This window comes from Glycine soja, chromosome 17, assembly GCF_004193775.1.
Source record: "Glycine soja cultivar W05 chromosome 17, ASM419377v2, whole genome shotgun sequence".
Classification (NCBI taxonomy): Eukaryota; Viridiplantae; Streptophyta; class Magnoliopsida; order Fabales; family Fabaceae; genus Glycine; species Glycine soja.
In genome coordinates, this window is record NC_041018.1 from 1,204,168 (window position 1) to 1,435,273 (window position 231,106).

The 231,106-nt window shown below is 31.6% G+C and overlaps 20 protein-coding genes, 3 long non-coding RNA genes, 1 other non-coding gene and 4 pseudogenes across 33 annotated transcripts; 16 read left to right on the forward strand and 12 right to left on the reverse strand.

Annotated features, from left to right (window-relative positions):
• Positions 1-8,444: 8,444 nt before the first annotated feature.
• LOC114393030 lies at positions 8,445-11,123 on the forward strand (annotated as a pseudogene).
• Positions 11,124-12,229: 1,106 nt separating this feature from the next.
• On the reverse strand, positions 12,230-13,882 carry LOC114391834 (gamma conglutin 1-like). The gene has a single exon (XM_028352819.1). It carries the CDS (start codon positions 13,839-13,841, stop codon positions 12,543-12,545), a length of 1,299 nt encoding a protein of 432 aa, XP_028208620.1. The 5' UTR covers positions 13,842-13,882; the 3' UTR covers positions 12,230-12,542.
• A 1,984-nt stretch (positions 13,883-15,866) lies between these two features.
• LOC114392211 (gamma conglutin 1-like) lies at positions 15,867-17,473 on the reverse strand. The gene has a single exon (XM_028353265.1). The coding sequence runs from the start codon at positions 17,415-17,417 to the stop codon at positions 16,065-16,067; it is 1,353 nt and encodes a 450-aa protein (XP_028209066.1). The 5' UTR covers positions 17,418-17,473; the 3' UTR covers positions 15,867-16,064.
• A 3,714-nt stretch (positions 17,474-21,187) lies between these two features.
• Positions 21,188-24,179, forward strand: LOC114392483 (dual specificity protein phosphatase 1-like). Of its 2 annotated transcripts, XM_028353635.1 has the most exons (5): positions 21,188-21,295; positions 21,494-21,630; positions 21,707-21,842; positions 22,403-22,523; positions 23,733-24,179. In XM_028353635.1, the coding sequence occupies exons 2-5, from the start codon at positions 21,505-21,507 to the stop codon at positions 23,896-23,898; spliced, it is 549 nt and encodes a 182-aa protein (XP_028209436.1). In that variant the 5' UTR covers positions 21,188-21,295; positions 21,494-21,504; the 3' UTR covers positions 23,899-24,179. The 2 variants fall into 2 exon arrangements, with proteins under 2 accessions (XP_028209436.1, XP_028209437.1); XM_028353636.1 differs by lacking the exon at positions 21,188-21,295 and having other exon boundaries at positions 21,738-21,842.
• A 12,562-nt stretch (positions 24,180-36,741) lies between these two features.
• Positions 36,742-39,419, reverse strand: LOC114393852 (heavy metal-associated isoprenylated plant protein 33-like). Its single transcript, XM_028355313.1, has 3 exons — positions 38,855-39,419; positions 38,609-38,684; positions 36,742-38,418 (listed from the first exon to the last, which is right to left on the reverse strand). The coding sequence occupies exons 1-3, from the start codon at positions 38,882-38,884 to the stop codon at positions 37,025-37,027; spliced, it is 1,500 nt and encodes a 499-aa protein (XP_028211114.1). The 5' UTR covers positions 38,885-39,419; the 3' UTR covers positions 36,742-37,024.
• Positions 39,420-47,245: 7,826 nt separating this feature from the next.
• LOC114394191 lies at positions 47,246-49,751 on the reverse strand (annotated as a pseudogene).
• A 1,272-nt stretch (positions 49,752-51,023) lies between these two features.
• Positions 51,024-51,938, reverse strand: LOC114394192. The gene has a single exon (XM_028355830.1). It carries the CDS (start codon positions 51,666-51,668, stop codon positions 51,213-51,215), a length of 456 nt encoding a protein of 151 aa, XP_028211631.1. The 5' UTR covers positions 51,669-51,938; the 3' UTR covers positions 51,024-51,212.
• Positions 51,939-53,356: 1,418 nt separating this feature from the next.
• LOC114394190 (TVP38/TMEM64 family membrane protein slr0305-like) lies at positions 53,357-59,328 on the reverse strand. The gene is made up of 9 exons (XM_028355829.1): positions 59,016-59,328; positions 58,379-58,440; positions 58,017-58,071; positions 57,450-57,548; positions 57,097-57,183; positions 56,203-56,319; positions 55,103-55,195; positions 54,890-54,920; positions 53,357-53,728 (listed from the first exon to the last, which is right to left on the reverse strand). The coding sequence occupies exons 1-9, from the start codon at positions 59,109-59,111 to the stop codon at positions 53,538-53,540; spliced, it is 831 nt and encodes a 276-aa protein (XP_028211630.1). The 5' UTR covers positions 59,112-59,328; the 3' UTR covers positions 53,357-53,537.
• Positions 59,329-65,106: 5,778 nt separating this feature from the next.
• Positions 65,107-67,552, reverse strand: LOC114392053. The gene has a single exon (XM_028353090.1). It carries the CDS (start codon positions 67,069-67,071, stop codon positions 65,368-65,370), a length of 1,704 nt encoding a protein of 567 aa, XP_028208891.1. The 5' UTR covers positions 67,072-67,552; the 3' UTR covers positions 65,107-65,367.
• Positions 67,553-72,425: 4,873 nt separating this feature from the next.
• Positions 72,426-79,677, reverse strand: LOC114391784 (UPF0613 protein PB24D3.06c-like). 2 transcript variants are annotated; one of them, XM_028352739.1, is made up of 9 exons: positions 79,241-79,674; positions 78,824-78,900; positions 77,531-77,636; positions 76,676-76,768; positions 76,499-76,564; positions 75,337-75,482; positions 73,798-73,906; positions 73,050-73,114; positions 72,426-72,945 (listed from the first exon to the last, which is right to left on the reverse strand). In XM_028352739.1, exons 1-9 carry the CDS (start codon positions 79,442-79,444, stop codon positions 72,798-72,800), a joined length of 1,014 nt encoding a protein of 337 aa, XP_028208540.1. In that variant the 5' UTR covers positions 79,445-79,674; the 3' UTR covers positions 72,426-72,797. The 2 variants fall into 2 exon arrangements, with proteins under 2 accessions (XP_028208540.1, XP_028208541.1); XM_028352740.1 differs by lacking the exons at positions 72,426-72,945; positions 73,050-73,114; positions 73,798-73,906 and adding an exon at positions 73,920-74,873 and having other exon boundaries at positions 79,241-79,677.
• Positions 79,678-98,969: 19,292 nt separating this feature from the next.
• Positions 98,970-100,952, forward strand: LOC114392867 (adenylate isopentenyltransferase 5, chloroplastic-like). Its single transcript, XM_028354113.1, has 2 exons — positions 98,970-99,257; positions 99,655-100,952. Exon 2 carries the CDS (start codon positions 99,688-99,690, stop codon positions 100,708-100,710), a length of 1,023 nt encoding a protein of 340 aa, XP_028209914.1. The 5' UTR covers positions 98,970-99,257; positions 99,655-99,687; the 3' UTR covers positions 100,711-100,952.
• An 8,227-nt stretch (positions 100,953-109,179) lies between these two features.
• Positions 109,180-112,068, forward strand: LOC114392577 (glycine-rich RNA-binding protein 4, mitochondrial-like). 2 transcript variants are annotated; one of them, XM_028353764.1, is made up of 4 exons: positions 109,180-109,477; positions 110,824-110,892; positions 111,073-111,179; positions 111,279-112,068. In XM_028353764.1, exons 1-4 carry the CDS (start codon positions 109,258-109,260, stop codon positions 111,357-111,359), a joined length of 477 nt encoding a protein of 158 aa, XP_028209565.1. In that variant the 5' UTR covers positions 109,180-109,257; the 3' UTR covers positions 111,360-112,068. The 2 variants fall into 2 exon arrangements, with proteins under 2 accessions (XP_028209565.1, XP_028209563.1); XM_028353762.1 differs by having other exon boundaries at positions 109,186-109,477; positions 111,265-112,068.
• A 2,185-nt stretch (positions 112,069-114,253) lies between these two features.
• LOC114391411 (F-box/kelch-repeat protein At3g23880-like) lies at positions 114,254-115,703 on the forward strand. Its single transcript, XM_028352415.1, has one exon. The coding sequence runs from the start codon at positions 114,366-114,368 to the stop codon at positions 115,548-115,550; it is 1,185 nt and encodes a 394-aa protein (XP_028208216.1). The 5' UTR covers positions 114,254-114,365; the 3' UTR covers positions 115,551-115,703.
• Positions 115,704-125,730: 10,027 nt separating this feature from the next.
• On the forward strand, positions 125,731-131,475 carry LOC114391914 (DUF21 domain-containing protein At4g14240-like). The gene is made up of 13 exons (XM_028352927.1): positions 125,731-126,133; positions 126,223-126,299; positions 126,663-126,746; positions 126,869-126,982; positions 127,404-127,487; positions 127,604-127,675; positions 128,203-128,270; positions 128,642-128,729; positions 128,816-128,889; positions 128,985-129,357; positions 129,452-129,498; positions 129,590-129,671; positions 131,143-131,475. The coding sequence occupies exons 1-13, from the start codon at positions 125,890-125,892 to the stop codon at positions 131,215-131,217; spliced, it is 1,482 nt and encodes a 493-aa protein (XP_028208728.1). The 5' UTR covers positions 125,731-125,889; the 3' UTR covers positions 131,218-131,475.
• A 7,764-nt stretch (positions 131,476-139,239) lies between these two features.
• Positions 139,240-140,781, reverse strand: LOC114393462 (annotated as a pseudogene).
• A 901-nt stretch (positions 140,782-141,682) lies between these two features.
• On the forward strand, positions 141,683-145,531 carry LOC114393463 (endo-1,3;1,4-beta-D-glucanase-like). The gene is made up of 8 exons (XM_028354816.1): positions 141,683-141,830; positions 142,306-142,327; positions 142,813-142,934; positions 143,248-143,279; positions 143,365-143,455; positions 143,615-143,704; positions 144,757-144,857; positions 145,146-145,531. Exons 1-8 carry the CDS (start codon positions 141,683-141,685, stop codon positions 145,314-145,316), a joined length of 777 nt encoding a protein of 258 aa, XP_028210617.1. The 3' UTR covers positions 145,317-145,531.
• A 1,177-nt stretch (positions 145,532-146,708) lies between these two features.
• Positions 146,709-150,750, forward strand: LOC114392450 (endo-1,3;1,4-beta-D-glucanase-like). The gene is made up of 7 exons (XM_028353594.1): positions 146,709-147,031; positions 147,984-148,005; positions 148,697-148,823; positions 149,241-149,331; positions 149,489-149,578; positions 150,046-150,146; positions 150,376-150,750. Exons 1-7 carry the CDS (start codon positions 146,884-146,886, stop codon positions 150,514-150,516), a joined length of 720 nt encoding a protein of 239 aa, XP_028209395.1. The 5' UTR covers positions 146,709-146,883; the 3' UTR covers positions 150,517-150,750.
• A 2,243-nt stretch (positions 150,751-152,993) lies between these two features.
• On the forward strand, positions 152,994-159,455 carry LOC114391964 (endo-1,3;1,4-beta-D-glucanase-like). The gene is made up of 7 exons (XM_028352990.1): positions 152,994-153,339; positions 153,470-153,491; positions 154,128-154,254; positions 154,616-154,706; positions 154,893-154,982; positions 158,457-158,557; positions 159,068-159,455. The coding sequence occupies exons 1-7, from the start codon at positions 153,195-153,197 to the stop codon at positions 159,209-159,211; spliced, it is 720 nt and encodes a 239-aa protein (XP_028208791.1). The 5' UTR covers positions 152,994-153,194; the 3' UTR covers positions 159,212-159,455.
• Positions 159,456-164,129: 4,674 nt separating this feature from the next.
• On the reverse strand, positions 164,130-167,214 carry LOC114392713. The gene is made up of 2 exons (XR_003662375.1): positions 166,012-167,214; positions 164,130-164,560 (listed from the first exon to the last, which is right to left on the reverse strand). It is a non-coding gene; the product is annotated as an uncharacterized LOC114392713 (long non-coding RNA).
• Positions 167,215-175,437: 8,223 nt separating this feature from the next.
• Positions 175,438-176,438, forward strand: LOC114393464 (annotated as a pseudogene).
• Positions 176,439-176,443: 5 nt separating this feature from the next.
• On the forward strand, positions 176,444-178,058 carry LOC114391943. The gene is made up of 2 exons (XR_003662209.1): positions 176,444-176,897; positions 177,690-178,058. It is a non-coding gene; the product is annotated as an uncharacterized LOC114391943 (long non-coding RNA).
• A 3,349-nt stretch (positions 178,059-181,407) lies between these two features.
• Positions 181,408-183,084, forward strand: LOC114391446 (40S ribosomal protein S15a-1). Its single transcript, XM_028352459.1, has 4 exons — positions 181,408-181,568; positions 181,689-181,830; positions 181,928-182,088; positions 182,746-183,084. Exons 2-4 carry the CDS (start codon positions 181,698-181,700, stop codon positions 182,842-182,844), a joined length of 393 nt encoding a protein of 130 aa, XP_028208260.1. The 5' UTR covers positions 181,408-181,568; positions 181,689-181,697; the 3' UTR covers positions 182,845-183,084.
• Positions 183,085-186,998: 3,914 nt separating this feature from the next.
• On the forward strand, positions 186,999-188,170 carry LOC114392726. Of its 4 annotated transcripts, none has more exons than XR_003662380.1 (2): positions 186,999-187,115; positions 187,220-188,170. It is a non-coding gene; the product is annotated as an uncharacterized LOC114392726 (long non-coding RNA). The 4 variants fall into 4 exon arrangements; XR_003662381.1 differs by having other exon boundaries at positions 187,249-188,170; XR_003662383.1 differs by having other exon boundaries at positions 187,257-188,170.
• A 2,982-nt stretch (positions 188,171-191,152) lies between these two features.
• Positions 191,153-203,787, forward strand: LOC114393426 (mitogen-activated protein kinase 15-like). Of its 2 annotated transcripts, none has more exons than XM_028354780.1 (10): positions 191,153-191,960; positions 193,942-194,350; positions 194,491-194,618; positions 194,709-194,768; positions 195,125-195,274; positions 195,359-195,514; positions 195,596-195,807; positions 196,143-196,244; positions 196,379-196,557; positions 202,815-203,787. In XM_028354780.1, the coding sequence occupies exons 1-10, from the start codon at positions 191,937-191,939 to the stop codon at positions 203,099-203,101; spliced, it is 1,707 nt and encodes a 568-aa protein (XP_028210581.1). In that variant the 5' UTR covers positions 191,153-191,936; the 3' UTR covers positions 203,102-203,787. The 2 variants fall into 2 exon arrangements, with proteins under 2 accessions (XP_028210581.1, XP_028210582.1); XM_028354781.1 differs by having other exon boundaries at positions 196,379-196,539.
• A 3,221-nt stretch (positions 203,788-207,008) lies between these two features.
• On the forward strand, positions 207,009-210,603 carry LOC114394223. 2 transcript variants are annotated; one of them, XM_028355885.1, is made up of 3 exons: positions 207,009-207,752; positions 208,060-209,586; positions 209,915-210,603. In XM_028355885.1, the coding sequence occupies exons 1-3, from the start codon at positions 207,318-207,320 to the stop codon at positions 210,338-210,340; spliced, it is 2,388 nt and encodes a 795-aa protein (XP_028211686.1). In that variant the 5' UTR covers positions 207,009-207,317; the 3' UTR covers positions 210,341-210,603. The 2 variants fall into 2 exon arrangements, with proteins under 2 accessions (XP_028211686.1, XP_028211687.1); XM_028355886.1 differs by having other exon boundaries at positions 207,013-207,728.
• A 1,095-nt stretch (positions 210,604-211,698) lies between these two features.
• Positions 211,699-222,305, reverse strand: LOC114393703. Of its 2 annotated transcripts, none has more exons than XM_028355108.1 (14): positions 222,014-222,305; positions 220,875-220,956; positions 219,988-220,091; positions 219,655-219,781; positions 219,181-219,275; positions 217,897-218,020; positions 217,194-217,274; positions 216,046-216,144; positions 215,521-215,679; positions 215,369-215,429; positions 215,180-215,256; positions 214,095-214,139; positions 212,713-212,883; positions 211,699-212,623 (listed from the first exon to the last, which is right to left on the reverse strand). In XM_028355108.1, exons 1-14 carry the CDS (start codon positions 222,049-222,051, stop codon positions 212,060-212,062), a joined length of 1,827 nt encoding a protein of 608 aa, XP_028210909.1. In that variant the 5' UTR covers positions 222,052-222,305; the 3' UTR covers positions 211,699-212,059. The 2 variants fall into 2 exon arrangements, with proteins under 2 accessions (XP_028210909.1, XP_028210910.1); XM_028355109.1 differs by having other exon boundaries at positions 215,180-215,250; positions 222,014-222,304.
• A 7,344-nt stretch (positions 222,306-229,649) lies between these two features.
• On the forward strand, positions 229,650-230,751 carry LOC114393065 (membrane protein PM19L-like). Its single transcript, XM_028354324.1, has 4 exons — positions 229,650-229,857; positions 229,957-230,176; positions 230,295-230,340; positions 230,474-230,751. Exons 1-4 carry the CDS (start codon positions 229,734-229,736, stop codon positions 230,585-230,587), a joined length of 504 nt encoding a protein of 167 aa, XP_028210125.1. The 5' UTR covers positions 229,650-229,733; the 3' UTR covers positions 230,588-230,751.
• A 32-nt stretch (positions 230,752-230,783) lies between these two features.
• On the reverse strand, positions 230,784-230,855 carry TRNAP-UGG. Its single transcript has one exon. It is a non-coding gene; the product is annotated as a tRNA-Pro (tRNA).
• Positions 230,856-231,106: the final 251 nt, after the last annotated feature.

The window sequence follows — 231,106 nt, forward strand, 5'->3', positions numbered from 1 at the left end:
TCTCCAAATAACAATTTACTTTTTTTCAATAAAAAACTTTCATTTTTAATTGACAATTTACAGAATAACAAAAGTTTTTATTTATCAACAAAGCTAACGGTTAATTATTAGTGTTTTTTTTTTTGTTAGATAGTACCAGATCTGCTATTGACAAAAGTTCTTCTTATATTGGGTATTCTTTTTGGGTTGAACTTGCACTAATATATAAAATATTGTGAAAGAAAATTAAGATGAGTAGTAATGATTTGCTATGTTTATCCCTAACATTTTGAAAAAATTAATTTTTAGTTATTGAAATCTCGTTAAATAAGTAAAAATAATGAATTCAAATTTTTGTTAAAAGATTAAAAATTAAAATTTTTAAAAGTTTAAAAATCTTAACTAGTCAAATAAAAGTTTAAAGATTAAAAATCAAATTTGAAAAAAATTTAAGGATTAAAAACTTACTTAATTCTAAGAAAAATTGATTTTTTTAATTATTGATTAGGAATTAGGATGAATTTTTATTCCCATTTGATGTTTTTTATATTTATATATATATATATATATATATATATATATATATATATATATATATAGAGAGAGAGAGAGAGAGAGAGAGAGAGAGAGAGAGAGAGAGAGATTAAACTCAAATTGATTTTGTTAACTTAATATATTGTTCATAGTTTTATTAATTTTCTTCTCTCTCTTTTCGTTGTTGTCATGTAGGAAAAGAAAAAACGGTTCAAAATTATTAACGATCGATCAAAACCATGGGTGAACCTATGGGTTTCGATCCATGGGTTGTCAGCAACTTGAAACTAAATTAACAAGGAGAACATGATGCTTGTTAATTCTTAGGTATCAACACAACTCTTCTGTCGGTTTATACTAGACTAGCAACTAACAATAATCTAATTTTATCATATTTTAACACATAAGTTGATGGGACAGCAACAAGAAGAATCTCTCTCTCTCTCAAACTTTAGAGGGAATAAAAACTTAATTAACTTTAAATAAAATTTGAATTAGCTATAGTAGTTGTTAAAAGCCTTTAATTTAATAGCACTCCTTTGTGTAATACATGAAAAATAAATTATCAAATGAAAAAAAGAATAATATTAAAAATGAAAATGATTGTTCATAATATATTAAAAATTACAAATAAATTATAAAAATGAAATATATGTAATTACCTTATCTATATAAAATAATAAAACATAGTTAATTGAATTATGCACTTAAAAATAATCTAATTATTTAAATTTAAAATATTTTTTAATACTTTAATTATGTTATTTAACATTTCCCTTTGTGGTTTCAGTTATATAATCTAAATACTAATTATGCCAATTAAAGCGAACATAATTCATTATTTCGTACTTGTTTCTAGTCTACCTGGTCATCTGAAAAATAAAGTTTGTTTTTCTTCTCAAGGAAACTCACGCAATTGAGTCATTTATGTTTTTTCTTAAATATATTTATGTTCTCTAATAAATTATTGAATTTTATTTTGAATTCTTGATAATTTTATTAGTTTTTGAATTTTTTATATATTAAAACTTTTATTTTGAGTCATTTTAGTTTATAAGATGACATGTCATCACTTAATTGATAAAAAAATTTAAAACAAAATTTTTAATATATCAGAATTTTAAAATAAAAAAAAATTATTAAGTACCTAAAATAAAATTTTGATCATTTATAATCCACATTCAATATATTCAAATTTTTTTCTTATAAATGTTAGTAACATTCTCCTTTAAGACTTTCTTCCCAATACTTTATATGTTATTGGTTAAATTTATTGATATATAATCTTTAAATTTGATGAATTATATATCGAAATTAAGAGAAGAAAATTATTAAAGAATGAACCAAACTCACCTAAATTAATAATTTTCAATTTTAGTTAATCACACAAAGAATATAAAAAAAAGTATTAGGAACAATATTAATAACATTTTTTTTTCCAAAACATAATACTGGCTATCAATATGACTTCAGTTAAAAAAATTATGGTTACTTTCCACAGTTTATGAGATCAAGTGCAAGTTCTTTTTTGAAACAGTAAATAAGTCGATTAAAAAATTAAAATGATCCTCTATTTTTTAAAACAAATTATTGTTCTCATTTTTAAATTAAAATTCATGGCCTACAATGCAAGCATTATTATATTTAATGCAACAGAAACCTACGAGTAACATATTGGGTCCACCAGCTACCCCCCCCCCCCACACACACACATATATATATATATTGATTGCTAAAGAGGCGTAAGAAAATATTGGATGAAATGAAATAGTATAATAACGTTGGTTTGAATCAATATTTAGTTATTTGCCTCCTCAACTGGGGATGATTGAAAATTACATTTCCATTAATTTCTTTAGAGATAATACATTTCCATTAAAAATAAGTAAAAAGAAGTTAATATTTAAATATAGGGTTGATTAAGTGTTCCTTTAGTTTGATATCAATTCTCCAAATCATAGTATATGTTTTAATGTAAAATTTATAATTGAAATTAATTTAAATAAATATGCTAATGACGTTTAATGGTTTAAAATTAGTTTTATTAAAAAAAATCAAAGAGAGAGAGGCATCTGATAGATTCATACGACGCGTGTTTGGAAACCCTGTGTTGAAGGAGGAGGGGGTATATGATGAAGGTGCATTGTGAGTGACGTAGTTGAGTAATCGTGGAAAAGGAACGATTCTAGAGTCCTCTTAAAATTAAGTAAGATAATATAACTCGAATAAAAAACTAAGAAACTGACGTGGAGGTTATTCTTTTTGGATAAACACACCTCATTTTAAATCTAACAATTCTTCTTCATCACTTCTAGTAAAGGAGACGCCCACGGTTTTCTCAGATGCCCCACAGATTAAAGGTTACGGAATTTAATTGTTGAAATTTTTCTTTAGCATGTGTCAAGCTTTTATTTATATATATATAATGCATTTTAATCCAGAAATTCTTCTTTACAATTTAATTCTTTAGCACATAAGGTTAAATTGAAAGTGTCAGTCACATTAGGGGAAAAACGTCTCTATATATCTCACATCAACTTTTTTAATCTTCTTATAAAGTCTATAAATTATTTTATATAGTTTATTGATATTGTATTAGATTTAATCTTTATGCCATGACTTTTTTTTTTAATCTTTATAGAAAATTAAAATTCATCAAACAAATAAAGTAAAATTTACTATTATAACATTTTATATTAATTTAAAATTATTTATTACGTTATTTATATAGATTAAAATTCACATAATATAACTTTTTAAAATATACTAAAATATTGATTGATTATTTTATTATTATTGTTTAATTTTAATAAAATTTTACATTAAAAAAATCATATTTTATGTCATGTTATAAAATTATATAATCTAAATCGATGTCATTTGATTCCTTCTCAATAAAAAATATATAAAGTCATTAAATATAATATAATATCATCACATTACAATATTAGTAATTATTTAATTACTGAAATAAATATAAATACATATGCAGTAGAAATAGGACAATCATTTTAAAACATCTGATATAAATAGGTGTATCATATCAATACCACAGTAAATATTTTAATGTGTCTGGAATTCCTATTGGTGTACATTTCACGTTGGATCTTTTCATGTGTCTGGAATTCCTATTGGTGTACATTTCACGTTGGATCTTTACCAATAGACAATAGTTATTGTGACGATGATTTCAAAGGAATGAAGAGTCGAACAAACACACTGTGGTGGTTGGTGGTGGGCTACAATTGCACAAAGCAACTAAAAATAACCAAACAAATAAAATTGGAATGAACATCAGACAATGACAAACGGATTCCTATTTCCTTCTGTTCCACCAACCTAATTGTCATTTTTATTATAACGCACCACAACCACTAGCTCTAGTCCTAGTTTTTATTTTAAAAACAAAAAACCAATGCGGAGCTTCATCTCATTTTATTGAGGCAGGGTCGTAGCCACATATATTTTGACAAATTGATCACAACTTAGAAATTTATTTTTAAAAGGGGTCTGTTTTAAAAGTTTTTTTTGAAGTGAGTCATTTTTTGAAGACATTTTGCCAATTATGTTGGCGAGTTTGACACATGGTGGGTGGTGGAAAATTTGTCAGTGGAGTTGGCGAGACATGGACCACGTGGCGTATTCCGCCATTTGTAATGACAAAATGTTTTCTTGTACAGAAAATTTTTTGAACTTGAAACATATATAACTTTTGATAAAAATGTTCGTTTGAAGCTCATAATACGTCAAAATGCTCGAGATTGAATCACGTGGCCCATGTTTCGCCAACTCCAAAAAGTGACTCCTCCTAATTTTTTTTTGAAACAAACCCCTTTTAAAAATAAGTTTCTAAAAGGAACCCGCTTTTGTCAATTTGCCCGTATATTTCTTGCTCTTCCATTGACCATGGATTATGTATCGATTGCTCATTGTAAGATCAATGCCATTAGCTAGTCTGAAAAACACCTCTAGGATGGGACAAGATACACAATTTCCACTTTCGGAACTTCTTGACATGTGCAAGTGTTCAAATATTTTACTCAAATATATAACTTTGACAAATAAAAACCACTCAAATTTAAGTGATCGAGGTGACCTGAATGGATTTCGGTATATATAATGGCGATAATAAAAAAATTGAATCTATCACCCTCGTAATGGCTTCGACTTGCCACAGATTGCACCTGCTTATAAGTTGAAAGGGTTATATAAAATTATTTATATTTTAACTTACGTAAATGCTTCAGAATAAAAAATCTGTACAAGAAATCAAGTTAAATCATGGGTAAGGCTAATCTAGCTATATTGAGTGCCTCTTAATTGGTTCTACGTCATGGAACACTCAATTCACGTCCACACAGAAGCTAAGGTTCTGCGTTCTTCTTCAAATTGACATGATGCACAATAGACCTCCACTTCAATATTGGTTTTAAAACCAACATGTGCTTACATCACAATAAAAATACAATATTCTATATATGAAAAATACACACCCACGCAAAAATGTTCATATCGAGAGAAAAAATATTTATATTTGTTTTAAAAGGCATGAGAGCAGATATCATGTGAACAACAAATTATAGACTATAATTCATAATTGTTATTTTATCTTTGCTATAACTAAAGGCACGGAATTAGAATACAGGAATACAAGTCAATAAAAGATACTCAGTTGATGTAACTGAAATTGAGTTCAAAGTACTTTATTTCCAAATCCTCTAAAATGGGCATCACTATGAAAGACACACGATGAATTTGTAAACATGGAATTGTATTAATTAGAGAGGAAAATTGAAAGTGAGATGTGCGAATAGAGTAGTTGAGTGGAGGGGACCAAAATTGAGATTTGTTGCCGTCCTTCCAGGCTGTATGGAAGAAAATCTCCATCACTCCTCATTGTCTCTTTTCAGTTTTCCCCTCCCCTTTCGTTCTCCCTGTCCAAGTAAATTAAGTGGACTTTTCTAGACTCTTTATAGATTTATCATGGAAAGCAATCTTTCACTTTCACATTAAAAATATCTAAATTCTGTGTTTTTTTTATTTATAAAAAAAATCGATTAAGAGTTAAATTCTTATCAACGTACTCAAAAGAAGAGTTCAACTATAGTGCGAGAGTTTATATAATTAGAAGACAACGCCAAATTTCATTTACGTAAGATGCCTTCGTACTCTTACCAACCCAGATAGGAACTATTTATCTTTTTTCTTTTCTAGAGAGTTACTAATAGTAATCATCTACAGTTTATAACTTTTTGTCTTCTGAAAATTGCTCGTGACGTATATGCTCCCAGAAAAACTAGCAACTATATATTTGCATAAGTCTACTTTTTTTATATTATTAATCAGGAGATTTCTAAACTTTTTGAATGCTGTTTCAAAATTATTTTGCCTGTTTATGTGTAGTAATACCTGTTTATGAGTTCAGTAATGCCTGTTTCTGTGTTCAGGTGGTGATTTATGACTAGTCTCTCGCTCGTGTCTGCTAGTAGCTCTGAGCGATGATAACGACGGAGGATATCATTATGCCCATAAAAAATATCGATACTCAAATTAGCATTATGATTAATTAACACGAGTGTGACTATAGCTGGATTAAAGTTTGAAATTTTTTTCTTTAAATTTCAATGTATAATAACAAATTTTAATGCATCAAATTAAAAAAGAAAATCAATATTGCTTCCACAATAAAAAAAATACTTTTGGCTCCTTTTAACTTTAATCAAACATGCACACAGAACAAATGAATTAGAGCACAAGATGGTGGCTTGTGATATTAATGGAAGTCACGGACGTAGTTAGAACAAATGATTACGAAATGAGAGATAAAATATGTTTTTCATTGTCATAAAATTAAATAGATGAATAAATCAAATAAAAAATAGAAAAATAAACTAAAACCTAAGAGGTAAAGTAAGATCTTCTCTCATAAAAATGTATTTATAGTTTCGTATAAAAACAAATTAAGATAAAATTAGAAGAATGATATAATATGTTTTAAAATTTAAAAGTATTTTTTTCTTATAATTAAAATCATAAACGGTTTAGCGGGCTGTTAATTAAGACGAAAGTCAAGTTTGTTTAATAATTTTTTATTTTTATTTTTATGAGTAAATAAAACTTATTCACGGCACGTTTGAATGTGGTTCAACTATCATTATAAAGTTCTAGCATATATGGGTGAGACTTTTTGAACTTTCAGACAGCTCCTGCTTCATAAATCTAAAGTTTAATTAAGACGTACAGTTTATAATTAAACTTTGTCTTCGAAAAAATGATTTTGAAGAGGAAATAAATACATCATATTATAAAATTCGCGTTGTAAGAAAAAGGAACAAGTTTTTAGTTAAATAATTAAATTAAATAGTTAATCATATTGTGAATTGGTAAGCAGGATTTGGTAAAAATTGGTTTGTTTTGTACTCCAGATGAATTAAGTTGCCATCTAATTTCGTAACTTGGGGATTCAACTTCATTAATTAATTTCATTTTTGACTCAGCATAGAAAGGAACTCCAGCTCTTTCTTCTTGTACTCTAATGACCCACAAATATGCTCATTTATTGGAAGCTTGGGATTGAGATGACAACAATATCCCATTGATGAAAAAAACTTGTTGGTTTAACTGAGATATCTATTATGAGTCTATTATATGCTTGGCTTGTTTAATTCGTACATCCAGATTAATATAGTACAATGGTAAAGTAAGAACTAGACATGCAAGTTCAAGATGAGTGGAAAACTAACATAGAAAATAGTTAAACTGATTTCTTTTTTAAACAGCATATATGAATGTCTGCTGTTGAACTTAAAGATATATATCATATCTTGAGCATAAACACATATTACTTTATTGATCTCTTCATCACTTTAATCAGCTTTTTAAAAATTAAGATATATGCAAAGTTGAACGTCGCTAGTACTTTGCCTTGTGATTATACATGAAACCACTAATACATGCTTCACTTCTGTCTTTGCGCTTGAAATGATGAATGGCATTAATCTTCTGCAGTTGTCTGCATTTATAGTCTTGAAAGTGTTCATAATTGTCATGTAGAAGATTTTTTTTTTTTATATTTATTTAAAATGATGCTGTGTGTGTAGGATATACATGAATATGGGCCCAGTAAGGATGAGAAGCCTAGCTAAAGAGGTCTCAATAAGAAAAGGCATAAAAGATGAAAGGAATAAAAAACTAGATAGGAAGACCTAACTTCGTCCATAGGTTTCGGATTCTTTGAACTTTGAAGGATCCGTGTCACATCAAATTATAGAATTATTTGATTTCTCTCCAAAAGGTTGTGGAGGTATGATTAGTAGCTGTTCATTTATCGGAAATCTTGCAAGATCAAAATTCACCATGTGTTGCTATCGCTATCACGGAATATTTATCCGCGAACAGTCAAACTTTTTTTATTCAATTTAATCACAAGATTCACTATATCACAATTCACAATATGAAAGATAAAATCACAAGTCTTAATGTTGAAGGATTAAGCATTTGTTTAGGGACACATTTGGTTGCAGAAGTATAAGTTTTAAAAATAACGTTATATTTGAAGCAAGAAATTGTTACTTGGTAAGTATAATATCATTTATTTAAGGTTATGGTCCAACATGCACTGAAGTTACCCCCAAAAAAAAAATTAATTAATTAGCTAAAAAAAGGCAGAATTTCCAATCAGTTTTGAGGATATTTCTTTTCTGAAATCATGCAAAGTAAAAAAGTTATACTTGAGCAAGACATTTGAGGTATTAAAATTGTGAATAAAAAAATGTGATTAAGAGATAAAAATTTTAAAAATAATCCGTCAACGTTTTTTTATGGAGATTATAATTATCGCAAATCCAATGAATAATTTATACCTATAATATAATAAAGAAATATAGGAAAAAAGTGTTTCAGCAACATTACTCAAATAAAAAATGATCTGAAATCCATGTCTTCAACCAATGCCCATGTTGACTTCATTGTAATCTATGATTTTCAGATGTGGGAGGGGTTAGTGAAACATGTCCCAGTCGCACAAAGCTCTGATTCTCATCCAAAAAATGGTGAAAGTGCCTCCAATAAAAACACTCTTGTTGTTCAACACCGCAAGCTATCAAGGCCTTCACCACACTTCCCACTCTATCTCCTTCATCCTAAATCATCTCCTTTCCTCTGGCATGCTACCCCAAGCCCAATCTCTGATCCTGCGTCTAATCTCTGGTCGAATCCCCTCCTCCTTAATGCTTCAACTAACACAAGCCCATTTCACCTCTTGTTCAACCTACACTCCTCTCTATGACGCAATTGTCAATGCCTATGTTCATTCTCATTCAACCGACCAAGCCCTCACTTTTCTACACCACATGATTCACGAGGGCCATGCTCCTTTATCAAACACCTTCAATAATCTTTTGTGCTTACTCATTAGGTCTAATTATTTCGATAAAGCTTGGTGGATATTCAATGTATTGAAGAGTAAAGTTGTTCTGAATGCCTACAGTTTTGGGATTATGATCACGGGTTGTTGTGAAGCTGGTTACTTTGTGAGAGTGTTTCGACTTTTGGCCGTGTTGGAAGAGTTTGGTTTGTCTCCGAATGTTGTTATATACACTACTTTGATTGATGGGTGTTGCAAGAATGGAGATGTTATGCTGGCAAAGAATTTGTTTTGCAAGATGGATAGGTTGGGTTTGGTTCCCAACCAGCATACTTATAGTGTGTTAATGAATGGGTTTTTCAAGCAAGGACTTCAAAGGGAAGGGTTTCAAATGTATGAAAATATGAATCGAAGTGGAATTGTTCCTAATGCTTATGCTTACAATTGTTTGATTAGTGAATATTGTAACGACGGGATGGTGGATAAAGCTTTTAAGGTGTTCGCTGAAATGCGTGAGAAAGGTATTGCATGTGGGGTTATGACTTATAACATTTTAATAGGTGGGCTGTGATAGCATCAGTAGCAGGAAGAAGGAGGAAGACTCTTCCTATGCATGCATGGCTATTAGTTAGTTACCGAGGCCATTAGTTAGTTACAAGCTGTGTTAGTTGCAACGACATTTGAACTACTGCAACAAGTTAGTTACGGGTTGTAGTAGCTTGAACCCAATTGTATATAAAGATACCCCAGCAGGAATAAAATGCAGAGAAGAATTATGAAATACTTGTTTCGTGTAGTTAGCATAGCATAAGAGTAGTTTCGATTCCTAACAGGCTGTGTCGAGGGAAGAAGTTTGGCGAAGCAGTGAAGTTGGTTCATAAAGTCAACAAAGTTGGCCTTAGTCCTAACATAGTTACGTACAACATACTGATCAATGGGTTTTGCGATGTTGGAAAAATGGACACTGCTGTTAGATTATTCAATCAGTTGAAGTCAAGTGGACTATCACCAACATTAGTGACTTATAATACTTTGATTGCAGGGTATTCTAAGGTTGAGAATTTAGCAGGAGCTCTTGACTTGGTCAAGGAAATGGAAGAGAGATGCATTGCTCGTTCCAAAGTGACATATACGATTCTAATTGATGCCTTTGCAAGACTAAATTATACGGACAAAGCTTGCGAGATGCATTCTTTAATGGAGAAGTCTGGTTTGGTTCCAGATGTTTACACATACAGTGTCCTAATTCATGGGTAATGTGTGAATGGTAACATGAAAGAAGCGTCAAAACCCTTCAAATCATTGGGTGAGATGCACCTCCAACCAAACAGTGTCATATATAATACCATGATTCACGGTTACTGCAAAGAAGGAAGCTCTTATAGGGCTCTTAGGCTGCTCAATGAAATGGTTCACAGTGGAATGGTTCCAAATGTGGCCAGTTTTTGTTCAACCATGGGGCTTCTTTGCCGAGATGAAAAGTGGAAGGAAGCTGAACTTCTCTTGGGACAGATGATAAATTCAGGACTAAAGCCATCAGTTTCTTTGTACAAAATGGTTCACAAAGTCAAGGGCGATGTTTAGAATATTGAACTCGGAATTAAAATATTTTGTTTCTCTTGATTCAATTTCTTATCAATAGAAGATTATAATCATTAGTCAAGCTTGTTCAAAAAATTATGCTGATTTTTTGTCTCTCAGGTTAATCTATATTCTAAATGCATAATAATTGATGCATTCTAGATACAAATGAATGCTTGATTTGTGTGGACAGTTTGCTCTGTGTTCAAGAGTCATAAATATGGTCATTAAGATTAATATCTACACATTGCAAGTGATATGCTATAAAATTGGAACTTCACACGCTGAACTGCATAGAGCAATCCTCTAGCTCATGCTCACAATGGCTTCGTCATCTTGTTCTGCTGCCACCATCCACTTCATCCTCCTCTCAATATCCCTCTTCTCAGTTTCCTCTGTTGTTATTGGGGGGCATCAGTTGGAGAACAATCTTTTGCTCATAGATATGGCTTCCTCAAAATTAAGCTTCAGCTCCTCGCTTTTGCTCCGCAACGCAACATGTTCACTTTGAGTCTTTTATTAGACCCTGAGATTAAGACTGTTCAATAATGCTCCTTCCATCTATCTTTCACCCCATACATCTCGTGTAAAATAAATCAAGTCCCGTGCACAGGGACACTACGTATCTAATAAAACTGTTTATGTGATAATCTTTTTAGGCTCATCAATCTTTTGTTGTTTTTATTTTATTTTAATTGTTTAGTTAAAGCATCAACCTATACTTCTAAACAACTCTATAGGAAGGCCAGGTCATACCATGAAAACCCAATATCTCGGGATAAAATGTAATGAAAGCATGTCAAAAAAATTTCCATGTGCTCAACTTTATCACCTCTTTGAAGTTGAACGGTAACTTTTGACCAAAAAAATAGAAAACAATAACTAAAATTATTTTTTATGCCATAGAATATCTTTTTATTTGGTTTCAGGTTAAAAAAATTAATTAGGTTGAAAGTTTATAATTTGAAAATAATAAAAAAAGTATAATTAAATTACAGTGTAATAAAAAAAATGTTAAATTAATTTTATTAAAAATATAATTTCCCTTTCTTCTCATTTTCCACTCAATCAAACAAGAGCTGAGAAAGTTTATATTTTTCTTCTGTTATACCCAAAAAAATGCAATCAAAATCTTTTCATTTTTAATTTTTTTCTTTCACATTCTTTTTTCTACTTTTCTTTTGTCAACAAAAAAAATAACATGTGTCATATAAAAATTAATAAACTATAATCTCATTCTACTTAATAATTTCCCCAACCAAATAAGTAATCATAAGTACTTTATTTTTCAGCTGATAAAGTATATACAAGTTTTTCTAGTAAAAATAAAAAAAATTAATGTGAATCATAATACTCTTTTTCATTCCTATTCCTTTCCCTTAACTTCATTGTACTTTTCTTTATCAAGCTAAATATAATTTTATCTCATGTGAAAATAGTAAGAATCATAATAATTTCAAGCCACCTAATAATTCTGCCCACCACAGGAACCCAAGGTAATAACACCTAATAATTTCTCACATTGCGTCATCATTCATGATGTACTTTGTTTTTCAGCCAGTGAAGTAACTTCGAGTTTTTGTATTAAATAAAAAAAAAGGAAATAAAGGAGAATTTATGTGAACCATATCATTTTCTTTTTGACGTACATAATGATTGATATCCTTTCACTACTGTCCAAATTCCACTATTAGATGCTCTTTTTATCGAATGGGAGAGAAAACGAATCTAACGACGATATTTTTCCGATTTTGCAATTTAACCATAAAATAAATAAATATAGGGGATAAGTATTCCATTCCAATGTCAAAAAATACAGTGGCGCAAAAATGCCATCAAATCATAAGATCATAATATCTCATCACGATCTTTTAAATATACAACCAGTCGTGCGGGATAAAAAAAAACTACCCGAAATCAAGTTGTTACAAAATTGAGAAGCTTCAAAAACATAAATTAAACAAAGAAAACTTAGTAATTGAGATTTGAGAAGCTTCAGAAACATAAACCAAGCAAGAAAACTTAGTACTTAGTACTAGAAAGCCCATCCTTAATTCTTAAAGCAAAGCGATGGGTTAAATATTCAAATCGAGTCTGCAGTGATGGAACTAGCAAATTTAAAATCGGAACACTTGGTATTTTTGGCGACAAGGGAGGAACTAAATCCCACCATGGAAGTGGCTAAATCAAACTGCACTACGACATCCTCCAATTGATACCCTCCAATCACAATGGAATTTCTCGGGTTCACACCTCCATCCAAGAACCCCAAGCACACTACTTCATCGCTCACTCTCACCATGGAGTTCCTTCCATGTATGGTCCACTTCACCATCTCACTCTGCAGCACCAACTCAATAACCGGCACACTGGGCCCCGCTTGCTCGCCCCTGGAACTAAAACAAAGCTCGAAGGGTGCCACCGAGGCCACTCTGGTCATGTTCATAGCCACAGCGGCGTCTTCAAAAGATGTCTTGAAAGAGTTATAGATCGAACTCTGCATGGTGGTGTAGGGCAGAATTGTGCTTAAAAGAGTTAAAGCCCCTACACTACCATCTTGTTCATTGGACGACTCTGATGATGAAGTGTCCAAAGACAACCTATTGCCGTTGATTTTGACGGAGCTAACATTGATGATGTATTCCTGCCTGGGGAAGCTGGTGATAAGGGGTGTGAAGGTGAGAGATTTGAGAACCTCGGACTCGTAGGTGGCCACGTTGCCCAAGAGGACAACCCCTTTGGACGAGGAGAGACAGAGGGTGAGTTTACGGTGCGTGCTGAAGTTGTCGAAAACCTGCGAAGGAAACGAACTGCGGGACCTACCGAGACCAAGCATGCCTCTGGCACCCCTGGCAAGGCCGTTCAAGAGCGTGGTCGGGGAACACGTGAAGAGACTCTGGTGTTCCACAAGTTGTCCTCCTTCTTCTTCTTGGGGTGATTGAAGGGCCATGAGGTCTTCGACGAGTTCTCCTTCGGAGGCGACGGTTCCGGTGATGCTATTTTCGGGGAAAACTTGGCATGGGTGGTACTGGTGGACTTCGTCCACGGGGCTGGAGAGAAAGGAGTTGGTGGATTTGTGGGTTTTGGCCGTGAAGCATTGGAGGGAACGGTGGGGGGTGGTTAGGGAAGACGATGAAGGCGTGTTACGTGATGCGCAGTGAAGCCAGAGAAAAGGACCTCCTAAATCAAGCACCAGTTTGGTGGGCAGCAAAGGGGTGCCATAGGAAAGTGTGGTTATGTATTGGAGGGTTGAAGCGTCTTTAGTGACTGGGATTAGGAACCAAACTGGGGAGAGAGAGTGGGAGAGTGTGCTCATGAGGCAGAGGAGGAAGCTGATGATCATAGCAAAGGAATAAGCCATTGTTGCAAGAGAGGAGTCCATAATGCCCTGCTTCAACTTTTTTTTTTTTTTTTTATAACTTTAATATTATGAGGGACTATAACTTAATTATTTGGTTGAACGTATACATGTTTTTATATTTTTCTTTGATTTTTATCAATAGTTTTCAATTCAATAAATATAATTCATGTATTATTTTTTATTTAGCAGTAAGAAATTTCTTTTTTATACGGGTATGCACGTCCCTATCCGGTATACTAGGATATTTTGGATACTTTTATTACATTAGACGTGTGTTCGAGTTCGTACAGCGTTTTCCACAAAATACAGTACAAGTTAACATCTAATCTTTTCTATTTACAGGCAGCCGCTTCCCAAGTTATTCAGTTTAGGTAAGGACCGAGTAAAATATTCTTCTCTTCCACCAAATTATTTCGTTATCGTTAAAGCCCATTTTTAATCTCTTTTATATGCAGCAGAAAAATAAAACAAAGGACTGAAAACAGAAAAGAGAATTCAGTGTCTCAAGAACAAGACTCCTAGGGCATCAGCTAACAACTTTGGTTTGAGAATAGCTGGGCAATTCTCCGTTACGTGTTGTGTTTCATTATAATCATGCGTCGCAATAAGAATTTAGCTTGATGGGCATCGATGAGTAGTGTTTTAATTTATTAATAAAATTTGTTTGATTTGAGATTTTCATTTTTATTAATAATATAAAATATTACCTTCAAATTTTAATTTACATTTTCATATTTTATATATTATTATTATTATTACTTTTAATTTTTATATAAAATTTAAAATGAAGTACAAATAATGTAATAATTTTTAATTATTAGTAATAAATGTATGCTAATTTTTTTATATATTTTATGTATGTAATAATTTAAATTTTTTCACTAAATTATACATATTTTTCCTTGCCACCCAAGCGAAATTTCTGGCTCCATGCCCTTATACCATCTCACTCAAAACGTTAGTGGCTTAAAACTGACCAAGCCAAACTTGCTTAATTCAACAAGTTGGTGGCTCAAAAGTCAAAACTAAATTATCATGGCAAACGTAAAAGTAGGATGACCACATTATTCTATCTCTATTTTACCGAACAATTAATGAATATTCCATTTCTTATTATTTCTATTTTTTTCTAATTTCCATTCCATAGAAAGATTAAACTTAGTCCAAAAAGAAAGAAAGGATTAAACTTTTGGTCCCATAATTTTTTGTTTGATATACAAAAACAACAATAAAATTTGAACTAAGGCCAACCTAAGTCAATAAAGTTAGCCTCATAAAATGGAGCAAACATAACAGACTTTAACTATCATAAACTTTCCTTAAAATAACATATTTTGTAGGAATTAAATATTTAAAAACGTATTTTATTTGTAAAAATATTTTGTTAAATTTCATAAATATAAAAATAGGGAAAAAAGACTAGGCAAATATTTTTAAAAAAATATTAAACCATAAAAAAGTAAAAATATAAAGAATTTTTACATATTAAATGTATCCTTAACTTTTAACTAAAGCAAAACACAAGTGGTTGCATCCAAAACACATGCGTCGGGGACCCAAACAAGAATGGGCCGTTGACCCCAGTTAATTTCCCTGCCCCTACAGTCATACTCGACTCCTTGGTCCTTGTGCATTCAACTTTGGCTCCCATTGTAACTATAGAAATACCGTGAATTTATTTAATGTTCTGTGTATTTTCTCACTGATGATGGAGACAAAAGATAAAAATAATGATAAGTGCAAACTAAGTTCACTTAACATAATTAGCATATTGTAAAAACTAATCATTTTTACATTGTTGTGTTGTATGTATGTCAATTTGTTTTGTTGAAAACATTTTTATGATAAATTGATGGTTCTAACTTCTCATCTAAAAACTGCCAGAGGATGAAGTACTTTAGCTTATGCATTAAGCTGGTTAGCTAAGGTGACAATTGACCTATAAGCTTTATAGTGAGAAAAATTAAGAACTATTTTAATTTCTAAGTAACTTTTATTATTGATTTATTATAGTATGGGTAAACAATGAGAAATATAAAAGTAGGATGGAACAAAAATGAAAATGCTTACTGACTAGTGCTTATAATGAAATAAATACACAACAAACTTAGAATGTTTGGTTTATCCCAACACACCGAGAGTGAAATGAGCATATATTCCATACGATTACAATGGCAAATAAAATTTATTCATCAGTCATCACCAAATGAACCAAACTTTGCTGAAATGATCGAAAGTGAAAAGTCAAACAAGTCTGAAGTGGGAACAGCTAGCCATGTGGAGTAAAAGGGAGGAGCTAAAACCAAGTTTTGAGGAAACAAGATCAAACTCCAAAAGATTGTCCTCCATCTGATACCCACCAATCACAATCGAAGTTGCAATGGGACTTCCTGGCTCCAAACCTCCATCCACAAATCCAAGGCACAGCACATTCTTAGAAACCTTGACCATTGAATTGGCACCATAGATTCTCCATTGAACTCCCCCCTTGAGAACCAGATCAATTGTCGGCACATTGGGTCCAGTAACGGTCTTGCCAATGGTTCTTGAATCAAAGCACGCCCCAAATGGTGCCACCGAAGTCACTCTCTTTATTTTCCTAAGCGCTGCTTGCTTTACAAAGTCATTCACAAGTGGCTGGTATATTGAAGTGTGGAATTTGGTGTAAGGAACTACGGTACTAAGTTTGCAGCCCCCATTTCCCTGTCTGTCAATAGAAAGCAGGGAGGTGTTAACGTTAACAATTTTACCGTCAAGCTTGATTGACTTCACGTCAATAAAGTACTCGCTGGAAGGATCAGCATCAAAGATTGGACCTGTGCTTTGGGGGTTGGTGAGAATTGGAGTGTAGGAAAGAAATTTGGAAGCATCATGAGGTGGCAAATAGTAAGGCCCACCACCAACAAAGAGATCACCAAGCTTATTATACTTTGAAGTTGAAGGTAAACAAAGTGCAAACTTAGGTTCAAGGTTGTATTTGGCTGCGAGTTGTGTTGGTAAGGAAATAGCAGTCCTTGCAAGGCCTAAAACTCCTTTCTTGCCCTTAGCCAGGCCCTGGAGAAAGCCCTCAACCCCAAATTTATCTGGGTACACACATGTAGAAACGAAGCGTGGCACGTGCAAAGTGGAAGGTGCTCGTGCACCGCTTGTTGAGTGCAGCGAGGACAAGATGTCTTCACCCACGTCTCCACTCACGAAGAACTCGCCGAAGGGGTTGAATGGATCTACACCACACGTGTTGTTGGTGCATCCTGTTTTAAGAGGGTGGTTGGTGCATGTAATGCAAGCCGTGCCCTTGGCTTTCTTGCATTTCTTAGTCCCACATCGGACAGGGTAGTAGGTTGAGGAGTTGTAGTCGTTGCCGCACTCGAACCATAGGAAGCGTTCTCTGATGTCGATGACTAGATCTAGTGTGAGTGGAGGGGTACCCATGTCGATGGAAGTTGAGTACTGAAGGGTGGTTGGGTCTTTCTCGATGGGGAGGATGAAGGCACGGGGTTTCAATGCAGAAACTGATGAACAAGACCATAAGACTGAAAGGAGAGGCGCTGAGAAGAGGAAGAAATGGATTATTATGGAACCAGGACAAGTAACCATTGTGATTTGTGAAAGAAATTAAGATCTTGTATTGCTCATTCTTCTCACTTCTCACTTCTCACTTATATAGAATATGGATGCAGAGTATATCTAATCTTCATTACTAAACCATGTGACCCTACAATATATTATATTTATTTGCACTCTTTCCCATCACAGATTCATAGGTACCGAGGGTGTGTTCCTTTTTTTAATATAATTAGAATTCCAATATGCGGATAGTATAATAAAATTTTAATTGAGATATATTGATGGTGTCAACAAAATTAAACTGTCATTCAAAGACAAATAGTTATATAATTAAAAAAACTCTTATTTTATAATAATTACTTTATATAAATTGATTTCTTTTGTGCGTGAACCTATCTTTTATAGGAGATTATCTTGTTCAACCAATGTATACTTAGTATAGACAGACAAAATTATTTATCTTAATATTCAACACATTATATGCTTTTATCCGTATCTCTCTCTGTATTATTCATATTTTCAATTCCACAATACTTTTCTTTAATTTTTCTCTTTGTTATCGAAATTGTTGTACAATATTATTATTCTTTTTCTCTATGTATCGCAGATAACCGGAACTAAACTGTTGTTCTTTCGCCGGTGCTGCGGCATCTTGAGCTTGAGAACGACCACTGTGAAGTAAAAGGATGGGGAATTAATTAAATTAAAAGACCAGTTAAGATTCCTCATTCCTTTGTCTATAAAGTCCCTTTCTCTTGTTTAAAATCTTGCGAGTTTATTAAAAAAAAAAACTTATGAGTTGAATATGAATTACTCATGAAATTATAAAAAAAAAACCTATACCATTTAAAATTACTGTAGAAAAAAATCTTAGGTCAATCTCTCCTCCAATAAAGTGGTGTATTGTCAATATTCTTCTTCCAAAATATGTAGTCGGTCAAGAAAAGATAATAATACTCACAACACAAACTTCAAAGAAATTAATTGGTTAAAAAGATGACAACTAGTTCCTCCTTAAGAGTTGACCTTGACTTTTTAAATTGACGAGCTATTTATAAACGCGACTCATTGCTAGTTCCTCCTTAAGGAACATATCCACGTTAATTTTTGGCTTAATTGATGTTTTAGAATTTGGGGATATATATAATTCTTCTTAGTTGAATGAAATTTAAAATTTTTTTTTTTTTAATTTTTGAACTTTGATAAATTATTTTTAGTCTTAGACATAATAAATAAATTGATACTTTATTATGATTTTTTAATACTTTATGTTAGTTTTAAAATATAAATTTAAGCACCTAAAAAATAAAAATTAATTTATAATAGTTAAAAATTATCATAAAGTGATAATTTATTATGTTAGAGACTGAAAAAATAATTTATCAAAATCCAAAAGTTAAAAAAATATTTTTAAAATTTAGAAACTAAAAAATAACCTCTAAAACATGAATTAAGCCTTAATTTTTTCATTACACAAGACTATTTTATCTTCTTTTCATCTCTTCTTTAATTGCCCTCGCCATTTTTGGCGAATTATATAAGGTTGTTTTTTGCCTTGGTGAATGTATAATCTTTCCAGCTTTTGGTGGTGGCGTATGTTGGGAGTTTCTAATGTAATTAGGATCTTGACCCTGAGATCGATCCAATATAAAATGTGACGGCTAAGATTATTAATTTGTAATTCACAAGTAGACAGTAGCCAGTAGAGTGTAACCATGTAATGCGTGATATAGACGTCAAAGCCAATAATATGCTATAGTGGGCAAAAAGTAAGAATATGTTCGGGTAAGTAAGTTTATCAAGAAGATTTTTAAGATAAAATAAAAAATAAAAAACTTATAAGTTTAAATTACTTTACACAAGACGAATTTATAAAACATCTTTCATCTTTTAAAGGAATTATATGGCAACTATGAAGTAATACTCTCACAATAATTATGTGGAGTCTTGAAGGAAACACGTGTGTGCCGAGTTATTCGAGTTGTGGATCTCAAACAATATAAATAATTAAAGTCATTGTATATGATGATTTTTAAATAATTTATGATAAATATAATTGATATATTTAAACATATTTACTTATAATAAATTTTAATTAATATAAAATAAGATAAAATACTAATTTAATAATAAAAGTTTAATTCGTCCCATTTTTAGTCCTAACTGAGTCCGAAGTTGGATGAGGGCATTTGGAAGGCCTCTGCTTCCTGCACGCCCCCCTTTCCCAAATTTCTGAACCCTAACACCTCCCTTCCTTCAATTAGAGAAGCCGCTGCACCCCACGCGACTGACTGACACCCCCTTCCCTTAGTCACACCATAGGACTAACATTTTTTCGGAAGACTATTGGTAGTGTTATGGAAAACATTTTCCAGAAAATATATTAACCATTCCAGAATGGGCATTTCAGATGTTTTATTTTCCAAATAAATTACTTTTCAGAAAATTTATTCGGAACCCTATTAGTAGAGTTATGAAAGAGCTTTTCGGAACAACCATTCCAGATCATTTTCTTCCCAAAACTTCCTTTCCGGATAATGATTTCTCGAAGCGTATATAAACAACTATGAAAGAGTTGTCTGGAAAGTTATATTATGCATTTCGAAATAAACATTCTAGATTACTTTCTTAAAAAACTCACTTTTTGGAATAGGTTCTCTGAAAGTCTAGTATGAAAGTTACCAAGTGACTATTCTAGAATGTGTTGAGAGATTTCAGAATGCCGATTCTAGATAATTATTATTATTATTATTATGGAAATGCTTTTCCGTAATTGTGGTACAAGTGTGCTGGAATGTCTTTCCAAAAGAGTTAGCCACAATTGCTTTCCGAAATGAGTTCCCCAAACAAAAAATGAACCAAGCAGAAGAGCCAAAACAACCACTTACCTACAGTGTCTACCTCCACCCAACCTTCTAAAGAGCTACGCACAGAATGCAGATGCTACCTTGACCCGACCTCAATGGAGCTACGCAACATGAACCAAAACAACCAATGTTTGTGACATTCGACAGATATAACGACATTTAAACCCTCTGCTTTTTGGACAAAGGTTGAAGAATGGAAAGTTAAAAACATCAGAAGGATAGTTTAGGGATATTAAAAATTTGGGAAGGGCAGGAAGCAGGCATGGGCATGCAGGAAGTAGAGGCCCAATTGATATATATATATAGGTGAATAGCCCAATCGATATTGGCAACGAGAGGGTTAGAGATTTAAATCCTCCACTTGTATCACGTACCTCCCATAAACATTTGAAAAGACTAAAATATCCACCATCTCCTTCAAACTAATTGCAATCTTAAGACCCACCATGGCACCTCCCTCCAAGCATACTCACATTTCGACAAGAGCTCCTTCACCCATGACGATTGTGACCTCGTCCTCCACCATGCAAACCCTTGCACCCTTTTCACAATGTTGTGCCACCACCTTTCCTCTCCCTCCTTTGCGTGTCCTCATCTATGAGTTTTGACTTTCTGGTGTGGGAAAAGATATTTGTTGTGAAACAATAAATTTGGAATGATCATTCTTGGAAGTAAATTTTTGAAACACTTATTTATGTTTCGGAATAACTATTGTGAAATGTAATTTTTACCTTTTCAAAAGGTAAAATTATCTTCTAGAATGACCATTTTAGAATAAGAGTTTCTAATAAAAAAAAAACTATTTTTTGTCCAGATATAAAAGATGAGACAATCTGAATATAAGTGAGGAGGTGTTGAATTCAAATAACAAAGGCTTTTCGCATCAGCCCATCCTGCCCCGTTACCATCGTAGCCCAATGTATATATCAAAATATTTTGATTTCGAAGATGAAAGAAAAAAAAAACGAAAACAATAATTAGTTTGTGTTTGACAATTGACACTGCAAATATTTCGCTGCAATCAAATTCTACGGTTCGTTGGTGAGTTCTTCTCCCTTCTCTTCTCGCTAAACTTTTTATCGCATTCTTCGGCTGTTATCGTAATTGTCGTCGTTCATCAGATTTTTTTTTTCTTGACCGTTTCTGCAATCAGTTTCTGCTTTGCGATCGATTTTCATTACTTATTTATTAATGGTCAGCGTTCATGTAAGTATTGAATTCGCGTTTATTGTTTGAAAGGGGGATCGAGAATGACCAGCTCAGCGGTTACGGAACAATTTGACAAATGCATGAAGAAGCAAGTAGAAGCAATTGCACGAGTTTTGCATTTATTTCAATCCTACAAAGAGGACAATATTCCGTGCAAAATCGACGAGGTGCAATTCTCACTTCGATTTTGTACATTCTGTTTTTGTTAAGGCTTTTATTCCGTTATTGGTTTGCACTATGCAGGGTCTCTATTTGGGTTCGATTGCCACTGCAGCTAACAAGCCTGCTTTGAAAGACTGTAATATTACTCACATTTTGACTGTGGCTGGTAGAATACCACCTGCACATCCTAACGATTTTGTCTATAAAATTATAGACGGTATGGTAATTTTCATAGAAATCAAACTTTTATTTGCTTTTCATGTCGATCTATAAATGTGTGTGACTGATGATCAATAAACGGGTTTTGACATTGATATACGGCTATTCTGATTGGGTTTTGGGGAGCATCTGATTTTATAGCTATCAAAAGGGGCTTCATGACTTGTAATTGAGCTCACTATAAATGGGATTAAACTCGTGGCTGGAATTGAAGATGTATACTTTGTGCGCTTTAGGATAACAGTTGTGTTTGCGATCTTAAATAGTCCATGTTTTGGTCTTAACAGTTTGACATTCAGTTGCTGTCAAATTATTTAGGGATGTGGACTTTAGGGGGCAATAATTGGTTTCTTGTATCTTAGAAATTGTGTTTTTGAACAAGATGGCTTCATATGAGAAATGTTACATCACGTTGCTTGCAACAATGCTTCATATGTTTTTTTTAATATATATTTTGCTAAAACTACTGAATGAAGTGACAGCATGATGCTTATTGTCCTTGAACATCTAGTTCTGCATCCATACTAAAGATACGGTTTTGTTGGAAAATTGAGGCAGTTGTTGACAGAGATGATGAAGACTTAAAACAATACTTCAATGAGTGTTTTGATTTTATTGATGAAGCCAAAAGACTCGGTGGAGGTGTTTTGGTTCATTGTTTTGCTGGAAGATCAAGGAGGTAACTTCCATTCCTTTCTCCATTGTTTGGTTGTTTACATGTGATCACCTCTTGTTCTTGATAATTTCATGCATTTTTGTGCTCTGGTTTAAATTATCTGGAGTATTGTTTCTCAAGAAAGAAAAAAAAAAAAAAACTAGAAGCAACTTGTAGTTCATCATCCAACAACCTTTAGATGCTGGCTCCTATACCAGTAATAAAAGGTGTTAGAATGCAAAAGGCTCATACCCAGTGAGGGCTTTTGATGGGTTGGGAAGAGGGTAGATGTACACAGCCTTACATCCCACAAATGGAGAAACTAATTCTAGGACTTGAGCCAGTGATCACTAGGTCATCAGGAAGCAATCTTACTGTAAGGTTGCTCCAAGGCTCACCCTTTTTCTATACTGGTAATAACGTAGAAAATGGCATGCACATGAGTCAAAGTAGCAAGTTTTACATGAAAAGTCTAGTAAACACCTGTGAAACTCATAATTTTGTAACAAAGATTGTACTAGGCATGACAATAATCTTCATTTTTTGCCTTGTGAAATATCTTTACATATCTAGTTATATGAAAATATTTCTTGAAACCTGTTGTCACGAAGTTTGAATAAGTATATGTGTGTTGCTATCTGGAACTTAAGTATATGACTGTTGTGCTAAATGTGAAATTGTTTTCATATAGAAATTTGTAAATCTGTTGTAGCCTTGAAAACTATAGGTATCATTTACTTGTTTTCTCTGCTTCATTATTCTTTTCTTTTTTTTGGAATCTGCTTTTGTGTGGATCTTTCCAGTTTCATGTATTGAAAATTTCAAAGAATAATGAAAGTGCATGCTTCAAGATTATTTGACATCCTCCCAGTGAAATAGAAGTTCAAAACTCAATATAGCATGAGTTGAATCAAATTTTTATTTTTCTGGCTTCCATTTGTGAAATGCTATCAAATTTTTAAACAGGTATGAAGCTAAACCTTAAATTTGTTAACATATGAAAAGTAGAGAATTAAGGACGTGCTTGAATTTCAAGAGTGATGAATTACCTCTTTTACTTTGTTCCGTAACTTCAGTTCTGCATGAAACTCAAGTCAGCATTTTACTACTTTTTTAAAGCCCGTATCTGAACTTCTTAAAAAAGATCTTGGCATTTTTATTGCTCTTTTGGTTATTTCCCTTTTCATATGATGAACTGGGCAAAATTGGTCCTAATAATGTTACACCTTCCAGTGTGACTATAGTTGTGGCATATCTGATGAAGACTCGAGGAATGAGTTTTTTTGAAGCTCTGAAACATGTGAAGAGTATACGACCAGCAGCAGGTCCCAATCAGGGTTTCATTTGTCAGCTGGAGGACTTTGAAAAGTCTCTTCAAGGTGCCAATAAATTGCATTAGTCTTATTTACAATTGCAACCTAGCTTGGTGCATTATTATAAACGCATATCATAAGTCATCTACATAAAAATGGTATATATTTACGTCTTAAATATATTTTGAACTGATACACCTCTGAAACCATCAAGATACACATTTACAATTGTAAACTTACACGTGAAAGATCTTTTCTGTAAGGAAGTGAAATTTGTAATGATTGCTTAAACTAAAAGAGTTTACTTGTACACTATGTTAATCTAGTAGAATGTGCTTCATGAAGAAAGTAAAGAGGTTTTCTTCAATTATAGATTATTGTTATTAATTGCCAAGCATTTCGCATACCAGAACACAATCACATATATACTTCAATCAACGATGAACCGATGATACCTCATAATACGTTTATGGTTTATGCAAATCCTTATCTGTCGCGAAACTTTGATTTCACCGCGTTGTCTTTCTTTTTTGGTTTTTCGGATTCTAAATTTTACTACACGACGGTGGCTTTAGGAATAAAAACAAAGAGATGGCTGCAAATATGACTAAACTTATTTTGAGCATCCTTTCTCTTTGAAAGGATAAGAACCAACAATTTTTTAAGAAAAAGAATTTTTAAAAGTAGTTTGTTTCAATGAAAATTCCAAAGAATTTTTTTAAAATAAACGTTAAAAATTTTCACTTTTATTTCTCTCTTTTTTTCAATTTTTAAACTCTAAGAACACATTAATCAAGAAATCATAACATTAAATAACTTTTAAGCTTAAAAATTGTAAAATAGTTTAAATTCAAAGTAATTATTTAAAAAATATTTTTTAACTTTACATATAAAGTAGATTTTAAGCTATAGTTTTTTTTTAAAAAAAAAATACTATAAAGTTTTGCTTGATCTAAATTTTTCTTTAGTTTAAAATTTATTTTAAAACTAAAGCTTCAAATAAGAATTTTAAAAATAATTATAAATTCTCATTTATTTCTTTTAGCTTAAAATATATAGCATGAGATAGGGTAGGAAAAGAAAAGGAAGAGAGAGAAGAGAACGAAGAGAGAAAGAGTAGGAAAGAGAATAGAAGCCATTTATTTAGAAAACTCGTTTACATGAAAACTGTTAATAACTGTTAAGCTTCGATCAAGGATGGATTCATAAATCTATTAAAGGGATGACCGATAACTTTTTTTTTCTTCCAATTATAAATATCCAACTTTTAAAAAATAATTATTTAAAATAATGTATTCTAATTTTACAGGTAATATTAAAAATTATCTCAAATAATAAAAATAAGAAAATATATTTTAAAAAACTATCATTAAAAAATTCTAATTTGATTACTTGAAAATTAAGAAAATATACAACAGTCGAAATCACTAATTTTAAAATAAGAAACTAAAGTCAAATTTGATCAAATCATGAGGACCTAAATTGAAAATTATCCTAAAATTTAATAATTTTTATCCTCGATGAATTTAAAAATATTTTAATGGAGAATGTTATCTGTTTGGTTTTCTAAATTTTTGTTAATATTTTTATTGATTTTTATATTTCTTTGTTTTTATTTTTTGGGCAACAAAGGAATGAGGATAAAACTATGAAGGATTAAGAAAAGAAAGACAAAAAGGGCAATCCAAAAGTAAACTTTTAAGAAATTTGGACTTGTTTCTCTTTTCTTTTCTTTTTTTTAGGGGAATGATTCTTAGACACCAAAGGCTTATACATCTTGAGAGAAATGAGAAGAGAAGAAAGATAAATAAGGTGATATAATGTGAAAAAAATGAAAGATATTGATAAAAAATATTTGTAAATATTGATACTATTATTTTTGTTTAAACGATAATTATTTTTTATTGGACTTGTCTCTTTAGTTGTAGTTATTTGGCCCAAAGGGAAAAAAAATAATGATTGATTTTCTATTGTATTAATTTTGGTAGTTGTCATCAAAGGTCTTGTTCTCTTTATGGTTATTGTGAACGACAATCAATTATAACAAATAACAACTAAGGATGCGTTTGGATAGAGAATTTTAATTGAGAAAAATAATTTATTAGAGAATTTAAATTTTTGTAATTTAAAATTCATTGTTTGGATGCTTTTTATGAAGAATTTGAAATTTTAAAACAGAATTTTAAACAATTAAAATTCTGGAATTTCAATTTCCTTCTAGTAGGTGAGAAATTGAAATTATCTTCTTACAATCTTCTTCAAGCAATAGAGTCTCAACTCCTAGAATATAGATCGGATGTGAACATATAAAACACGTATAACTAACACACCAATCATATTTTCTCTTTTGTTCATTCATTTTTTTTCATCCTCATAATTTTAATTTTTTTTATCTAAACATAAAATTTTGAAAATAAAAGAATTTTAATTAAAGTATTTATAATTTTTAGAATTTTAAATTTATCAGAATTTTAAATTTCTCCATTAAAACGCACTCTAATAAACTTGTGGAAGCCTCATTATCACATTATTATTCATTTCAAATCCCTTAAAATAAACACTACCATAAATGAACGTTTTAAGACTTAAACCTCTCCCCCTCAAAAAAAGAAATGCTTCTGCAGTCGCTCTCGGAGTGGGCAACCACAATGTCGACGAAGAACGTTGTTCTGGCAGATCTACTACGCTGCTCCTTCTGCTACATCCACAACTGCTACAGACCACCCATACTCCAGGTAGGGGAAATCTTTTTTTTATTTTATTTTAAATATAGTGACATTTATAATCCTAACACCGTCATATCAATTGATCGTAAATGATTAAATTGATCTATTTTTAAAAAAAAATTGAAGATGAAATTAAATCTTTTAAAAATTTAAAAATTTAAAGATTAAAATGTTTTTTCTAAAATAACTTGAAATTAAATTGATAATTAAGTCCTTTTATGTGTAACTTTTTTTTGCTTGAAAATCTACTAATTTTTTTTTTGTTAATGAATCTAAAATTTTAATTTTAGTTAAATAAATATTTATTCAAGATATTGGCCCAGACTTATTACGCTTTAAACATATTGACCCAAATTTTTTGTTAATGAAATGTCTCTTCCTCTGCATATCACGGGCGATAGTATAAGCATATAACACATTTAATCTTGACTTTTAAAGAGTAATTTTATATTGTTTGATTGTTATGTTAGGAAAAATTTGCTAAAAAAAAATTGAAGCTGCAAAATTTAGTTGATAGTTGGAAGTTAAAATATTAATTTATTAAATTAGAAGTATTTAATAAAATTAACTGTAATTAAAAAATATAAAATGAAAAAAAATATCATAATTTATTTTTAAAAATAATAAATAAACAAATCATGGATAAAAATGAAATAAAATATAAAAAATTAAAAATTAACATATAAAAAAGTCAAAATTATTGAGAAATTATTTTAAAAAAACTTATTTATGAAGTATTTTTTAGTTAATACAAAAATTAAAAATTAACATAAATATTTTTTCAAACATATATTACATGTTACTAAATTATTAAAGAAATTAAACTATTACAATTATAATATGAAACTCTACTACTGTTTGGAATTTGGATGGGGTGACAATATTGTTAAACAATATAAAAAATTATGTCACCGATCTTTCATAATTAACCTCTTAATGTGAAGGGAAATACTTTTCACATTAATTTTTTACACATTGTCTATACTTTTTATGAAAAAAATATAATAAAAAATTAAAAATTATTAATTTTATATTTTAAAGTTTGAATCATTGTATTAGTCTTCTACAAGTTTTGGTCGTCGAAAGGTTTCTAAAAAATGTAAACTGTATTAGTTGTTTAAATTTTTTATTTAAACTCTCAAGTCTCAATATTAAGAAGAGACGTAGGCCACACAATTGGACCTATTTAAGGTGTTTTTTTTTTTCTTGATACCTATTTTTTTACTTACAAAACACAATTAAATATTTTACTTAAAGAAAACTAAACCCCGTGGACTTTTGTTTAGAATCAGTTCCCTGGACATGGACATTTGAGAATTGGTAATTTTCCAAAGAGTCATCAAAGTTAATCTGCCAAAGATTTCACATGTTACTAAATTAATTTGTAAGATATTTTTTATCGCTACTTAATATAAATTATATAGTGATATGGTATATCTTCTCAAAAAATATAAATTATATAGCGGTATGGTATATCTTTAGACAATAACATTAATGGCAACCCTTCCAAAAAAAAATTAAGGCCAACAATTTAGAAGATTAATGTAGCAATATTTAAACCTTTTAAACAAAGTAAAAACCAATTTGCTGAGTGAAATTTTAATAAGATTAATGCCACTACGCGTGAAACTTTGTAAGACAAAATTGAGGATCTTTTCAAGATTTTTTAAAACAAAAAAAAAAAAGAGTGTAAAATACGCAATGGATAAATATCTTGGTTTCGTGATGCTTAAGATTTTACCAATCTTGGTGGAATTATTCCATCTTCGTTCATTATTTCTCTGTCCTTATTTTAAACTTTTTTATCTGATATTACTGCATAAAGTGGAGCCGAAAGTCAAAACTATCGTCTATTTTGAATTCATCTTTACCATAACCATGATGAAAGAAACTTTGGGCAGCACTCTCACGCCTCATGTCATTTTCCATCTTCATCTTGGAACCTACTATCATTGTTGTTCTTCACAGTTCCTTCATCTTGGAACCTACTATCATTTATGCCTGCAAAATGGCTGATTGAAAAAATAAAACAAAATAATTTATCTTTTTAGTTCTAAATGTCTTCGTATATTTAATTTTTGCCTCTAGGAGAAAATAAAACATGTTAGTCCCTACACACCTTTGTGTAGCAGTTTATTATTTTCAAAATTTCTTATCGTGTATTAACGTAGGCCACTGTCTTTTTCTGACATAAAACGACTTGACACTTGCTAAGCACACCGTCGTTTCCGCGCGTGACGCTGAGAGCCCTATCGCAATCAACAAACCAAGTACGATTGGGAAGGGAGCCACCGAGCAGCATGCCACGTGTACGTTAAGAAAACGACGAACATGCTCTCTTTTCATGGGCCTCCCGTACAGGAACTCTTTCTTTCTGGGCCAGGGGAGTAGTAAATAGTTAAGCATATGTTCACTTACTGTATGCCTAACACGTGGGATCCACTTAAACAAAAACAGAAGGAAAATGTAAATAGCATTGACATTTTCACTGCTACTGCAGTTTGTTTTTTTACTGGAGTTGTATCATGATATTCTTAGTAATTTAATATGGAATATTACTAATTAATAAAAAATAAAGAATACCTTTCGAAAACAATTATAAAGGTTAAGAAATTTAAATCAAGTGATAAAAGAGAAAGAAGAGAAATATTATAAGTAAATGATGATCCAAATCCAATCTTAAATTTGTGTGTGTAAAAATGTATCTATTGAAAAGATTAATTCTGTAAATGAATCTTGGTATATTAAAAGATGAATATTGTTTTTTGAAAAAATAATCTAATAAGAAAAAATTAAGAATAAAAATATCTATATTAGAAAATAGTGTAGTTCACTCTTGCTTTATAGAAGGAAATTTTTTTAAAAATGCAACGTGAGATGCAAATTTTCTAAAAAGATATATTACATTTTAACTTGAATTTGAATCACTTTAGAATTCCATTGAAAGATGTTGACTTGATCTACTTAATAAAAATAATTAGCTTTTGTAAAAAAAATAGTTAACACATAGAATAAAAAATTATTTTATGAATAAAACTACTATTAAAGAGAACAATTTATCAAAAATTACTCTTAAAATACTATTAGTTTTTTATATTATTATAAGTACCCGTGATATAATTGGAGACATTTTTGCTTTGAAAAGCGAGTGTTCTTACTTAGTTTTGTTTTATTTTCTTGATTTTTTTACTTTTTGTTATTAGGTCATTCTAGACATCCAATGGTCCAAAAAGAGAAACAGAAGGAAATGAAACACTTTCAATATTTAGTGGGTGAAGAAAGTTTGTGGTTTAACTTCAATATATTTTTCCTTATCTTCGGTTTAAATTTTTGGTTCTATATGTTGTTCTCCCCTACTAATTATGCTAAAAGAGAAAATCTCACGATTTTTTGTGCGAATCATTTTATTATTTTCTCATATATATAAAAAGGCTTTCTTCAGCATATTAACTTCATTTGAATGATGATTTTCCTCTAAAACAAAGCCTTCATTTGGATAGACGAAAAAAGAAGCAAAAATAGAATCCATTAATTAAATAGGCCTCTGCTGACAGTCCAAGATGTCATTGATGTTCTGCTAAATAGTATTAGAAATTCCTTATATGTTCTACTACTTGATTCAAAAAAAAAAACATCTTATTGAGTTTATCTAAATAAAATATCTAAATAAAAATAATATTTTTCTTCATTATACTTCCTTTTAGTTTATCTAGTTTTATTTTATTATATTTCATTAAGTTCACCGTTAAATATTCAAATGCAACTACAAATGCATTATTTTTCTCCCCTTGTAAAAAATATGCAATTATAAAATTCTGCTTCTACCGCAAATACTAGATAAATTTTGGAATATGGTTAAAAGTCACAAATTAGTTTGATTATGATATTGGTGTAAAATATTTATTAATTTTATAAAGGTTGAGAGTTTGTAAATATATCTCCTAATCGACTTAATTATATTTATAATACATTTTAAAAGTATCCGTCCATATCTCTAATTAAAAGTTTACGATTATTTTTTCATAATGATCCTCACCAATTAAAAAACAAATAAAATTTTAAGAACTAATTGAAAAAAAATTCATAAATCTAATTAAAAAATTGATAAAAATATTGGAAATCCATAATAATTAATCCCAAATTAAAAATTATATTCTTTTAAAAGTTTTTTTTTAAATACACGATTCTTATGAAAACTACAGCTAGGCATACTCACGATTGGTATTTTTAATTTGGATGATCTTATATCCTCTTATTAATTTTCTTACATATTCTCCTATATTACCTTATAAAGCAAGTATTAAATGAAAGAATAATTTTAAATTTTTTAACAACATTTTCTTACTTAATTTTATTCTTTTGTGTGGCAAGTATTAAAAGTAATTTATGTTGTGTAACAAAAAAAAATTATATTTTCAAGATATTATTTTTTTTCCTTTATGTAAGAAACAAATTAAATGAACACTAAGTCTAGTTACTATTGCCTTCTTTGTTAGCCTGTCATTCATCATTCTTGTGTTGGAAGCTGGTCTTGGGTTTGAGATATGAAATTACCCAAAAATATCAAATACTTTTTTTGGTTGACCTACCATGGCAGTCTTTCCACTAACAACTTCCTTTTTAGAAGATTTGTATCGCTTGAGTGTGGAGACTTGGATTCATACCTTGCGAGATTGTCTTGCAGCTACACAAACTTGAAAGTTGTTCAACTTTGATGGTGCAATATACCTCAAATCAAGTTGAAGTGCTTTTCATCAAGACCATTTTTGACAGTGTTGTTACTAAGAGTAGAGAAAAATCCTAGACAACTCTAACGGGTTGCTCTCGAGGAGTCATTTTGCAAGCTTAATATTGATGGAAATTTCATTGGGAACCATGATCATTCTAGGTTTGGTGGTTTGTTTAAGAATAACTTAGGTGGTCGTTGGGTTCTCGTTTACTCAGGTTCGCGTGGGTATATTACAAACATTGATAGGAAGTATTAATGATGGGAAAAAAATTTAAAATAAATTAATGATAATAAGATTAATTTTCTAAAATTATTATTATTTTTGAATGAAGTCAACAATCTTTAACCAAAGAATTAGTAAATTTTTTTACTAAGGTTTAGAATTATTCTTTTCATTTAAGAATTATACTAATGTTTCCCACTAAAATATTCAAATCATTCATTATGGTTTTGTTGCTTAGAAGTTGGGAACAGAGACTCGGAATTTAGGGTATGTGTCCTCCTACGGCCTCTTGATTGGAGTATGGACCTAATTAAGTTTAACTGCCCCGGTGAGGTGTGCTCTCAGCTGCACTTGGCAACTGGCACTAAATTCCATTCCATTTTATAGACACGCACAAACACATGTTCCGCAATTAATGGCTACAGCGGAAACACATACAATAAATAAATAATGCAACCAATAAATTCAGGCTGTTGCTGTAAAACAAATTACTGTAGTACAGTACTACTACTAATATCTTTTTTATCATTGAAAATTAGAAAAAATTACGTAATAAGTACTTTGAGCTTAAGTTTATTGTGATTAATTTAGATGCATCTATAAAAGCCATTATGTGCAAGTGAGGAAAATTCCGTATGACATTACCATGTGAAAAATTTGTACTACCTTTTTTACATATAAATACTTGTAAATTTTGATTAAATTGTACTTATTTAATATTGGGTTTATGATGTAATAGTCTCGTTATGATGTAGTAATTATCAATTATGAGATGGTGGATTACATTAATGGTTATTACGAGGCAAATGTTAATAAGTACTTTGTAGTAGTGTTCTAATTAAGGAATTTTTTTTAAAAAAAATCAGTATTTTTTAAAATATCACGAATATATTTTTTTATTAAAAAAACTTTCAATGTTAATTCCTTAATCATTATTTTAAAATCGATTGGAAATATAAAAATAAATAAATTTTGAATTGAAGAAAGAAAAAGAATTTTCTTAAAAAATTATCTTAAAAGTTAATTTTACTTTTTCTTAATTGTTTTTTATAAATAAAAAATACATCGCCACCCATATATTTTCCCTCACTCAGTGTTTCCAACATTCACTTGATTTACTCGCTGGTCAACAAGTAATTAAAAAGAGTTCAATAGCAGCAACCAGCTCATGGAAGTGAAGATTCCTCGTCAATTTTAATGACTCGTGAAGCTGTACTCCTTTGCAAGAAAGAGACGGTCAGAATGACAGTACACTTACGAATAATAATATTCTTTCTATGGTTTATACACATATATAGAAAGGATTAATGATATTTTTTGTTTTTTTTTTTGAACTTAATAGTTTTTCGTATTTTTTAAAAATATTACTTAAACTTTAGTCCTAAATTTAATATATTTTTTCTTTATGCATGATGAAAATTTAGGTATTTAAAAAAATATAAGGGCTAAACTACTGTTTTAAAAGTTAAGGACAAAAGGCAATTAATTTGGAAGCTAAAAACACTACTAACCTATTATTTCAAAATTTAAAACAATACTAAATTCTCCTGTGAAAATAAGTCCTCTAGCTATGAAATTTTTTTAAATATAAAATGTGTACTGAACCAGATTAAGGGATTTTTTAAAAAAAAAAATCACAAATGCTACTATTTCTACGGCTAATATGAATCTCGTCGTCTCCTCTAACTCCGATGAGGATTTGGAGTATTATTTATAAGAACTTCGACGTTTAAGTACATATGCGAGTGAGTCAGGAGGTGAGAAAATTGGAGGTTGATTATTTTATAATTTTGTTCCCTGCTCCTTTTACAGTTTATTACTCATTTAATTTTTATAATTTTTAAATTTAATTCTTTTAGTTCTTATAAGTAATAAATAGATTTTTTAGTTCATAAAATTTAATAAATAAATTTTTTAATACACATTTTAATTCTCAAAAAATTCTTACTGTTAATTTTTTTTAACGACATTTTAACTATAGAGACATTTTCAAAACTAAAATATAAATTTTATGTATTAAAAAATTACTTATTAACGGTATAAACTAAAAATAATAAATTTAAAAATTATAGAAACTAAATAAATAATTAAACTCCTTTTATACTATGTTTCATCCATTGGCTGGTGATGTCATTTTCGTTTGCAAGGAATTGATAAACTCCTTTTTCACATTTGAGGATGGATGTATGGGGAATCATTACTTGATATATTTTACACTTCTGGTTTAATGTTCGTAAGTGCATCATTATATTAGTATTTTATTAGGTTAGTCAAATATTTGGGTCGAAGTAAGTTTTAAGGATTTTGGATATTTTGAGATATTAACCCATCCATAATATATATTATCAAACTCGAGAATTTAAGTAAATTTATCATAATTTTATAAACTTAACTCATAAACTCACAAGAATTTATTTCATATAAAAACAATAATAAAATATCTATAAATAACATACCAATTAAATCAAAATAGTAAATTATAAATTTCACAATACTTAAATAACCAAATTTAATAATGCATTATTAATAGATAATAACTTGCAAATATTATAATAGTGGTAGATCATTTTCAGCGAGGATTTGATGTTATTAAAGAATAAGGATATGATGTTATTAAATCTAAGATTTTTTTATTCCAGAATAATACTAAATGAAAGTATGTTCAATATTAAACAAAAAGAAAACAATTCAAAATGGCTTACATTTTGATTTAATTTTTTTAACTTGCTAACTCAATAATAAACTGTAGAGTCTACTGAATTTATAAAATCTATCCGACGTCTACTCAAAAGATTGTTTACATACAAGTCAACTCAGAGAGTAAATTCGTAAACTCATAAGAGAGTTAACAAGTTAACTCGAGAGTTTGATAACCATATATATATATATATATATAAGTTGTTTAAATGTTAAAAAATAATGTAATTTTTTTTTCTTTTTGGAAATTGTTTAAACGTCAAAAGCAGTGTAAACCTTTTTTGTTTGTCATATATATCTTTTTTGTTAGTAGTCTTATTTGAGATAATATCACACACTGGACACGGTCATGATATGTGAGACTAGTCTCTTCTAACGTATTAAACTTTTGTTGGTTATGTAAACTTAACGATTAAACAATGATATTTTCACTCATTAATGAAGTTGAAAATTTTGTTTGATTTTGAAAACACATTTTTTTACTGCTTCCAACACACATACATATGATTTATTGAATTAATTTTTCCACCAATATAGTGTGTGTTTGAAATTATATTTGGTCTTATTCAATATCAATCTAATATGCAAGAAAAATTGATATTGAAAATACACAGAAAAATGATCATGGTCCGAATCAAACACATTATTAATTGTATTTTTTTAAGTTTCAATGGGGTTTATTTCTCAAGAAACTATTAAATATGTAATCTAAAATAACGATTTGCTCATGGGTTTGATCAATATTTATATGATACATAACATAATTTTTTAGTTTTTAAGAAAATGTTAATAAATTTAATTACATGTCATGTGAAGATTAATTAAATCCATGTAATAATTTTTCGTTTGTTTTCATGTTAAAGAAAAGAACAAAAGTCATATGATGTTAACTTTTAAGAGGTGAAGTTAGAAATTACGTGTGAACTGAATGGAAGTAACTAACAACAAAAATAATGGAACAGACCCATACTATGTTGTTAGGTTTTTACGTAACTTTGCGCCGTCCGCATAGATCCAAAGCCTGGGGCACCATATAGCTCGTGTGTGTCCTCATCTGCGTGCATTTTTCATGTGACTCCTCATCCCAACCCAAACGGGAAGAAGAATAGGATTAAACCAAACGCGGATAATACTAGCTTTGTAGACAAACAAATGGACGGAAATTTTTTGGATCCCGAGCATGAGCAGAGAGATGTACCCCCACATTAAATGCTCTCTTAGGCAGCAGCACTCGTCTGTAGCGCTAGTTGGCGTAAGCACACCAAACACCCAAATCCTATAATCTAATGGAACACGCTTTAACAGTGAAATTGAAAGATAAGATAATTCACATTCCTTCATCCCTCACCCACCCAACAACTCAAGTGGAGCACTTCAATTCGGTACTCACGACTCACTAAAATCAATCAAATACTCAAGAATGCTACTTATTAAGACGCTATTTTATTGTAATCTTTTTTTAGGGGAATTGTTAGCTAAAATTTATGATAAATTATAAATAAAACTCAAAAAAAAATTGTGAAACCCATAAAGTTTTATAATTTTTTTTAATAAAAAAAGTAAGAAAATGTGTTTGTAAATATGAAGTACGTTAGAAGTATTTCTGATGATGAGTTGAATGTAGAACCCACATCATGAGAGATTAGACGGATGGATGGGATGAGGGCATCATGATGATGGAGTGGGACCCGCGTCTGAGTTTCTTTCCGCCTTGGTCTTGTGTAGTTGTGTGTGTGCATTGTGCAGAGTGGTGAAAAGAAAAGACTATACAGTTCCCAAAAAAGGTGGCAAAGTGTCAACGCCGTTAGATATTTAGAAATATAAAGTAGTTAAGTTGTCTGTGTCAAGAAAGCCCTTCTATCACACACAGGACACAACCAATGCTCCTGTGTCGTCTACCTTCTTCCGGGCTCTTTCTCTGACACTCTCCACCACTTATGCAATTGCTTAGTCTTCTCAACTTTCATTACTAGACTCGCCCATCCTAACACTCCAATTAGCCATTACCAATAACTTACCATTTCGTGAAGGAAATATTCCACTTTGCTAAATAACAGAACACCTCAACCGGCTCTATAGTCAACCCCACATTTTACATGCTCTCTCTCCCGTTGTCTTCACTCATTGAGTCAAATAATTCATCTCGGCTATACCAAATTCTAATTTTAATAATAATAAATCAAGTATTTTTTCACGAGATGAATTCTGTGTCCATCACAATACGTGGGGAAGGGATGTACGACTGAGTGGCCCCCACCCACTCCAATTGATAATCACAATAGATTAGAAAAGACTGTATTGGTGTGGGTCCAGCCCCGAATGGGTAAATTGCCTCACTCACTCTCTGCACCGCACCGCACCACACAAACATCCATGATTTCCCTCGCATACACATTGCAAAACAAGGAAAAAAAATCTTCGACGGTGATCGATGATGCACAGACACACACATGCCAGAAGATAAGACATATTAAAATAAAATAAAAATAGTGCTTCCGAAGATAACTGTGCAATACAGATGGGAATCGAGCTAACATCCCATTCTCTCTCTCTCTTTTGAACTATTCTGAAATGATTTTTATTTCTGTTTGCAACATATAAACACATATAGACATATTACCTTATCACAGTACTACTACTACTCAAAATCTTATAACAATAATAATAATGATAGTATCATAAAATCTATAAACTAGTCCCCCTATGGTGAACTAAACCCCTAATTTTAACTTAGAGGAATAAAGGGGATGAAGGAAAAATGGAAAATCATAATAGAATTTAAAAACTCATTTGCATTAGAAATCAGAAGCTTGCACCGCCAGCATCGGATCCATGACTCACATAACATTGCAGCTTGAGGTGTTCTCATCGCTGAAAAAGTGGGTGTAGGGATCTGGAGGAGGGTAAGGGTATGGAGGGTACATATAATTGACAGCAGGAGGGGGCCGCGCGTACATCATTGGCTGGAATCTGTCGTTTCCGATTGCGCGTTGTTGGTTCATCATCGCAGCCATGTACTGTTGCTGTTGCTGTAACTGTTGTTGCTGCTGCTGCTGCTGCTGTTGCTGGTGGAATGGGTTTCCGGGCATGGCTTCGGGACCTGCGCCTTGAAAGTACCCACCGCCGTTGACGGGGCCGGCCGGAAGCCCTTGAACGGCGGGGATGTTGGGCATTGGCATGCTCATGGGCCCCACATTACGCCCAGACATCATAACCTGGGGACCACCATCACCACCCATGTTTTGAAATCCACCGTTCATAGGTTGAACACCAACTCCACCCATTGGATTTCCTTTTTTACCCCCGTTGTTATTGTTGTTACCCGCTCCATTGTTACCGTTACCATTCTTGTTTCCTCCTCCACCACCACCACCATGTTTACCCTCCGGTGCACCACCTCCATTTTTACCACCATTGTTTTTGTTACCTCCACCTTGGTTCTGATTGTTTCCACCACCACCACCACCTTTCTTTCCTCCTCCATTGCCGGGGATTCCATGCACCTGAACAGGAACAGGAACGGGTCCTCCTCCTTTCTTCCCATCACCGCCATTACTGGCACCCTTGGGAGGAGCATTCATCATCATGGGCGGTAGTTTCATTTTACTAGGAGGAAGGTCGTCCATTTCATCATCATCGAAGTCGTCGTCAAAGTCGTCGAAGTCATCGTCAAAATCATCCAATTCGTCGTCGGTGAAGTCGTCATCTTCCTCAGGGATATCAAACTTAACGGCTTTGGCGTTGGGGTTGAGATTGGGATTGTGAGGGGTTAGTTTCAGGTCCTTGAATTGAGGGAGGTTCAGATCTTGAAGTCCTTTCATCCGATGAAGTTGTTCCAGCTGTTGCTGTAGCCGTTGCTGCTGTTGGAGCTGCAGCTGAAGTTGTTGCTGAGGAGTTGGTCCTTGTTGTTGACCACCACCACCACCACTACCTCCTTTGGGTTGGTTATTTCCACCACCACCTTTGGGTTGGTTCTGAATCTGATGCTGGCCTTTGTTGTTGTGATTTCCTCCAGCATCTTTGTGGTGGTTAATATGCATGTTCTTAAACTGGTCGGCAAGGTGGTTCTGGTTATTATGATTATGATTATTGTTGTTGTTGGGTTTAGGTGCACCCCAGAGTTTTGCATGTTTCCCTGATTTTGTAAGCTTCTTGATGAGAACGTTGGGGTCCACATTCCCTGAAACCGTCACCTTCCCTTGTTCAGCATCTATCTCTGTGGTAAACACCCCTGTGAACGAACGAACAAACGCACCGCATATTCAAGATTTGGTTGACAACATGATATGAGATTTTGGTTTTTTTTCTTCTTCACATGACAATAAATGAAATGCAAAAGAGAGAGAGAGAGAGAGAGAGAGAGAAAGCAAATGTGAAATCACAAAGGGGTAAGTGACTAATGTATGTGTTAATTGATATACCATCAATTTTCTGCAAGATTTTCTTCACTTTGTGCTTGCACCCGTCACAGTGTATGTTCACTTTAAGAACACATTTCTGCATGCACAAGCAATCCCACAATCCGAAACAGAATAAACACAGGGTTTCATATTCAACAAAAAAGAAAGAAACTGAAACGTGACAAGACTAGTTATTTTATCACAAATGTCCAAAACCAGATCAATTAGGAACGAAAAACATGGAGGATGCGAAGATGGATTGGTTACCTGTATCTTCAAGAATTCTTCTTTACTCATCTCTCACACCGCCAACGGAACAAAAAGGTTGTGACTTGAGTAATAATAGATCTGAGCAGTGAGCAGTGAGCAGCAAGGGGAAATAGAAGTTCTTTGTTTGAGAAGGAAATAAATAAGAAATGGTTTTGTGGGTCTCCGAGAAGAGACAGGGAGCCTAGCTAACGAGCGAGGCTCAGAGTTGGAAAGAGAGAGAATGGTGAGTAGTCATTGGGAGAAAGGAGGGGCAAAGCAGAACAGAACAGAGAAAAATGGTGAATGATTCCTCCAAGCGTTTGATCTTTGTTTGCTGCCTTTATTTATTGGCATTTTGCTATGAAAAAAATCTAGCTACGGGAAGAGAGAGAATGCCCGAGTATATCTGATGTGAGATTTGTTTTTTTAAAGTCTAGTGTAATAATTATCACCAAATGTGAATGAACTTTGTCAGATTTTTAAACCCAATTGGGAGATGATACAATTAACTTAATCACATATAATGGGGAGTATATCTAGTAAATTACCTTTTTCTATAACTGCATTCTGGTACATTTGCACAACTTCTCTCAACACTCAGCTGAATTTGCTCTTCTATAGGTGTATTTTCTTGTAACTTACTCATAAAATATGCCATCACCTGTGAAGTAAACTGTAACGTCCCATGATTTTAATCTACCAATTCTCAACTCTTTAAACTTGTATTCTTTTTCATTTTCTAGGGAACTACCTTTTTGAAACATCAATCCACATTTTCTAGGGAACTTATTTCTATATATTTTTTTATAATTAATGATTTTTTGCAGCTAAACAACAACATTAGAAATTTAATTATTCCATAATTTATCTATTTTCAATCTCCATCCGGTCTAACATTTCTTTAAAAGTCTTATTAACTTGCATTTAAGTATGTCAATTAAGAAATTAATACTCGAGTAATATTTTTTCTTATTAAATACTGTACTAGATGGGTAATGTATTATAAATTATCGTAAAATACGTATATTGTAATAAAATAATATTTTTTAATTTCTTAACTAATTTCTCTAGAATGCTAATTAACATATATTTATCTTTGTTTTGTAAAATAGGCAAAAACACATGGGAGTGAATAAGTAATGGTCTGTTTATTTTAACATTTTTAAGAAAATATTGTCTTTTAATAATTCTTCATACTTTTTTTTGTTCGGAATAATTTAAAAAATTAAATAAAAATAAACACATAATAAGAATGTATTTAAATAAATAATTTGGTTCGTATTTTATTCAATAAATTCTCCTATCGTAATTTAAAAATAAACTTATGACATGCATTAAATTATTAAAAAAAGTTAAAAAAAAGTTATAAGAACCATATGTTATTTCATGAATCTAAATAAATTAAGTAAAAACTCTTTAATTTTCCTAATTTGTTTGTTTAAAAAAAACCCTAATTTGTTCAATCCAAAAGAAAACCTTTTTTTTAGACCAAATCCTAAACAAAACCTACGTATCAGAAAATTATATTTATTGCTTCGGTTAGATTGTATATCTATTTTATTGAAGATTGAATTCCATATTCAATTCGACTAACAAAAGTTTTTTTTTATATTTTTTTATAGAGCCTAACAAAAGTTCTATTTTTGGCAAACAACGGAATTGCTTTATAGAGAACGATGGGGATTTGTTCATCTTATCTTATCTGAAACAATATAAACACTAAATTAGAAATAGTATGTTAAAAATGTCAAGAGGGGTACACATACGGTCAAGTCTACTGCTCAAATGAACTGTGACTTGAGTTTGACAATCATATTTTTCTTATTAACAACTGATATGTAAATTTTATTATAAATTTAATCTTTGTTGAGGTTGATAGTTTTTTTAACATTAAAAAGGAACATGTCTTTCAGTAATTTGATTTTTTCTATAAAAAATATTGAACAAAGTTTATATTTTTAAGTGTCATGTTACACTTCTAAAAAAAAAAGTGTCATGTTACATATGACCATGATATTTATTATGTTCCCCCCAAAATATGACATTTCTATATCCGTGTTTCTCTTCAAATGTCAGTATTTAATTTCACTTTAAAAAGTTACTGAAGTATAGCTCTATTTTTACATTTATTCTATTGGTTATGAGTTAACGTTCTCTATCAATTAAAATTATTCAACAAAGATATCGAATAAATAATTAATATTAGCTATATTCATTAAAAAATTCATTATGATTAAATGTAATGAAACAGACGGTAAGAAAAGATTATTGCGTTTACCGAAATGAGAATGATCTATTTAAAAAATGTATATATATATATATATATATATATATATTTGATTCTTATCTAGATGAATTCCTTTAGATTAGTAATAATCACAAACTGCAAGATAAAATTATCTCTAACCTAATAGAGTGAGGAACATTCATAATATCGGGGAAAAACAATTATAAAGCTAATAAATAAATAAAAACTTCATGCCCTTTATCTTCACAAAAAGAGTTGATAGTGATTAAAATTATGCACCTTCCAACTTAAAAGTGCACACATAAAGATTATTCATTATACTATTATCCGACAAAAATAGCTTATTAGTTTGAAAGTTAAAAAATTACTTAGTAACTAAAAGTTTTAATTAGGAACTATTAAGTTAATTTATTAAATTATATTTTTTGTTGAAATTATAAATTAAAGTAGATGATAAATATAAATGACATAAATGAATATATTTATATTTTATTTTTATATAATTATTTTATTTTACTAACATAAAATTATACTTTTAGTTTTTAATTAATTTTGAATTCTTGTAATTTTTATGTAAATATAAAATATTTTAATAAATTTTATAGTATAATATTCTTTTGATATTATGTATTCTAATATCAGTTTTATATTGTATCTTTAAATATTCCCATTTAAGTTCAAATTGAAAAAAAAAACACTTAAGCAACTGTTATACTTTTATTATGTAAATTAATATTGCGTATTAGTTTTGTCATTCTAATTCATTATCAACTAACAAGAGTGTGGATCAACTACAATAAAATTGTTTCAATTGTAGTGATTTAGAGTTCAAATTTTAGGTATATAATTACTTTAGATATTTGAAGAAAAATTTGTTACCCATAATAATTCTACTCAACTACTAAAACAAAATTGTCTCGTATAAAAAATATTATGCCCATTACAATGTAAAAAAAACATATATTTTTATTATTTTGAAATATAATAGTAAAATAATAAGATAAATTTTATTCAAGCCACATAGAATTACTATACATAACAAAACTTTCTTTTACTATTTAACGTAGTTATATATTCTAGTATAAATACTATAAGCCAACTCACTAACAAAAAATGAGTAATTTAATCACAATTGATTTTGTAATTAGATTTGAGAAATAAAGAATAATTTACCAATAATTTATGTTAAACGCTATGAATTATCTGGCAATGTCAAATTGCAGAAATAATTTATACGATGATTAATATCAAAGTAATTACTTTTTCCTATCTTATATATATTATTTTTAGTCTCTATGTTCTTTTTCCCTTTTTTTAAAAAATGGGAATTATTTCGTTCTTTGGCAATCATTTATATTAACAGCTTCAGGAATTTTTTTATAATAAGCTAAATTAAAATCTGTATTTGGCCATGAATATACCTTGTACAAAAAAAATAGAATCTGTGCAATTTTCTTCTTCTTATCTTATACCCTTGATATCTAAAAGTTATTTTTTTAGCAATTCGTGTAGAGTTAAGTAAACTTGGATAAAATTCATACAGTACTGATTTGTGGGAACAACCACTTAATATTTAGAGAAAATTAAGTTTTTAAAATCAAGCGCGTAAGTTATTACGTGCAAGTAATTAAAAATTATGTTAAATATTACGATTCAACTGATAATGTCAAATTACAGAAATAATTTGAATCATAATTAATATCATGGCAAAAGTTTCTTTCCTCTTTCATGAAGTCATTAACATAGTAAAACTAAATTTCATAAGAGTAACACACAAACATCCTATTTTAGGAAAAGTGCATAGCAATTTCTATATAAAGAAAAAACAGTATACCTCCATTAATAGGTTGCTGTAATTTATCTTTTGAGGAATTTGTAATTTATCGAAATTATCCTATGCAAAATTCGTTTGATTAACATACACCACACACACACATACATCTACTACATAGCTGTTAGTTTTTTCTTAAACCATTTATTTACCTTCTCTTTTGAAATTATTGGTTAGGTACTGAACTGATTCATGCCTGTTGCTTACAAGGATTTGACACTTCTGCAATAGATCGTGGATAATCGTTTTTAACTGAATAACATCCTTATCAAATCCTTAAAAAAAAAAAAAATCCTTATCAAACACCAGCAGGCACCAGTAGACACTTCTCAATTCCCTTTGAAATAACATTAAATACTTAGGGCATGGTAGTTCCACGTATTTACTAACATCATTATCAAACAGTACATAATTATTTCTACCGTTTTTTGTCTATACTTTAGTTTAGGCTTTAACTAGTTTTTCTACTCATATTCCGAAATCTATGCTTTCGATTGAGTTTCTCTCTTTTATCCTTACCTTGAGAAAGCGATTTATAAATGTTTTTAAATACGTAAATATCTTTTGGCATAAAGAAAGACTTCTATCTATATCATGTAAGAAAAATAACACTTACTATTAAAAAATTCTTTCAACAAATTAATTAAAAAAGTAAATATTTATTTAAAATGAGTTAACTCAAATATACAATTGGTTTAGTAGACTTTTGATATTTGTATTTGATTCTTATGGATAAGAAAAAACAAATATACAGTACTCACTCAATTTATTATGAGCAAAACTGCAAAAGCAACTGCACCTTGTTTTAAGCATCTAATTAATGTTACGTACCAAAAGAAAAACAAAGGGTTTAAATGTTTAAACATGAAGTCTCCTTTGTTGGTACTTGATTATGAACAAATGAAGGAAATGTTCCGTGTGAATTGATATATGCTATGTTTTATCCGAAGGGTGGCCTCAACCTAATGGAAGGCAGTTATGTATGTTATTCTGGAAGGAGAAAAATGAAATACACATTATGAATGTTATAATTATATGTTTGGTAGAAAAAGTAAAAACCGCCGCATATGGAATACCGAGGGACTGCCAGAATTTATGGGCCCTTTTCCTTTGTGTTGGTGCCAAACTTGTGTGAAATGAAAACGGAGTTTTAGCCGGTCATGTTTTATGGGCTTTTATAAAGCAAATATAGGTCATGCATGTTTGCAACTAATAATAAAAAAGTTAAGCTGATTAAATCACTACTTTAGCAGCAAATTAGGTGAAAGAAAGCAACCAAAAACTAGCTAACCCTCGATGAATCACCTTCTAGGTTTCTTGTTTTTTTCTTCATTCTGTTCCCTAGCAAATTATTGTTGCCATTCTTAAAGCCTAAATCGTGATCAAGTCCTTGTGGCTTTTTTTTTCTCCCCTTTATCTCTTTGAACATGTCACTTTACCCGTCAAAGAGTATTTGAACGGTGGAGACATACAAAGGAAACATAGCAAATTGGTTTTCCTCACCCTTGGTTTAAAGAAAGAGACATCAGACTTAATTTTATATCAAGACATGGGCCTTTTTACGAGTGCCAGTTAGTTGTGCATATAGTTTATTATTAAGTGTTACTACAAGCACAAAGAGCTTAATTTGAGCATTAAATGCTAAAGGTTTGTGTTTGATATATGGTCATATGGTGGATCTAGTGTGGACTTTTTATGACCTCAAACACCACCAAATTCATCCCACCAGAAAAAAAAAATGTTTAAAAGAACTTTCGTATGTATGATTGTGACTGGCACGACTATATATCATATCATAACTTTTATCATATAAGTGAAGAAATGATGGGTAATTTTTTGAGAGTTTAATAGGGGTATCTATATTTGGAATGTGGGTTTTACGGATTCTGTCACCAAGAGTTCGATTGGGGTATGACTTGGGCAGCCATGCAAAGCCATTACCATATTTATGTCGAAGGCCTCACATGATCAACCACATGGTCTTTGGACAGTGATTGATAAGAGAGAAAGAGAATATGAAAAATGGGTTGAGGGAGGGAGTATTTATTGAGCCTCACCTAGAAAGAGTACAGTGGCAGTTGTAGTTGCATCTCACACATGGCCTCTTTTTCTATAGCTTTAGATTTTAGTATGATATGGGAAATTAATAATGGAGTGTAGGTGTTGAGAAGCTTTGACCACAAGGGAAAGTTTTGATTCTTGTACTATTCAACCCTTTGTTCTACTTACTCGCAAGTTGGAAGACATCATGCAAATTCAATTCATACACTTTAATTATTACTATTATTCCAAATAGTTAAAAATTAACAACAAGTTGAGATTGAGTGGGTAAAAAAAACGTATTAATATCTTAAAAAGATGTAAGTTTAATTTTTGCTAAGGAGGTGACAATTTTATTGGTGAATAATTTATAATTATTGTTGTAAATATTTTTTGAGCCTCGATATCTGTTTTAATCCTAGTAAAACTCACCTAAACTTTCTTTAATAATAATTAAAAAAAACTGTTATAGATTATACATTACAACAAAGCAAATGCTAAAGGGCATGCAGGCAAACAAATTGAAGGACAAATGTGAATATCTAGATGCATCCGCTTTGCTTGGCCTGTATATTCAGGCATTTTGTGAGGTCTTGGACCAGGTTAACTTTCTGCTTCTTTCTTCGTAAAAGATTGCAAAGGATACCAAAATATATTGAGTCGGTGTCTTGAAATTGTAGGCAAGTTTTTGATGAACTTTGGATGGTATGGTGACACCTTACTCGGTTTCTTGATTTTTTTTTTTTAACTTTTCTCTTTTGCTGGACCATAGCTCTGAAAAAGGTCAATTAATTCGTATATGTAAAAGTGTTGGTCACCCCCCGGCCATGTCCCCCATTGAGAACTAATAGCATGTACTAGGAAAGCATGTGTTTTACAAGAGAAGAACTCTTACGTTTAACCACAATATCCAAGGAATATTTCTCTTTCACATAAAATCTTATCTGGCCACAAGTGAAATTTTTTCTCTGAAAGTAAAGAAAAATAAAGGATTGGCAGAGTAAGGTTGCCTGACGCGGGTTGAATATGATTTAGAGACATACACATTTTAATTTGGGTTGAATTTGGATTTTGTGTTATGATTGCTGTTTAGACCTCCTTGTTTTTCTCGGTTATCATAGGCTATAAGTATAAATTCAAGTTTCTTTATAGTGAACCAAATGAGTGGCAATTAGGCTAAACTGTTATTCATCTATGGAAAATTGGGCTTAATTTCTCCATTGATCTCAATTTTTTTGCTACTAATTGTAGACAAATTGATGATCAGAGACAAACTTGTGGTGCCTTATAAACCACCTTAACTAAGGTTGAGAAGTGTACTGCAAGGAAGGCAGTTACCACGCAATAATGAGTATTGTGGGCATGGAACATGATTATGAAGCCCACAACCATAAGTTTCTTGAAACTCTCAAAATTTCAGTGGTTATCATTTCTAAACTGAATGTACATGCGTAGGAATTTTGGTCAGAAACTATCTTCTTAACTTATTCGCTGCTTCCTCGTTCGCAGCTTTAACAGTTGAAATGTTGAATGAATTATAATCATTAAAGCTTATAGTATACATCTAGGCGGGTTATGAATTACGATCCTCTGCTTATAGTACAAATTTTTTATTTCAAACATTAAAAATTATGGGCAATACGATTTATACGTTCTTTGCAGTTTTTATTGTACCTGGCTCTCTGCAGGATATTTCCGTTCATTCTAGGTATTTGATATGCAAATTTTGAACATGAAGTTAAGAGAGTCCAGTCTCCTATCTGGAAAAGAAAAATAAAATTCAATTTTATTCGTTTGATTTGACTCCCTCGTTATCAATTTCCCATCTCAACAATCACAACAAAAAATCTGCAGTTAAGAAGTCTTACATGGAATGTCTCTGTTACTCACTTAGTTACCGATTCTAATTTTATCTCTTTATGTAAAGGTATGAAAAATAAGCAGTTGGTTTATGCTACTCGAATAGAAAAACCGATTTCAAATAAAATGACTTGTAACGTCGGTTTTACTTTTACATCTTTATTTGTTCAAAAGTTCATGTCTGAAAGCCTTCTCCAAGCTTCAAAGATTCTGATTTTGCATCTACGTTAACGGTACCTTGTATGCCAATATTATTTGGCCCTCTTCTTCTTCTTGATAGTGAAAAGAAGAACAAGAATCCAACACCTAGAATCTTTTCTTTTTCTTTATACTCCCTACGTCACACTCATGAGATAAACCAAGTACTTCAGCAAAGGAACTTAATATCAGAAGTTCTAAGTTTTTAAACCCCTCAGAAAGATAAAAGGAAGAGCAAGAACGCTAACACTATAACTATATGATTATTTAACCTTGAAAACTTTCAAACATAATTCAATAGAGGAACCTTTACCCTCAAGATACATAATGAATGTTTTCCTGCTAACCAAATCAGGCCTACAAATGATCCTATCTTAAATATCACTCACAGAAAAATGAAAAAAAAATAATCTGTACAAATATTGATGACACGAGAGTAGCATTCAATAATAGTAAAAGCACATAAGATCTTTTTTTTCCCCTCTTTGATCATATTACTTATGAACTATAAACAGATTGTTGACTGCAATTTACAAAAAGAAAATAAAAATGTCATGCAATTCAGCTTCGCATCAGGCAAAAACCTGTCACTGATTGCCATTGTTTATCTTGATCTCTATAAGTTCCTCAATTGGTTGACGACATATCAGGCATTTATTTGATTGAGGCCGCAAAGCCTTGGCACAATCACCGCACATACACTGGAAAATACAACAGATGTAATCAGAGAATAATCAAAGTAGTGAAATGAATATGTAATGCAGCATAATACACATATACACATGATGTGAAATAACAGCATAATACACATATACACATATAAATCCACTGAACAAGTATTATATTCCTGCTCTCCATCTGAACAAGTATTATTGTACAGAGTGCAGACAAATAACATTGCATTCTACAGTTTTGAACAATACATGAATGATCAGATGACAGCTAGGGAGAGGAAGAAAAGAAATATTCAGGTAATATAGGGATCAACAGGAAAACCATGATAGTATTTTAGAAATATTAACAAATGACCTTTATTTTCAGACACAGAATGATGGTAAGGTTGTGGCATGTGTGCATGAATCATCATTTGTACATAATACTATGACCTTTAGATGTATTTATTGCTTGAAAGTTGAAGCTGAGTATTAACATTCAACAACACATATAAGCTGGTTTGACAAAGATATCATACCATATGTCGGCAGGTTAAGACAGCAGTGTCCTTGGGTTCAGTCATGCATATCACACACTCCTTCCCAGGATCATTATCATCAAAATCTGCTGCTGTTGAACTTCCTATTCCATATAACTCAGCTCATAACGAACGTCATCAATCCACAGAATCTGCCTAACTACTTTTACCTGGATGTAACTATTACGAAATTACTAGTAGTTTCAGCACATATAACCAGGGAAAACACATCTTCTTCGGGTGAGGGCCGAGAAAGATCATCCAACTCAAAAAAACCTAGGTCAATGCCTGTTCCAGAAGGCTGACAAAATTTCTGGCCAGCTCCTTTTTGAAAGGGGAATGTGATTGGCTCAAACACATCAGGAAAAAGTGGAATAAACCAACATTTTTCTTCTTCTTTGGCCAAGTAGAAGATCGTAATGCTGCCCGTTACTAAAGAAAGGAGTATAAAAGTTAAACAAGCCGAAAATGTTACATCATATACATTTGATATTCATTCAGAGCAATCAATTTAAAATAATGAATCAATCAAACAGACTGCAACTCTAAATCATAAATTGTGGTTTCAAACAGTTCTTTCACTGGCATGTGAATTTGTTTGGGTAAGTCAGACAATGCAACATTGTTTTTTATACTTTGAAATGAAACTTGTCATAATCAGAGCATACACAATTATAACTGTGAACATTGTTGTACAGGGCTGTTTACATACAGAATGATGCATAGGTAAGTATATTGCCAATGAGCAAACTTGAGAAATGAGCAATAAAAGAATGAATTATACACGTATCAAGTAGAAAGATATTATTTTGAATGTTAAAAATACAATGACGCAGGACTCTGAATACACTCTCAGTTGAGTGAGAGAGAGAAGTGGGAGGGATTACCTGCAATCATAGAGGGCATCAAAATAAAAGGAAATCAAGTGGTGATCTGGATTGTTAGGATCTAGGTGGAGGCGCAGAGTGTGTTTATGCTAATTCACATCATTCCTTATCTTCTTAGTGGCTTGATGATGAACATAGGGGGGTGGCGAAGCATGGATTCCACTTCCACCCTGATTTGGCATCACGGAATTGGCAGTGAAGCCATTTGGGTAATACTGAGTAGGAGGAGGAGGAGGACCAACGTAGCCGGTGGTGGTAGAAGCAGAAGGGTTGGTTGAGGCAACAAAGTAACCTTGTGGCGGTGGCGGCAGTGGATGGTAATAGTAAGGGGGTGGAGGATGAGGATGAAAGTAAGTGTTTCTTCTTCTTCTGCTGCTACTGTTACTGTTACTATTACTCCATGAAATTCCCATCCCAACCAGAAACTGCTGCTGTTTGTTGTTTTAGGAAACAGAGAAAGAAGGAAACAATAGATTAGATAGGTGTCAGCAGCAGATCCAATGATTCTTAGGAGCTGCCATTGCTGCCTGCCACCATTCACATTATTCTCTCTTCAACCAATCACCAATTTTTATTACTTTCCTTTACCTTCTTTGCTTTGCTTGGATCATATACAACTCCACCTATCCATATTTTTTAAATCATTTTTGTTGTAACAACTTAATTAACACTTTGGCTTCAGATTCACACTTTGGGTATTGTTCAAGTTTTCATCCTTTCATTTTCAATATATTTTATTTGCAAAGTAAACCAACCATATGGATAATGGACTATAGGATTAATATTTGATTTAAGACTTACTTACATTTTAAGTTTTGTTTTTTTTTTTGCTAAATGTGAAAATTGAATTCATTCTCCTCTAAGCTTAGTATCTATAACCAATTGAGCCACACCAATTGACTCCGTATTTTAAATAACTAGTTACCTATGAATAATAAATATTGATTGCTTATGCATGACTGTTTGTTTTAAATTAAAAAATAAAGTCGTATACTATTTTTTAATTTCAAATTTTGGTACTTTTTAAATTTCAAACACAAATATCATATCTAAATTACATAAATTATTTGTTGCTTTTTTTGTTTAAGCTTTTTTAGTGAAAATAACCTTGCCAAGATAATAGGAATAATGATAATACACTTGTGACAACCATGAAACTAATAACAACAGGTGTGGTAAAAGTGATTGTAATAGTTATAACAATAATAGTTATAATGTTAGTGATTAAAACAGAAGAAGGGTTTTAACACCTCTCTGTTTGATGTATTTTTTTTGAACTAGATTTTTTTTCAATTTGATTAATGAATCCAATTTAATATTTTTTTATCTTAAGCCAATTAATTCTAATAATTGCAATTTTTGGTGATCACAATTCACAATACCAGGGAATAGTTGCCGGGATCCCCAGATTTGAGAATGTTGTTTCATACCTGGTTTGTATGACAAAAATACCAAACTCAGATCTTAAGATTATTATTTGGGCTGGTTTTGTATTAGTATAACGGCCTTTAACTTTTTCCAATACGCAGATATTTTCTTGATTACTGATAAACTATTAAATTTTCATAGGCACATTTAAATTACCCCACTGATAATTTTTACTTTTCTTACATATATCCTATAGTCAATCTCAGGATAAGATTTTGTTGTTGTACATAAACCAATCTGTATTTATTTTTACACAACAAAATTTGCAAAAGTAAGAAAGTGATTAGAAATCCTAAGTCAAATTTCTAATCAGTATACTGCTAGTGAGCTACATACAAGTGTCATTACTCGTTACTCAATCTCTTATTTCTGCCTACAGTACAAAGACATCCGAACAAGAAATAAATTAAGATTTTGGTTTCAGCAATTATTCATTGATCTTGTTTCTTGTCTATCAAATCGTCTTATTTCAATCTGTAACATTCCCCAATTGACATAGAGCATAACAGAAAAAAGAACTACATTATAACAAAAACAACATCAAGTGTGATCAGGAAGTTCATTCTTATTGTTATCAATACAATGATGGAAAAGGGGGGGGGGGATGGAGAAACCCAGAATGAAATAAAAAAACCAAATATCTAACTCATGACAAACAAACATGAAAAATAAGCTTGGAGTGAAATTCAAATTCAGCAGAAATCTGGCCTTGTTCTCTTACGAACTGATATAGAACCTCTCTGATGATCCCAGAAGACTTTGATCTCAGAAGAATCCCTCAGATCCTCAAGGCTAATATACTGCTGCTTAGCCATCCTTAAGGAGTGACACCCTGTGTCATGAATCCAAATATAAGGGTGATATGTTTCATCATAGTAATACAATAAGCTCTTCAAGCTACCACCGACACTGCCACTCCTCCCAGGCATATAAGCCTTATATATGCTTTTAGATTTCAATCTTTTAGAAGACCCCGGCTTCAACGTGTGAATCTTCTTCAGTATTGATCCCACCCTTATTTGCAGCTCCACTGGTCGATCACTGAGGTTCCATATCCTTGTTCCGTAACCAGAGCCTTGAGTATGGTCACGACAACCATCAAAGCAGCCACCAAAAGATAGAAGGCTAAAACCTTGCACTTTCCCCATGAGAGACTCTTTGACCACTAACTTCCAAGCAATATATGTTTTTGTGGTATAGAAACTTCAGTAGGTATATAATATAACCAACACATAAACTATGCTTTTTGTGATAAAGTTTAGTTACTTTGCAAAATCAAGGAGTCTCTCGATTCTGAAGCTATGGAATAGCATTGCACTTTAGACACCTCACAAGGACAGAATATTGTTTGGCCCTTCCATCAAGGAAGTGATAGGGTCCTTAGACGCCAAGATTCAACAAGAAGACAGTGGAAAAGTTTATTGGTACTGACAAAATTATATAAAATTGCTAGAATTGCTTTTCCTTTGTTTATTTGGGAACGGGAAAAAGATGCTGTTGGCATTTGGCAACAGTAATACGCACTCAAAGATTCATGATGAGGTCTCATATGATGTTGCCTCAACTTTATCTTTTGATTTAATACAAGTTTAATAAATAACATTACCTGCGATAAGAAATGCTTTTCTTTTTCTCTTAGTTGTGCATTAAGCTCATAACTTTTTACTTTCATGGGTCAAGTTCTTGACCCTTTTTTTTTTATTACCATTCAGAGTGAGAAAAGGAACCTGGTAACGAGTATGACCTGAGGCTCTTGGTGTTAGTTGGAACAAAACATATAGATATATAGGGTAGTTAGTGTTGGTTGCTGTCAGTCATGTTTTGTCAGACTTTGTACAAAATTATTAACATTGCTAAGCTAATAATTTCTGTCTATACAAAATTATTTATTACTTTTCTTCATAAATGTACAATAACCACAGCAACCAAATATCTTTCTCACTAGATAGAATTGACTATATGAATCAAATGATGTCATGATATTTTATTGTTAGTTATAAACAAATTAGTGACGTCTAACTTCTTAATTGTCCCGTCTTTAGTTTTTTCTTTGTCTTCAATTCATGTACCACTAACGACTTGACTACCCTACATTTGATCTATTTTCCTTGTTGAGATTTCTATATGCCTTCTCTATACAAACTCAAACCACCTAAACCAAGATTCTCCACACATAAATGTATAGTAAAAAAAAAAAAACATAACTAGGGAGGTTCAATATACATAAATAATGGTAAAATTTTCATTACTCTTTGCTTTATGAGATATAACTATTTTTGAGTAACCATATTAATAAAAATATTCATCAACTTTGTACTTTTGCCTGTTTTATACATCTAAGATTTTATAACTCATGAGTCATGTATTTATCCTTATAAGGATAAGACCTTCCTACTTTCCCACTTTCCTTGTCTCATCAAAGGGAACAATTTTCTTTATATAAATGGGATGATATCCTTATTTTATCATGGTAGATCACCATATAAAGGGGCATACCCTAAGATATATTCAATCTATTCTCATCACCTTAATTGAACATTTACCTACTTGAGCATTGAAGTTCATGAGTGCATCACTTCTTTTCCATCATAGAAGTGTCTCGATGATGGCAATATCAATAGGAGTAATTCATGTCAAAGCAATGAAGAATATTGTTACACCAGCACCTGACCCATCGGTTTCCAAGTAAGAATACAATGCAATCGGGTGAATTAGTAATGTTTGTACATGCAAGATTGAAAGAGTATCAGACATTATCGACTATCGAGCACCAACGTCAAGTCACAGTCCAGAGTAAAAAAGCAAAAATCATTGGTAAAATTAGGAATGGCTCATATGAACTTTTCTGCCGTTAAACATATTCAATAACGTCATCTTGATTGTATTATTAACCATTTGTGTCACAAACTACACCTCTAATGCCAAAACTGTACAAATCATAAATAAGCAGCACTAGCAGCTACTGTTTTAAAAAAGACAAAAGAATAGCCTTTAAAAGGTGGGGGTAGGGAAAGAATTTACACACTGGAATTTAGATTGTCTTCATCCTGGTTTGTCTTATTTATGAGAGGCTGATTGAGATCTACTAAAGTTTCAGTGACAATTGGTAGCTCTGGTGAAGATGCAGTGTCATTCATATCTTCACATTCTGCCAAGGCTTCATCTAAAGCAGACTTGGCAACTTTAGTAACCCATATCATTAGAACCACTGCACATAGCCAAAACAATATTTCAGCCCGGCTAATAAAAGAAAGACAAATGCTAACTAATGTCCTTAAAACATTTGTTAAGGAACTAGAAGGAAAAAAGTTTTTACTGGAATGCGCAAAATTACGTTGTCCATGACTTTTTTTATACTCTCCTATGATCTCTACAATAAATACTTTCTTCTATTAGTTCTATCACCAATGCCCTAAGGACACCGGTTAGCAAGATCCTAAAAGAAAATAATGGACTCTAGGTCTTAAACCACTTTTCCAAGCACAAAAATCTCATCTTTCACTATGGTCTATAATCAACTATAGATTCTCCAATCTAATATAGCTATCACCACGTGAAACACATTACATCACACATTAATTCTAAATAACAGTAACATGTTAATAACAGAACTAATCTAGGTGAAAATCTTGATTCCTGACATAAATCACCACATTCCCAAATACAACAATGACCAAGCCTTTTCTCACTACACCACATTCACATATATTGTTGAAAATCCAAAGCAATATAAGCATAAACCAACTAAGGAATTGAGACAATGGCTATTCATTTGCCTGCTTAAACTTTATGTCATCTTCTTTCTGCCTGCTACATAAAATTTAACAAGCAGCAAAACTCCCTCCGATCCTTTTATAAGGTCCAAATAACTAATTTACCAGAATTAAGAAAATTAGTTAATTTGGTTGAGTGCATTAAATTTGTCCTAAATTAGTATTTTTTTTTCTTCCAAAATTACCTTTGTGAACGAAACTAACAAATATTAATGAGTTATGTTTCTCTTACCGTCACATAATTTTTAGAACTAACTTTAATTAAGGGCACTTTTGTGAAAAAATAGTTAATGCAGGGAACATTTTAGATTGGCCATTATAATAAGGACCAAGCCACGCTTTTAATTTGGACCTTACAATAAGGACCGAAGAGAGTACAAAATAGAGCCACTGGACAGAGTATGCAAGTCTTAAGACCTCACCCACTCATCTGCTGCCCAGCCATTGCAGCACTGAGCTGGCGGCATACAAAGCTACAAAACCCCGAATGCAAAGAAAAGAGGAGCAAGACATGCCGGAGAGAGAAAGAAAAAAACTTCTGGATAGAGCATAAAAGTTTCATATTCTATATTATGTGGGGAAACTACATAACTTACCAGATATCACCAGGCCAGAAATGATCCAAGGCTGCATCCAAAAGAGAAATAAACATATGTTACATATGAGGTACAGCTCACCTATTAGATCCAATCAAAAGATTGCACTCTCCAGGGTCTCTTAGAAGTTCATCAGAAAAAAGATAAAAGGCAAAGCTTAAAAAGCCCTTAAAAGGCTCTTTAATATAAGGAATAAAGGATATCATTTCTTACCAAATGAGTCTTTGAGAACTCACTCCAGCCACGAGTCACATCTGATAGATCCTTGAACGTAGTTCCAACATATACAAGTGCCAGTGTTATTGGCTGCAACAGTAACAATATTGAAGGTATTAAGACACTGCTGGAATGCCATCTAGTAAGCTATAGTCACACATGGACCTTAGTTTATGGTGCAAACTACAGTTTCTACAATAAATCCAAAAGAGAAACAGGTACATTGTGTTTAGTTAAACAAAATTTGTCACACCAATGATGGCATCATGAGTCTTACAATATAATGGTTATTTGATAAAGACAAGTTGAATTAAATGATTCTATACCAAGATATATGCTTCCCAAAACCTAATTTCAAAATCAAAACTGATGCAGATAGTGATATACTAATACTTTACAAACATCAAACTTAAAGTTCCTTTTCTTAATAACTTAATTTAATGTACTATCTTCCTAGAACATAGTTAGCATATAAATCACAGGGTTGATTACTTGTTGAATCCATTTGTTGATCGAATATTAGCACAATATCCTGTTAAATCAATTGATCTCAAATTTTCAATATTTTTACACAAATCATTTTAAAGTTTAATAGTATCCACTTCTGTGCACAACATACTTTCAATGTGCCACTACAAACAATTGAAAGGAACAACTTGGATAACTCCAAAGTTGTCATGTTTTTCCATTAATCATGTTAGATAGCATATTTAATACATGTTAAATATGGAAACATTTAACACTGGAAATCAAGAATGTAGTTACCACAATTTACGGATTTGATTTATTTTTATGTATATATGACTTATTTTGTTGTATCCTAATATGTGATTATAGATAAGATGCATGTGTGGACATATACAACATACAACATTTAGAGATATATTTCTTCTATAAATCATATGTTTTTCTTAATCTTAATGTTGAAAACCATTTAGAACACCTTTTTTTTTCTTTCTAATATACCATAAAAATAAGTGACTACCATGAAGATATCCAATTAACTCTAAACAATTTTGAATTTTGTAATGCAAGAAAACAGAAATTCATATTTAAGAGTAACCGTCCGTATAATTGATCAGAGATGAAGAAGATACCATCATTCCTAACCAAGAAGCCAGTGTGTACTCCCCTAATGGAACAGGAGTCACAGATAGGAGGTAATTTAACATGTTAAATGGTACAAATGGAGCAAGCCGAAGGAGTATTGAAATCTGTAAAGATGGATAGAGAAATTAAAACAATCTGATATTCAGTTGGGAAAAATGAATAAAGGAACACAATATCATGAAAATAGGACTAAGCAAAGATCTAGCGCCTTCCTAAGCAATGATTGGTAATTGTCAATAAATAAGTCATGTCTGAATGGCAAATATTATAAACACTTGAGGGTAGACAGCATTTCATATGACAAAGGTTGGTTCATGGTGCTTCAGATGGATATTATTCTCCCGTTGTACTGATACAATGATACAGTCTGTCAGCCAAAGTTCTGTGAAATATTAATCATAACAATTCGAAGAGTAATTTATGTGCAACGGCTCCATAGGAAGGTGGGCAGGTAGAGCAAAGCAAATTATCCACTGGATGTGGGTCACTTCCACTAAAGAAGAGACATCCACACTACTGATGATTTCTGATTTGGTGTCACTCATTAATAATGATCAACATAAAGATGGATTTCAATCTGAAAGTATATTTCTTGTTTGTTTCAACAGGCAAATAAACATGTGCCTCACAATTCAAGTCATGTTAAAAGTATACATAATTTCATGACCCACTTGCTCTACCTTGAACCAGATCAGAAACAAGAATTCCAAAAGAACATACAAGGGGAACCTTAGAAAATAAACATCAAAAGCACAACAATTTTTTTTTAAAAACATTACTTGATGTTAGAGATGTAATAAAAATCATTCGTTTTCCTTCATCTAACAGCTTATGCTATTGGGAGAAAGTTGGTCCATGACAACTATTATTAGTCTACAAACCTTAAAGCCAGATCTCTGAATTGCAATTGTTACTAATCTAAACTGTGGATAATCCTTCAACCTAGAAACAACAAGTGATTTCCCAATCTGCATAAATAGAGAAATATGTGAATGTATAACCTCAGAAAACAAATGACTATATTATTCATTATACAGAAACAAGTGGAGCAAGAAGCAGCACAATTGGAAGGCTTTGAAAATTTCAAGAATAAGGCAAATGAAGAAATGGCAACAGATAAAGAGCATGTTGTACTTAAGAAAAACTTAAATTCATAACTTTTCAATAGCAACTAGGGAACTGAAAAGTGAATCAACCATGCAACTACTAATAATTGAGAAACTTTAAAACTTACTGTTCTACCAAGAAGAAATGCAGCTACAGCACCAACGGTTGCACCAATAGAGTCAGCAATGAAGCCAATTGGAAGGCCAAATAGATAACCACCACCAAGCTGAAGTATCAGGTAAAGTGACTCAACAAATTATTTCTGCCTTTGCTTTATTAAGTTTACTTCTTCATCAGTTATATTGCAAAGGAGATGTAAAGTAATGAGTGAACTGTTTATAATGCACACACTTTATTATACACTAACATTATAAATGAATCATTTAAGAAATGGAGGTATTTGGAACTTACATCAAACTATGGACACACGAATATATTTTTATAGCAAAAAAGTAGTACAATGCAACGATGTTACCTAGTTTGAAGAATTTTTAACAGGTAAATGATGACCCATGACAAATTCAATTTAAAAATTTACACGTTCTTAAAGGTAAGAATCATAAATACCAAAGAATTCTTTTAAAGAACAAATGTAAGCAACAATGCAGACAGGTCACAGGTGTTATACAGGTAGTTGAGAATTACATCACAAGAAGTACAAATTGAACTGTGTCAGGGTATTGAAGATTCTTACAGTAAGTACAGAGGCTGGAACAGACAAGACAGTCAAAGGAATGTAAGCAGCAATCCTGAAAATCACCAAACCAAACATAAGTTCACAAATTCACGTATTCAAGTCAGTTGTTATCTTGATATTTTAATATGCCCATTTGTATATGTATACATATATAATATTCTTTTCCATGATACTATGATTAACATAAAACTTTAACGAAAGCACGTGACAATCTCTTGTAACGATTACCATTAAAAATTGCAGCCTAAACTAAAGCAATTTACATGAATAGAAACAAGTATCACAATTATGATATTTTAAAATGCAACAGGAGATAGTCACCAAATTGAAATTTTAATGTAAAAAAATGAAAGACTTACAAAGCAAGTGGACCCCATGGCCCTAAATTACGATCAATCCATTCCAACAAGTCCTTCAGAATCTATAGAGCAAAAAAAAAGGGGTAAAAGATTCAAAATCTCCACGCAACCAGAATGGTTGCGAATGGAAATTCAAAAGTGGTGCTTGTAATGAAGAATACTATTGAAGTGGCATTGTGACTTAGATGCATAAACAAGGGAGAGGGGATTCCCATTATATTTAAAACAAGCTCGCAATGCCACGTAAGATGCTATCTTCTATTCTTTTCCGGTAATTCACAATTTGAATCCAAAAAACAAAATTTCCATTTTCCAAGGTGCTACTTATACTATCCGTTAGTTGAAATTCCCGTATTCAAAAAACAACTTTGAAAATTTTCCTACCTCATGTGGGTAATGAGACAATCAATTAACATCAAACTTCAAACCCCATTTCATGAAAGAAGCCGCAGATAAAAAAGTAATCAAAAGCGGCGTGTCTAGTATATTAATCAATTGAACAAAAATGCTCCCACCCCATTTCAAGTTTCAACAAAATGAACTAAAAGAGCTAAATATTTTTTCTTATATAAACAAAAAAAAAAATGAATATAAAGGAGTAGATGAACCCAGAAGTGAAATTGAATAAAGCAGGAACCTTGTCAACTGGGAGAGTTAAACAAGCAACAACAGCAGCAGCAACGAGGAGAAGTAGAAAAGTGATATTGAGAGCAGAGGTCCACGAGAAAGACATGGTCGTTCTCGTTCGTTCATTCAAATGATAAAGGGTTTAAGATTAATGTTCGTGTCGTGTCCTGTGAATCTGATCTTATCTCACTTTGTTTGTTGTGTTTGTGCCTCCAAAAACAAAATTCAATCTCGTCGTCTTAGAAAAATCGGAACTAACACAGTATAATACGGGTTGCTTCCCTCTGTAAGTTGTTTACTGCACTTGACACATTACATCATATTTTCTTACTATTCTCGTGATCGTGATGTTTTAAATTTAAAATAATTGCCCTGCCTTAGTTTTTAATATAATTATCGAAAAAAATAAAGTGAAATAAATGTGTGTTGACTGTTTGGTATATTTTTATAAGAAAAATTAGTGAAATATAATGAAAATTAAACAATAATAATTATAGTCATGTTTTTATTTAATTTCTTTTATAGATTACAAGTATTTTTTACACGAGATATTTTTTTATAAAAAAACTATTTATTTAATTTGAACAATTATATAAAGAACTTTAATTCTATAAAATCAGTTATGTCTATCGATTTTCTTAAGAGTTGTTACCCATTTTTTACTGTATGAACTGTTTTTTTTTTCGAGTCTAAAATGGTTCAATTTTTTACAGTTAATGGACTAATCATCTGATTGGTTTCTAATCAGACCGTTGTAACCAACCAATCCAATACGTTTTCAAGATTATGTTAATTTTAGTCTTAGATTTGAATTTTTTAGATAAAAAAAAATATGATTAGAAAAAACTACATTAAGGGTGATGGTTTAAGTATTCTAACAAAAATTAAATATAATTGTTGTTGCTACACTTTTTTGTATAAGATAAAATAATCATGTGACAGAAACCCATTGCTCACAAGCTGCGGCAATTTGAAATAGAATGTTACAATCTGCGTAACTGCCTGACCATAAGGCAGAATCTTCACCCAGCCATGGTGGCGGGCATCTAAAAGAACCACAGCAATCCATTCTTATACGAAACAATTGATTTCTCATACTTATTCCAATGTAAAAATGGACTATAATCAATTATCAATGCTGGAATCATGGAGTGTGTGTTTGATTTGGTGTTACAAGATTGATTACTAGTATAAAATTAATTTTAAATATATTTTTACATATTTAAATTTAAGTTGAAAAATAATTCAAAATTTATCATGAATTAAGACAAGTAACTCATGTGTTGGATGTTTTTTAATAAAACATCCAAACATAAACATATCGTTTCAAAGTTAATTTCATTCAAAATTAAATTTATCACCATCCACTCAAATAGGAATCGTGCAATCTTTATTTTCATTATGCACAATCAATTATTACAGAAGAACATGTTATATGGTGAAAACATTGGTTGTTAATGCCTGCAATCAATTGTCGTAGCAACATGAAATAATTAAAATATAAAAAAAAAATCAAGTTTCCAGAATACACAATCGATTATCAATGTTGAAATAGTGGAATCGGTGCAGAAAACATATAGTATTAGAGGCAAAATATTAACTCGTGCGGAGCAAATTGGAAAAGCACATCGGCACGAGCAAAACGAGCAAGCAAGCAAACTAGAGAAGACCAAGATTTATTTAGGTAAAATTAATATTTAGTGTATGAATGAGATATATAAGCATTAAAAATCATACAAAATATTTATATATTTTCTAAAATAATTTAAAAACATATAACAAATATTATATTTACATAGAAGATATTAAACACATTTTTAAATATCCTAAATTACAAATGACAGTACAAATTTCATATTTCACCAAAAAAAAATTGGATTAAATTTATAATAAAAATTGGTATTTATGTTAATTATATCTTATGAAAATTCTTAATCATAATCCAAAAATCTACTCAATTTGAATAAATTATGTAGCTCACAAAATTTTCTTTTAGGACAATAGTAGCCAATAACTATTGAAAAATAATTTACTTTCAAAAAGTTGAAAATTTGAAGAAGAAAAATATTTGTTGTAACAAAGACTACAACTTAAAAAAATTATTACAAACCTTTAGTACAACTTGATACCTAATTCGCTTACATGAGATTTACATAGTAAGCGGGTCTATATTTGTTCATTAGGATGGAAAACACAATGAAACCTCATAATGGTAGAAATTAAAGACAAAGACGAAACAAGAAAAATATTTATAGAAAGTTAGAATGTTTCTTAATGTGTTATAAAATTTAAGTTGTAAATCCTATATATAGTGTTTATAAAGTTGACTTATTGACAAATGTTAATAAAATCATTTGATTATAAATTATAATTATTTATAACTTTTAAAGTAATGCTAATAATAATAGCATATTATAAAAAGAAAATTATTGAAAAGAAAAATAAATAATACTAAAATATTTTATCTAGAAAAAACAAAAATGCGATTATCTCTATTCTCTACTATAAATATTACAAAAAAATAGAATATTTTATTAAAATATAAAACGATAAGTAATGCTTAAATAATATTATTTAAGTACTTAAATTTTCAAAAACAAAATAATTACCTAATATTATTTCAAAAAAAATATTTTAAAAAATCAAGTTGCCAAGGTCCACCCTCATGTAGCTATAGATTCGTCCATCGTTATAAAGTTGATCTAACGATAAAAGAAAAAAAAATGATGAAAGATTACATATTGGAGTCTGTGATTAATAAAAACTAACAATTGTTATTGAATATTTTGAATACTTGTTGTCTATTAAAAAAAAAACACGGCTTGCTTTGGGTTTTTTAAAGTTTGCACAAGGTCTTTTAAAGTTTGCACAATCTTACTTTCCCCCATGAGAGTTGTGCATTGTCTGCATCTCTGCTGTAAGTTGTAACCATTGTGATTAAAGGAAACTACAAGAATTTTGCTTCGTAATTAGATGTTTGCCTCTTATACATCTTTTGATATTCTCTATCCCGACATACATATAAATAAGAAAAATATATAAAAATATGAAATTAACTAAAATAATTTTATTCAGTTAATCTAAAGGAGTTCATGTGAGTAAAATGATTACATTCGCTTTACTATAACCAAATAAAATTTATTAAAAATGTATTTGGCTTAGAACAAAACCGTCAAAGTTTATAATTTTTTTTTGTTAAACAATGTAATAAAATATAATATAACATCATGCAATTAAAATAAAAATTCATGTCTCAATATCATATCCTATCAAAGTATTGTGTCCCAACGTCATCTAGCACGAGTTTCTTTAAAGTCATCCACGTAGTCATCTGCTCCCACGAATACAATTTTCGATATCATCATAGGATTCAAACATAAATAACACACAGAGAGTGAGTTATCACATTTCTAAATAAAATACAGATAAATAAAGACATAATCGATATAAATTGTAGAAGTATTTATAACATAACTCATCTCAATACAATCTACATTACTTCACCACTTTATCATTTCAAATTCATTTTTCAATCACCAATCACGTTACACATGAATCACACACTCGAGTCAAGACATAACAATACGCATCAATTTCATAATAAATAATTCACAGGTGTTATACAACATTAATACTAAGACTCAAACATATATACAATGTGATACTATGTCAGTGAAAAACCACATTAGGGCGCTTAGGAGTGCATAACAAGATACACCACGCAATGGGTATGTCAGGTCACACTCACTAAGTAAAATCATAAGATGACTAATCAGGGTCACTCTGTTTTACGAGAATGCTTTAACCATATGGGATTAACATAGGCTTAAAGGATTTGTTAGGGCTTCACCTTCCTAATTCGTGTTTCAAACATGTTTAACACATTGCGCTACAATTTAACACTTTGGGTTCCTAACTAGGAATCCTATACTTTCCTTTTAACACTGTGCATAAACACTTTTCTCAATGTAAACACCAATCGGATTATTGTATAATTTACCGCTCACAACACAAGTATGGTCACATAAAGTGTTAACCACACACTTATTCACAATTAAATTTCATGTCCACAATTTTAACATATCACAACGTCACATTTCACCATCACATGTTTACGTGGATCTCACAATTCAACGCATGTTCAACTTTGCACTTATACTCAATCTCAATAATAATGTTATGATCTCAAAGCAACATGTTATATCACAATTAATCACATATTTAATTTATCACTTACATACAATTTTAATCACAATTTCATGATCTCAATATTACAATCTCGTAATTATAATTATACATGAAGAATTACAATATAATAAACATCCAAAAATAAACTACAATTTGATCCCCTAAAGATCCACACACATATTCATTCTAACCCCAATTGCGATAAACTCATCATTTACCTCTAAGCGGACTCACGTGTGTACTCTGACAATGATAACAGTGTCTTTAGAGATTCCTCAAGTTTTTTCTCTGTTTTCTCTGTTAGGATTTCCAAGCGTTAGAGATAATGAGAAGAGATTGAAGCCTCTAGTTCACTGTCTGCGTGTGATGAGAATTGATCCCTCCACAGAAATTACTTTACAAATCCCAACGGTGGAGATTTGAGGAAATATATTTAAAACCTGGTGTCTAAATTTCACGATGATCTAACGGTTAACGAGTTCAGAATTATAGTTTTACTGGATAAGTTTGGGTGTATGCAAGAAAAACAAAGAGCTACGTGCGAGGGACATTCCTTTCACCACATACACTGTTTCGAAAATTCCAACAGTGGATATGTGTGAAAATAAGTTTCGAACATGGTGTTCGAATTACATGACGATTCAACGATTAACGAGTTTAGAATTGACGTTTTATTGAGACGAGTTTTTGTGTATACGGAAAAAAAAAAAAGAATTTTGAGAGAGAAGAAGGGAAAAGGAAATTGAGAGGAAGAAACATATAAATATAACTAACCTACATGTCTCTGTACATAACTAGAATACTTAGGATCTATTATTTATTTTATTTCTTTTATTTTATCATTTTATACAAAAAATTATATTTTACTCTGTATCAACTGAATAAATAAAATATTATTTTTAAGAACATATATTTATTGTATTTATCTTAAAATTATTATTTTAATTAATAAAATTATTTTTCCTTATTTATTTAATTATAAAAACTTTATTATTTTTTTAAAATTGTATTTATTTTTAAATTAATTTTTTTAATTTATTTTTTAAAAAATGAGATACTACACAACCACTCAAAAATAAAGAAAAAAAAATATATAGTACCGGAAAGAAAGAAGATGGACCATATACAGGGATCAATAATTGAAGCAGAACCATCGGTAATTAATGGACTAATGGCAGTGTTATCAGAACGCTGGACTGGTTGAACCAAGAACTGAATGTTATAATTATTGATATAATTTTAAGTGAATAATTTTAATTTTAACTGTTAATATATATTATTTTGTGATGTTGAATTTAAATATTATGACATTTAACTTAGTTTCATGTTTAATTTTAAATATTATGTTATGAGTTATGGGTTAAGACATCTATAAGTAACGCTTAATTTTTAATACTACAATGTTATAAATATTATTATAATATTTATTGTTTAACATTATTTAATATATTATATAAAATAGTCTTATTTAATTTATTAAACCTTAAATTAATATCCTTGCCAATTCAATGACTCGTTCAATTATAAAAAAAAGGCTAGTAGCAGAAAGCCAGAAACAGATGGACCATGTACACGATAAATAATAAATTATTGGAGCGTAACATAAATAATTAATGGATTAATGGTTGATGAAGTGGAGCAATCCATGTTCCATGGCAGACATGCTAGAAGTAAAAGCCGAAAAAGAAAAGAGGTGCATGTGTTAGACATATTAATATTTATACTATTACTCAGTATTAGTGAGAAAAGTTTGCTGCAATAATTAATTGTAACCGTCCACTGTCAACAAGAAAAGCACAATTGCACAAAGTTACCTTTAACTACAAGGCCTATATAGATGGCTACAAGTCAAGTAGTAGTAATTACGGCTTAGATTTTAAGCCCATGGATACTCTAAACAATAAGAGAGATCCAAACAAAGAATAGCTATGAAATAATGCTATTGATCATCGATAGTGAAATGTGTTTTGATGAGTTAAAATCCCCTGCTAATCTACAAGTGGAACAATCTCATTTATACACATAACTCACAGTAACAAAAAATATGAGCAAGAAAGAAAGCCAAACCTAACTACATAGAAACAGCAAGAGTCTCCAAGCATAGTAGACACAACCTCAATAGTCTTCAACCAAGCATAATCTATAGGGTGTGCATACAAAACTTGCTTCAAATGCTATCTTGCACATAGGGCATTGAGAAGAACATGAGCTAACATAAGGTCCACGAAATATTGATGTCCAATTTGGCCATCTCTCCACTTCATTTTTGCTGGAGCTCTTCCATAGTGAACTCCATCATTACACCGGTTATCAAAATGCCATGGAAATGTCATATCAAAGTTATCAATCACACCAGAAACAACTCCTGCTTGCTTCAATTTCTCCAACAACACACCATTGAACACCTCCATCTTGTTAGGATTGAATGCTAGTGACCTTGCATATCCACCAGTTGCAATTGTATTCCGGTAAAACACTCTTGGCCATGCCAACCCTCTTTGCTTCACTGTCTTCATAACATCTCCCCAAAAGGATGCTGCATAGTCAGCTCCAACAGAGAATGCTCTTATGTTGTGCCAGTGGACACCATCATGTAAGCCAGAGTTCATGACCACAGTGTCTGGAATTGTGTCTTCTGAGAAGTACTTCTTTAGCAAATCTTGAAACCCTTCATCTTTCAGAGAATCCAACCCCAGATAGTTTTGTGTCTCATTCCAATGCCCATTGAAGATGCTTGTAATCCTAACTGTTTGAGAAGGGTCTCTTGGGTTGGAAAAGTTCATGTCGAATCTTCTGGGGACAGAAGATATTTCAGGCAAGTCTAAAACAAAGTTGAGCAAATTTCTTATGGTGTCAACATGGTTTGAATCACCCCAGAAGAAAACCCATCTGTTTTTCAAGCAATTCCAAGCAGACTCAGCTGAATACAACTTGAATGAGCAATGAGTTGAATACACCCAACCATTACTCTCCAGAATTCCCAAGGAACCATCACACCAAGGAGCTTGGCAAGGAAAATCCGGCGCTAGGCACCGGTACCTACCATCATTTTCTATCGAGCAGTCATCATTCTTGCCATGCCTTGTCCACCTTCCAATCCACACATCCCTGACAAAATCAGAAGCCTTGCAAGCCTGCAGTTCTGGTAGCTGAACACTGCTCTTGTAGAATCTGATTGCAACATTTCGCAGCATTCGGTCATAAGAAAACTTCCACGGGGTGAACTTCAGACCTTCAAAGTGTCTATAGAGCAGGATTATAGTGAGATTGTAAACCCCATCAAAATCTGGGTGAACCTGCAGTGAAATTGAGTAAGAACCATTGCTGAAATCTTTCACCAAAGGCCTAGATTTCCATGATTCCCCTGAAAGATCAGCCTCAAAGTAGTCTCCACCTACACAAAGAGGCTTCTCTGAATCATCCAGTGCTTGAAAACCAAATTCATGCACATATCCAGCTGATAGATCAACCACTTCCCCACCATCCAACCAAGGAATTGCAATCTCCACAGCCTTGGAATCTTTACAAGGCTCACCTCCACGAGCTGACCATCTAGCTATGAGATTTGAAGTCAAGTTGGGTTCTAACTCATTTGAAACCCAACTTGCATGCCCCTCAACTAGAAGGGACTTTTTGCCATATACAGGACTGTATGGAGAGACAAAAGTTAAAGTTAAATTAGGAGTATGAGACCTTACAGCAAGATAATCTTGTTGATACCTCCAAGCTTGAATGATGTTCTTGACTGTGCACCCATCAATGCTCCAAACCACAACCATTCCAACCAAAACCAAAGCAGTGAGCAACCCAACACGCCAATGAAGCATTAGAATGGACCATAGAGCCCGTTGGGGCGAAATCACAACCTTCTCTGGCATGGCATCACAAAACGCCACCACCCCAGAACAGCTACCAACAAATCCACCTTCCAATACCGCAAAAGTTGCTATCTTTTGACGACAACACGCCAAACCAAACCACAAAGAGTGTCTTCCAAGCACAAGTGTCGATTTTCCCAAGGAAACAAAACTTGATGATTGAAGGAAAGGGAAAAACAAATCGTGGGATACTACTCACAAGTTACAAGGCGTGTTTACAATTTCAATGAAATGTGTGTGTGAGAGAGATAATAGTGTTGCGGTTGCGGCGAATGGGTCGGTGTGAGTTCGAGAGGAAAGAGAAGGCTTTTCACATTGTACTCCATGAAAGTAAGTAACTCAGCAGATTTCAGACATTGTAGGTATCAACCTCAGTTTATTTATGAACTTTACTCTCTTTTTCATCTTGTTAAACTTTGATTTGCTTGGTTACATACGGGCTGAGCTGTGGATTTTTTTTTTCCCTGTTTGTAATCAAAGTTGTCTTTTGCTTTATTATTATTCTTAATTACTCCGACTGTGGATGTGGTTTTCAAGGTACTTTTGGTCTTAAACTGTCGAACATAAAATTCATTATGCAACATTGAATGCGCAATCTTAAAAGGATTCATTGTGGTTTCTCGTTTCATTAATTTTAAAGCCAAATGATAACTAGTGCCGTTGCAATAGAAATATTTCATTTAAAAGTTAAGTGCGTAGTATTATTAATACTCTATATTGTGATTTGAATGCTTTTTTAACATGAATTTTAATAAAAAAATATTTTTAAGTGCCTAGGTGTTCTTTAAGTCTTAAATTCTGTCTTGATTCTAATGAATTTTTAAAACTCAATTCATTTAAACTTTCTGTTATAAAAAAAATCTTATAATTCACGTTAAAATATAAGATTAGGCATTAAAAATAGGTTAACAAGCATTATTTTAAGATCTTATAATTTTATATATTTTCCATAATCTTTATTTTGTTAAAATAAGCATTAGTGTTTTTTTTTTTTTACTGAAATAAGCATTAGTGTTTAAACAGAAAAATAATTGTTATCTTAATTTTCATAAAAATAATTTACAATTTTAAGTCCCATTAAACACTAATCACTCTCGAACTCACATGCTTATAAGTATTAAACATTAATCCAACATTAAACTCTGTTTGTTTTTATGTTAAAAGTCTCATTAAATACTAAGTCTTATTAATCGGTGTTCTTAAAATATAAAAATTAAAAAAGTATTATTATAAAAATCATTAAAAAAAATAATAACAAAATTTTACGTATCCTAATACAACATTTTAACTGCATTTGTCAAACACTAATACAACATTTTAACTCGGTGACCTTCAACTGCATTGAAAAGTATGCTAACGAAAAACAAACACGCGTACAACACATTAACGGTAGACGGATTGATGCTTCGGTATTAACGAAAGTAAGGAATCCTAAGGCAGTAGTTACAGTTACGGCAGTGTTTTAAAGAAAACGGGAATTCCACAAATTATAGTTAAAATGATTAAATATATTGTCAGTGTTATCAAAATTATACTATTACTGTACTTAATAATATTTTAGTACACCGTAGGTTGACAAAATGTATTGTCGACAAATTTATTTAAATTATATGATACTATTATGTATTTAATGATAATATAATATTTTTATGGTGATAATTATCATATTTAAATAAAAATTAATAAACTAACTATTGATAAAAAATATATAATCACTCATATAAAAAACTTTTATATTTAATTTCACAAATTTTAAAAAAAAGTAAAACGTTTTGTTGTTTTATTATTTTCCAAACATTAAGGGCAACATTTGTAATAATTATTATTTGTGAAAATAAGAAATTAAAATAGAAATATTTTTTTTAAAACCAAACATATCTTTTGAGTCTGGCAATTTTCTAATACAATTTATTATTGATGTGATATTATTATCAATATTAATTGTAAGATTAGTATTATAAAAGTCTATTTATCATTGATGTGTTGAAATTTTTTATTTTTATAAAATAATTATATTAATTATTAATCATTGATAAGTTTTATTTTATGTGATCAATTAACTGAGTTAGTTAGATCATTAAATAAAATAGTATGAGTTTAAGTAAATAAACACTAGTGTTTATTCATTAGTGGATGATAAAAATTTTATATTGTTAACACATTATAATAATGCTATGATCTCCAATATATTCAATGTCACACATAGGTTCTCTTTTCTTCATATGAAGAATAACAAATGTGTTACTTAAAAAATATAAAGACTTATCATAATGTCATCATTTATGATTGATAATCACAAAAATCTTACAATAATTATTAAAGAGAACGCTTAGATCAATAACTGAACTAATTAAGAATCCATGAATTTCATTTAATCCTTAACAATCAAATATGTCATAGATCTTAAGACTTTAGATGAATTGTATTAAATTATAAACTTTTAATTTTTTAGTTTATGCATGAAAAATAAAGAATAAAGATTAAATATTAAAAATAATCTCAAACATGAGTGATTCTATATATATATATATATATATATATATATATATATATATATATATATATATATATATTACTAGTATCTACATAAAATTATAGTTCTAAAATTAATTTTAATATACATATTTTTTTTTATTGATCAACATTCATATTGTTGAACTTCTAAGAAACAAAAGCTGAGAAGAAATTAAATAGTGGCGTTGAGGCTAGGCCGCACATGAAGAGAGTGGGGTTGAATCAGCGTGCAGTCCGCAAATAATGAACAATTCTATTTATTTTTTTGGTACCGTCCACTTGTCCCATCCAGAACCACAAGTGTTTTCTTTTTTTTCCACCCATAAGCAATAATATAACACTTCTGTTGATTCCCGCCAGAACATCACAGAGAGAAAGTTGCAGTGGCGGCTGATTGAAATTTCACTCACAATTTCGTAAAGAACTAAAAATTATGAACCCACAAATAGTGTGCGGATAATACACGATAATTAATTTTAATATAAAAATTATGCTGAAACTATAAAAAATTAAAGAAATTACTATTTACTTTTATTATGAAAAATTATTTAGTTATTCTCATTCTATCAAACAAAGGAGACAGGAAGGGATAGCTAAAATTGTATAGACTTTGATATATATAATTGTATTAAAATTAACAGGACTATAATTTTTAATAAAAAATAATATTTGTATATATTTTTTAAAAGAAAGTAGGATAGGGTTAAGACACATCTTTATCCCTCCTTCCATCCGTTCATGTTATTACTAACATACCTTTTTTAGGAGAAGTTCATGTTTGTTAAAGGCATCCGTCTGATATCCAAAAAAATAATACTATTATGTTAAAATATTTTTTAATTGAGTGTGATGTATTTTTAATCAATAGTTTTTATTTTATTGATTTCTACAGCTATTTTCATTGTTAAACAAACATTCTAGTTTAATTAGTTTAAGAAAAAAAAAGCACATTAAAAAAAAGAAACGTATTTCCTTTAAGAAATGCAAATATTAAATTTAAATTTAGTCATAAATGGTTGGTCCAAAGTGAATGAACTCCTTTTAAAAAAATGGAATGAACTCATATTCCTTGAAAAAGTGAGTTTAAATTTTGTAGATGAAAAAAATTATTAAGAGGGAGTACTCCAATAAAATGATGATTAAGTAAATTTTTTAACAGAAAGTATTCATCGATAAAAATAATAATCTTTGCACTAACACTAGTATCATAATTACTAAAAATATTAAATTTAAATACGGAGTGAAGATAGTCATTAAATTAGAGCCTACACAAATAGGTCTTATTTTTAAAATGTAAATATGAAAACTAATACTCTAGTGCCATAATCATTGTCATTCCAAAAAGTGGCAGTTTAAAAAGGATTGTTTGTTGAAAATACATGAAATTTTGCTTTAGTGCATGTAAGGTTTTCCCCCTCCTAAGAAATAGCAAAATTCGCATGATCTATTTTGAATTTTTTTGTTTCAGTTTCCAGTTTTAAAGCAATGGTTAGATCATAGATGCACTGTCTAAGAGTTCCATCAAGATTTAGTTCAATGGAATTGAGTTCGTGACTAATCAATCAAAATTTATGACTTGAAGGATTAACATAGATCAGTGAAGCCAAGAAAGTTATTATAGATCTACCGATTCAGAACATTGCCTCGGGTGAATGCCATACATGTACATTCATATTCATATTCATATTCACGTGAATAACTGAATGAGATGTATTTTCTTCAATAAGACAAACTTGAGTTGCTTGCTAACCTCTACAACAGTGGAACAACATAGCCCTACGTATAAAAACTGTATATATTATAATACTTTCTCACTTCCGGTCATTAGCATCCGCACATGCCCAGCGCTTCTTCAGGTGACATTTGTCGCATTTATTTATTTGGACAGAAAAGCCAAGGAACATTTTAATTGTGGAGACTTTCTAAGATATTTCACAAACAATAAATTTATCGTGCTATATAGTATATCGTATATATAACTCAATGTGTATCACTTGGACGATATAACTCGTCACTTTTATTTTCTCATTTTAACTTACTTTTTTCATTGCTGCGGATGAAGTTTAACTATACAGTGGGGGTAAAAACTTTTAGTCAGTGAGGGATACTAAGAAAACTGGAAGTTGAAGCCTCACAACACAACCCACGAACGCACTCAGCGTCTCAGCTTTTCACAATAGACGCATTACGGTGCTATGATATTGATTTAAGCACGATCATGGAATCAGACAGGTCCAGCTAAGCCAGGTATTGACAGTGTTTTTTTTATTGACAAATGCTAATTTTGTTAAAAATATCAGTAAAAGAATTTGAATTCAACCTCCTCTTTTTCTTCTCTCTTCATCCTTAAGTCTAAGTCTATATTTTCCTACCATTATGTCAACATTATATCTCCATCACACGTGTTGGATAGTGATATGAATGGTTCCTAAAAAAAGCCCAAAATATATTTTGAGATGGATACACTAACTCAGGTAGAACAACACACGATGCAGAAACGCACTTTAATTAATTACGTAATTAAATTCAAATAAAACCTGAAGGATTGACAGTATTATCTACAATTGAGGAGATAAGATGGGATAGGAGGTAACGATAATGTCAAGTGCATGCAGCTCTTTCAAGCTAAAATGGGAAAATATTGACTGAAAAGATTAGGTTCGAAGTTAATAACCGCCTTGAATGATGAGTTGGATTTTTGGCCAGCTGCTCAGTGGTTACCAACTTCACCAAAATCATTTTTGTTTCTGGATACTCACGGTAAGTTCTTAAGAGTTCACATCAATGTAATCCAGAAGTTAACGACTTAACGGTATGCATAGAAGAAAGCAAAGGTAAAATGTACATATCACCGCGATACTGATTCCTTTATTTTTCACAATGAATTAATTAATTTTATGCCGATCTCGTAGTTGGGAAATCATTTCTGCAGGAAAAAAGCTTGCTACTGTCAACATCACACAGCCTCAGCAAATGCTGACAGATCCTATCCTATCTGCCAGGGAAAACAGCAATGCAATATTTTTCTCAAGACAAAAAATATTAACATCTGATATATCAACAAAAACTATGGTTGCAAATAACAACCACAAGAAATTCAAACCCCTCCACCCCAAAAAATTATATATGGGAGAAAAATGAAAGATTGACAAAATGGAATAAAAACTATCATAACAACAAAAGAAGGCATTGAAAATTGATAGACACCTACATTAACTCCATGGATCGTCCCATCCCTTGGGTCCCTCTCTTTTTAAGAAGTCAATAATAGCATCAACAGCTTCTTCAACTCTGTTAGAGAGGGAATGATTTCCATATTCAATCTCTACTTTCTCTGCTCCTCCCATCGCTCTGCATAACCTGCATGTATTCAAAATGTACCCCACGACCATAAAAACAGTAATCACATATCTCAATTGTTTGCATAACCAAAAACTGACACCAGATAGGAGTATAGGTTTTACCGCTCAACTAGAGCTTTCTTATCAACATAATCTGGCACATATTCGTCAGCCATTGAAAATATAACCTGCCAAAAAAGACCAAGGCATACCATGATGACAAATTTCCTCCTCCATTTTTTTTCCTTTTAAGAATAATCGGTATATCTCAGATCTTCTGTCTTTGTCTCTTAACAGAATAACATTTACCTTATTAAGTGGTAGAACTTATATTTTACAGTAAGAAATAGCAGGTAAATGAGATTCAATGAACAAAATATTTTTCTATAAATAGGCATCTCAGTATTCAGTGTAAATGAGATTCAATCTACAAATTTCTTCCTATGTTACTCTCAATATCTGTGTGTGTGTCAATTCTCAACATCAGCCAATGTTTTATTGAGCCCAAAAACTGTATAGAAAAAGAGAACAAAAATTATGTTTAATTATGTTGAATAGACAAAAATGGGTACTGTTTTACTACTTTTTGTGTTGTGTTTTTATTGCTCAATGGTGAGAAATATATAGCCAAAAGAAGGAACTCAACATACAGCACCAGAACAGAACCGTGAGTAACGGAATAAAAATCTTCAATGTGTAAAGATGCTTCCAACGAATAGAAAAACCAAAGACTCAGTCAAACAGAATTGCTAAAAGATAGGAATAAAAAGATATCGGTAGTTTTTATCTTCAGAAAAAAACTGATTGAGAAAAAGGAAATTATTTTTACTTTAAATTTTAAATTATAATTAAAATACTTATCAATGATCACCTGACAATGTGTGCTAGACATATGCCCAAGTCTCATCTTCAACTGGTCATCACTCAGGTCAGAACTGAACATGTCATCATCGCCATTATATGAACAAAGGGAGTGATACCTGAAAAATTAATTGCTCTTTAGGAAGGGAACAATAGCACAAGACACCAAACAAACACCTTTTTGCAGTATAATCAATATCAACTTTTGCAAACAGTAAATATTTCTCATCCATCAACATGTCATGCAAGTGGTATTGCTACAATACATTAAGGAGAGAAAGGTAATTAAGGATGGAAGAGGAATGAAAAAGTAAATAATGTCTTTGAAAACAGATATTACTTAGTAGGTGACAAGTTGTCTATTTGACATCTGATATAGCCTAGCTCAAAATCAATATCAGACAACTTGAAACCTTTTACTAATAGCACTAACTTATTTGGAAACCTGTCATTAAAACAGCAGTAGAGGAGAATCTGTGTCGAGCAAAACTTGTGGCTTTTTGCAATTGACATTGATACGGCCAAAAGTTAGTATAGTTAGGTGGTTAAAGTTTTAGGGCATGAAATTAGCTTTAAATAGAAGGGTAGAAGAAGTAGGCATTCTGACTTGTTATCATTAGGGAACTGCATCAGCTCTGTAGAAAAGAGAAACCCACGGAAGGGAACTTTGTCTCCTGTTCTTTGTAATTCAATTCAATATACAGTACAAAAGTATTATTTATCTTTCTCTGTTTCTGGGTTGCTGACAAATATGCACACAACACCATTCTTTGAAGGGATCAACTAAAAAAAGTAAACTAGGAATTATGTAGAAACTCAAACATTGGTAAGGGCAAAAAGGGATTTACATATGTTGTAACAAACATGAATACATGGTAAGAAGTGATGAAAGCATTGGGGTAAAGTTAGAGGTTGAGTGGGGGGATTCAAGGGACTAGGGAGGAAATGAGAGGTAGGAAATCAATTTGGCAGTTTTGGGTGCCTCCTGCCACAGGGTCGTGGAGTTTATCTCCTCTGATTTCTTTATTCTCAGCTCTCAATTGCATTTTCCTTTTGAATCCAGAGCACTGTTCAATGGAATTTTCCCTATTAATTCCATAGTAAATTCAGTTCCTATCAGAATATCATATAATTCATAGTATCGTGAAACGTGAATAAAGAAATAAGAGGCATTTTAAAAAATGAAATGCTTATACTAACAAATAATTATTTGGTAACCATGCTCTACCATAGGAATTCAAATAATTTATTGACATGTGTAAGGTTGTGAGGGCCATTTCTTTGCACATTTCAAATAATGATTAAAATACTAAAAAGATTGTGTGGTAGACCATGCTAATCTAAGAATTACTCACTTTATACCAACCACTTTGGACTGATAAGTGATAATTGAAGAGCAAAAGAAGATTATGTTACAATTGAACAAGTAAATAACATCCTAGTTTCCAAACAATGCATCATCAGAATCGATGCTAATCGTACATCTGAGTCTGACCCTATTGATTGATATCCAGGCTTGTCTCAGTATACAATATTTCTGTACACTCACCTATAGGCAGTTATTGGGGCACTAGGATCTGCTTCCCTTGGCATTAACTCTAGACCTCGGCCTTCACTTATCATCTTAGCAGCCAAGTCAATCATAGAAGCTGTATGAGGGAGTGTAGCTTGATATTCCCGATCACTGACTGGAGCCTGAACAATTAAATAGACATAGAAAATTAAGCACTCAGTAAAAGAACAGATGGGATAGCATGACATTATATTGATCAAACAAACGTCCACTTTTTTTTAGGCTTGGATAACACCAAAATCCAACATTTCAATCCTTAGACTTCAAAATTTAAAATCATACAGGCCACATAAAACTGTGATATGTGAGTTAATGACAACAAATGAACCACTTAAATACAAGCTTCTGGAAACCGGAGTGGTCATTACATTGACGATGGAACTAATTCTCAGTATAGTGGTATAACCATGGTCAAATCAACTTTTTATCTCAATATCATTAGTCTTCATATAGATATTAGAAATTCCACAAGGTTATCATAACAATTGAATCGTTCAATTAAAATAATAAATTAAAACAACAGAATTGTTAAAACTTATCAATGTGTAATTAATAAAATATAGTTATTAAAAATATATCTTACACTTTCACTATAATGATATCAAATATCAATATATTTAAACATTGCATATTTTATGTTTAACAAAAATAATGGTATTTTCCTACTCTGTATTTGAAATTGCCTTGGTGAACTTCTCAAAGCATGTAGGAGTTGGAGGTACTATAATACATGAAATCCACTTAATCACTACAAACCATTTGTTAAGTTGTTGACCCCCACCTAACGCACTCAACTTCACTTTACTCAAGTAAAGGAGACAAAATAAAGCTTGCACCAGTTTAACCTCAAACCCACAGCATGGTTCGAGCATGTTGACTAGTTTACCAGCTTTGGAGATAGTTTTTAACATTATGATTATTTAAAAGATCCTTACAGCCTTATGCATGTTAAGATGGAAACTTAAATCAGGTGAATTGGGTCAGTCTCACGCGAAAACAGGACTATTAGAAGAATAAGACCCCTAATTTTGTAAAAGGCTGTTTAATTAAGTGGCATAATTATAATGCATTAAGACATGCAGATGAAAGAAATTTTCTGAAGTAGGAAGCTCATAATTGATCCACTATCAATGTGTACCTGAAAGATGGCAGCACGAACAGCTCGGGAGCAAGCAAAATTTGTGCGCATGTAATGCACAATATCCTACAATGTCCAAAAAGAGAAAAGCTTATTTAACTGTCACAACAAATGACAGTAGCAAGAAGAGAAGTGGAAGTAAAGTATAGTTAGGACTTAAATGAAGTAACATATAACCTGACAGCCAGTACTATGCCCAAGTAATGCCACACCTTCAGAGTCTTCTTTGTTAATTAAATAATTAATCAGCTGATCCAGCTCCTTAGCATCCTTCAATGTGAATTCAACAAGCAATTGCAAACTTAAGAATCAAGATAACTAAGCTTATCAATCAGCTAGAAATATTAACATTGCACCTTTCAGTAAAACATAAGAATGAACATATAATATTATTTTAACACATTAAATCGAGAGAATGGCCAAAATTTTGAGGTAGCACATACATTTCAAATATATGTTGCTTGAGGTTGTAGTCACTAATTTAATGATCCCAGACTCCTAGGAATTAGGATGCTTAGTTTACCATATTTAACAAAACTACTAGATTCTGAAGACATTGTCGGTTGAGGTAATGCCAAAGGTCACACTAATTTAACAGTAGAATAATTACTTCTAAATACCTGATGAGAAAGTCCATGATGTTGTCCTTTATTCTTTTGGTTTATTAAACAAACAACAGAATTCTCTGCCACAAGAAACCTAAGATGGGCAGTTTGGCACTAAGCACCAAGATCAACATTTGATTTATATTGCTCACTGTAAGGAGATGCTTTTGCAAACACTAAGCTCACTATATCAAAGAAAAAGGCATTTGAATGACTGCTAAATTAAAACAATTTCTTGTCTTGTGTGTTAGTGGAATTATATGGTGGCTTAGTCTTAATATTTACAAGTTATATAAAGTAAATCCAGAATTTTGAGTTCATCATGTAAAATTAATAAGCATAAATATGTTCAGTAGAATGTGATATAACACTTCACAGCAACCTGGAACAGCACAGCATCACTGAGAGTTAAAATTTAATTGATTACTTGTTGCAAGCTGGAGGTGCCATATCCACTGTATGAAGATGACATAAGGAATTGAACTAACGACCAATTCTCATGGTCCAGAGCAATTGCCAGAGGTTCCAAGTATCTACAAGAAGATGAAGAAAAAGCATGTTAGATAGAAACTATTCTAAAGGTTTACATCTAGAGGTGGAGCTTAAAAAATATACAAGAACCAGTATAAATTTTCTATTATTAAACTAACTTATAACAATCCCAACTTCTATAAAGTAATTAACTTGTGGGTAGCTATTAGCAAATTGCTATTTCTGAAGTTACTATAGTGAGAGGAAACTAACTTAGAAATGGCAAAAGGGTAATAATAAATAAGATGTTTTGCAAGCACTTACTTTGCATGCCTTAAAACCTGAATTTAATTTATTATACAATTTTATCCATTATATTTAGGGGGCAACTGAAAAAGCACATTTGATCTCATGAAAGTGGCTTATGACCTTCCTATAAGTTCTCTTTAGCTAATTTGAGTAAGTTTCACATCCAATCTTATGAATAAGCTTTCATTTTATAGAAGCTTATTGTCCAAACACACCCTTAACTCAATCATGTCAATCATCAAATACTTAGAAATCCTAGGTAGGGTTTTAAGCAAAGAAAGCCAAGACAATCATTGAACACAAAAGTACATTAGATATTATCTTTCAACCCTAAGAAGAGAATAATTTGGTTTTAAAGACATTAGATATGAGAAGACCACATAGTGTTCTGCTTCCAAAGAAAAGCAAACAAAAATTGAGAATGAAAGAGCAATCAAATGAAATAACTTGAATGCATTGGATGGCTGGGAAGCAGGCCCCAATCATATATTCCAGCATAGATAAGAATTCTTTTCCGACCAATTCTACTCAAAAGCTTGTAATATTCTATGACACCAACCATGCACCAAATGTATTGGAGTGAGTAATTTCGTATTTCTTCTAATACTATTAGGAAGCATAATATGTTTTTAAATTTTATAACTACATATTCACATGCTTGAAAATGTTTTTGAAGGGTTTCCACAATTTTTCTTCTTCTTTTTATACTAAGAGCTCATAGGCTTGAAAAGTTCACTGCTACTCCTATACGCATCTATGGCATATATATATATATATATATATATATATATATATATATATATATATATATATATATATATATATATATATATATATATATATATATAATTAAAGAAATTATCAATGAAATAGTCAGAAGTTCTAAACTCATTGTCATCCAGATTAATGATTGGAGGAAATTGTCGAGTATGAAACGTACGGAGTAGCTAGAAAACCATCGGTCAATCCACCAATAAAAATGACTTGCCGCTTGAAATCACCAGTCTTAAATGCAACCTGCAAATAAAAATAAAAATCTATCAGAAGCCACTACACAAAAATCAGAAAAAAGGAGGAATTGAAAAGTAAAGAGAACCATGGCATCTCAGGAACCAGAATCACAAAAGAAATAACACAATAGAGGAAAAAGCATGAAGACATTAACGCTTACACAGCACACTAACTGAATAATTGCTACTTATTTTTTTGGTTTGTTTGAAAAATCAGAGATCTCGAAGGCCGAAGCCAATGTAGAAGAGTAGGTGCAATATTTTACTGATTTAAAATCAAAATCATCCACGATTAAATCAGATTTAATTATTTTTTATATAAAAAAAAAAGTAATAAGGTAACGGACCTGAATAGGATTGGGACCGTACTTGAAAAGAACACCTCGGAACTGATTTTTGCGGACGACGGGGCCGGCAGTGTCGGAGGAGGGTGCAGCAGCGGAGTTATTGGACATTTTGACACTGTTGGAACGGCCAACTCGAACGATTCCGGAGAACCAGGACGAAGAAGACGACGACAAGGTTGAGGAAGAAGTGAGAGAAGGATTCATTGCCTTGTCTAGATTATAGTTATAGCCATGCTGAGGTGATGGTGGTCCAAGCAGCAGTGTAAGGCTCGGGATTCGAGAACCAAGACGGAAGAAGATCCTTCCACCACATCACAAAGCAGGTTACCACTGCACAGCGATTGATCAGAACCGTCACGGGCTCCTTCCTGCGTGCTTTTCACGCGCATACAGCTAAATCTCGCTGAAAATGCTACCGGCTACTTTTCCACGGTAGTTGAACTGTCTTATTGAAAAATTATAAATAAATTTATGGGTTATATTGGGCTGCCACCAACCTCGAGGATGTGGGCCGTTAAATCGAATTTATGAAACGGAGCAACTATTGGTCCGCCGGATTTGATATTATCACTACCAACCTTTGCTTTAAATATTTTTTTCCAAAAATGTCCTTTTCTTGGAAATATGTTTTCGTTGGCATAACACAATAAAATTGTTTTCATTGTGTAAGAACTAGGAAGGGATGAAAAAAATTCACAAAAAAACATGATTTGGTTGTGTATTTTGTTAACAAAATCATTTTTTGTTGTGTCCGTTTTTTGCACTCTCTTTTACACAATAAAAATAAATTCCCGTTGTTTCATTTTTTCCATATTTACTAAATGAGAATATAATTCCATTTAAAATGATACATATGGGTCCAAGATTCCGTTGAAGCAATGCAACACCCACCCTCCAAACCCACCACGAACCTCATTAAAAAAAACCTTTACACCCTCTTCAAACCTACCACGACCACCAAATCCTGCATCATCTCTTACCTTGGCATCACCATAACCACAACAACACTAACAACAACAACAATAACAACATGAATCTTGACCAGGGTTGCGTGGTGCATTGTTGTTGGGCTCTTAATGATGTAGAGCGGCACGGATCGATGATGATGGTTTTTGGAATTCAACTGCAAAAAAAAAAAAAAAAAAAATTAGGGAGGGTGCACGATCTAGAGGGTTGGCACAACAGGGAAAGGGGTGGCATGGCGGTTCTAGATCTGGGGTGGGGTGGGGCGGCAGTTTTGGACTTAAGGATAAAGGGAGGGGGTGTAGGGATTTGGTGAGTAGGCAAAATAGAAATTTTGTAGAAGTCTGTAGTCTAAATAGCAAATTGGGTAGTGAAAATAGTTGCTCCCAATATGATATTTTAATTTTTCAAGCCCAAATTTTACAGGGAGCAGGGGATATTCTATTTGCATTTTTTTTTCTCTCAATACCCTTCCTTTTCATTTTAGTTTTTCATATTCCATATATACTCTCATTACTACCTTTTCCCGTTGTTTGCACCCCCTCTCCTTTCTCTCTCTCTCACTAACTCCGGTGTGTTTATTTTCTCCCATCTTCGTTCCTTTTCCCTATCCATTCGCTAGCTTCAAAGCATCCCCCTTGTTGTCTCCATCGATTAGTTTCGATTGTTGTTTTTTCGTATTTTACATATTTATTAGATTCTGAAAACCAGTTTTTGGAATACATTTTGGTGTCTTTCGAAAAATAATTTTCAGAAAATAATTTTATGCATTCTGAAAACTACTTTCTAAAATATATACAACAACAACAACGCCTTATCCCACTAGGTGGGGTCGGCTACATGGATCAACTTCCGCCATAATGATCTATCAAGTACCATACTTCTATCCAAACCATTAATTTCGAGATCCTTTTTGATAACCTCTCTTATAGTCTTTTTGGGTCTTCCTCTGCCTCGAATTGTTTGTCTTCTCTCCATCTGGTCTACTCTTCTCACTACAGAGTCTACCGGTCTTCTGTCTACATGCCAAACCACCTAAGTCTATTTTCCACCATCTTCTCTACAATAGGCGCTACTCCAACCCTCTCTTTAATAGCTTCGTTTCTAATTTTATCCTGTCGAGTCTTACCACACTTTCTAAAATATATAAATTCCAAAAACTAGTTTTGGGAATGCAATGAATTAGCGACGGATATCCACCATTCAAAGAAAGTAATGTTAGCTGTATACTTTTTTTGGTGACACCGAATACAATTGCAAACATTTGCACAGTAAGAAAAAACTTTTGATTAATTAAGGAAAGTGTTTGCCACAAGAAGTGCCACACTGATACATGATACAAACATAGAGCCATGCACGATGCAACCAATGCTTGGAGATCGTGACCCCTGCATGTACATATTAGCAAACATATTTAGCAGTTATTATTTTTTGAAGTTAATTAGTCTCAAATATTAGTCACATTTGCAGTTGAAGCTCTGTCCAAAACTTCTTGACCATGAAATTTAATTGTGGAAAGTGAGTTGGGGACAAGTCTTTCTCAAACACAGATAATGATGAAGCTTAAATTAAGCTAATCCCATGCCCTACTTACTTACAGGTTTTGTAACAACAGAAGCTTCCAAACATCAAATGCCCTACTATGTTGCTGATTTGATGGGCACTTAGGAATGTCTTGACGTACGTACGGTTATATCAGTATGATTATCCTCGTTAACATTGAACTTTAATTTTATGGGTCGTGGTCTATTGATATACAAGGGAATAAAGTTCAAAAGAAAAGGTTGTCACTCTAGAGTTGGTGGTGGAAGGTACTTCCGTCGCTCCCTTAAAAACGATATCATGCATTATTTATAAGTTGGTCAAAGTATGCTATACAAGGTACACCAATGCTCGTGGACCGCAAACCCAATTCGTCTTATTAAATTCCTCTCTATGGTCATAGTCGATTTAAGAAAACACTAATAACAGACAAAGAGACCTACCTCATTTCAGTGTGTAATGTCTATATGGGGTAAAACAAAATTTTTATGCTTTGCTTGCATTCTTTAGGAAAAAGATCGAGTAGTGGATACTAATAACACCTAACTAGAGAAAAAAAGAAGAAATAAAAAATGTAAGTATAATAAGTGATATGATAAAAGAAAAAAGATAGAAAATAATAGGTATCAATATATGATACATGAAAATATCCGTACAAGATTACTGTATCTTTTACAGGAAAGATTGAAAGGATTGATCATTTCCCTTTTTTTAAATGATACAAAAGTTTAGATCAAGGAAAGATAGTCCTCTTATAAGAGGTCGGAAAATACCACTAATATGTGATAAATTATGTTAAAATTTACGCCTTACTTTTTAACAGATAAAATCTATAATCAAACTTAACATGTAAAATTAATTAGTGTAAATGAAAAATTGACCAAATGTACCAACCCTACTTGGCAATCCTTCCTCATGGACAGTGTATATAGGACCACGTCAAGTACTAGTGTTAGAGGATGAGTTTGGCCTAGCTTAAATAAACACGTGCCTATTTAGTAAACTGAAACATAATTGATAAAATTTTCTCATTATTTAACAAAGAAATTGAGTATATTTAAAGATATATATATATATATATATATATATATATATATATATATATATATATATATATATATATATATATATATATATTAAAAGCTATTCACATTATTATCGTAGAGTAAATTATTTGATACATCAATATACAATACAAAAAGAGTTTAATGTCTATATATAACCCTTTTTCTTATAGAAAAATGCTAGAATTATAAAAAAATATTTTAATATGTGCAAAAATAGTAAAATAATATTTAATTAAGCCAATTAGTTGAAGTGTACATATGCAAATCTAAAAATGTAAAATAAAAATATTAAAGAGGAAGAGCATTGATCACTTTTATATAAATGACTTCTTAACAAAAATACTCAATTACTGACATAATTGGAAGATTAACAAAATAGTACTAAATTAGTTTAAAGTGAGATAGACAAAACCAATCACATTAATTATCTCCATTTTATCACGTACAATTATTTATATATTGTATTCTAGTACTACATTAAAAATATAATTTACAGAATTGATGAAACATGCTAAGTACTACATTAAAAATGTAATTTATATTGAAGTGTTTACTAATTTACTTCAATAAACTACAAAAATTGATATATTTCATTTTTTCAGTCACAACTTCACTAAAAAATTGATAATTACTATAGTTAATATTAAAAAAAAATGTACATCTCCTTAAAAATATTATCTATAAAAATTATACATTAATAAAACCCTTTTTACAGATTTTTTTTATATATTTAAATTGTATACGGGAAAAAAATATTTAATGGTATTTTTCTCGTATCCAGATAAACTCCTGACACATACGAATATTACATTTAAAAACAAAGCATACAAAAAATAATGAATGTAGTTTCAGTAGCAATGCCCCAAAAATGAAGAGAAAAAAAGGTACAAAAGGCTGACCAAATGCTTATATATCATCCTTTTGTGCAACAGGTTACTCCTAAATCCTAATTGGTAAGAAGTCCAAAGCAATCTACTAAGAGAAAAGATAACACACTTCTAAAAAAATTTGAAAATAGGAAATGCAGGTAAAACAATCCCACCAGTTGTAACTTGTCCAATAAAAGAAACTATACGTTGATTTGACCAAATAAGTTGTAGAAGATAGTTTTTCAGACCCATATTAGCCATCCCTACCAAGTACCAAGTTCAGCAACCAATTATCTTCCTCCCAAGGAAAAAAAAAAAAAAAAAACCTTCTCCATTTCATCAACCCATTTCTGAATAAAGTCACAGATTTATCTTTAGACAGCGAGGGCAACCAGGGGTACAGCTCTTTTAAACTAGAGTTTTAATTTTTGACCATATAAAATCTAAATACTAAAGATACTTTATTGATACCCCTTATTTTCTCTCTCTATCATCTTATCATGTTATATGTGTAATCATATTAATTACTTATTTTTCTTTCCTTTTTGTTTTTCTTTGGATAAATATTTTGAACAATAATTTTTTTATCTAAAACACTTTAAAGACAAAAAATAAAATAAACATTTTTTTAAAGACTAAAACAAAAAAAAAAATTATAGGAATTTAAGTTTTTTTTTAACGAGCCTTTTTCCTTTAAAACCCAAATTGCATATCCACATATGCCAAAACAACGTGCTTGACCCATTCCTTTTTTTCTTATATGTTCCTTTAGAGAACTGTTGGGAATGCATAGAGGAATCATAATCATTAGAGCACATATTGCTCCACAAACAATATGAATTCTTAACCACCTCTCTATGCTAGCTCCTAAATGAAGACAAGTCACCATATCTATAATTCAAAACAGAGTACCACAGCCAGATAGTTTCTTTATCATAGGGAAATCTCCATCTCCACTATCCATAGAGGTCAGATGTTTGTCAAGCAATTTTCAGTTATAGATTTATAATATTGTATTAGAGAGTTATTTAAGGTAGTGTAGTTTGAAAAATATGTTAAAGATGTTGTCTTTTAAATGAAATATCTCAATATTTTGAAAGATTAACTGAAATACCCAGAGATAAAAGGAAAGTATGGAGAGAATTATTCGAAGTATAACAGAATGAGGAAGATGAAATTATAAGTTACGTTGCTGATGCTGCTGAGGGTTTACAACTTTATCCTCAGAAGCTGCATTGACAGAAGGTTAACAACTTTTTTCATAGTAGTATATCAGAAAGACTTGCAACTTTATTCATGTCAAAGTTGAAGTGAGAATGTTTAATTTGCATCTTTTTTCTATTAAAAAGTTATATGATATATAATGTAGGTCACAGTGAAATCAATAGCATTTAATCCAATGATGTGTAGGTATGTTCGATTGAATCAAGTTAAATTTGAATTTATATGTGATTGATAATTTGACATGTCTCCCGCAATCACTATTGACTTATTTGAGCACACATGTGACAAGGGATAATGTATGTATTCATGAACAAGAGGTATAGGGAGTTTTGCGATTATACACTCTCGTGAGTCCTGAGTGGGATCTCTGGTCAATATACAGTCTACCCTAGTGTAGGTCGGGTGGCATATGTCTCATTATGGTGGCGGTGCAATACAAATGTGTTTTTTTTTTGTACAGAGTGCAAATGTATGTTGAAAGACTTTTTGATATAAAAGTCAATATGTTACTTATAAGTTATAAGGGTAATATAAGCACGAAGAATTGATTTGAAGATTTGTATGATCATTCTGATTGTGATTTGAAAGATGGTGGAGAGTATGAATTCGAAGATTTTGGAGATTTGAAGAATGTTTGTGGTTCATAGAATGCAAATATTCAAGGTGGAAATAATTGGGTTTGACCCGAATTCTTTATTTGAATATCGTTACCCATACATATACTTTTCTATTTTATTTACGATTAGACATATGTTGTACTGCACCAAAAAAAATACATATGTTGTAACTAACACTGGCAAATATCTCATACGTTGCATAAATATTTGTAAATATAAGTGGAAAAAAATAAATCGATACATAAAAATATATTTTAAAAATATTTAAAAATATAAAATAAAGGTTTTCAAAAATTTTATTTTAAATTTAAAACTTTAAAATAATAAATATTTTTATAATAACTTACAAATATCCTATTGTATTCAAATTTGATGGAAGAAAATTGAGTGTTAATTGAAAAAAATGAAGAAACTTAAAACCTTTTTAATCAAATAACTACTTAAAATATAAATTAAAATTATTATACAGAGGTAATTAATTATGTGATACACTACTGAAAGGTACATAGTAAATATATATGAGAGATATGGAAGGGGAATTTATTTTTAATAAGAAACTAGAAAAGCCTCAATAAATGTATTTGGGTAGTTGATAGTTTGTCATGTATATTAGCTTGTATAAGTTTCGCATAAGCAATTGTGATGCACAATTGGTTAAAATATAGGACAAATGAATTAGATGGTAATTTTTTTGAAGGGTGAATTAGATGGTAATATGATGTGAATTGTTTGTCTTTACAGTCAGGTATATGAATTGTGAATCATAGATGAGACCTCACGATTAGTTCATGATTCTTGTATAAAGTGGTTCGTTTAAAGCTGTGCTTTTTCAGCCAATTTTGCATAACCGGCAAGTTTGGTTTGTGATTTTAACGGGCTGGCCCGCAGAACACTATAATTTGAAAGAAAAATGGAAATTGAGAATTGTTTGATGAATGTGCATTTAAAATTTATACTTGAAAGTTAAGACATTATATAAGACTTTCATATTTAGTCATTCTATTTAGTTGAGAATGTTTGGTAGTATTTTGGTGAGACTTTTAACATTTGATTTGATTTGCTAAAAATATTTGGTGAGTTATTGATAAATGGTAATGTAATCATTATCTCCCTCTTATTTTCGATATAGATCCTAAGTATTTTCTATAGAAGATAACTATATTCAAACTAGTAAAATTACTATGTGTAATGTGGGATAAAACTTTCATATTAAATATTCAATGTAGGATACTTAAAATTTAAACTCAAGATTACTCCTTTGTGATAGTTAATCCACGATTATATATCATATATGTGCTCTTCTTTATTGATGTTTTATTTTAGTTATTGATTCTTTTTATTATTTGGTTTGTACTTTATTAATTTAGTTATCATATAATTAAATTTAACCAATCACTAACAAATTACAAAAAGGAGATAAAAAATCACAATTTTTTTCATCTTTTTATTTAGTTAGTATTTTATCCTGTGTATTGAACATGATAAATATTTATTTTTATATAATTAAAATTTATAAAATATAAATATTTTTCAATATATTAATGATACTATAATTAAATTCACAATAATTAAATATTTATGAATTGAATAGATATATTAATTTTATATTTATAATAAATAATTAAATTGTGATAAATAGTCATTCTTAATTATTGTCCATTTTCTAAAAATACTATTAAAATTTAACTTAGAGACATAAATAAAAATATGATGGATTGAAAGGATAAACAATTAAGAAAAAAAATATATGATAAAAAAAAGTGGCAGTTTAATATAATATCGATTAAGAGAAAGAATATTTTGGCTAGTTGTGCGAGTAATATACAAAATCAACATCCAAACAAAGAGAAAAGAAAAAATATTACTACAAATGTTTGATTAAAAGAGTGAGAAGAGTGAAAACTTTGTTTTCCGAGTCAAATATTCTAATTTACAGTATAAAAGTATATTTTCCTAATTTATCATTAATTTTATATTTTATTTTCATTTTTTCTTGTTTCTTTAGTTCATAAGCTAACCTGTTTAACTGGTGGTGGGTTGGGCGAGACAATAAAATACTTAAAAAAAAAACTTAATGCAAAAAACTAAAAATAAAGTCTATTTGTCCAATCAGGTATACCCAACCATTAAAATGCAAATGAATGCAAACTGGTCTTTAAGAGTCCGTTGCAAGTTGCAACTATATCCTCAAAAGTTACATTATAATATTGGAATTTGCAACTTAATTTGCGCACAAACCTCAAATTTTTTTTATTTTTTTGACAAATTTTACTTAATTTGCGCACAAAAGTTATAATGCTGCTGAAATGTAAAAGTTTTAGCACGAAATCGAAGATAAGTGGTATTATAATGTTTTTAATTATAATAGAGTTAAAAAATTGTATTTATTTATTTCACCTGTAGAGTTCGTTACATCTTCAAAGATCTTTTATAATTAACAAATATTTCAATTCCAAATTAAAAAGTATAGCAAATAATTTATATAACTCAATTATAAAAGACGTTTAAAATTTTCAAATTTTAATTTAAAATACAACAGGCATAAGGGTTGGATATCATACTAGCTTCAACTCATACCAATTTTTTTTGTTATGAATAATACTTATGCTCGCTGATTTTTTATTTTTTTTTCTGAAATATACTCGCTGATTTTTTTTATGGATATTACTCAGAACAAAATTCATTTGATAAATGTATAATATTTTTTAACCCATTATCTAAAGACTAATTTTTTTAAGTACTTAAATTCATTAAAAAGGTAGACTTTTTGCTCCGAAATGAAAGACTAAATACCATTTAATTTAATTACAGTGTCCTTTGTTTAAGTGTCTATATGTGTTTAGATTTAATCGTCACTAAAACATATCAGACATCGATTAAGGGAGGAAGCATATATATTAAGGAACAATAATGATGCCATTATGTGTCACTTGGCTCACCACAACCTGCAATTAAGCCTCTATTTGGCTTCAAAATAAACATCACATTCTTAACTCTTGGAAGAAAAAAATTGTGGCTGATACCGCACCAGCACCACTTCGTCAAGCTTCATCATCTGCATAAAGCCATTCATGATTCAACCATATTCTAACAAATTTATATCAATAAGACAATAACACCAATTCATTAATACATGATCAAGGCGTTGACAGCGACATGTATATTAAATAAACACATCGAACACCGGAAGATTCGTTTAAATTATTAGTCATAGTCAAGCAAGATTATATACATATATAGCATTGCAATATGTATACATTAATATATAGCAGCATAAAACCGGACAACTAGGCAATAGACTCCGGAATCTGCTCATTCTGGCACCCGGAAATGGTTTTCAAGCACAAATATCCTCTTCTTGCTGAGTTCTGTGATGTTTTATAAGGTTAAACCAGGTTCTGCCACTATGTTGAAGTAGCTAATATAATATATATATTAATTAGTAATTTATATAGAACATAAACAGACACGCATATGGCAGCTGCTAATTAAAATGGAACTCTAGCTAGGACGAATGCACTGAACAATTTGTGGGGTCGTTAGGAATCAAAACTCGAAAGAAAGTGGCTTAAATATCAAGAAACAACCTTCAATAATATATACATTAATGTGTTGATGCCCCCTTAAAAGTCTTTCATTATTATATCATATTTAATTGTTTATAATGGGTTTTTGCACGGGTTGACACTTTGTGGTTATCATATCGACTAAAATTTAACCAGATTTATGAAATCCCATATAATTGACTTTATGATTGCCCATGATTGCCTTTCAACACTACTTTGCTTTTGCCCGGAGGATATAGTGATCCCCAGACCCTAGCATATATATATATATACACACGGAAAGAAACTAAACATCAAAAGTTCGCAAGTACCATCAAACGTATGCATCAAATAAATAACGTCAGATTATTCTAATTCAATAAATTGTTTTACATTTTAACCAATGGGACTGTAAAGCAGGTACTAACATGAAGGATTCATACATTTTCGTTAAAAGTGTCAAGTATATAATTATGTTAATAATTTAAAAAAATCGTCTATAATAATTATATTCTATTATAATGTAATTATTTTCAGTAAAAAAAATACATATCATCTATACAAATTAAAAAAAAATTCCCAGTCCAAATGAACATAATGCTTTTTGATTGGACAGATGTGAATTAATGAAAATACTAGACATCGCGTAATGCAATTTACAAGATTAATCATTGCAAACACAATTGCATATAACTATATTTGGCATGACCGGATCACTTTTTTTCTTCTTTTAGTTCAAATGAATTATTTGTATAAACAAAAATTATTAACACCACACCAGAATAAAATGATAGTTTTATAATTTTTTTTAGAAGCGATAGTTTTATTAATTACAAGCAGTAAAACATTGTATCTGTATTCTGATATAATCAGTTAGTTAGTTAAGTTTGTATTTTAGCCTAGTATTTATAAAACGCTTTTAGTTTTAAGAAATTAAATTCATTCATTTAACAATTCATATTATGTATCCTAGCCTTGTATGAAAAGGGTGGTATCATAATATTTCAGTTTTGAGAATTGAAGTTAAATTCATTCATTTCACATTGCATAAAAAAAAGAGTGTAAATAATAACTGTCCATTATTTTCATGGAAATCATACAAGCCTCTCTCCCTGCGCACGTGAGCAGTAGAAATGATGCAAATGATGAGAGAGCCGTTCAAAATTGTAAATCAGCCAGCTTAAAAGAAAGCATCGATCTAACTTAGATTGCTAGTGTAATATTTATATTTCACGCCCCCTGTTAAAGTTTAGAGAATAATGATTAGTTTTTGGCATTGATGGGTATTTGAATATTCACGGCAATAATCGGGTTTTTCGTGAATCCTTGAGAGATGTTAAATTCATAGTGTGCTTTTTATGCTTCTCACTATATTAGTGCGACTACCATATTGAATTTGAAATACAGGAAAGCAACTTTTGATTCAACACACAAAATCCCACCATCAATCATAGTCATGAGAAAACAAACAACTCTTTTATATAGGTTAATATATATATATATATATATATATATATATATATATATATATATATATATATATATATATTAAGTGGACAAATAGTATTTAACAAAAGTGTCAGTTTGTTTAAATTTATTAAATTTTATTTTGATTATTATTTATAAATAAACGACAGTACGATTCTCTAAAAATTAAAAAATAAATACAATGACACAAGTAATATTTTTATGTTTATATATATATATATATATGTAAGGCAAAACACTCTAGTACTATCACCTGTCTTTGGCACAGTCTCTAGAATAAAGCTTACAACAAGTTGGTACCCGCAGATAATGTAAATTATTCTCGTCCAAATGATTGGACCTGTCATGACCAATTCACTTGAGTGCTTTAGACTGTGATTTTACAACACGATGTTGATTTTTGTCAATTGTTTAAGCCAAGTAATGGAGATTAATTGCTGACAAGTGTAATAAGAAAATATACAATCTTTAGTGTTTGTCGCTTTTTTGTTATCATTTAATTACTAGAGTATAATTAAATAGAATTTTAACTCTGTCCTTAGGCTTAAGTGCTCCATTAAGTCGCAAAAGGGACTCATGCAATTTGTCAATATCAGCTGGCATATCTATATATTTAAACGCATGCAACTACATATATAATTACCTTAATTGTTTTTAATTACAAAGTTGCACAAATGAAAAGTTATTAATTGCATTCACGACCAATTAACGATCGGTCAAACTGATTAAGACCAACTTCAAGCAGTGGTCTAAATGTCATATTTGATATCATAAACTCAAGCAAGTGACTTTAGCAGTACTAGTAATATGTAATTAAAATTAAGGATAACATATAATGTATGAACAAAAGGTCAAAGAAGAAATTTCAAACAACCAAGTAATTAGTCCTTGGATTGGAGGAGCTGAGAGTTTTAAATATGATTAAATTTTTATTAAAAATTAATTTTATAGTTGACTCAAAAAATGGAAACTTATAAAAACATCTTTCTCAAAATCCAAAAACAGAAAACCAAAGAACTAGTGATGACAATGCTATTAATCAGGGTGAAACCGAAATTTATGTGTTTGAAAACTATTGAAAATGGTTGAATCAAATTTGAGATGTAGAAATTATGACTATTAACTACTGAAAATAATATTTAAGATGTAAAAATTGGCATCCTCTAAATCGTGAAACCAAACACGATACACATACCACACCCACTTCTATTGTTCCCACTGACGCAAGCATGCAGACATTAAATTTGAGCCAGCCAATTCACTCTTAACGGTACCCACGCGACCCTGAAAACAAGCATATATGTAATGAGGGCCGGTTAAGAAATAGATTTTCATCTTCCCACAGACCACATCACAGTATATATAATAGAGAAGAAAGATTGCATCGATCGTTTTCCCCATCAACAAAAACCAACTTCTTGTCATTGAGCCGAATGTCTTAAAAAATGAAAAAAGGGGGAGACTTTCTCAATAACAATACCAAAACCTTTAAATTTCCGATAGTGATACAGTATTTCTCTAATTTAAAATGTGTGTAATTCACTATAATTATGTCTATGAAAGTTTATTCTCTTTTTTTGCACGTACCCTATTTTTTTCTATGAAGAATCTGTCCCTTATCTCGGTGTGAATTTTCCTGTGAGCTTTCACCAAGACCCACTCCAGTATGCATCCTCCCTTGACAAAAAGTTAACAATAATTTGGTTTAACATAAAGACATTATTGCGAACTAGATTTAATTAACAACTTGCATAGTCCCTTTAGTATAATGTATTTTAAATCAATAAAATGCAATCAAGTCAGACTAATCCATTCAATATCACAAAGTTTCTTCTCTTCAACACCAATAAAAAGGAAATTCTTTTTTGCCACTACTTTTTTAAACAACTTCCTTCCCCACCCAAATTTGATGGTAATATAATGTAGGTGGTTTTTTTAAGAGAATAAAGACAAATTAAAACTTATCAAGAACATTTAATCTCTAAATTAAAGTGAAGCTTCTTCGTCCATTACTCTCAACAGAAAATTCAAAAAAAAAAAAAAAGTTGTGCGTGACTGAAAGCGATTCAATATTATCCTAAAAATGTAGATAGCAACTGACTTATTATTAATGGTGAATTTATCTTATTGTATTGAGATTTCTTTTGATGGAGTTAATTTTTTCTATTCTTTCTAAAGATATCCTATAATTAATCAGAACAGTTTATGAAGAATTAGCAACTTAATCAAGCTTTACCGTATATTACAGCTTTTTAATAATTGAGGACCTTCTAGCTAATTGTCTAGTTTATATATATTGCACGAAAAAATTTCCAGAATAAAACAACTTGAAATCTTACATTAAAGAAGAAAACAGCAGCTTCTATTTGCAATAGACATTTTAGAGTGCTGATCCAAGCTAGTGTTCTTGGTCATGGCAGGGCAAGATTTGAGCTCTCCGGAGGTCGCGTAGTGCTCCAATGCAAAGAGACATCATGAAAAGTGAGTAGATATTTGCAAAAAACACTTCAATATTTAAGTAACAAATAATCTCATTAGGACAATGATATATTAAATGCTTACTAATTAAAATTATTGGTGTTAATGGTACATATAGAAGTAAAAATTAAAATGGGCTACATTCCTTGTCAAGGACTAAAGACTTCTCATGACATGAGCCATTTTTCTAAAAAAATCATTTTGAAAATTTTATATCATTTTAAAATTAGTTTAAGAGTGTTTATATGTAGTGGTAACGACAATAGTAATAGTGGTAATGTTAGTAGTAATGATGACAATAGAAATATCAATGGAGGTAGTGGTGATAGTAGTGATGGTAGTAGTGACAATGACAATATGGTGGCAGTCAATAATGATGACATTGGTGGTGGTGACAGAGGTGATATTAATGGTGGTGGTGGTAACAATGATGTTGGTGGCGATAATAATGACGAAGGTGATATTAGTAGTGTTGATGGCGACGACAGTAGTGGTAGCAATTAATGTCAATGATGTTAATGATGACAACGATGATGGTGGTAATAGCAAAGTCAGTGACGATGATGGAACTAAGTGGTGGCGGGTGGTGGTGACATTAATTGTGATAGTGATGGTAGCAATGTTAGTGATAATGGTGATGTCATTGACGATGGTGGTGGTGATAGCAGTGTTAGTGGTCATGGTGGTGGCAACCAATTACGACGGTGACAACGATGATGATAGTAACTGATGCAATCCTACCCCTCAATGACATTAGATAAAGGATTGGGTCAGAGCTACTGAAGAAGACCCTAGAATTCTCATGAACCTTAAGGTAGATTTCTGAGCTCATGGACCAAGGTTATGTCCACTTGTTTTTGTAAATATTAGAATAGGTTTTTCTTCTTTTGAATCTTGTATTTTGGTCATTCTAGTAGTATAGGATTTTATCCTTGTATTTCAGGACATTTTGAGTAGTCTTTGTAGTATGGACTTTTTTGTATTTTCATGTATTTTGGTATGAGATGAGCTTAATTATTAAAGGGGTGTGTAGCTAAGCTCTAGCTTCTCATCTCAAGGAGGTGAGCTTAGCTATTAGAGGGATGTGTGTAGCTAAGTTTTAGCTTCTCAAGGAAGTGAGCTTAGCTATTAGAAGGGTATGTATAGCTAAACTCTAATTTCTCAAGAAAACTTTTATTTAGCTAGTGACCTAGGATATAAATAGAAACATGTGTAACACTTGTCATAACTTTGATGAATGTGAAACTTGTGAAACACATTTCAAAGTTCAACTTCTCTCCCTTTTTTTCTCCTTCAATTTCGTGCCCCCCCTTTCTCATTCTCTTCCTCCATTGAAGCTTCCTCTCTAAGCTTCTTATCCAAGACACTTTCTTGGTGGTGAAGCTCCTCATTCCATGGCTTATTCCCTAGTGGATGACACCTCATCTCATCTCTTTTCCTTTATCCTTCGTTGCAACTCCATGCTTGAAAATCATCATTGAAGGACCTCATTGAATCTCAAAGATTCAGCCTCCATAAAAGCCTTTTAGGAAAGCTTCCCTCACTAACAGTGGTGCGGTGGAGCATAGGGGTGGGTAAGCAGGCTTGAGTCCATGGACTGGCTCGCGGGGCCCGTGGTCCACGTGGATAACGGACAGATTTTTTAAACAATCCATGGTTATGCAGTATTTTGGGTTTGCTTCGCTTAACTCGCGGACTGTACGGATTTGGTCCGTGGGTTGACCCGTAAACCCGTATACTAAGCCCAAATATACATTTTTAGTTAAAAACCAAAAGTGTCAAACATTGCTGTGCATATTATATAAGACAAAAACTTAGATGAAATTTCTTTACTAGAATAACTTTTAAGTGTTATCTATGTTATTTTTTTAAATTAGAACTAATAAAGTTTTATCTTGATAATATGTATAATCTTTTAATATAAATTTTTATCATACAAATTACTAAGTACAACTTCAATTTTAATTGAAAAATACATGTATTGTAAGAGATGTATCAACAACATTTTGTAGCATACATTAATTGTATTACAAGTGCAGCTTTAAGACTCATTCATACACTGTATGTGATACAACGTTTAAGTCCATTAAAAAATCATTTATTATTGGAGATGTTTAAGTTCCATATTTTAGATTTATTGTTTGGATTTTCTTTTGTTAAGACATTATTTATTTTATTGATATAATTGACTAATTGTTGAGATTTTATTTACATTTGTGTTGAACTTAATTTGATTATATTGCATTTTTGTTGAAATTGTAATTTTTTTAAAACTAGGCCCGTGGACCAGCCCGTTTAACCCACGGGGTCCGCGAGGTGAGGGTGGACTAATTTATTAGGTCCGTGTAATAGTGCGGGCCGGGCCGGTCCAGTCTGCTGCTAATGCGGGTTTACGTGGACGGGCCTTATGTAGGATGAGGCGACCTGTTTACCCACCCCTAATGCATGGTGGCAGTGACAATGATGATGATAATGACAGTGACAAAAAAAAAATGTCATTATCAAATATAGGAAATGTGTGTTTTTTTCAAAACTGAAAAGTGAAAATCAACTTGATAAAATCTTTTTTTCTTTGATTTTGAAAATGAGTGTAAAAATATTTCAAAAATAATTTAAAATTCATTTGAGCTTTATTTTTGTCAAATATATATTATTTTAAAAATTACACTTAAAATCCAAAAATCAAAAACTCACCACCACTCCAAACGAATCTTTAGCGTTCGACAACTTTTATGATTTCAGATTTTCATCATTATGAGGGAATGAGAAAATTAGAAAATTATTATATAAATTGGGTTCATACCCTATCCGTAACAAGTGCAAATTTTTTAGATTTTTTTTGGTGCAGCAAAATTTTGAGATTGAATGTGTGCTGTTTGATTTAAAAAATAGTAGCTATATAATTAAATTCTGATTATTTTTCTTTTAGTTTTTGAACACTGAATGTATTGTTATCCATGCTTATTTTAGATTTTTACTACTGCCGCAAAAAGTCAACATTACAAAGGAGCCGAACTCAATAATAATTGATAACTAACTTTCTATTTTAACTTGGATAATCTACCTCTTAAAAACATTAAGGATATGTGTATGATGATCTTAAAAACATTAAGGACATTAAGGATATGTATGGTGATATTAGTCGGAAAAATTACTTGAAAATTAAAAAGTTAATTAAGAATAATAAACATATTTGGTAGTTAAAAGTTATTAAGTTCATTGAATCATAAGTGTTTAATAGATTTATTTGTTAAAATAATTAAAAATGTGTAAAATAACATAAATGATATATTTATGTGATATTTTTATATAAATTTTATTTTTATTTTTTTGATAAAAATATATTATGGGTATTTAAAGTTTTGGTTTTTAATTAGTTTTAAACATACATTTTTTATTTATAGTTCAATTATTATATTTTTTTCACATATTATGCTTTTTACTATTCATCTTATTTTGTATCCTAAAACATTTCAATCGACCAAGTTTAAAATAAACTAAAAATAACATACTTTAAGTAGACTTTCATTAAGTTAATTAGTGTAACCGTTAAGATATCTTAAATTATAATATTAAAAATATTAGAAAAAGATTGTGAATAGAATAATGTTTAAACTAAATAATTTAATATTGAAAATATTAATTTAAAAATAAACATATTATCTAACAATATAGTAAAGTACACGTTAAAATAGTAAAAAAATATTGTAAATAATATTGAAAGAATTAATTATCACTTTTTATACCAACACCATATATTTATTTTTTGGTAGTTTATTACTCAAGAGTTCCACATTTATTAAGTGTGTTTAGCTTAAGAATAATTATGAGATGAGTATTATTTTGAAAGATGTATTAGAAAACATATGAATTAGGATAAAATAGGTTAAAAAGTTTTGTTTTGTTTTATTTGTGGGAGATTAACAGAAACTTAGAAATGACTATTTAAAGGTTTTGATCAATAAAAATATTAACTTGAATGAAATATAATGAAACATATGGGTGTCAAGTGTGTGAACAGCAAATAAGTCAATAACTAAGAGCATTACAATTTAAAAAAAAAAGTTAAATGTTTTAGTTAATAAAAAAATTAAAAATTATGTGAAACATCTAAATCGGTTAAACTTATTAGCAAGATTTGTTCCAGTTTTATTGTCATTTTTATGAATCAAAGAAAATATTATAGATTTATAATATCTCATTCACCTTCCTATTTATTCAAATGAGTTAGAACGGCAGATATTTGCTCTCGTTGAGCATGCGGCAAGACGCTGTAATCGTTTTCTCGTTGTTTTAGTAATTGATCAAACGAAAGGGCCACAAAATAGGAGAGAGTATAAGCACGTACGAAAGGGCAAACGTAACTTGGGAGAAACACGTGTAAACTTGTAAATAATTTCGTATTAATAATAAAAATATTATTAATAATATATTCTTTTATTTTTTCTGTTATTATTAACTTAATGATCTCGTTAATAAATCGTATTTTTATTTGTTTTTTATTTTAATATTATAAATTAGATTAGACAAATTGAAGAGTTGACTCTCACTTTTACTACTCTCTTAATTAGTTACTCTTAATATTCTCTCTTCTCTTATTTGAATAAACGAATACCTGATATTCTTAAGTCTCCATTCCTTTCATTATAGCATCTTTATGTTATCTCTACTATAAATTAAAATTTATAATTTTTAAAAGAAATTATCAATAATTAAAATAATAATAAATTTTTTAATGGAAATAAAGTAATTAAAATAGATACAACTGATTACTAGATTTAAAATAATTTAACATATTTGAATGACAATACAACTTTCATGATAATAAAAAATAAGTAAAATAAGATATTACTATATTTTTCTCGTGCATAAATAATGCCAAAGTATTTTTTAAGACTCGTAACAAATACGAAAATATTTCACACTAAATTATTTTTATATAACATTTTTTTAAATAAATTCAAGTACTAACGATATAAAATAATTTTACATAACCATTCAATCACAAATTATCAATATGAATTTTAAGATAACTTTATTATAAAGTGTATTTTTGATTAAATAATAATATAAAATTATTTTATCAATAGTTCTTATTCTCTTTTCTAATAATATATTATTTTTAACACACTTTTTTTATTCGTAAAAAATTATTTGAAACTATAAACTTATAGGTAAAATTCAATTATATAAGATGTGGGATCCATATTTTTTTTAATATCTATTAACTTTTTTACTGCAAATTAACTTTTAATTAATAATAAAAATGTACTTAAAAATATATTTGAAAATGTGCTGAGAACAATTCTCCCCTTCTCAATGGTTAAGCATGAACAAATTGGATTTTTTTTATATAAAGAGTAGTATACTAAAAAGATGCATGTGATAAGAAATGTAAGAGCACTTCTAATAAGTATTCTTACATCTTGATTGTAGATGTAAGAATTAATCTTGTTAAAATATGCTCTGGGAGGGAAAGACTTGATCCGTAACATAATAAGATTATTCTTATAGAAACACACTCCAATATCATTATATAAATAAAAAAATATATATCATGTAGATAGAAAATCACTCTATTTCCTATATTGTATAGTGTACCATAAAGACTTAATCTTTTTTATATTGCATGTGTAATTATAGCAAGTCACAATTTGGAAATATATTTTAGTCATATTTAAAATATTAAAATTTTATATTTTTGAATTAACTTTTTTCATCATTAAAAATTATATAATTAATTGTTTGAAATTTATTTTAAAATAAATTATAAATAAATATTAAATGATGGTTTCTTATAGAACTTATAAAAAGTGGTTTAAGATCACAAAATTTGATTTTGAATTGAAATAAAAAATTAAAAAGATATTTATGCTGTGAATCGGCCATTCAAGAGTAGTATAAATAGCAGGATAACCCATCTGCCAAATCTGCCATACCACGGGTCACAAATCTCTCCATCCATATTTCTTCCCTCGCAAACATTGATATGCAGTAAGTTTGTTTTCAATTCAAGCTCATATCCTTTCTCTCAAGTCTCAAGTCCTCCCTAATCATAATATCACCAACTCATACTCAACAAATTAAGAAACCAGCATACATACATACATACACCAACCAGCGGTTGTGTAAGTGTCCAAACAAAGCATAACTAGCAAGCCACAGCCACAGGCTTTAATTACTAAGCAAATATTCAACATCTCCCCGCGTGTTTGACATTTGAGGTACGTCTGCGCGCATATGAATAAATACGCTAGATAGCTATCTGGTCCGTGAAATTAAAAAAAAAATCCTTGTCTATCAGTGTGCTTAATTTACATGAACATACTAGATATGCTTGTCCCCTGCCTTAATGTATGTGCTAATTGTTTGTCCAGGAAATTAAACTCTAGCATTAATTTTCTCCATTTCATAAACATGGCATTGCTTGCAGATTAATCTCTCAATAGTGTTTTGTTTTTTGTTTGGCATTTGATCCATTCCCCCGGTCGCTAGATTCTTTCCAGTTTTTCATTTATGATTGGGTGCAGGAAATAAAATAAATCCCCACATGAGCTGTTTTTGCTAGTGCAAAAGATAACAAGACTGAATATAAAAAAAAAGGTTTGGTCAACTTGGCAGGTTTGAGAGAAGAGAGAAAAAACAAAAAGAGACATGAACATGGTTTCGGTGTCAGCAGCGGTGTGCAAGCCCGTAGTAGCGAGTTTCAACCCGGCATCACTGAGGAATATGGACTCGCTGTCCCTTTTTCGTCACCACCGCAACAACAAGGAGAAAGTAGTGGTAATCATGGGCGCAACGGGGACAGGAAAGTCAAAACTGGCAATAGACCTCGCCACGCAATTCCCACCAGCGGAGATAGTCAACTCCGACAAAATGCAAGTGTACGAAGGCCTAGACATCACCACGAACAAAGTCACCGAGGAAGAGCGTCGCGGGGTCCTACACCATCTCCTAGGCACGGTCAACCCCAACACCAACTTCACCGCCCAAGACTTTTGCGACCACGCCACACTCGCCGTTGGCTCCATTTTGGGCCGTGACGGTTTACCCATCATTGCGGGTGGGTCCAATTCCTTCCTCGACGCGTTGGTCAACCATCACACCGAGTTTCGGTTACGCTACGAGTGCTGCTTCCTCTGGGTCGATGTTTCACTCCCCGTCCTTCATTCCTCTCTCTCCGCACGTGTGGATCGCATGATCCACGCTGGCCAGGTCCACGAGGTTCGAAAAAGCTTTCAGTACCATAACGACGATTATACCGTAGGTTTACGAAAGGCCATTGGCGTCCCTGAGTTTCATGATTTTTTCAGAGCCGAAGCCGACGGAGCCGATGAGAGGACCAAACAGCGGCTCCTCGAGGCTGCCATTGCTTCCCTCAAAACCAACAACTGCAGCCTCGCCAACCGACAGGTCCAGAAGATTCATCGTCTTTACGGCATGTGGAAAAGGAACATGCACCGCCTCGACGCCACCGAGGTTTTTCTCAAGAACGCTACTCGCCAGGAGGAGGCAGAGGAGGCGTGGGAGGATCACGTGTTGTCCAAGAGCAGAAGGATTCTCAATAAGTTTCTGTATGAGGATACGCATGTCGCTCCCGCAGGTATTGCTGCGTCAGTTGTTATTGCTTCTTCGCCGCCAGCCATGGCTGCCGCCGCCGCCGCCGCAACTCACTAGAGATATATACTATATAGGGCCAGAGAATCTAATATAGAGAAAAGTTCCCCACTGACATGCCTCCGATGACACTACTACATGCCATTTCACATACTTTATTTTTTACTTTTGGTATCGTAAAAAAAAAGGTTTACTAGCTATATGTATAATCTTTTGTTACTTACTAGTACTATATATGTAATGTGTTACAATCATATCACCGAAATACTTAACAGTAATCCATGAGTTAATTATAGTATTAATCAAGCTTCCTTCAGCTTATGCCTAGCTAGCTACATTATTGTTCGCTAATATTATTATGGCCGGGGTAACTGTTGCAACTTGAACCGGTAAATGCTAGTTTTCCTGTGGATGCTATTTTTATGATAAAGTCACTAGATGAACAATTAAAAGTCAATTTTTCTTTAAAAAAAATATTACCAATATATTTTTATGATAATCTATAATATTTCAAAAACATGGTTTTAATGATTCTTTATTTATTAAATTCTTTATCTTTAAGATATCCGTTGACGGGACTTTTATTAGCTAAAGACTAAAGTAGTATAATGAGAGTAAAGATAAGAAAAATTTTAAGTACTGCTATAGGATAAATGATAAACTGATTATTGAACCAAGATAGTTGCCATATTTATTATGAGAAATAAAAAAATACTCATCATACATTTATTTTCATTTTCATCCTTCTTCTTCTTCTTTTTCTTTTTTTTTACTTTTTTCTTCTTCTATTGCATCACTTATTACGTATTTTTTTTGCTGTATTTTCTTCTTTCTGTTTTTCTTTTTTCAACAAAATCTACCCAAAATTGGATGAAGGTTATCTCATTACCCATTTGCGAGCGGGTTACGTCCTAGAAACATGTGGCAGCTGGCATATAGAGAGTAGAAGTGATAAGCAAATAGGGAGCGGTACTGCACGAGTGGAGCAGACGGGTTCTTTCTTTCCTCTAGTCCTTGAGGAAGGTTTGACTCCCGTGTACCTTATCAAATTGAATTTGACATTAATTACTTTCATATTATTTTATTTTATCATAGTTAAATTTAGTACAAAAATGTGTATAAATATTTATTTATACTCCTCGAATTACTGTATAATTTCATTACAGAGATTTTTTTTCGTGAAATATAAGATACTACGTAATACTATTCAAATACATTGGAAAGTTATTAAATATTATGGTGTGTATTTTGTTAAATTATTTTTTTTACAGTATTCTACGATATATTTTTTTATTTAAAGTCATAAATATTTTTTATTTGAGATAATTATGTTCAAATGGGGTAGCCTCTTAGTGAGCTTCAAAGTTTTTTTTTTTATATTTAACAAAAACTTATATCTAGTCTTCAACTTAAGACTTTCATGATATTTTAGTTAATAATAAAAAAATATTTAAAATAAAGTATTAAACATAGTAAAATAAAAAAACCAGCCTTTTTTAAAAAATTTGGCTACTATCTTTCATTCTTTTTGACTTTGGTAGTTCGATTCGGCGCCTGCTATGTACCCTTTCTGAATCTTCCGTACCGATAGGGTGCGGTGCACCTGCATTAGACATGGTAATGTTGTCTCTTCGTGGGGTCCAATCCAATCCATTGTTGTAGACCCTCAGTAATTTCACTAATATGTGATGGGCCAATTAGCCTCTTTATTTATGTGAAGTAGCAACAGAGTAGCATTTTAGGACGTGTTTGGATACAAGTTTTAGAAGAAGAAGAAAAAATCCACGTGTTTGAATACAAACCTGACTAATTACTTATAGTTGAATTTCTCCTCCTACGTTTTTCATGTTCCTAAATTCCAATATTGGAGATCAACAATTTCCTCTTTTTTTTCTCCTAATAATTGGACGTGAGACGAGTGGATGAGAGAAGCTTAAGCCAACGCTACGTTGTAAATTTGTAATTTTACGTACTCCGCAGTTACGTAAGATATTGAGATTGGAATATGAATATCTGAAATTCTGAATGTGTGTCCCGTGTCCGTTTCATGAGCTTGTGTTGTGCAATCTTAATCACCGTCCATTCAACCAACGCCGGAATCAATTACTAGTAGAGCCTATTATTTTGATGAAATTGAATGTACAAATTCACCAACACTTTGTATGCTAAAGCTGTCACGTAAAACTTCTGTTAAAGAATATTACGCATGTAGCCTGAATTTCTATAAAATTGTTGACAACTGATTCTACTTGTTAAATCAATTCAGTTAGTTACTTTTTCAGGTACATTGATTTGATTCTGTGAGTAACTAAACTAATTACTTAATATATTCGTATGCCTGGTGTTTTACGGGGGAATCTTGAAAAAGAGACAAAAGACGGGAAAGGGTTGAAATTAAATTAATGGTGATCATAATGTACTTTACCTTCTCCTTGTGTGATTCCAATCAATTTATTAATTCAGAGATTAATTATATTTGTATTTTATAGGTATTATAAGTTTAATTTTTTTTTACACAATAAGAATTAATTATAATTTTTTTTGTTAAATAAATCATTTTTATTTTTTCAAATAGAACGAGATTTTATATCGTCACATTTATGAATCGTCAATTACAAGTATGTACTCCGCAGAAAGTTGAGCATTAGGGGATAAACTACGTTACCTTGAGTAATTTTATAAATATTTCTATGTTAATATGATTTACATATATATATATATATATATTTATATATATATATATATATATATATATATATTAATTAATTAAGTGAGATGAGTAAATATAGTTTTATTTACCTATATAGATGGTTAATAATAAATATTATTTAATAATCACATATTATAAAAATGTTACTATTTTATTTAATATTAAGAAAATTGATAAATAGGAGGAAACTTGATTTACAAAAGTTCCAAATAGTTAAGTGTTGTTGTTTTATTAGAGAATGATGTTTATTTTCTCTCTCCTTTTAGTGGTTATGTGTATTCTTATTGGTTGATACGTAATTCATGTGTTTTCATCAAAGATTTTGTTTTGGTGCAATATAGCATTACCCTAATCTTAATTCTTTATAAATTTGTTCTATGGTTAACATTTATTTTCTCATTTGTAATATTCTTATTCGTCTAAGAACTTTTCTTATTATAAGAAAACAAAAATATAAATTTGAATCATAAATTATATGGATAAACAAAAATTCAAAATTAATAAAAGTTAGTTAGAAGTAAAAAAAAAACTTAAAAAAGTCTTGTTTATTTTTCTATTTAATTTAAAAAGTTTTTTCAGGAAATTTGAAAAGCCTGAAATTTAATTTTTTTATGTACCAAAATAAAATCCTATTGTGTTTAGGTGTCCACGCTTGAAACGTGAGCAGAACCTCATCTTTACTGTATTTTGAATTATTTATTTATATAAAAAAGTTAAATTAATTAATGTTGCCTTATTCTAAGTTTAAATATATCATATATAAATCATGAAAAAAACTCATAATAATTTTGATATACCTCATATCAGTAGTTTTACTCGTTAAATAAATTTGATAAGCTATAATTTAATTTGGTTATACAAAAAAGAGTTGAACATGATTTTGACTTTGTTACGTTTTCTTTAATTATTTATATCTTTAATTAAATACTAACAATATATTAATATTTTTTATTAAACAATAATTTAATTTTTTTAATAAGTTACTATTATTCGTTGAAGACAGAAATTAATTTAAAAAATGTAAACAGATTTAATTCCCTACGAATGAATAAAGAACAAATTTCTGTTTTGTTAAATTTGTAAAAAGAATGCAAATGAGTCAAATTGTTGACTGCACGTCAGTATACACTCACATCACATCTCTGCCCCAAAACTTTCATCCTTTCGTCTCGTGATGATGTCAATGTCATCATTAGTGCTAACTCTCACATTGCTAGTCTTTCTTTCTCCATCAAGCTAGATGACTAGTCAAACTACTATCAAACGCACGTTTAGGATAACTGAATTTTCTCAATTTCATTTTTTTTAAATCCCGTTTGAAAAATAACAAGTGTGCTTGGAATAATTGCTAAAATTTACCATTTTTTAAAATAATAAGATTTTTTCATGTATTTGAAAATTTGAAACTTATAACCATTTTTTTTTTATGTTTTTTCTCATAAAAAACGCTATCTCCAATTTGAATTAAAATAATTTAATAAGTAAGAAAATAAAAAAAACATAAATTAACCGTTTATACAATTTCAATTTTACCTTATACTTTTTTCTTTGCTGTAAAAACTTTCTTTAATTAAAAATAAAAATCCTCTTTCTATTTATTTTTATGCATACGGTTAGTTATAATACCAATTTTTACACTTTCTTATCCAAAGTGTCGGTCATGATCAATGAATACGAAATGGTACAAAAGGCTGGCCACATAGTGGACAAAACTTAATTACTCTTCTTTATCTTGTTTTAACAAATTTATGAAACAGAATATATTACAGTATTACAATCACATTTTAATTTATGTATTGCTTGAAAATTTAATGATATTTCTTCTTTTTAGATGTTTCCAATATCTTTTTTAATAGGGATATACAATCTACTGTATTTTTTGTTACTAAAAATATAGAGTAATATATTTAAAATAATTAAATATATTTTTACATTAAAAAAGCTAAGATATCATATGTGAAATTTAAAAAAATACAAGGGCCATTAATGTAATTTACCCTATCGAGTAAGTTTAGATATAAAAATATAAAGTTATATTTAATTATATTATATTTTATTGAAATACTTACAAGCTTCGGTCTGTGTGTGTTTTTTATTTAAACTGATAAAGAATACAAAAATAGACTAACATTTAAAGAATAAATTTAAAACAATTTTATAAAATATAATATTTAAAAAATAAATACGGATTATGACGTATTAGTGACCAACTTTTGTTGTGCTCTGCTTTTCTTACTACTTGGTTATATATAGTAAGATAGCTATACAGCTTGATGGAGATACATCTAAAACTCCCCTTTGTACCTAAATTGATAGTCGTATTAGTGACCAATACAACAAATACTCTTATGATAGACGACGAAAAAAGAATCAAAGGGTCTTTTGCTAATGATAGTTTAGAAATGAAAGTATCCCATCAATCGTATCTATGTGGTCAACATATTGTGCTATAGGTGTACTAAGTGACAATATAGTGTTCCTTTGAGCCATTGTACGTAACTATATTCATCTTATCAAAAAGGAAAACATCAAGTGTGTGCAAAGTGTCTTTTGCTAAAATAATGACATACAGATGAAATTTAAGTGTCCTATCAATCTTATCATACATGTGGTCAAAATTGGGAATTCTAAGTGACAATATACCGTTAGGTATTATACGTAAATAATTCCATCTTATTGTGAAGGAAGATGACTGGTGTAAAATTGATTTTTAAGAGTAGAAGCTACAAGGAAGGAAGATATTGAAAGGAAGAGTGGTGGAAGGTTATAATATATGAATTTTAAATTGACGTACACAATTCTATTATATTGTTTTTAAATAAGTTACCTTTTACGTTTTTAAAAGACAAAATGTTTATTATATATTAATTAAATCTTAGGTGATTTTTAATAAATAATACGAGTATGTTAGTAAATATGTGGATTAACTGATAAAAAAATCCAAAATAATTAGTAATTTTGAGTTTGAAACCTTCATATACAGCTAGCCACATGAATGATTGCATGTGGTGGAAGATATCCATATAATATCTAAAAGAACATACGTACCTTTTTAGTTAATTAATCTTACATAATTTTTAATTTTAAATATATTAATTAAGAAAATTTAAAGACTAAAATTTGTTTTTAGTTTTTATTTAATTTTTTTTTTATTATTATTATTATTATCAGCCCGAAAACTCTAAAATAAATGTTTTCCATAAAACCAACTGAAAAGGCAACAAGCAAGGACAATATGTACCAAGAAAAGGCAATAACCGGATACTGAAAGAAACATAAATAATGAGCACTTCAACGCTACAAATACTCATTTGGCAGTCCTGGAATCATTATTGAAACATAAAAGATATAGGTGAAAGGTTCTTGTCGGTGAATTGAATTGTTACAAACTTACAATTAAGCCGCTGCTCTTGCAATTGCAACTTAGAGGATGCTATCGCGCTAGAGCCACAGCGCATGATGCAGCTGAAAAAAGAGATATTTGGCGATAAAAATAAACAATAAAGCTTTTTTACTCTTTTCTTTTCATTTATATGTTTTTAGTAAAATTCAAATATCCCACTTATATACTAAAAAACAACATTCGTGCTATCAGCTATGTTTGATCAATGATAAATTTATATATTCAACTTTCAGATCATATAGGTGAAAAGAAGCTAGTATATGTTGAGTATTTTCTATCCCATTTTAGTATCATGTATAATGAAATCAGAGAGCTCTAGATCGATACCCAGGATGTGTTTCTTAGCAGATTCTTAATAGCTAGGGAGGCTGTATCTATGTGATGAAAATTGAAAACCCGACGGTGCCGGCATTTTGTAGCTTGGGCCTTGGGGACAATAAATACTTTACGTACATATCTTCTCCTTTCAATATTATCTAATAACTACAAGGCAATGTGCACGTGTGCATGCTGGCCAAGACAAACAAATTAAAAAGTGTGGTAGGAGCTGCCAATTTTGGGGTCTTGGCATGGTCGCCTCTTTAATTAATTATAATACCTATTGAATTTTTTGTTCCCTTCCTAGCTCTCTCGTCTCCACTTTGATACGTCACTCTACCCAATTTGTACCTTCGTGGAAATTATTCATTTTGCTTTGGCCCCTTCACTTTGTCTGTTCCCAGCTCCTACTTTGTTTTCTGGCCAAGTTAATTACTACCATACCATATAGTATGTAATTGTTGGGTCTTCTACGTAGCTAGCATGCGTCCTTAGCAGGAGTGGGTGATCTAATAAATATGTCCTACATGGTCCACGTTAATTAGCTGCTTTACAACTAAGAAACGCGTAGCAAGCTAGCTATATACACGGTTTTGGAGGTTGGGGGCACAACGACTATTTTTTATAAGCTTGGGAGTTAGATTTTATAGTATATTTTGTTAGGTCAATTTTCACTATAAAAATCTTTGTTACGCTATCTTCGGTATATCTAATGCTATTCCTATGTATATCTTCCACTTAGATTTTTTCTCGGATCATTTTGGATTGGAGATCGATTGGATTTCTTTGCAAATCTTCCGGTGTCTCATCGTATCTCCAAATGAAGTTATCTTTGATTTGCATGCGAGCTTTCTATGTATATAATTAATTGATAATTGAAACGTGATAACAATGAAGTTGCAAACTATATATTGTTCAAGTCTTTCACTTATTAGCCTGCTGTGTGTTTTTCGTACTCTAAACAAATCAATTATCTGTATCTACTCGATCAAGACAAGATAAGAATCTTTGAAAGCCTGCAAAACTAGACACATGCGCATTATGACATTCCTTTTAGAACTTTTATCAGATTGATGGATTGCGGGATTAGTGAATCTTTGTCATGCTAACTACCTTTTAGAGTATATGATTCGAGAAAGATTTGATGTGTTCATTAATTCAGCATGCTATCATGTTCTGCCGTCTAAGTTGCATGCGCATGTGAACAGATTATTTTTTATTTTCTTTTATAGATGAACAGATTAGTTAAACATGTACCATTCGATCGATCGTATTCTTCTTAGTAGCCAAGAAAGAAAGTTACACCTTGAAAGAAATTAATTAAAATAATAACCCTGGCTAGCTGGTATAATATATTTGAGTTCTTTTTCTTAAAAAATGATGTAACTTCTCTTGTTATCAAAGTTACTTTTTTTTTGTGGCACATATTTTTATTGTATCAAATCAGTTTCTGTAATTTTTAAAATTAAAAGTTTTAAATGTATTAAAAATTTTCATTAGTTGTAAAATAATATTTATTGATTAAATTAATTTCCTCTTAATTTTTTTTTTCACTTTTTCTTATATTTACAAGGTATAAAGATACTAGTAAAACTTAAAGTTATAGATTATTTCTTTGCATTTCAAATCCTTACATAATTAAGAACATTGAATCCTCATATTTTAAAAAGTAATACTTTTATATGTTATTTTTATCATGATAAGTCTTTTGAACTTTTAGAACATTAAATTCATATTTTTCCTCATTAATTAGTTATTTGTTTTTAGGAGACTAGTTTTTTTTTTTTACTTCGCTTTTAATTTATTTCACAAAACGTTAAAAACATAAAATAAAAGAATGTAACAATTTTGTCAATATTAATGAAAACATATAACATAAAAATAACAAATAGCCCAAACAACACAGGGCTGTATAGTGAAACAATTACAAGAGATTATTTCCTCATTCCTAAATTTAAACTCTATTGTCTATCTTATTATAGAACAGGCTGGCTTCAGCATTTCCCGTTTTCTTCTTAAGATCTCTCTGTACCGGCCCATCACACACATCTATGGACAACACTTTTGGGCTATTTTACTCTAGATAGGCCCAAAGAATAGTCTCAGACACCTACATCAATTATGTCATCACCTTCACAAGAAGGGAAGTTGTGAGTTTGTTTCGAAAATCCTTCCGATGGCACAACAAGTTCAAGTTCAAGTATTCAGTACATGTTATTATTGTCCACCACCTCAATATGTATCCCTTCGCCGAATCGGAATTTTGAACCAATTAAAGTGTGCTACTATTCCTTCACTCTCAGTTTCCGCCTCTTCTGTTCTTCGCAACGCGTCGTTTTGCTGCACCTCTTCTGTCCCATGCAATTTGCCTTCTTCACCCAAAATCTTCGTCAAAGGTAACGTTTCTCCCTCCATCGCCTTTCATTTTATGTCGTTTTCGTTTGTTGAATAGCTAATCTCAATTGCTTAATGAAATTAATTTCATGTATATATCTGGATAATAAAGAGGGCGAGCCCTGGTGCAGCGGTAAAGTTGTGCCTTGGTGACTTGTTGGTCATGGGTTCGAATCCGGAAACAACCTCTTTGCATATGCAAGGGTAAGGCTGCGTACAATACCCCTCCCCATACCTTCGCATAGCGAAGAGCCTCTGGGCAATGGGGTACGAAGTTTTTTTATCTGGATAATAATTGAGTTGCTATCTGCTGCTTCTGTCTCTGGACAAAAATCTAACTTGAGAATTAAGATTTATATATATTCACCTTCTAAAAATAAAGTTGGTACGCTTTACAATTTTCATATGATAATGATAATGACCCTAAAAGAAATAGTAAGAGGGATCATTTCACAATGCAATCTTTTCCAATAAAATTCCTAAGATAAGAAGATGCATCATATATCTCATAAAAGTTAAAACAACTAGTTAAGTCCTTTAATAATGAGCCTCACAAAAAAAAAAAAAATACTATGAGCCTCACAATATTTATAATGAGTTGACCTTAAAAAAATTGTGATATGAGTGCATGAGAAGTGTTTAAGGCAAAGTAGGTGTTGGCTCACTCTTTAGGCTAGTGTCCAAGTCGTGTTGGAGTCTTGGAGAGGTGTCCGGACTGATATTTTTTTTATAAAGTGTGACACGGTGGAGGGAGCTAGCTTATAATGTCGCTCTGTTGAGGTGTCCGTGCTTTATAACTGATAACAAATTAGGGAGCTAGCTTATTTGCAATTAGACTTCAATTCTTCAAATAAAAAAATGGTGATATGCTAGCACCAAAGGCTGGCCACCCCCAACTTCGAGCTGAGCCCGAAGAAGTTAACCAAATTTCAGGCTTGAATATGTTAGCTTAGCCCACACATTTTATTGGGTTATTTGAGCCTGACCCAGTTTTGCAGCTTTATTAGGAATGCAAAGCTACATGCTGGAATTTCACAAGTTTTCTAGAGAGTAGAGACTATCCTGGGCAGTGTGTCCTTTAGTTCAATACTAAGTATTATTTCAGTGTTGCTAAAGATGTTTTGTAGATGTCACCAATCATCTTCACAACTGAATAGAAATCATTGGATCCCTTCGACTCTTGTATCATCATGACAAAAGTATGTTGTATTGCATGTGGACTATGGTAACATGCTGAGTTGATATTGATTGATCCACTACCTGCAATGTTAGTCTGAATAATAAGTTCTCCATTTCCATTATTTGTGATTAATCATTATACTGAAGTTTTCATGGTGGGCCAATGCAGGGCTTCCTCTCTCAACCTCCGAAGGACATTTGATGAAGGTGTTTTCAGAGTTTGGTGAAGTTACTCTAAGTAATAATAAATTCTTTTTGGGTTTTTGGCATTCTGTTCAGCCATGCTATTTTTGGATTTAACCTTCATTTCAGGGGATACTTGGTAGAAAATATGTTTTCCATGAAAGGAATATCATTTTATGAAAGTCTTGAATCTATTTAAGGACCTTTAATTTTGATTGATTTTATCATATGGCAGTCCAGCTTCCAATAGATAAAGAATCAGGGCAGTCTTTAGGATTTGCATACATTTGGTTTGTCAAGGAAGAGTCTGCACAATTGGCTGTCCTAGAGATGAATGGAAAGGTGTGCATGACTTTTGAGAGTCTCCATAAGAGATATCCTATCCAACTAAAATGTTATTGACCTGGGTGCTGGTTTTGTGATGCAGTTTTTTTATGGCAGGTTTATTTATGTTACCATTGCAAAGCCTGGATCATCAAAAAGTTCCAAGAGGGCAACGGCCTACAAATTTTAATCATATGAAAAATCGGCAATCACATTTTATTCGTCCCTTTCCTCCCCCCCAAAAAAAAAAGAAAAAAGGAAAAGCTATTCTAGCAATTTTTTTATAATTGTCAGTGCCCATAAACTTTTCCACTGTCTTCTTGTTGAATCTCGGTGGCTGCTTTGATAGCTGTTGTGACTACACTCAAGGCTCCGGATATGGTACCTCAGTGATCGGCCAGTGGAGCTGCAAGTAAGGGTGGGACCAACACTCAAGAAGAATAGAAGATTCACACGTTGAAGCAAGGGTCTTCTCAAAGACTGAAATATAAAAGCATATATGCCTGGAAGGAGTCATAGAGTTGGTTGGAGCTTGAAGAGCTTATTGTGTTGCTATGATGAAACTTGCCACCCTTTACCCTTATATTTGGATTTATGATAGAGGGTGTCATTTCTTAACGATGGTTAAGCAGCAGTATATTAGCCACCAGGATCGGAGGGAGTCTTCTGGGATCATCAGAGAGGTTCTATCTTAGTTCCTAAGAGAAGGAGACCAGATTCTGCTGAATTTCAATTGGCTCTTAAGTCTAAACTGATTTCTCGAGTTTGTTTGTCATTAGTTAGCTAATTTTGTTAAGAATGGATGTCATTATTTATTTTTTTGTATTTATCTTTAGTTGTATCTTTTGTATTGATAAATAAGTTATTTTTCTTTGAATAAATATACATAATTATCCTTCCTTCTAAATAGAGCTATCAAAACGGGTCAGCCTAGCCCATGTGGGTTGGCCCGCAACGAGTTGAGCTAAAAGTGGGCTAGCCCAGCTTGGCCCACTTTTGTGTGAGCCAACAAAATGTCAGCCTGGCTCGGCCCATCACGGATTGGTGGGTTATGCGGGCTGACCCACTTTTCTGCCTTTTTTGTAAAAAAAAATAAAATTATTCCAAACAACTTAAAATAAAATCCAATATAAAAACCAAACTAAATCAAATCCAAATATTCAATATTAAAGTAATTGAAGTCTTCAAAATAAACATTCAACATTAAGATAATTGAAATTTAAATATCATCAAAAATAAACTTCTAAACTATTGAAATTAAATATTAGAGTCATGGACTCTGAAATCCAGAACAACTTCCTCTTCTTTCTCAACATCACCATTAATTTCATCTACAAGGAAAAAAAAACAATATCATTAATAAGTCAAATAAATAAAACAACACACATTATTGTTATGATTATTTTAAAAACAATTATTGTTATGCTTTTACCCATTACTTTATATTGATTATGTGAGTGAGAAATTATATAAATGTGAAATTTACTCACATTATTGTTATGATTATTTTAAGAACAATTATTACGATTATATGCTATAAAACTATGCTCATATCTTTGATGATTTCAAAGTTAAGTTAATTATTTTATATTTTACTCTTCTTACTTATTTAAATATTAATAAATATGAAATATACAGGTCATAAGAAAATGTATGATAAGTTACTTTAATAAATCATAATATTTGATATATTGTATTTTATGATGATAACCCCATGAGAAGATTGATCATCAATATGTTTAATTTTAAAAGATATTCATAATACTTACAAATTTTATTTATAATAAATTACAAAATAATAAAAATTTATTTTATAAATATTTTATAATGCAAAAGTTTAATGGATTTAAATTTAAATAATTATAAATTTATATTTACTATTTTCTTTTTAATTTATACACATAAGGAGCAAATCATGAAAATTTTCAATAGGCTTAAATATGCTTAAAGATAATACCTGCTTAATTAAAAATATAATTAATTTTTTTACTCAATTTTAATGCAATTATATTTAATATGATACTAAATATTTAGAAAAAGATAAATTTATTGATTTATATATATATATATATATATATATATATATATATATATTAAATAATATTAAATATTAAGAAATTATATTTTTTAAAAATTAAGAAAGGTGCAAGCTTTGCATAGTTGCGTTGTCGACCATTAATAAAATTAACAATTGCTAATTCAATTGGGCTGTTTGGGCTTGTTCTATGTGAATTGTCATTTGGGTTACTAGTTACAAAATAAAAATTTAATTTCTTAACAATTATAAATTTATAATAATAATAAAATAAAATAATATATTATTTAAATTTGATGGGTTGATGGGCTAGCCCACCAACCCACGGGTTGAACCCACTTAATCCACGGACTAAGTGAACCGGGCTAAAAAGTTGCCAATATCGATTTTTTTTTAATTGAGCTCGGCCCACCTCTAGCCCACAGTGGGCCAGGCTGGCCCACAGGCCGAAACCCCATTTTGACGGCTCTACTTCTAAATTTTCTTCTTCTTTACTTTTTTTTTTATATTTTTTTCACAAATTATATTATATTTAACATGTTATGAGTACTATTATCTTTTCTCTATTAAATATATTTGGTATTGACATCTCAACCTACAAGAAAAATAAAAAGTTTTGTAGAAAATTTTATAGAAGAATATCATATTTTTTAATATCTTTTATGAATTTGTTTAATGTTAATAATTGTATTTGATTTTTTTGGAATAACTTTAACTGATAGAGAAAATTCTTCTCATAATCAATAGAATGAATGTAAAAATAATAAAGGTACATGTCAGATCACTTTTTAAAGTGAAATTAAATACTGACATATTATGAGAACCTCTAACGTATTATAAGAATCCGAGACATAAATATTATGCTTTTTTTAGGGGATATAATAAATATATGTAATATATTAAATGCTATAATAAATGCAATAAATATATATTTTTAATGTGTATATAAGGTAAGAAATACTGTAGTGGATAAGAACAAGAAATAATTATTTTATTGTATTCTATGTATCTTACCCAGCAAATTAACCTAAAGTATATTGTGGTAATACAAATACAGATTGTGAGTCTCCTCGTATCAAAAAAGGGGTTGACTGAATGTCTTGAGTGTCTCTTCCTCCCCAAGGCTGAGCCCCGCTCGTTACGGGTCTCTGTCTCCTTTCCTTTCACGTATGCATCATAGTAATAGTAATTACGAAGAGAGACGGAGGAGCCGCAGAGGAGTAAGGAGGAGAGCCCAGAATGAGAATGAGAAGATGGTGGATCTGCCACAGGAATTGATACATGAAATCCTTTTGCGCTTGCCCGTCAAGTCTCTTATTCGATTCAAAACTGTCTGTAAGTCATGGCTTTCTCACATCTCTGATCCACACTTTACTGCTTCACATTTTAAACTAGGGGCAGCACCCACTGAGAGACTTTTGTTCTTATCGCCTATTGCTCGTGAATTCCTATCCATAGACTTCAATGAATCCCTTAATGATGATTCTGCTTCTGCCGCATTGAATTGTGACTTTGTGGAACATTTTGATTACCTTGAAATCATTGGTTCATGTAGAGGGTTTTTACTCTTGGATTTCCGCTATACTCTCTGCGTGTGGAATCCATCCACAGGTGTCCACCAATTTGTGAAATGGTCACCTTTTGTGTCATCTAATATCATGGGTCTCGATGTGGGTGATGAGTTTTCCTTATCTATTCGTGGTTTTGGGTATGACCCTTCAACAGATGATTACTTGGCAGTTCTGGCATCGTGCAACGACGAGCTTGTTATAATCCACATGGAGTATTTCTCACTCAGAGCTAATACTTGGAAAGAAATTGAGGCTAGCCATTTGTCTTTTGCAGAAATAGCTTATAATGAAGTCGGGTCGTTCTTGAACACTGCTATTCATTGGTTGGCTTTTAGTCTTGAGGTATCAATGGATGTTATTGTTGCTTTTGATTTAACTGAAAGGAGTTTTTCAGAGATACTTCTACCAATTGATTTTGATTTGGACAATTTTCAACTCTGTGTTTTGGCGGTACTGGGAGAATTGCTCAATCTATGTGCTGTGGAGGAGATCAGACATTCGGTAGAAATATGGGCGATGGGAGAATACAAAGTAAGGTCATCTTGGACAAAGACCACTGTTGTGTCTCTTGATTATTTTTCTAGTCTCTCCTTATTTCCAATATGTTCTACCGAAGATGGAGATATTGTTGGGACAGATGGCTGTAATGTATTGATAAAATGTAATGACGAGGGACAGCTGCAAGAGTACCAAATCTATTCTAATGGTCCATATCGATCAGCTGTGTACACAGAATCTCTACTTTCACTCCCTTGTGACAGGGAGCCAGCAGAAAATGTTTAATAAGCGAATAAGAGGAATTAGGTTGTGAAATATTTTCTGATACTTTTACTATTTGTTGGATACTCATCTTATATTATCAATTCTTATGGTATATTAAAGCATGAAGAAGTGACAGGTAGATTAATGAAATTGATATTTCATGGTCATGTTCTATGTTTTTTGTATTCCATTGATGTTATTACCTTCTTTTATGATTATTTCATCACCATGTTATTATCGAGTTATTGTTTGCAATTTATTTCCTTCCCCTCTTACATGTTTTTTTAGCTTATCCTTAATAGGGAGTTTATTGCATTGCTAGCAAGATACTAGCCAAATCTTAAATTGGATCATTAAGTTGATGGGTGACAACACTATTGATATGAACAGGATATAATGTTGGCAATTGTGCTGTCTTGTTTTGTCTACGCTACATGACATGTTATGAAGTCAATGTTATCAATCTTGTCTTCCATGCCAAATTAGAGAGGTTTATTTTTATATCCGTGTCTTGATTATCAAATAAATTACTATTACTTTGATAGACATATTTAATCAAATATCAAGTTACTCTTTTACTTCCATATGGGCATTAATATGAAATAGACAAGCAGTGAACCAGAGAGGCTTGAATTACTCTACCTATTTTAGCAGCATTCTTGTCTTCTTGATAGATTTTTGGTTCAGCATTATGTCTTGTTTATGGCTTAGATGTTTGTGTTGTTATGTGCATTTGAAGAAGTTTGTTTGTACTATAAGCTTGACACTGTGTGTGTTTACCTGTGAATATGCACCATTTACTTCTAATCATTATAATTCATTCGTTCAAATGTTAAACCTGCGAACTCAGAAGCTGGGGATTTGTCAGAAAGAAAGTTTGACCAATCTTTTTTTGTTTCGAGACTACTACTCATGTACATTCAGTTTAGAAAATGATAAAATCTTAAGGATGATGCTGCCGGTGTTGTTAAATGGCAGCACCATGGTCACTCTTGCCGAATGGCGTGGCAGATTTTTTGCCTACCACCATAGGCAATTTTGTGAAGGGAGGCCCGTTATGGTGGCGCCATAGGTCGCAATTGCCTGTCTATGTGGCAGGATTTTGGCCTTTAGCCATTGATAACATTTCATGCTGCACAACTGATCATATGTGATTAGTCCTGGGGCAAACATCTAATTTCATACTAGGTGGTAACACATGAAAGATGATCAATGCTTTGCCACCTCACTTGCTTCTTAATGAGCTCCGTTTGGTCAATATGTATAGTAACCATAAATGTGAGAAGCAGCCTGAATATGAATTTCAGGCACTTTGGCAGTGTTGGTCTTGGGAGTTTTGTGTAGTTTTTGATTTTGTATTTCACTAGTGGGTAAAATATAATGTTTGCTTGATTTGAAGTTGACCCAATCATTTACAAGTGACATGCTACTGTGACTTTTTGTTCCTTTAAAGCGTCTTATTGTCTGTACATTCACGTCAATTAAATTCATAGGAGAGACTCTCTTAAGATCAACGCAATGAGCTAGCTATGGGGGTTGGGACTAAGTGGTAAAAATCTTGTAGTAGATAGGATAACTATTAGCTTAAAAGGCTGGTGTGCGAATGGTGATAAGAAGCCTAATGAATATTGAAGACAACGAAGTTCGGAAAGAATGAAAAAGTTATAGGATGCTGATGCAGTACTAGAGAATTTGTCATGTATAACTACCGAGTGTATCATTTCATTGTCAGATTCCGGGACTTGAAATTTCAACTTTTATCCTCTATGAAAATCTGTTTGTTATCTTAGGTAGATCTAATTCTATTGTTATGTGTATCTTTCACTTGGATTCTTACTCTGGTCATTTAGATTAGAGATTGGATTTCTTTGCAAATCTTCTGGGGTCTGTCACAGTCATTGTATCTCCAAACAGAGTTACCTTAGATTTGTATGCGTCTATATATATAATTGATAATTGAAACGTGATCATCTGTATCTACTCAAGACAAGTTAAGAATCTTTTTAAGCCTTCAAAACTAGACACATGCACATTATGGCATTCCTTTTAGAACGTTTATCAGATTGAATTGTGGGATTAGTGAATCTTTGTCACGCTAACTACCTTTTAGTGTTTAGATATATATGATTGGAGAAAGATTTGATGGTTTCATTAATTCAGCATACTATCATATTTTGCCGTCTAGTTGCAAGAGCACGTGAAGGGATTAATTAAACATGTTGAATTCGATGTGTTCTTTAATGAGTGATAGTCTAACCTACTAAAGTCGATCTAATGGTAGGTATTTGAATAATTTACACAAGATTGTAAGATAAAAAAATAATTGTCACTTGTAAAAAGAAAGAGCGAAAGATAGATAATCTATTTGGTCCTAAAAAAAGTGTCACCTTAAAAGAAGTTATTGCCAAAAGGAAGTTAAAATAATAACTGCAGTAGTATAATAAATTTGAGTTTGATAATTGTGGATAATTACATTTGAGACAATAATTATCCGTTTTTTCCATGATTTTTTTTTCTTAGTTTAACTTCAATTAGTTAGGAATTAAAGTTAAATAGAACCTTTAATCTTTTCCTTTTAGTGTTTACACTTTTGTCGGGGTTTTTGGATCACCAAGTGAAACTATTAGTTAAGATGACTCCCCCAACCGGAGAACTGATGCAGACAAGTGCACATGGCAGCTAAAGAGTGGAAAAGAAGGACCAAGTAATCTGAAAAGGTCGTCCAATGAGGTAAGGTCACCAAGTGAAAGAAATGAAATTCAAAATCTCAATTGCTGACGAATTCACCCAGCAAGTCCAAGTTGATTCACTTGGCGAGTAAAGGCCACTGATGTGAAATTTTTTAAATTGAATATGAAATTTTTGAAGAACTTGCTAAGCGAGTGCATCTTGCCCAACGAGCAAGGTCGACTTGGAAGTAACTTTTGGAATTCACGAAGAACTCACCCAACAAGTAGAGCGCGTTCTAAAGTGATAAGACAAAGACCTTGGACCTAATGAAACAAAAATGACCAAAGCTTAGGCTAGTTTCCATTATTCTTCATCATTTTCTTCCTCTTTCACCTTGTATTTCCTCCTCTTGTAAGTTATCTCATAACAATGAGAGGATAGTTCATCTTTTGCTGGAGGCTTGGTGGTGTAGATGTAATTATCTCTTCTATCCATTCAATGTTATAGCTTACTTTCTTCTATTATTATCTTGTTTATAGTTTGATCACTCATATGCATGTTTATATAGTGTGATAGTCATTGAAAAATGCTATCATCACTAAGAACTGAAAGTAGCTTCTAATACTCATGTCTAGGGATAGAATGATGTTTGTTAATTATGTTTTTTTTATCCTTGTTGTGATCCAAGTCACTTTATTTAACTTGTTAAGGAATTAGGAGTCAAGTGATTTAGACACTTTTACTAGGGGAATTTTGATTAGGGTATTTTTGTTGATGAGAGTAATACTTGAATGAGCATGAAAAAGTGAAACATCTTTAATATTGTATCAAGAGTGGTTTAGTAAAGTTAAGCACTCAACAACTTCACAAATCTTGCACTCTCTCCTTTTCTTTTTCTGTCTTGTAAGTGTTTTTGGTTTAATAGTTGTGCTGAATTTTTTCTTGTTACGCTTATTACTTTTATGATACTTTCAATTTGTGTACTTTAGTTTTAAAAAATCAAACATTCATCTTCATTGCTTAGAATTTGACTTGCATAAGCTATTTTTGTATGAATGAAGTCTCTGTAAACACGACAGTCAATTTTATCTTGTGTTTAGTATTTATGCAATTTTATTTATTTGTAAATCATGTAATAGAATTTTCATTCTTAATATATATATATATATATATATATATATATATATATATATATATATACTTATTTTAATATTTATTTATACAAATTTATAAAACTTTAGCTTCTTTTTATTTGGGCAAAAAGGTGCAAAGCCCCAAACTAAAAACCACGATAAAGCATTACACCAAAGGCATCAGCCAACAACAACAAAGAGAACAGCTTGATAAAGCATGCAGCACGCTTCCCTGAAGACATGCATGCATAAATTGCACATAGCCTCGTCTCCTTTGTCAAGGAATGGATTCATCAAAATGTGGCTACCGTCACAACATGACTCTCCCATATGCAATTAAAAGCTGTGGCAAAGGTCAACGTCCAATACTTCAATGTTGTCAGAAGTTACCCGCCAAATTGAAATAAATCCATCCAAGCGATGTTCCCTGTTAGGAGCAAAGTCCAAATGTCCCTCACTTTCTTAGACTCTAAATAAGTTAATTCATAAGCATAGTTAAATAGATTGTATCTAATCCAAACATACTAAGTCTTCTCCTTAGGTAGATTTTCGTAGCAAAAACGGTATCTGACTCCCCTCTTACTCTTACCATTTTCCTTAAACAATAAAATTGAATGCTCATATTTTAAAATGGAATGATTTTTATTTGTATTTTTTTTCTCATGTATTTACATGACCTTTTTTTTATTATTATGACACATGTTTTTCGAATTTTTATATAAAATTAAATCAGTATTTCTCTCTCTTTAATTGGTTGAATGTTTTTAGGATATTTTTTTTACTTCCTCTTTTTGTTACTATATGTTTATTTGGTTTTTTTTTTTTTGTGAATACACTCTCTCTCATGCTTTTTTCTAATATACAACACTTTATAATTTAATTTTCTATCTACACTATTTTGGACTTTATGTTTTCATTCCCACCACCTTGCAAACGAACGTGGTCAAAGAAATCCGATAATTGCAAACTCAAATGAACTTGAATACATTCTCTCTCCTTTTTGTTTTTTTTTATTTAAAATATTATAAAATATAAATATTGTATTATATTATTTTTTAATTGGTTTTAAAATTAATTATTTATTAAATTAAATTTTATAAATTAAATTTTTATTTTTTTAAAAAAAATATACAGATAAAGAAAAATAAAAAAATTGGATAAAACTAGAGTACATTTTTTTAGTTACGTTGTATGTAATTTTGTAGTTAAATTTATGTGTTGTTGATATTTTTTTTGTTATGTTCGTTAATTAAAAAATAAGAAAATTAGTTAGTAGTATTAAAACAAATTAAAAAACACAGTGAAAAAATAATTGATACATCTATCTTATACAATAGACATAAAATTTTAATGTATAGTAACTGAGATGATAATAAAAAATAATGAAACATATTAAAAAAATACAATTACAACGCAAATGTGATAAAATTAATGATGATCTGAAATATGTTGTGCAGGAGGATACATGTCTTCTTCTATTTTGATTAATGGTTTGTTAAAAGTAACCAAAATTTCTATCATGCAGAATCGTTTCCAATAGTTGAATTGTACTAACACCTTTAGCACGTCTTTTTCATTTTTCAATTCTATTATTTCATATTCAATTAAATTTTTTGAATACTTAACATGACCTGATTGTCGAAGGAACAATCGTCTAACCAATTGTGATTCGTGAATTTCATAAGGGGAAATTCCTATAGGTGCAACTTGCTTGATTAAATGCTTGAGTTTGTCCATGCTACATCTGGAAGGAATGTCAAATCTTATTAGATTTGTTCCACTGAAGGAGTAACCCAAAAACCCACCTTGACGTGATATGTTTCACTTCCCGTTGTAATACATAATTGCACATCATGAGTAGAAGTCATAGTTGATTAAAGTAGGTTGAGTATAACACATCTGGTATTCTAATGGTGGTACATAATAATTCTATAGGGTCAACACACGACTATTGCTCATTGCATATTAACATTTTTTAAACATCATCATCATTTTTCAATTGTAGATATTGACAAAAATATTGTTGACCTGTATCTATGAATGGTTGTCAGTAGTAAATTTCATCCACTAATTGATCATTGGTTAGTTGAAGGGTGTTGTGCATTCTACGCTCGAGTGTATTAAAAGAAGAGTCATGAGGAACTCGCATTGGTGTCGGAGTGAGACTTTGAAAATAAATACCAGTTTGGTTGTGAGTGATTGATCCATTGCACAAAACTTTCTTTGCGGTAACTTAAACTGCAAACATTTAAAGAAACAACTCATGCTGGCCGGTGAGAATCTATTTTATTTATTCATTAAATTTTACCTTCAATCAAATTTTATAACGTAATAGATTGATTGAATATTTACAAGTTATGCATACACTGAGAAGATGCACTGACGACATCTTGGGGATATTCGTGCGAATAAGCAAGTGCAGCTGAATGGCTTGATCAATTATCCAAACAAAATTGGGTACAATGCTTTGATAAGGAGAAACACGTTGAGGACATATGACTACCAATTTGTCTGAGTTTGTTAATTTAATGTTAAAAAACACAAGACATTTGTCGATGTCATCGTTGGTTGAGGAGACGTATTTCAAGGCCGCACAACTCTTTGCTATTAGAGGTCGACAAACTCAGGCAATGATCAACTCTGGCTCACAGTATTCTGAAGTCGTCTCTGATGCAATGAAACGGTCAACAAGAATCTAATACACACATTGTAAATGAATTTGATAGACATAATCATACTTTTATTATAACATAGACTCAATCCCCACTTCAAACACCCAAACCACCCTGGAAGGTTTAAAGTAATGTTACAATCCCAAAAGTGTGATTGTGGTGAATATCAGGGTAAACACTTACTGTGTCCTCATGTCATGACTAACGGTAAATCTGTCAATTTTGATCCCATGAACTATGTGTCGATGCTATTCACCTTAGAACATATTTTGCACGTACGTCTATGAGAACTTCTTTGGTTTACTGTCACACGAATCAATCTGATAACAAGAATATAAACGAGATCAATGGGTCCTGATTCAAGGAGAAAGAGGATTGCAAAGGGTCGTCCCGTTTGCATTCCCACTGAGATGGACGAAGAAGAAAATAAACGGTAAAGTAGAAAAAAATGTGGAATTTGGCGGTAACATGGTCATAAAACAATTATCCTAACATATTTCTATCTTAAGTTTTTTTCTTAGCCAAAGTGTAATGATTTAAGTATTTTATTCATAATGCACATTCTTCTGTAAATAAATTGTTAAACAAAAAGTCTTATAATTTTTAATTAAATATAATGACATAAACAAACTAATTATATTTAGTAATATAATTATATTAGAAAATTCAAATATTAAATAAAAATATTCACCTAAAAAATATGTTAAGTAAATTAAATAATAAAAAAATAATTATATTTAATAATATCATTTTCTTTTAAAAAAATAAAAAACAAAATTATAAAATTTAATTTCACAAATAAGTAATTTTAAAACTAATTAAAAAAATTATATAATATAATATTTATATTTTATAATATTTTAAATTAAAAAAAAAAACAAAAAGGAGAGAGAGTGTATTTAAATTCATTTGAGTTTGCAATGTGAATCAAAACACAAAAGTCCAAAATAACGTAGATTGTAAATTAAATTATAAAGTGGTGTATATTGAGAAAAAACAGGAGAGAGTATGTTCAAAAAAAAAACCTGTTTAATTCCCTTTACTAGTGTTAAAAACTTAAAATAAAAGCAACAAATAGCTCCAACAATGGCAAAAATTTAACCTTCATTATGAAATAACAATTATGTGCCTTAAAATGAAGAGAGACAGTAGTAGCAGGAGAAGCAAGCGAGAATGAGATGATGAGGGTGTTTCTTCCGCAGGAGTTGACCATTGAAATCCTGTTGAGGTTGTCGGTGAAGTTTCTTCAGCATTTCAAAAGCGTGTGTAAGTCATGGTTTTCTCTTATTATATCTGTTCCGCACTTTGCAATTTCAGATTTTGACATATCTGTCGCATGCACAGAGAAAGACTTGTCTTCTTAGTTGCTTTTATCAAGCAATACGGTATAAGAAGAGAACAACACACAGGACAAATACTTATCAGGTTAATTTTTTTTATTATGTGGATTGTTTGATTAATAATGTACTACTCAATTATAATAATATAAAATTTATTATAATATCTTTTTTAATATTAATTATGTTGATATAATTTATGTTATTATTATATTTTATGAGAAATCAAAATACATACCATTAAAATATAAAATAAATGAGATGACAAGATTGTTATAAACAACAGATAATGTGAATTCAAAAAGCGTACCTAATTAATAAATAAATAGATAATATGAATTCAAATACATGAAGTTATTGCAGCAAGCAGGCAAGAAATAAGAGAGGTGTGGTATGTGTGTCTTTAAACGGTGTCATTAATTGGTTGGCTTATTTTTAGTTATGAACTTATGGCATATCAACGAATGTTATTGTTGCCTTTGATTCAACTGAAAGGAGTTTATCGGAGATACCACTGTCACAACAAGTTGATTCTACGTTAGACCATACTCAAGACTATTATTGTGTTTCTTGATGATTTTCCTACTCGGTTTCAGTCTCGGTCTTGTGCTTAATTTGCTATACAAAAGTGGTGATTTTGTTGGGACAGATAACAGAAACTGGATTGGCAAAATGTAATGACAAGGTACAACCGCCGAGAGCATCGTTCGATCCTATTGTAACGGTCCAGATCGACCCCGAGTGACTGTATATACGAGTCTTAGTTTCACTCCCTTGTGACAGTGCACGTGAGCTGAAGAAGTTGACAAATAATAGGTTGTGATACCTTTACCTTTTTTTGGATACACATTATGATTTATAAATTCCTCTGGTATATTAAAGGATGAAAAACAGAAAAAGTAATAGGTAGAATGATGAAATTGCTATTTCATCGTTATGTGCTGATTTTTATTATTGCGTCTGATGTTATTACTTTCTGTTTTATGATGATTTCATCATGATTTTGTTAGTGTTATTGTTTGTAATTCATTTCCTTTAATCTTTCACGGGGTTTTAGCTTAGCCTTAATATTGAATTTATAGCATTGTTATATGTAGCAAAATTTTAAATTGGAACAATCAGTTGACAGATGAGAACACTAATGATATGAATGGGAAAAAGGGATGTAATTTTAATTGTTTTTATCTTATGGCAGTCTAGCTTCCAATAGATAATTTAGGATTTGCGTATATATGGTTTGTCAAGGAAGAGTCTAAACAACTGGTTCAAGAGATGAATGGAAAGGTGTGAATGACTTTTTGAGAGTTTCCAAACAAGAGATATCCTATCCATTCTAAAATGTTATTGACCTAGGTGCTGGTTTTGTGGTGCAGTTTTTGATGGCATCAAGAATTCTCGCAAAGAAAATTTGGCTTACTCAAAGATAAACTAGAGCAGTACTGGTCCACTCACACCATAAGTTGGGTTCAAAGATAAACTAGTTAAATTTGGCCTACTTTTATAGTGAATTGGAAAAAAGTTAATTTAGCATAACCCTTTTTAATCTGGTGTGTTGACTTATTAAATAAAGAAAATGAAGAACAAAAAATAAATCTCAAAAAGTGTAAAAAAAGAAAAATCCAAAAACATAAAAAAGAACATGTAAAAAAATTTACCATTATTACCTAGTAATAAAATAAAAAAAATAAACAAGCTCATAAATTGACCTATTTCATCGCAGATTAGTCTAACTTTGCAAATGCAAAGGTGAGCTATTTTTTTTATTTTTTTGACTGAAGGTGAGCCAAATTTAAAAATATATAAGCAGGCAAGGTGTTTGTATTTGTCAACCATTTTTTAGAACCGACTCACTTGAAAGTCGCGGTGTGTTAAATTATTTAATTTGCAATGACTTATCTCTACATCTTTATTCAAAATAGATATACAGCCTGAGTTTTTAAATTTTATTTTTGGGTTGCGCTTGACCAATTCATTCCAATCAAAACTACATTAGCCAGTTTAATTTAATTTGCTTTGTTATATATTTCTTTTTTGGTAAAAAAATGATTATTATTACTTGTAAGATTTGAGTTGAAACAATATTTGAAATTTTTAATACGAGAGGGAATTGGGCGTTTGATCCTTGTCAATTTTTAATAAAAACAAATAATTGTTATATATACCTAGTGAGTGAGAGAGACAGAGAGAAGCAATATAATAAGTAATTAGAAGAAGAAAAAGATAAAAAAGTTAAGTGAATTGTTTTGTTTACATCTGACGTAGACGTAGACACTCAATATAGGACAGCTGGGTGTGGTTGACGAGTTGTTAATACATGCACATGCATTAATTTAATTTTCGTAGAGTACTAGTAACTAGTAAGTATTAACTTAAAATTAAATGAAAATAAACAGAGTTGAATTGAAAATCAAGAAACGGAAGAATGATGAAATGGATCTGTGGTTTGGTTGCGATGTGGTGTGAATCACTGTCCAATCCCGTTCGCGTGACCCGGCCAGCCCTATAAACTATATATCGTGAATCGGATTCAGAGAGACTGAGAGAAACGATGAGGGCAGTGAGTGCGTTAATGGTGGCTCGGATGTTGACGCGGGACCACTCTCTCCCTGTCCTTTGCAGCGAAAGCATACCCTTCCGATCGGTCTGGTGGTTCGTCTATGCCGGCATCTCATGTTTCCTCGTCCTCTTCGCCGGCATCATGTCCGGTCTCACCCTCGGACTCATGTCTCTGGGTCTCGTCGACCTCGAGATTCTCGAGCGGAGTGGTTCTCCTGTTGAGAAAATGCAAGCTGGTACTTCCGAATACTCGTACTCATTTCTTTCTTCTTTCACTCCCAAATTATCGTACTTTAATCTTTTTCTGTCGTGTGTGTATATGCAGCGGTCATACTTCCTGTGGTTAAAAAACAACACCAGCTTCTTGTCACTCTGCTTCTATGTAATGCTGTTGCCATGGAGGTCATTCAATTCAATTGCATTGCCCCCCTTTGCCTATAGTTAATTTCTCATTCAAACTTTTTATGATAGGAGCTCCTGAGATGAGTGACTTTACTGCTTTAACACTTATTGTTTGTTGCTGAAGTCAGGATATGTAGACTAGTTTTAGTCCCATGGTCAAATTTTTTAATTACTAAAATAATTTCTTTCAAATGGCCACACTTTTGTTGCTGAATATGCTTTTCTATGCCATGGGCAGGCACTAGCTAGTGACTGGTTGTATGCTTATTTATGCTTCATATGGGTTATTTGTACACTTCATACTGATTCCAAGATCCTGCCTAACTTTTTACAGCCATTGGCTTTGAAACTTGCAATCTGCAGGCTTTGCCGTTATACCTAGATAAACTATTCAATCAGTTTGTTGCTATCATTCTCTCTGTAACTTTCGTTCTATTTTTCGGGGAGGTATGTAATTTTTCTGTCTTTCTGATTCTGTAGTTTAGCCTCAATATTTATACCTAATGAATATTATGAAGTACTTTTTATATATATATATATTTTTTTGAAATACACCTCTTTGATTTCAGGTTATTCCACAAGCAATTTGTAGTAGATATGGTCTTGCTGTAGGTGCCAACTTTGCATGGCTAGTGCGGATTTTAATGATTATCTGTTACCCAGTTTCTTATCCAGTTGGAAAGGTATATTTTTCTGCAGTTGTTGTTCCTTAGCATTCTTTTGATAAGCTATATAATATAATTGAGAAGAGAATGAAGAAATGGAAATTATAGCGAATCATTTCAAGGTTTTCCACGAGTCATTAGTATGCAAATGTTATGTTGATTATGATGTGTGTACAAATTAAGGTCCTTTTAAAGTTGTTCATGGAGATAGTTACATCTGTCTTTCCTAGTTTTAAAAAATGCTATAGCATGATAGCAACAGAAAGTGAGAAATATTACTATTTACTGGCATGTGTTTAGGGATGCAACTCTGGTCAATCTCACTAGCTCTTCACACCAGAAAACATAGAGCACCAGTTTTTCTTGTTTATTGATGATGGATTTTATTTTAATCATGATGCCCTTAAGTGTTTCTTTTTCTCACTAATTTTTGTTCCAGGTTCTGGATCACCTATTGGGGCATAATGAGGCTTTATTTAGGCGAGCTCAGTTAAAAGCCCTTGTCTCCATTCACAGCCAGGAGGTATAAATTAGTCATTATTTTTCAATAAACAGAATAAGTCAGGTCAACATTGGTGAAGCTACTCATTGTCCTGTCTTGGTGTTTGATTCATATAAGTCGAATTTGCTTGTTTATAGGCTGGGAAAGGTGGTGAGCTTACACATGATGAAACAACAATTATCAGTGGAGCACTCGATTTAACTGAGAAGGTAGGTGCTGCAATTCACCTGCCACATTGAATGTCAGCCTATTTGTTAGTGTTCCATTTCATGCCAATCAAATACAATTTTCAGTTTATGATCTTCAATAATATGAAGTTTCTTACCTATTCTTGAGTTCTAATATATGCTGATGTTGATGTTGATGATGGTAGAAAGTTGAGACATGAGAAGTTTACTTCATGTACCTGGTGACTTGTCCTCTACTTAGGGATGCCCGGAAATGTCAATACTCAATGGTGTTAGACCTGGAATGGGAAACTGTGTTTGATTAAATATTATCACCATACCACTCTATGTTGATGCCAATTTGGTCATCCACTTCCAGTAATCTTGTTCTATAAATAATGCATTATCTGCATACTTGAGTTTTCTTTGTGTTTTAATTCGTTATTAACTTAACTATCATTCTTTATGCTGTTCACTTATATGAGGCACATTGAACACATTGTTTTCCTGCTTGCTTTACAAATTGCTTTTCTGTTTGTTAATGTGTTTTAATTTGTCTCTTTGAACAGACTGCAGAGGAGGCTATGACTCCTATTGAATCAACATTTTCTTTGGATGTTAATTCAAAGTTGGATTGGTAAGTTTTCTTAATTTCTTGGTCATTATTCTTTAGCAGGTCAGAAATAGGTGATTGAATTTGTTTTGAAAACGACTTCTCTTGTTTATAATGAATTCATTTGTTTTCACTTTTTGACCTTTTTGTTTCGAAAGTGGTTTCACTTTTTATTGCTGAATATTTCTTTACCACTGTACCAATTGCTAGAACCTGCAGAAAACATTTCTCTAGTTATTTCGCACAAAACTAGTGGAACCTAACTTTGGTTGCATGTTGGGAGTAGAATACTTGATTAGAAGATATAAAGCATATGTAAAGAGTAGAATATTCTTGTTTTTTCCCCTCTTTTATTTTTACTTAATATTTTTTAAATGCTGCCAATCTTAAAACAGGGAAGCAATGGGAAAAGTTCTTGCTCGCGGGCACAGCCGAGTTCCTGTCTATTCTGGAAATCCAAGGAATATTATTGGGCTTCTACTGGTGTGTGTGTTTTCCACATTTGACTTTATATTTTCCCATTTTATTATTTTTAGGTTTTTTGTTCTCATTATTTCTATTTAAATTAGGTCAAAAGTCTTCTTACTGTACGACCAGAAACAGAGACACCTGTCAGTGCTGTATCCATCCGGAGAATTCCACGGTGTGCTTGTCTTTATTAATTTATTCTCATGTTTTTTTTTTTTTCAAACTAATTGTCAAGTATCCAAAGTTTGTGTACGGGGTTTATATGTACAGGGTTCCATCAGATATGCCTCTCTATGATATACTAAATGAGTTCCAAAAGGGAAGTAGTCATATGGCTGCTGTTGTTAAGGCTAGGGGAAAAGGCAAAGAAACTCCACAAATCATTGATGAAGAGAAAAATGAAGAAAACGAAAGCATTGGTGGGGATTCACAGTTGACCACTCCATTGCTACAGAAGCAGGATGCAAAATCAGGAAGTGTTGTTGTTGACATAGCCAAGCCTTCAAAGCCTTCCAGCATTAATAAGCTGTCTGGTTTGCAACGTAGTGATGGCACAACAAATGGTCCCTCTTCAGAAAATATTGAAGATGGTGAAGTGATTGGCATTATCACTTTGGAAGATGTATTTGAAGAACTTCTGCAAGTAAGTTTCTGTCTTCTGAGACATTACCCCTTGTCTGTCCCATGTTTATCTTTTTCTAACCCTTAAAACTGATTATCGCACTTCTTCAATACAGGAAGAAATTGTTGATGAGACAGATGAATATGTGGATGTTCATAAGAGGTAATAGCGTACATGCTTTCAAAAATTAGGTAGCAGAGAAGCATGGAACTGCAAATCTGAATTGTGATGGTACAAAAATTTTATTTTGCAGAATACGTGTTGCTGCAGCTGCAGCTGCTTCCTCAGTGGCCCGAGCTCCATCATCACGAAGGTTGACTAACCAGAAGGGAGCAGTAAGTGATTTATTAATACACATTTTTCGTGCTTTTGATATTTTTTTTCTTGTCTGCCACAGTTGCTAAATGAAATCAATATTTTTCTTACCACTTGAAACTAGAAAATGGTTCCTTTTAGGGGTTTGGTCCTGAATTTTCATGTTTCTCTGTATGGTTATTATCCTGCAATACTAGATTATTTGCATGGTATTGTATGACTTTAAGGACGTGGACTGAAGGGATATATCTTAGTCTAAGTAATATCTCTCCATCCACCTAAAGCATCAAGTTTAAATTAGGACATAACATATTTTGAGAATTTGTAACTATATGTGATTCAAGGATGAGATGATAGGAATTCAAAACTGTTGGTATGAGTCCAACATTATATTCCAGAAAGACATTAATCATAAGTTTTATTCCTTTATCACTTTGAATTAGGTAATATTCTGTTTTTGTATTTCTTATTGTTTCTAAAGTTTTTTTTTCACTTTGAATTTAATTATTAACCACCTTTATTCAATGTAACTCCTAGTATGGTTCCTCCTCCTCTCTAAAGAGTAAGGTTAATTGGATATTTATGCCATAGTTCCATTCTTGTTTGGTTGATGAGTGCCTCCTGGTTATGAAAATGAACATTTTTTTATTATTTATATATACTATTGAAAATTGAAACAAGCACTATTGAAGTAAGTGAAAAATTGTACTCTAATAATGGGAGTATGAAAAAGGAAATGGTCCTTGTCATGAAACTAGATTCCATCAAGTCTTGTCTGCATCATAGTATCATACCCATTTTCAGTGTTTATACAAGTCTGAAGTTGAGTAATACAATACGTTTTCTTTTTTGATAACTTAGTTGAAAGAGTATGCAGACACAAAAAGTGTTTAAAAATGAAGAGGTTTAAATATATTTTTAGTCCCTATAAATATGCTTGCATACAATTTTATTAACTATTTTGAGGTGACATGACATGTTTAAATGTATGACATGACATCAGAAAATGATGATAGAAGCTATTTTTTTAGAAAAAAAATTATGAAGGCCAAAAAATAAATTTCTGGAGGACTAAAACTATATTTAGTCACACAAGGACTAAAAATATATTTTATCCAAATCAACATTTAGGCCATTGAATGACATGAACAAGTAATTGGTTTGCCTCTTAGAGAGATCTAATGGCTCTTGTAGAGGTGTGTGTCGTATTTTGTGTCACTTGGTTATAGCTATGTGAGTAGCATTAAGTTGCAGATCTACCTCCCAACCCCTTTGTAATTTCAGAGTTTAATGTTAGTTTCTTTTTCATCAAAGGATATGGGAGAGTTATGGATATCTCACGGCAAGTTTCAAATTTTCATAACTAGAAGGGTTTTTGGGTTAAAGAATCATTTTACTTTTGTTGCTTAAAGGCTGTTAGCCTTTTACTGTATATCCAGAATGGGTGTTCATCCTTTTTTGCTTTCTGGTCTATGTATTTTAACCATCCAGGGAATCCAAAGTAAGCCAGGGCAAGCTCAGAAGAAATCTGCAGAGGAAAATGGATTGAATTCTACAAAGCAATGAGGAAATTCGTGTTAGCCTGCAGGATAATGAACCTTTAAGCAATGTGATGAAAAAGAAGCCAAGGAGAGTTCTTTAGTAATTTGATCTTATGATGTATCAAATTAATAACTTTCCTTTTTGGAAGGGCATAAACGGATGTATTGCTATTTATATAGGTCATGAAGCCGGTGCTTCATGCATGCTGCAATTTTATGTTAGATAAGTGTTTGTTAGTTTCTTTTACCCATTTATTTCCATCATCTATTATTAACAACTTCATCTCAATTGTTTTTACTGTAACAAAAAAATGTGAACGGTATATATTAATAACGTGTTTCAAGCAAGAGAAAGAAAGAAAAAACATTTGGAGATATTCACGGTATGTTTCTTATGACAACTGGATTTATAAATTATAGTTAACAAAGTCTGAGCTGCAAGGTACATTGGTCAAAGTTTCATGATTACCTTATCTCACGTACATCGGTTATCCTCCTTAACTATTCAATACCCCCTATGAATTAATGATCTCATTAGAACATTTTCACCGTCAAATACATTTTGAATTGGATAAATGCATTGTTTGGGTAGAAGACGCATTAGAAATTCTGGTTGAATGCAGGACAAAATATTTGGCTGGGAAAATTTGTCTTAGGATGACGAATACAAAAATATCTAAGGTGCGTTTGATATGGTGGAAAGAAAATATGAGAGGGGAAAATTGAAATTTAAATTGAAAAGAAAGTTTTTTAATAAAGGAAAATTTTGAATTTTTTTAAAACATTTCTCTTACGTTTCCTTTAAATTATTCTCTAATCAAATTAAAAAATAAATTTGTCATTTTTTTCTTTATTATTTTATTTTATTTCAGCTAAACATTGTTATTAGATTGTTTTTGTTTAGTGAAAGAAAAAAATTATCACAAAATATGAGAAACAATGTGAAACAATTATGAGCAATAATAAAAATAGACGAGATTAAAAATAGGCAAGAAGGTTTAAAGGGCTAAAATTCGAAATTTAAGATTTCACAAAGAGCAAAAACTTACATAACTACTTATTTTTAGTTTAGACCGTTAAATAACTAACTTTCAAAATAGGTAAAAGAAACACATCCTAGCGTATCTTTTTCTTTGTTTCTAAGAGAACTTGGGAAGAGTAGTTATGAAGGGTGCCTATCTGTGATAGATATGATACAAGACATGATAATTTATATCTCAATGGAACATCTTATATTTTGTCTTCCTGTTCGTGTTGTGTCTTGTGTTGATGTCAACATCTGTGTTAAATTTTGCGCTCCTTGGGAGAGCAGTAAAACTAGTGTGCCCACTGTTAATTCCTTTCAACAAGCCTCCAATTTTCCCTCTAAAATTTGGCATTTTATATCTGAATTTCATATTGATCTGGTAAGAAGTTGTCCTTTCTTCACTTGGATTTTGAAACTAATTACGAGGTAATGAAATCATCCAAGAGATTTTGTTACACAAGTTTTGTTGACAATGATCTATTACTGATCTTGCATAAGTTTTTCTCCAAACGAAAAGAAAACTAAGAATAGTAGGCCAAGAGAGTGAAAGAAGACAAACAAAATCCAGTAACTAACTACACATGTTTATCAACAACTGAAGCACTTTGGTACCTCCGCTGCTGAGCTGACACATGGCTTTTACAGTTACAGGCAAAGTAAGTAACACTCCAGAACCACTTTGTGGAGCAGATATTGTGGCAGAGACTGTGTAATTGGAGCCTTGCAGCCACTCTGCGTGTACTCAAAGCGTAATAAAAAAAAACTCACTATGTTCTCAAAACTATGTTTTTACCCCTAATTTCAAGACACCGATCAAATTCTATTATCCTCACACCGCATAAGAAACACCGTGCACCTCCATATGATGTAAAATCTAGTTTTCTGCTCCCGGAAGTGCCTTGAACACCGTTGCATTAACCCGGACTTTGGAATTCCCATCGATAACGATTGTCTTGCCATGTTACAAAGCAAAAGGCCTAGAGAACACACACACACAGAGAAGAAAGAGGTTCACTTCTTTTGGAAGTAAATGTAGTACTTTAATTTCGTAGCCCTTATAAAACTAGAACTCCTTGTTGTTATTTATATATCTGTGTGAATGATAGAAGGTTGTGTAGAATGTGTGAGAGCGCGTAGCAGGTGACATGGGTGGTCCCTGAAAAGAATTGAAGATGACAAAGCAGTCTCCATCACACTGTCTCCCTAATACAACTCATCGTCTCATCCTAATAGTAGTGGCCAACCCTGTCTCTACAACCCTATATACCTTTCTATCTGTACACATACTATATCCCCAAAGCAACCGCATTTGTGCCTGAAGTTTAGGTTGTGTTGTATGGATTCTCCTTGATACTATAAAAAATAATGAACCGAAATATTTTACTTTATCTTAAAGTTAACCCAATCACGTAGTCCAGCTAGGATTTTCACCTTGTGATTGACAAGAGATCTTTAGCTTGTTTTAATTTAGCACCTCATATGTTGCACGTAACTGGTGGAAAGTAACATGATGCCTTTCACTCAACAGAATGTTGTGATTGATTATCAGCTTTTTAACAGATCACGTAACATAGCGTGTACGGGTGAAAATTGAAGATAATTTTTTTTTGTATTTACGTACAACATAACCAAATTAAGTAATTCATGTACGAGATTCCAATCGCACAAATGTATAAGCTTTAAGAAGGACATTGATTTCTATTTATTTACTGCCAACAATCCAATCCAGTTAGGATCATAACATTAACTTCTACTGGAATGAGTTTGTCTTCAAACGCATGAAAAAAGAATTACACTAATTAACCAGGTGCTTTCGACGATACAATATGTATATACTTTCTAAAGTAATTAGCAACAGACATAAAAAACAAAGTTTGTCTTGGGGGAGAGAGATTTTACATAGCTCCAAAAAATTTCAGCCCCAAGTTACACTTCATAGAATGTTAACTAAACAATTTTATTAAATGCTAATGTATAACGGTCAAAGCCATTGAGGTAGATGATGACACCTCAAAGCAGGTGAAAACACAAAAAAAAAATGTGTTTGTGGGCTAAGAGTGCTTATGCCAATTTAGAAGCATAGAGATACACACCCTCATAATGTAAAACTTCCCCCTTTGTTGCCTCACCATTCTCCTCAACTTGGAAAATCTCCTACCCATGTTTCCCATTTTGAAGTTGTGCTGCATGTAGCTCCAATTTGGGCACAATTTATTGAAGATATAAAATCCGACGTGGCATGGCAGGAGACTGCAATGTAGTGATTGGATCCACGTGTTGGATTTGCACGCGCTCATGTTAAGGCTCCACTTGTACTTGAATTTCACATCAGAGTCACGTGCCTTCTCTTTCCAAATTCAACTGAAACGCTAAGTTTTTTAGTTAAATCATGCCGGCCATTAGTGAATGTCGCTTCCCCTGAAAGCGATTAGCAAGTACAAAAACACCAGCCTTATCTTCAATAGTAGTGTGGCTAAACTAAAGCTAACACCTTATCCTCTTTAACTTTCTTGATCATCAAGCAGTTCAAATGAAAGGCATGAAATAATGATTTTCACTTGAGCCTTGAAGATGAACCCAACAAAGATAAACCCGAACTTCAACATCACTCCCTCTCTTTGGTCCACTCCTACTTCCAAGACCTTGATTTGTTCTACTACTTAAAAATGGGTTCAGCATGTGACTTACAAGCTTGTCAAATAATGTCTCACTGTTTATAAAAAAATGATTGGCACTCAAACGCTTCCACAGTCTTACATCTTATCTTTTAAGCATAAAAGTGTCAAAGATAAGATCCTTAGCATGTATAACTGATCTTTGTGGACCTTTGGGATAAGTCCTAAAGATGTCCAGCTATAATGGGTCCTAGTAAAATTGGCAAGATGAAATTTGAGTCACAAAGAGGCTTATAGCTACACCAATGAGATGGAGGCCACTTGTGATCAAACTTGGGACATGTTATTTCAAGTGTTGGGGTTTTGTTCTGTTTTTGGTCAGAAATGTGAGGAAAGAAAGTTCCAGGCTGGTGGGGAGACCTACTTTGACTTACTATCTGTTGTGTCTTTTAAAGAACAGTGGTGGAAAAAGTTAGGTGATCTGTGTAGTTCAGGATGTGACTAACTGAGACTACACAGGACCAGTGTGGCAACATTCCCTTTAGGGAAACACTTATGAATTTGTGTTCAAATTATGTGAGTGGAAGATATATTACTTTGCTGATTGCTACTAAGAAATATGACGTCCATTTGAAATTGGAACAACTAGAAGATGACAAATCAGAACTGAATAATTCAGCATGAATAAATAGGAGACCTATCTATAACTTGTGTTGTATTGGTTAGGGCTCGAGACAAAGCAACAATAGCTTTTAAACTCCACCCTAAGGGTGAACAATTCCTATTTCTCTGGGAATATTGCTAAAGAGGGGAAAAAATTGGATATTAATTGTATTTGTATTGTATGTAGCTCATGTGATTAAGCAACTGGATTTTGAGATTTTCTTGTTTTTTCTTTTATTTTTCTCCCAATCAAATTGGAAAAAAAATCAGGAATTATATTATATCATTGAAATTTGAGAAATTCCACAAACTGTAAAAACGGGCTTAGTGGGCCAAATTAGACAGCTCTGCCATCTCATCATGTGTGTATGTAAGGGGGGCAATGCATGAATTAGGGAGTCAGGCCAGCACATGAAAATCATGCAATGTATTTTGTGAGAGAGGCCAGATTTATTGCCATTAAGGCTAACGCGATGAGCTTGGAATGATTTAATTTTCAACACAACTTTTTGAAGGTTAGAAATTTTGGGGGACACAAGTTTGAAACTTTAGTATTTGATTACTTTCCATCCATGTAGCCACATGCACACATTCTTTTTTAATGATTTTTTTTAATAATAATTGAAGTGTAAAAGCAATTGAAGGGAAGCTTCTTGTGTCTCACAGCAGTTGCAGTGTAGGTGTGCTAAATTATGACTAGTTACTTTCTCTTTTTATAATATGTGTTTTGTTGAAAAATCTTGTACAGGATCCAAAGATTTTTTCTAAGAGCCCTGAATGGCAAGTGAAATAAATCAAAACGAAATTCTTGTTTAGACAATTTCAAAAATCGGCTACTATTTAAAAATGATTTTGTAATCACATTAGCGCACACAGAGTATTGGTTTGTAGACACCTTATTTTTTAAACACTTTATTAACATTTTATCATATCTATATTTTTTCGTTTTTTCCCACTCTGTCACTAGTCTCGCTCACACACACACCCCTTGGCCCTTATCATAATATCTATATTTTTTATTTCTTATTTTTTTCATCTCCTACACCCGGTATCAATTATCATATCTAGATTTATATTTGGAAAAATCTATTTGGACACTTCAAGGGTGTAGACACCTTAAGAGAGAGAAAAAAAAAGAGAAGAAAAAATATTATTTATAAGATTAATGATATGATAAGACAAGGAGAAAGATAAAAAAAAATAAAAAGTATTAATTGAATATTTATAAATTTTAGGATCATTTTATATTTATTATTTAATTTTTTTCTCTTACATACACAAACTTTGAATTAACATCTTATCATATTTATATTTTTTCTTCTCCTACACATGCACACACACAGACAGTTATTGACACCTTATCATATTTATATTCTTCTTATTTTTCCTCTCTCACTAAGTATTGATTATTTATACACATCTTATTATATCTATGTTTCTCTTATTTATTTTCCTCTCCTACAAACACAAAAAATCTCATTAACACCTAATCATTCATTCATATATATATATATATATATATATATATATATATATATATATATATATATATATATATATATATATATATCACACACACATGATCATGTCTATATTTTTTTTATTTCTTTTAGATTGGTGATAACTGTGAAATCTGAGTTAATTTAATAATCAATTTTGATTAATAATGATTGCAATTTCTTCACGTTACTATTGTTTTTAATGAAATAAAAAAAAAATTTAACATCTTTACAATTTTTTATAAACAGAAGTCAAAAGAAGAAGATTTCAAGTGCTTTAGAGAAAAATTGATGAAAACAGAAAGAAAAAGTCTTGAAGAAAAGTTGGAAGAATTGGATAGCTCGCTTAGCACGCAATCTAGGCTTAGCACGCACTTATGCTTAGCGAACAACCTCAAATTTAGCGTAAAGAAGACCCACGATGAAGCTCAAAAGCACACTCAGTGTGAAGTCAGTATGAAAAGTAAACTACTTTAGCCCTAAAAAAGGAGTAGAAAGAAAAAGACACATCGAGTCTCAGAACTATCCAAAGTCTGAGCATATCCCTTAGGGGAAAACCCTCCTTCTTTAGTCATTCCTCCCTTTCTTTTTAGTCATCCAACCCCTTCTTTCATCCACATTAGCTCCTGAAGTGTAAAGCTTTATAGGCTAAACCCAATTATTGGGAGCCCGATAGGCCAACACCATTGTAATGTAACTGTTTTTATTATCTATTGAATGTAAATTCTATTTCTATTACTTCTTTTCTACTCTTCATCTTTATTGTATGATCTGATCATCCATGCATTAATTTTAGGAATTATACATTAGAAAATGATAATTTCTAACGAACTGGAAATGACATCTAAACAATTCATTGTTAGAGATAGAATTACTTTGTTTTGTCTCTGCGTACATCTTTATGCTTAATGTGATTTACTATTCAATCTTTGCAAATGAATTTGAGAGAGAGAATAAATAAATTAGACTCTTCATCGGGAGGGATTAAGGTTGAATGTCTTAGTAGATGCGGGTGGAAATTTGGAAAATATTAATATTGCATTAAGGATAGTCATGCATGCTAAACCCCAACATATTTAAATTCCAAAGTTATCTTTTGCATTAAATCTTGTTTATTTTATTGTTCTTGCCTTCTTAATTTCAAATTTTTTATTTCTTATAATTTATTGTAATTCTTTATCTCTTGCTTACAAATTGAATATTCATTAACGCAAGTAGAGACAAAGTCCTTATGAATTCGACACTCAAATTTTCGTTTTAAACTTTACTACTTATGTCAACGAGTTAACAATTGGGATTTTGGCCCAATTAATGCCCAATAACTATTCAAAGATCTAGTTCCAATGTAGTCCATTCTTGGGATAGTCAACAAATCCTACTCCCAACTCTAAGCAAAGACCAAATACGCCACTGCTTTTCCTTCTCTGAAGATAAATGGCATCCCTTCTCGGGTCATAAAGCTGCAAGCCTCCTCCACAAGGATAAAGAGCCCTTCGGTGATGAACGCGATAGCAATCAGAAAATTTGATCCCACCACAACACAACGCGATAATGCCCCTACCTTTGGCCAAACATAGCCCAAAACTCCGCATGCATAGTCCAGCAAAATAATGTTTTGTACTGGATTAACAAAATTTTAAAATGATATTAGTAGGTCCTTACGCAATACTACTCTTAATGGAAGAGAGGATCATCGCTAATTGACTTTGTTGTTTCCTCGAATGGCATCTATAGATACGTGTGTTTTTTGTATTCTTAATAATTAATTGTTATGTATTTAACTTAATTATACATATAATAAGTCATTTCTTAAAATAAATCTTGATATAAGTTAATTAAATATGAGTTTAATTTAATTATTATATACAAATGAAATCTCTAAAAAATCTAGTGCAATCAAACAAAGAAATAATATTTATCTTGGTGTCTAGTACATGACAAACATAATAACCTTGCGTGTATATATTTAACATAAAAGATGAATTTTATACTCTAATATATTCAATTCTACGGATAAAAAAAAATATCGTATATACAATTTCACGTGGTCGTTCATAGAGAACAAATTAATGGAGATTTGCATGGAACGTAGAAGTAGATGCGGATGGCATATAATTAAGGATTGTTACATCTGTCACCAAATCAGAACAACAACAAAAATATTTATAAAAATAATTACATTTTTCTCATCCCAAATCAGAATAATTGTCGGATGGGAGCCTGTTTTGCTCCCTTGGGTTCAAGAACAGCAAACACGTACTCTTGCTCCCTAATAGCAAACACAAACAAATTAAATCAAATCCAATTAATATATCCCTATGAAAACTACCCACATTCACAATATTCCATTAGCCAACCCCATTGTTTCTTACTTAATTAATTTAATTCATAATTACAAGACACCTATACATCTACACACTCAACCACTATATAATCACAAATTAACTCGTACTTACTCCTTTCCTTATCCTCACTCCCCAACGAAAAATACTGCACCTTCTTCTCCCCATAAAGTTTGACCAAAACCAAGTACAAAGAAACGGCAAAAACGGTCACACCGATAACGAACCAATTGAATTCGATCTTGACAAGTGAAACAGCACGGTTAGGTGCCTCGGGAGAAGAGCATCTAACAACCATGTAACAACCTTTGGGTATGAGTGAAGGTGTCCAAAGCATGAAGCCCATCACAATAAGCCACAAACCCTGGAAGAATATGCTGACGGAGCGAACAAAGTTGACCAACAAGCTATGGGGGTGCCCAATTCCAATGAGAGTGGTGAAGAGTGAAACAAAGACCAAAATCTGTAGCAAAAGGTGGTATCGGCCTTCTGGGCCCATGTGGTCCGCGGAATGAAGATGCAAGAGAAGCAGTTGTTGGGCAAATTGGGCCTGGACTTGGGCCCGGTCCAAGATTATGGCACATGCTGCGTAGAGGAAGAAGGTGATGGAGATTAAAGAGTGGAGGGAATGGTTCCATCTGGGTCCAGAGGTTGGTGAGCTTGGGGCCTATATATGAAGAGTTCCACGGCTACGGAGGCTGTGGAGCCAACCATGACGAGCACAAGCTCTATGTATCTGAACTTGGCACTTGGGAACCATGATGGGCCCTTGTAGGACTTGGGGTTGACAAGAACCCAAAACCTGGAGCTACATGTCCCACTAGAGTGCCCATGTTAATGACATTAAAAGATTGTGGCGTAGTTGACGATCGAAGAAATAAAAACTGAATATTTTGTTTGGATTTTTTCACGAAACTGCGAGATGCTGATTTCCGAAGGAGTGCTGTCTACTTAACAATTAGAAACTGCGAAGAAAATTCGAGGTACTTTTGGTTTCCTTTGTATATATTAATTTCTTCTTTCTTCTAATTTAGTCTTTTCATTCGAAGGTTACTTATGTTATATTCTGACTTTTTGTTTGTGTATTTGCTTAATTTTCTTATAACTATATGCAATTTGAATTCCTACGTTGAACACACACAAATATATGCAGAATGATTTAACAGAGTGCCCCGATTTGGCTGACCAATTTGTTTTTGAGTAACATATCCATCATCAGCTACGTAATATATAACATCACCCGTGCATTGCGTTGTTATCTAAATCTCGATGTGTCTCGAAGGTAAAATCAAATGTCAATCCTTTTTTTATTATCTTACTCCTTGATCATGATGTAGATAACCTTGGAGTTTAATTAAGTAAGTTAACAAACCGTGTGAGAAATTGAGAGATCAGAATGTGATGTTTCTGAGTGTGTATCTGATTTTTCGTTGGACTAGTCATGTTAAAATATCTGTTATTTTTAAGTAATTTTTTACATATTTAATTTCATGGCTAGGAATTAATTCTGAATTAAGAATTGATTATGAGTTAAAATAATTTTTTAGACTTTTTTGTGTTGGATTAAAAATTTTACATTAAACTTTATTATCGGTTTGTTTTTATAATAAAAATATTCAAACATACTCATTATTTTGAAATTAATTTTAATGAAAATCAAAATTATTTTTACAGAACTAATTTAATTCAAAATTATTTTTGTCGATGCTCATTCGAAAATAACAAGTTACTCTAGTGGAATATAAGTTGGTTTGTCTAGTTTATAAGTTAATTTGATCAAAATACACTTGTTTTCTATGAGTTATTTTAAACTTCAAGAAGTAATATTATCTTTCCTTGGAGTAGGAGTGTCGGACCGAATCTGCTATTTTTTTCTGAACTTTCTCGCATTCGGTAGAAAGATTCCAAAAGTCACGTCGTTTTCGTTTTTGTCTCGTTTTTTTTTTTAAGGTATTTTTTTTGTCTCGGTCTGTACTTCTGGTAAATAGAGAAAAAGAGCAAATGAGCAATGAAAGGAAAAAGTTTCAAGAAGAAAAAGCAATACAACGAAAACATTATACTGGGATGAATTGCACCTAAATTCTACTAAATGAAATATGAATTTCGAGTTTAAACCATTTATATACTCTTTTAGTTTTTTTATGCATTATTAATATAAAAATACACAATCTATTATTTAATTAAAAAATATTCTATAGATAATTTTTTAAAATAATCCTAATAAAAATTAATAATATTAGTATACACAATTATTTATAATTTTTTAATATTGTAAATTAATTATATTGTAAATACATTCTAATTAATTTTATTTTGTTAAATGATAAAGAATTTAGTTTCAAATATGTCAGGACCTCAATGCTGTTCAAATCCACCAAGCTTGAACCCCACTGGAGGAGGTGGCCATGTTGACAAAGTAGGTGGTATTGATTCCTATTTCACTGGATCTCCTCACTCTAAACTCGCCGTTCTTATGCTCTCCGATGTTTTTGGTATTCATTTCATCTCTTTGCCTTCTTTCTTTTTAATTGAACTCTTTTTTGATACTTGACAGTGTATCATACTGTTTTGATATTCTGGATTTCTTATGATTTGTGTGGCTATGAATTTCTTGCATGACTTGTTAAATATATTTACTAAATCTTGTCTCAAATATAACAAAAAAGAATTTTTTGGTCTCAAATATAAGAAAATTCCAACTAATTTTATTTAATGGAGGTGTTAGTTTCAATAACTCTATCTTATTCTTATATCAAATCCCCATAAAAAATAAGTAGGAAAAAAATTATTTTAATTGAAATTAATGCATATGTTTTCTTGCCCAAGTAAAAACTACAAATGTCAGCATTTTGGCAGCCTGTGGTTTATATACTGAATTTATATACAGATGTCAGATAATCTTTTTACAGTTATCACCTTTAACCAAAATCTTCTTTTAACTTTAAATGTCTTTTTCTTTTTTGGCAGGATATGAAGCGCCAAATTTAAGGTATGGTTAATTTTCATGTCAGTTTTCTATGTCTAATTTGCTATGTTTTATAGTCTGGTTATCTGTTCAAGCAAGTTATTTTGGCCTCATTCTGCCCGAGTTCAAAGTAGTATACGTTTCATCGCATTTGATTCTTTCTCTTTATTTTTTGGGTGATTGATATTCCAATATCTGTATGTGAAAACTTGTATGTATATCTAGGAATGCAAAGTTATGTTTTCTTTGATCCAATTGCTCATATATAGATTAATGAGAATCTGGCTGTTTTGTTTTCTATCTTTTCCCAGTCTCCATCTCTCTCAGTTTCATGATGATATTGGGAAAAACCCAAATCCAAGATAAAGTCAAGTTAGAATATATAAATGATGAGCAACCTTCATTCCTTGAGTTAGTTTTTAGGGTTGAGCTAGGCCTAAACTCACATTCTAAGAGATGATGAATGTAATGCGTTTCTCCAGTAAATAATACTGTTTTCTGTTATGAAGGAAGCTTGCTGACAAAGTTGGAGCTGCTGGGTATTATGTAGTTGTTCCTGACCTCTTGGATGGTGAACCCTTTAATCCTCAGAATTCGGACAGGCCCTTTCCTGCTTGGATAAAAGATTGTGGTTAGTTCTTATATTGAGCCTGTTTGGATTAAAATGTTTCACTGTGAGTCTGTGACTTTGCCTACTGCCTAGTACAAGGCCCAATTCACAAAACTTTCTCCTGCAAATATCCATTTGAATGCACTGAGAATCTAAAAAAAACATATATATAGATTCATAATGATGCTTGGTTGTTTATGTTATTTTTTTTCTTTTATAAATAAAATACAATTCTGTATTTTTACCGAAATCCAATTTGTGTATCCTTATTGAAACTTTGAACACTCTGACCGGATTTAGATGTCTAGTTTATGTAATGTTATTATCACTTTAGCCACTGGCCTGCCACATTTGTTGGCAGTTTCTGTTTGTGATTGAACATTATGAATGGTCTCAAATCAGATTATACAAAATGGTGACATTCTCTGATGCTTACCTATTATGTTGATAGGAGAAAGGTGCTGAACCTACAAAACCCATAATTGAAGCCTTAAAAAGTAAAGGTGTTTCAGCTATTGCAGCTGTTGGTTTTTGTTGGGGTGGTGAGTGCCTACTTATTTTCTGTGCATCCCCCCCTTTCTTTTATGTTGAAAGCAGATTCAGATACTTAGGTGTACTTATTGGTTGGATTTGAAGTTTTAAGGACAACTAAGTTAATAACAGAACTCACAGAATGTACTATATTTTCTTCTTTCTCTCAGCTAAGGTTGTTATTGAACTTGCGAAATCCAAACTTATTCAAACTGCTGTGCTATTGCATCCATCATTTATCTCCCTGGATGACATCAAGGGTATGGATTTTCAATTTTAAATTCTTTTTGCCCCTTAATTTGCACAATCTTTGTTTAGGGAATGTCTCTTGGCATCTACTAAGGGAAAAAGGCTACTAAAATTATGTTGCAGCTTCTTGCTCAAAAGAAAAACAAAACAAAACAAAACAAAACAAATATCATCAATTTATGCGTGTTTTTGAGTAAAAGGTCTAATGTCACTTGCTAAAGGATCTTATTTATCTTCATGCAGATGAGAGATATGCTTTTGTATATATTCTTTCTAGTAATAACTGTAATTGTATAATTAACTATTAAGGCAAGAGTTGCCTTTGTTATTCTATTTCTCTTTTCTTTCCATTATTTTGTTTTCTTTAATTTTTTAAAAATACTAAAATTATATTGCATATACTGATATAATTATCATAATCATAATGATAATTATTACATTCAGTGCATGTTTGGGATTGTTTTCATGAAAACTTGTTAAAAATCTGCAGAAAGAAAATTTGGCCGAAAGATATTTCTGTATAAAATTTTAGTAATACAAAAATGTGTTTATTTAATTGTAGTTGTAATTGGATCATTAAAAATCTTGTCTGGAAGATGAGCAACACTTGCAACGTAAATGGAGTGTGTTTTAAACGCCTGCTTTATATTTAGACTCAACAAGCTCACGACTAATTATATTTATGTAATATGCACTTGTATTATATACAAATGATTATAAATTGGTACAAAAAATTAGGAATTCAATTGCTTGTAGACTATATATAAGAATATAAGATATAAGACACGTTTTTTTTCTGGACTATGCATTCAATCCATGCTCTAGAGGCCATAGGGGTAATTTACACTGATATATGTTTTTTCTGCTTTTCCTGTCGTGTATTCTTCTTTTGCAACAGTATAATGATTCAGGGCCTTTTCCACACAAACTCATTTACTTGTCATATTACTCATATTTCAATGACTGAATAAAGACGAAGAAAAAGAAAAATCAGAAGTGGATTTCTTAAAGCAGTGACTTTGATGTTCCTATTCTAACAATTAACTATTTGTCTAACATTCAGGTGTTGATACTCCAATTGCTATACTTGGAGCCGAGATTGACCAAGTTTCTCCTCCAGAGCTTGTGAAACAATTTGAACAAGTCCTAGCTGCTAAATCTGGGGTCAGATGATTTGTTCTTTCTTTTGTGTGCCATCATTTTATTTTTAACTAGATAATTTCACAATGTTATTTCTTGTGTTCTCTCTCTCTCTCTTGTCAATTACAAGATTCTGTATGCAGTCAAATAAGCTTGATTAGCTTTTTCACATTTTACGCAATATGTGTTTTGGAATAAAAAATTACACAATGGGGTACAAGTTGCACAGGACAGCAGTATTTGTCAAAGAAATTGTCCATTTTTATTCAGTTCTTTAATTTGGACATATACAAAAATCTATCATGTATTTAGATATCATTCATGAGCATTTTTTTTGTGTTGGTTGCCAGTTTTGTTAAAATATTTCCGAAAGTTTCACACGGTTGGGCTGTGAGATATAACACTGAGGATGCAGAAGCTGTGAAGGTGGCAGAAGAGGCCCACCAGGACTTGCTGGACTGGCTTGCTAAACATCACAAGTGAGACCTATTGTTCTGTCAAAACTGTACAATGGAGTACTTGAGGGAAGGATGTAAAATGCTACTCAATCAACGTGCCTGTAGTTTGCAAGAAAATAAATGTTGTATTATTACCTGTTGGAAGTGAATCTTATTTCTGGATGATCCTAATAATGTTGATTTGAGTTTGGTGGACAGTTGTGATTTGAGATCTTAATAATGTCTTGGTGTTACTGTGTATCTTTGTGTTATTTTACGCTGAGTAATTTGCGAAGGGAATTTTTTTCCCTTCACAAGGTGATCTTGTTTCACTACGATCTGCCATACGGACCATCCTACAACATGGGCCAAAAAGCCAAAATAAATAATTTTAGCCTTTATAAAAGTTATAAAAAAATTAATTCCTCCATTCATGCTCATGTCACAACGAAATACTACAGAAGAAAAAATTGTAAAATCTGATTCAATTTACTGTAATCAATTAGTTAACATGTTGGTTAATAGTCTTCTGAAGTACGAAAAAAAATCATTGGCTTATATTATCTATCTAGCTATGAAGAAGATTCAACCAAAAAACAGAAACAAATCCAATCCATTATATGTTTGTTGCTTATTGGGGGCATCCCAAAAACACTCGGGCAGGATAAGTTTTTTTTTTAATTTTAAAAATATGTTTTTTTAATTTATTAATAAGTTAATTTTTTAATAATAAATATTTTTTATTTATAAAAAATATATAAATTAAATAATTTGTATAAGTTATATCAAAATTAATTATCACAAAATTTATTATTTAAATTTACATGCGTATTAAATATACATTAAAAATTTTAGTATTATATATAATAACATTATTTATTTTAAGACATAATTGTCTTATTTACTTGTGTTAATAATATAAAAATTTCAGATTCAATTTCTTCTCGAAACATTAATTTTAAATTAATTCATAACACATATTTTTAAAAAAAAATTAAAAAAAAACTGGGCTTATACTTAATTATTTTACACTATAAATACAATGGTGATTAAACACTTAATTTATACTATCAAGAAGATTGTGTCATTCGTTGCTTATATATTATGATGAACTATCTTAATTGCTTACATGATAAATATAACATCATAGTATTTTCAGATTAATCAATTTTTCTTTGGCTTCCGCTTTCCTTGCGCGGCAATCAGTTTAAACGTCAGGGCTGGGCTAACGCATGTCGGAATTTATTTTAAACCTTTTCTTCCTCTAGAGTCTAATGCTTTGCTTATGTGACAAGACAACGCTACCTAATGTTTTTTATAAAGAAATATTTTGTTAAATGATAAAGAATTTAGACCAATGAGATCAAATCTAAAAATATTAAGTAAAATAGTTTATTTTTACGAATAAATGGTTGGTCCAAAAGTTTTTATGTTCGGGTTTTTTAAGAAAGTAATCAAAGGTTTGACCTATAGAAAGAGATTAATCTTGATCAAAGATATACGTAGCAAAAAAATAGTTTATTGTTATGGTTCTTCACTTCTTCTCTCTTATAAATAGCATAGAGTAGCAGCTCAAACTTCAAAGAGGTGTTAAGAAAACAAATCAAAAAAAGATGTCAGGGCCTCAGTGCTGTTCAAATCCACCCAGCCTGAACCCCAGTGGAGGAGGTGGGCATGTCAATAAAGTGGGTGGTGTCGATTCCTATTTCAGTGGCTCTTCTCACTCTAAACTCGCCCTTCTTATGCTCTCCGATGTCTTTGGTATTTCTTCTCCTTCTTCTTCTTCTTCTTCTTTGCCATTTCTTTCTCACTTTCTCTTTGCCTTCATTCTTTTTAAATTCTTTTTCTTTCTAAAACGTACATGTTTTTTTTTTCTTTCATATAATATAGTTATAATTGATAATAAATAATTATTTTTAAATATAAAATTATATTATAATTATAATTTACCAACATATCATTGATGAAGCAGAACTAGATTTGGATTTCTTAAATAAGTTTCGAGTTTTGTGAACATATTAAATTTAAAGATAAAGATAAAAAATTGAAAGTAATAATTAATTAAGAAAATAAGTATTAGAATAAAGATAAAAGAAGAACAGTTTAAGATTGTAGAGAAATAATATTTTTTTAAATTAATTATAAGAATAGTATGTGAAATACACTAAAGACGAAAAGAAAGATTATGTTAAAAATGATTATTAGAGAGTGTGAAAAATGAGTTCACTCTTGAATTGACAAATTTGATGAATATAAAATTTAAGTAACTCCAAATCCGCGGTCTGTAGATATTTATTAAAATATAAATTTTAAATAAAAGGTATTTTTTTTAAAAAATAGTTTTTGAATATATGTTTATACTAAAATAAATAATTTTAAAACATATTTATACCGAAAAATAATTTTCAAATAAATACTAGTATATTTATATTAAAAATAAATTAATTAAAACAACTTACTTTATATATAATTAAGTATTAAATATTTAAGTAATTTTAAATTGTAAGTATTCACATAAGTGCTATCCGCTAATTAACATGCAGATCCATTTATATGCATATAATTCATCTGGAAACTAAAAAAAATCAGTATTTTGATGGGATGTGGTTTATGTAGTGAACTCATTTTATTCAGACAAGCTTCTAACAGTTATTATTGTCTTTAACGAAAATCTTCTTTTAACTTCTTATGCTCTTTTTTTTTTTTTTTTCAGGTTATGAAGCACCAAATTTAAGGTATGGCCAATTTTCATTTCTGTCTAATTTTTATAGGAACATATTATTTTTGCTTCATTCTGTCCGAACTCTATGTAGTGTAGCTTTCATCACATTTGATTCTTTCTCCTTTACTTTTTGAGTGAGTGAAATCCAGTGACAGCTTACGTGAACACTGGACACTGGTATGCATATCCTGTCCAGGGGGAGTGCAAATTCATGTTTTCTTTTATCCAATTGCTCATATATAGATTAATGAGAATTAGAAAGTTTGTGAAAAAGATATTCTACATCATACTCTAATTGAACCTACTTGTCCTCTTCTAAACTACTTCCTCATGTTCTTCCGGGGATAGTGATAGATTTCAACTTCTGTGGGGTGGGGTATGATCAATTGGTCATCTATTCTTTTATAATATTAAAAACTATCTGGGAAATGTGAGTGCAATTTAGAGAGTAGTGATTTGTGAGAATATAATTATGTATGCTGTATATAATGTGTTAGATTAACAAGAGTTCTAATCTGCATAGACGATGCCTTTGTGATATAATTATTTGGTTCTTTATGATATCTTTTCACTTAAAAATTTCCTAAAGTTTTTACTACCAATACAAATGGCTGGTTCATTTTGCTCCCATTCCCCATCTCCATCTCTCCCATTCTCAGTGCAATGTGTTTCTCCAACAAATAATACTGTTCTCTGTTGTGAAGGAAGCTTGCTGACAAAGTTGCAGCTGCTGGGTATTATGTGGTTGTTCCCGACCTCTTGGATGGTGAACCCTTTAATTATCAGAATTCTAACAGACCCTTACCTGTGTGGCTAAAAGATCATGGACCGGTTAGTTCTTACATTGAGTCTCTTCAGATTAAATTTTTCACAAGGCCCAAGGCAGGAAATGAGAATGAAGAAATTTTCTCCTGCTTGCAAATATCCATTTGAAGTTCTTGAGAATCTAAAATAAAATAGGTTCATAATGATATTTGGTTTTTTTATTTTTTTTTCTCTTTTATAAATAAAAAACAAAGTTTTGTGTTTTCACCGAAATCTAATTCTTGTATCCTTATTGAAACTTTGAGCAATCTGATTTTGGAAAATGTATGGCTGAATTTAGATGTCTAGTTTATGTAATGTTATTATCACTTTAGCCACAACCTCTGTAGGCAGTTTTGATTTGAAGATTGATCATTGCGTGTTGTCCCAAATCAGATGTAAAAGATGGTGACATTCTCTGATACTTAACTATTGTATTGATAGGACAAAGGTTCTGAAGCTACAAAACCCATAATTGAGGCCTTGAAAAGTAAAGGTGTTTCTGTTATTGCCGCTGTTGGTTTTTGTTGGGGTGGTGAGTTCCCACTTATCTGTGCATTCCCCTCTTCCTTTTAGGTTGAAAACAGATTTAGATCCTCTTAGGTGTATTTATCGGTTGGATTTAAAGTTTTAAATGCAACTAAGTTAATAACTGAACTCAGAATATGCTATATGTTCTTTCTTTCTCTCAGCAAAGGTTGTGGTTGAACTTGTAAAGTCCAAACTTATACAAACTGCTGTGCTAATGCATCCATCGTTTGTCTCTCTGGACGACATCAAGGGTATGGATTTTCAATATTTAAATTATTTTTTCCCCTTAATTTGCATACTCTTTGTTTAGAGTTTGTCTCTTTGCATCTTCTAAGGAATAAGGCTACTAAATTTATGTTGCAGATTCTTGTTCAAAAAAAAAGAAAACAAAAGCATGTAGATTGTTATTACCATGAATTTAAACATGTTTTTTGAGTAAGAGATTTAATGTATCTAGATAAAGGATCCTATTTGTCTTCATGATAATGAGAGGTACATATATACACTCCTAATTTGAACAAATATATTTTTATATTATTAATATATTCTTTTCCAGTTACTGCAATTATCAACTATTAAGGGACAAGTTTTATTGTTCTCTTTCTCTTTTCTTTCTTTCTTTTATCTTGTTTTCTTTTGCTTTTTTAAAAAAGATAGTTCTTAAAGCATCTACTGAGATGTTCATATTCTAACAATTAACTATTGGTCTGACATTCAGCTGTTGATATTCCAATTGCTATACTCGGAGCTGAGATTGACCAATATTCTCCTCCCGAGCTTGTGAAACAATTTGAACAAGTCCTAGCTGCTAAAGCTGGGGTCAGATGATTTCTTTCTTTCTTTCTTTCTTTTGTGGTTATGTGCCATCCTTCTATGTTTACCTTGAGGAGAAATACTAAGAACACTCTCTAATACACAACATTAAGATAAGCAACCTATTCACGTTAAGCAGTGTTACTCAAAGCAGTGCGTGCATATTATTTAATTTGCACATATACAAAAATCTGTGATATATTTAATATCACTCATAAACCTTTTTTTTGTGCAGGTTGCTAGTTTTGTTAAAATATTTCCCAAAATTTCACACGGTTGGGCTGTGAGATACAACGCTGAAGATGCAGAAGCTGTGAAGGTTGCAGAGGAGGCTCACCGGGACATGTTGGACTGGCTTGCTAAACATCACAAGTGAGAAATCTTGCTCTGTTAAGATTGTACAATGGAGTGCTAGAGTGGATAATATAAAATGCTACTCAATCCACGTAGCTGTAGTTTGCAAGAAAATAAATGTTGCATTATTATTGGACATGAATCTTATTGCTAAATCATGGTAATAATGTTGCTTTCGGTGATTTGAGTTTGTTGGACAGTTGTCATTTGAGATCTAAAATCTTAATAAATCATATCTTAAGACCTTTATGTAAAATGTCTTGTGCATGTTCTTTGTCTATTTTACGCTGAATAATTTGCCAAAGGAATTTTATCCCTTTCCATACAGAGGAGGATTTTGTTAAGAATTGTTGTTGAGACTAACTCCATCAAATTGAATAATTTGTGTATGTTTTTTATAATAATCCCCTGATGATGATATGTTAGTAAAATCCTCCAATATAACACCATTCTTCCAAAAAATAGTTTGAAGCAGATTTCATAATCATGACACTGCCCCTTAAAACCTTGATTAACTTTTCACATTCTGTTTTTTACTTTCTGCACCTGAGGTATGGCTGATAAGTAACTTTGTTCTCTTCAAGTTGATTGTTATGTCACTTATGTGAGGGTATTTCCTAAACCCATACGATAGAATAGCTGTGAAGGCTGCTGAGGTGGTCGATTAATACTTGCTGGATTGGTTTGCTAAGAATTTAAGTGAAAAACATGATTTAAATGTAAATCTTCCTTTGAAATATATCCTACACTTTGATTGGTACCTGTATTGCTGCTTATGGTTAGCAGAGTAAAGTAAATTGACAACATATAATTGTTTAATTAGTTCAGATTTTTATAGAAAATGCAACTAGATGTACAGTTTCAAATGAAGGAGAGATTGTTGAACGGTTAGGGATGATCTAGCTGCTATCTTTTGGCGTTTACCTTTTTTTATCAGTCTCTTTTGGCGTTTATCAAGCGTTGAAGTATTAAGCCATCAATGAGGAAAAGCATAAACAATTTATTAGGCAAATATTATTTAATAATCTATTTACTAATTAAAATAAATAAAAAATTGCGGGAGATTATGCCTGATTCACGCTGTTTTTATATACATATTCATCATTTTTTTTTCCCGTGAGTAACCATAACAACGTGATTGGTGCGTGTATTTTATTTTATTATTAATTATAATAGTTAAGGGGATGAAATTGTTTCATTCTATGATTATTCAAACCACAACGTTATAGCATCGACAGTACATGGTTGTTGCTTATTTAATTTTGTAACTCTTATAATATCACATAAATTTTGTTAAACAACACTGCTAAGCTTAAAACAACTCGTATAGTTAATTTGGTATTAGCATACTTTTAATGATATCAACATGTTTTTAAAGATATTTTTTCCGGTACATAAAATTGACTCCCCTTAAAAAAAAATTGATTCTCACGAGATATTTTAATTAATTTTTAATTTTATTATTAACTTAAAAGTTCATTTAGTTATTTGATAAATAATTTTTTAAATAATTTTTCAGTAATTTTTAGTGTTATTTAAAATACTATTTAAAATAATATCTTTTAAAATGTTAGCTTTTAACTTTTTATATTTTTTTTCTTTTTTTATCTTTAATGTATTTATCAAATATTTTGCTTACCATTTTTTAATAAATTAGGGGTTTATTTTTTTTATTTTTACTCATTCATATATTTATCATCTCCTTATTTCTTTTAATGCACGGACCCCTCATTTGTTTCACAACATGCACACTAACATTTTATCTCCACATTATAAATCAAGACATTGATAATAATAGATGATAGATTTTTTTTTATTATTATATTTTATATTCTTATGTTGCAATATTACTTTAATCATTGTATCACTTATAATATTTAATATATTATTTTAGTACTGTATTTTGTCTATTATTTTTGAATAATTTTATATTAGATTATTTTTTTTAATTATTACATTGATTAACAGAATAAAAATATAATGTTTACTTAAGTTATTTTCTTATATTATTTTAAATTTGACTAAAATTATTTTAAAAAATAATATAAGATTAACAGTAAAATACTTAGCATGAAAAAATATAAATAAAATAATAGAATATAAATATATTTATTTTTTTATTTTTTCAGTTAATTTAACCGTTAGTTCTATCAAATATTTTTAATTTAATAAACTAATTTTGTAGTTTTCAATTATTAAGTAATTTTTCAACTTCCAATTACGTTTTTAACTAGTTTTACCCAACATATAAGTCTATCTAAAAAATATTTAAAAATATACTTTTTACTGATTTTAGTCTAAAATTAAAAAATAATAATATTCACATATTTTTAAGGGTTAAAGTGACAATAATAAAGCATTAAGTTTAAGTACAAGGGTGACATCACAGGAATGATATCACTTGATGATGTAAAAAAACTAAAAATAATAAATAATCTAATTTAAAAAGGGTGCGTGACAAACAAAAAAAGGAAGAAGATGTAAAAACAATGTAAAGAATTAAAAATAAAAAATAAAATGGAAAGGAAAACCTTGGTGAGTGTAGTGTAGCGTGTCAACAATAATAGCCAGATATTTATGCTGAGTGGCAACACAAGCATCGTTGTTGGATGGTATCTTCCCTTTCTTTCTTTCTTTAAAGGTCTTGTGAGTGAAGGAGAGTAGTGTTGTTGAGAAATTAAACGTCTGCGGAAAGCAACAATGTCAGGACCTGAGTGTTGCTCAAACCCACCAGTTCTGAACCCCAATGCAGGAGCTGGCCATGTTGAAAAACTCGCTGGTCTCAATTCCTATCTCTCCGGTTCCCCTAATTCCATTGCCATTCTTCTCATCTCCGACATTTATGGTACGCTATCTATCCTCACAAATCCCATCTTTTCTTTTATTCTTGTGATTAAGGGACTATAGGTCCTGTTTCATTTTCCCAAGAAAAAAACAAAAACTGGTTAACTTAACATGCTCAATGTGTTTTGCAGGCTATGAAGCACCAAATTTGAGGTATGGGCTAATTCTCAAATCTCATGTCTGTTTTTTAGTTTATATTTTAGTAGTCTTCTAAGTTACAAGTAATGGATACATAGTAGTTTGCCTCTCATGATATTTGATTCTAACTCCTCTTTATTTTTGGATGATTCAGGCCTTGTGCCTTCTGATGATAAGATCAATGTGTATTTCTTGGGACCAAATCTGTGTTTCCTTGGATGCAATTACTATATAGATTAATTAAAATTTACAGAGATTTTGAAAAATATATTTTATATTTTGCCCTTTTAGCCACTAGCTCACAACCTTTGGGTTGTATTGAATGTTGATAGGTTTTTTATTTTGGTAGAGAAATAATCAAAGAATATCTATTTCAACATGTTACTGTAAATTAAAGAGTTATGATTGATTCATGAAAGCAATGCTATCTTCATAAGTGATGTACCTGATTATTTTTTTTTTTTTTTATTGTGATGTCTACCTTTTTAATTTATTATTTTTAAGATTTTGATAAATTATGCCGCCAGTAGAATTTGGACGTTTCTTTCTGCTCTCTTTGCTCTTTGCCATTTCTCTCTTTTCTCCATTTCTGTGATGCCAAATGTAGTATACCACTGGGAAGTAATACTGTTTGTTCTATGTGATGTTAAGGAATATTGCAGACAAGGTTGCAGCTGCTGGTTATTATGTGGTTGTTCCTGACTTCTTCCATGGTGATCCATATAATCCTGAGAATGCTAGCAGGTCTATCCCTGTTTGGTTAAAAGATCATGGCACGGTTAGTTCTCATTTTATGATAACTGGTTCTTATATATATATATATTTTTAATTATCTTAAAGTATATTTGTTTTTTGTTTTTATTGAACCTCAATTTTCAGCAGTATTGAAACTTTGATAAAACCATATTTCTGATTGTAGAAGATTACAGCTGGATTCAGATGTCATTTGTTGTGATATTTTTAACACTGTAGTACTTGACCAGTCCTATGTATTGAATGTTAGTCTGCAACCTGTATATGTTTGGATTTGTAGATCAATTGTTATATATTATCTCAGATCAAATGTATCGAAATTTGTGACATTGCTAAATTGTAATTCATCATATTCATTCTCTGATGCTTTCATATTATATTAATAGGACAAAGGATCTGAAGCTGCAAAATCCATAATTGAAGCTTTGAAAAGTAAAGGTGTGATGGCTATTGGGGCTGCTGGATTTTGTTGGGGGGGTAAGTACTTCTGTTCCACTAATTTGGAGTGCTTATTGTTTCACTCACCTTTTGTGTATATACTATAATATACTATATAGCACTTCAGCTCCTCTTAGGCATATTTATCGGTTTGATTTAAAGTTTTAAACATTATTAAGTTATTAATCAAACTCATAGAATGTGCCCTTTTCTTCATTCCCACAGCTAAAGTCGTGGTTGAACTTGCAAAATCCAGACTAATCCAAGCTGCCGTGCTATTACATCCATCGTTTGTCTCTGTGGATGATATCAAGGGTATGAATTTTCAATATTTAGGTTATTTCCTAATTTTCATATTTGTTCACAGAATATTACTTTGCATCTTATAACTTATAAGGAAGAATGAAAATCAAAATTCTGTTGCAGAATCTTGTCATACCATTAATTTAAGCATGTTTGTGTGACTGTAGTCTTGCCTCACTTTCAGAATAATCATATTTGTCTTCACGTTGACTTGCAGTGCATTTTGCATATTGCTGATGTGATAAAAAAATATTTTCAAGACAAAGTTATGAGTAATATATTCTTGATTAGTGAAACTGTGCATCAACTGTTATAGGACTAGTTGGCTTTCTTTCTCATTCTTTTTCTTTTTTGGTACCATTATATTTGCATCTACTTTTATGAAAGCATCATAATCATTACATTTAATATTTAATTTTAGGATAGAAATGGATTGGTGAATATTTTATAGGTTAAATCAATTCGTTTGTCCCTGAATTATTTTGGACATTTTAAATAGGTCCTTATCAGATCAAGAAATGGGGTAGGGATTATTGTGGACAAGGAGTGGAAGAAGGATGTCGTGGATGTAAGAAGAGTAGGAGATCGTATCATAGTCTTAAAATTGGTAGTGGGACAGGACACCTTTAATGTTATTAGTGGGTACGCACCTCAGGTTGGGTTAGCAGAACACTTTAAGGTAAAATTTTGGGAGGATCTAGAAGGGGTACTTCAGGATATACCCCAAGGAGAGAAAGTTTTCCTAGGAGGGGATCTCAATGGACATGTAGGTAGCGTGGCTAGAGGTTTTGAGGGGGTGCATGGGGGTTTTGGCCTAGGGGAGATGAATGGGGAGGGTAAATCCATCTTGGAGTTTTCGGAGGCTTTGGATCTTTCTATAGCCAATACATGGTTTAAGAAAAGAGAGGAACATCTTATCACTTACAAAAGTGGAGGGACATGTTCTCAAATAGATTTCTTCCTTATCAGGAAGTCTGATAGGAAGTATTGCTTGAACTGTAAAGTTATCCCGGGAGAGAGCTTGACTACCCAACATAGAGTTTTGGTTATGGATGTAAGAATTAGAGATAGGGCAAAGAGAAGAAGTCCTCTGGTAGCACCAAGGATCAAATGGTGGCACTTGAAGGGTGAGAAACAAGGAATCTTCCAACAAAAGATATGGGAGGGTTGGTGTGGACAATCACAAGGAAGTGCAAATGATATGTGGAACAAGATGTCCCAAGAGATTATTAAAGTGGCTAAAGAGACGTTGGGTGAATCTAGAGGTTTTGGACCTAGGGGTAAAGAATCGTGGTGGTGGAATGAAAATGTCCAGAGCAAAGTTAGAGTAAAAAAGGAGTGTTTCAAGGAGTGGTCTAGGTGTAGAAATTCTGAAACTTGGGATAAGTATAAGATAGCTAGAAATGAAACCAAGAAGGCGGTGAGTGAGGCAAGAGCCCAAGCTTTTGACGGACTATACCAAGCTCTAGGAACCAGGGACGGAGAAAGATCTATATATAGGCTTGCTAAGGGTAGAGAGAGGAAGATTAGAGATTTGGATCAAGTAAAGTGTGTTAAGGATGAAGAAGGCAAAGTCTTAGTGCATGAAAAAGATATCAAGGAAAGGTGGAAGGCGTATTTCCACAACTTATTTAATGATGGATATGGATATGACTCTAGCAGTCTAGACACAAGAGAAGAGGACCGGAACTATAAGTACTATCGTCGGATTCAGAAACAGGAAGTAAAGGAAGCGTTGAAAAGAATGAGTAATGGTAAGGCAGTGGGGCCAGACAACATACCTATTGAAGTGTGGAAAACTCTTGGAGATAGAGGTCTTGAGTGGCTCACCGAACTCTTTAACGAAATTATGAGGTCAAAACGCATGCCGGAGGAATGGAGGAGAAGCACGTTAGTGCCAATCTATAAGAACAAGGGGGATATACAAAATTGTGCAAATTATAGGGGAATCAAGCTCATGAGTCATACCATGAAATTATGGGAAAGAGTGATCGAACGGAGATTAAGAAAGGAGACTCAAGTTACTGAGAATCAATTTGGTTTCATGCCGGGAAGGTCGACCATGGAAGCGATTTATTTATTACGGCGGGTGATGGAGCAATATCGCATGGCCCAACAAGACTTGCACTTGATTTTTATTGACTTGGAGAAAGCGTATGATAGAGTGCCTAGAGAGATTTTGTGGAAAGCTCTAGAGAAGAAAGGGGTTAGGGTTGCATATATTCGAGCTATCCAAGATATGTATGATAGGGTATCGACTAGTGTTAGGACACAGGGTGGAGAGTCAGACGATTTTCCCATCACAATTGGTTTACATCAAGGGTCAACCCTTAGCCCCTACCTTTTTACCTTAATTCTAGATGTCCTCACGGAACAAATCCAAGAGATAGCGCTGAGATGCATGCTTTTTGCAGATGACATAGTCCTCCTTGGAGAGTCGAGGGAGGAGTTGAATGAGAGGTTGGAAACTTGGAGACGAACTCTAGAAACACATGGCTTTCGCCTAAGCAGAAGCAAATCGGAGTATATGGAATGTAAGTTCAACAAAAGAAGGAGGGTTTCTAACTCAGAGGTGAAAATAGGAGACCATATTATCCCTCAAGTCACACGGTTTAAATATCTTGGGTCTGTAATACAGGATGATGGGGAAATTGAAGGGGATGTGAATCATCGCACTCAAGCAGGATGGATGAAATGGAGAAAAGCATCGGGGGTGTTATGTGATGCAAAGGTACCGATCAAGCTAAAGGGAAAGTTTTATCGGACTGCGGTAAGACCGGCGATTTTGTACGGAACAAAATGTTGGGCGGTCAAGAGCCAACATGAGAATAAAGTCGGTGTAGCGGAGATGAGGATGTTGCGGTGGATGTGTGGTAAGACTCGACAGGATAAAATTAGAAACGAAGCTATTAGAGAGAGGGTTGGAGTAGCGCCTATTGTAGAGAAGATGGTGGAAAATAGACTTAGGTGGTTTGGGCATGTAGAGAGAAGACCGGTAGACTCTGTAGTGAGGAGAGTAGACCAGATGGAGAGAAGACAAACAATTCGAGGCAGAGGAAGACCCAAAAAGACTATAAGAGAGGTTATAAAAAAGGATCTCGAAATTAATGGTTTGGATAGAAGTATGGTACTTGATAGAACATTATGGCGGAAGTTGATCCATGTAGCCGACCCCACCTAGTGGGATAAGGCGTTGTTGTTGTTGTTGTTGTTGTAAATAGGTCCTTATCCTATGTTTAGATGAAGAGAAACAAAATTGGGAGGAAAGAAACCTTTGAAATTTGAAAATTTCTCATGTTTAGTGGAAGAGAAAATGAAGAGAAATATGTGAGAGAAGTTGACTTGAAGAAACAAAAAAGTTAAATGTCTCCCCCAATTCAAATTTAAATTTTTTCTCTCCTTCCTCATTTTCTTTCCACTCGTCTAAACATAGTGAAAAGGATTTCCATATTCTAATCTAACTTTTAATTATTGGTCTTGCTTCAGGTGTTGATACTCCAACTGCCGTGCTTGGAGCTGAGATTGACAAAATGTCTCCTCCAGAGCTTGTGAAACAGTTTGAACAAGTCCTAACTGCTAAACCTGGGGTTGTATTTTCTTTCTTTTGTGGTTACTACTACCATCATTTTATATTACCTTTATGTTTTGCTGATGATATTATTTTGTGGTGACTATGTTGATTCATTCTTCTTTTACATTTACAGGATGTTGTCTTCTTTCTTTTTCCTTTTTCTTTTTTTTTTTTTTTTTTGCTTTTGATAGGTGCGGACAAGTTGGAATTGATTCATCTACCTGTAGTTTAGCTTTGTTCAAATTTCATTTTGGCATTCCATTTTTAACTCGTTTGTATTTTGTAGGTGGTTCAAATTTCTTTTTTAGCATCCCATTTTCAACTAGTTTGTATTTTATTTCCTGAGAGGTGTACACTTGACCCACAACCAACCATTCATTCATGTTTGGAATAATGAATATGGTTTTTGAATTGAGGAGAAAGTTTTGTGTACTTTGTAATGAGCTTGCTTAACATTCATGCACTCGAAATTGAAAGTTGGATGTGTTTAATGTAACACTAATGGGTGGATATTTATGTGTGGCAGGTTGATTGTTTTGTTAAAATATTTCCTAAAGTTTCACACGGTTGGACTGTGAGATTCAACCCTAAAGACGCAGAAACTGTGAAGGCTGCAGCAGAGGAAGCCCATCAGGACATGCTAAACTGGTTTGCTAAACATCTTAAGTGAGAAATTTTGTTATGCTAAGAACATAGGACTTCTACGTGGATTATTGTCATTTTCTGCGGTGGAGGATGTAAAACATCTAATCATTCAGTGTAGTTGTAGTTTACAAGAAAATAAGTGCTGTATTTTTGCTTATTGGGAATACATCACATTACTGAAAGTTTTATTGTACTGCTATACCTCCGTTTATATTGCAGAAAGGGCATTATTGAACAATATAATATTATTTCTTTTCTTTTATTCTCAATATTCTAACTCCAAGGCTTATTTAAGAGAATCACTTATTAATTTTATTTTTACATGAACAGCTATTATTATTATTATTATTATTATTATTATTATTATATAGGTTTTAGTAAAAGCTTTACGTTAATTTATTTTTGAAAAAAAGTCTAATCTAACTTAGCCTTACGTATGCCAAGCCATTTCCACCCCACTTGCAAATTAGCTTTTATATGCTAAATTATTAATAATTATATATTATTGCTCATATTGATTTATAATTGCATTGAAAATTTAGGGTGGATAGAAGCTATTATTATATCGACGAACCTCCAATTTCAACAATATTAATTGACAGTTTACTGAAATATTAAAAATGTTTACTAATGACGGACCACTTAGGGTTAGCAATGAACTGAATTTTAAAAGTTTACGTATAACTTCTCTATTTCAAAATATAGACAAATAAACTAATTTCATATAGAAATTGTTGTGAGATTATAAATTATTTAATTACAGGGAATTCTTAGATTTATGAGTGGAAATCACTCTATTTGAGTAGTATATAACTAGTAATTTAGCTTGTGTAATATATAGGATAAGTGTTTATGTTTATATAACTAAAATTTATACTAATTAATTTTAAATATATAAATTATATTGTAATTAAAATTTATAGTAAATATTTTAAATATATAAATCATACTTTGAATTTATATTATGATATAAAGTTATTGAAAATTTATTTTGAAATATTATTAAAATTTATTCCTCTATCATCTATATCTATAGATTAGAGTAACTAACTCTTGAAATCTTGACTCTATTCACTCTCAATTTTAGACGATTTAATTTAAATTTTCTTCTCTTTAAGTAAAGGTGAACCGCACTATATTACTAGTATTTACTAGGAGCGTAAATAGTTATTGGTTAAATCTCGTCTAATTTTCAATCTAACTCAATTAAATTTAGGGTAATTGTTAAATAACATACCCCGCCTAATTAATAAATATACACATTTTGCTATTTTTTCAATAATTTTTCTAAAATACCTTTATAATTCAAAACGGTTCACCCCTTCCTCTCCCACCCTCTTCCTCTGCACCCTTCATTAAGCATCTGAGCAGTCAGTGCCCCTATCCTAAATGAGCATTAAGCCATGAAAAATACCCTTTCTCACTGAACTAGAATTTCTAGAGTCCCCATTATTGGCCCATGCTTATGCATGATTGATTGATTTTTCATTTTTCTTCTTCTTTGAAATGGTTAGTATTTATATGAGAATTTTTTTCCCAAACATACATAAAAAATTAATTAAATATTAAAACATACATATTTTTCCATTATTTACTAAAACATACATATTTACCATTCATAATATAAATTCGGGTTAGGGAAATCCGAATTTACATTGTATTTTTCTTTTTTCAAAAATTTTGTAAAAATCCGGTGAGAATTTGGGTCTCTCCGACCTGAATTCTCAAAGTGAATTTTTTTAAAAAAAATTAAGAAAATTAATTTCTTAATAGATTTTAAAATAATATAAAGTGTGTTACACTACATCTTTCAAACTATAACTAGGTTTGTCATTTTCGTATTTTAATTATATTTATTAGTACGTTCTATTATTCTCGTTTTATTATGTATGTCTCTCTGTCCCTCATCTCAATTATCTCAAATATAATTATTTATTTACGTGTTTCTTATCAATTTAATTTTTTAATTTATTTTTAAGACTACTAATTAATTTTCTTATTTTTTTATTAATTTACATAAGAAAAAAAAACATCAATGAAATAAAAATTAAACTTCATAAAAATTCACATGCCTTAAATTTGTAATTTATTTAAGTACCTATTTAGTAACTAAAAAATTATATCATAATATTCTCTAATTTTATTAGTTTTCTTTATTTATATTATTATTAAATCTATTAAAAAAATTAATTTTTCTTTAAAAAAAATTTCACGTTGAGAATTGAGGTTGAAAGAATCCGAATTTTCAATGGATTTTCGTAATTTTTTTGGGAAAATGAGTATAAATTCTGATATCCAACCTGAATTTACACTATGAATAATAAACATGTATATTTTGATAAATAATGGGGAAATATGTATGTTTTGGTATTTAATTAATTTTTTATTTATGTTTTGGAAAAAAATTGATTTATATGACAGTGTCAAACTGTCAATTTATATATTATTTTTTCTCTTTTTTTATATCTAAAGGAATCAACGACCGACTCCCTTGGTATATATTATTTTCTTTTAATACAATCTTTTCATTTTGCGTATTTATTCATTTAATAGAAATCAAATTCAAATCACAATCAATCATACATTTATGTTTAAAAAAAATTAAAAAATCTCAACGAGTATCTTTAAAACACTAAAGAAATTGAAAATATATTTTTTCCAGAAAGAAACTGCTAACGTATCACCATAATTTGAAAGGTATTGCCAACATATCACCATAATTTCTCTGGTATTTATTTTATAAAAAAAGAAAAATACTTAAAGGTACGAAACGATTTTCATTCAAAACACACGAACAATGCCTTTCGTCAATTTCTCTTTTTTATTTAATTAATATTTGAATTAGCATTTGTTTTGAAACAAATCACAACCATTGGATGTTTTATTTCATGTAATTCTTGCAGTGACTTGTCGTACTAAATAGTAGCACTCATTAAAACTTATTTATTGATTTTTTAACTAATATTTTTAGATTACTGGTTAGTAAAACTCATATTTTTTTTTAAAAAAAAAATTGACTGATTTGAAAAACATTAAGATTCATAATATGATCTCAGTGGTTCCCCATCTCCCCTCTCCATGCTTGTCTGTTTTTTGGCCTCTGATATTTTTGGTATTCATTCATTCAACTTTTTTTTAACTAATATTTACCTTCAAAGTATTAAAAACATTTTTGGGATAAACTTACATCATTTTATTATATACCAACGGATCTAACTTCGGTTGAGTAAGATCAACATCTTTGAGTTATTGTAAAGTCTTGTATTTATCTTTAATTCATGGGATCAAAATATCATTTTATTATATATCTTTATTTATTAATATTTTAAAATAAAAGGAAAGGGTTATATTTTTTGTTTTTCCAAGCACTGAACTTTTTGTTTAGTATTTTATTTTAAATGATTAAGAAAATGGAGATTTTTTTGTTGTTCTTAAAAACAGAAAACGTCTTAACTGAGTTCTGTTTCTCGTTAGCAACAGAAAACTGTGACTTAGGCCATCGTTAATGGTTACTCTTGTGATTGATTCCTTGTATGATTCGGTATTTTATTTATAAATAGAAACAAGAAAATAATTTGGTGTATCTGTGGTTTCTTTCCTTTGGGTTTTGCTGACGCTTATCTATCACTTATCAGTTACACTCATTGAAATTGCTATTTTGATTTGAGGATCGCTATGAGGAGCTAGGGTTTTTGAAATGCTGGAGCATCAATTGCTTCTTTAAGAGTTATTATTATTACCTTTAACCAACGTATCTTGTTTTAACTTCACATGCTCAATTTGTCCTGCAGGAATCAATGCAACACTTTTTAGGTATGGTTAATTCTCATGTTTACTTTCATGCTTGATTTACTAAATTTTTTATCTTTTGTTTATCTGCTCGAGCAAATCCATGTTTCCTTGGATACTGATGTTCATTCATATATAGGCTTATGAGAATTTAGAAGTTTGTCAAAAAGAATATTTTAACTGAACCAATTTGTCCTCTGTAAACCATCAGCTCATGTGCTTCAGCTAGCGGTGATAGATTTTTAATTTTGGGAGGGAAATGATCAAAAGCTAAATGTAATTGTAGTTAATTGAGTCGTGGTTCATGAAAAAGAAATGTCATAGATTGTATATAAAATGTTAGATCATAGCTACATTTTTAATCTTCAAAGATGGTGCATTTTTTATATAATTACTTTTTCTATTGGGATTTCTCTTTTTCTCTTACAGTTTTATTTATGTTTTGGTATGTTACACACCTAGAGAACTAACTGCTTCATTCTGCTGATTTGTTCTCTTTTCATATTTTCCCTGTGCCTCTCTATGATACTAAATCTAATGTGTTCCCCTGATAAGTAATACTATCGTTATATATTATATATTGTGAAGGGAGCTTGCAGACAAGGTTGCAAGAAAAAGCGGGTGTTATTGCATCTGGTCTTGTGTCTGGTCCGACATTTTTTATTTTGTAACATAATTGGTCTATTCATACGGATTGACCAATCTGCATGAGACTTACGGATTAATCAATCTTAATGAGACTTACGGATTAACCCAATCCGTATCAATTTTACGGAAGGACAAAACGAGAATCACCCACAATTGTTGAGTGTACAAGCAATTTTGCTAGGTACGCATAGGAACGCCCTTAAATTAACCACCAGAAGAAGAAGTGGAAAGAATCAAGGAAAAGATATAAACAACGACAATTTGTTTACAATTTATATTACCACTTCAAGTAAATGGTGTGCATTCCGAGGTAACCACCAGAAGAAGAAGTGGAAAGAATCAAGGAAAAGATATAAACAACGACACTTAGAATTTATATTACCACTTCAAGTGAATGGTGTGCATTCGGAGGCAAACACACACAGTTACCAACAAAACAAGCTTAGTACACACTAACTTCTTAAAATGCATATAATAAGAACCACAGAAAAGTTAAGGCCATAAGATATAATGCTAAACCAGAAACCTATTAATTAAGAAACAATCCACTGTAACATTAATAATCAGTAAGATATTTTTGTTTTCCTTGACACTTTCTACCACATTTGATAAAAGGGTATCTGGTTCAATACCATTTGCATAAAAGGCATATATATATATATATATATATATATATATGCGCAATCATTTGTACTCTAGTTTCTCAGCCACTCCTTCCAGATTTTGGGGATTTTATTTTATTACATCTTGCCTACTCGGTAAAAAATTCTTGTTCTTTCTTACATTGACAACCATTTTAAAAGATATTTACTACGCCATTCTCTAATGTCTTCCATATGCCACGTCCAGATCATGAGGGGGAAAGTAGCATGCCTTTGAATGACTCTAACTATCACTGAACACCTCTTCTAACACTTAGATCACAACCCGATTTCACCTACAAATGCAAGCAGAATAATGATAAATATAAACAAGTTGGAAGCACCTTACAAATAGAGTCAGTCATTTCAACCACTACAACAACAAAGTCTTATCTCACTAGGTGAGGTCGGTTACATGGATCAAAGGACGCCATTTGGCACAGTTAAAAACCAAAGTTTGAAGAGTCAGTCATTTCAGCTTAGAAAAATAAAGCTTATACAACAATGACAACCAAATCTTGAGTCATTAGTCAAGGGCTGCTACAAGGATCCATTGATGACATTGGGAATAATAGTTCTAGCAGATGACAGATTCTGAATGAAATGCAGGCTACAATTAGACAGGAAATGTCCACAGGGTGGGGGGAGAAAAACAAAAGAGAAGTTTCAAGATATCCTCTTGATCTCTCAATCAAGCACACACCAAGCCTAAGGAAGAAGAGGAAAGAGTCAAGGAAGAGATACAAACAACGACTATTTGTTGACAATTATATTACTACTTGAAGGAATGGGTGTGCATTCTGAGGTAAACACACACCATTACAAACATAACAAGCTAAGTACACACCAACTTAAAATGCATATAATAAGAACCATGCAAAAACAAAAGCCATAAACAAGATATAATGCTGAACCAGAAACCTATTAATTAAGAATAAATCTGTTGTAACACATCAATAACCACTTTTGAAAGGTAGATCTTTCTGTATCAAATTCTCCAACTTCAATATCTAAGCTAAGACCACCTTGATACTTCCATTGCAGTATTCACGGAAGAAACAGCAACAAAAGCTTTAAAATGGAAAGAAATGATGAAAGAAGAACCAACACGTGCATAACCTCCCTAATGGTGCAATAGGCCATTGATACTAATGCAATATTAGAATTTAGAATTAACATAATATACTTACCCTAAGCCAAAAGACACACAATCTAACCAGAAAAATCATATTCCTTAATAAATTTGTTGTTACAAAAGGCAAAAGACTTGTTACTTTAATTTTATCGGCATGTATTAACATAGCATTTCAGCCTGCTAAAATAAGTAGAGTAATCCCACCTCTGGTACACTGCTTGTCTACTTCATATTCATGCAAATATATGGTGTAGTAGAAGAGTAATTTTATAAATTAATCAAGACACAAATATAAATCTAAACACCTTTTATTTGGCAAGGAATCCAAGATCTGATAATATTGACTTCACAAAATGTTGTCATGTAGCTTCAGACTAAATCAGACATCACCATTAATAATAAGTTGGTAACATTGAATCCAGTTCTTATCAATATACTGTTATCAACCATCAATTGCTTGTCCCAATTCAAAATTTGGCTACATATCATGCTAGCAATGCAGTCACAATTATGGCTAGGCTAATAAAAAAGTCTGAAAGTGTGGAAAGATATAAATTGCAAACAATAACACGGTAACAGCATCATGATGGAATAATCATAAAACAAAATTACCCTCAATTCTTCTAGTTTGCTATTGTTTGTCATCTTCTTCCGCTTGTTTGCTCGGCTTGCTATCACAAGGGAGTGAAAGTAGAGACTCTGTATACAGGGCCACTTCATATCCACATTGACCATTAAAATAAGACCGATGTTCTCGCAGGTGTCCCTTGCCACTACATTTAACCAATCCAGTTCCGAGATCTTTTCCGACAATATCACCACTTGCTGTAATGCAGATTGGGAAGAAGTACCTACCATAAATAACGTCTTCAGCAGACACGACAACAGTCTTGGTCCAAGATGACTGCACATTGTATTCTTTCATCATCCATATCTACTGATCGGTCCAGCCCCACAGCACATAGACAGAACAATTCCCCAAGTACCCTCAAAATACAAAGTTAAGGTTTCCGAACTCCAAAAGAACGGGCAGAGGGATCTCCAAAACACTTTTTTCGTTAAATCAAAGGCAACAATAACATTCAACGATTCATCGAAACGAAAAGCCAACCAATGAAGAGCATTGTTGGAGAAGCATCCGATTTGGTTGTCATTATAATAGTAGCATTGCTTGTAAGAGAAACCTGTACCGTCAGTTGCTTTCCAAGTATTAGCTCTAAGTGAGAAATACTCGAAGTGGGTTACAAGTTCATCTTGCGGAAAATTTCGGTTGTAGGAGGCTAGAACAACCAAGTAGTCATCTGTAGTGGGTCATACCCAAAACCACGAAGAAAAGTTGTAATCTCGAACTCGCGATCGGAAGTGATAATAGGTGACCAAACTAGAATTTTGTAGAGACCTGTAGATGGATTCCATACGTAGAGCCTATGACCACAGATCAAGAGTAGAAAACCCCTACAGGAACCCAGGATCACAAGAGAAAAAGATTTTGAGGCTAGAAGAGGGTCGAGGTTTAGTGCATTAGAAGCAAGAGACGCATCGAAGTCTATGGATAGGAATTCACGATCAAAAGGCACTAACAGCGCAATCCTCTCTGTGCGTGCTGCAGCTAGATCAAAATGTGAAATTGCAAAGTGTGGATCGGAAATGTGAGAAAGCCATGACTTACACACGGTTTTGAACTGGAGAAGAGACTTCACCGGCAACCTCAACAGAATTTGATTTACCATTTCCTGTGGCAGAATCACCTTCTCATGCTTTTGGGCCTGCCTCTCTTCTTTGCGCCTGCCTCTCTTCATTTTTTTTTTTTCAGGGTACGTAATTATTATTGTGTTGCATAAGTCATAGAGAGAGGAGAGAAGAAACAAAAATAATAATTTTAAGGAAACAACTTAATTAAAAAAAACTAATTATGCAATAATAAAATAAGATATAGTTTAGCATGGATTTATCATATATATTAAAGCATAATTTCTTTTAATCATACAAAATTGTAAATTATAATATTTTATTTATTAAATTATTTATGCATCTTCCTTCCTTTTATTTCCAGGAAATAAAATATTTAATATTAAAAAAATATAAGATACGGATAATTTAACAACTAATTTTTCATTTTATTCTTTGAATTCGTGAAATATAGTTCCTGCAGTACAAAATAATAATAATAATAATACATTTGTTTGTTTATTTTTCATTTTTTTAATTAAAATTTTTAATGCATTTAATGATATTATTAATTTTAAAAAATATATATATTAATGGATTTGTAAGGTGTCTTTAATGATATTATTAATTATTTTCAAGAAAATTAAATATATTAATGAGTTTGTAAGATGTTTTTATTATATAGTAATATGTATTAATGCTAGTCACTCATATTCATTAATCAAGTGATATAATATTTGAATTTGACCATTAGATATAAAATAAGTGGAAGAAAAATACTTGTGTTATATGTTGATGGTCTCAGAGGTAACTTTGAACTAATATCATAATCAGGAAAATAATTATTCAATATATGCCTTGAATGACTTTAATTACTACCATTGAAGTTCATATTTAACTTTCCGTTTTATCTTTTTCATTGATGACATTAAATATGTGATCTTATTTTATAAGTATTTATTGGGAAAGAGATACAAACAAGATTTAAAGAAAATTTTATTTTTTTGTAAAAAAATATATTTTGTCGTGTGTCAATATTTGGTTAATTTGAGTGGAATTGAATTTATATTTTTTAATAAAATTTTATTTTTAATCTTGTGAATAAAAAAATATAATTAAAAAGAAAAAGACTCATTAAAGACTGACACCTAGATTTTTTTTTTATTCTTTGAATTTGTGAAATATTGTTATGTAGTCAAGGAAATAAGAATACAAATAATAATAATTATATAATCATAATAATAATGCATTTGTTTGTTTAATATTCACCGTTTCATTTTTTAATTAAATTTTTTTAATGCATTTAATGATATTTTTAATTATTTTTAAGAAAATTAAATATATTAATGAATTTGTAAGGTATCTTTATTATATAATATGCGTGTCTTAAATGATCTTAATTAATGACTATTATTAATAGTTGATATTAAATTTTACGTTTTATGTTTTTCATTCATGACATTAAATAGAGAACCTTATTTTAATAATATTTATTGTGAAAGAGATATAAAAAAATTAAATAAATTTTTTGACAAGTGTAGAACAATATAATTTTATTGTGTACTAATATTTGGTTAGTTTGAATGGAATTCAACTTATATCTCTTAGATAAATTCTTAATTCGAGTATTGTAAATAAAAAAGTCAATAAAATAGAAAAAAGCCGTTAAAGATTGACCAAGTGATTTCTTTTTGTTCTTTAAATTTGTGAAATATTGTTCTTTTAGTCCAGAAAATAAGAATAAAAATAAAAATAATGTAATAGTAATAATAATACATTTGTTGGATTGATTTTTACCTTTTCATTTTTTAATTAAAATTTTAATGCATTAATGATATTATTAATTATTTTTAAGAAAATTAAATATATTAATGAATTTGTAAGGTATCTTCATTATATAATATGTGTGTCTTAAATGATCTTAATTAATTAATGACTACTATTGATAGCTCATATTCAATCTTTTGTTTTATTTATTTTTTCATTGATGACATTAAATAGATTATATTATTTTAGTAATATTTATAGTGAAAGAGATAAAAATAAGATTTTAAAAAAATATTTACTGTAAAAAAATATCATTTAATTGTGTATCAATATTTGATTAGTTTGACTGGAATTAAACTTATATCTGTTCAGTAAAATCTTAGTTTGAGTATTATAAAAGAAAACAAAGTAACACAAAAGAGAAAAGATTCGTTAAAGATTGATTACATGGTCTGTGAAATTGTAGTCCACGAAATAAGAATAAAAGTAATAATAATATAATAGTAATAATAATACATTTGTTTGTTTAATTTTCACCATTTCATTTTTTGATTAAATTTTTAATGCATTTAATGATATTGTTAATTATTTTCACGAAAATTAGATATATTAATGTATCTTTATTATATAATATGTGTGCCTTAAATGACCTCAATTAATGACTACTATTGATAATTCTTATTTAATCTTACATTTTTATCTTTTTGATTGATGACATTAAATATGTAACTTTATTTTAGTAATATTTACCGTGAAAGTGATAGAAACAAGATTTAAATAAAAATTTATTTGCTGTATGAAAAATAAATTTTTATTGTGTACTAATATTTGGTTAGTTTGAGTCTAATTGAAGTTATATATATGCACTAAAATCTTAAAATCTTAATTTGAGTAGAATGAAAAAAAAATATGACTTAAAAGAAGAAAGACTCATTAAAAATTGACTATCGGAATTTTTTTATTCTTTGAATTTGTAAAATATTGTTCCTGTAGTCCCTAAAACAATAATAATAATAATAATAATATAATAGTAATAATAATACACTTGTTTGTTTAATTTTCACCGTTTCATTTGTTTAATTAAATTGTTAATGCATTTAATGACGTTATTAATTATTTTCAAAAAAATTAAATATATTAATGAATTTGTAAGGTATCTTTATTATATAATATGTGTATAAATGACCTTAATTAATGACTACTATTGACCATTCATTTCAACCTTAAGTTTTATCTTTTTCATTAATGGCATTAAATAGGTGACCTTATTTTATTCCTTCCTGCATCCCTAATTATAATATTAATTAGGATCTTATAATTAAGAATGAAGAATGAAGGGAGTAAAATTTATTATGAAAGAGATAAAAACAATATTTAAATAAGATCTTATTTGCTGTAAAAAGATATATAATTTTATTGTGTACCAATATATTTGGTTGGTTTGAGTATACTTGACTATCATATTTTTTTAGAAATTATTTACTCACCTGATAAATAATTCACAGTTATAACAGTAAAAAAAATTAATTTTATTCCGTACTTTGAAATTTTACTCTTCTAAAATAAAGTGACATGTAAAATGAATTGGTAAATATATATTTTTTTTCACCAACCACTGACATATGAATCAAAGTTGTATGTATAAAATGTATGTTGGCTCACTTCACGTTATCACTCTTATTAGTTTGAGGACAATCATCTTGACAAAGATGAACAGTATGAGTTGTTACAACAACCATTTGAGTGCACCAAAAATATTCTTCATCCATTTCACCTGTGTTGTACTTTTCCGTGCAAAAGATAGTAAGATAGTATTAGAACAAAACCAAGCTGTCTCTAATCAATCAATTTTCTCCAATTTATCACCTCAAAAGATAAAAAAGAAAATCATCGAAGCAACCAACCTAAACATGTGCTTCAAAACAAAGTGTCAAGAGGAGCCATCAACCATTTCAAACAAGATCACAAAGAAAATCAACAAGTCAATGCAATACGCGTGGAAGAAAATAAGGCACCAAAAGGATGATCGATGCTTATGGAAGAAGACCATATTGATGGGTGAGAAATGTCAACCGCTACAATTTCCTGGTGCAATTTTTTATGATAGTGAGGGAAATCAGTTATCTATGCCACCGAAGTCACCAAGATTTACCTTTTCTCATTCACCAACCCTTTCACTAAAAAAAGGTGAAATTCAAATGTAGTTAACTTGTTTAACTAAATTGTTAGGTACAAGTGAACTATAATTTGAGTTTTAGTTAAATAAAATAAAATTGTTGTTACATGTGTACTCTCAAAGTGAATTATTTTAAGCAATTAATTAGAGTATATGCTTTAAGGTTGTGTATCAAAATGGGTTCAACCCATTGGATTGGCTTGTTATAACCAGTTAAATGAGTCGAGTCACATGAAAAATTTGAATTTACTATTCAACATGTGTTTTGACAGATTGAAGGCATGTTAAATTGGATCAGCCTGTTGAATTGCCTCTTTTTTTCTTTTTTTACTTATTGTAATCAACTTATATGAGGTGACATATTAAAATGAATTCAATTTGTTGGACTAGTCTATTTAATTCGTTAACGTGGCCAGTCAGGTTAAGATTTTCAATTCACTCACTCTTAAAATGAGTTCAATCTAACTCCTGATTTTTATTTTTATATTAATCCTTCTTTTATCTATTATTATGATTATGTTGAATAAATTATATATTTTTATTTTTCATTTGTTAGGTGGGTCAGCCCACGAGCCACTCTTTTGTAACTTCTTTTTTTTTTTTTTAAATTATGGCAAGTCAACTTAATCCAATTTGTAACCTAACTTTGAATTGAGATTTTTAAACTAACCCAGGTCAATCTATGTTGTTTACAAGTTCAAAGAAAGTCGAGTTGATTTATTTTGCCACTCTTACCACTTTATAACTAGTGTAACAAAGCTCGATCGTATATTTAAAATATTTATACAGACGAAGAAAAAATGATATTATTTGGAATTTGAACGTGGAAGGAAAGTGGATTGAGGATTAGCATGGAAATATCAATGAATCCTACCGTATAAGTATATTGTTTGTTTCATCGTAATGTATTTCTCAAGATTATGAATTTACAATTTTTAGTGAATAGTTTTTGGAAAGAAAAAAATAATGTTACGGTCAGTCCGTCGGAAAAAAATTAAAACTGAAACAAATAGATTTATTGTCTCATGAGACTCACCAATAACCCATATACACAAGAATAGGATATATACTCTTTTCTAGTATCATATTCATATTTTGTATATATAATATTTATATTTTTTGTAAGTATAACTTTTGATTTTTTTATATAATTAAGAGATATTTGAGATTTGTATTTTGACATTTAATTAACTGATTTCCTCTCCCACCATGCAACTTGACCATTTTAGGAATAAAGTGGCATGAAGTTACATTACTTTTTTTGTTGGTACGTGAGGGGGCTAAAACCAAGGAAAGAAGAAAACAACAGCAAGGTCTGCCAGGAGCGGAGGAGGAGAGTCGACGACGAGAACTCCCTCAGCCACCTCGAGTCCATCATGTTTATCAAGCCTGTCTCGGCCACTTGATTGGTCTCTCTAAAAATATGAGAACGAATAGCACGAGTGATTTTTGTAGCAACCCTTGTGTTTCAATCAATACTTGCCCTGGGATGCCTTTATCCTTAATGAGTCTGATATGATCCCATGATAGATCACCCAAACCAAGCTCGGCCTGAACCACTGAACATCTCCCCAGGTTGCAAGCACAAGCCGCCATAATGATCTCTTACAACACCCCAGCATATTACATTACTTAGAAGGGTCTATTTCATGAATTATATTTGGTCAAGATAATGATAAATATAAGATTTTAGTAGGACCTTGTTATGTTAAAACTTGTCGTGAGAAAATTTATTTTTTTTATTTATACGACTACTTTTAACCTACATTGGGCTTGACGGGTCCTTCATAATAAAAGCATAGAATTTTATTCCTTTAAATCAAGTTAATTGATTAACTTATAGAACATAAATTGTAAGTACATAATGTGTTTTATCTTTTTAGTGTAACAAACCCTAGAGCACATCAACTTTGCACTTTCCTTTGCACGTCCCAGCATCTTTGCTTTGGGTTGTACACGTCTTTGAATGCTCTTGCCTTGCACTGCCATGACTTCATCTACCCACTTGACATTACATGTAATGTGTTGCAATGTAATGTAACGTAGTGGTTTTTGTTGTTGTGGGTGTTTGCACAAGATCGAATTAGCAAATTTTTAAGTTACAATCAAAGCCACCAGTTTCTCATACATTTGTGTTAAAAATGCTGAAATAAAATTTATATCTTAAAACTAAGAGATACTAGAAAAAAAAAGGTTTAACTTTTCATAAAAAGAAAGCAAGAACAAAGGTTTTACTTCGGGTTTATTATGTTCCACCTTTAACACAACCTCCCCACAGGAAGAGGAGGAAAGAGTCAAGGAGGAGATAGAAAGCACAACACACAATTATCAACATAACAAGCTTAGTACACAACATCTTCTAAAAATGCATATAATAAAGCCATAAACAATATTTAATGCTGAACCAGAAACCTATTAATTAAGAATATATCAAGCTGCAGTAACACATTAATAACCAATTATTTTAAAAGATGGACCTCTTGTATAATGCTAGCTCCAACCTTAATACCTAAGCTAGAACCAATTTGATACTCCCAGTGTAGTATTCATGGAAAAAATTTAGTCCATAAACACGTAGGAAAGAAATGGTGAGAGATGAACAGCCACATGCATAGCATGCCTAATTATTAATGCAAGATTGGAATTTAGAACCCACACAGTATGCTTTCCCCATACCTATAGACACAATCAAACCAAAAAATTCGTATTCTTTAATAAATAAGTCATTACAAAAGGAAATTAAAAAGACTAATAACTTTAAGTTTATCAGTAAGTATTTAGTGCAGAATTTCAGCTTGCTAAGATAGGTAGACTAATTTCTGCCTCTGGTGCACTGCTTGGCTACTTCACATTATGCCAATACTGGAAATATATGGCGTAAAAGAGTACTGATTATATACTTTATCAAAGTAATGGTAATTTTTGAATTAATCAAGACAGGAATATAAAACTAAACACCTTTAATTTGGCATGGAACCCAAGATTAATAATATTGACTTCACAAAATGGTGTCATATAACTTAGACTAAATTAGGCATCACCTTCAGTGGAAAGTTGGTAACGTCGTCATATCCCCGTTCATATCAATAGTGTTGTTGTCAGCTATCGAATGGTTGTCCCAATTTAAAATTTGGCTATATACCATGCTAGCAATTGTAATGAATTCACAATTAAGGCTAAAAGCATGTGAAAGATTGGATAGATAATTGCAAAATATAACACGGTAATAACCTCCTGATGGAATAATTATAGAACAGAACATAATGATAAAATAGACATTTCATAATTTTTTCTATTACTTTTTCATGCTCTAGTATACCAGAAAAATTCATATATCCTAATATAAGATGATTAACAATAAAATAGTATAGGTAGGTATAAAAAAATATGTCACAACATAACTCCTCGGCTTTTTTGGCTGGCTCGCTCTCTGTGACGATGAGGGAGTGAAAGTAGAGACTCTGTGTACATGGCCACAGAGTATCCAAATATAACCAAAAAGTTATGCAATCCATGTTTAAGTAAATTAAGTTTAATATAAGCAAGGTATATTATCTAAACATTTTAAATTGTATTTTGGGACTTCAATCAACCAACATATATATACTGTTAATATTATATGATTTGGATTAAATCTTTAACTGTCACGTTAACACAAATTTAGCACGAAATAGGGGAAAATCCAAAAATGTGTGATGTCATACTATCAAACACCACTAATCTCTTAAACGACGACGTTAAATATTTACATTGTTATTTACTATATAAAATGTTATATGCATTATTTAATTAGCACACAATTAATTTGAATCATTAGGAGACAACATTTTGATCAACAAAAACATCATCTGTGCGTGTTACTATTTTCATGCTTATCTACGAATTAATTCTCCAATGTAATTAATATAATTTGTATGATACCAATTTTTTTAATACTTAAATTTATAAAAAAGAATATATATATATATATATATGTAAGAATCCAAGACATCTCACATATTTGTCTAATCAACCGAGATAAATATGTATATCAAATTTATAATTTATTTACTCCTATTTAAATCTTGTTTATGTTATGTTATGCTCTCAATTTAGAAAATATTTCTTTTATTGAATCTTATAACACATTACCTAGGCGCTTGCCCAGCCGAAGGATCCGTGGGCAACGCACAGTTACATGCTAGTTTCAAGGAAAGAATTAAGGTAGTGGATGCGAAATCCATGTTTCCTTGGATACTATTGTTCAATCATATACAGGCTTACGAGAATTTAAAAGTTGGCTAAAACATACTTTAGGTCCTTTATCTTTTAAAAGATATATTGTTGTCCCTTAACTTTTAAATTTGAACCAATTTGCCCTCTGTAAACCATCAGCTAACTCATGTGTTTCAGCTAGCGGTGATAGATTTTTAATTTTTGGTAGGGGAATGACTGAAAGCTACACGTAAGTGTAATTAATTAAGTCGTGGTTCATTCAAAACAAATGTCTTAGACTGTATATAGAATGTTAGATCCTAACTAGATTTTTAATCTCCAAAGATGGTGCATTTTTTATGTAGTTACTTTTTTTTTTCTATTGGGATATCTTGTTTTCTCCTACAATTTTATTTATGTTTTGGTATGTTATACACCTAGAGAATTGGCTGCTTCATTCTGCTGAATTGCTGTCTTTGCCTATTATATTTTTCTCTCTTTATGATACTAATTAAATGCAAAGTATTCTCCTGATAAATAATACTCTTTTGTTATATATATTGTGAAGGAATATTGCAGACAAGGTTGCAGCTACTGGGTATTATGTCGTGGTTCCTGACTTCTTCAATGGGGAACCCTATGATCCTGAGAATGTGAAAAGGCCGAAAGTGTTTGGCTAAAAGATCATAATCCGGTTAATTCTTATCTTTCTTAATAATACTTGGCTGTTTATGAGTGATTTAGCAAGAAAAAAATTATGTTTCGTTTTTTCAAAATTCAATCTTGGTGTCCTTATTTGATTTTTCTTATCTGATTGGAAGAGGATTCAGATGTTTGGCTTCAGTTGTATTATGAGTTGTTTCAGATGTATAAAAAATATGACTTGTTTGTAAATTGTTAATACATTCTGATGCATACATATTATATTTTTAGGAAAAAGGTATTGAAGTTGCAAAACCTGTTATTGAAGCCTTAAAAAGTAAAGGTGTCACTGCTATTGGAGCTGCTGGTTTTTGTTGGGGCGGTGAGTGCCTTCCACCTATTTGGTGTTCTTTATCTCCTCTCCTTTGCGTTGCAATTTCAGCTAACATTAGGTATAAACTCACAGAATGTAATATGTTTTCTTTTTTCTCTCAGCTAAGACCGTTACCAACCTTGGAAATTCCACACAAATCCAAGCTTCTGTGTGCTATTACATCCATCAGATATCGGAGTAGATGATGTCCGTGGAATGAATTTTCAATGTTTAGATTATTTTTTAATTTACATATTCTTTGTGTAGGGTTCCCATAGTATCTTCTAAGGAAAAAAAATACTATGATTATGTCAGAGCTTCTTGTCAATTGTCATGCATCAATTTAAACATGTTTTAATGCAAGAGGTTCATCTGTTCCTAAATAGTCATTTGTCTTCATGCTTAGCAATACCTAGAGCTTGTTAGCAAAAATCTATTTTCATCATCAAGTTATAAACAATAAAGATGTAGAATGGTTGAATAAAGATGTAGAAGAAGCAATCACAAGCGGATTTCTTAAAGCAGTAACTGAGATATTTGTATTCTAACAGTTAATTATTAATCATACTTTCAGGTGTTAAGATTCCAATTGCTATACTTGGAGCTGAGAACGACAAAGTTGCTTGTCCTCCAACGCTTGTAAAACAATGGGAAGAAATCCTAAAGGCTAAACCTGAGGTCAGATGAATCTTTTTCTTTTTGTGATTGTGTACTGTCATTTTATATTACCTTGATGATTTGCTTATGCTATCATTTTGTTGTAATTGGTAATCACACACAGTAATATATATATATATATATATATATATATATATATTTTTTTTTTTTTTTAGAATCCATATCAAGTCCTTTTTAGATTCAGATTCCTCCCCTGTTCAAATTGTTGTGGAATGTACAAACGTGCAAATACACTAAGCTACAGAAAATCATGTATTGAATACTACTTACCCTAACAACATCTCTAATCTCTCTTCCTCAACCTCATCGGAACAAACATATATATGAACCGGAACTTGTTTAAGATCAAAATGTGAGTTATCTTGTGTACTCATGTACTGCATTGTAGCTGTTTCCACTTAGGTTTTTCATTCCACTAAGGCTCTAATTGTAGGTCTGATAAATTGGTTTTGAGCCTCTTTTTTTTTTAACACTCCATTCTGGTAAACGTCCACTAATTGCCAGGGTATTACCATTACTCTCATTTTTGGGAGTCATTGTTTTGTTTTTCAGACATACAAGTATGACTAGCTTTTACACTTTTTTTCTTGCAATCCATGCTTAGGAAAAACTTCGCTTTCACATGTATAATTGTGCACCGGACTAATCAGAATTGGCAATTAATTTAACACTTTTTAGTTATCCCCATGCTGTATTTGTCGAAGTACTTTCTTTTTATGGTCATTAATGGGGACATTTTCTCAAATCTCTGTTGTACCCGATCACTTGTGTACCAATTTTTGTTTTGTGCAGATTGATAGTTATGTAGAAATATTTCCTAACGTCTCACACGGATGGACAGTGAGGTACGACCCTAAAGATCCAAGTGCCGTGAAGGCTGCAGATAAGGCTCATCAAATCATGATAGGTTGGTTTGATAAACATTTAAAGTGAGAAATCTTCTTATGTGATGTTTGATCCACTGGTGAAGTCTCACTTAAATGACACAACGGTGGATCACACGCTTTCAATAATTGAAGACAGATTGTGCTCCTTTTGATCTCGGAACTGTACCCCTACGGTTTTTGTAGATTTCCATTTTTCTTTCCTTTACTTAGTCTTGCTATTTCGATCTTGTTTTGGCAAGAAAAATGTATTGTGGAAATGGGAACAACTAGCAGATCGATGGATGTGCTTTTCTTTTCTTTTAAATTAAATTCATGTTTCCAACTGCAAGAAGCTTCTTTCAGATCGTAACATCAAATTACACCTATGAATGCAAACAGAAAAATATGTCAAATACAAACAAATCGGAAGCACCTTGCAAGTGGAGTCATTTCGTCTAAGAAAAATAAAACTTATACAACAATGACAATCAAATCTTGAGTCATTAGTCGGGCAGCTACAAGGAAAAATCAATGGCATGTCGACATTGGGAAAGCAGATGACAGATTCTGAATGAAATGTAGGCTACAATTGGACAGGAGATGTCCAATGGGTGGGGGGAGCAAACAAAAGAGAAGTTACAAGGCATCCTCTTGATCTCTCAACCAGCAAACACACATAAAGAACATTCTCAGGAAAACACAAAAAATTAGCATCATATCAAACTTAGTACAAACCAACTTCTTAAAATCCACATAAGAACCACACAAAAAACTAAGCCATAAACAAAAACAAGATATAATGATAAACCAGAAACCTTTCAAGAACTAAGCTGTTGTAACACGTTAATTACCAATTCTTGAAAAGATGGACCTCTTAGTATCAAATGCTCCAAAGCTATATGTGTAAACCAAAAGTAAGTAGAAGAACTACCTAAAGGATACATGATCACTGACTTCAATACCTAAGCTAGGACCAATTTGGCACCCCACTGCAATGTACATAGAAGAAATAGCAAGAAAACTGAGTTCAAAATTTTGTATGTTTTAAATATAAAACAAAAGGGTGAGAGAATCATCCCAGGTATAAATTCATATGCTCCAACTTCAATACCTAAGCTAAGACTTACTTGATACTCCCACTGCAATATTCATGGAAGAAATAGCAACAATACTGAGTTCATAAATTTGTAAGGTTTACATTACAAAGAAATGGCGAGATGAACCAACACATGCAAAACCTCCTTATTGGTGCAATTGATATTAATGTAACATTAGAATTATATTTTTTATATCTTGGGACTGTGATTAGTAAGGAATTATATTTTAAGGATTTTACATTGTAATCTGATTTCATTTTGCAGAATTATCTTTGAAATTAAAAATTGTTCTTCTAATAATATTGGACAGTTTCACTACTTACGAAAATACAACACCAATTTGAATCAGAATGTTTGACAAATCCTCTTCTTAATTCTTACTCTAATTAAATCAGTATAGCATTAACAATTTCAAAGCATACCCACCCAAGAAGATGTGTTAATGTTGGCTGTGTCATGTTTTCATGTAAAACTTATCTCATTTCCTTCTCCATATACTTTATTTTTTTCCTGGTGACAAAGCAATAGGTTGAAAATTACTTTCTTTATTGCCTAGTATAAACACTACTGCAAGTATACTGTACAGAAAAGGACGATTCATTACCTTGGTAATTCAGGAATGCTTCATTTGCTCTTTGTGCTAAAGCCAGATGATTGTTCATCAACTTACTAATTAAATAAGTTACTGAGACTCCGGCTATCATGATTCATGTTTCCAAATTAAGGCAAGAAAAAAAAAACTGAAATTGGTGTGGCTTCTTGCACCATTCCAGTCATCCTGCTGGCGAAAGGGATCAAATTTTAGTATAACTACCATTGAAAAGAAAGTCAATCATCGTCTTATAATAGTAGTCATTGTAACTCTCTTGGATTTGGATAAAAAATTACATGATCACTCAAGACACAGAGAATTTAGATGTAGTAACATGTTAGTAACTGATTCTTTAAAAGATGAACCTTTCTATGCCAAACTGATAGAAACTGGATTCAAGTTACATAAAGAAAACTGTTTAACCTGCAGAACTTCAAGGGCCTGCACCTCCCAATTCCCAAAGGCCCCCATTTTCTCACAAATAGTGGATGACTGAATAGGTGACCAATATATAGCTTTGTTAACACATAACACTTTATGATACGAACATTTTAATAATAAGTACTGTCAAACATAAAGTCGAGCTTTAATGCAGCAAACTTATAATAATAACTTAATAAGTATTGGGAAGAAGAATGGTGAGCTTTAAGGAAGCAAGAGCAGAATCATCGTGAAGGGGTGCATTGAAGTCTATGGATAGCATTTCAGGAGCAAACAGGAAAAATATCCTCTGCAGTTTTGAAATCTCAGCTGTTAGTTATTTTAATATTTGATCAATTTAATGTATAAAGTATGAAAAAAAAAAGCATAAATGGTTAGATCTGTAAGCTGCACACTCTCCAGTTTTATTTAACCGGAGAGGATCCATGTCCGGAGTATGAACATAAAGTCTCTGTGTGTGTGTGGCAGCTAGTTTAAAATGAGATATTGCAAAGTCAGGATTAGATATGAGATAATGCCATGACTTACACACATATTTAACTTAGATTTCAATGCGTGTGTAAGTCATGGCTTTCTCTCATATCAGATCATGCACCACAATCTTTTGCGTTCTGTATTTTCCTATGTGACTGTGTCTCTTCATTTTGGGCACTCACTAACTTGTTATAAAGCAATAACTCAGATTTACACAGAGGAGATATAGGAGACTCAAAATCACAATTGACCAAGCAAAAGCTAAGGAATAGGTCCTAAGGCAATATAAGAAGGCCTTTAAGCTGGCCCAACACAAAACAGCAAGCATGAAGAAGTACTCAATGGAGGCAATTGCTGTTTACACTCTTCCCAATTGCTAAAATACTTCCATTTTCCTTTATATATATATATATATCCTCCCGCATTAGACTGTACTCCCCCTTTGGTTTCACCACACTCTAAATTGCAAATACTTTGTGTTTATCCATTTTCACTTGTGCAGCTAGTTTGCAGAAAATATGCTGATCCTTTGATTGTTGTAGCCTGTTATGTGTGAAAATAATAAGAAATTTACACAAATAGAAGCATAAAAATCTAGGCATGCAAACTTTTTGTTCTAGCCTTTGATTGTTGTGGCCTGTTATGTTTTAAATTTGAGACTATATATAGTTAGATTTGAAACTTTTGTCTGTCTCATGGTTGTGTGTCGTAACTAATATAATTTGTATTAAAATTCATTGAAGTAAAAAATGTAACTTATTTCTATAGTTTTTTTTAACAAATACCATTGAGTATAAAAAAAGAATAAAAAAAATTACACAATAAAAACATGTTTCTGTCGAGTTTTGTACGCTTTCCCTTACTACAACAGAATTACGTTTTCTTCAAAATTTAGATGAAATTCTTAAAAAGAAAAAAAAGAAATTTAGATGAAACAGCTAAAAATTTTAAGAATTTATTTGATTTTTGTTTAGTTTAATGTCCTACCTAAGAGATGCAATATAAGAAGGCCTACGAGATGGCCCAGGACAAAGCAGCAAGTTCAGGCCCAAATAGGGCCCAAGAAGAGGCTGTGAAGCTCCTAAACCCTAAATACAGAGTCGTGAGTCTACTTATTTGCGTGTTTTCATCATTGTCGTTCTGAACGGAAAAGCACTGGCGCAGCTACCCTGAGGCTTCTCTTCTCTTCTCTTCTCTGTCGGTAAGATTAACATTATTCTCTCGATCCTCATAAATTGGTTCCATTCGGAGTGTGTGATTTAGTTCACTTACGCCGCTATAATAATAATCTGATTGATTCTAATTGAAATTTGCGTCTCAGTGAGTCACCATGGTGAGGGTTAGTGTGCTGAACGATGCTCTGAAGAGCATGTACAATGCTGAGAAAAGGGGAAAGCGCCAAGTCATGATTAGGCCATCCTCCAAAGTCATTATCAAATTCCTTTTGGTGATGCAAAAGCACGGTATATCTCTTAGTAATCAAAGTTTTGATTTTATTATTTATTTTTATTTAGTTTGTGTATTGAAAAATGCTGTTGTGTTCGGATGATTTATGTGTAGGATACATCGGAGAGTTTGAGTATGTTGATGACCACAGGGCTGGTAAAATCGTGGTTGAATTGAACGGTAGACTGAACAAGTGTGGGGTTATTAGTCCCCGTTTTGATGTGGGCGTCAAAGAGATTGAAGGTTGGACTGCTAGGCTTCTCCCCTCAAGACAGGTAAGTTAAACTGCTTTTCCCCCCCTTTTCCTTTATACCCTTTTGTTGCTGTGTTCAGATGCATGTTTCTATGAACTTTAAACATCCCATGAGATGAGGTTTTGCGTTTTCATGGAATAAGAGCTTATTTGTGTTGCCATTTGGTTAAGATCAGTAAATTAATTCAAACTGTGGTCCTTCATATAAAATGATTGTATTACTTCTATGGTGTGAAAAATATATTTTCTTTGTAATTGCCTGATGATCCCATGTTCTCTATGTGTGCAAATGCATGTTTCTATGAACTTTAAACATGCCATGAGGTGAGGTCGTATGTTTGTATAGTGCCATGGAATAAGAGCATATTTGTGTTACCATTTTGTTAACATCAGTAAATTAATTCAGAACTATGTTCCTTCATATAAAAGGGTTTTTTCTTTCTTGTGGTGATTGTATTACTTCTATGTTGTGAAATTTTTTATGTAAGGATTGAGTTAGATTGGTCAAGGCTCTGATTGCTTATATATACTAAGGTTGATTAATTTGCAGTGGTGCCATGAAATTAACTCGCTATCATCAGATTAACCATTGAACTATATTGATAGTTTACTCTGTTATGTTGAATACAAATGGTTCCTCCACCTATCCCTTACATTTTGATTTATGGTAATTATGCAGTTTGGGTATATTGTATTGACTACCTCTGCTGGCATCATGGATCATGAAGAGGCTAGGAGGAAAAATGTTGGTGGTAAGGTATTGGGCTTCTTCTACTAGTTTAATTTTTATCAAGGATGTCAGGGATTTCAATTTTGAGATTCATCGGTTGTAATGGAGGATAATGCTAGCCCCCTAGTAGTATCAATCATAGCAGGACCTGTTTTGTGATGTTCTTTATTTTGTTTGCAAAACCAAGTTGGTAACTATTACTTTTCTTTTTTCTTTATCGTTAGTTTTCCTATATGTACTGGCAAAGTTGTTTTCAATGGTAAGAACTTTGATTAGAATCTGGGAGCATAGCTATGTTTGAGATGGTGTGGACGAGTTATAGTTTGATATTGCATTTGATAGATTGAATTCTGAAATTAGTTGATTTTGGCTTTCAGAAAAATTTCATGTTCAAAAACTACTATTAATTATGCTGTGATTCCAATTTGATATTAAAAGGAATTTTTCTAGCTATTTCCATTCTTTGGAGCTAGGCTCTGTAGTCCTATGAAACCCTATTTTTGTAGATAATTAAAAACAGTGAATTAGTTTGAATTTCTAAATGACACGCATTTAACATTCACGTTTCACATCAATTAGTTTGTGCTGCTTAGCCTAAGCAGAAAAGTGATTTCTAGCCATAAGAATGTACATTTTCGGTGGCGATTGATTTTGATTTTTTTTTTCATCTCTTTAAAACCTACTAGTTCTGTTTTTTTTTTTTTTTTTTGCGTTCAACATTTTTTTTTCAGTGATTTTATTTTATTTTTCATTTTTTACACGGCTTGCCGCAGCAGTATGGTCAATTGTCCGAGGAAACCGAGTTCTACATTTACCTGTGGTGGTGGGTCAAATGAGTTAACCCCCGGGCCCTGGGGTTGGGGCTAAGTAGATGTATTTTTTGGATTAGAAAAGTACTTTAAAAGTTATTTTTTATAATTTTAGTATTTAATGAAGACTTTTAATTAGAATAAAATAAATTGTGACTTCAATTTTTTTAAAGGATGACAACAAAATTTAGTTGTATTGAATTATGTTTTGTTATCACTTACAAAAAGTCTTTAGTTACATATGCAAATTTTGATAGGTTTTACGTAACTTTTTAGTATAGTGGAGATGTTACGTCCATTTTTACTCAAACTTGTGAGACTTTTTTAGACTCCCACTCTTCTTTTTTTATATCCAATTTATATTTCTCTCGTCTTACATTTTTTTATACATAATGCTCATTTGGTTTGATATTTGCAAAACATATCTTTTAAGAAGGGTGAGGATGTTCAAGTATGATGATACCCTAAACTAAGATTAATTGACAAAAGGATTAAAGCTTGTAAAGATACTCGTGTTCATAAAATGTATTTGACTATTCGTAGTTCTTCTATTAGAGATGAAATAACTATGATTAGAAGTTAGCGAGTTGGAACCAGTTTATCTTTACTTTATTTGGTTTGAAATTTCGGTGTAGTAATTCATTTGAATCCAAATTTGATCCGTTCATAACCCAATAATGGGATAAGATTGGTCCAATCGATTTATTAATGTAATATATCTTAATAATTCAAAAAAACAAAATAAGTATACAACTTAACATATATTTTACAATACATAATGAACATATTTTAAATCAGCAATTATGTATAAAAAAGCAAACTATTTAAATAATTCTATTATAGAAAAATCAAAGAGACTTAACATATATTTAACTATTCATAATGCTCATTGGTTTAATAAATAGACTTAATTATAACTCTCAATATATAAGTTATATTATAATTAAAATCTGTAATAAATAAAATTTTAACATATAATTATATTTTAATGATAAATTATTTATGTGATAATACATTATTATTTTTAATTAATAATTTTAAAAAAAATTATTTAAATTTAAGTTAAAACTTGAGATGTTGAAAATGATAGATTGAAAGAGCTATTGAGGAGACATGACAATGAAACTCATACCCGTGCGTATCTATCTAAACTCATCCCGATTTTGACGAGAAATACTCGAGTTGACCGGGTACGTGTTCGGGAATTATCCAACTTTTTTAATTGGGGTCGGGGGCGGGGATGTTACTATCCATCCCATATCCATACTCATTTCCGTATCCGTCCCGATGATAAAATTATTAAAATTTTATTAATTTCTTGTTAATTTTTACATAATTTAAGATTTTTTTTTGATGATTTTTGTAGACAAATGCGCTGCAAATACAAGTAGTTAAAAATAAATTTGTAACAATCAATTTTTTTTAAAATCAGATTTTCAATATAATTTTTTTACAATTTTTTTTCCACAACTAAAATCAGATATTCTTATCCCCACCCCGTTGTCATGTGTAGTAATGAGTTGAGCTAAATCATTTCGTTGATATTAAAGTACAAATCAATTTATTAGATACACGTTAGAAGTATATTCGAATTTTAATATTTATATATATAATAAATGTTTTAAAATAACTTATATATAATTGTTTATTTAAAATTAAATAATAGAACATATGAAAAAACTAAAAATTAAAATAGTATAATCTACCTATATTTACAAATATCAGAAATAATGTCCTTGTCCCGCGGTTTTGATAACTATTTTTTGGTATTTATATTTAAATATAAAAATAATGTGAAACTAAATGAAATTGAATTTTAAAGTAAAATATTTTAAATTACAGTAATAATACATTTGTTAAAATAAATGATGATATGATTTAAAATTGTCTCAATTTTAAATTTAGACAATAATATTATAAATTATTTCAATAACGCTTTATGAATAAATTTTTAATTCCGGAATCTCTCTTTCCGGTGCTATCAAGAATAAGGAATAGCCAGCAAGATATTCTTATACGCCCGTGGGCATTCTTATAATTCGGTAGATCCAAGTACATTGGCCTATTTGGGTTCACTCGGAGCTTTGACAGCCTTTCTGGAATTGTCAATATAATAAAATCATATTGATTAATATTTTGATTTTGAAATTGTTTTTTTTATTCCAGTCATAAGAAAATAATAAAATAATAAGTAAAGCGAATCAAAGTCATTAATTAGTAAATTGATGAACAATTATTTTGGCTTTAGTTCAAAGAGCAAATGAACTATCATCAGCCTGTATCTTATTAACTTGCTGAATTTCCAAGGTTACCAATTGTCCTTTGTTGTATAATAAACGTACTTGAGAAAAGATGGACTTTTCAAGGTAATAAGGATTAAGGAATTTAATTATCAATCTATATATGGCTTCGTCTCCAGGAACACATTAGTGTATATGAAGAAGGAAATGAGGTTAGTTTGACATGAAAGCATGACACAAGCCATCATTAACTCATTTTCTTGGGTATGCTTCAAAATTGCCAATGGCTACTGATTGAATATTAACCTTGCAATAAGAAAAATAGTGTAAGAAATAAGAAGAGGATTTGTCAGACTTTCTAATTCAAATTGGTGTTGCACTTTCATAAGTCATGAAAGTTTTAGTACCCATGCAGCCATGCTAAGCATAAAATCGTAAGTGGCATCACTTGGGCATGAAGAACAAGCTTGAAGTGTGGTCATGGAATCATTAAAGTTGAAAACGGAATATAGGATCTCCTCTCCTTGTTGTTAGTTGAGTTACTAGATGACTTCCTACTCTTTTAGTATTTACTCTTTCGATTCCTATCTCTTTACAATTCCTTAGCTCATCTTTCCAAAAAAAGAAAAAAAAATCCTACTCTTTCAATTAACCCAAATAAATAATATCTATAACAGTTATAACGACAGTATCCCATTTTAGTATTTACTTTTTATTAAACACTTTTATTCTTTTATATGCGAAAAAAAAAAAGAATAAAAGAGAATAAAATACTTTTATTCTTTATTTCTATTAAGTAACTACCATTATTTTTCATATCTTATTTAACTTTTATTCTTGTCTTTATATAATAGAGAGAAAGACACGACACATCCACCTTTTGTTCTCCTAGTTATTATAAATATAATATAGGTTAAATTAGTTTTTTTTAATTTATTATTTAAGTTTGATTTCATCTTTTAAATTTCAATAAAATTAGAGAATGGAATTGAATTAAAAAATAAATTAGAGAATAAAAAATTAATTTAACCTATACTATAATATCATCTACTAAATTATTATATAGTAAATCCAAAAAAAAAATATTAACGCGCAGTTATTAAAAATATATATATAGTAGTATTAATTTTTAATAGAGTGGGACACGGCAATATATATGGAATTCAAATCAGATTATGCACCCTAAAATGAGAAGGAAGAAGCCGGTGTTTCTGCCGTGGGAATTGATCATGAGGTTGCCGCTGAAGTCTCTTATCCGTTTCAAGACTGTGTAAGTCATGGCTTTCTCGCATCACAGACTCTTCTGTTCCTGAAATCCTATCCATAGACATCAATGCATCATTTTACGATTATTCTGATTATGTTACATTAAAGCTTTCTGCCCCAATACATGTTGGTGACAGATTCGTAGGTTCCTGTAGGGATTTTTTACTTTTGGACTACAATCGAAGCTCTTTCATCTTCAATCCATCTACAGGACTTCATAAATTTGTAGATTGGTCACCTATTTCCAATAATATGGGTGGATATGGTTTTGGATATGACCCATCAACCGATGACTACTCGCTGGTTCAAGCATCTACAAATAAAAATCCTACAACTTCAACCTAGATGAGCGCGTGTAATCTGTTTGGAGTATTTCTCACTCAGAGCTAATGCTTGGAAAGAAATTGAGCCTATCCATTTGTCTTACCAGGGCTGCTCTGATCGTGTGGTTTTGGACTTTGGGTTGGTCTTCAACGGTGTCCTTCATTGATTGGCTTCACGTCAAGATGTATCAAAACATGTTATTGCTGCCTTTGATTTAACCAAACGAGTTTCTCAGATATCTCTCTGCCTGTTAATTTTGTGTATGCCAGCTTTAAACTTTGTTTTTTTTAGGGCAATTGGTGGATTGCTGTGATGAAGAACCATTCAGAAAAAAATGTGGGTGATGAAAGAATACAAAAGTGCAGTCACCTTGGACTAAGACCATTGTTGTGGTGATATTCTTGGAAGAGATGGCCAACCTGCAACTACATTGCTGAAATGTAATGACAAGGGGCAATTCTGCACACTGTATGGCTGTGTATACAGATTCTCTACTTTCACTCCCTTCTGATGGCCAGCAAGCTGAAGCAGACGACTAACAATAGCGAACAAGAAAAATTAGATGGTGAAATATTTTTGGATGTCTTCACTATTTTTTGATGCTGCTGTTGTATTATGGCTTATGGATTCTTCTGGTTTTATATTGCATAGAAAAGTAATAGGCAGAATGATGAAACTGCTATTTCATTAATATGTTTTGTTTAAATTTATTTCATCATGATGTTATTGCCGTTTTATTGTTTGCAATTTATATCCTTCCAATCTCTTACAGGATTTTTAGCTTAGCCTTAATAGCGAATTTATTGCATTGCTGGCTTGATATGTACCCAAATTTTATATGAACTGAATTCTGGATACAATGTTACCATTAATGGTGATGTCTAAGCTAAATGACAACATGTCGTGAAGTGAATATTATCAACCCTGTCTTCCATGCCAAATTGGATCTATATTAGAACATCATTTTCCATTAGCCAGTGATTTAACAGTTCATATGTCCTCTGTATATCTATCTATGCTACTGGGTGAACAGATTTTTTGGCTTTCTTGTGAAATTATGAGATGAACGGATCTAAATTGTGATGGATCTAATATGCCATAATGGGTCGGGACTCGGGATTACTTTCTATATTGAACTTATGTAATTCTTTATTTATAATCCATTATGGCATATTTTATGTTTTGTAAATAAATCATGATTTTAGATTATTTCCGTCAATTAGTTTAGATCACCTGTGGTTAAGATAGAAATCATACCTTTATAGGGTCATGTCTGGTATAGGATTGATAAGATCAGTTGAGATAATCCAATTATCTTCTAACGGGAGAATCAGGGTCTTTGAATTATCCCTTAGTTGTCGGACTGGTTGTTTGTGATTATTTTGGAAATGTTGGGCCTAATTGGGCTTGGGTTGAGCCAACTCTAGAATAAGAATCTCCTAAGTCGGTGGTTTATGGTCACATGAAGTCTAGTTGACGCTTATATATGACGTTTGGTTGTGCTAGGTCTGGCATAAGTCAAATTCATAATCATAATAGATAGTAGTCCACCTAGTCGGTAAGTGAAATGAGATTCTGACTTGCTGATCCTTATCTGACTTTGAGTTAAATCTAGAACACATTTTAATATAAAATTCATGTCTAAAATTAACTTGGACATACAATTTTTATTAAGTTCAACACTTCAAAATCAATTTTTCCAATTTTAAAACAAGCTGTGATAAAAAGCAGGTCATGGAAAAGAAACAGACTGGGGTGAAATGGTATTTTCCTATTAGCCATTGTAGCATCTTTTACTTCTGTTCATTTTTGTCTATCTGGCTATGGTCAAATATCGCCCAGAATCAATGGATATAATGGAGGAAGGATCGGTGGACAACCAGATTGTTTGGTCTTCGGTTGAAGGCAGCACCCAACTGTATGTTGTCTACAAGTGCATATGAGGAAGGAATACAAAACTGCTGTCTTCTTATCTTTAGAAGAAAATTCTAACAAGCGTCACATGAGAACTTGTCTGCCTGTCTATTTGAAAATGCGAAGCCTTTCTACCCACAGCTCACATCTATAACGACTATGCTGGAAAGGAACATTTGGACCTCTTTTGTATATTTTTTAGTTTAGCTTCTTTCAAAAGAACAAATAGATGAAACAAATATTGAGGTTTCAACTTTGAACACATTATTTTCTCCCTTTTTATCTTCTGGCCTTAACTAAAAGTTGGAGATATAATATCTCCCGCAAGTTGGGAACTGAAACAAATATAATTTTTTCAAGGTGCATGGGACATGGATCATGGGTGTTCGGCTGAAAAAAGATTTGAAAGGTTTTGGGTGTCATCATCGACGGCACCCTGCATAATGTGAACCTTGTATATATGGCGTAACTTCAAGAACGCTACTACGATTTGCTTGATCTTATTTGGTTCGGGAGATTTTATATTTAATTCTGATAGAAAATTCAAATAGTATATAAGATTTCTGTGTAGGGTTACACTGTTTTTGTCTTTTGCTGATAAATACGACATCTGTTTTTTTTTTAATGGAGGATATATTATTACAAATAATGTAAAAATATTAAAAAGTTGAATGGTAAATTTTATAAAATGATAAAAGTTGAATTGTAATTTTTTTTAAAAAAGTTAGATGATAAAATTTGTTAAATGATAAAAGTTTAGTGATAAAATTTATGAAAATAAAATTTAAATAATAAAATTTGAGAAATTATGTGATAAAATTTTTAATTAAGCTAAAAATAATAATGAGACAAATTAGTTTTTCCTCCTACATTTCATTGGTTTACTTTGGTTCATTTGACCTATTGAGTTGGACTAAATTAGCTCGATTTTTTTTTCTAAAATTTAAGAGTTTGGCACGACCTATAAAGACTTGAATTTACTATTGTGTTTAGATAGTTTTCCAAAACTATGACCAAAAGGACAAACCATATATTCCAGTTACTATCAAGTATCAACCATGAATTCGCCCAATCTCTCTTCCACACAATGCCTTATTCAAGAACAAATTTCAATGTAATAAAGAAATTACGAACAGATTACGAAATTCAATAATAATATTATTAAAAATTACTATCTCCATTCTTATTAATAAGTGATAAAACTCAATTACTTGGTAGCAAAAAAATACCACTTTTAATTTAAGTCTTACAACAAGCAAAAGAAATCTTCACAAAAAAAAAAAATAATAACAAAGGAAATAATATTGAATAACAGTGTAAAAGTCAATATAAATAATTCTATTTTTTCTTATAATTTTTTTGTTGATTTCTTATAACTTTTTTTAACTATATTACTTGTTAGATATATTTTTAATGTTCTTAAAGTTTTTCAAATATTAAATGTGTTTGCTTTTTATTTAATACTTTTTTCATAAAATATTATGAAGATTTATAAGAAAATGCTAACATTACTTAAGTCAATATAAATTACTCTAAATATGATTTTTGCAATATACTTTGGTGGAGATTAACGTAACTATATATTTACTGCTTAAATCTGATGGTTACTAGTTAATCTAGTGTTAGTTGATGCAAGAGTTTGGTGTGATATTATAAACATATTTTAATATTTTTTTAAAAATGATTTACTTTAAAAAAAATGGTAGAACGAGGAAAAAAGAAAGAGTGGCAAATACGTCCTTTTATTATGCGTCATTTTAAATCAGTCATCTTCGAATTATAATAACTAAAATAATTATTTCCCAGTCTCGTTCCCTTTATTATGCGCGTCTCTGTTTCTGAGCTTAACACACTACACCACACCACACCCTTCTTCTTCAACTTCAACTACATTACATGTTCTCTCCGGCTCTCCGATTTTCTCTTTGAGATCCAAAAGCCTTCCTTTTTCGCACTCTCAATTCTCCATTCTAATCTCTAGAATCCGCTTCTTCAATTCCCAGCTTTCTCCACAACAACAAAACGAATCTTATTCGGCTCTCAAATCCCACCACCATTTCCTTCTTTTTTTTCTGTCTCTGTTTACTATTTTTTATTCATTCCCTTTTGCCCCGTTAGTGATCATCGCCACAAGATTAGTTTTTTCCGCTGATTCCCAGCTTAGTTGATTAGAATAACTCGTTATCCAACGTGATCTGCAACTGGGGCATTTACAGATTCATTTTGGTACTTCCGCCAAATTGTCTCTGTTGTTCTTGTTTCCTCTTCCGAATTCTCCGTCTCTTATACAGTGCTCTGTAGTGTAGTTTACGTTCCTTTGTTACAATCGCGGTTGCTATTTTAGTCTCCAAAGTTTACTGGGTCTGTCTTCTTATTGTTGAGCTCTAAAGTTCTTTACTTTTTTTCCCTCCTTAGTTTATCCATTTTTATTTTTTGCACTTGTTTTATTATTGCATTTTTTATCACCCTCTCGCGATCCGGGGATTCTATTGCCATTTTAAATTAACTGGAAAGTTTGGTGATCTGAATCGAGTTGCTGTTGAGGGGGTTGTTGGATCATTGACGAGTTTTATGCTTAAATTCCAAGATGCCTCATGATCAGAGAAAAAAGGTAAAGTTACTCGATCAACATATGTGCACTCTTTTGTGTAGATTTGTGTTTATGTAGCATAATTTGCAGAGTTGGCTGATATTGCTGGGAGTATTTTAGGTGGGCATTGAAGACAGTGATTGCTCCTTGTTTTGTAATTTGTACTCTTAGTATTGAGATTTTGTTCTTTCATACCTTCTAGCATTGCCTGGTCCCTGGCACTACATGCAACAATAACAACAACAAAACTTTATCCCACTAAGTGAAGTCAGCTACACGGATCACACAATTCACTCAATACCATTCGACTAAGTTAAAAGCCAATCCCTGGCACTGCATACCTTTTTTCTTTTTTACATCTCTTTCTATGTTGACTGTATTGCACATAAGACAAGAGGTCCTGCAGAAAGTTTTTCATTTTGACTGTTAACCATTTTGGTTTCTACCCTATCTACTGAACGCAGACCATTGCAATGGATACTTTGAAAAAAAATGTTTCACTGTTCATGTCAGTTTAAACATTACAACAACCAGGAAACCTTTTTCATGAAACAGCATGGGGAATACTTTATTCATTATTATATAATAAATTAGAATCCTTACACTTGTGAGTGAGAAAATCTCTTTAATTCTCTCTCCATCAAATACATTATACATGGCTTATTCACTGGAAATCGCCTATCAATTTTTTTTTCTGCTCTAACTTTCCTTATCTCCCACCCTAGCCAGAGCTTTTGTTTTTTGGTTTTGAAATGTTTTATATTGCCTAACGAGGTCTAACACAACTCTCTTTACCTTCATACCGGTTATAAGACAATAGGGAGAGTTTTGTTTTTGGCCAATACCAATGACATTGTCTGAGCTGATCTCACCAAGTGAGACAAGACTTTGTTCATGTTATTGTTGAAACTTTCTTTTTAAGGGTAACACGTTCAATTCACTTTTTCTTCCTCTTATGAGTCTTAACAGTTACAAAGAAATTATGTTGCTTAGTTAATAATTAATTCCCTGTCGCTTTCTTATTATCTATTTTCCCTGTTTATTTGGCTAATTAAACACCAAGTTTTCATCAACAAGATTCAGTGGATATTTTCACGCTTTCATAAATGTATATAATTTAAATTTAATTAAGTTAGAATGCATTCTCTCGGCTTAATCTCTTAGTTTACTCTCTTAAAATGTGACTTGTTTTTCCTAACTTCTCTGACTCTCTCTCTCTCTCTCTCTCTCTCTGAATTTTTAAATTCAATCTTATTTGAATAAATTATGCATATCAAATTTATAATTTTAAATATTTTCCCTTTTAATTTAAATTTTTAAATTTTATCTGAATGAATTATGCATATATTCTATAATTTTAAACAATTTTTATTTTAATTTGTATTTTTCAATTTTACCTAAATTTAAGAATCCCTCTACAATAATTTAGATATTTGTTAGTACAACCAGAATAAGTCTCTTGTGTTTTGTTATGTAGTCAGTTTTAGCTTTCTTTTGACTTTTTCCTTACAATTTGACTGGGTACTTGAATTTGTGCTTTCATGAATAGTTTTGTGGAAAGCTGCATGCAACAAATAGAGCTTCTATTTGCTTCATTTTCTTTTTATCGTTATAAATTCAATTTTACTTTAGCAAACTCAAAATATTACTGTACCAAAAAAATTCAAAATATTGGATTTAAAAGCTCTAGAAAAGAGGATATTCATTATTGTTAGAGAAACGAGTGTAACATACCATGAGTGATTTTATTGAAACTTATGTATAAATTTACTACAGTGATATTCATTTTCTAGATGTTTTTAGGTAGCTTTATTCTTCTCTGTGGATAGACGCAAACTTTAGATGCTGAGATTGCAACTTCTTGTATAAAATATATGGAACCTCATTCATTTCCTCCATATCTTGTGTATATGGAGCCTCATATATGTGTTGCAGCTCATTTAAATCATGATTTTGGCTTTGCTTGGTATATTACAAAATATAATTTGTTATGTTTATGTAGTCATCTGTAGATATAGACTTCTTTACAGAATACGGTGAAGGGAGTAGATACAAAATAGAGGAAGTAATAGGTAAAGGAAGCTATGGTGTTGTTTGCTCTGCATATGATACACACACCGGAGAAAAGGTTGCAATAAAGAAAATCAATGACATATTTGAACATGTTTCTGATGCCACGCGCATTCTTCGTGAGATCAAGCTTCTTAGACTCTTACGCCATCCTGATATTGTGGAGATCAAGCATATTTTGTTACCTCCTTCTAGAAGGGAGTTCAAAGATATATATGTTGTTTTTGAACGTATGGAATCTGATTTACATCAGGTCATCAAAGCAAATGATGATTTGACTCCAGAGCATTATCAGTTTTTTCTCTATCAGCTTCTTCGAGGCTTGAAGTATATACACCGAGGTTATGATCACTATATTTAGCTAGTTTTTATTTTTAGATTCCTAAGGCAGCTTTTTCATAGTTAATGTTTTATTATAAGAGCTAATTATTAAATCACATGATCATTGTGGCTGATTTTAAACTTTTTAATGGGTTTGTAGCAAATGTTTTTCACCGAGATCTAAAGCCAAAAAATATTTTAGCAAATGCTGACTGCAAACTGAAGATTTGTGACTTCGGTCTTGCCAGAGTGGCTTTCAATGATACACCAACTGCTATATTTTGGACAGTAAGAATCTTTTGCCTCCAAAATACTCACCTTCAACATAGCTCTCCTCTCGTCATCATGCATTGTTTATGCCCACTTGTTTCCTTGCAGGATTATGTTGCAACAAGGTGGTATAGAGCTCCTGAATTGTGTGGATCCTTTTTCTCCAAGGTTCAATATCTGTTACCAATTTATCCTGGATGACTGCTCTCTTTTTCTCATACTTAGCACAGCTTGCAATCTAAAAGCTTGGGCACACAGCTTTTTCTTAACTGCTGTTAACAACTTATAAGAGTTAAAGTTAAACATACAAAAGAACCTGTGTCGAGACTGAGTTATTTTATCCCTCTAACCATGCCTATTATCATTTGTTTCATATGCTAATATGTTGCAGTTGAAAATGTTTGGTTTTTTACATCATTATTGGATAGTTACTGCTTACTTTGTAGTCAAATAAAAAAAATGGTTGCTAGTGTTTGTGAAATGAAGATGGATAATCAATGTTGTTATAATCTTTTTTCTTTCAGTATACCCCAGCTATAGACATATGGAGCATTGGCTGCATTTTTGCAGAACTTTTAACTGGAAAACCTCTTTTCCCAGGGAAGAATGTTGTCCATCAATTGGACCTCATGACTGATTTTCTTGGAACACCGTCTCCTGAAGCCATTGCTAGGGTCTGTTGTTCATTTGCCAATCCTGCTAGCAAATTTGTGTCCTTTATTTTGTTACTTAATATAACCTTGGGAGTATATTAACAGGTACGGAATGAGAAAGCTCGGAGATACTTGAGTAGCATGCGTAAGAAGAAGCCAGTTCCTTTCTCCCAAAAGTTTCCTAATGTAGACCCCCTTGCTCTTCGTGTGTTACAAAGAATGCTGGCATTTGAACCTAAGGATCGACCTACTGCTGAAGAGGTTGAATTTCCATCCATCTGCTATTGACTTTCCACACATCATGTTTAGTTTTAATGGGAATATTGTGTATGATATAATTAGGCTCTAGCAGATTCTTATTTTAAAGGCTTGGCCAAGGTTGAGAGAGAGCCTTCTGCCCAGCCAGTTACCAAGATAGAATTTGAATTCGAGAGACATAGGATAACAAAGGAAGACGTGCGAGAGCTTATATACCGAGAGATTCTGGAGTACCATCCGAAGATGTTAAAAGAACATCTAGAGGGAGCCGAGCCAACAGGATTCATGTATCCAAGGTACTATTGTCCAAATCTGAACCAAAATTTCTGTTTCACTTCTCATTCTTTTGCATGAGTTTGAACACTTGATGGGATCTATCAATTCAACATTGTTTGGTATTTCTCCTGATACTGTTATCAAATAATAACATTTGGTCAACATTTTTGTTCTACCCTTTAACTAATTTCATATATAGGTGTTTGGAGGATTTCTTCTTCTCCACTTCTGGTTTCTGCATTTTCCCTTTCTTCTAACTGCAATTTCATGTTTTTATAGTCATAAATTTTCTATCCTACTTTATATAGTATATCAATTCAACTTCTTTTTTTTTATCCTAACACATTTCAAATAGTGCGGTGGATCACTTCAAGAAGCAATTTGCATATCTTGAGGAGCATTATGGAAAAGGTGGAACTGTTACTCCACCCGAGAGGCAACATGCATCATTACCCAGGTATTCTAATTTTGCTAAATGTTTCTGGATAATGTGGCTTTTTTCTTTAGCTATTGCTCTTTTATCTTGTCAGCACACCCATTCATCTTCTCTTGAACTGCACCAACTGTGCTGATTTGAGACTTTAAATGCAGGTCATGTGTGTTGTATTCAGATAACTCAAGACCAAATATGGCTGAGGTTGCAGATGATATCTCCAGGTGTAGCATCAAAGAAGTTGAGAAGCCAGCCATGGACAGGACTGGTGGTATCCCAATGGCCAGGCTTCCTTTACAAGCTCCTCAAAATATTCAAGGTGTGATGACTGATCGTAGTATGTACTTTGCTGCTTCTCCATTCCCCCCTTTCTTTTTTCTTTCCTGCCTCTCATATGTGCATGACAGGAATTATCTTCAAAGAGTGTTGTGCTCATTGTTGAGGCTTGTTACATTTGGTTCATCATTCTTTGAACCAATAAGAATTATGTTTCTGGTTGTGTGAACTTGTTCTTGCTTCTGTCACATGATGGGAATTATGTGTGAATGGATGAAAGCAGCAGGACTTGTATTAATGAGATAGAGCAATGGATTTTTTAAGATTCTTTTTGATGATTTATCTTTTGGCATAATATCCTGTGTTAGGCACACATGAACACATCCATGATTTGTTATGCATGTGTTTGTGCTTGAAACATTGACTGTTGATTTTTCATCAACTATTGAAATTACTTCTTTACCTATAAATTAGTTACTCACTTTAGAGGAGCTGGATCCAGAGAATTGGATGTAGAATGGGTTATAAAATATGGTGATATTACAGGTTTTGGATTTCATAGAGAATGCCTGTTAACTCATTGGCAAGTGTACCAAATCGTTACAAGTAGTAAAGTTCTCGGAAGTCCGAGTGTCGAATCCACAGGGACTTTGTTTGTACTTAGATTAATGCAAATCCAATTTAAAAGCAAGAGATAAGAATTTAAAATAAAAGATAAAGAAAGATAGAAGATAAAGTAAAGAAAAGATAAGATATTTAAAGATAAACTTAGAAGAGAAAAGAAAAGATAAGATAAAAGAATTAAAGATAAAATTAAAAGATAAAGAAAAAGATAAAAGATAAAAAAAAAGATTTAGATAAAAGATAAATTCAAGATAAAATAGTGTTAGGAACTGACTTGCCTTATCTGCCTAGGATGTATGAGTTTATGATTTTTTCTTTATCAATTCAGGTGATTTTATCCCACCCACATCTATTCATTTACTTGCCCCTGATGCCTCACGATGACAAGCCTATTTTACCTATCTATCCCCCAAATGCCTTTGCAAAGACTCAATAGATAAAATGCATGAAGTTCTAATTCTAGATGTTTGCTTTGACGCATGGGCATAATGCAACCACTCTATGCCTAGCAATGATTTTATTATGATATCTTTTCTTCTTGTTCTATTAGAAGTTATCCTCTTCCGAGCGTCTAACCCCTAAAACTAATGCATGCATATCTTCTTTAAATCTTATTTAGAAGTTACCCTCTCCCGAGCATCTAACCCCTAACAGAATATAAAGATGAGTATGCAAGGTAAAAACAGAAAAGAAAATAGGAAAGAAAAACCTGGTATTGCATTGATAAATAGTGAAGAGTACATCATACATCACATTGGCTTCTAGGCCTGCCAGACCCTAACTAAGGGTTTAGCCACTCATGGCCATTGAGGGCTTTACAATGAGAAAGGGGTGAAAGAAAGAAAGGGAATAAATGAAACCCCTAGGAGAGGGGGTTCTGTCGTGGTGTCTCTGTCCCTTAGACTGGCTCTCTATTTATAGCTGCTAAAGTGGGCTTTGGGCCTTCGTAGGCGCGCTCAGCGCGACACCCCCTCGCTCAGCGCGTGTAGATCGCGCGCTTAGCGCGTGTGTTGCAGGCTTAGCGCGCGCTTCTGTTAGATCGCGGGCTTAGCGCGTAACGCGCGCTCAGCGCGCGTATTGGACTGGGCTTGCTTCAGATTTTCTTCTTTTCTTCAATTTTTCTAGCCTTTTTGCTTGTTACACCTCCAGTTTTTATATCTGCAGCCAAAATTCAACAAAACATCAATTCTTTAATATTTAAGCCCAAATAACTGCTAAATAATTATTTTTAAAGACAATTTTGCCTTATTTTCTATCATCAAAATACAATTATTTAGCAGTTATCAAAATCCCCCAAATTAAAACTTTGCTTGTCCCTAAGCAAATCAAATTAAAAGCAGGCTCCGAATACTTCAACACTTTCAATGGCTACAATTTCTCAGATTCCTCCAACTGGTCCTTTCCGCATTTGTCATAATCCCACAATGGAAGCATAAATTACATCAAGATGAAATTGGTTAGTATCGGAAATCAATCAAGTTGGTTTGCCTCACTTTCCTCACAAGGTTAGTGTTTATCTCTACGCACAAGTGTTTGGGGTGAGTGTTTGAAATTTTACGACCTGCAATTAAGATTCCCAAATTTGCACTTCATCTCAGTTAAAGTTATTCTTACTTACATTTGGTGGATCACTAAGGACTTTTATTGGCTTGTAATGGGGCCTGGCTAGACAATAAATCATGGTTTTTCTGGGATTTCAAACTTATGGTTATAAGAGAGCATTCATCCTAGAAAAACTTATACTTAGCCTAGGCTTTATTTGTTTTTCAGCCTTAACACATATGCAATCTATTTTTCTTATTTCCAACCTTAGCACTTATGGCACTTTTTTTTTTTCTGCCCTTATTTTCTCTTTTTTTTTTTCTTTCTTTTTTTTTTTTTTTTTTTTTTTTTTTTTTTTTTTTTTGGAAAGAGACTTTGGGCTTACAAGCTTTTTTTTTTTTGGGTGTCTTATTATGTGCTACTTTTACATTCCCAAGACCATTTTCATTCTACCCATCCCCCAAATTAGGGGTTTATTATGACTAAAACCTTTATGCTCTCTTAGAACCCTCAAATAAGGTTAGAGATATCACAATTAGGCTCAGGGTTTTTTTTTAAAAAAAAATAATTACTAATTTTGGCTCAACAAGGGTGCAAGGGATAAATTTCATCACAGGTTGGCTTTTTGGCTATGTGGCTAAAATAAAAAAAACATGGCCTTGATCATATCCACCTTATGTAAATAATCTAACAGTCTAAGAATGATGCAAAATTAGGAATTTAAAAACAGACGTTCTCTCATAATTAAGTTCACACAGCTCTCCGGGACAAGATAAAGTTATCGGCTTACCGGAACGTGATCTCTTTCCATCAAGCTAACCTTTTCTCTCTTTGTGATTCATGTCCCACTGTTTGACTGACTCTTGCTTCCAGGAAACCAGTATTTTCACAATTGTCATGTAGCATTTCAAGTGTTGAATTCTTCAGAAAAAGCCTAAATAGTGACTTCACAAATATCATGCAATTTTTATTCAATAACTGAATTTAAACTACTGAAATTAAAATGCATAAAATCATAATTAAAGAAAAGAAATAACACAACTACCCTAAAAAAACAACTGCAACTAACTACAGAAAGATAGGGTAAGAAATCCTGGGTTGCCTCCCAGTAAGCGCTTCTTTAACGTCATTAGCTTGACGAGTCAAATGCCTTCAAGGTGGCATGAAGGTCACGTAGAACACATCTTCCTTGCATTTTCGCCTCTTAGCTAGAGACGCCATGAAACTCATGTATACTGGAAACACCTTCCATATTGTAGCAAGAAAAGTGCTGGTGGTCAAGAAGGGAAGGACACTTAAGGGTTTATCATGTTTTCCATGTCTTTCTTCCTTGACTATCAGTTGATGAGGAGTGGTATTGACTTGGAGAATACTTTCTTGTTGAATTTTTACTTGTGAGTGCTTCTCCCATTGTTGTGTTTTCTCCTCATTTCTTTCTATCTCTTCCTTCTTTTCTTCTTCCACATCTTCCTTAGTTAAAATTACCTTGCACTCCTTTTTGGGCTTCATCTTAGTATTTACCGCAAAGGTTTCGGTGGGCCTTTCAGGAACTAGCTTAGCTAATTGTACTTCCAGATTTCTGATTGCTGCATCAGTGCTCTTCTGATGTGACCTTGTTTCCTGCATGAATTGTACCAGCAATTCTTCTAGCCTAGTGCTTTCTTCCTGTGGGCTGGGCTCTTGGTCACGTAGAATGACATAATCATTGGCCGCCATATTCTCTATTAGCTCAATAGCTTCTTCTGGAGTCTTTAACTTGATCTTCCCACCGGCTGAGGCGTCAAGGAGTTGCTTGGAATGGGGTTGCATGCCATCAATAAAGATGTTGAGCTGGACTGGCTCACTAAACCCATGTGTAGGAGTCTTCCAAAGTAACCCATGAAAGCGATCAAGGGCTTCACTCAATGATTCATGAGGGTGTTGGTGGAAGGATGAGATTTCCACCTTTCCCCCAATGGTCTTGGACTCTGGGAAATATTTCTTCAAGAACTTCTCCACCACCTCGTTCCATGTCCGCAGGTTATTCCCCTTAAATGAGCGAAGCCATGTTCTTGCTTCACCGGCCAAGGAAAAACAAAATAAGTCAAGGTGGATGGCATCTTCAGGCACTCCTACTATCTTCACCGTGTTGCAAATGTCGATGTATGTGGCCAGGTGTGCGTATGGATCTTCCGTTGGTAGGCCATAAAATAGATTCCCTTGAATCAGCTGGATCAAGGAATATGGATATGAGAAGTTGGCCGTCTGCACCTCTGGTCTAGCTATGCTGGTGAAGTACTGAGGTATAATAGGGCTAGAGTAGTCCTCTAGCGTCATTCTCTGTGGATGATTTTCTGCCATGATGCGTTCTTCGAAGAAGGAGTGTGCACTGTTAACAAAAGAAATAACTACCGTGCACGTTATCACAGAATAAATAAATTTTTTTTTTTAAATTTTTTTATTATTTTTTTATAAAAAAAAAAAAAGAAGAATAAAGTAAGAATGAGTAAAGAGAAAAAAATTGAATAATAAAATAAAGCAGCTAAAATAAATAATAGATAAAAAAACAAAAAACAAAATAAAAATAAAAATAGAGAGTGAAAACTAATTGCTTACAAATTGGAATATGCAATTAATCAAGTACGAAAAACAAAGTCCCCGGCAACGGCGCCAAAAACTTGTTAACTCATTGGCAAGTGTACCAAATCGTTACAAGTAGTAAAGTTCTCGGAAGTCCGAGTGTCGAATCCACAGGGACTTTGTTTGTACTTAGATTAATGCAAATCCAATTTAAAAGCAAGAGATAAGAATTTAAAATAAAAGATAAAGAAAGATAGAAGATAAAGTAAAGAAAAGATAAGATATTTAAAGATAAACTTAGAAGAGAAAAGAAAAGATAAGATAAAAGAATTAAAGATAAAATTAAAAGATAAAGAAAAAGATAAAAGATAAAAAAAAAGATTTAGATAAAAGATAAATTCAAGATAAAATAGTGTTAGGAACTGACTTGCCTTATCTGCCTAGGATGTATGAGTTTATGATTTTTTCTTTATCAATTCAGGTGATTTTATCCCACCCACATCTATTCATTTACTTGCCCCTGATGCCTCACGATGACAAGCCTATTTTACCTATCTATCCCCCAAATGCCTTTGCAAAGACTCAATAGATAAAATGCATGAAGTTCTAATTCTAGATGTTTGCTTTGACGCATGGGCATAATGCAACCACTCTATGCCTAGCAATGATTTTATTATGATATCTTTTCTTCTTGTTCTATTAGAAGTTATCCTCTTCCGAGCGTCTAACCCCTAAAACTAATGCATGCATATCTTCTTTAAATCTTATTTAGAAGTTACCCTCTCCCGAGCATCTAACCCCTAACAGAATATAAAGATGAGTATGCAAGGTAAAAACAGAAAAGAAAATAGGAAAGAAAAACCTGGTATTGCATTGATAAATAGTGAAGAGTACATCATACATCACATTGGCTTCTAGGCCTGCCAGACCCTAACTAAGGGTTTAGCCACTCATGGCCATTGAGGGCTTTACAATGAGAAAGGGGTGAAAGAAAGAAAGGGAATAAATGAAACCCCTAGGAGAGGGGGTTCTATCGTGGTGTCTCTGTCCCTTAGACTGGCTCTCTATTTATAGCTGCTAAAGTGGGCTTTGGGCCTTCGTAGGCGCGCTCAGCGCGACACCCCCTCGCTCAGCGCGTGTAGATCGCGCGCTTAGCGCGTGTGTTGCAGGCTTAGCGCGCGCTTCTGTTAGATCGCGGGCTTAGCGCGTAACGCGCGCTCAGCGCGCGTATTGGACTGGGCTTGCTTCAGATTTTCTTCTTTTCTTCAATTTTTCTAGCCTTTTTGCTTGTTACACCTCCAGTTTTTATATCTGCAGCCAAAATTCAACAAAACATCAATTCTTTAATATTTAAGCCCAAATAACTGCTAAATAATTATTTTTAAAGACAATTTTGCCTTATTTTCTATCATCAAAATACAATTATTTAGCAGTTATCAATGCCATGTTGCTATTCTGTTCTTGCCCTTTATACATTTGTTCTCCCTTACACTAGTGTACGTTCATCTTTGGGTCTGAAATTTATTATTAATAGATGCTTCCATTGAGCGGATTTTAAGTTTGCTACTTGCTGTTGTGGTTCACATGCTTCAGGCGTTGCTGCATGGCCCAGAAAAGGTGTAGGTTCTGTATTGCATTACAACAACTGTGGGGTAGCAGTTACAGCTGTTGCTGAGCAGCGGAAGATGGGTAGAAATCCGTCTGTTTCAGCCCAGTATGCTGCTCCAAGCAGTTCATATCCAAGACGAAACCCAAGCTGTAAAAGTGAGAAGGTGGAAGAGGGGATTGAAGGTGCTAATGGACTTCAGACTAAGCCTCAGTACATAGCACGAAAAGTTGTTGCTGCTGCTCAAGGGGGACCTGGTGGTAATTGGTATTGATTTTGAAAATGCTGAATTTGTGGCCTGCAACTGCTTTGTGCCATCATATCAGGTTTCTTGTCCTACACGGAACCCAGCTCAATCATATGAGTTGAACAAAGATATGAGTGGCCATAGCATCGACAATGTTGAATGACGGGAGACTAAAAGGATTAAAATCTAAAGAAGTCTCTAGCTGATGTGTTATTAGATTCTGCAATTCGCTCCACCAATTTGAAATTTGCAAGGTTCAACATGGTGCAATAATGATTATCTTGCTGTCTAGTTCGTTAATAACAGAGAACAAATGATCTGAAAAGCATGAAATGAAGGCAGTGCTGCTGCTGCTACATATTTGTGCCGTTCTCTTGCAGAATATAAGTCATTGCCTTGCCTTCATATTTTGGGCACCATCCATAACAGGATTGACGTTTTATAACCTACTGGCTTGTAGTCAATCACTTCTTTTTCTGTAATGTCTCTGAAGTTTATTTAGAATACAAATTTTATTATGGTCAAATAGTTAAGGAATCAATAAATAGAAAGCTTTTATTAGAAATTATGCTGTGAAGCATTGAAAATTGTGGGAGTATATTAATAATGTTTTATAAATGTCTTTAGGATCCTGGATAAGACTTACAAATTTTTTTAGTTGCTTCCGATTTTTACACTTGCGAAATCTCATGTGAACAAGCTACTGGCAATCATTGGGGATTTTGCTCTCGTAGTTTTTGTCTTGTCTTTTATTTGGCCCACAATTTTTAGTTTCTTCAGGTCAGGTTGAGTCAGCTGGCTCTCTTCCAATCTTGACCTTTTCTTTTTTAGTTTTTTACTAGCGTGGGAAGGGATAGTCTTTCTTACTTTGCCATAACAAGTGTATTCTGGCAGTAAATATTCTTCACTCATGGTACCTTTTGTCAGCTGTACATGGCTTATTTTAATTCATTTCACACTAAAAAAAAGAGAATAAGGTCTAAATTGGCAGAGGATATATTAGGACAAACAACATATTTTATTTTCCTCGTTGTTACTGAGAAATACGTAAAAATATCATTTTCAACTCAAGTCATTGAACTGCCAATTTTATAGTGGAATCAGTGGAATGTCGAACACATTTTGCACTTAACTCTCAGATCCCACATTATGCTAAAAGCAAGTGAAAAGTGTTAGATACTCTTCAATTGTTGGAATGGAAAATATTCTGAACCATTGATCAGTTTAACAAAATTATATACAGCATGAAATAATATATAAGTTGTAAAGTAAAATGATACATTAGTGCCACATTACATATAGAATTGTTGTTAATCGCCCAAAATATTCTAAATTCTATGACCTTTTTTCTTTCTTTCTCTCTAGCACTATATTCTTGATTTTTACCCTCCTCCAATCGAAGTAAGAATCATCAGTAGAGTAAACCGAATCCTTCATGGAATGCTCACCAATCATAGGCGTTAAGCCGTGTATTGAAGCAATTCTGCAATAGTAGAGGGGAAGCTTTCTTTTACATGTTCAAATCCATCTGTTTGCATCACAGCTGAACTTGTTCCTCATTGAAAATACAAGAAGGGAAAAAAATCTAGAAAAGACTATTGCGAAAACCACATACTGATCAATCATCAGCGGATTTTCACCTAACAAAATATAACCCAAATGTTGCTACTTACCAAAGTAACAAACTCTTCAATATCCATTAACCTCACGAAGAATAAGACCGGTAGCAATAGCATAATTCACAGATTTAGAGAAGAATTTTCTCCCCAACTCAACATGGAAGAACTATTACAAGATGTGTATGCTAGTGTATATTATTATATATGAACAAATTTCACGAGGAATTGTAGTGCATGCACACTTTTTTCATTTTTTTTATTCATCTTTTTTTTTTCCTTATTTCTTTCCTTGACCAAACAGAGTGAAAAATATTAAATTATGTGTATATTTTCTCCTCTTTTTTCTTTCTTTTCTTCTTTCCTTTTGTTTTCATTTTCTTCTCTCTTTTTTCTTATGCATTTTGGAAACTTGTGAGACGGAAACTTTCCCGGAAAGAAAATAGAAGAATTGGTGAGGTGGAAATCAAAATCAATTCAGTGATGCAGACTGAACTGTCTCTCTACTTCCCTTTCATTCCAGGAACAATAAAACTTTATTATAAATATAAATAAATTCTCACCAATTATTAGACCATATGCCAGTTGGTGTGTGACCCACTCCAATTGATTACTTAGCAATGACAACTAAAACATTACACTATTGCAGTTTATGTTTTCTATAGAGTTGAATGCTTAAGGCTCAATGTTAGTATGTTGCAAGTACAATTACAATCGGGATGAATATTGAATGATCACAACGGATATTCCCATGTCTGGTGTTAATTGTGGTTAGCAGGCATGAACGATGTAATTAATAAGCCAGAACTAACCCTTGACAAAACTTAGCTATTTTAATAAATAAATAAAATTATTTTAATATTTGACACAAATTTTTAATGTCAATCTTTGTAATACACATATTGAGTAAACAAAGTTAAAAGTTAATCTAATTAGTAAGAATCAACTCATATCTCACGATGATATAGATTTAATTTCTATTTCCTTATTGATGTGAAAATTTTGAATGAATAATTTATTATAAGTATTTTTACAAATGTTTTTTGAATCTTTGAAACTCAATTTATTTAAACTTTTTAGTAAAAAGAACAATACAGTTATCAAAATTAAATTCTAGTTTTAATTAAAAGACACTTGTTATAGGATACTTCTAAATTTCGTCATGTTTATTTATAGTTTGAATCACATCAGAATGATGATATATCCATCCGCATACTCCAAGGTTTATGCACGGAAGCCATGACACAACCAGATTCATGTAACTTGCAATCCATAAACAAGAAATTCGGCAGTGCTATTAACAAAATGCTAGTGAACGCGTATTAGATTAGGTTCCTTGAAAGGAAGAGACTCGCTTGGGAAACAGTCAAATGTCACTTAATTAAAGGATGATGTATTGTATGAAGGAACATGTGTAATGTGTTAGTACATTTCCGCTGGTTAATAATATAATCACAATCATATGCTGACCAGAAACTTGTATATGTCTAATTGTCGTCTTCTTTTTTGTGAATAGTGTCTAATTGTCTATAAGCTATTGCTAATGTTTTATCCAATAAATGTTTCGTGATAAGATAAGACTATTAGGTGGCAAAGTACACATCATGTTGTCATTCATTTCATTAATTCTAGCCAACGGTTATGGGTTGAGATATAGACGCATCGTAGGATTTCAAAGTGTAGAACACTAGAACTGAAAGTAGTTTTTTACCATTTTATAATATTAATGATGTATTTAAATAATTTTTTCATTCTATGTTAATTACCATTTTATAATATTAATGATGTATTTAAATAATTTTTTCTTGTTATATCCATAACCATTTATTGTGAAATTAGAAGAAAAAAATTGAAAATAAGAAAAAATCTAATTAATATAAATATATAATATTTTTCCTAAAATCTAAAACATTTCTTAGTTCATGTTCCAAAATTTTAAATTTCAGACAAAATGAGATGAACGAGAGTTGTATAATGTACACGTATGTATTGGTATTTTTTTCCTGCACCTTAGTGCCAAATTAGGTCTATAATAATGTGTGGAAATAAATTTCAGTGGAACTATACCCTTAACAAAACGTGGCGCAACAGTAACACATAGAAACAGTCTTCTCCGTTCTAATTTCAGTAATAACCAAGTCACTGAAAATTCTAATTTCTATTCTATTTTACTCATAGTTTTATTCCCTCCCAGAAATTTTAAACAATCAGAGTAAAGAGAAGTAAATGAAACTGATCAGTCAAAGAGTAACTTGATATAGCCAGGACTTGCTAGACTTAGCTTGATTTGATTTCTAATTCTAACAAGAAATTTTCAGGAAAAAAAAGAAGAAAGAAAGCAACGTTTACAATAGAGAGACAAGTTAACCCTTTGAGCAAGTTAGTCGGTGAAGCGACTTCTTCGAAAATCGGCGGAAAGAGAAGCTTGACGTTACTCTTTCCCCCATCATAAGCGTGCCCCCTAAGTTTGCCATTCTCATTCTTGTTCTAGCTTGTATATAAAAACTCATCTTTCTCTTCAACCTTCACCAGACATCATCAGAGATATAACACAATCACATATTTTCAACCTTATTAGATATCACACTAGTTGCATTGCAGGTAGCTACTTAAGACTAGTTACATTAATGGAAGGAGAGGGAAGCATTCATGTACAAGTTGATGAACTACAAAGGATGAGGCTCAGCGAAACCATCAGCATAGGCACCACCATGTTTGAGCCTCGTGGACTCAGCAGCATAGACAAGCTGGACAGTAATAATAGCACTGCCAATTCTGTGTCTTCAACAACCTCAGCACCAGAAAAGAAGCTCACCCTTTTCGCTCTTCAGCTTGCGGTGCTTGAAAAAGCAGCAACCGGGTTGGGAACTCTCGGCTTCATTTGGGCAACCGTTGTCCTTCTCGGCGGTTTCGCCATCACCTTAGAAAAAACCGACTTCTGGTTCATCACCATCATACTTGTAGTTGAAGGAACCAGGATTTTCAGCAGGAGTCATGAACTTGAATGGCAGCACCAAGCCACATGGTCCATCACTGAGGTACTTGTAACTCCCAGTACAAAGGTACTGAGAGAGATTTTCAAAGTTGTATCTTTTCATGAAAACATGTGTCTATTTATGAAAAAATATAATCCACCATAAAATTTGATTATGGGTTTGCAAATTATATCAATGGACTTGATTATATCTTGAAGGAGATTCGTCACTACATCCTGTTGCATTCAATTTGTATAGAGATTATCTAAAACTCACGTACATACGCCTTGAAGACTTGCGCGTTTTTTTTCTTACTGTTTCTTCTTTGTTACAAGACTATTGCCATTAATATTTTTGTCTTTGATATTTCTGTTTTTTTTTTTTTTTTTGGCAGAACCATCACCACCAATATGTTTCAACAGATACTACCCCAACAAGGACACGAACTAGGATGTGGGTTAGCTCAGATGTTCCACTCCTACCATATGCTAAATGGTTTTTCCTTTCGAGGCATGTCAGTAGACTTCTCTATTGGCTTCAGCTTCTTTCTGCAACGGCTTGTGTGGTTCTCTCGTTAATAAAGCTCGTCAAGCATGATTATGGAGAGGTGGCAAAGGGGGACACTGACAAGAGGAACCGCAAATCTGCTCTCTCTATCTTCTATGCCTTGGCTCTTTCGGAAGCTTTGTTGTTCCTAATGGAAAAGGCCTATTGGGAATGGCAAGTCAGCTATTGTAAACTGTTGGAAGAGGTCAACAAGGAGTGTGAGTTGGGGCCATCAGGAATGGTGTCCACTAGAAGGCTCTTCTATGATGCCTATTCAAGATGTGTCAATGGAAGCATATTTGATGGCTTGAAAATGGATATGGTAGGTTTTTCTATGGACTTGTTGGCTTCTAACTCCCCTGATGAGCAGCTCATTGGAGCAAGGATTCTTAGGCAGTTTTCAATCAGTGAAAGATTTTGTGATGACACCCTTCAAAAGATTGGAATTGACATATCAATGGTGGAGAGACTAGTTGAGATGTTGAATTGGACAGACTTCAAGGACGAAGAGATTAGGCTCTCAGCTGCTGAGATTTTGTCAAAACTAGCTGGCAAGAAGCAGAACTCTCTCCGCATAGCCGGAATACCGGGAGCTATGGAATCAATATCATCTCTTTTACAAACTAATAGGAGTGTGATTCCTGCAGCTGATGAGATTGGTGAAAAGAAACTTGTATTTGATCACCAAAATTATGGGTTCTGGACTTTTAACCACTTGGGACTCCTCATACTGAAAAAACTTGCACGTGACCTTGACAACTGTGGAAAGATTGGAAACACAAGGGGCCTCCTTCCAAAGATCATAGACTTCACACATGCTGAAGAGTGGTTGCTAAAGAGTGAAAATGTTACTCCATCCCAAGTTCTGACACTGAAGAGATCTCTGCAACTGGTGAAGATGCTGGCTAGCACAGTTGGCACCACTGGGAAACATCTTCGAAGAGAGATTGCGGAGATAGTTTTCACCATCAGCAATATTAGAGATATTTTAAGGCATGGAGAGAAGCATCCTCTTCTACAGAAACTTTGCATAGAAATTTTAACCAGTCTGGCATTGGAAGAGGATGCAACGGAAAGAATAGGGGGTACAGGTGGAGTACTTAAAGAATTGTTCAACATATTTTTCAAACACAACATACCAGAAAATCAGAAACATGTAAAAATTGTTGCTGGTGAGGCCCTTGCAATGCTGGCTTTAGAAAGCAAGAGTAACTGCCATCGAATTTTAAAGTTGAAAGTACTAGAAAAGCTCGCTGAAGCATTGAAAGATCCATTGCTCCGTGTCAATGCAGCTAGAATTCTAAGAAATTTATGCACCTATAGTGGATCAGAATGGTTCATCCAGCTAAAGGGGGTAACAACTGCAGCACCCATAGTAAGTGTTACTCTTACCATTATAATTTTTTAGATAATAGCATGCGAGTTTTTACTTTGGTCGGATAAATTTCTTTCTATAAGTAGTTTCTGAATGAAAAAAGAGTCAAAATTTTTCCATAAATTATAATTAATTTATGCACTTCAACTTTTAGCGAAGTTAAATGAGAAAGTTTTTATGAGAATTGAAGTGTACAAGTTAATTTTAATTTCTGGGAAAAGTTTAATTAAAATAGGGCCTTTGTATTACGTTTCTATCTAGTAAAAATTACACAGATGAAAAACATAAGAAAATCTTGATCTTTTCTTATCATTTGTCAACCCTCCAGATACTTCGGGCGATCATGTCAGAAGACAACAAGATACAAGAGGTGATGATTGGACTAGCAGCAAATGTTTTCAGATACATGACCTCTCATGAATCAAGCATTGTATTTGAAGAAGCTGGAATTACTGAGGCTGAACTTGCAAACAAATTAGTTCAGATTCTCAAGAAATACCAGTATCCCCCAACTAAGATTCCAAGGATAAGGAGGTTCGTAATAGAGCTGGCTATTTGGATGATGAAAGACAAAGCAGAAAACATAGAAACCTTTAAGGGTCTGGGAATGGAGGAGGTGTTGGAGGGTGTCTTAGAGACCACATCAGAACTTGAAAGCTTTAATGTTTTCTCTGGCACTGTTGGACTGAACCGGCACACTCTAACAACTCAGTCACTGGTTGAGATGGCATTGAAATTGATGGAAGATAGTTAAACTATCGACCATAGTACTATTAACACAAAATCAGTTATCCATGTTGGCCTAGAGAGACTAATGTTGCAACTTGCAGGTGTGTGGATACACTAAACTGTTGTATATTCTCCTAAAGGCATACATGTTTGCAGCGTCTCAAAAGATGGCCTAACTCAATAATTTATTCATTAATTTTTCAGATTCAACGTTGAAATAAATTATTGGATTTTTTCTTCTGATGTGCTTCCTGCTTCAATTTCTTTTAATATAAAGTAGTTACTTTACTTTTGAAGGCTCCATTTTACGTCTACATTTAGACCAAACTCATAAGTCACAAAATCTGGGGCTTTTCTTCGCTCAACCAAGGTTTCCAGTTACATATGACCAAATGCTTTGGCGCTATAGTTAAGGCAGCTAATAAAATTTTTACATCAAAACATCTGACAAGAAAAAAATGATATAGCAATCTTAGAAAATTCTGCATCATGAACTGCCCACCTAATTTAATTCTTGTCCTCGTACAAAAAACAGAAAAAGATCAAATGGAATCAATTCGATAAATGTCAATGGCATCACAGAAGCCTCCAACTCCGTTAATGCAGTTCTCAGTCCCTGTTCACAATTTATTTAAAAATTAATTCTCAAGAAAATTTGTACACTCTATCCTAGACATTTACTTCAGAATACCACTTTTGCACAAACTGTTCTGCCCCCTCTCTGAAAGCAAATCTTTGTCCTACTCGTAAATTAATTTGGAAGTCTTTGAATTGTTTGAAAAATCTTAAATATGTTTATATTTTAAAACTTTTTAATTAAGTTTCTTAGTTTTCGATTTATTTTTAATTAAATCTCTAAATTTCGTTAAGGTTTCATCAATAATAGGATTTGATAAAAAAAATCCTAAAATAATTTAAGAATTTACTAAATAATTAAATTAGCAAATTGATTTTTAAATTATTTGAAAATTTTCCATTAAATCTTTATACTTGACAGAACCCTAACAAAACCCTAGTCAGGACTCAATTAAAAATAGTTTATAAGTTTAGAGACATATTTACAAACTTTTAAAACAGAGATCTATTTAAAAAAAAAATTAGAGACTTACAAATTAATTTAATTTAAAAAAACGAATGACTACTCGATTTTGAAACTTCATTCCAAGTCTTTATACATCATCTTATGAAAAAGCCAATAGAAGATGTCATAAAAAATGTCCCTAAAAGATTCATTTATATTAAAATAGACTAAACCGTAATACGTATTAATAGTCAACAAAAATAGATAATATGATTACATAGCATTTGATAATAATATAATTTTTTACGATAATGGAACATTTATTATTTTCAATATATGAACCGACGATGTTCCTAAAATAATGAAACAATTAAATGTAGGGAATACATTTCCATCCACACTAGGATACAAATACAAGCATAGCATCCTGGCAAGTGCATCATGTATATAAGCTTAGCTTCGGCAAATAAAGGGAACGAAAGACGAGAACCTTTGTTCAAATGATGCGTACAATGGTGTAGACATCGTTCATAAAAACAACAAAATATGACAATTCTCACTTACAGTCAAAGAATATTGGATGATTTGTTAGTTGAGAATCTAAACATACAAAATTTACACACGAGCAACCTATTTTCTTTGGTACAAACTATGATTTTTGTTTTCTTGTAGTTACAAAAACAATGTATACATGAGAATCTCTCATCTGATCATCGGTTGTGACTATTTGTTCTTGAAAAAATTGAAATCCCATCGACGCATTAAGCCATCCATGACATGGCCTGCGGGATTCCTAACAACAGTTACTGTGGCTTTCGTGTTATGTGATACATCAGTCTCTGATGAACTTTGTAAACTAGCAGAACTATCGCTACTAGCAGAACCACTTGTATTGCTGGACTCAGTTACTGATGATGTGTCAGTAGGTGCCGATGGTGGTGGCTGCAGCTGCAGATGTGCTGGTCCTTCTAATGAAACACTTGGTACTGGACTTGGCTCCGACACCACATTTTGGGAATGTTTCACTGAAATGGAATTTGACTCACCGTTCAATGGCTCAAATTCTTCTGATGTCGAGGAAGTGGTTTTGAATTTTGACTCTGTGGTGTGTTTGAGTGAGGAAGATTCTGTCTCCACCGGTCTCGAAATCTCTCCTGAAGAAGCATCTTTATCAGACGGCTCTACAGCATCTACATACACAGAACTAACACTACTTGTTGGTTGTTCTGCATTTGGATTTCGTACTTCCAGGTCCTTCAGTGACTCCATCACTGCTTCCATGAACATCTGAATAGCATGGATAAATCAAACATGAATAAAATCCAAAATTTGTCATCAAGTATTTTGATTATGTAGAAGTTATCAAGTTGGCTCACTCTTTCTTCCTCCTCTGCAGTAGATGGAAAACCTGCAAGGTCATCTAGTTGATATTCTACATACTGATCATCTTCCAATGTGGCTGGAACATGGGACCCAAAGGGATCACCATTTGACAATTCAAAGCTTATCATTGATGATGATGATGGGGAAATATTGCCGCACTTCTCCTGCTTTGCAAGAATGCCATGCAAAATGTAAGAGTGAGACTATAGTTCCTTTCTCTGTTTGATCTCCTTTTCTCATGCTTTGATTATACCTCTTTCTGCCTTATTTATTATTTCACTATCCCTAAAGGTAGATATTTACATAAATTACATTTTTGAAGCTTAGGTACTGGCTCTGTCTTGCCTAGGTAGTGCAGATACACAAGTAGTGGGCATTCACCATGCAGTAAAAAGAAAAATTGTAGCATGTAAGTTGCGTTTGTTGCAAAGGTTTGAACAAGTGGAACAAAACATTTGTATTTGCTTAATCTTTGGAGTATTTTAAAAATAGAAGAAAAGACGACATAAGGTTGAAAACGTATTATATTTTAATTCCACTAAAAGGATGGAACAGAGAATAAAATAGACCCAGGCAGCCCTTTCCATTTTTTCGTGTGTCTAACACCACGGTATTGGTACCAAAAAATTATTTAAACACAAATTCCCGCATTTTTTAGTATTAAAATTAGATAAGAACTTACCATAAACTTTTAAAATGAAAAAGCATTTTCTTAGAAGTAGGTAGCACATGTTAAAGGCAGGTCTATGCCTTAGTATTGAGAATTCATGAAGAGAAAAATGGATACCAGGCCAGCAAGTCCCATTCACATGTATTACATGCCACTCATCACTTGTATTTTTACTAAAGTATTCCAATATATCATAAAATAAAAAAATAAAATAAAACATTCCATGAAACCCATGTAACAAAAAAAAGGATAAAATCATTAGTTCATAGTATATTTCCCTAAAACCAATCACCGATTCAATGAACAATTTAGAAAGAGTAATACTGTTGACACAAAAGCTTTTGATACTGAAAACATGCCTCTCTGTATTCCGTTGAATCTCAGCAGTGTGTCAGATCCGTTGGCCTGGAGATGGGTATGTATTTTTGTGGGACACTCTTGGTTGTGTCATGGTATCATTACTTATTTAGAAATGGCAATTACTAGAATTTTCACATTGAGACAGAAAACCAAGGGATTCCAATCACTTTTTTTTCGTTAGTTTAGATACTTACTGAGTTACCACCAACCAATGTTCCACTTGGTGTGTGATAGCTACTATAGCCATACAAGCATATAGTTTACACGAAAAAAATTACAATGCATATGAAGAATGGGGGAAAATATTTCATTACAAAGAAAGTGAAAATAGTGAAAGGGATATACCTCATGTTCACGATGTTCATCTTTCGAAGAAATATCAGATGGAACCTGAGAAATGTCAAACAGTATATTAATATTACTTAAAAAAATAATAATAATAAAAGCCATGCCAATTAAAGAATTCAAACAAAGTCAAAATCATCATGCAGCTCAAACAACCACATCTTTGATGGTCATGCAAAAGCCATTTGGCAGGTATTAACACACCAGATTTTAACAAACCACATAGCACTCTCCTCTAACATTTGCAAAATGCAATCATCTAAGTATAATATTCAACTTGAGTACTCTTGTGCAAAAATATCTTTTAGGTTCAGGATCATCTAATGCTAGTAAGGAGCATCATAAGGTCAAGTTATGAGAGAGAAAGACAAAAATAAAATCAATGGGTCCTATATATAAATAATGGTGGACCCTATTATAATTGTTGTGTTTTTCTTTCTCGTGGCATGACATGACATTGTCACATTCTTTGCTAACATGAGAGGATCATCATCCTATCTTTTAATGATTAAAAAATGTTTTGGGTCCTTGGACATTATACTCATTTTCAATTCAGTTCCTACAAAAAACAAATGTTAACTTATTCCCAATATGAACATTTTCAATGCCATATCTGCCATGTCATCTATGGTCGTTATAACAAACTGAGTTTGTGCCCAATTAAAAATGATTATCACGTACAGGGATAAATATAAATTTCTGCTCCCTATACATGATATTCATTTTCAATCTGGTTATAACCCCAAATGGTAAAACAAAATTGAAAACAATTATTTGTACAAGGACTAAATTAAAAAACTATTTCATATAAGAAACTGTTGATGGTTTCATAGCCAATTCCAAGTCCGGGGTAAAGGAAGAGGGTTGTGTTAGGCTCTCAGTGGCAGTAACTAACATAAAACTTGTTGCTATACCAAACATGGATCACTCACAACTTCTTTAACAAAAGAACCAAATTAAGAATGAATATCACATATAGAACCAAAATTATATTTTAACATTTTTCAAAATAGAGGGTACATTTCCTCAGCCAAACCTATTTGCATGTTATTCTAACAGTAAATTAAGAGCTAATAAATGCAAACCTCCATCCTACTCATTGGTCGTCTTGAACGGACCTGCTCAATGGCATTTATCGTGCTGCTTGTTGATGGTTCTGCATCTAACAAAGAAACATGTAAGATATTTACAAAAAGTGAAGGTACTAAGTGCAGATCCTCATACAAATCAATATAGCAGAAATAGTTAAGAGAAACTAGGTACTTGAGTCATGCCTTTGTTTTTAGATGATGATTCATTGCTGTAGCCTAATTCGTGCACAGATCTCCAAACATCCTGAGGAAAAACAGTCAATTCTTAGAGATGTACAAGATGGACTATTGAAATTTGATCAAAGTGGAACCATGAGAAGCATTGCTGATTTTACCTTACCAAAGTAATCATTCATGGGGTCAAAAAATGATTCCCCAACCTCATCTTCCGGAGGTTGCAAAACATTGTGAAAAAAGATGTTTATGGAATCAAAGTAAAACTGAGGACGAGGAGAATTGTGATCTCCGTCAAATTTAATTATGTTTTTGTCTCCCTACAAAGCATGGACAGCAATATTAAAGATCCAAATAATAGGGCATGAAGACTTCCTAGATAAAAACAAAAAAGAGCAAATGCAATAGCATAGATTATAATTAGAGAATAGGTGACACAATGTGCATCCTGCCTGGAAGAGATTTTTAAAATTTCAAAAGCATCAAGCATGCTTTAAAGACATATTGAGATTAATATCAAAGAAATATTCACATTTTTTAAAGTCCTCTTAGGAAGCAGGAAAAAAAAACTAAAATAAGCTGATCCGAATATGCATTTAGCCTAACTCCAAAAGTTGAGTTATGTAAATCAATTTGTAGTTAAGAAAAAAAAGGAGGGGGCGGGGGGGATTTTTAAACATACTTACCATGTAAGCCTCAAATATTCGATCAGAGTGATGGGGCTGTATAAAATCATCATCAATGGCATGGCCTAGTAGAGCTGGAACAAAACAAGATTTTGCCACCTATGATGCAAACAAATAATGAATGAACATGATGGAGAGTATAAAAATGTTTAAAACCAATAGGAATATTTTTTTATTGTTTTCTCACCCAGATATTTTCAATAAAATTTGCATCCATTTCAGAATATTTGTTTTCTAGATATTTCTATGCTTTTGAATGCCACATGAAGACATATATGCTCAAGAGGACAACAAAACAATTGTCGACATTATTTTCTTTCTGTTTGTTTTGCATCATTATCTGGACAAAAATCGGATCCTGCAAACACCTAGTATGTGTTTGGATTTCCATTTGGGGGTTTCCAACAGAAATCCATACACACTCTAGTGTTGCCTGTGGCCCCAGAGTGTAAGGGGCACAAATTATTAGTACTTAGCCAGTATTCAATCAATTGTACTGTGTTCCACAAGTTCAGTCATTAGCACCCAAAAAATTGAAAATATACTCATTTAACTAATTATGATTAGAATTCAACAACTCTTGGGTTTAGCGATTAAAAAGTAAGAAGGACAAGAAGATGGCGCTCCACTTATTACCAAAATAGATCCTTCAAATAACATTTTCTTAACTAGTTGAAACTTTGTACTATTTGAATCAAACTAGTACTTTCATTTATTCACTAGCAAAAGTTTCTCCACCTATGATCATAACAATTAATCAATTTAATTTACAAAAAATTTAACCAAAAATTTTCAGCAATATATTTATGAATTACTGACTAAATTATGTATTAACTTGGAGATTAATAAGTTTATGCTATCTATTGCCAGCAAAAGGAAATTTTATGCATTTATATAATTTCTACAAATTCAAACTAAAAAGCAAAAAACATTTGTTAACTAAGCTCAGGTACAGATGGAACTTTAACTTGTATTGAAAAATGATGACAAAAAACAAAGCAGTAATAGCTTATCAGTTTTTTCTGTCAAACTAACTAATTAACCATTTTATACAATCAAGCAAGTAGTACAAATTCCTTTCATTACAAAACTCCTATCACAAAATAAAAGTTAAACAAACAATAACAATAATAAAAGGATGAAAAAACCTTAATTGTATTGAGGTCCGTTATGTCAAATTTTGCCTTCTTTTGGATCGCTCTTCGCATGTACTGGATTGCAAACTTCACCTGCAACAAGAAAAATGAAACAAAATCAGCATAACAGTAAGTGATGGCACTAAGAATTTATTCTTATAATAAGAACAGAACAAGGTATCATTTGGCTCACTAAGTTATTTAACAAGATTTTGAGATTTAAGAAGATATCAGATGAGTGGAGCAGGAGCACTTTGGTTCCTATACTTAAGATTTAAGAACAAGGGGGATATTCAGAATTGTGTAAACTACAGAGACACAAAACCAATGATCCACGCTATGTAAACTTAAGAGGGATTTCCCCAATAGTAAGGAGCTATACTCCATTGTTTCTTATCAGTAAAAATCAGTTCCCATCAAGATACAAATGCAACAAAACAATTTTTGGACATGATAACAGGTCATGAAGAAGAGCTATTAAATTTCAGAGTGGGTAGACAGGGAAGTTCAATGATATTAATATGTAATTTCCGACCAAAATTATTTATATCATGTCATATATCATTGAGGCAAACTGGCATAAGCTGAAAATAGTTCCAATAACCTCCAAGAAAAGAGCAAAAAAATATTAGACTAAAATTCCAAATTTTAGATAGATTATTTCAATATAAAAAGTATTCTCATTTTCAGCCAAGAAGTAATATAATATACTCACAGTAAACTTTGGCAGACGAACTTTATATGTATCTACAAGTTCCATCATCAAATCAACCAAATCAGAAAAGGGACTGTCTAAAACCATCCCTGCAATTGAAGGATCCTCAGCTCCATACATAAGGCTGCAAGTAATAAAATCATTAATTGTTCAGAAAAAAAAACATATGCATTAGCTAAAATGGTATGTTTGAATGGCTATATAATCAGAGTAGTTATATTGAGTGCACTTAACAAGGAGAACCATTCAAATCAGAGGGGAACAAACATATACATGGGTTTTTTCATGCCAGGGGGACAGGGAACGTTCTAGTTTCTACAAGTCTACACAAATACAGAACAGCTAACTATTTTCCTAGTTCAATCACACACATGAATATATTATCAGAGATCATTCACTCTCAGGATAAAAACAGTGTTATACACAATCTATTATTCAAGAATGATAATGTTCATTAATAAAAAGAGAGGGACTAAACAAGCTGATATGACCAAAAAAACTGGAGAACTAGTTAGGCTACCAGTCAATCAAGACAATCGAGAAAACCAGACAAGCAGAAAAACAATGAAGAATTGGTCACACCAGTCCAAAACTGGTTTCAACCAGTTTTTCATTTTATTTTTTATATAATCAAAAACATTTTGAGATGAGTAAAAGGTCCATGTATATGGATTGCTATTATTTAGTTTTTTAGTAGTCATATTGATTTTTTATCTATTAGGGAACACAATATGATCCTTTTATATTAATTTAAAATTTTACCTATATTGGCTACTTATGATTTTACATGTTTAATGATCGCATATTCAACCACTAATTAAGCCTGAATCAACACCTACATCAGTTCAATAACTGACGTGGTTTTCAAAAACATCAATAATAATAGAAAATCTCCTCTCCCAAGCCATTTCGGTCACTCAAGATTGTCAAAATCAAGATCTTAACTAAGATCAGCAGAGGGAAAAAAGATCATAAATTGTGTGATTGTAACATAGATTATTAGATTGTAAGATCTTACTGAAAATATAAAAATATATTAATATAATTAGCTAATGCAAGTAAAAAAAAATTATTACAGCTGCAAGCAATAATATAAGAAAGTTCAAGGAAGAATTTAGATATTTATTTTTTGTGGGTTACAATCACGATATCTGAGCTGTAATATGAACAAATTATAGTATCTTGCTACAGTACTACACAGTCCCATTTTTACCAGAAAACCTTTCCTAAACCTCGTTCCAAAAGCAAGTTTAAAGCAAAAAGTGGGTGATGATGAAAACCTACCTGGTTACAGCTCCCATTGAGCGACCCCACAAGCCAATTAAAGAGACATTTCCATCATCCCGCAAATAGTTGACGACAGCCTTCAGATCATCCTTCTGAAAATAGACAACAATATCAAACAAACAATCATTTATAATGAAGAATGACAACAAAGCAAGTAGTAGTAATGTGCATGCAAACTTGGACTAATAATTTTGGATCGAATTCACAAAAATAACAGTATGCAAGTTGTTGAAGCTATCTTTAGATGAGGTTCCCTAGTGTGTATTGTTTCTAATCTGCATGCAAGATCACATAAGGAAAGAATAGAACTTTGAACTTGTCAAATACCTCTTTATTTAACGTCCTTCACACATTTACTCGTATTAATTATGGGAAAAGGACAGATAAATGACACATCAATAAGACTAAGCTATATAAATGATAAAACAGTAAAATATGATTTTTTTAAGAGGTTATTGAAAAAGCACTTACTTCATTCCAGCCTAGAGTGACATGCTCCCCTCCAGAAATTCCAGAGCCAGAAAAATCCAGAGTAAAAACTGTAATGTTTGAGGGAAGTAAAATTATAGCAGCTTCACTAGCATCAGCCCTACATCCGCTGTCATATAAAAATTTCACCCATTCAGCACAAATTGAAATCTATAAACTATGCAACACCATACATACACTATGGTGCACAGTAAAAAAAGGAAAACACACAATCTTGGAAGGAGAGAGTCTAAAATTTTCTGAAGAAAAGTTTCAGTGGAACTGTTTCAAACAACAGCCTCTTGCTAACATAAAAAAGCAACATCCCACAATCACCTATTTCCATGACAATATATTACACACGGCAGAGGCTTTCCTTCAGGGCTGACTATAGGCAAGTAATGGCTGCATTGAAGAACATCACCCCGACTGTTTTTTATCTGCAGAATATCAAATCTTACATGACAGGCTGACCATGCAGGTTGTCAACAAAAAGAGATAAAGCATGACTTAATTGAAAAAAAAAATTGCTATGATGGGGAAAAAGTGAAATCAACAAGGAAAAGTTTTAGAACATCACATACATACACTTTATGTATGAAAATTACTTAGAAGTATTCTACATAAAATATACAAGTTCAGTTGAAAAATAATTCTTCAAAAATAGAAATTTGATTCCAATATTTTTCTCATCCTACTGTAGTTTCACTTTTTAAATGTTAACTAACACATGTATTCATGTAATAATGCTGATATTATAGGTAAGAAACACTTCTAGTGGCAGGTTTCCAGAAGAGAAATAAAAAAACTGAGGGATGAAACAAATTATGAAAACTGTATTTCTTTCAACATAAAAGCAACAGCTTTGCAATTAGAATCATGTTCAAGCATATTATTGACATGTCTTCCTAGGTATCTGTCAATATCAAATTTAGTTGCTCTGCACCAATTTTACAGGTTCATAATCTTCATTGAAGGTAATGGTGGCCTGTGTAATGGATCTCTCGTCTAACATTAATGTTGTCTAATGACGGTGATCACTTAGGAATTCGATAAAAAAAATATTAAGAAAAGACAATGAAGACAGTGATTGGACGTTAGATTCATTAATCTGTTACTGAAACACTATAAAATAAGATAAATTCATCTTCAAATGCATTTCCACATAGCCAATGCTCAAAATAATTTTGCTAATGCACTGACTTATACTTTTTTTAAATTACCTCTACATCCTTCCGTTGATACCATTTTCCTTTCAGCATGAACTCCTGATCCAATAAATCACTTTTGGGGTCATATTCAGCTCTGCATCCAAAATAAAGATATGATCACAATAATTTAAAGTTGAAGTTAAATTTGAAACAATAATAGTGCAAATAAATCAGCTAGCCATGTACTGATGACTTGAGGCCATAATTGCAGATAGATGACTTCAAGTACAAGTTTGTAGCTATTATGTGACAAGCATACTGCATACAAGTGTATAGCAAGCATAATGCTATCTCAAGGCCTATATTGCAACTGGGCTTTCTACCAATACCTCAAAATTCGAAGGATGCGTACCCTTTCATTATTACTTTTGAGCATACCTATATATTCAAAGCAATGTATCCATTCCTTTTCTATTTCTTTTTCTAGGAAGCATGAACTTTATAGATCTCACTTTCAGAATAAAAAAATTCAAAAAACAATAAGAAATTTAATATTAGGCATAAATAACCATCCAACAACTAATGTTAGATGTGTGTTCAGATAAGTAAGAGTTTAAATGTCTATCTAAGAGTCGTTATCATAGCAATACTACGTAAAGTTACATGACAGATGCATCCAATTTTTAAGAACACAAAAAGAAAGAATCCATTACAAAAATAAAAAGTGTTTAAATAAGACTTCATTTTAGGTGGAAGAATGAAAATCTAACACCCGAATATGAGGTAACAAAGAACTTCCCCCGAGGTAGCTTAAAAATAGATCTCAATTTTCCAACCAAACAAACAGTAAGCCAAATTAACATGATGTGAAAGCTCCAAAAAAAAAAAACATGCTTTAAGAAAAGAGGCTAAGGAAGTGAAATTCTGAATCTACTTGCATCTGTTCTAGTTTTCCCCTTTTGAAAAAGAGGAATTGAGGAGGAGATTGACAACGAAACTAAATTTCAATTTCGCCAACCCAAGCTGAGTTAGGCTTTGGAAAAGCTAAAAATCAAAACTTCAAATCGAATTACATCACGTTCCAACTGAACAACACCAAGAAGAAGCAGATACCCATCTGGGAATTTTAGAAAGAGAAAAGGAGAATATTTTGATTCGAAAAGGTGTTTGAAGGAAAAGGATGCGAGAGTGGGGAGGAGAAAAAATGATACCTTGGTGGCCGGATGATGAAGTTGACAAGCTGTTCCATAGATTCAAACGTTCAAGACGATGATGTGGTTCAGCTCTTAAGCAAATATGCCTTCAACACATATCAATTTTATAAAATATTTGCAAGGGAAAAAAGAAGAATAAAAAAAAGAGGGGGGAAGAAAGAGAGAGAGAGTGGGAAGAGGAGGAGGTTGATGACAGTTTTATCAGACAAAGAAGTAAAGAAGAGAAAACATGGGGAGAAGGAGAGAGCCCTTTGGTTCTATGGCTTGTGGTGGGTCTGTGTGTCTCCAACTTGTGCTTTTCTTAAAAACTGAAAAAGTAATCACGCACGTCACAGATTAATTACATTTTTCTTTCTTTCTTTTGCATGGTCTTTTTTCAAGTTTACCAACAATGATTTTAATAAATTAAATTTTTTGGACTTTAGCCCCGTTTAATATAAAAAATAAAAATAAACTGTATACAACAGTAGATTGTTTATAAAAAATAGTAAATTGGTAATAATATAAAAAAATAGTAAGTGTATAATTAGAATGCATTACTAATATAAAATTAAACTATATGTAGCAGTAAATTGGTAACAGTATAATAATTTTATTAAAAATATAATTAAAATGCACTATTAATATAAAAAGTCATATTTTCATTTATTCAATTATGTATCCGACGTATGATTAATTTGTTAATTTTATAAAAACATGTTTCAAAATTTATATTTAAATATTTTTCCATTAGTTTGTGGTATATAATCTGTAAATTATTATGGAGAGTGTGAATCAAATGGTGTAAAAAAATGAAGAATCAAATGGGGTAAAGTTATTTTAGTTTATTTTGAAAAAAAATGTTAATTATTAATGTAAAGTTTGATTGTATAAATTATTGGTGCAAAATTCTAATTGTAATTAAAGAATATATCAAAAACATGTGTATACTTTAGTTGTTCTGATACATATTAACAAATGTCTTAGAAATAAAGAATTTTTATATAAAAACAAAAAAAAAAACACTACTCACACACTATTATAATTTTCAATAAAAGATAATTTGGTAACTTATTAACTGTAGTTAACAATATTGTAGAATAATATAATGTTTATTTTGAATAAAGTAAGAAAAATGTTTGGCTTGTTGAGAAGCAAAGGAAAGGAAGGCTGGTCGACGTCTGGGTCTGACTGCTACTTAAAAAGTAAAAAGTGGTTGCCGAGTGGATCGCCCTCACAGGTCGCCATCTTCCACTTGTGCGCACCCATTTGCACCTCTGAGATTCGGAATCATTTCATCACCTCCTCATTTTTCATTCTTTATTTCACATTTAACTAATTTTTTGAATTATTTTTATATTTAATAAATTAAAATATACCAAATTATTTTTTATATTTAGGTATAACTTATTGAATTGTTTTCTTCATAAATAAAAAATATTGAATTATTTAATTAACATTAAAAGTATAAAAAAATATATCATATACTTATTAAAAAAACTCAAAAAATTAATACAGTACTACAAGATTTCGTTAATGTTCACATAAATAAAAATTATCTATTTAACAGAAACATTAGTGTTCAATTTTTTCATTATGTAAAATTTTCTTAATTGTCAACAAAATTATGCATATTAAACGTGTATTTGAATTTGAAGATGAAATATATATAATAAGGTATATACAGATCTTGTGACTTATCGAAAACCACCGTCGTTGCGGAAACCGCCTGCTTCGTCCACCACATTTGGAGCCTTCCGAACAATATATATTACAAATAAACTACACTGCTGATTTCCATCAATCGGTAAGTAATAGATAGTAAATTAATAATTGATAATGAACGAAGACCTTTCTCATCACACCACACTTCTTGAGTTCATGTTGATGTTTAAGTGTTACCCACCATTCCACGATTTTTCTTGGTGCCACTAAATTTGATATTACCCACCACGACATGCTTCCACCTTCCACTTGCACTGGTTTTTGGTTCTGTCACAGTGTTAGCAAGTCATTAAATTAAAAGATAGATTAAATATTTAAATGTAACGGTGGTCACAAGTGTCAATAAATATAAGTTAAGAAAGTAGAAATATAAAATATATAATAAAATGTCTGTTATATTTAAAATATATGAAGTTCTTGTTGTGTTCTTTTAAATGGTTTTAAGTATTCTATATTAAATGTTTTTAATTGATATTAATATTTTGATTAAGACATTGGTTGATTAGTCGAATGCAATAAGAATTATGTTTTATTTTTTTAAGACTTAAATATATTTTTAATCCTTTAAATTTAAGTTATTGTTATTTTTTGTTTCTTAAATTTAAATTTGTTTTTTGTCTCTCAATTTTTTAAAAATATTTTCTTTGATTCTCCCTCCTGCAATAAAATTTGTCATAAATTATGTATTTAAAGTGTCAAAAATCAATAAAAATGACTAAAAAAAAGTTTTTTTGGAATTGAGGGACTAAGAAAAATAAATTTAAATTTAGGGAAGCAAAGTCAACAAACTTAAATTTTTAGCTTTAGTCTTGTTAGGAGACAAGCATAATAGGTTGTTAATGTTTTGGCAAAGGTGATTTCATCCTTATCCACTCTACAAGTTTTTAATTGGTATCAGAGTATATCTCTCTTCTAGTATAGTGTGTTTCGAGAACGAATTAAGCAGAAATTAGTAGGCATGTAGCATCTCGATCGAATCACACCTAAATGAGAGGAATTAAGAGGTTGTATAGATACCGGGTTATACAATTGATGATAACTTAAAGGAAGTAATTGATACTATAAGATGTATCTACTTTTCGGTAACTCGTCACTTAAAAACTTCACACTTAAGCATGTGTTGACTTAGAGTGAATATGAGATGGGTGACATTTAAAAAAAGTTTCTTAAAAACATGTAAGTGAGGACAAAACACGTTGAAAAGTTTCGTATTGATTTGTAGGGTCAGTCAATAGATAAAGCTAATTGTCGAGGGACTACATGCATAAGGTTCTAAATGATGGAGAATTCTGACCAACAAAAATATTGAGTGTAGTATTACCGCGTGAAATGTCGTAATGTGAAAGTAGACCAAAAGTTGAAAATCAATGATATTACAACTTTACTCCCCCCTTATTTGATTATGAATGAATGTTTTAAGTGAAAGTTTGAGTTGTCATTCAAAAAGGATTTAGGAGATATCTTTGCAAGTAGTTGTTGGAACTATACAGGGATGCGCATTGTCGCATAATGAACAACACTCCAAATCAGTGACGGATAGGGGCAGTTAGGGCCTTTAGCCCCCCTCCCCTCAAATTGCTTTAATTATATATGTAATAATATTATTTTTTGAAAAAAATAATATTAATAATATACAATTATAATTAATAATAAATATACTACTTCTAATATAAACAATATATACTAGTTAGTATACAATAATATGCATCAATTAATAATATGTATATTAATTAATAAATTTGATAATTAATACATGTTATCTTATGCATAAAAAAGGTTTGCACAAAGACAAATGTATTCTATGCAATAGTAACAATAAACTAAAAGTTTGGATATCAAATCCTACAAATCAATTGTGTTCCCAAATAATCAAAATTATTAAACTAAATAGTTAGAGTAAATTAATAAGTGATCAAATTATTTTGTGATTTTAATTTTTAAAAAAGTAAAATAAGATTAACGAGAATTTTGAGTGATATTTAAAGAGACCAAAGATTATGATTCATTATTATCAATTTTTCTCAACTTTGATCCTAAGAAATTCCTATCCTAAGTTAACTATCAATTCTTAAAGTCATATAAAGTCTTTGATCCGGATTAATAGATGTTTTTGTCTTAAATCAATATTTTAATAATCATAAATGTATCAAAATAAGAAAAAATATAAAATAAATTAAGTCAAAGAATGATTAAAACAATGTATAAAAAATATAAAGAATTAAAATAAAATTTTTAAAATTGAATATACTAAAATATAGATGGATTAAAAGTAACATATAGTCAAGAAATAAGAAGAGAAATAAACATAAACAAGTAAGAAAAAAAGGGAGAGAGAGATAAAGTCTGAAAAGTAAAAGAAGAAAAATAGAAAGATAATAAATTATGTTGCTAAAATCTTTGACGATAAATGATGTAAAAAATGTTTGTTAACACACTTTTTATTAATTTTTTTAGTAGTTAAAATTTATTGAAAGTTGAGAAAACTATGAAAGCACGACAGGCAACAAGTTTGTCAGTAGGAAAAGTAATTTGTCAAGTAGCAAATTCTTTGAGCACATAATTATAAGATGAGCTTGAGCCATCCATCTTTCATGTTATCGAAATCAAATTTTAGCCATAGAAAAGAGGGATTTCTCTATTACTACGTAACTGGAATAAGATTGTAAAAAAAGTTGCGTTAGAGAGACAAAACATTAGTGATCGTTCCCAATCCCAATTATGGGTATGGATTATAGGATCCTGCTTGAAAAAAGTGTTCAGGCACGCAATCGTGAATAGGGGCGAAGAGGGGAGGTCAATCACAAAAAAAAATAAAAAATACATCCAATAATTATATGTTATTAAATTTTATACAAAATATTTATAATTTAATGTTTCAAATTATATTAATAATCTATCAAAACATATAATGTCTTATCACAAAAAGAAACACATAACATTTTTTTATATGTCACAAAAACAATTAATAATTAATAATTTTTCAATATATACTAACAAACATTCGATATGAAAATATGAAATATGAAATAAATTTAAAAAAATTCTTTTATACGATGCGATGTCTTTCCGACTTTGATAATATTATGAATATCACATCTCATGATTAAAGTATGATTATGCATTTTAATAGTTTGCAAATTACAATAATTTCTATCAATACAATGATACTTGTTTATATGTTTTTTTATTAGTTATTGTTTATATAAGATTTTTAAAAAAATATAACTTCTTCATTTGCAAAAAAATAAAGTTTAACAATTATATAACTAAAATTTAATTAAATATAATATTTAAATCCAAGTTTCTTAAAAGAGATAAAATTATCATTAATTTTATAATTTTAAAAAGTTAAAAGATAAAAACTGATTATATAATAACTAAATTTGATAAAATATATTGATATAAAATTTCTTAAAAATAATTACTATTGATTTTATAATTTAAAAAACAATGTTAAGAGATAAAAATAATTACATAATATTTTTTTAAGAAAATATAGTATTTATTATTAAAGTAGATTTATTTTATTAATAAAAAATCAATTTCTCTAAAATAAATAAATATAATACTAATATATTATTTTTTTAAAATTGTAAAAAAGATCAGGAGCGCCAAGACCCCCTCCTTCCTTCATGGGTCCGCCCCTGAATACGACCATCCATTACTCTCCATAGTTCCGCAGCATAGACTAAATTGTTATGGCGCGCTATTTTTATTTTTTTTACTATTAAAAAATATATACTTTTGGTTCATTGGGATTAGAGTGATGAGAATAAATTCGTTTAACCCATCGAAAATTCCATTTTTTTAAAATTTGAATATATATTTATTCATTTTACAAATTAAGGAACGTTAATAAGTACTCTTACTAATTAAAGAGTACAAAGTAAAAAAGTTATATTAAAAAAATATTGATTTATTTTATCGTTTTTATATAATTCTAACGTATTTTTAATAAAAAAAACTTTTATTTATTAATATCCTTAGAATACTGGTTAATAAATCCTTACAAATTTAATGAAAGACTTGTTTCATTCCTTGACGGACAAGAGGCAATTTCGATTAGTAATTTATCATCTGTAGGTTGTTAAAAATAGTTTTAGGATCTTTCAGGAAAAAAAAAGGTCTTAGGATCTGTCTAAGGTGAAAGAAAAAGAAGATTCAAAAACACAACTTGCGTGGACCTTAAGAAAAAAAGTTGTGGCCCATTTAGTCCAATAATTTAAATGTTTTCATTTTGATACATCCATAGTTTTCTTTAAGCCCCATTTTCGAAAAGAAAATTTATTTTGGTAAATATAAAGCAGTCTTTAACACATATATAATGATTTATTAATACAAATTAAATAAGTATATTATGTGCATTTCACTTATATTATTAAAATTAAGTAAAATATAAAAAAATAAAATTTTAAAAAATATTTAAGAATTTATAATACTACCTCATTAATGAAGCAAATAAGAATTTTACAAATGACTAAATAATGCACATATTAATGTAAAAATGAAATTAATAAAAAATAAATATCTTTCTTTTTATCTTTCTCATATATATAGTATTGATGGGTGTTGAGTCCAGCAAATTTTATTCTTAATGTGAGTGCAATATTGGTAAGTATACAAAGCACTCTTGAGAAGACTTATTTTTTAAGCCTTAGATGTCATTTGACTCGGGTTTTTATTAGGTGAGAGGAGGAAGAGATTGAGAGAGATACCTAACTTCACCATGAAAAAAAATCAGAATTTTGTATTTTGATCTTTTGTTAACAAAACATAACTCTGGTTAAAGATAAATTTTTTATAGGAGTTATAATGTTGGTTGGTTGATAAAAGGAGAAGGGAGAGAGAAAAAAAGTTGTGGATTCGATTTTCTCTACCAATAAAAAATTAACAATTAATAACTAATATTTATCAATAACAAAATTATGTAAAAGTATAATAGTTTTTTTGTTTGCAAAGTGAATTTCATTTAATAATAAAAATAGGAAAGCTGAGTCATAGCACAAAGGTATGCCCATAGGCCAGATCCATTAGTATGACACAATAGATCTCCACAACTGAAAACAAATACACCTCTACACGACCCAAAGGCATGACAACCAAAAATGAAAAATGAACTGAAAATAGGAGGGGGGAAGAAAGCCAGCAAGTATGCGCTGTTATCGATTAATCTTTATCCTAATTTTCATTATAATTGTTTTTACTTATTTAAACCATACATAATATTATTAAAATTCTGGTTATTAGGGTCTTTCCTTTATTTGATATTTTAAACCTAGTATATTTATGTTTATCCTTTAATTAAAGATTTTTTTATTTACATAACGATATCGTGGTGTTACGGTTTCACCCATTTCTCCATTTGTTCTCTGTCATCTAATTCTTTGGCTACCCCTTTATTTCTGTGCGTGTTACGTGTACATGTGCTCACAATCACATCTTACTCGAGGAGGAAAAAATTTCGAATGTAGTACTAGTATTCTCTATTCCTGCGGATTTTTATTTTTATTTTGTCAAATTAACTGACGGTAACATTTTGTAAAGTAGCACGCGTTGAAAAATTTCAATTACGACCTTTTGCTCAAGCTCAACTTAATAAGACGTAGAATCTATAGACTCTATGATGGACATAGGTTATTGTAACTTTTGATTTGATCTCTGATGATTATAATGGCATAAAGCTAGAGAGAAAGTTTTTGCCCTGTTAATTCTATGCTGCAATATGCTCATAGAATATATGAAAAAAATTCATTTCCCCTTCACGAGGCAAACCAAATAATGATCAAAGAATACAAGGCATTTCTTTGCATGGAAGAAAGTTCTTTTCAATGGTAAGAGCAAAGAAGAACCATATTGCTGGACAACCTTTTCCAGCAATATTCTGGTGATATAATGGGGATCGAGAATTTGTCTCGGTTTATATATATGTTGGCCTCCAAGCTCATCACAAGGACAAATAAGTTAAGGTTCCACGTTAGTAATTTTTTGGTGTTTGAATTGAAGTTAAAGGGCCATGGCTTCAGGATCCAAATCAGTAGCCTCTATCCTCTTGGCACTGAATCTAGTGCTGTACTTCATTGTGCTTGTAATTGCTTCTTGGGCAGTGAATCATGGGATTCAAAGGTCTGGCGAAACAGGTAATTAATTGGAGTGCTTTATCAATAGAAGAAAAAAAAATGTGTGTTGGTTGGTTTCAACTTAATTGAACTGTGTGTGTTGTTTTATTGACTTTGCAGCATCTGTTTTGTCCATTCCGGCTCGCATATTTCCAATATATTTCCCAATGGGAAACATGACAACTGGTTTTTTCGTAATTTTGTCTCTGGTTGCTGGTGTTGTGGGATTCACCACCTCACTCACTGGATTGCAAAACATTTTCCAGTGGAATGCTCCCAACTTACATGCAGCAGCCATGTCTTCATTGACTACATGGGCACTCACTCTACTAGCCATGGGGTGAGCTAGCTATATATATCTAGCCTTATCACCCATTTTGCTTTCTATTGAATCAAATTTCTACCATTCTAACAAGAGAGAATAAATGCATTATGGCTACTACGTTCTTTTGTTGCAGATTTGCATGCAAAGAGATTGAACTTGGCTGGACAGACTCCAACCTGGTAAGCTTTCCTTCAATGCTAGCTAGAATTTCAATTCACTGCCAAAAACACATATTATATTGTCATTTAATAACGGTTTAGCATATACTGAATTAACTCGTAATATTCATCATTTTTCCCATTTTTTTTCCAGCGCACCTTAGAAACGATCACGATCATTGTAAGCGCAACACAACTATTATGCACGGGAGTTATCCATGTTGGAGTTTCAGAAGTTGTTGCGCAGAGAATGGGAGGAAGAGTATGAGTTTCAGCTGGTGCAGGCTTATACGAATACTATCTTTCAGGAAAATTATCCTCTATGACTGCAGAATTAATTGTAACTCTTTCTTTGCACAGAGTTGTTTCATTCATTCATGTACGATAAAAATATTTAATTGTAACTATATACTTTAGTTTCATTTGAGGAAACTTATAAATATACTTTTTCAGAAAAAAAAAATGGGGCATTCCGAGAATCGAACTCGGGACCTCTCGCACCCAAAGCGAGAATCATACCACTAGACCAAATGCCCAGTACATTCCGTAAAATACTTTAAAAAACTAAATCTCTATAAATTTAATATTTAATAACTTTATCACACATTATGATTTATGCGTAAATATCAATGCATAACCTTATCACACATTGTAAGAATTTAAAAATTAGATTTAAATTAAATAATTTATAAGATAATAATTAATCTTATCTTTAAATATTAAATAAATAAGTAAATAAATAGAAACAATTTTTTTTTCAAAAAATGAACCGATACAAATTATAAAG

What these genes read in the sequence shown, in the direction of transcription:
- LOC114391834 (XM_028352819.1), bottom strand. Translation starts at nt 13,841, where the DNA reads ATGGACTCCTCTCTTGCAACAATGGCTTATTCCTTTGCTATGATCATC.
- LOC114392211 (XM_028353265.1), bottom strand. Translation starts at nt 17,417, where the DNA reads ATGGTTACTTGTCCTGGTTCCATAATAATCCATTTCTTCCTCTTCTCA.
- LOC114392483 (XM_028353635.1), top strand. Translation starts at nt 21,505, where the DNA reads ATGACCAGCTCAGCGGTTACGGAACAATTTGACAAATGCATGAAGAAG. An exon ending in TTCCGTGCAAAATCGACGAG is followed by an intron (nt 21,631 to 21,706) that starts GTGCAATTCTCA and finishes TGCACTATGCAG; the next exon opens with GGTCTCTATTTGGGTTCGAT. An exon ending in TGTCTATAAAATTATAGACG is followed by an intron (nt 21,843 to 22,402) that starts GTATGGTAATTT and finishes AAATTGAGGCAG; the next exon opens with TTGTTGACAGAGATGATGAA.
- LOC114393852 (XM_028355313.1), bottom strand. Translation starts at nt 38,884, where the DNA reads ATGAGTAAAGAAGAATTCTTGAAGATACAG. An exon ending in AAGAATTCTTGAAGATACAG is followed by an intron (nt 38,685 to 38,854) that starts GTAACCAATCCA and finishes TTGTGCATGCAG; the next exon opens with AAATGTGTTCTTAAAGTGAA. An exon ending in AATCTTGCAGAAAATTGATG is followed by an intron (nt 38,419 to 38,608) that starts GTATATCAATTA and finishes GTTCGTTCACAG; the next exon opens with GGGTGTTTACCACAGAGATA.
- LOC114394192 (XM_028355830.1), bottom strand. Translation starts at nt 51,668, where the DNA reads ATGGGGAAAGTGCAAGGTTTTAGCCTTCTATCTTTTGGTGGCTGCTTT.
- LOC114394190 (XM_028355829.1), bottom strand. Translation starts at nt 59,111, where the DNA reads ATGTCTTTCTCGTGGACCTCTGCTCTCAATATCACTTTTCTACTTCTC. An exon ending in TAACTCTCCCAGTTGACAAG is followed by an intron (nt 58,441 to 59,015) that starts GTTCCTGCTTTA and finishes TTTGCTCTATAG; the next exon opens with ATTCTGAAGGACTTGTTGGA. An exon ending in TTCAGAGATCTGGCTTTAAG is followed by an intron (nt 56,320 to 57,096) that starts GTTTGTAGACTA and finishes CCATCTTTACAG; the next exon opens with ATTTCAATACTCCTTCGGCT.
- LOC114392053 (XM_028353090.1), bottom strand. Translation starts at nt 67,071, where the DNA reads ATGCCAGAGAAGGTTGTGATTTCGCCCCAACGGGCTCTATGGTCCATT.
- LOC114391784 (XM_028352739.1), bottom strand. Translation starts at nt 79,444, where the DNA reads ATGAATCCTTCTCTCACTTCTTCCTCAACCTTGTCGTCGTCTTCTTCG. An exon ending in ACGGTCCCAATCCTATTCAG is followed by an intron (nt 78,901 to 79,240) that starts GTCCGTTACCTT and finishes TTTTATTTGCAG; the next exon opens with GTTGCATTTAAGACTGGTGA. An exon ending in GCACCTCCAGCTTGCAACAA is followed by an intron (nt 76,769 to 77,530) that starts GTAATCAATTAA and finishes TTCACATTGAAG; the next exon opens with GATGCTAAGGAGCTGGATCA.
- LOC114392867 (XM_028354113.1), top strand. Translation starts at nt 99,688, where the DNA reads ATGAACATGGTTTCGGTGTCAGCAGCGGTGTGCAAGCCCGTAGTAGCG.
- LOC114392577 (XM_028353762.1), top strand. Translation starts at nt 109,258, where the DNA reads ATGGCACAACAAGTTCAAGTTCAAGTATTCAGTACATGTTATTATTGT. An exon ending in ACCCAAAATCTTCGTCAAAG is followed by an intron (nt 109,478 to 110,823) that starts GTAACGTTTCTC and finishes GGGCCAATGCAG; the next exon opens with GGCTTCCTCTCTCAACCTCC. An exon ending in TCCTAGAGATGAATGGAAAG is followed by an intron (nt 111,180 to 111,264) that starts GTGTGCATGACT and finishes TTTGTGATGCAG; the next exon opens with TTTTTTTATGGCAGGTTTAT.
- LOC114391411 (XM_028352415.1), top strand. Translation starts at nt 114,366, where the DNA reads ATGCATCATAGTAATAGTAATTACGAAGAGAGACGGAGGAGCCGCAGA.
- LOC114391914 (XM_028352927.1), top strand. Translation starts at nt 125,890, where the DNA reads ATGAGGGCAGTGAGTGCGTTAATGGTGGCTCGGATGTTGACGCGGGAC. An exon ending in TCGTTCTATTTTTCGGGGAG is followed by an intron (nt 126,747 to 126,868) that starts GTATGTAATTTT and finishes CTTTGATTTCAG; the next exon opens with GTTATTCCACAAGCAATTTG. An exon ending in TCTCCATTCACAGCCAGGAG is followed by an intron (nt 127,488 to 127,603) that starts GTATAAATTAGT and finishes GCTTGTTTATAG; the next exon opens with GCTGGGAAAGGTGGTGAGCT.
- LOC114393463 (XM_028354816.1), top strand. Translation starts at nt 141,683, where the DNA reads ATGTCAGGACCTCAATGCTGTTCAAATCCACCAAGCTTGAACCCCACT. An exon ending in TGCTTGGATAAAAGATTGTG is followed by an intron (nt 142,935 to 143,247) that starts GTTAGTTCTTAT and finishes TTATCACTTTAG; the next exon opens with CCACTGGCCTGCCACATTTG. An exon ending in CACATTTGTTGGCAGTTTCT is followed by an intron (nt 143,280 to 143,364) that starts GTTTGTGATTGA and finishes TTATGTTGATAG; the next exon opens with GAGAAAGGTGCTGAACCTAC.
- LOC114392450 (XM_028353594.1), top strand. Translation starts at nt 146,884, where the DNA reads ATGTCAGGGCCTCAGTGCTGTTCAAATCCACCCAGCCTGAACCCCAGT. An exon ending in TATGCTCTCCGATGTCTTTG is followed by an intron (nt 147,032 to 147,983) that starts GTATTTCTTCTC and finishes TTTTTTTTTCAG; the next exon opens with GTTATGAAGCACCAAATTTA. An exon ending in TCCTAGCTGCTAAAGCTGGG is followed by an intron (nt 150,147 to 150,375) that starts GTCAGATGATTT and finishes TTTTTTGTGCAG; the next exon opens with GTTGCTAGTTTTGTTAAAAT.
- LOC114391964 (XM_028352990.1), top strand. Translation starts at nt 153,195, where the DNA reads ATGTCAGGACCTGAGTGTTGCTCAAACCCACCAGTTCTGAACCCCAAT. An exon ending in TATGAAGCACCAAATTTGAG is followed by an intron (nt 153,492 to 154,127) that starts GTATGGGCTAAT and finishes TGTGATGTTAAG; the next exon opens with GAATATTGCAGACAAGGTTG. An exon ending in CTCTGTGGATGATATCAAGG is followed by an intron (nt 154,983 to 158,456) that starts GTATGAATTTTC and finishes GTCTTGCTTCAG; the next exon opens with GTGTTGATACTCCAACTGCC.
- LOC114391446 (XM_028352459.1), top strand. Translation starts at nt 181,698, where the DNA reads ATGGTGAGGGTTAGTGTGCTGAACGATGCTCTGAAGAGCATGTACAAT. An exon ending in TTTGGTGATGCAAAAGCACG is followed by an intron (nt 181,831 to 181,927) that starts GTATATCTCTTA and finishes ATTTATGTGTAG; the next exon opens with GATACATCGGAGAGTTTGAG. An exon ending in GGCTTCTCCCCTCAAGACAG is followed by an intron (nt 182,089 to 182,745) that starts GTAAGTTAAACT and finishes GTAATTATGCAG; the next exon opens with TTTGGGTATATTGTATTGAC.
- LOC114393426 (XM_028354780.1), top strand. Translation starts at nt 191,937, where the DNA reads ATGCCTCATGATCAGAGAAAAAAG. An exon ending in ATCGACCTACTGCTGAAGAG is followed by an intron (nt 195,515 to 195,595) that starts GTTGAATTTCCA and finishes TGATATAATTAG; the next exon opens with GCTCTAGCAGATTCTTATTT. An exon ending in AGGTGTGATGACTGATCGTA is followed by an intron (nt 196,558 to 202,814) that starts GTATGTACTTTG and finishes CACATGCTTCAG; the next exon opens with GCGTTGCTGCATGGCCCAGA.
- LOC114394223 (XM_028355885.1), top strand. Translation starts at nt 207,318, where the DNA reads ATGGAAGGAGAGGGAAGCATTCATGTACAAGTTGATGAACTACAAAGG. An exon ending in TTGTAACTCCCAGTACAAAG is followed by an intron (nt 207,753 to 208,059) that starts GTACTGAGAGAG and finishes TTTTTTTGGCAG; the next exon opens with AACCATCACCACCAATATGT. An exon ending in TAACAACTGCAGCACCCATA is followed by an intron (nt 209,587 to 209,914) that starts GTAAGTGTTACT and finishes TCAACCCTCCAG; the next exon opens with ATACTTCGGGCGATCATGTC.
- LOC114393703 (XM_028355108.1), bottom strand. Translation starts at nt 222,051, where the DNA reads ATGGAACAGCTTGTCAACTTCATCATCCGGCCACCAAG. An exon ending in TCACTCTAGGCTGGAATGAA is followed by an intron (nt 219,276 to 219,654) that starts GTAAGTGCTTTT and finishes GTCTATTTTCAG; the next exon opens with AAGGATGATCTGAAGGCTGT. An exon ending in GACCAATGAGTAGGATGGAG is followed by an intron (nt 214,140 to 215,179) that starts GTTTGCATTTAT and finishes GACATTTCTCAG; the next exon opens with GTTCCATCTGATATTTCTTC.
- LOC114393065 (XM_028354324.1), top strand. Translation starts at nt 229,734, where the DNA reads ATGGCTTCAGGATCCAAATCAGTAGCCTCTATCCTCTTGGCACTGAAT. An exon ending in CTCACTCTACTAGCCATGGG is followed by an intron (nt 230,177 to 230,294) that starts GTGAGCTAGCTA and finishes CTTTTGTTGCAG; the next exon opens with ATTTGCATGCAAAGAGATTG. An exon ending in GCTGGACAGACTCCAACCTG is followed by an intron (nt 230,341 to 230,473) that starts GTAAGCTTTCCT and finishes TTTTTTTTCCAG; the next exon opens with CGCACCTTAGAAACGATCAC.